At 44.8% G+C, this 273,285-nt stretch overlaps 2 protein-coding genes across 3 annotated transcripts; both read right to left on the bottom strand.

Annotated features, from left to right (window-relative positions):
* Positions 1-61,852: 61,852 nt before the first annotated feature.
* LOC143818309 (otospiralin-like) lies at positions 61,853-115,980 on the bottom strand. The gene is made up of 3 exons (XM_077299659.1): positions 115,829-115,980; positions 89,842-89,868; positions 61,853-62,232 (listed from the first exon to the last, which is right to left on the bottom strand). The coding sequence occupies exons 1-3, from the start codon at positions 115,887-115,889 to the stop codon at positions 62,048-62,050; spliced, it is 273 nt and encodes a 90-aa protein (XP_077155774.1). The 5' UTR covers positions 115,890-115,980; the 3' UTR covers positions 61,853-62,047.
* A 4,690-nt stretch (positions 115,981-120,670) lies between these two features.
* On the bottom strand, positions 120,671-202,272 carry NCK2 (NCK adaptor protein 2). 2 transcript variants are annotated; one of them, XM_077296607.1, is made up of 4 exons: positions 202,048-202,272; positions 162,138-162,377; positions 155,640-156,361; positions 120,671-121,745 (listed from the first exon to the last, which is right to left on the bottom strand). In XM_077296607.1, exons 2-4 carry the CDS (start codon positions 162,361-162,363, stop codon positions 121,551-121,553), a joined length of 1,143 nt encoding a protein of 380 aa, XP_077152722.1. In that variant the 5' UTR covers positions 162,364-162,377; positions 202,048-202,272; the 3' UTR covers positions 120,671-121,550. The 2 variants fall into 2 exon arrangements, with proteins under 2 accessions (XP_077152722.1, XP_077152723.1); XM_077296608.1 differs by having other exon boundaries at positions 202,060-202,231.
* Between the last annotated feature and the right edge of the window lie 71,013 nt (positions 202,273-273,285).

A 273,285-nucleotide genomic window follows, 5' to 3' on the forward strand; every position in this document is an offset into this window, starting at 1 on the left:
AATGAGGGACAAGTACGGACAGTGTCAGATTTGTCATCCAACAATCAGTTCTTCAGTATGTTTTATTTTAAAAGGGGTAAAATCTTTCTAAAAGAGGAAAAAATTATCAACAAAAACAATATAGATAAAAAAAACACATAAAACAAAATCTGGGTGTAAACACAATAATCAAAAAGGCGCATAGCAAAACTCAGAATGTGCCCCACGACTTACTATTACTTATCCCAAACATATTATACCTTTATAAATGTTCAAGTCCACCATTCAATTTTTAGGTAGAAAATTCTGCGTTTATTACTATCATAATTCAGGTATACAGGCAAGCTTAGATTTTCTGACTTGATAGCTTATATGAGTGTAACTTCATGCAACTAAGCTAATTTCGCCCTGAAATCTAGCAAATCTTTCATTGGTGTACCAATATCTTGGCTTTAGCTTAATCACACTGAAAGACGGATATTCATTGCCCCTCCACTTAAAACTATTTAACAGCTGCTACTCTCTTCACCAAATTACACCTGCATGGAGCTTATAACCTAATAAATTACCGGGAAATTGTCAGAAGATTCATGTTGTCTGCAAACAGCAGGCAGCATACATTAGCAGCCAGGTATATTATTCTTTGAAACACTCTGGTGTTCCCGAAATAATATACTTCAAAAATCAACACAATAGATTGACACAATACTTGTCCAACTCCTCGCCCCAGCCAGCTTATGCCAGCGCTGCAGCTGGTGATTGACAGGTTGTTGTGACAGATTGCCCTATTTGTTCCACTAATAACTGAATCCACTACTATCAACACCTATCTGATTTGCCTTGTGCTCCTATTCCCATCCTTATTGGGGCAGACATTCCACTGGCTTTTAGAGGACTTGTTTTCCTACAGCAATGCTACCCCTGCACTAACTACCCCTCACCCACTTGGTAATTTCAGATTGGGGTGTTTCAGATTATGGCTAGCCTCCCTGACACTCTTCCCTCCCTCTATCCCACCTTCTTTCACCAAGTTAGCTGCCTCATTGTCTTGTAGTTCCATATTACCACCCCACACACACACATCTGTGGAGACACGAGGGGCAGTGGGTACTCATGTCCGCTGGCCCAAATGTCTTTAGAAAGACCGCATGGACCAGAGCTCATCCCACTGAATGCCCAAACGCCTTTCCTGTGGGCAGAATACTGCTCAGACAACCCATGGTGCGGGTAAAATAGTGTGGCAATACTTTATTGAACTATCAACAGACAATAACATATAGAACAGTCTCAGCACATACACAAGATTGTGCAAATTATGTAGTCTCACCCTTCCTCTGGCTCGCCGGGATTAGAGCAGCTGCAACTTCGGGGCTTCCAGAGCCAACTACCTCAACCAGTGGCACCCCAATTTTGGTGGGCACCCACAGAGAGGAGGTAGGGGCAAGCTTAGGAAGCTGACAGAGTACATTAATGTATGTGGTCAGGTGACCTGATTGTCCCTACCTGGATTCTCCAAATGTCTTTGAGGGTTCAGCGATGGTCAATGGAGCAGATCTGTATTCCTGCTATGAGGCTATAAATAATAATAAAGGATGACTGGTGTGAACATATAACCCTTAAAATACCCTGCTCAAAAAATAAAGGGAACACTAATATACCACATCCTAGATATCACTGAATGAAATATTTCAGCTGCAAATCTTTATTCATTACATAGTGGAATGTGTTGAGAACAATAAAACATAAAAATGATCAATGTAAATCAAAATGAATATCCCATGGAGGTCTGGATTTGAAATGATACTCAAAATCAAAGTGGAAAATCAAATTACAGGCTGATTCAACTTCAGTGGTAATGCCTCAAGACAAGGAAATGATGTTCAGTTGTGTGTGTATTGCCTCCATGTGCCTGTATGACCTCCCTACAACACTTGGGCATGCTCCTGATGAGGTAGCGGATGGTCTCCTGAGGGATCTCTTCCCAGACATGGACTAAAGCATCTGCCAACTCCTGGACAGTCCGTGGTACAACGTGAAGTTGGTGGATGGTGCGAGGCATGATGTCCCAGATGTGTTCAGTTGGATTCAGGTCTGGGGAACGGGCGGGCAAGTCCATAGCTTCAATGCCTTCATCTTGCAGGAACTGCTGACACACTCCAGCCACATGAGGTCTGGCATTGTCTTGCATTAGGAGGTACCCAGGGCCAACCGCACCAGCATATGGTCTCACAAGGGGTCTGAGGATCTCATCTCGGTACCTAATGGCAGTCAGGCTACCTCTGGCAAGCACATGGAGGGCTGTGTGGCCCTCCAAAGAAATGCCACCCCACACCATTACTGACCCACTGCCAATCCGGTCATGCTGAAGAATGTTGCAGGCAGCAGATCGCTCTCCACGAAGTCTCCAGACTTTATCACGTCTGGCACATGTGCTCAGTGTGAACCTGCTTTTATCTGTGAAGAGCACAGGGCCCCAGTGGTGAATTTGCCAATTCCGGTGTTCTGTGGCAAATGTCAATCATCTTGCACGGTGTTGAGCTGTAAGCACAACCACCATCTGTGGACTTCGGGCACTCAGACGATCCTCATGGAGTCAGTTTCTAACCGTTTGTGCAGACACATGCACATTTGTGGCCTTCTGGAGGTCATTTTACAGGGCTCTGGTAGTGCTCATTCTGTTCTTCCTTGCAACAAGCGACCTGCAACAAGCCACCTGTATGGTTTCTTGCTCCATGTCCTCATGCTCTGCCTGCAATGCATCCTCTATCTTTGTGAGCAGAGAGCTTTTCAGAATGCAGAGAAGCGGGATGATGCTAATTATGGCATCATCGCCGCTCACCATCTTGGTGGAGTCCTCAAAGTTTTGTAGGCTGGTACATATGTCTGAAATCCATGTCCACTCCAGAGGTCTTATGTGCGGAGTCTGCATTGAATAACGACAGCCTTGTTGATGCTGGCAGTCAACAACTGCCCTATCCTTTCCAACATATGCAGTGTAGAGTTCCAACACATGGGGACATCACACACCAGTTGGTCAGCCGGAAGCTGCAAACGCTGCTGAAGCACGGCAAGGGTGGCTGAAGCTGTAGCTGACTTTCTAAAATGGTCACACAGGCGGCGTACTTTCACAAGCAGATCTACAGCTCCGGGTAGCTTTTGAGAAACTGTTGAAAGATGAGTGCAGCGCCCCAGAGTCCTGGTCGTTGCAGTACTGTGGCTCCGCCACTATGGGGAGCTATGGTGCGTCCGATGGCACTGAAGGAGTTCATCTGATCAGGTATCACAGACACCAATACATTTCACAGCCGGGCCTCCGGGGGGAGCTAAGGGTGCTATTCATTAGGCCACTCCCCACCATAGTGGGTAAACTGGGGGTCAGGCAGGAAGTTAGATCAGAAAGCTGACTGGGTTGGAACCAGGCAACACCTTGTGGCAGAGGGTGTTGCAGGGGAAGATACAGTAGGGTCTCTGTCAGGGGTGGGATCCTGACAGAGGCTTGGCAACGAGAACGAACGTAACGGGACCGTGCCTGCTCCGGGTAGCGGCGGTGCCCAAGAAAGGATTAGAAGAGAGATAGATTGTGCTGAGTGAGAAACGGGATCACGCAAAGGAGAAATACCAGTAGTAGTCGTGCTGTAAGACCGAAGCAACATCCTACTGAGGCGCACTACCGGTCGCCGGAATGCCGAGGGAGTAGAATAACATTCAGCTTCAAGCAATACTCCAAACAGCGGCAGGACAGTCAGTCTCAGGCGGGCTGTCTAACTCAAATCACCTATGAAGTCTTGGGAGGCAATTGTGGGAGAGGGGCGTCTCTAGGGTCCCGGAAGAACTCCAGGCCTACCCGTCAAACGGGTGCCGTTCCTACCCGAACCTCAGGGAGGGACGGAGGATTAGCAGAACATCATCTAGTCGAGTTGTGAGGGAACTTAAGAAACAGACACAACAGTTGTGGGGTACTTTCCGTAAGCGCAGCAGGGAAGGACTACAACACATAGCGCTAGGGGGAAGGCACAGATTTCCTCCTGTGAAGAGAACTCTGGAAGTGTCATTGGACCGGCCGGACTTGCGCAGCCTGGTGAGCCGTATTCTGGACTGAGGACTCAGAGATCTTCAGTAAAGAGGTAGAGACTGCAACCTGGTGTCCTCGTTATTTACCGCGACCTGCACCCCACAACTGCACCGCTACACCACCACTTATTGCACCGGACGTCCCCCACTGACAGACAGGGCCACGGACCGGGTCTAGCCACCGTGACCACTCCTGAACTGAGACTCAGAGGCCCGGTACCGGGTACCCCTCGGCCCTGCGGCGGTGTGGGGGCGCTCCAACTTGGCGTCACGAACAGGATCTACTTAAGCCTGAAGAATCAGGTCATGTGTGCCTTGGAACTGTGATTTGTTGTGCTTGGACTGTACTTTATTGAGAGACTGTGTATTGCCATTGACCCAGCGAAGTTCCCGCCAAAAGCCGCCGCCATTGCTACGCCAGAGAAGAAGGAGGGCGTGCCATGGGAGGAGACTACCAGAGTGGCGCGAGAAATGGCTACCGCCCCCTGCGCTTCTGGCTGCAAAGAGAGGACCTGCCTTCAAGCAGAGGACGACCCCCTGATTTGCAACAGCGGGAAGCAGGAGATGGAGAAGCTCGGCCCCGGAGAAATGGCGGAGCTAGGTGCATGCGTTGCCGCCGAATGCCCGACAGCGACGATGAGCAGCAAGTGTTCGAGCAACAGCGGGGTGATCCCGGCCTGCCCTTACCCATCAGAGACGGACTCGCGCCCACCGCCGGTGAGGGATCTGAACTCCTTAGAGCCGCCGACGGAGGAGCCGAGCCTACCTATCCCAACCACGGAGCCATGGAGGGCGGGGCCACCACAGGAGACCATCTCGGAGGAGCTGCGGTCTGGGCTGCAGCCGATTCCAGTGTCCTTGTCAGCGGAACGGATCGACACCGGTGGAATCACATCAGGCACAGGTATGGAAAGCGCCCCTATTCCCCCGGCCGATTCTGCTCCCCTGACCGGTCCGGTTCCCCCGATCGATCCCGCTCCTGTGAGCGCTCCTCACCCCAGCAATAATCGTTTCTTCTCGGTGGAGCGGGTGATCCTCACCTCTAACACGATGGGGAAGCTAGTGCCTCCACTACCAACCCAGATGGGAGAACCCATAGATGTGGGCCCAGACGGGGTGGTCCTCCGGTGGGCCACCCCCTGGACCGGGCCGGATGGAGCCCGGGAGGACGGCCTCACCCTTGCCGTGCTCACTTGGGAGCAATATAAGCAATGTCTAATCCATCACTGGAAGGATCGAGACGAGGTTGAACAACCGGATACGCAACGCAGAAAGTCTGTGCATGGCAGGAAAGGCATGGTAAAGCGGGGGACTGTGTTGGCCTTCCACCCGAAGAGGGGATGGGGTTCCATACAGGAGCCGGGGCTACCCACTGACGTCTTTGTTACAAGTTACAATGTGAAAACTCCCTGCTGCGATCGGAATGGCGATCCACTACGAAGGGGGGACCAGGTGACGTACACCCGTCACAGGAGCGCACAAGGATGGTGTGCTCGGGATGTTCGGCGATGTGAGCCTGAGGGGACATCACCTGTTGCCCCGATCATGACAGATCCAGATTTGTCAGATCTTGTGACCATCACCACCGTACGCGTAGTAGCGGCTGCTGAACTCGCAAGCAAGGTCAGCCTTCAGATCCAGACACCGGGTGGTCTGACGGCCCCTGCGGGACCTGCTACCGGCGCAGATGCCGCAGCGGTCGGAGGTCAGGGACCAAGACCGCCAGAACAAGAATAAACCTCGAAACCATGATAATGTAAATAGTTCTTCCTTTTAACTGTTTGTTCCTGTTTTGCTGCTGAACCCGTCTAGGGTCAACTTTTAAAGGGATCCCTTTGTTGACCCGGGATCCCAATTGTTTGGTTTGTTTTTCCACTTTTTGTTTCCTGTTATCAAGAACTGCCGCAATCATAAACAGTGCATGATACAAACTTATTGTATATAGTTAGCACCTTATTAAAGGTGCTCCCTACTGGTTTTACTTAAAGAAGGACTGGAACCTTTGCTGAGTAAGGACTGGTAGCTTGAGAAGAAATGCTACCTTATAGAGACTTGGTCCCTTCTTAAAGGGGATGTTCAATTGTTGCACTTAAACGGTGATATTGCTTTAAGACAGGTAGCAATAATGTTCGATGAAAGAAAGTGATGATAATGTGTACATGAGAAAGTTATATGTATCCAACCAGTTAATTGTGAAGAAATGATGATGATGTTTCTCGGAAGAAAAGGGATGATTGATAATGTTGATAGAAAGTGGGGATAGAAGGTAAACCCTGAGTCCTCCATAGAAAGTTAGTTTATTGTAAAGAAAGAGTTAATAATGTGTTACAGAGGACCGAAAGTGAACCCGTAGGGGTTAGGTAGTGAGTCCTCCAAGGAGCCATACGTAGATGGCTCAGTGCTTCTAAAACTGAAAGTAATGTTATGATCTATACTGTGTATGGAAGTTGAAAAGGCGGTAGGCCCTGGCTGAACGGGGCGGTCCTGTAACAGAAAGGAGAGGCAGTAGGTCTGGTGCCGATAGGACAGGCGGTCCTGCAGATTTAAAGAAGGAGAATGAAAAAGTTAAATTACCTTATAATGTGATTATAGGAAGGTCTTTAGTGGATACGGAGTGTATGCCCTTAAAGGCAACGTTAAAGTATTGTTCAGCAATTTTTGCACTTAGTAGAATACCCGGTTGGGTAAGAAGAGTTATTTATAGCATGTTGCTATGTTATTTAACCATGTTTGTAACGTTCAAGTGTCCTTACCTCCCATAAAGGGAAGCCTGTTCAAGTATACTTATTGTTATTGCACTCAACAAAATTGTATGTCTTTTTGCTAAACTTGTATTGTTGTTTTCTTCCCAGTCCCGGAGTACTGTGTTTAACCAGGGGGGAGTGCAGCGCCCCAGAGTCCTGGTCGTTGCAGTACTGTGGCTCCGCCACTATGGGGAGCTATGGTGCGTCCGATGGCACTGAAGGAGTTCATCTGATCAGGTATCACAGACACCAATACATTTCACAGCCGGGCCTCCGGGGGGAGCTAAGGGTGCTATTCATTAGGCCACTCCCCACCATAGTGGGTAAACTGGGGGTCAGGCAGGAAGTTAGATCAGAAAGCTGACTGGGTTGGAACCAGGCAACACCTTGTGGCAGAGGGTGTTGCAGGGGAAGATACAGTAGGGTCTCTGTCAGGGGTGGGATCCTGACAGAGGCTTGGCAACGAGAATGAACGTAACGGGACCGTGCCTGCTCCGGGTAGCAGAGGTGCCCAAGAAAGGATTAGAAGAGAGATAGATTGTGCTGAGTGAGAAACGGGATCACGCAAAGGAGAAATACCAGTAGGAGTCGTGCTGTAAGACCGAAGCAACATCCTACTGAGGCGCACTACCGGTGGCCGGAACGCCGAGGGAGTAGAATAACATTCAGCTTCAAGCAATACTCCAAACAGCGGCAGGACAGTCAGTCTCAGGCGGGCTGTCTAACTCAAATCACCTATGAAGTCTTGGGAGGCAATTGTGGGAGAGGGGCGTCTCTAGGGTCCCGGAAGAACTCCAGGCCTACCCGTCAAACGGGTGCCGTTCCTACCCGAACCTCAGGGAGGGACGGAGGATTAGCAGAACATCATCTAGTCGAGTTGTGAGGGAACTTAAGAAACAGACACAACAGTTGTGGGGTACTTTCCGTAAGCGCAGCAGGGAAGGACTACAACACATAGCGCTAGGGGGAAGGCACAGATTTCCTCCTGTGAAGAGAACTCTGGAAGTGTCATTGGACCGGCCGGACTTGCGCAGCCTGGTGAGCCGTATTCTGGACTGAGGACTCAGAGATCTTCAGTAAAGAGGTAAAGAGACTGCAACCTGGTGTCCTCGTTATTTACCGCGACCTGCACCCCACAACTGCACCGCTACACCACCACTTATTGCACCGGACGTCCCCCACTGACAGACAGGGCCACGGACCAGGTCTAGCCACCGTGACCACTCCTGAACTGAGACTCAGAGGCCCGGTACCGGGTACCCCTCGGCCCTGCGGCGGTGTGGGGGCGCTCCATGAGGTTAAGCACATAGGCCAGGCATGGTACGTGTGCGAGCTCACCTCGCCTCAGACCCGCCACCAGGTTCTGGCCGTTGTCACACACGAGCATGCTTGGCTGTAGGTTCAGCGGTGTCGGCCACAAATCTGACTGCTCTTTCAGAGCTGTCCACAACTCTTCAGCATTGTGTGGTTTGTCACCTAAGCATATTAGCTTCAGCACAGGGGAGACAAACCAAACATGTGGAAGAAGGTGCTCTGGTCAGATGAAACCAAAATCGAACTTTTTGGCAACAATGCCAAATGATATGTCAAACATGGTGGTGGCAGCATCATGGTTTGAGCCTGCTTTTCTTCAGCAGGGACAGGGTAGATGGTTAAAATTGATGGGAAGATGGATGGAGCAAAATACAGGACCATTCTTGAAGAAAACCTGTTGGAGTCTGCAAAAGACCTATGACTGGGACGGAGATTTGTCTTCCAACAAGACAATGATCCCAAACATAAAGCAAAATCTACAGTGGAATGGTTCACAAATAAACGTATCCAGGTGTTAGAATGGCCAAGTCAAAGTCCAGACCTCAATCCAATCGAGAATCTCTGGAAAGAGCTGAAAACTGCTGTTCACAAACGATTTCCATCAAACCTCAATGAGCTCGAGCTGTTTGCCAAGGAAGAATGGGCAAGAATTTCAGTCTCTCGATGTACAAAACTGATAGAGACATACCCCAAGCAACTTGCAGCTGTAATCGCAGCAAAAGGTGGTGCAACAAAGTATTAAGTTAAAGGGGCCAAATAATTTTGAAACAACCAATAAATTTCATTCAAACTTCAAGCTTTGGTACTGCTGGAACAGCCTCAGGCATTTGTAATTACAGCAGGATCCTATATATATATCTATAATATAACGCTGGGAGCGTCACTCTGTCCGAAGCCTTTATAGACTGCGCAAGCGCCGGCGCAGTCTGGACCCCACAGAGTGACGCAGCCCAGGAGATCGCGGTATGCGTAAGCACTGAACGCACACCGCGATCTCCAACGGAGAAGCAGGGACGTGCCAGGAGGGTAAGTATGCTATATTCACCTGTCCCGTTCCAGTGATGCGCGCTGCTCCGTCCTCCACATCCTCTGCCTGTGATGTTCAGTTCAGAGGGCGCGATGACGCGCTTAATACCCCCCACAGCGCGCCGGTGTCCCCGCCTGCTCAGGCCCCCAGCACTCAGCGCCCAGCGACGATAGGTGAGTATGTTTTTTTTTTTTTTTTTATTGCATCAGCATACAGGGCATATAATACTATGGAGCATCTTATGGGTGCCATCAACCATAATGGAGCAGCATATGAGGCATATACTATGGAGCATCTTATGGGGGCTATCAACCATAATGGAGCAGCATATGAGGCATATACTATGGAGCATCTTATGGGGGCCATCAACCATAATGGAGCAGCATATGAGGCATATACTATGGAGCATCTTATGGGGGCCATCAACCATAATGGAGCAACATATGAGGCATATACTATGGAGCATCTTATAGGGGCCATCAACCATAATGGAGCAGCATATGAGGCATATACTATGGAGCATCTTATGGGGGCCGTCAACCATAATGGAGCAGCATATGAGGCATATACTATGGAGCATCTTATGGGGGCCATCAACCATAATGGAGCAAAATATGAGGCATATACTATGGAGCATCTTATGGGGGCCATCAACCATAATGGAGCAGCATATGAGGCATATACTATGGAGCATCTTATGGGGGCCATCAACCATAATGGAGCAGCATATGAGGCATATACTATGGAGCATCTTATGGGGGCCATCAACCATAATGGAGCAGCATATGAGGCATATACTCTGGAGGATCTTATAGGAGCCATCAACCATAATGGAGCATCATATGAGGCATATACTATGGAGCATCTTATGGGGGCCATCAACCTTTATGGAGCAGCGTATGAGGCATATGGATGGGAGCAGCAAATTACAGAACGGTGGCGCAGGATGGCAGCAGCACATTACAGAACTGTGGCGCAGGATGGGAGCAGCACATGACAGAATAGAGCAGCACATGACAGAATAGCGCAGCACATGACAGAACAGGGGTGCAGGATGGCAGCAGCACATGACAGAATGGGGGTGCAGGATGGGAGCAGCACATGACAGGATGGGGGTGCAGGATGGGAGCAGCAAATGACAGAATGGAGGCGCAGGATTGGTGCAGCGCATGTCAGAATGGGGGCGCAGGATGGGAGCAGCACATGACAGAACTGGGGAATAGGATTGGAGCATCACATGACAGAATGGGGGCTCAAGATGGGAGCAGCGCATGACAGCATGGGGGCACAAGATCGGAGCAGCACATGACAGAACGGGGGGGTAGGATGGGAGCAGCACATGACAGAACGGGGGCGCAGGATGGCAGCAGCACATGACAGAATCGGGGCTCAGGATGGGAGCAGCACATGACAGAATGGGGGCGCAGGATGGGAGCAGCACATGACAGCATGGGGGTGCAGGATGGGAGCACATGACAGGATGAGGGCTCAGGAAGAGAGTAGCACATGACAGGATGCGGGCGCATGATGGTAGCAGCACATGACAAGATTGGGGTGTAGTATGGGAGCACCACATGACAGGATTGGGGTACAGGATGGGACCACCACATGACAGGATTGGGGTACAGGATGGGAGCACGTGACAGGATGAGTGCTCAGGAAGACAGTAGCACATCACAAGATGGAGGCACACAAAACAGGATGGGGGCTGCACATGACAGGATGGGGGCGCAAGATGGTAGCAGCACATGACACGATTAGGGTGCAGGATGGAAGCAACACATACCAGGATGGAGACCATATACCAATATAAATGCTCGCCACCCGGGCGTAGAACGGGTTCAATAGCTAGTATATATATATATATATATATATATATATATATATATATATATATATATATATATATACTAGATAGTGGCCCGATTCTAACGCTTCGGGTATTCTAGAATATGCATGTCCACGTAGTATATTGCCCAGTCACGTAGTATATTGCCCAGTCACGTAGTATATTGCCCAGCCACGTAGTATATTGCCCAGTCACGTAGTATATTGCCCAGCCACATAGTATATTGCCCAGTGACGTAGTATATTGCCCAGTGACGTAGTATATTGCCCAGCTACGTAGTATATTGCCCAGCTACGTAGTATATTGCCCAGTCACGTAGTATATTGCCAAGTCACGTAGTATATTGCCCAGCGATGTAGTATATTGCCCAGCGACGTAGTATATTGCCCAGCGATGTAGTATATTGCTCAGCGCCGTAGTATATTGCCCAGTGACGTAGTATATTGCCCAGCCACGTAGTATATTGCCCAGCCACGTAGTATATTGCCCAGCGACGTAGTATATTGCCCAGCCACGTAGTATATTGCCTAGTGACGTAGTATAATGCCCAGCTACGTAGTATATTGCCCAGTCACGTAGTATATTGCCCAGCGACGAAGTATATTGCTCAGTTACGTAGTATATTGCCCAGTGACGTAGTATATTGCCTAGCGACGTAGTATATTGCCCAGCTACGTAGTATATTGCCCAGTTACGTAGTATATTGCCCAGCGACGTAGTATATTGCCCAGCAACGTAGTATATTGCCCAGCGACGTAGTATATTGCCCAGCGACGTAGTATATTGCCCAGTCACGTAGTATATTGCGCGCAGGACTTGTGGTGACATCGCGGTCACATGACCATGACGTCATGGTAGGTCCTTCTGCCATACCATCTTTGCCACCGCAACCTGCAATGGAAGATGACGGGCGGCGCGAGCGGCTCAGCGGACTACAGATGTGAGTATAGCAGGTTTTTTTTTTTAATTTATTATTTTTAACATTACATCTTGTGCTATTAATGCCGCATAGGCAGCGTCAATAGTACAAAGTTGGGGACACACAGGGTTAATAGCGGCGGTAACGGAGTGCGTTACCCGCGGCATAACGCGGTCTATTACCGCCGGCATTAACCCTGTGTGAGCGCTGACCGGAGGGGTGTATGCGGGCGCCGGGCAGTGAGTGTGGGGAGTAAGGAGCGGCCATTTTTTTCCAGACTGTGCGCGTCGCTGATTGGTCACGGCAGCTATGACAGGCAGCTGCCGAGACCAATCAGTGAACAAATAACCGCGACAGAAAGAAGGACAGAAAGACGGAAGTACCCTTAGACAATTATATAGTAGATATATATAGTACAGACCAAAAGTTTGGACACACCTCATTTAAAGCTTTTTCTGTATTTTCATGACTATAAATATTGTACATTCACACTGAAGGCATCAAAACTATGAATTAACCCATGTGGAATTATATACTTAACAAAAAAGTGTGAAACAACTGAAATTATGTCTTATATTCTAGGTTCTTCAAAGTAGCCACCTTTTGCTTTGATGACTGCTTTGCACACTCTTGGCATTCTGTTGATGAGCTTCAAGAGGTAGTCACCGGGAATTGTCTTCCAACAATCTTGAAGGAGTTCCCAGAGATGCTTAGCACCTGTTGGTCCTTTTGCCTTCACTCTGCGGTCCAGCTCACCCCAAACCATCTCGATTGGGTTCAGGTCTGGTGACTGTGGAGGCCAGGTCATCTGGCGTAGCACCCCATCACTCTCCTTCTTGGTCAAATAGCCCTTACACAGCCTGGAGGTGTGTTTAGGGTCATTGTCCTGTTGAAAAATAAATGATGGTCCAACTAAATGCAAACCGGATGGAAAAGCATGCCGCTGCAAGATGCTGTGGTAGCCATGCTGGTTCAGTATGCCTTCAATTTTGAATAAATCCCCAACAGTGTCACCAGCAAAGCACCCCCACACCATCACACCTCCTCCTCCATGCTTCATCCGTTCACCTTTTCTGTGTCGCACAAAGACACGGTGGTTGGAACCAAAGATCTCAAATTTGGACTCATCAGACCAAAGCACAGATTTCCACGGGTCTAATGTCCATTCCTTGTGTTCTTAAGCCCAAAGAAGTCTCTTCTGCTTGTTGCCTGTCCTTAACAGTGGTTTCCTAGCAGCTGTTTTACCATGAAGGCCTGCTGCATAAAGTCTCCTCTTAACAGTTGTTGTAGAGATGAATCTGCTGCTAGAACTCTGTATGGCATTGACCTGGTCTCTAATCTGAGCTGCTGCTAACCTGCGATTTCTGAGGCTGGTGACTCGGATAAACTTATCCTCAGAAGCAGAGGTGACTCTTGGTCTTCCTTTCCTGGGGCGGTCCTCATGTGAGCCAGTTTCTTTGTAGCTCTTGATGGTTTTTGCCACTGTACTTGGGGACACGTTCAAAGTTTTCCCAATTTTTCGGATTGACTTACCTTCATTTCTTAAAGTAATGATGGCCACTCGCTTTTCTTTACTTAGCTGCTTTTTTCCTGCTATAATACAAATTCTAACAGTCTATTCAGTAGGACTATCAGCTGTGTATCCACCAGGCTTCTGCACAACACAACTGATAGTCCCAACTTCATTTATAAGGGTCCCTTTCCACTTGCGAGGAAAACGGACGCGTGCAATCCGATAAAAAATCGGATTGCACTCGGACCAATGTTAGTTAATAGGTGTCTTTTGATTTGCGATTTTTTTCTCAGCCGAAATCGGACTGAGAAAAATCTGGATCGGCTGAGAAAAAAATCGCAGCATGCTGCGTATTGCTGCGATTCTCGGACGAGACTCGCCAATGCAAGTCAATGGGTGCGAGAAAAAAATCGCACAGCACTCGCACCATGCGAGTTCTGTCCGATTTTTACGCACCGGTGTCCTTTGAAAAGCCGGTAATTCAGCGCGGTGTACAGTAAAATCACACTGACAGGTTAGAATAGAGTAGATATATACACATAGAATGTGTATATATACATATATATATGTCAGTGAGACACCTATATATGTATATTTATATTTAATGCAGCACTAGATAGCATTAAAGCCGCTAATTCAATTGCCGGCTTCTCATTTCTCCTGCACAAACCCGACAGGATATGAGACATGGTTTTCATACAGTAAACCATCTCATATCCCCTTTTTTTTGCATATTCCACATTACTAATGTTAGTAGTGTGTATGTGCAAAATTTCAGCGCTGTAGCTGCTGAAATAAAGGGTTAAATGGCGGAAAAAATTGGCGTGGGCTCCCGCGCAATTTTCTCCGCCAGAGCGGTAAAGCCAGTGACTGAGGGCAGATATTAATAGCCAGGAGAGGGTCCATGGTTATTGGCCCCCCCCGTGGCTACAAACATCTGCCCCCAGCCACCCCAGAAAAGGCACATCTGGAAGATGCGCCTATTCTGGCACTTGGCCACTCTCTTCCCACTCCCTGTAGCGGTGGGATATGGGGTAATGAAGGGTTAATGCCACCTTGCTATTGTAAGGTGACATTAAGCCAGATTAATAATGGAGAGGCGTCAATTATGACACCTATCCATTATTAATCCAATTGTAGGAAAGGGTTAAAAAACACACACACACATGATTTAAAAGGATTTTAATGAAATAAACACAGCGGTTGTTGTAATAATTTATTGCTCTCTCAATCCATCAGCAACACCCTCGCTTGGCAACATAATAACCGCACAAGATACATACCTTCTGATGTCCGATCATGTCCCACGAGGTAATCCATCTGAAGGGGTTAACTAATATTACAGGCACGAGCTGCGATAAACCACTCACTGGTGCCTGTAATCCCCCGGGTGCTGAAAGGAAAGCAGGATCTGTACTTACATTGAGTCGCGGTGAGGCGCCCTCTGGTGGATGTTCTCATAAACTGCAGCCTGGGAACTTTTTCCCACGCTCCAGGTCATATGAGGACATCCACCAGGGGGCGCATCACCGCGACTGAGGGAAATGTAGGTCAATGACCTACATTTCATTCATTCGCAGGGGAATTACAAGCACGGAGCACCGCTGCATTTGCAGGGCTCCTGCCTGTAATATTAGTTAACCCCTTCAGATGGATTACATCGTGGGACATGATCGGACATCTGAGGGTATGTATCTTGTGCGTTTATTATGTTGCCAAGCGAGGGTGTTCCTGATGGATTGAGAGAGCAATAAATTATTACAACAACCGCTGTCTTTATTTCATTAAACTACTTTGTAATCATGTGTGTGTGTGTTTTTTAACCCTTTCCTACAATTGGATTAATAATGGATAGGTGTCATAATTGACGCCTCTCCATTATTAATCTGGCTTAATGTCACCTTCCAATAGCAAGGTGGCATTAACCCTTCATTACCCCATATCCCACCGCTACAGGGAGTGGGAAGAGAGTGGCCAAGTGCCAGAATAGGCGCATCTTCCAGATGTGCCTTTTCTGGGGTGGCTGGGGGCAGATGTTTTTAGCCACGGGGGGGCCAATAACCATGGACCCTCTCCTGGCTATTAATATCTGCCCTCAGTCACTGGCTTTACCGCTCTGGCGGAGAAAATTGCGCGGGAGCCCACGCCAATTTTTTCCGCGAGTTAACCCTTAAATTTAATAGCTACAGCGCTGAAATTTTGCACATACACACTACTAACATTAGTAGTGTGGAATATGCAAAAAAAAAGGGGATATGAGATGGTTTACTGTATGTAAACCATGTCTCATATCCTGTCGGGTTTGGGAAGGAGAAATTAAAAGCCGGCAATTGAATTAGCGGCTTTTATGCTATCTTGCGCTGCATTAAATATAAATATACATATATAGGTGTCTCACTGACATATATATATGTATATATACCTATTCTATGTGTATATATCTAGTCTATTCTAACCTGTCAGTGTGATTTTACTGTACACTGCGCTGAATTGCCGGCTTTTCAAAGGACACCGGTGCGTACAAATCGGACAGTAATACGGATGTCATACGGATGATGCGATTATAAAAAACGGATGATGCGATTAAAAATCGCATTGTACTCGCATGACACTCGCATGAAAATCGCATACGTTCCATCCGTTTTTTCGGTCCAGATTACGGACCGTTTTTTATCTCGCAAGTGGAAAGGGACCCTAAGGCAAGAAATCTCACTTATTAAACCTGATAGGGCACACCTGTGAAGTGAAAACCATTTCCAGTGACTACTTCTTGAAGCTCATCAAGAGAATGCCAAGAGTGTGCAAAGCAGTCATCAAAGCAAAAGGTGGCTACTTTGAAGATCCTAGAGTATAAGATATATTTTCAGTTGTTTCACACTTTTTTGTTAAGTATATAATTCTACATGTGTTAATTCATAGTTTTGATGCCTTCAGTGTGAATGTACAATTTTCATAGTCATGAAAGTACAGAAAAATCTTTAAATGAGAAGGTGTGTCCAAACTTTTGGTCTGTACTGTATATATATATGTATATTATATATATATATATATATATATTATTATTATTATTTATTATTATTATAGCGCCATTTATTCCATGGCGCTTTACATGTGAGGAGGGGTATACATAATAAAAACAGGTACAGTAATCTTGAACAATACAAGTCACAACTGGTACAGGAGGAGAGAGGACCCTGCCCGCGAGGGCTCACAATCTACAAGGATGGATATATCTAATATATAAAGCTGAATGTGTGTATGTGTGTATGTATGTATGTATGTGTGTATGTCCGGGATTGGCATCTGAACCGTCACAGCTACAGCCACAAAATTTTGCACAGTCACACGTCTGGACCCCGAGAGCGTCATAGGCTATGTTGTGAGGTGAAATTTTAACCCCGCGCTTTCCCATTCACCAAACAATTTTGCCCCTATCTACATAATGGGGAAAAAATGAAAGGAAAAGTGTTGGAGGCAAATTAACAGCTGCCAGATGTGAACAAGGGGGACTTAAAGAATGACAGCGATGGCGCCAAAGAGTATATACTGTACAGTTGCTAAGGTGGGGCCCCGAGATGGGATAATCACCACACCACCACGGGGATATGAACACACACACAAAATGCGCCACACACTACCACGTGCTCGAACACATATACCACCCTCAGCGCACATTTCACCACACATACACCAACCTCGCCACATAAAAGTCGAAACACAAGTCGCCGCTCAAAACTCGCCACGCGCAAAACTCTCCACATGCAAAACTCGCCACACGCAAAACTTGCACACGCGGAAAAATTGCCACATGCACAAAAGTTGCAACACATGCAAAAGTTGCCTCACACAACTTGCACATACTCAAAAGGCACCACACATAAAACTCGCCACGTGCAAAACTCGCCATGCGCAAAACTTGCTGCACACAACTTGCTACACTAACCTGTCACATGCAACTCGTCACACAAAAAGTTGCTACACACATGTCGCCACACAAAACTCATCTCACAAAAGTCGCTACATGCATGTCGCCACACGCAACTCAACACACACAACTTGACACACGAAATTCGCCCTAAAACACACACAAGTCTGGTATTATCCTTCAAAAATAAAAATCTGATTAATAAGCAGACAAACTACAAGAGCAACAAATGTACCATATAGGAATCCGGCAGCTGTCAGTCACATGACCAGTCTATTATGTGTATGTGTGAGCTAATATATACTGCCAGGGGGTGGGCTTCCTGTAGGCTGGGGATTTATCAGGCTGCCAATTTAGCTTACAAATACTGAGGTAAAAATACTGACCAAATAACGTGTGAACGAGGTCTAAAACAGGAGGAGATGACATACAGATATATACTATATACAGGAGGAGATGACATACAGGTATATACTATATACAGGAGGAAATGACACACAGGTATATACTATATACAGGAGGAGATGACACACAGATATATACTATATACAGGAGAGATGACACACAGGTATATACTATATACAGGGGAGATGACACACAGGCATATACTATATACAGGAGAGATGACACACAGGTATAAAGTATATACAGGAGGAGATGACATACAGGTATATACTATATACAGGAGGAGATGACACACAGGTATATACTATTTACAGGGGAGATGACACACAGGTATATACTATATACAGGAGGAGATGACACACAGATATGTACTATATACAGGAGAGATGACACACAGGTATATACTATATAGAGGAGGAGATGACATACAGGTACATACTACATACAGGAGGAGATGACACACAGGTATATACTATATACAGGAGCAGATACCTACATGTATATAGTATATACAGGAGGAGATGACATACAGGTATATGCTATGTATAGGAGGAGATGACATACAGGTATATACTATATACAGGAGGAGATGACACACAGATATATACTATATATAGGTGAGATGACACATAGGTATATACTATATACAGGAGATTACATACAGGTATATCTAATATATAAAGCTAAATGTGTGTATGTATGTGTAGCGCCCCCACTGCCGCAGGGCCGAGGGGTACCTGGTACCGGGCCTCTGAGTCTCTGCTCTGGGATTGTCACGGTGGCTAGACCCGGTCCGTGACCCTGCTGAGGGGCGCACAATGACAGATGTGGATGGTGCGGTGTAGTGCCGGTCGCAGTAAATAACGAGGACACCAGGTTGCAGTCTCTTTACCTCTTTACTGAAGGTCTCTGGGTCCTCAGTCCGGAATACGGTTCACCAGGCTGCGCAAATCCGGCCGGTCCAATGGCACCTCCAGAGTTCTCTTTGCAGGTGGAAATCTGTACCTTCCTGCTAGCGCTATGTGTTGTGGTCCTCCCCTGCTGTGCTTACGGGATAGTCCCCACAACTGTTGTGTCTGTTTCTCATGTTCCCTCACAACAACTCGATTAGATGATGTTCTGCTAATCCTCCGTCCCTCCCGGTGTTATGGTTGGGACGCACCCGTATGACGGGTAGGCTCGGAGCTCTTCCGGGACCCTAGAGTCGCCCCTCTCCACAGGTTGCCCCCCATGTCTGCATAAGTGATTTAGGTGAGACAGCCCGCCTGTGACTGACTGTCCTGCCGTTGGTTTGAAGTATTGCTTGGAGCTAGATATATGAATACTTCCTCGGCGTTCCGGCGGCCAGTTGTGCGCCTCAGTAGGATGTTGCCTCGGTCTTACAGCACGACTCCTACTGGTATTCTCCTTCTTGCTTTGATCTCGTTTCTCACTCAGCACAATATATCTCGCTTCTGATCCTTTCTTAGGGCACCGCCGCTATGCTGAGCAGGCACGGTCCCGTGACGTTCTTTCTTGTAGCCAGGCCTCTGTCAGGGTCCCAAACCTGACAGGGACCCTACCGAATCTTCCCCTGCAACACCCTCTGCCACAAGGTGTTGCCTGGTTCCAACCCAGTCAGCTTTCTGTCTAACTTCCTGCCTGACCCCCAGTTTACCCACACGGTCAGGAGTGGCCTAATAAATAGCACCCTTAGCTCCCCCTGGAGGCCCGACTGTGAAATGTATTGGTGTATGTGATACCTGGTCAGATGATCTCCTTCAGTGCCATCAGACGTACCATAGCCCCCTCTTAGCGGCGGAGCCACAGTACTGCAACGACCAGGACTCTGGGGCGCTGCATATGTATGTGTGTATGTCCGGGATTGGCATCTGCACCGTCGCAGCTACAGCCACAAAATTTTGCACAGTCACACGTCTGGACCCCGAGAGCGTCATAGGCTATGTTGTGAGGTGAAATTTTAACCCCGCGCGTTCCAATTCACCAAACAATTTTGCCCCTATCTACATAATGGGGAAAAAGTGAAGGGAAAAGTGTTGGAGGAAAATTGACAGCTGCCAGATGTGAACAATGGGGACTTAAAGAATGAGAGCGATGGCGCCAAAGAGTATATACCGTACAGTTGCTAAGGTGGGGCCCCGACATGGGATACTCACCACACACGGGGATATGAACACACACACAAAATGCGCCACACACTACCACGTGCTTGAACACATATACCACCCTCAGCACACATTTCACCACACACACACCAACGTCGCCACATAAAAGTCGAAACACAAAAGTCGCCGCTCAAAACTCGCCACGCGCAAAACTCGCTACATGCAAAACTCGCCATATGCAAAACTCACCTCATGGAAAACTCGCCACACGCAAAACTCGCCATATGCAAAACTATGCTCACGCAAAACTCGCCACACGTGCAAAACTCACCTCATGGAAAACTCACCTCATGCAAAACTTGCACACACAGAAAAATTGCCACATGTACAAAAGTTGCACCACATGCAAAAGTTGCCTCACACAAAACTTGCACATACTCAAAACGCACCACACATAAAACTCGCCACGTGCAAAACTCGCCATGCACAAATCTTGCTGCACACAACTTGCTACACTAACCTGTCACATTCAACTCGACACACAAAAAGTTGCTACACGCATGTCACCACACAAAACTCATCTCACAAAAGTCGCTACATGCATGTCGCCACACGCAACTCAACACACACAACTTGACACATGAAACTCGCCCTAAAATACACACAAATCTGATTAATAAGCAGACAAACTACAAGAGCAACAATTGTACCATATAGGAAATACGGCAGCTGTCAGTCACATGACCTGTCTATTATGTGTATGTGTGAGCTAATATATACTGCCAGGGGGGAGGGCTTCCTGTTGGCTGGGGATTTATCAGGCTGCCAATAGCAACCAATCACAGCTCAGCTTCTATTTTGCTACAGTTAATTAATCTGAGCTCTGATTGGTTAATATAGGCAACAAAGACATTCTCAGTATAACAAAGCTAATATATGTTAAGAAATGCTTCTATTAGCTTATTTTTTGCCTTTTAATAATTACATTTCTATCTATTTGTTTTGTGGTTTTTGTGTGCAGAATAAATTTTTGTTAACACATTCTATTTTGCTAACAGCAGTCATTAACCCGGGCGAAGCCGGGTAGTACAGCTAGTATATACATATATATGTAGGCTTTAGCCCAAGAGAGGATTCACACAGGCAGGTTCCCAGCAACGAGAATCACCTGATCGTGGTTTCTGGGTACACATGAATTGGCCAATTTATGAGCTAAGTATTCTCAATTTTTCTAATTTTTTAGAGCAGCAATTCAATTCATATTTCATGTATTTCATGTTTGCATGCTATACCACTACAGAGTGCTACTTTATTTGTTGGTTATATGTGGAGATGGCTACTCTTGGTAAGCACCTGTTCACACCTGTTTTCTGTTTGGATGTGCCGTACAGTCTTTTAATATTAGTAATGGAGAGGCGTCTGGCAGACACCCCATTACTAACCCCGTAGTCAAAAGAAAGAAACACACACACACAGAAAAGTCCTTTATTTGTAAAAATCAGCTCCCAGCAATTAACCACTCTTACCCATTTATTACCCTCCCCCCAAAAAAAAATCCACAGGAGTTCTCCACAATCCAAATGGAGGTCTCATGATGATCCTCATCTTATTCGGCCAGTCTATGGAGCCCCGTTTAGAGAAAGCAGCTCCATAGACTGGTGCAGCAACCACTGCCACATCTGACGCTGTACTCCAAGAGACCCGGCTGCTGTGAACTCAGGTGATGTCAGTAAGGTTACCTCAGTTTACAGTTGTCATGAGGGCAACGAGAGTGCTGGACTGATGAGCGGTGATGTCACCGCATGTAATCAATCTGGCACTCGTGCTGCCCTCTTGAGAACCGGCCCTAGTATATGCGGCCGCGTTCTCTGAACGGGGCTCCATTGACTGGATGAATAAGACAGTGTGGAGACATGAAGGGTGCTCTTGTCCGCTGGCATGGCTGTCTTCAGAAAGACCGCAAAGGCCAGGGCTCATCCCATTGCTAGCTTCATTCCTTGCAAGTCATAGATCTTCTATACTGACCTCTTTAACCCCTTAATCCCATATGACGTACTATCCTGTCGAGGTGACCTGGGACTTAATTCCCAGTGACGGGATAGTACGTCATATGCGATCGGCCGCACTCACTGGGAGAGTGCGGCCGAGTGTCAGCTGACTATCGCAGCTGACATCCGGCACTATGTGCCAGGAGCGGTCACGGACCGCCCCCAGCACATTAACCACCGGCACACTGCGATCAAACATGATCGCAGTGTTCCGGCGGTATAGGGAAGCATCGCGCAGGGAGAGGGCTCCCTGCGGGCTTCCCTGAGACCCCCGGAGCAACGCGATGTGATCGCGTTGCTCCGAGCGTCTCTTACCTCCTATCCCTGCAGGCCCCGGATCCAAAATGGCCGCAGGGCTGCATCTGGGTCCTGCAGCGATTACTTCCGGGTCCAGTGCAGGCGCTGGTAAGCCTGCAGCGCTGTCAGTCAGATCACTGATCTGACAGAGTGCTGTGCAAACTGTCAGATCAGCGATCTGTGATGTCCCCCCCCCATTTCTTTATCTAAATAGAAAAAAAATAAATAAAAGTACACATATTTAGTATCGCCGCGTCCGTATCTACCCAACCTATAAAACTGTCCCACTAGTTAACCCCTTCAGTGAACACCGTAAGAAAAAAAAAACGAGCAAAAAAACAACGCTTTATTATCATACCGCTGAACAAAAAGTGGAATAACACGCGATCAAAAGATGGATATAAATAACCATGGTACCGCTGAAAACGTCATCTTGTCCCACAAAAAACAAGCCACCATACAGCATCATAAGCAAAAAATTAAAAAGGTTATAGTCCTCAGAATAAAGCGATGCCAAAATAATTATTTTTTCTATAAAATAGCTTTTATCGTATAAAAGTGCCAAAACATAAAAAAAATATATAAATGAGGTATCGCTGTAATTGAACTGAACCGACAGATAAAACTGCTTTATCAATTTTACCAAACGTGGAACGGTATAAACGCCTCCCCAAAAAGAAATTCATGAATAGCTGGTTTTTGGTCATTCTGCCTCACAAAAATCGGAATAAAAAGTGATCAAAGAATGTCATGTGCCTGAAAATGTTACCAATAAAAACGTCAACTCGTCCCGCAAAAAACAAGACCTCACATGACTCTGTGAACCAAAATATAGAAAAATTATAGGTCTCAAAATGTGGAGATGCAAAAAATTTTTTGCTATAAAAAGCGTCTTTTAGTGTGTGACAGCTGCCAATCATAAAAATCCGATATAAAAAAACACTATAAAAGTAAATCAAACCCCCCTTAATCACCCCCTTAGTTAGGGAAAAATAGTAAAATTAAAAAAATGTATTTATTTTCATTTTCCCATTAGGATTAGGGCTAGGGTTAGGGTTAGGGCTAGGGTTAGGGTTAGGGTTAGGGTTAGGGCTAGAGTTAGGGTTAGGGCTAGAGTTAGGGCTAGGGTTAGGGTTAGGGCTAGGGTTAGGGCTAGGGTTGGAGCTAAAGTTAGGTTTAGGGTTGGGGCTAAAGTTAGGGTTAGGGTTGGGGCTAAAGTTAGGGTTAGGGTTTGGATTACATTTACGGTTGGGATTAGAGTTAGGGGTGTGTCAGGGTTAGGAGTGTGGTTAGGGTTACTGTTAGGATTAGGGTTAGGGGGGTGTTTGGATTAGGGTTTCAGGTAGAATTGGGGAGTTTCCACTGTTCAGGCACATCAGGGGCTCTCCAAACGCGACATGGCGTTCGATCTCAATTCCAGCCAATTCTGTGTTGAAAAAGTAAAACAGTGCTCCTTCCCTTCCGAGCTCTCCCGTGTGCCCAAACAGGGGTTTACCCCAACATATGGGGTATCAGCGTACTCAGGACACATTGGACAACAACTTTTGGGGTCCAATTTCTCCTGTTACCCTTGGGAAAATACAAAACTGGGAGCTAATAAATCATTTTTTGTGAAACAAAAATATATATTTTCACGGCTCTGCATTATAAACTGTAGTGAAACATTTGGGGGTTCAAAGCTCTCAAAACACATCTAGATAAGTTCCTTAGGGGGTCTACTTTCCAAAATGGTGTCACTTGTGGGGGGTTTTAATGTTTAGGCACATCAAGGGCTCTCCAAACGCGACATGGTGTCCCTTCTTAATTCCAGTCAATTTTGCATTGAAAAGTAAAATGGCGCTCCTTCCCTTCCAAGCTCTGCTATGCGCCCAAACAGTGGTTTACCCCCACATATGGGGTATCGTCGTACTCAGGACAAATTGCACAACAACTTTTGTGGTCTAATTTCTTCTCTTACCCTTGGAAAAATAAAAAATTGGGGGCGAAAAGATCATTTTTGTGAAAAAATAAGATTTTTTTATTTTTACGGCTCTGCATTATAAACTTCTGTGAAGCACTTGTTGGGTCAAAGTGCTCACCACACATCTAGATAAGTTCCTTAAGGGGTCTACTTTCCAAAATAGTGTCACTTGTGGGGTGTTTCAATGTTTAGGCACATCAGGGGCTCTCCAAACGCAACATGGCGTCCCATCTCAATTCCAGTCAATTTTGCATTGAAAAGTCAAATGGCGCTCCTTCCCTTCCGAGCTCTGCCATGCACCCAAACAATGGTTTACACCCACATATGGGGTATCAGCGTACTCAGGACAAATTGCACAACAATTTTTGGGGTCCATTTTCTCCTGTTACCCTTGGTAAAATAAATCAAATTGGAGCTGAAATAAATTTTGTGTGAAAAAAAGTTAAATGTTAATTTTTATTTAAATATTCCAAAAATTCATGTGAAACACCTGAAGGGTTAATAAACTTCTTGAATGTGGTTTTGAGCACCTTGAGGGGTGCAGTTTTTAGAATGGTGTCACACTTGGGTATTTTCTATCATATAGACTCCTCAAAATGACTTCAAATGAGATGTGGGCCCTAAAAAAAAATGGTGTTGTAAAAATGAGAAATTGCTGGTCAAGTTTTAACCCTTATAACTCCCTAACAAAAAAAATTTTGGTTCCAAAATTGTGCTGATGTAAAGTAGACATGTGGAAAATGTTACTTATTAAGTATTTTGCGTGACATATGCAGCACCCCAGAGTCCTGGTTGTTGCAGTACTGTGGCTCCGCCACTACGGGGAGCTATGGTACGTCTGATTGCACTAAGGAGTTTCTCTGATCAGGTACACTCACACCACACTTCACACTCCGGCCACCAGGGGGGGTGGTCCTATCTAGTAGGCCACTCCTCACAACTCTGGTAAAACTGGGGGTTGGACAGGAAGACAGGGAGAAGTAGCTGGGAAGAGCTAGTGAGAGGACCTGTCAGGGATGGGATCCTGGCAGACTCCTCAGAGCAGAACTAACCAGTAAACAACGGGAATACAGAAAAGGAGAAATACCAGAAGGGGTCTTGCTGTTAGACCGAGGCAACATCCTTCTGAGGCGCAAACAGTCGGTGGCCGGAACGCCGAGCAAGTAAGAGACTTTAAGTACATTGCAAACCACGGCAGGGCAGCTAACTACAGGTTGGCTGTCTCACTTAACACCTAAGCAGACAACGGAGGCAGCTGTGGGAGAGGGGCGACTCTAGAGTCCCGGAAGAACTCCAGGCCTACCCCGTCATACGGGTGCGTCCTACCATATCACCTGGAGGACGGAGAAAGAACAGTAGAGACAGAAAGAAACAGTTGTGAGGACTATCCCGGGAGCTCAGCAGGGAAGAACTACAACACACAGCGCTAGAAGGTAGATACTGATTCCCACCTGTAAAGAGAGCTCCTGATGTGTCGTTGGACCGGCCGGTCTCTGAAAACCCAGTTAACAGCGCTCTGGACTGAGGTCTCCCACATCTTCAGTAAAGAGGTAAAGAGACTGCAACCTGGTGTCCTCGTTATTTACCGCGACCTGCATCATCAACACGACTTATTGCACCGGACGTCCCCCCCACTGACAGACAGGGCCACGGACCGGGTCTAGCCACCGTGACAACCCCAGGACTGAGACTCAGAGGCCCGGCTCCGGGTGCCCCTAGGCCCTGCGGCGGTGTGGGGGCGCTCCAAACTTGGCGTCACGAACAGGATTTACTTAAGCCTGAAGAATCAGGTCATGTGTGCCTTGGAACTGTGATTTATCGTGCTTGGACTGTACTTTATTGAGAGAACTGTGTGCTACTGCTTGCCGCGGAAAGTTACCGCCAAAATTCGCCATTGCCGCGTGCGGAGGGAGGAGCCTTAGCTACGTGGGCGGGATCAGCCAAAAGAAGCGCGGAACGGAAAGCGCGGTGAGACGCCAATCCCGGAAGAGGAACTCCGACCTCCAGCAGGTTAGTGGAAGGAAGGGACGGCCATGTCCGAGTCGGGAGGAGAGGAGGTGGCGGTCGCAGCCGCGGACGCAGGGGCAGCTCCGGTCCCCGCAGCGGGCGAAGCCGTGGCCCTAATACCACCACTGGCTGCCGCAGAACCCGCTGCCCCCATCAGCCAGTCGGACACTGCCGCTAATGCAAAAGCCATAATGCCCTTCTCCATGCCCTACCTGCCCGGAGCGGCCTGGCTCCCACGATACTCTGGGGAGGCGCATACGTTCACTGACTTTAAGGAAGGGCTCTGCAGCCTGCTCGAGTTCTATCCCCTAACCGAGCCTCAGAAGGTCCATATGATAACCGGCCAACTCTTTGGGGCGGCTCTGAGAGAATTGAAATCCTGGCCCGCTGAGGATAAAGGAACTGCACAACAGATTTTTGCCAAGCTTAAAGCCACCTTTGATACTCGCACTGCTACAGAAATTAAACTGACTTTTTATGGATGCAAACAAAGGTCACAGGATAGCTTACGGGACTATGCCCTTAATCTCCAGGAAGCGATGCGGGCCATTAAGTAGAGTGACCCCGGCAGCATGCAGGATGAGGATAAAATCCTGAAGGAGCGGTTCATTGAGGGGCTCCTGTGCAGTCACCAGCGGAGCCAATTGCACTTCCTGGCCATGCAAAATCCAGACTTGACTTTTGCGCAGTTTAAAGATAAAGCTATCCAGGCATTGCAGGAGCGACAGCCCAGCCGCGCAATACCACCCAGGCGCCCCGCTCTCACATACCACCAGGAGGTGGCATCGGATACCCCAGTTGCCGCGGAGGCCGACGCCCAGAGCTTCGAGGACGACTCCCCTGCAGGACTCCGTCTCCAAATGCAAGAGCTAACCAAGAGCGTTGCTGCCCTGGCCCGGACGGTGCAGTCCCTACAGGAGGCCCCCAAAGAGAAGATCCAGTTGGCTTCCAGTCCGGAGGATGTCCCTTGGATGCGACAGAGGAGGACTCCGCCGGCTAGGAGCCGGCCCGACGATCGCTTCCACCCGGATGGACGACCCATCTGCCGCCGCTGTCACCAGGTGGGCCATCTTGCAAGGTACTGTCCTTTAAACGAGCAACCCCTGGGGCAAAGGGCCAACCCCCAGGAGTAGGACGGTCAGGCCCGCAGCATTGGAGAACCAAGTATATTGGAGGACGACCAGTTCTCCCTGTAGTGATTGATGGAATCCCCTTGAATGCTTTGCTGGACACCGGTTCTCAGGTGACGACTATACCTTATGTGCTCTACAAACGGTATTGGGAGGACGCTGATATTACTCGTGGCCCTGACGATGATTTCACCATAATCGCCAGTAATGGTCAGCCGTTGCCACAGGTGGGGTATAAGGAGGTCACCATCAAAGTGGGGCGGGTGGAATTGAAAGCCCAAGGGATTGTAATTGTAGATATTGATCGTCGAGAATGTAATCCCATGATGACTCTTGGTACTAATGTTATAGAAAATTGTCTTGCAGAAGTGATTGTTTTGTTGCAACAGGTGGCAGAAACCGCTGGCCACAGTGAGCAACGTGCCCTGCAGAAGGAAATCAGAGCTCTGATGCAGAGACAACAGGTAGAGCTGACTGGTGGTGAGATTGGTCGTGTCACTGTGAGTGATTCAAACCCCATCGCGATACCCCCCAAAAGTGAAATGTTAATATGGTGTCGAGCAGCCATAGGCCTCAGGGGTAAGGACTACCAGGCCTTGGTGGAACCTGTATATTCAGACAATAGGCCTACTGTTCTGACAGCCCGGGGGGTGGTCGACGTCCGACAGGGGAGAGTGCCCGTACGTGTCCTCAATTGTGGGGAGGAAGAGGTCCACCTAACCAAGTATACCACGCTCGCCAAACTGTTCACTGTCAATAATAGTGTAATACAGACACCTGAACCCTTGGTCCCGTCAAACGTGGCGGAGAACAAAGGTTCTGCCGAGCACTTGAAAGACTGGTGTCGGGAATTGCATGTGGGCACTGACTCTACCCCATCTCATCAAATACAGGGGGCTTACAGAGTGGTACACGAGTACGAGCAGGTATTCAGCAAACACCCCTCAGATTTTGGGCAGGTGAAAGGGATCCAACATCACATCCCCACAGGAGATCACCGACCCATAAAAGAGAGATATCGCCCTGTACCCCCAGCTCATTACCAGTGTGCCAAGGACATGTTGCGAGAAATGAAGGAGGCTGGGGTGGTGAGAGACAGCTGTAGCCCCTGGGCGGCTCCGTTAGTCCTTGTTAAAAAGAAAGATGGTACAATGAGGATGTGTGTTGACTACAGACAGTTGAATCGCATTACACATATGGACGCATACCCACTGCCCAGGATAGAGGAGTCTCTGGCTGCCTTAAAATCTGCTAACTATTTCTCTACCTTAGATCTCACCAGTGGGTACTGGCAGGTTCCTGTGGCGGAGGCGGACAAAGAGAAGACGGCCTTCACGACGCCAATGGGCCTCTGTGAGTTCAACTACATGCCCTTCGGATTGTGCAATGCTCCCGGAACGTTCCAGAGGATGATGGAGAGCTGCCTGGGACACCTGAACTTTGAAACCGTGCTGCTATATCTGGATGACGTCATAGTCTTCTCTAAGACCTACGAAGACCATCTGAAGCACCTGGCCGAGGTGTTTGAAGCCTTGTCCAACTTCGGCCTAAAAGTGAAACCGTCCAAGTGTCATCTGCTGAAACCTAAAGTGCAGTACCTGGGCCATGTGGTGAGCGCTGAAGGAGTGGCCCCAGACCCTGACAAGGTCACAGTGATCAAGGACTGGCCAAAGCCCAGTGACCTCCACGAAGTCCGGCAGTTCCTCGGGCTGGTAGGCTATTACCGGAGGTTCATTAAAGACTTCACAAAAAGGCCGCACCCTTGCAAAACCTGTTGGTGGGCCAACCAAAGAAGACCAGGGGGAAGAACACCCCCTTTGACTGGAACGGGGAGCTGGAAGAATCCTTCACCTGCTTGAAGTCGGCGCTGACGGGGGAAGAGGTACTGGCTTACCCCGAATACGACCAACCGTTTGTGCTGTACACAGATGCCAGTAATGTGGGATTAGGGGCCGTGCTGTCTCAAGTCCAGAAAGGCAAGGAAAGAGTGATTGCTTACGCCAGCAGGAAACTCCGTCCCACGGAAAGGAACCCTGACAACTACAGTTCCTTCAAACTGGAATTCCTTGCCCTCGTCTGGGCGGTGACAGAGAGGTTTAAGCACTACCTGGCCTCTGCGAAATTCACCGTCTTCACGGACAACAATCCGCTAACGCATCTGGATACTGCCAAACTCGGGGCTTTGGAACAGCGGTGGATGGCCCGGCTGTCCAACTATGATTTCACAATCAAATATCGGGCAGGGCACCAGAATGCCAATGCCGATGCTCTGTCCCGAATGCCCAATTTACCAGAAGTGGGAGAAGACCCGGAGGCACTTGAAGAAGTGGAGCTGCCTGCCTTCCATCGCCCCAAAGCCACTCAGAACTCTCACCATGTGAAGAACAGGCACAAGAACCAACCGGATGCCACGCTGAATCCCCTGCCCCACCACGGATGGGCAGAAACCCAGGATAGTGACCCCGCGGTCCGTCAGGTGAAGGAACTCTTGACGCAGGCTGGCTTGCACCCTGGCCCAGATGATCCACTAGAGACCCAACAGCTGTGGAAGGGGAGAAGCAAACTGTTTATCCATGATGGCAAGTTGTGCAGGAGGAGCATCGACCCACGTACTCATGAATTGGTGTGGCAGATAGTGGTGCCAAGGCGAGATGCACCCATGATTCTGGGAGCCTACCATGATGGAGCCGGACACTTCGGATGGAAGAAGCTGGAGAAGCTGCTCCGAGGGAGGTTCTATTGGTTTGGCATGAAGAGAACCATTGAGAAGTGGTGTCGGGAGTGTGGTCCATGTAGTCTGCGCAGGAAGGACCGTGACAGTCAACGGGCTCCCCTGCGGCCTATCATCACCAAACGGCCGCTCGAACTGGTCGCGCTGGACCATGTGAAGCTGACACCTAGCCGGTCGGGCTATATCTACGCCCTTACCATCGTGGACCACTACTCCAGGTTTTTGGTGGTTGTGCCTGTCAAGGATCTAACAGCTAGGACTGCCGCCAGGGCCTTCCAGCAGCACTTTTGTAGGCCCCATGGCTACCCAGAGAAAGTACTGACCGATCAGGGGCCTGCATTCGAAGCGGAAGTGTTCCAAGAATTCTGCCAGTTGTACGGGTGTAAGAAGATCAGAACTACACCGTACCACCCTCAAACCAACGGGATGTGCGAGAAGATGAACCAGGTGGTAATTGATTTATTGAAGACCTTACCGGTGGAGGAACGGAACCTGTGGCCGACAAAGTTGCCTGACTTAGTGGATATGTACAATCACATCCCCGTAAGTTCCACCAACTGTACTCCAGCGTACCTGATGCGAGGAAGATCTAGTCGGTTACCCGTTGATCTGGACATGGGGGTCCTAGTACCCGAAGATACCTCGCCGGATGCAGATTGGGATGCAGAAAGGCAGCGAAGGTACCGCGAGATACAGGAGTGTGTAGAGAGAAGTCTCGCCCAGGCCAGGCAGAAACAAGAAAGGGACTACAATCAACACGCTCCTGCGACTCCCCTGTCACCTGGTGAGCAAGTGCTTAAACGAAAGAGGAGGTTACACAAGCTCGATGACCAATGGGAAGCGGAACCGTATACCATCTTGCCATCCGACTTCGACAACACTAAGGTCTGTCTCATCAGCAAGGACAGAGGGGAGACCTCGGCAGCGGTATCCAGGGATCACCTTAAGGTCTGCCCCGATAAGTTGAAAGAGGGGGGCGCGGCCCCAGAAATCTCCCCGCCGGTAGAAAAGGAGAAGGTGTTCCATACTGTCCTTGGTGACTTTCCCCAGTCCTGGACTCAGATAAACCAAGCCCTCGTGGTACCTGTCCTAATGTTTCCACAGCCGGACCCGCCAGAAACGATGGAGGTACCAGATCATCCGGCCCCACTACCTCAACAAGCCTTACCTGATGAAGCCATGCCAACCGTTGAACCGGCAAATCCTCCCTCTGCTATCGGTGAATCTGCTGTACCCACTGTTGATAGCAGCAGCTCTGAGAGCCCTAACCTGCCAGTGCTACCCAGACTCACTAGAAGTGTAGCTAGAAGACAGTGCACTACACCAGCGGTAGCAAGCATAGCGGGCCCTGTTAGGCCAATAGCAACCCCTGCGCTGCGAAGGTCCACACGCAGCACTCAAAATCAAACTCCCCTCCGCTACAAACCTTGGAGGTATTAATAAGGGCCGCTATTTAATTGAAAATGTTTGTATATATATCTTTTTGTTACAGGTTTTTAAATGGACAATAGAGTAATGGACGGTGAATTGCTCAAAAACTTTCAAAAAGGGGGCCCCTTTGTTTACCCGGGGTCCCCGCTGTTCCAACCACTGAACTGAGAGTCATAAACTGTGCATGACCTAACTTTTGCAACGTTCAAGAATCCTCACCTCCTGTAAAGGGAAGCATTGTTATGTTCAATTGTTATGCTATTTCAAAAATTTGTGTGTTTTCTGTTAACATGTATTATTGTTCTTGTTTTCCCAGTCCCGGAGTACTGGATTTAACCGGGGGGGAGTGCAGCACCCCAGAGTCCTGGTTGTTGCAGTACTGTGGCTCCGCCACTACGGGGAGCTATGGTACGTCTGATTGCACTAAGGAGTTTCTCTGATCAGGTACACTCACACCACACTTCACACTCCGGCCACCAGGGGGGGTGGTCCTATCTAGTAGGCCACTCCTCACAACTCTGGTAAAACTGGGGGTTGGACAGGAAGACAGGGAGAAGTAGCTGGGAAGAGCTAGTGAGAGGACCTGTCAGGGATGGGATCCTGGCAGACTCCTCAGAGCAGAACTAACCAGTAAACAACGGGAATACAGAAAAGGAGAAATACCAGAAGGGGTCTTGCTGTTAGACCGAGGCAACATCCTTCTGAGGCGCAAACAGTCGGTGGCCGGAACGCCGAGCAAGTAAGAGACTTTAAGTACATTGCAAACCACGGCAGGGCAGCTAACTACAGGTTGGCTGTCTCACTTAACACCTAAGCAGACAACGGAGGCAGCTGTGGGAGAGGGGCGACTCTAGAGTCCCGGAAGAACTCCAGGCCTACCCCGTCATACGGGTGCGTCCTACCATATCACCTGGAGGACGGAGAAAGAACAGTAGAGACAGAAAGAAACAGTTGTGAGGACTATCCCGGGAGCTCAGCAGGGAAGAACTACAACACACAGCGCTAGAAGGTAGATACTGATTCCCACCTGTAAAGAGAGCTCCTGATGTGTCGTTGGACCGGCCGGTCTCTGAAAACCCAGTTAACAGCGCTCTGGACTGAGGTCTCCCACATCTTCAGTAAAGAGGTAAAGAGACTGCAACCTGGTGTCCTCGTTATTTACCGCGACCTGCATCATCAACACGACTTATTGCACCGGACGTCCCACCCACTGACAGACAGGGCCACGGACCGGGTCTAGCCACCGTGACAACCCCAGGACTGAGACTCAGAGGCCCGGCTCCGGGTGCCCCTAGGCCCTGCGGCGGTGTGGGGGCGCTCCAAACTTGGCGTCACGAACAGGATTTACTTAAGCCTGAAGAATCAGGTCATGTGTGCCTTGGAACTGTGATTTATCGTGCTTGGACTGTACTTTATTGAGAGAACTGTGTGCTACTGCTTGCCGCGGAAAGTTACCGCCAAAATTCGCCATTGCCGCGCGCGGAGGGAGCAGCCTTAGCTACGTGGGCGGGATCAGCCAAAAGAAGCGCGGAACGGAAAGCGCGGTGAGACGCCAATCCCGGAAGAGGAACTCCGACCTCCAGCAGGTTAGTGGAAGGAAGGGACGGCCATGTCCGAGTCGGGAGGAGAGGAGGTGGCGGTCGCAGCCGCGGACGCAGGGGCAGCTCCGGTCCCCGCAGCGGGCGAAGCCGTGGCCCTAATACCACCACTGGCTGCCGCAGAATCCGCTGCCCCCATCAGCCAGTCGGACACTGCCGCTAATGCAAAAGCCATAATGCCCTTCTCCATGCCCTACCTGCCCGGAGCGGCCTGGCTCCCACGATACTCTGGGGAGGCGCATACGTTCACTGACTTTAAGGAAGGGCTCTGCAGCCTGCTCGAGTTCTATCCCCTAACCGAGCCTCAGAAGGTCCATATGATAACCGGCCAACTCTTTGGGGCGGCTCTGAGAGAATTGAAATCCTGGCCCGCTGAGGATAAAGGAACTGCACAACAGATTTTTGCCAAGCTTAAAGCCACCTTTGATACTCGCACTGCTACAGAAATTAAACTGACTTTTTATGGATGCAAACAAAGGTCACAGGATAGCTTACGGGACTATGCCCTTAATCTCCAGGAAGCGATGCGGGCCATTAAGTAGAGTGACCCCGGCAGCATGCAGGATGAGGATAAAATCCTGAAGGAGCGGTTCATTGAGGGGCTCCTGTGCAGTCACCAGCGGAGCCAATTGCACTTCCTGGCCATGCAAAATCCAGACTTGACTTTTGCGCAGTTTAAAGATAAAGCTATCCAGGCATTGCAGGAGCGACAGCCCAGCCGCGCAATACCACCCAGGCGCCCCGCTCTCACATACCACCAGGAGGTGGCATCGGATACCCCAGTTGCCGCGGAGGCCGACGCCCAGAGCTTCGAGGACGACTCCCCTGCAGGACTCCGTCTCCAAATGCAAGAGCTAACCAAGAGCGTTGCTGCCCTGGCCCGGACGGTGCAGTCCCTACAGGAGGCCCCCAAAGAGAAGATCCAGTTGGCTTCCAGTCCGGAGGATGTCCCTTGGATGCGACAGAGGAGGACTCCGCCGGCTAGGAGCCGGCCCGACGATCGCTTCCACCCGGATGGACGACCCATCTGCCGCCGCTGTCACCAGGTGGGCCATCTTGCAAGGTACTGTCCTTTAAACGAGCAACCCCTGGGGCAAAGGGCCAACCCCCAGGAGTAGGACGGTCAGGCCCGCAGCATTGGAGAACCAAGTATATTGGAGGACGACCAGTTCTCCCTGTAGTGATTGATGGAATCCCCTTGAATGCTTTGCTGGACACCGGTTCTCAGGTGACGACTATACCTTACGTGCTCTACAAACGGTATTGGGAGGACGCTGATATTACTCGTGGCCCTGACAATGATTTCACCATAATCGCCAGTAATGGTCAGCCGTTGCCACAGGTGGGGTATAAGGAGGTCACCATCAAAGTGGGGCGGGTGGAATTGAAAGCCCAAGGGATTGTAATTGTAGATATTGATCGTCGAGAATGTAATCCCATGATGACTCTTGGTACTAATGTTATAGAAAATTGTCTTGCAGAAGTGATTGTTTTGTTGCAACAGGTGGCAGAAACCGCTGGCCACAGTGAGCAACGTGCCCTGCAGAAGGAAATCAGAGCTCTGATGCAGAGACAACAGGTAGAGCTGACTGGTGGTGAGATTGGTCGTGTCACTGTGAGTGATTCAAACCCCATCGCGATACCCCCCAAAAGTGAAATGTTAATATGGTGTCGAGCAGCCATAGGCCTCAGGGGTAAGGACTACCAGGCCTTGGTGGAACCTGTATATTCAGACAATAGGCCTACTGTTCTGACAGCCCGGGGGGTGGTCGACGTCTGACAGGGGAGAGTGCCCGTACGTGTCCTCAATTGTGGGGAGGAAGAGGTCCACCTAACCAAGTATACCACGCTCGCCAAACTGTTCACTGTCAATAATAGTGTAATACAGACACCTGAACCCTTGGTCCCGTCAAACGTGGCGGAGAACAAAGGTTCTGCCGAGCACTTGAAAGACTGGTGTCGGGAATTGCATGTGGGCACTGACTCTACCCCATCTCATCAAATACAGGGGGCTTACAGAGTGGTACACGAGTACGAGCAGGTATTCAGAAAACACCCCTCAGATTTTGGGCAGGTGAAAGGGATCCAACATCACATCCCCACAGGAGATCACCGACCCATAAAAGAGAGATATCGCCCTGTACCCCCAGCTCATTACCAGTGTGCCAAGGACATGTTGCGAGAAATGAAGGAGGCTGGGGTGGTGAGAGACAGCTGTAGCCCCTGGGCGGCTCCGTTAGTCCTTGTTAAAAAGAAAGATGGTACAATGAGGATGTGTGTTGACTACAGACAGTTGAATCGCATTACACATAAGGACGCATACCCACTGCCCAGGATAGAGGAGTCTCTGGCTGCCTTAAAATCTGCTAACTATTTCTCTACCTTAGATCTCACCAGTGGGTACTGGCAGGTTCCTGTGGCGGAGGCGGACAAAGAGAAGACGGCCTTCACGACGCCAATGGGCCTCTGTGAGTTCAACTACATGCCCTTCGGATTGTGCAATGCTCCCGGAACGTTCCAGAGGATGATGGAGAGCTGCCTGGGACACCTGAACTTTGAAACCGTGCTGCTATATCTGGATGACGTCATAGTCTTCTCTAAGACCTACGAAGACCATCTGAAGCACCTGGCCGAGGTGTTTGAAGCCTTGTCCAACTTCGGCCTAAAAGTGAAACCGTCCAAGTGTCATCTGCTGAAACCTAAAGTGCAGTACCTGGGCCATGTGGTGAGCGCTGAAGGAGTGGCCCCAGACCCTGACAAGGTCACAGTGATCAAGGACTGGCCAAAGCCCAGTGACCTCCACGAAGTCCGGCAGTTCCTCGGGCTGGTAGGCTATTACCGGAGGTTCATTAAAGACTTCACCAAAAAGGCCACACCCTTGCAAAACCTGTTGGTGGGCCAACCAAAGAAGACCAGGGGGAAGAACACCCCCTTTGACTGGAACGGGGAGCTGGAAGAATCCTTCACCTGCTTGAAGTCGGCGCTGACGGGGGAAGAGGTACTGGCTTACCCCGAATACGACCAACCGTTTGTGCTGTACACAGATGCCAGTAATGTGGGATTAGGGGCCGTGCTGTCTCAAGTCCAGAAAGGCAAGGAAAGAGTGATTGCTTACGCCAGCAGGAAACTCCGTCCCACGGAAAGGAACCCTGACAACTACAGTTCCTTCAAACTGGAATTCCTTGCCCTCGTCTGGGCGGTGACAGAGAGGTTTAAGCACTACCTGGCCTCTGCGAAATTCACCGTCTTCACGGACAACAATCCGCTAACGCATCTGGATACTGCCAAACTCGGGGCTTTGGAACAGCGGTGGATGGCCCGGCTGTCCAACTATGATTTCACAATCAAATATCGGGCAGGGCACCAGAATGCCAATGCCGATGCTCTGTCCCGAATGCCCAATTTACCAGAAGTGGGAGAAGACCCGGAGGCACTTGAAGAAGTGGAGCTGCCTGCCTTCCATCGCCCCAAAGCCACTCAGAACTCTCACCATGTGAAGAACAGGCACAAGAACCAACCGGATGCCACGCTGAATCCCCTGCCCCACCACGGATGGGCAGAAACCCAGGATAGTGACCCCGCGGTCCGTCAGGTGAAGGAACTCTTGACGCAGGCTGGCTTGCACCCTGGCCCAGATGATCCACTAGAGACCCAACAGCTGTGGAAGGGGAGAAGCAAACTGTTTATCCATGATGGCAAGTTGTGCAGGAGGAGCATCGACCCACGTACTCATGAATTGGTGTGGCAGATAGTGGTGCCAAGGCGAGATGCACCCATGATTCTGGGAGCCTACCATGATGGAGCCGGACACTTCGGATGGAAGAAGCTGGAGAAGCTGCTCCGAGGGAGGTTCTATTGGATTGGCATGAAGAGAACCATTGAGAAGTGGTGTCGGGAGTGTGGTCCATGTAGTCTGCGCAGGAAGGACCGTGACAGTCAACGGGCTCCCCTGCGGCCTATCATCACCAAACGGCCGCTCGAACTGGTCGCGCTGGACCATGTGAAGCTGACACCTAGCCGGTCGGGCTATATCTACGCCCTTACCATCGTGGACCACTACTCCAGGGTTTTGGTGGTTGTGCCTGTCAAGGATCTAACAGCTAGGACTGCCGCCAGGGCCTTCCAGCAGCACTTTTGTAGGCCCCATGGCTACCCAGAGAAAGTACTGACCGATCAGGGGCCTGCATTCGAAGCGGAAGTGTTCCAAGAATTCTGCCAGTTGTACGGGTGTAAGAAGATCAGAACTACACCGTACCACCCTCAAACCAACGGGATGTGCGAGAAGATGAACCAGGTGGTAATTGATTTATTGAAGACCTTACCGGTGGAGGAACGGAACCTGTGGCCGACAAAGTTGCCTGACTTAGTGGATATGTACAATCACATCCCCGTAAGTTCCACCAACTGTACTCCAGCGTACCTGATGCGAGGAAGATCTAGTCGGTTACCCGTTGATCTGGACATGGGGGTCCTAGTACCCGAAGATACCTCGCCGGATGCAGATTGGGATGCAGAAAGGCAGCGAAGGTACCGCGAGATACAGGAGTGTGTAGAGAGAAGTCTCGCCCAGGCCAGGCAGAAACAAGAAAGGGACTACAATCAACACGCTCCTGCGACTCCCCTGTCACCTGGTGAGCAAGTGCTTAAACGAAAGAGGAGGTTACACAAGCTCGATGACCAATGGGAAGCGGAACCGTATACCATCTTGCCATCCGACTTTGACAACACTAAGGTCTGTCTCATCAGCAAGGACAGAGGGGAGACCTCGGCAGCGGTATCCAGGGATCACCTTAAGGTCTGCCCCGATAAGTTGAAAGAGGGGGGCGCGGCCCCAGAAATCTCCCCGCCGGTAGAAAAGGAGAAGGTGTTCCATACTGTCCTTGGTGACTTTCCCCAGTCCTGGACTCAGATAAACCAAGCCCTCGTGGTACCTGTCCTAATGTTTCCACAGCCGGACCCACCAGAAACGATGGAGGTACCAGATCATCCGGCCCCACTACCTCAACAAGCCTTACCTGATGAAGCCATGCCAACCGTTGAACCGGCAAATCCTCCCTCTGCTATCGGTGAATCTGCTGTACCCACTGTTGATAGCAGCAGCTCTGAGAGCCCTAACCTGCCAGTGCTACCCAGACTCACTAGAAGTGTAGCTAGAAGACAGTGCACTACACCAGCGGTAGCAAGCATAGCAGGCCCTGTTAGGCCAATAGCAACCCCTGCGCTGCGAAGGTCCACACGCAGCACTCAAAATCAAACTCCCCTCCGCTACAAACCTTGGAGGTATTAATAAGGGCCGCTATTTAATTGAAAATGTTTGTATATATATCTTTTTGTTACAGGTTTTTAAATGGACAATAGAGTAATGGACGGTGAATTGCTCAAAAACTTTCAAAAAGGGGGCCCCTTTGTTTACCCGGGGTCCCCGCTGTTCCAACCACTGAACTGAGAGTCATAAACTGTGCATGACCTAACTTTTGCAACGTTCAAGAATCCTCACCTCCTGTAAAGGGAAGCATTGTTATGTTCAATTGTTATGCTATTTCAAAAATTTGTGTGTTTTCTGTTAACATGTATTATTGTTCTTGTTTTCCCAGTCCCGGAGTACTGGATTTAACCGGGGGGGAGTGCAGCACCCCAGAGTCCTGGTTGTTGCAGTACTGTGGCTCCGCCACTACGGGGAGCTATGGTACGTCTGATTGCACTAAGGAGTTTCTCTGATCAGGTACACTCACACCACACTTCACACTCCGGCCACCAGGGGGGGTGGTCCTATCTAGTAGGCCACTCCTCACAACTCTGGTAAAACTGGGGGTTGGACAGGAAGACAGGGAGAAGTAGCTGGGAAGAGCTAGTGAGAGGACCTGTCAGGGATGGGATCCTGGCAGACTCCTCAGAGCAGAACTAACCAGTAAACAACGGGAATACAGAAAAGGAGAAATACCAGAAGGGGTCTTGCTGTTAGACCGAGGCAACATCCTTCTGAGGCGCAAACAGTCGGTGGCCGGAACGCCGAGCAAGTAAGAGACTTTAAGTACATTGCAAACCACGGCAGGGCAGCTAACTACAGGTTGGCTGTCTCACTTAACACCTAAGCAGACAACGGAGGCAGCTGTGGAAGAAGGGCGACTCTAGAGTCCCGGAAGAACTCCAGGCCTACCCCGTCATACGGGTGCGTCCTACCATATCACCTGGAGGACGGAGAAAGAACAGTAGAGACAGAAAGAAACAGTTGTGAGGACTATCCCGGGAGCTCAGCAGGGAAGAACTACAACACACAGCGCTAGAAGGTAGATACTGATTCCCACCTGTAAAGAGAGCTCCTGATGTGTCGTTGGACCGGCCGGTCTCTGAAAACCCAGTTAACAGCGCTCTGGACTGAGGTCTCCCACATCTTCAGTAAAGAGGTAAAGAGACTGCAACCTGGTGTCCTCGTTATTTACCGCGACCTGCATCATCAACACGACTTATTGCACCGGACGTCCCCCCCACTGACAGACAGGGCCACGGACCGGGTCTAGCCACCGTGACAACCCCAGGACTGAGACTCAGAGGCCCGGCTCCGGGTGCCCCTAGGCCCTGCGGCGGTGTGGGGGCGCTCCACATATCTCTGTGATTTAAGGGCATAAAATTTCAAAGTTGGAAAATTGCGAAATTTTCAACATTTTGACCAAATTTCCATTTTTTTCACAAATAAACGCAAGTTATATCGAATAAATGTTACCACTATCATGAAGTACAATATGTCACGAGAAAATAATGTCAGAATCACCAAGATCCGTTGAAGCGTTCCAGAGTTATAACCTCATAAAGAGACAGTGGTCAGAATTGTAAAAATTGGCCCGGTCATTAATGTGCAAACCACCCTCGGGGCTTAAGGGGTTAAAGCAGGTGTTCGTTCTGCTGCAGCAGTGGAGTTTCCTTTTGGAGAAGCTGAGGAGTTTTATTTGTTGTGTAATTTCCCACCTGTTTTTCATACCTTCCTCAAGTTGTCTTATTTGTAGTAGTGGGACTAGTGACTTAGGCAGTTGATCACACGTGGGGGGAAGGACCAGTCTAGGGGCGATAGGGAGTGAAGGGACCTGACTCAGGTGTATGTTAGGACATGACCCCTCCCCCTTCTCCCTATTGCTAGGGCTTTCCTTGTACATCTTCCCTGGTTTTTCCTCTCGTGTTACGCCACATTCTGGCCACCCTCTAGCCAGCAGCGTGACATTATAACCGTCCCACATTTTTTCTGCATCTTAATATGGATCCCGTCATGGCCTTGGCAAAAATGATGCATAGTTTGTCTCTCGAACTGACATACCTGCGATCTAGGGTTTTGCAACAGCAGACTATGGATCTGGCAACCAGCCATGCTGAACCTGGCCCTCCTAGCTTGCAAGCTCTATTTTAAGCTTTGCTCAATGATCACCTGGGAGTAAGAACAGGTGGTATTGTTATCTCCAACTTACAGGAAGACCCTCAATCCTGGGCCTTTTCACTTCCATCCAACTCACAGTCGCTCCAGTCAGTTTTTTTGGCTCTAGGTCCGGACCGTGTCTCCCTTGCTGAGTCCAAGCTACTTAAGCTCCAGCAGGGAGCTGGGGAGTTTTGCTCAGAAGTCTGTAGATGGGACACTGACACAAGATGGAACAACTCTGCCTTCAAAAAAAGCAATTTTGTCAGGGTCTAATAAGTTAAAAGATGCACTGGTGCTCTATGAGGGTATGTGCACACGTCCGGATTTCTTGCAGAAATTTACTGAAGAAAACCGGAAATTTTCTGCAAGAAATCCGCATTTTTTTTTTTCGTTTTTTTTCCGTTTTTTTCGCGGTTTTTTTAGCATTCTGCAAGCGTAATTAGCTTGCAGAATGCTAAAGTTTTCCAAGCGATCTGTAGCATCGCTTGGAAAACTGACTGACAGGTTGGTCACACTTGTCAAACATAGCGTTTGACAAGTGTGACCAACTTTTTACTATAGATGCTGCTTTTGCAGCATCTATAGTAAAAGATAGAATGTTTAAAAATAATAAAAAAAATAAAAAAAATGCTTATACTCACCTGCAGACAGCTGATCTCCTCACCGGCGTCCGTTCCGTATAGCTGGTGTGTGCGCGCAGGACCTTCCATGACGTCGCGGTCACGTGAGCGGTCACATGACCGGTCTCGACCAATCACAAGACGGCGACGTCATCGGCAGGTCCTTCACCGCACACCAGCTACAGGAACCGAAGCGACAGCGTGCAGTGGAGAGGCGGGAAGACATCGAGGGTGAGTATATGACTATTTTTTATTTGAATTCTTTTTTTTTTTACCAATTATATGGTGCCCAGTCCGTGGAGGAGAGTCTCCTTTCCTCCACCCTGGGTACCAACCGCACATAATCTGCTTACTTCCCGCATGGTGTGCACAGCCCCGTGCGGGAAGTAAGCAGATCAATGGACTCCCAGGTGTGCGGAATCCACTGCAAATCCGCATTTTAATGAACATGTTGCTTTTTTTTCCGCGATGCGATTTTTTCGCGGAAAAAAAGACTACATCTGCACAAAAAATGCGGAATACACTGAAAATAATGGGAGGCATATGTAAGCGTTTTTTTCGCGTTTTTATCACGTTTTTATAGCGAAAAAACGCGAAAAAAACGCGAAAAATACTGAACGTGTGCACATGGCCTGAAAGTCCTGAGTTGCTAAAAGCCACTATGGCTCTTGCCATACAAATTGATAGATGACTGTAATAACTCCGCCCCCAGTTGTACTTCCAAAAGCTAAAAGTTCTTTTGTGTACCCCGATGAGCTGATGCAGTTAGGGTGGGATTCTCCTCAGTAAGGTTCTCTTACATTTCACCACAATACAGGGAAGGGGGGTGTTTATTCTGTGGTCAAAAGCGTCATTTTATTGGGGTCTGCCCTTCTGCACCTAAGTACAAGGAACCATCAGAAAACTACTGACACCATGTTGTGTGGAGGATTACAACCTGGGAATATTTTTTCTTCTCCGCATTTGCATCTCAGTTTATGTTATCTGCAGTGGTGAATTTAGGTGTGAAGACTGAGATCTTATCTGTCCTCTTGGATAGCAGGGCAGGAACCAATATGGTGGATGCTCGGTTCGCCCAGACCCGTGATCTCTCATAGCCTGCTAGTGAGGTCCATCCCCATATTTGTGATAGGCCCTGCACCTATCAGTCAGGTAAGTTTTACTCATGTAATACATAATGTAAGCCTACGCATAAGGGCTCTCCATAAGGAGCTCATTTCTTGCTATGTTTGGAAGGTCTCCCTACTCCTATTGTACTGGGTCTTCCCTGGTTGATGATGCACAATCTTGTGGTTGACTGGCAGTCCAGGGAAATAGTTAGGTGGAGTGATTTCTGCAAGGATACTTGCCTGAGTACCATTATCTCAACAATATCCACTAAATCTATACCCTCTATTTTGTCCAATTTTGTAGATGTATTCTCAGGAAAAGGGTGCAAAGAACACCCCCCCCCCCCACACACACACACACACACACACACACACACATACACACACATCGTGCATATGATTGCACCATTAACTTGTTCCCAGAAGCGAAACTACCCAAGTCCAGATTATATAACCTTTCTGGTCCAGAAAAGCAGGCAATTAAAGATTACATCTCTGAGAGTCTTGCTAAGGGTCACATTAGACCCTTCTCTTCTACTGTTGTGGTAGGGTTCTTCTTTGTTAAGCAGAAAAATGGGAGTCTGCGTCCTTGTTTAGATTTTCGCAAGTTGAACCGAATTATCATCCGAGACCCTCATTCTCTCCCACTCATTCCTGACTTAATCAGATTGTTGGGGTTAAATCGTTATCCAAGCTGGACCTCAGAGGAGCCTATAATCTGATTAGAATCAGAGAGGGAGATGAGTGGAAAACGGCTTTTATCAAACCTGAAGGGCATTCTGAAAATTGTCATGCCTTTTGGTCTGACTAATGCCCCCACCGTTTTTCAGCAGTTTGTCAATAATATTTTCCGTCATCTGGTGGGTTGATTTGTGGTGGTTTATCTCAATGATATTTTGATCTACCCGCCTGATCTCACAACACATCAGATACATGTCAGGCAGATGTTACAAATATTAAGGGATAATTAGCTGTATACCAACCTGGAAAAATGTGTATTTGCCGTACAAAATGTTCTTTTTTGGGGCTATCTAGTATCATTTGTGGGGTTCTGGATGGATATAGATAAAGTATGCACAGTTCTGGAATGGGATCCTCTGGAAAACCTGAAAGCCTTGCAACACTTTTTGGGGTTTGCCAACTACTATTGGAAGTTTATCCAGAACCTCACTCATGTCGATTGTCAAACCTCTCACTGAAATGATAAATAAAGGTACAGACGGTGTGAGGTGGTCTGACCTCGCCCGTCTGGCATTTTCTTCCATAAAGAGATTATTTTCCATGGCTCAAGTACTCATTCACCCCAATGTGTCCCAGGCCTTCTTTGTTGAGGTTGATGCGTCCAAGGTGGTGGTCGTGGCTATCTCCTAGTAAGTGGCATCCATGTGCCTTTTTCTCAAAAAATATATCACTGGCTGAAAAGAACTATGATATTGGCAATAGAGAACTTTTGGCCATTAAGTTGGCTTTTAGGAGTAGCATCATGTTTTGGAGTGGGCAGTTCACCTTGTCACAGTAATTACCGACCATAAAAATCTTGTACACCTCAAATCTGCTAAACATTTTAATCCTAGACAAGCTAGATGGTCTTTTGTTTTTTACCAGGTTTAATTTTATTGTCAGTTACTATCCTGGAATTAAGAACATGAAAGCTGAGCTTTGTCCCTAAGTTTCCCTGGGGAACATCGCTCGGATGACTCTGTCCCTATTTTACAAGAGAGGGTGGTCGTCTCCACCATGTGTTCTGAGCTTGTGAGGTGTTGAAATCTCAGGGGGATGCCCCTGCTTATTGTCTTTCAGGGAAATTGTTTGAGACATTACGTTTGCAACGCAAAACTTTAGGGGCGCATCGTAACTTGGTTCTTGCACGTCACGCAGGTATTAAAGCAACCTTGGACCTCCTGTCTTGTAGTTTTTTGGTTGTCAGTTTTGTGTCTACCTGTAATGTTTGTGCACATTTTAAAACTCTGCATACTCGTCCGTCCCAGTCTCTCCTACCATTGACTATATCTGATATACCATGGACACATCTATCCATGGATTATATTAATGACCTTCCATTATCCACCGTAAAAACTGTAATTTTACTAGTAGTGGTTGTATATTCAATAAGATGGCGCACTTCATTGCCTTACCGGCTCTCCCTAAGGCTAATAATTTAGCTCAAGTGTTTGTCACTTAGGTCGTGAAGCTTCACAGGGTTCTCTCCAATGTGGTGTCAGATCTGGGACCCAGTTCATATCTAAATTTTGGAGGGCACATTGTTCTCGTCTGGGGATGAATCTCTCCTTTTCCTCTGCATTCCATCCTCAAACTAATGGTCAGACTGAACGTTTAAATCAAAGTTTAGAGACATATCTTAGGTATTTTGAGTCTAATGATCAGGAAGATTGGTCATATTACTTACCCCTGCTGAATTTGCACTGAACAATGCAACAGATCTACTGGTAGGTCACCATTTTTTGGTACATACGGCTTCTACCCACAGTTCAGTGCTTTCAGTAGAGATGGGTCTTTGGGGGTTCCTGGGGCGGAACATTTTTCTTCATTGCTTTCTTCTGTATGGAAAAGAGTACAGAACAACTTGAAGGTTATTGGGGACAAATACAAACGCATAAAACAAATGTTTGTCAGATCCGGACCTGTGTGTGAATGATTATGTATGGCTGTCCACCAGAAATGTCAAATTGAAGATTCCTTCTTGGAAACTGGGTCCTAGATTCATTGGTCCATATAAAGTGGTTGCTGTAACTAACCCTGGGGCTTTTCATCTTGATCTACCTCAAGCACTTAAAATCCATAACGTTTTTCACAGGTCATTGCTCAAGAAAAATGTTGTGCCTCCTCTTATTGTTGATGGTATTTTAGAATTCAAGTGGTAAGAATTGTTGACTCTCATTTTGGCTCTCTCCAATACTTGGTGCTTTCGAGGGGTTATGGTCCAGAGAAAAGGATGTTGGTACCTGCATCGGAAGTCAATGCTATTCGGTTAGTATGTTCTTTCTAAGCAGCTCATCTGAATAAACCTGGTCCTGAGGGTCCAGTGGCTCCTTGTAGATGGGGGGTACTGTTACAAGTGTGTCATGTCCTGATGTGATCCCCGGGGGATCTGGGACCAGAAAGTCACAACATTTAATCGATCAGGTCATATTTAGTATCAGTTTGTCTACTACCTTGAATTGGGTAGCACAATGGCTCAGTTGTTAGCACTGAAGCCTTTCAGTGCTGAGGACCTGGGTTCAAAAGGACCACCAAGGACAACATCTGCAAGGAGTTTGTATGTTCTCCCCATGTTTGCATAGGTTTCCACTGGGTTCTCTGGTTTCCTCCCACACCCCAAAGACATACTGGTAGGGAATTTAGATTGTGAGCCCCAATGGGGACAGCGATGATAATGTCTGTTAAGCACTGTGGAATTAATGGCCCTATATAAGGGAGTAAAATAATTAAAACAATTGGAGCGGATTTACTTTAATTCAGTGCTGAAAGGGTTAAACAATAAAATTAAGACTTATGGCTGTGAACTTGTAGCTTGAGAACTCAGCTGTAGCACATTGTGACCACTCACTTTCACTATATAAACCCACTGCTGGCTTCATTTCTTGCTGGTTATAGATCTTCTATACTGACCTCTTTGAAGGAGCCTGTCTCTGGATAAGCTGAGGTGTGTGTTCTGTTGCAGAAGTGGAGTTTCCTTTTGCAGAAGCTGAGGAGTGTTATTTGTTCTGTCTTTTCCCACCAGATTGTTTTACCTTCCTTGTGTTGTGTTATTTGTAAAAGTGGGCCTAGTGTCTACGCACAGACCTGTGCATTAAACAGGGTAGGTTCAGGGCCAGCGAGGACTTAGGCACATGATCGCGCACGAGGGAAAGGAGCAATAAGAACTTAAAGACTCATCTCAGTTTTGCCAGTAGACATCTTGATGATCCCCAATAGTTTTGGGAGAATATGCTGTGGTATGACTGTTAAGGGTTTACTGCGAGAGAGAGGAGCCAGAAGACATCAGCGTTTGATTTCTCCTATTCCTGCACTGATTAGAAGCACTTCACTTTCATATTAAATGGTGAAGGTTTCTTTTTGCATTGCAGGGGTTAATCAGTTCAGTTGAAAGCTTCTGGAAGCTTTCCTGCAGTTAGGCTCTCAGCTGTTCTCTTTTAGTCACTCCCATGTCCTATGTAATCTGGACCCTGGCAAGCACTCATTGTCAGACATAGCTTTTGCTGCATGGCAGGAGGTTGTTATTTGAGAAGGCGTTTGGTGGATTTATCTGTGACTAACCCCTTCTTATCCTACTTTGGTTTTACCTAATCCTCCACTCCTCGGTGTATACCTCTGTTGTTTGTGTGAGTATATTTGTATGATTGTTATTTTTTCTTTATCCCTGTTTGTATTATCTTGTTAGTCTGGTTGGTGTATTATAGTACACTCCTACTCCCCTCTTCCCTTAGTGGGGGAAGGGTAAAGACTGAGGGTGGATACAGGAGCTAAGGCAAGGTACGTGGCCCGGGCATCTTCACCATCAGAAGTAATCCAGGGAGCAGAGCGAGCTAGGGTGCCCTTAGCCTAAGGGACAGGGAAGGAGCCCCTGGTCCTGGGACACCCGACAACAGTCGTGACACTGACAAGACTAAAGTTTAACTTTTTGGAAGGTGTATATCCCATTACAACTGATGTTGAAGTAACACAGCATTTCAAAAAAGGAACATCATACCAATATTAAACATGGTGGTGGTAGTGTGATGGTTTGGGACTATTTTGCTGCTTCAGGACTTGGAAGACTTGCTGTGGTAAATGGAACCATGAGTTCTGCTGTCTACCAAAAAATCTTGAAGGACAATGCCATCTGTTCATGACCTCAAGTTGAAGCGCACTTGGGTTATGTAGCAGGACAATGATCGAAAACACACCAGCAGTCCACCTCTAAATGGCTTAAGAAAAACAAAAGTAAGTCTTTGGAGTGGCCTAGTCAAAGTTCAGACCTTAATTAGCCAATTGAGATGCTGTGGCATTACCTTAAAAAAGCAGTTCATGCTCGGAAACCCTCCAATGTGACTGAAATACAACAATTATGCAAAGATGAGTGGACCAAAACTCCTCCAGAGTGTTGTAAAAGACTCATTGCCAGTTATTACATACACTTGATTGCAGTTGTTGATGCTAAGGGTGGCCCAATTAGTTATTAGGTTTCGGGGGCATTCACTTTTTCACATAGGGCCCTGTAGGTTTGGATTTCTTTTTCCCTTAATAATAAAGACCTTCATTTTGTGTTTACTTCTGTTATATTTGTCTAATATTTAAATATGTTTGGTCTGAAACATTTAAGTGTGACGAACATGCAAAGGAATGAGAAATCAGGAAGGGGGCAAACACTTTTTCACACAACTGTGCTATATTAGCAAAATATCATAAGCACACATTAGTGTTTTTTTTTTTAATTCTAATTTAATTTGCCGAATATTCCCCAAAATTTGATTTGTGCAAAAATAAATTTGTGCAAATTTAGATTCTGGAAAACTTGTAATTTCTCTGAAAATGGGAGAGAGATAAATAACTCCGCTGACCATGAGAGCATATAGTTATGGGCAAGAGGGAGGCCCCCGCTGATCATAAGAGCTTATACTCTACTGAAATGAGTCTGGCGATGGAAAATGATTCTGCTGTGCAAACTGTGCTCTACTGGAAACTATGGACGAACTGTGATGATCCAGGTCCTGACCACTGCTGTACAAGGTATGATAATCAGTGAGATGTCATAGGTGCATGGCATTATCTGGAAGTCTTCATGGTAATGCAAAATGACATTAGCCAGCTCTCCTGATATTTCAGCAATGTGGGAAATGGTGCATTTTAAATTATGTGTATTTGTGTGATGTGGGACTGTGTGGCTTAAATGGAACCTGTCACCCCCAAAATCGAAGGTGAGCTAAGCCCACCAGCATCAGGGGCTTATCTACAGCATTCTGGAATGCTGTAGATAAGCCCCCGATGTATCTTGAAAGATGAGAAAAAGAGGTTAGATTATACTCACCCAGGGGCAGTCCCGCTGCGGTTCGGTCCGATGGGTGTCGCAGTCTGGGGCCTCCCTCAACAGGGCAGACAAAGTACGCCTGCGCATAGCCGCAGCATGAAGACACGAAGAGGATGTCATCCCATGAAGATAGGAGGCCCCGGACTGCGACGCCCTTTGGATCGGACCGCCCACCCAGGTGAGTGTAATATAACCTCTTTTTCGCATCTTTCAGGATACATAGGGGGCTTATCTACAGCATTCCAGAATGCTGTAGATAAGCCCCTGATGCTGGTGAGCTTAGCTCATCTTCGATTTTGGGGGTGACAGGTTCCCTTTAAGAATAATTACACCTTTTAGCAAAGTGTGCATAATTATTAGGCAGTTAGTTTTCCTCAGGCAAAATTATCTGCCTGAAATAGAGATTTAATTGACTCTGAAAAGTCAAAAATTGTTAAAAGTCTTACAGAAGGATGCAGCACTTTTAAAATTGGGGAGTTTAATGACTATTGGTTACTACTCTCAAAAAAAAATTGATGTGAAAAAATTATGTTTTTCATTTAGTTGCTCAATAATTCTGCACACATGTATGTCCTAAGAAAGACAAAATCTCACTCTTTAATTTCGAAAATATTCCGTTTTCAGGTTTATTAACTTTTTTTGGATTAACCAGCAGCAGTATTGTTGTTCAATAATAAAGTGAATCATTAAAAATACAAATTGCCTAAGGCTATGTGCACACAGTGTATGGGAGATAGGTGCCACTAATAAGCAATTAGCATCTGTTTAATGCATCAGTAATCCATATAAGCTTTCAATGGCATACATTTAACAGATATGTTATGAAAAGCTATTGATAGGCTCATGAGTCTATATGTTTAACAGGTGCCCATGATAGATCTCATACAAAGACATCTGTCAGTTATAGACTTATATGTTAAAAAAAACTTAGATGTTTAACATATACATTTATTACTAGAACCCAGTGGATGGAGTAGGGATGTTCATATGCTCTAATAGGGCAAACGTATAGGAATTTTCCTCATGAAATAAACCATTAGGGGCTTTATTGTTGGCTACATTGTTTGTACACAGCATAGCAAATGATTGAACAAAAGATTTATAAGAAAAATTGACAGAATAGGATGACTCAAGGATTATTGGTGAGACGTGATTGGTTATGATCATGTCTATATTTAATGCCTAACACTGATGTCCCTGAGTTATGTATGTGTTCTCTTTTTCAGAGTAGAATAGGGCTTGAACTCTATTTGCATACTTAAAATCCCAGTGGAGCATTTCATGGAGTATAAGTCTCCTTACTTTGACTTGGCACTCTCCACAAAGAGGAACATTCCCCCTTGGATTGTATGTCATGAATAGAACATGTGCCTATTATGGGCTACGGTGTTTCTGACATGTCCGTGGTTTTTTGTGGACAGAGTGGAAATCACAGATGAAACACTGATGGGAAAAAGTGACCAAACAATAATGAAACTTGGATCCAAAACACTGACGAACTACATTCCATGCTTCTACGTACGGGAAAAATCACAGATATCTGAATGAGGTCTACCATTATTCCTGAAATGCAGTCAGTAATTATTAATACTTGTGTAAAGGATTTATCTGCTCATACTGTAGATTTTGGTAGATGTAAGCGACATTCTTACACCAGAACATAGGACAATTCACTACTTGCTGCTCTCAGCAGTCCTTATTCATTTTCCTCTTTGTATTAATTGATCCCTATATATTTGTATTGCATCATTTAAATCCAGCCGTAGTCACGCGTTGCCACTAATCATCCCTTTCACAGACTATGGGGGAAAATGAATGAAAGTGGGCTACTGGCCAAGAGTACAAGATAGTCCAGTGTGAAATGCTGAACCTGAATATTCCAGAGACCGTGCAGTTTTATTGATTCACATGAATAGATTATCTGCTTTTTTGAAGCATCAGAAGATGTGTTTTTACTTGGCATCTGTTATGTTCTCAACAATATCGGTGTCAGCATAAAATCTTTACGGGATCATGGTGAGGTCAAGTCTGGTAAAATACATTATGGAAACATAGTTAAAGTAGGTCAGCAATGGAATGTAGAAGAAATTGTGATGATGTGTAAGGAGGAATAGAAATAAAAGAATCAAAATGTGCAAATTTAGGGTTATATGACCACTTGGGTTGGATGATGTCATATCAATTATCTTACTGGTTGGAACTAATAGCAATTGCTTCACCTCTGTTTTTTTTACATATGTGAAAACAACTGATTTTCCTCAGTCTTTGATCAGTAGGTCAGCTTTTATCATCAGTGATTTTTCTAAAATGCAAACAAAAAATTCCAAAGCTACTTCTACCCATTGCATTGTTAAAATATATGACACGGATTCACACAGATGGCATACATAATTTTATTTTCATGGAATAATAGACTTGTATGGGTGATTTTGATCCATGTCTTGGCACAGCATATCTCCGTTATTTTGCTGCGGGCGTATGGTCTAAAAAACCCAAAACACAAATATATCAACAGCACTATAGACTATAATGGGTATATGTTCTAGCCATGGAAAAACATGGATAGAGCACATGCATGAAAAACCAGATGTCTGAATTAGGCCTTTTTTCAGCTTTCCGAATGGTAAATTGTTATAGTTCACTGCAGAATACTTATAATAGTTATCTGATGTTTAGAAAAAAAAGCAGCAAATGTTTTAAAATTAATACAATATCTCTCAAATCTTGCATTGATCTAGTGCAGAAACTCCGACTATCAGTTTTGGCTTTGTTTTCAAGTGACCGCTGCAGCCAGTCATTGGCCTTCGCGTTCACATGTGGTACTATTGGCACAATGGCTTCCATTCCTGTGCAATGATGCCACTGGTACAGCATGTGACCACTGTAGTCACTAATTGGCTGCAGTTGTCACATTTTGGTCTCTTTAATCAAAGACCAAGGAGACCTGGCTTCTGTGCTGGATAGGTGGGGAAATTGAAGAGGTATCGATTTTGAATATTTTAGAACATTGAGCTGCTTTTTTTATTTTTTCCAAAGTTCAGATAATTCCTTGACTAATTAAATATAAATCCCAAATAGAGCTTGTGTGCATAAAGTCTTCGTGAAATTAATAGAGTTTCCTTAGATGTACAGAAGAGTGTGTGTGTGTGTATATATATATATATATATATATATATATATATATATATATATATAACACCTGTGGCCTTCAGGCTTAACTTTATGTCAAGGCTCTAGAGCAAAAACAATGTCATAATTTAGGCAAAATATTTTAAAGGTCAAAACTCTATCACTGCAGGGCTAATAAGGTTCCAGGCAGGACATGACTTGTAGCTGAATTGTGACTACCTGCATGGTGCACGAGGCCTTCACTGGGTGTTATGGAGCTACTGATTGTATGTTGTTAGGTGTTTTATATGCATTCAAAAATGTCATTTATTTCTACCAAAAGGTATGTGGCTCTGTATCCTTCGCAAAAAACATAATTGATGATATGCAGACATCCAATAACTATTTTTAATAAAATCAACATTGAAATTGCAATGCCAAGAATGAAAAGTTGTGGAATTATCAAAATCACAGGATTGATAGACATGTTACTGATATGCAAATGAGGAAAAAATGGGAAAAAATATTTAAAATATCTTGATTTATTCAGTATTAAGTGTAAGCACTAGTGATGAGCGAATAGTGAAAAATTCTCTCTCACATATCCAAGCCTTTTCCACTTGCTGCCGACTTCAACTCAAAAGTATTTCACGGTTCCGTACATTCCTCAACCAAGAACCTGCAAAAACCCTAGTCCATACCCTCATCATCTCCCGCCTTGACTACTGCAACCTCCTGCTCTGTGGCCTCCCCTCTAACACTCTCGCACTCCACCAATCTTCTAAACTGTGCTGCTTGACTAATCCACCTGTCCCCCCGCTATTCCCCGGCCTCTCCCCTCTGTCAGTCCCTGCACTGGCTCCCCATTACACAAAGACTCCAAGTTCAAAACCCTAACCATGCCATACAAAGCCATCCACAACCTGTCTCCTCCATACATCTCTGACCTGGTCTCCCAGTACTTACCTACACGCAACCTCCAATCCTCACAAGATCTCCTTCTCTACTCCCCTCTTATCTCCTCTTCCCACAATCGCATACAAGATTTCTCCCGCAAATCACCCCAACTCTCTACCACAACATATCAGACTTTTGCCTACCATGGAAACCTTCAAAAGGAACCTGAACACCTACCTCTTCCGACAAGCCAGTGCAGCGCCCCAGAGTCCTGGTCGTTGCAGTACTGTGGCTCCGCCACTATGGGGAGCTATGGTACGTCTGATGGCACTGAAGGAGTTCATCTGACCAGGTATCACAGACACCAATACATTTCACAGCCGGGCCTCCAGGGGGAGCTAAGGGTTCTATTCATTAGGCCACTCCTCACATACTGGTAAAACTGGGGGTCAGGCAGGAAGTTAGAAAAGAAAGCTGACTGGGTTGGAACCAGGCAACACCTTGTGGCAGAGGGTGTTGCGGGGGAAGATTTGGTAGGGTCCCTGTCAGGGGTGGGATCCTGACAGAGGCCTGGCAACTTGAAGGAACGTCAAGGGACCGTGCCTGCTCAGGATAGCGGCGGTGCCCTAAGGAAGGATCAGAAGCGAGATATATTGTGCTGAGTGAGAAACGAGATCAAAGCAAGAAGGAGAATACCAGTAGGAGTCGTGCTGTAAGACCGAGGCAACATCCTACTGAGGCGCACAACCGGCGGCTGGAACGCCGAGGAAGTATTTCTATATACAGCTTCAGGCAATACTTCAAACCTACGGCAGGACAGTCAGTCTCAGGCGGGCTGTCTCACCTAAATCACCTATGCAGTCTTGGGGGGCAACTTGTGGAGAGGGGCGACTCTAGGGTCCCGGAAGAGCTCCGAGCCTACCCGTCAAACGGGTGCCGTCCTAACCGTAACATCAGGGAGGGACGGAGGATTAGCAGAACATCATCTAATCGAGTTGTGAGGGAACTTAAGAAACAGACACAACAGTTGTGGAAACTTTCCATAAGCACAGCAGGGAAGGACCGCAACACATAGTGCTAGCAGGTAGGCACAGATTTCCACCTGCGAAGAGAACTCTGGAGGTGCCATTGGACCGGTCGGACTTGCGCAGCCTGGTTATCCGGAATCCGGACTGGGGACCCAGAGATCTTCAGTAAAGGTAAAAGAGACTGCACCCCTGTGTCCTTGTTATTTACTGCGACCGGCACTGCACCGCAACACAACTACACCACCATTCACCACTCGTTCACCGGACGTCCCCCTGACAGGCAGGGCCACGGACCGGGCCTAGCCACCGTGACCACCCCAGAGCAGAGACTCAGAGGCCCGGTACCGGGTACCCCTCGGCCCTGCGGCAGTGGGGGCGCTCCACCTACAACCTGCAGTAACCACCGATACACCAAGCCACTGCATGACCAGCTCTACCCTCACCTACTGTATCCTCAACCCACCCTTGTAGATTGTGAGCCCACTCTCCTCCTGTACCAGTCGTGACTTGTATTGTTTAAGATTACTTTACTCATTTTTTATTTTATTTTTTTTTTTAGGTATACCCCCTTTTCACATGCAAAGCGCCATGGAACAAGCGGGGCTATAATAATAAACAATAAGTAATAATAATACTAATATTCAGATTCAGGAAAATTAGCACAAATACTTTCTAATATCCGTGTATCCATACCAAATAACGAATCCAATCCAAGTCAATGGGAAAGCTGAATATTTTTCTGCTGGACCCAACAAACATGTCTGGGGGCATGAGAAAAAAGCTGAAATGGATGAGAAAGTGCTAAAACTAAATGGGAACAGCATGGAGAAGATGCCTGCATGCCTTTCTGACTCACACCATGAGATAGATGAAAAACCGGCAATTCATCAGTCACGTACAGTAAAATCACAGCAGGAGCTGACAGGATAGAATAGACAGATTACATATAGTATATACACAAAGAATGGATAGATGCCGAATATACTCGTGTATAAACAGAGTTTTTCAGCACATTTTTTTGTGCTGAAAACGTCCCCCTCGGCTTATACACGAGTTACGATACAGAAAGCCGGCGGAGCAGCAGGTGCCAGGAGTCGGCGCACACATCATACTCACCTACCTGCACGCCCTCGGTGTTGGCACTGCATCTCGTTCTGGCCGCTGGCGCCTGCCTGCAGCTCTTCCTGTGCTCAGTGGTCACGTGGTACCGCTCATTGAGGTGATGAATATGGATGCGTCTCCACCCCCATAGGCATGGAGCATATATTCATCACCTTAATGAGCGGTACCACGTGACCGCTGAGCACAGGAAGAGCTGCAGGCAGGCGCTGGCGGCCGGAATGAGATGCAGTGCCAGAACCCAGGGCACGCAGTAGGTGATTATGATGTTTTGTTTTTGTTTTTTTTCGATAGGAAAATGCACACAGGGATAGGGGATAAGGAGGCATGCATACAGGGATGGAACGGGGGAGGCATGCATAAAAGGACTGAACGGGGGAGGCATGCATACCAGGACAGGGAAGGGGGAGGCATGCATACAATGACAGGGACACGGGAGGCATGCAGACAGGGACAGGGATGGGGAGGCATTTATACCAGGATAGGGAAGGGGGAGGCATGCCTACAATGACAGGGGTGAGGAGGCATTCATACCAGGACAGCGACGGGAGGAGCCACGCATAGCAGGACATGCTATGCTATGCGCACTGCGTTAGTGACAAGTGGTGACGTCATCAAGGTTACCTCCGGTCACTAAGGCTGCCTTCCCAGCCGGGTTGAACTGCGCTGACCTCAGCACCATGGGAAAAAAATCAGTGATGAGGTCACCGCAGTTCAAGCTCAGTGACTTCACCGCAGATCATGGTGATAAACTCGAATATACCAAGGTGAATAGCAAATTACTCACTGAGTAACGAATAGCCCAAATACCATACTATTCGTACGAATAACAACTAGTGCCAAATATATTCACTCATAACTATGGATGAGCAAACAACTTTAGATAACTCCTTATCTGAATGGCTATAGCGGTTACCGAATAGCTGCTTTGGGAACCTGGATACTTGGAGTGCTCCCGGTAATCAGCTGTTCGGCGCCGCAGCTGCATGTGTCACGGCTGTGTGACAGTCACAACACATGCATGGAGAGCCTGCTTGTTGGGCGCCGAACAGCTGATTATCGGGAACGCTCCAGGTATCCGGGTTCCCGATGCAGCTATTCAGTAAGCGCTATAGCTTTTTGGATAAGGAGTTATCCGAAGCTATTCGCTCATCCCTACTCATCACTAGTAAGCACCGCCAAAAATACATGCATTTATACACCTTGGCATGCTATCAATGAGATAATTAAAGAAGTTGTCCACTACTTGGATAACTCCTTCTCATACTCCACACTTGGCCTTGATAAAATAAAAAACTTATACTCCCCTCCCGAGCTGGCACTGTTCCCAAGGTGTCAGCATTCGCTCTCCCCAGGACTCCTGTGTTGTTGTTGTGACACGTGACCCCGTGCCCAATCAGTGCTGGCATCTTTGTCTACACCTTCTGTCGAATTGAACATGAAGAGGAAGTCAGAGATCAGCTGCAGCCCTGACTTCCTCTACATGTTCATGTCGACAGAAGGCGGGGACAGTGACGACAGTGCTGATTGGGCTCTGGGCTCATGTGTCATAAACAACTGCATGAGAGCCCCGAGAACACGAGTGTTGACATAACTGAAATGGCTCTGGCACAGGAGGTGAGTATAAGCTTTTTTATTTTATCGGGGCCAAACATTTAGTTCAAGAAGGGGTTGTCCTAGTAGTGGAAAAATCATTTAATGGTTGTCTAAGGAATGTTCTCTCTCGCTGAATGCACTTGGGCAGCAAATCATTAAAGAGGCTGTCCACTATTAGGACAACCCCTTCTCATTCTGAATGTTTGTCCCTGTAAAAATAAAAACACTTATACTCACCTCCTGCACCGGCGCTGTTCCAGCGATGTCGTCACTTGCATTCCCTTTGCTCACATGCGGTTATGATACGAACTCGGCGCCCAATCAGTGCTGGTGTCACTGTCACCACCTACGGATGTTTTAAGTCATCAGGAGGAAGTGAGAGCTGTGGTTGGCCACTCACCTCCTCTTGATTACCAGTACATCTGAAAACAGGAACAGTGACGCCAGCACTGATTGGGCGCAGGGCTGGCATGTCATAACAACCACATGTGAGCCCAAGGGAACGTGAGTGGCGACACAGATGAGAAACATTCAGATCGAGAAGAGGTTGTCCTAGTAGTGGACAAGCTCATTAAGATCTGCTGGTGGCTCCCTGGGTATTTGTCAACCAATGAAGTTCTAGAGGTGCTTGATGGGAGACAAGTCTAGAGACACTGCTGACTATGTAGCCTGCTCACAGTATCACGAGCAACATGCAGTCTGACCTTGTCATGTTGAAAATAAGCTACAGAAAAACTTGGTAGAAAAGGCCAAACCACTAGTTCCACAATTACTCCATTGCAAGTGAAATTGGATGTCACATATCAATTCTAAAGTGTCAAACATAGTGTTGAGCGATATCTTCCGATATTCAAAAGTATCGGTATCGGATTGGATTGGCCGATATCCAAAAAATATCGGATATCGCCGATACCGATACCCGACAACAATACAAGTCAATGGGACACAAATATCGGAAGCTATCCTGGATGGTTCCCAGGGTCTGAAGGAGAGGAAACTCTCCTTCAGGCCCTGGGATCCATATTCATGTAAAAAATAAAGAATAAAAATAAAAAATATGGATATACTCACCCCTCCGACGGACCCTGGCTCTCACCGGTGCAAGCGTCTGCCTCCGTTCCTAAGAATGCAGTGAGTGAAGGACCTTCGATGACGTCGCAGTCACATGAGTGGTCACACGACCAATCACAAGACCGCGACGTCATCGCAGGTCCTACACTCACTGCATTCTTAGGAATGGAGGCTGCCGGTTGCACCGCTGAGGTCCAGGGTCCGTCGGAGGGGTGAGTATATCCATATTTTTTATTTTTATTCTTTATTTTTTACATGAATATGGATCCCAGGAACTGAAGGAGAGTCTCCTCTCCTCCAGACCCTGGGAACCATATGCACCGCACACGCCTGGGAACTTATAGGAACTTCTGATTCCGATTTCCGATACCACAAAAATATCGGAACTCGGTATCGGAATTCCGATACAGCGAATATCGGCCGATACCCGATATTTGCAGTATCGGAATGCTCAACACTAGTCAAACAGTGTCTATACAAATCATTAGAAGGTGTTTGCATGACATTGAACTACGAGCCAGATAACCAGGTACAGGTGTTTTGCAGAAGATAAGGTGCAAACTGAAGTCCAATATATGCTAAGACTTTAAAGGGTTAGTCCTGCTCTGCTTTCTTCCCCATCGAGAGATGGGCAGTTTATGTCATGTCACATCGACCAATACCATCTGAGCTGTGCACGCGATAGACAATTATAAGGAATCTCTCCTGTTCTAATGAATGTTACAGGTGCACAATACCTGCCCATTATGGACGCATACTGACTGGTATTTATAGAAGTGACATCACCTCTTGATGGAAGAAGTGTAGCAAAACTAACCTTATAGGCTTTGGTTGTGTTGCTTTCAGCTATATTATCTACTTTTAGAACTGTCAGTCTTAAGGTACCGTTACACTAAACGACTTACCAACGATCAGAACAAGCGATGCGATCGTTGGTAAGTCGTTGTGTGGTCGCTGGGGAGCTGTCACACAGACAGCTCTCTCCAGCGACCAACGATCAGGGGAACGACTTCGGCATCGTTGAAACTGTCTTCAACGATGCCAAAGTCCCCCTGCAGCACCCGGGTAACCAGGGTAAACATCGGGTTACTAAGTGCAGGGCCGCGCTTAGTAACCCGATATTTACCCTGGTTACCATTGTAAAAGTAAAAAAAAAACACTACATACTCACCTTCTGATGTCTATCACGTCCCCCGGCGTCCACAGGGTTACGCGCTGCTGCCGAGAGCTTCCTGCACTGACTGAATGTGTCAGCGCCGGCAGCAGCGGTGACATCACCGCTGTGCTCTGCTTTACGGCCGGCCGGCGCTGACACATTCAGTGCAGGGAAGTCGCCGGCGGGGGACGTGACAGACATCAGAAGGTGAGTGTGTAGTGGTTTTTTTTACTTTTACAATGGTAACCAGGGTAAATATCGGGTTACTAAGCGCGGCCCTGCGCTTAGTAACCCGATATTTACCCTGGTTACAAGTGAACACATCGCTGGATCAGTGTCACACACACCGATCCAGCGATGACAGCGGGTGATCAGCGACGAAATAAAGTTCTGGACTTCTAGCTCCGACCAGCGATATCACAGTGGGATCCAGATCGCTGCTGCGTGTCAAACACAACGAGATCGCTATCCAGGACGCTGCAACGTCACGGATCGTCGTCGTTCTCGCTGCAAAGTCGCTTAGTGTGACGGTACCTTTAGGTTAGTGTTGTTTTTACATTACACAGATTGCCACTGAGAGATCACGGGATAAGCATGTGGTAAGTTAATAATGTGTGATGACACAGCATTTAATCTTAATTATCCAGACTTCTATTTTCAGTTGTTAAGAACCATATATTATTCTCATATGAGTCTTAAATGTTGATTTTTTTTGTATGTTTGAATGGTTGTTTGTCTCTTTTATCTGCTCCAACAGCTTATTGTCTGCTATCTTTGCAAGATAGGGATGCAGGATCATTGAACAATGGATATTTGATATGTTGATTGATCATTGTGTGGGACCCCGTGTCTTGTAGACTTGCAAAAGAGAGGAGTAAAAACTCTGCAAATTTATTAAATACTCAAACAATGCAAGTTAATCTCATCACATCTTCCTTTTGAGCTCTGGATGATGGCTTGAAGGACAACAGTTGTGAACTATATAATGGGGCTATGCTTCCGTAACAAGAGATCCAAAGAACCAGAGACTTTACAAAACCGCAGCCAGGAACGAGACAGCTACCAGAACATCATGACTCGATCAGTAGGGACACAGTTTTGACATTCTTCAGGATGCCAGCTTAGGGGACCACGGCCCTTGCTGAAATACAGATCTGCTCCAGTCACCTGGCCTTGTACATTAATGGACTGTCAGTATCCTAAGTTTGTCGTTACCTCCTCTCTGTGCGTGCCATGGGTGGGGTAGTCGGCCCTGGAAGTCACAGCTGGTTTTAATTCTGGAGAGTCAGCGGAAGTGTGAGACTCTGTAATTTTGCACCATCTTAGGTATTTTGCTGGGACTGTTCAATGTGTTAATAGCCTGTTTTGTTGTTCAATAAAGTATTGCCGCACTGTTTTACCTCACACTATGTTCACTGAGTAGTATTATGCCCATGTTAAAAAAAGAGCAAGCGTTCATTGGAATGATCCCTTGTCCCATGCGGTCTCAAGCCAGTGGACTAGAGCATCTGCTGTACCCCATGTCTCCACAGTGGGTTTGCAGTTCTTTAAAGGGGTTGTCTTGGAACAACATATTGATGACCTATACATAGGTTAGGCTATCAGTATGAGTTTTGTAAGCATCCACCACCAGCACGGCCAGTGATCTGCTGATATCTACTGAGGCAATGGCTGAACATAAGCAGTGTATGGGGCAGAACACCTCAGCTTTGTCTATTCTTGAGAGGTTCCTGCTGAAGCAAATATCAGCAGATCGGTGAATGTGCCAGGTGTTGGGACACCCACGAATCTCATATGTATGGGTCCAGGGCCGACATCAGCATTACTGCCCTTACTGGCATACGGGGCCTGGTGAGCAGAGTGGGGAACCGACCAGGCCCCCTTTCTTTTTGCTTTTGCTCACCAGGCCCCAGCAGCAGGATTCTGCCTATTCAGTAATAACTGAACGTGTCATCGGATGCACGTTCAGTTGAAATGCATTGCTGTCCAGGAAGTCGGTGGCTTCCCGCACGGCAATAGTTAACAGCCACCAGTCAATAGCAGGCTGGCAGCTGACGTCGACACACATATCGTCAATGTATGACATCACTGCCATACGCTGGGACGTCTGCACCTCAGATGGATTAGGGAGAGGATGCTGCTGGACAGCTGCCATGTAATTTTTTTTTACTTCCTGGGGGCAGGATGGGAGATCATATAGGGTAGAATGGAGAGACTTATAGGTAGAATGGAGGCAACATAGGTGCAGAATATGGAGGCAACATGTGGGCAGAATGGAGAGAAATGGGGGCAGAATGGAGACATGGGGCAGAATGGAGACACATCGAGGCATAATGGAGACATGGGGTACAATGGAGACAAATTGGTTAAGGATGGATACACATGGGGCAGAATGGAGAGACATGGGGGCAGAATAGAGACAACATGGGGCAGAATGGAGTCAACTGAGTGCAGAATTTTGACAAATTGGGGCAGAATGGAGACAAGTGGAGCAGAATGGAGACATGGGGCAGAATGGAGACACATGGGGCAGATTGGACACACACATATAGGCATAATGGAGACAAGGGGTAGAATGGAGACACATGTAGGCATAATGGAGATATGGGGCAGAATAGAGACATGGGGTAGAATGGAGACAAATAGAGGCAGATTGTAGACATTGAGGCGACACATGTAGGCATAATGGAGACATGGTGCAGAATGGAGACATGGGGCAGAATGGAGACATGGGGCAGAATGGAGACATGGGGGCAGAATGGAGACAAATGGGTGGAAAATGGAGACATGAGGCAGAATTTAGAGACATGGGTGCAGCATAGAGACAAATGAGGGCAGAATGGACGCATGGGGCAGAATGGAGACAAATGGTGGCAGAATGGAGACGTGGCAGAATGGAGACATGGGGGTATTTTTATTTTTAGATTCTGTTTTTTACAGTTGAAGTGTACCTACAATAAAAATGATAGACCTCTCCATTCTTTGTAGGTGGGAAAACATGCAAACTCGGCAGTGTATCAATTGCTTATTTTAACGACTGTATATGATATTATTGGTCATTTTAAAAAAATGTATGTGACACATTCCCTTAAAAAAAATAAAGAAAAATATGCCTAAAAAGAGTATTGGATATTTTAAGAAATGTTTAATAGGTTAGACTAGAGTAGCACCCAGCCAAAAGAATCTACCTTGTCATGGCGGTGGCTTAAAAAAATCTTTTTGCCAAAACAAAAGCTGATGGCTATGTATGTGATATGGTGTTCGGTGGGTACTGTTAATGTGTGATTGGTGAGAACGTGGTGAAGAAGTGGAGTTTTTCCAAGAGTGGGCGGTGGGACTGTGGAAGGTTCGAGGGGTGAAGGTGGGGCTGGGGTGAAGCCTGGGCGGAGTCTCAAGGAGACCTGAAAATGTTGCCAGTATGGGGCCCTGAAATTCCTGGTGGCAGCCCTGTATGGGTCATGAGTATGTTAGTCCCATGCAAATCCTTTACTAGTAGTTTGTTAGATTTGTATTTGTTTTAGCAGGACTGAAGATTCACCAAAACATACAGGCATAAAATGAGATTCTTAACTTATTTTTATTAACAAATATTGAAAACAAGTAAAGTGATATAAAAGGGTTTACTCTTAAAAAATTTGATGTGGCCACATGTAGATAACATATTTTACAAAATGAAAAATTATACACATATAATAGAGTAACATAACATATGGTTTTTACTGTGGTTAGTAGTACTTGCTTACACAGAATATTGTGATTAGACAGTGGCTACATTTGTGCATATAGAACAATACAGTAACAAGGAAAGGTAACAAATATACTGACAGCAATTCATATACAGTATAAAGAACAGGAAGAAGCTATTCTTCATCATCAGGATGATCAAAACCTAAATGGGATGCAAGAGGGAAGTGAGCCCAGTAGATCCTGGCCATTTCATTAGACTTGTCATAAGCAGCCAACCTACGCAATTCATCCACCCAGCCATAGAAATCAGAAGCAGACATACTCCAGTTTGGCATTTCTCTCTTCTCTCGAATTTCAGCTGAAATTTAATGACAAGTAAAATCATCAAAATCACATGAATGTATTACTATACTGTTTAATGCAAGTACATGGTGGAAATATCAGAGAACTCCATCATGACCTATCATCCAAAGTGACACATCCTATAAACAATGTGCATTTCTCATGTTAAAGCAGTTCTCCAGGAAAAGAAGACAATAGCTACCTTTCAAGAAAAAATTACATTTCCTTTAGTTAACCACTTTACCCCCAAGGGTGGTTTGCATGTTAATGACCAGGCCAATTTTTACACTTCTGACCACTGTCCCTTTATGGGGTAATAACTCTGGAATACTTAAATGGATCCTGGTGATTCTGACAATATTTTCTCGAGACATATTGCACTTCATGATAGTGGTAAAATTTCTTTGATATGGCTTGTATTTATTTGTGAAAAAAATGGAAATTTGGCAAATATTTAGAAAATTTTGCAATTTTCCAAATTTGAATTTTCATGCCCTTAAATCACAGAGATATGTCACACAAAATACTTTATAAGTAATATTTCCCACATGTCTACTTTACATCAGCACAATTTTGGAACCCAATTCTTTTTTTAGGAAGTTATAAGGGTTAAAAGTTAACCAGCGATCTCTCAGTTTTACAACACCATTTTTTTTAGGGACAACATCACATTTGAAGTCACTTTGAGGGGCCTATATAATAGAAAATACCCAAAAGTGACACCATTCTAAAAACTGCACCCCTCAAGGTGCTCAAAACCACATTCAAGAAGTTTATCAACCCTTCAGGTGCTTCTCAGGAATTTTTGGAATGATTAAAAAAAAAAATGAAAATTTAACTTTTTTTCACAAAAAATGTATTTCAGATCCAATTTGTTTTATTTTACCAAGGGTAACAGTACAAATTGGACCCCAGAAGCTGTTTTACAATTTGTCCTGAGTACGCCGATACCCCATATGTTGCGGTAAACCACTGTTTGGGCGCATGGCAGAGCTTGGAAGGAGCGTCGTTGGACTTCTCAATGTAAAATTGGCTGGAATTGAGATCGGATGCCATGTCACGTTTGGAGAACCCCTGATGTGACTAAGCATTGAAACCCCCCACAAGTGACACCATTTTGGAAAGCAGACCCCCTAAGGAACTTATCTAGATGTGTGGTGAGCACTTTGAACCCCCAAGTGCTTCACAGACGTTTATAATGTAGAGCCGTAAAAATAAAAAAATCATATTTTTTTCACAAAAATTATCTTTTTACCCCCAATTTTTTTATTTTCCCAAGGGTAACAGGAGAAATTGGACCCCAAAAGTTGTACAATTTGTCCTGAGTATGCTGATATCCCATATGTGGAACCATACCACTTTTTGGGCAAACGTCGGGGATCGGAAGGGAAGTAGTGACGTTTTGGAATGCAGACTTTAATGGAATGGTTTGCGGGCGTCATGTTGCGTTTCCAGAGCCACTGATGTGCCTAAACAGTAGAAAACCCCAGAAGTGAGGCTATTTTGGAAACTAGACCCCCCAAAGGAACTTATCTAGATGCATTGTGAGAACTTGAAAACCCCCAAGTGTTTCACTAAAGTTTATAACGCAGAGCCTTGAAAATAAAAAATCTTTTATTCCCACAAAATGATCTTTCAGCCCCCAAATTTTTATTTTCACAAGGGTAACAGGAGAAATTGGACCTCAAAAGTTGTCCAATTTGTCGTGAGTACACTGATACCCCATATATGGGGGTAAATCACTGTTTGGGAGCACAGCAGAGCTCGGAAGGGAAGGAGCACTGTTTGACTTTTTCAACACAGAATTGGGTGGAATTGGGATCGGTCGCTGTGTTGCGTTTGGAGAGCCCCTGATGTGCCTAAACAGTGGAAACCCCCAAATTCTAACTCCAACCCTAACCCTAACCACACCCCCAACCCTAACCACAACCCTAAGCCCAACACACCCCTAAAACTAATCTCAACCCTAGCCATAACCCTAACCACACCCCTAACCACACCCCTAACAATAATCCCAACCGTAAACATAATCCCATCCCTAACCCTAACTTTAGCCTCAATCCTAGCCCTAACTTTAGCCCCAACCCTAACCCTAACTTTAGCCCTAACCCTAATCCTAACTTTAGCCCTAGCCCTAACTCTAATGGGAAAATGGAAATAAATACATTTTTTAATGTATTATTTTTCCCTAACTAAGGGGGTGATAAAGGGGGTTTGATTTACTATTTATAGCGGGTTTTTATATTTGGCAGCTGTCACACGCTAAAAGATGTTTTATATTGCAAAAAATAGTTTTTGCATCACCACATTTTGAGAACTCTAATTTTTCCATATTTTGGCCCACAGAGTCATGTGAGGTCTTGCATTTTGCGGGACGAGTTGCCATTTTATTAGTACCATTTTTGGGCACATGACATTTTTTGATCGCATTTTATTACAATTTTTGGGAGGCAGAAGAACAAAACCAAGTACCGTATATACTCGAGTATAAGCCGAGATTTTCAGCCCAAATTTTTGGGCTGAAAGTGCCCCTCTCGGCTTATACTCGAGTCACGGTCGGCGGCAGGGTCGGCGGGTGAGGGGGAGAGGGCGCTAAGGCATACTTACCTGCTTCCGGGGCTCCTGGCGCTCCCCCTGCCCGTCTCACGGTCTCTGGGTGCCGCAGCTCTTCCCCTGTTCAGCGGTCACGTGGGACCGCTCATTAGAGAAATGAATATGGACTCCACTCCCATAGGGGTGGAGCCGCATATTCATTTCTCTAATGAGCGGTAACGGTGACCGCTGATAGAGGAAGAGGCTGCGGCACCGAAGACCAGCTGTCCGGGGGAAGGAGTGGGACGCCGGGAGCAGGTAAGTATTACATATTCACCTGTCCGCGTTCCACACGCCGGGCGCCTCTCCATCTTCCCGGCGTCTCTCCGCACTGACTGTGCAGGTCAGAGGGCGCGATGACGCATATAGTGTGTGCGCCGCCCTCTGCCTGATCAGTCAGTGCAGAGAGACGCCGGGACGGGACGCTGAGGAGCTGCAAGCAAGAGAGGTGAGTATGTCATTTTTTTTTATTGCAGCAGCAGCAGCAATGGCACAGCTTTCTATGGTACATCTATGGGGCAATAATGAACAGTGCAGAGCACTATATGGCACAGCTATGGGGCCATAATGAACGGTGCAGAGCACTATATGGCACAGCTATGGGGCAATAATGAACGGTGCAGAGCACTATATGGCACAGCTATGGGGCAATAATGAACGGTGCAGAGCACTATATGGCACAGCTATGGGGCAATAATGAACGGTGCAGAGCACTATATGGCACAGCTATGGGGCAATAATGAACGGTGCAGAGCACTATATGGCACAGCTTTCTATGGTACAGCTATGGGGCAATAATGAACGGTGCAGAGCACTATATGGCACAGCTTTCTATGGTACAGCTATGGGGCACTAATGAACGGTGCAGAGCACTATATGGCACAGCTTTCTATGGTACAACTATGGGGCAATAATGAACAGTGCAGAGCACTATATGGCACAGCTTTCTACGGTACAGCTATGGGGCAATAATGAACGGTGCAGAGCACTATATGGCACAGCTATGGGGCCATAATGAACGGTATGGAGCATCTATTTTTATTTTTCAAATTCACCGGTAGCTGCTGCATTTTCCACCCTAGGCTTATACTCGAGTCAATAAATTTTCCCAGTTTTTAGTGGCAAAATTAGGAGGTCGGCTTATACTCGGGTCGGCTTATACTCGAGTATATACGGTAATTCATTAATTTCTTTTGGGGGGGGCGTTTATACCGTTCCGCATGTGGTAAAATTGATAAGGCAGTTTTATTCTTCGGGTTAGTACGATTACAACGATACCTCATTTGTATCATGTTTTTATGTTTTGGCGCTTTTATACAATAAAAACAATTTTATATACAAAATAATTATTGCATCGCTTTATTCTGAGAGCTATAACTTTTTAATTTTTTTGCTGATGACACTGTATGGCAGCTAATTTTTTGGGGGACAAGATGTCGTCTTCAGCGGTACCATGATTATTTATATCCGGCTTTTTGATTGCGTGTTATTCCACTTTTTGTTCGGCGGTATGATGATAAAGCATTGTTTTTTTTTTGCTTTTTTTTTGTGGGGTTCACTAAAAGGGTTAGCCTAAAACTGTCTCACTAGTTATGTGCACATGTTGCGGAAATGCCTGCGGATTTTTCCGCGCTGAATCTGCATCTCTTGGCAGAAAATGCAGGTGCATTTTTTGTGCGTTTTTGATGCGTTTTTTGTGCTGATTTGATGCGTTTTTGATGTGTTTTTTTATGTGTTTTTGCATGCAATTTTGAAAGCTAAATAAAGATCTATTGAACAAAAATAAAGATTTGTGATGTCATTTCTTGTCCAACCTCCTCTTTTACATTTGTCTAACACTCCATTACACACAGATAGATAGATAGATAAATAAATAGATAGAAGGAATGAGATAGCTAGATGATAGATAGAAGGAATGAGATAGATAGAAGATAGATCTATAGATAGATCTATAGATAGAAGGAATGAGATATATAGAAGGATAGAAGGAATGAGATAGATGATAGATCTATAGATAGATGATAGATCTATAGATAGATGGAATGAGATAAATAGATAGATGATAGATCTATAGATAGATGGAATGAGATAGGTAGATAGAAGGAATGAGAAAGATAGAAGGAATGAGATAGACAGATCTATAGATAGATGGAATGAGATAGATAGAAGGAATGAGATAAATATATAGATAGATAGAAGGAATGAGATAGATAGATACAGTAGATCTATATATATATAGATAGATATCTATAGATATATGTATGGATAGATATATCTATGGATACATGTAGATAGATATATGGATAGTTAGATAGATATATGGATAGATATACACTCACTGGCCACTTTATTAGGTACACCTGTCCAACTTCTTGTTAACACTTAATTTCTAATCAGCCAATCACATGGCGGCAACTCAGTGCATTTAGGCATGTAGACATGGTCAAGACAATCTCCTGCAGTTCAAACCGAGCATCAGTATGGGGAAGAAAGGTGATTTGAGTGCCTTTGAACGTGGCATGGTTGTTGGTGCCAGAAGGGCTGGTCTGAGTATTTCAGAAACTGCTGATCTACTGGGATTTTCACGCACAACCATCTCTAGGGTTTACAGAGAATGGTCCGAAAAAGAAAAAAAATCCAGTGAGCGGCAGTTCTGTGGGCGGAAATGCCTTGTTGATGCCAGAGGTCAGAGGAGAATGGGCAGACTGGTTCGAGCTGATAGAAAGGCAACAGTGACTCAAATCGCCACCCGTTACAACCAAGGTAGGCCTAAGAGCATCTCTGAACGCACAGTGCGTCGAACTTTGAGGCAGATGGGCTACAGCAGCAGAAGACCACACCGGGTACCACTCCTTTCAGCTAAGAACAGGAAACTGAGGCTACAATTTGTACAAGCTCATCGAAATTGGACAGTAGAAGATTGGAAAAACGTTGCTTGGTCTGATGAGTCTCGATTTCTGCTGCGACATTCGGATGGTAGGGTCAGAATTTGGCGTAAACAACATGAAAGCATGGATCCATCCTGCCTTGTATGGAGCATCTTTGGGATGTGCAGCCGACAAATCTGCGGCAACTGTGTGATGCCATCATATCAATATGGACCAAAATCTCTGAGGAATGCTTCCAGCACCTTGTTGAATCTATGCCACGAAGAATTGAGGCAGTTCTGAAGGCAAAAGGGGTCCAACCCGTTACTAGCATGGTGTACCTAATAAAGTGGCCAGTGAGTGTATATCTATGTATCTATAGATATATATATCTATAAATATATCTATAGATAGATATATCCATAGACAGATACTGTATATCCATAGTTATATCTAGAGATATATCTATAGATATATCCATAGATATCCATCTATAGATATATATATATCTATAAATATATCCATAGATATATAATAGCAAGGCCAATGTTTATTAATGAACATGTTTAATTTTGAGCAAAAATGGGGAAAAAATGGCGTGGGGAAAGCCAATGGCCAGGGGACAATATTTGTAGCCTGGGAAGGGGGTAATACCCATGGCCCCTTCCCAGGCTATGAATGAACATCAGCCTGCAGCTATCTGCATAGCCTTTACTGGCTATTAAAATAGGGGGACCCCAAAAAAGAATGATGTGGGGTCCCCCTATATTTTATAGCCAGAATGGCTACGCATACAGCTGAAGGCTAATATTCATAGCCTAGGAAGGGGCCATGGATATTAGGCCCTCCTGGCTACAAATACCAGCCCCCAGCCGCCCCAGAAATGGCATATATGGGGTAATAAGGGGTTAATGTCACCTTTGTATTGTAAGGTGACATTAAGCCCGGTTACTAATGGAGATGCGTCAATAAGACACCTATCCATTACTAATCCTATAGTAGTGAAAGAGTGAAAAAAAGACACAGCCGAAAAAAGTATTTTAATATTCTTAATTTCACCATACTTACAAGCACGCCTAATTCCTGCAACGCCCTCGATCGCCTGCAAAAAATAAAAAATAATAAACCAACTGAATACTCCCTTTCCGCCGTAGTCCAATTAATAACGAGTGTCCCACGACGATCTCCTCTATAGAACAGTGACATCGGGTGATGTCACTGCTCTATAGGGCCTCCAGTGACACTGACAGGAGACAATGGATCCTGCAGTGCATCACTGAAGAGGAAGAATTTTCTCACGTAGCAGTGCCGCAAGTGAGAGTATGAACTATACTGTACTCACAGCGGCGGGGGGATACAGTGCGGAAGGATACCTTCCGTCATTGTATTGCCGGAGCCCCTGGTGAGCGGTCACATCAGCATTAATCGTATTAATTGGACAATCGTATTAATTGGATTACTGCGGATCAGGGAGTATATTGTTAGTTTATTATTTTAATTTTTTTTCAGGTGAGAAAGGGCTTCGGGATCAAGGTGATGGTGAGTATGTACTCTATGTTGTATGTACTGTATGTACTGTCTGTACTGTATATGTACTGTATGTGCTTTTTTTACATTCAACACATTAACCGTATGATGGGACTACTACTGTCCCATCATTCGCTAATGTATCAATCACTGTCACTGTAGCAGGCATAGCCGGATGGGACTTGTAGTCCCATCGGACGATGCCTGCACACACACACACACAAACACACACACTGACACAGCCCCGCAGACCCCCGGACAGCCACGGGACACCCCCGTACAGCCCTGTGGACTCCCGGACAGCCCCAGACTCCCGGACAGCCCCGCAGACTCCAGGACAGCCCCACAGACCAACGAACAGCCACGGCAGAACTCCGCACAGCCCTGCAGAACCCCCCCCAGACAGCCCTGCAGACTCCCGGACAGCAACAGCAGACTCCTGGACAGCCCCACAGACACACACATAGACATGCAGACCCCGCCTGCACACACAGACACGCACATAGCTCCACCCACACACTTCCCTCCTCCCATTCTGCAGCGTTTCATCCGCATCTAAACCGCAGATCTTTTTTACATCTGCGGTTTTGCTGCGGATGTGTCTGACTCAATGCAAGTCAATGGGTGCAGAAACATTGCAGATCCGCACGAAGAATTGGCATGCTGAGAGCAGGCACTGAGAAGCCACCTCCCTGCAGGACCCGGAAGGACCCCGCGGCCATCTTGGAGCTGGGGGTCTGAAAGGAGAACCTCAGGACAACATAATCACATCACGAAGCTCTGAGGGAAGCACGCAGGGAGCCCCCTCCCTGCGCGATGCTTCTCTATGCCTCTGCCGACCCCGCAACACTGCAATCATGTTTGATCGCAGTGTTCCGGGGGTTAAAGTGCCGGAAGTGGTCCATGACTGCTCTTGGCACTTAGTGCCGGGTGTCAGCTGTGACAACCACCCGTGTGCGTGGCCGATCGGCTATGACGTACTATCCCGTCCATGGTCAGACGGGCCCAGCCCACATGAATGGGATAGTACATCAGATGGCAGAAAGGGGTTAATCACTATATTTATTTATTTATTTTACTCACTTATATAGAGCCATTAATTCCACAGCCCTTTACAGACATTATCGGCACTGTTCCTATTGGGGCTCATAATCTAGATTCCCTATCAGTATGTCTTTATGACATGCATGTGCAGTCCAAAGATCAACTGCTGGGACCATCATATATCTATATTCTGTACTGTTAAGCTATACCATACCCAGGTCACAGCTCAGCTTTCATAAAGACAGGGTGGATACCAACCTGTACTTAGGCTGGGTTCACATTGGCATTATAAAATTCTATTTGTCTGTTCTGGTGCAAAACCAGACATACGAAATACATACCCCAAATGTATCCATTGTATAAATGATGCAAACAGAAGCAGAAAGGCCTCATTGATTATTATAGGATGCAGCTGCGTTTTGTTATGTGTCAGTTTTTAGAACAGAAATAAAATGACCTGTATGCAGAACTGGCAGTTAGTTATTTTTTTTCAATTTCTAGAGAATCGCTTTCTTTTATCCCTTCACGGCATTGGACGTATCCATACGTCCAGCAGGTTGGTAAAGACTTACCGACCTTGGACGCATGGATGCATCCCAGCTTTAATGTGGCACCGCGACTGTGGTGATCTCATTAAGTGATTGCTGAATCTTACAGCAGGGCATCAGGAGTTGTCATCACAGGGGGTGGTGCCATTTTAGGAAATTGCCTGAAGCACTGATGTCCAGGCCATGATCAGTGCATCACCAGGCGCAGCACTGATTGGTGCAATCGTACAATGACGTACAGAGACGCGATCTGACCCCACAGTGACTGCTCTGCACTTCCTCATTCCAGCTTGACATTACAGAGTGGTCATTGTGCTGTTCTGTCATGTTGTGCTGGGCCTTGTGGTGCCACACATTTTTTAAACCCTGTGCCTTCACTGCTGGTGTTGCTGCTGCTGTTCCTGAAAGAAGAAAGATGTTCCTGAACCTTTCTCGACCTGTTCCTGTCCCTAGTTTTTTCCAGGAAAAATATACCATAGTATTTGGCGTCTACTATAGTATTTTTTTACTGAATATAGTCAGGGTTAGTGTCAGAGAGCAAAGCAGAAAAAAAAATCACATCCGTGTGTGTGTGTGTCCTACAGCCAGCGTGCACTGATCGGTGACTGGCATTTGGTTGCTTTTTTTGGTGTGAAAAAAGAACTAAACAAAAAGTTTGATTACTTGATAGGACTAGATTAGGGACAGTAAAAATATACTGTAGTAATCATCGTCTACTACAGTATTTTTTAATGAATGAATTAAGGGTTAGTATCAGGTAATAAAGTGGAAATAAAATTAGATTAGTTGATAGGACTAGATTAGGGACAGTAAAAACATACCATAGTAATCGAAGTCTACTACAGTATTTTTTACTGAATATAGTCAGGGTTAGTGTCAGATAGTTGTGAGTGCTCAGTAATTTTTTTTTACTTTTTCTTTCTAGATTCTTTTCTTTTTTTGTTCTCTTCTACAGTGGAGAAATAAGTATTTGATCCCTTGCTGATTTTGTAACTTTGCCCACTGACAAAGACATGAACAGTCTATAATTTTAAGGGTATTTTAATTTTAACATTGAAAGATAGAATATCAAAAATAAAATAATGTATAAATTATATAAATTTATTTGCATTTTGCAGTGAGAAATGAGTATTTGATCCTACTGGGAAGCAAGACTTAATACTTGGTGGCAAAACCCTTGTTGGCAAGCACAGCAGTCAGACTTTTTTTGCAGTCGATGGAGAGGTTTGCGCACATGTCAGAAGGAATTTTGGTCCACTCCTCTTTGCAGATCATCTCTAAATCATTAAGATTTTGAGGCTGTCGCTGGGCAAACTCAGATCTTCAACTCTCTCCATAAGTTTCTATGGTATTAAGGTCTGGAGACTGGCTAGACCACTCCATGACCTTAGTCTGTTTCTTTTTGAGCCACTCCTTTGTTGCCTTGGCTGTATGTTTTGGGTCATTTTTAATGTCTTGGCGGAGGGAAGGAGGTTGTCACTCAGGATTTTATGGTACATGGCTCCATCCATTCTCCCACTGATGGGGTGAAATAGTACTGTGCCCTTAGCAGAGAAACACCCCCAAAACATGTTTCCACCTCCATGCTTGACAGTGGGGATGGTGTTCTTTGGGTCATAGGCAGCATTTCTCTGCTTCCAAACACGGTGAGTTGAGTTAATGCCAAAGACCTTAATTTTTGTCTCATATGACCACAGCACTTTCTCCCAGTCACTCGCAAAATCATCCAGGTGTTCATTGGCAAACTTCAGATGGGCCTGCACATGTGCCTTCTTGAGCAGGGGGACCTTGCGGGCACTGCAGGATTTTAAACCCTTCCTCATGATCAAGGATACCCCCACGAAGTGAGATTTTGCATGGTGCCTCAGATCTATTGACAGTCATTTTGTACTTCTTCCATTTTCTTACTATTGCACCAACAGTTGTCTCCTTCTCACCCGGCATCCTAGTTATGTTTTTTTAGCCCATTCCAGCTTTGTGCAGGTCTATGATCTTGTCCCTGACATCCTTAGAAAGCTCTTTGGTCTTGCCCATGTTGTAGAAGTTAGAGTCTTTCCTTTCTCCAGGACATTAAAAATCGGTCGTGGCTAGGTCTTCCAGCAAGACAATGACCCAAAACATACAGCCAAGGCAACAAAGGAGTGGCCTAAAAAGCAGCAAATTAAGGTAATGGAGGGGCCTAGCCAATCTCCAGACCTTAATCCCATAAAAACTTATGGAGGGAGTTGTAGCTCCGAGTTGCCAAGCGACAGCCTCAAAATCTTAATGATTTAAAGATTATCTGCAAATCAGAATGGAATCAAATACTTATTTCCCCCACTGTAAATAAAAAAAGTTTACACCAAACACTCACACACACACACTTGAATAAAATTTGGTATGCACACAGACACTGCATACAAGAAAAAATGTTCCACTCACAACAATTACTGTATTCAGCGGATGAGGCATATGCCTCCTTTGCCTCCGACACTGATAGTCAGAGAGAGGATGCCACCTTCCTTTATTTTTCATCCTCCTCCTCTTCTTCAAGTGATACTGAACCGCCAGGCAGACACCCCAGGAGAGAAAATGAACCAGCGTGCACCGCTACTGACCCAATATGGACCTCACCCCCAGAAGATTACGAGCCACTATTTCCTGATTTTGAGGCGCAATCAGGAATCAAATTTGACACTACTGGCCTCATAGAAATAGACTTTTTCAAGTCTTTTCTCTAAGGATTTTATAATCCTCATGGTGGCCAGGTCATCTGGCGTAGCACCCCATCACTCTCCTTCTTGGCCAAATAGCTCTTACACAGCCTGGAGGTGTGTTTGGGGTCATTGTCCTGTTGAAAAATAAATGATGGTCCAAGTAAACGCAAACGAGATGGAATAGCATGCCGTTGCAAGATTCTGTGGTAGCCATGCTGGTTCAGTATGCCTTCAATTTTGAGTAAATCCCCAACAGTGTCACCAGCAAAGCACCCCCACACCATCACACCTCCTCCACCATGCTTCACGGTGGGAACCAGGCATGTAGAGTACATCCGTTCACCTTTTCTGCGTCGCACAAAGACACGGTGGTTGGAACCAAAGATCTCAAATTTGGACTCATCAGTCCAAAGCACAGATATCCACTGTGTGGGCACCATATCCCTGTTAAAAAAAAGAATTAAAATAAAAATTATATACTCACCCTCCGGCGTCCACCGAAGCTGTCCCGATGCGCACGATGCTGCCGCCAGCTTCCGTTCCCAGTAATGTATTGCGAAATTACCCAGATGACTTAGCGGTTTCGCGAGAGAATAGCAAGATTTTTTTAATTTTTTTATTATTTTTAACATTATATATTTTTACTATTGATGCTGCATAGGCATATAGTATATATATATATATATATATCGTATATAGTAGTATATAGCAGCCAGGCAGTATATAACACAGCCCACGCAGTATATAACACTGCCCACGTAGTATATAACACAACCCACGTAGTATATAACACAGTCCACGTAGTATATAACACAGCCCACGTACTATATAGCAGTGTGGGCACCATATCCCTGTTAAAAAATAATTAAAATAAAATATAGTTATATACTCACCCTCCGGCATCCACCGAAGTAAGACCGCTAAGTCATCTGGGTAATTTCGCAATGCATCACTGGGAATAGAAGCTAGCGACAGCATCGCACGCATCGGTGGACGAAGGAAGGTGAGAATAGCACGATTTTTTTTATTTTTTTATTATTTTTAACATTATATCTTTTTACTATTGATGCTGCATAGGCAGCATCAATAGTAAAAAGTTGGTCCGGGATGGGGCGACACACTGGCACTGACAGCTCCGCACACACATACAGCTCAACACACACACATACATACAGTGCCACACACACACACCCATACAGCTCCACACGCATACAGCGCCACACACACATACAGCTCTGCACACACACATACAGCTCCTCACACACATACAGCACAGACACACACATACATACAGCTCCACGCACACACACACATACAGCTCCACACAGAAACACAGCCCCACACACTCCGTGCACACACACAGCTCTGCGCAATCACACATACAGCTCCGCTGCCCGCGCACACACACACATACATCCCCACACATACAGCTCCGCACACGCACACACAGCACCGCACAGACACACAAACAGCTCCACACACATACAGCTCCACACGCATACAGCGCCACACACACACAGCTCCGCACACACATACAGCTCCACACACACACACAGCTCCACGCACACAAACACAGCTCTGCGTACATACAGACACATATAGCTCCACTGCCCGCACACACACACACACAGAGCCCCACACACATACAGCTACACACACATACAGCTACACACACACACACAGCACCGCACAGACACACACATACATGCAGCTCCATGCACACACACACATACAGCCACACACACACCAGCACTGGCAATGTTTGCTCCCAGGACCCAGATAGAGTGAGTGGGGGTGTATTATACCCCACCCCCACCACTCACTTTTTGAGTCCATCTGCCGGGAGCAAAGATCAAATAAACATCAAACATTCAAGGGCTGCTGTGTTTTCACGGCTCCTCCAGCCTCAGGCACTACAGGCAGAAACGAGGCTGAGGAATGTGAGGGAAGGGGTGAGGACCATGAGGTGAGTCATGGACAGAGCCGTGCAGCAGGCAGCGCGTGGGCAGGAGCCAGGAGGGAGATCATTACAGACAGAGACAGTACACTACTTACTGTGTATGTACTGCAAGTCCTCCAGGCCAGCAATATGTGAGTCCAGGACAGGACCCAGGGTGAGGACACAGGGCACCGCCGCTCCACCTCAGCAGTCAGTCACATTCCGGCCGGGCACCAGTGAGGCTGTAAGCAGGGGCGTCACTGTGTCTCAGCAGGGGGAGTAGGGAGAGTCGGCACCAGCACCATGTGTTCTGGCTGCTGCTCTACCACCCCCTGTCTTCAGGAAGGGACGCACAAGACTAGTATAAAAAAAACCTTGCTCAGGTGCCGCCCCTGCCTATTCCCGCCCTAGGCACGTGCCCTCAAGTGCCTAGTGACAAATATGGCCCTTGCCCTCAGACAGGAAATAGGAGTTCACAGGAAGACACTTAGCACACGGTGCCCAGTGTCTGCTGGATGGCAGGCTGTATGGTCGCATCATGCAACCTGCCATCTAGATGTAGCAGAGCGAGACCCATCGTGGGACAAATGTATCAGTAGCATCTCTGTGGAAAGGTGAGCAATATGGTTGTTTTTTTTTTACTCTTTTGCAGAAGACGATGGCATTGGTGGAATGGGCGAGGTCGTAAGTATGGTTTAACTAAGATTTATTAAAAGAGTCTGGGTCATTCTTTCAATTAAAAGACTTTTTTCAGGGTGGCTGCGTTTTTATTCATGTATCCATGGCCCCTTCCTATGCTATTAATATCAGCCCGCAGCTGTATGCATAGCTTTTGATGGTTATTAATTATAGGGGAACATTACGTCATTTTTTGGGGTCCCCCATTTTAATAGCCAGTAAAGGCTTAGTATACAGCTGCGAGCTGATATTAATAACCTGGGAAGCTCCATGGGAAGCCCCCATCCTAGGCTATAAACATCGGCCCCAAGTCCTCGGCTTTCCCTCTGCTGGTTATGAAAATTACGCTGGAGCCCTATCTATCTATCTATCCATCTATCTATCTATCTACAGCATATGTGTGTGTATTTTGAAGAATATTTCCTTTGAAAATGATGTGTAAATGACAGAGAATTTCTCTATGTAAAAGCTCATGTTAAAATCACACAGCAATCGCACTGCTTTCGGATGTACTGTAAAAGGGATGTTAGGTGTGAGAAATCGGATTGTACTTGCATGACACTCGTCTGTTTTTTCGGTCCTGATATCGGAATGTTATTTTTCACACATATGGGTATGAGCCCTTACAATGAAAATGCATGGTGTCTTCCCCGAGATGACCCCAACTTTGGCCGACTTTTCAAAGTTCGGCTGGTCATGAGTCCTTAATACATTTCAAAAGGAAGCTCAAAATTCTGGCAATATTTGCCCAGTATAAGAGTCATTTATGGAAATAAACTGTACAACCTATGCAAGAGTACCTCAGAGTACAGTCAAAAGGCTAAGAGGTTACGACGGGAATGACACACAGATTAAACCCCCTGTCCTGAGTGAGTACAAAAATTTTGTGGGATTTGGTGCACCCACTGCTGGACCAAGGTTATCACCGTTACATAGATAACTTTTGTACCAGCATCTCACTCTCTAAGTCCCCCTCAGCACGAGCTACCGCAGAATGGGGAGCTGGCCGCAAAAGTTAGAAAGGTCTTCCTTGAGCACTAGTTGGGCAGATGCTCAGAAAAGGTGAGATTAGAGCCCAATGTAGCCACAACATGCTGGTGGTCAAGTACAAGGATAAGATGGATGTCCTTTTCTTGATCAGCATACATGGTAATGGCAGCACCCCCACCGCTGTAGAAAGTACCTCTACAAAGGTCACCAGACTGTGTCCTGGGGTACACGAAAAACATGTGGAAGAGTTGATCTGATCAAGTCCTCCTGCCCTACAGTGCCATGCGAAAAGTTAAGCTGTGGTACAAGAAGCTGTCAGTGCACGTGGTACAGATGCAAATGTATAATGCATACATGATATCACTATGTGCAGGCCAGACTAATGAGTACCTTCAGTTCCAGTAGGTATTGATCAAGGCCGTAATCTTTGGAGGTCAGGAAGGAGTGGGCCCCAGTACTACAGGAACTGAAGGTGCTTGTATCATATCAAGGCAACATTTTCCCAGTAAGGTCTCTCAAATCACAAAGAAAGGAAGGTCGCAAAAAAGGTGCCAAGTGTGCTTCCAAAGGGGGATAAGAAAGGACAGCACTTATCAATGTTACAGCTGCCCCAACAAACCTGGCCTGTGTATGCTTCAAACTGGACCACAATTCCATGAACTACTAAATTAATTTCTGATTTGCACAACTCACGTATGCCAACCTGATGCACTCTACACAACTCACATATGTCACCCTGATGCACTCTACAAAACTCATGTATGCTAACCTAATGTACTTAACACTACTCACATATGCGAACTTGATGCACTGCACACTACTCACATATGACAACCCGATGTATTCTACACAACTCACGTATTGTATGCCACGACATTATAAAATTCACATACCAGGAAACACTAGATCAATTCTAATATAGGGTCATTTGTGGGGGGTCAACATTGTTTAGGCACATCAGGGGCTCTCCAAACGCAACATGATGAGCTCAGACTATTCCAATAAAGTCTGCATTCCAAAACTTTACTCCTTCCCTTCCAACCCTTGCCGTGCACCCAAACAGTAGTTTTCCCACACATATGGGGTATCGGCGTACTCAAGAGAAAATGCACAACAATATTTGGGGACCAGTTCTCCTGTGATCTTTGTGAAAATAAGAAATTTGGGGCTAAAAACATTTTTGTGAAAAAAATGTGATTTTTTTATTTTCACAACTCAACATAATCTAGATAAGTTGTTTGGAAGGTCTAGTTTCCAAAATGTGTCAGTTGTGGAGGATTTCCAGTGTATAGGCACATCAGAGGCTCTCCAAACACGGCATGACACCCGCAGACCATTCCATCAAAGTCTGCTTTCCAAACATCACTCCTTCCCTTCCGAGCCCTGCCATGCACCCTAATAGAAGTTTCCCCCACATATAGGGTATCGGCATACTCAGAAGAAATTAAACAACAATTTTTGGGTCCATTTTCTCTTGTTATCTTTGTGAAAATAAAAAATATGGGGATAACATTTTTGTGGAAAAAATTTGATTTTTTTTTTATTTTTATGGCTCAACGTTATACATTTCTGTGAAGCACCTGTCAGGCTGGGTGAGGGAGAAGCAAGGTGCAAAACAACGTGGAGAGGGAGGTCAAGCAAACACTAGGGAAGGGGGGAGTGGAGACCCCTAGGCAGATCTAACAACACTTTGCCCTAATCGTCCCTAAATAGGTTCCACACCTATCACCGAGCAGGAACCTAATTCCTGCCTGACCCTAGTGATAGACCCTGGATAGGGAGGGGACAGGGTGTGCTGTAGTCAGCCCCGACTACAACTAAAGACAGATAGGGTGGGGAAATGGGAGGATACACTTAGCTTGAGTAGACCACCAAGATATCATGCCAGCAATCCTCCAAGAAGGCGCTAGCCGACTTCTAGAACTTCCAACCAGACAGAGGTAAATTGAGTTAATACCAGCACCCTGCTGAGGAGACTGCAGGTATTTCAGCCTTCAGCAAGGATGTGTTAATTAGCAGCAGAAGGTGGAAGTAACTGTTGGGTCCTAGAGGGAGAAGGCTATTACTCCATAACAGAGATGCAAAAATCAAGAAGCTGCTTGTAAAGCTAATCTCAAAGACCTTCTACAGCCGGAACCAAGATGACTGTCACACCTGACACACCCGTGACAGCACCCGAAGTTTCAAGGTGCTCATAACACATCTAAATAAGTTCTTTCAATGGACTAGTTTCCAAATTGGGGTTACTTGTGGGGGTTTTCATTGTTGAGGAACATCAGGGGCTCTCCAAATGCAACATGGCATCCGCTCTCGATTCCAGCAAATTTTGCTTTCAAAAAGTCAAATGGTGCTCCTTCCCTTCCAAGCCTTATTGTGTGCCCAAACAGTAGTTCTCCCCCACATATGTGGTATTGGCGCATATTGCCCAACAAACTTAGTGGTACATTTTCTCCTGTTACCGTGTGAAAATAAAAAATAGGGCTAAAAGAACATTTTTGTGGAAAAAAAATAGATTTTTTTTATATTTTCACAGCTCATTGTTATTTTTTGTTAAGCACCTGGGGGATGAATGTGCTCACCATACATTGAGATAAATTCCTTGAGGGGTCTGGTTTCCAAAATGGGGTCACTTGTTGGAGCTTTCTACTGTTTAGACACATCAAGGACTCTCCAAATTCGACATGGCATCCACTCTTGATTCCAGCCAATTGTGCGTTCAAAAAGTCAAATGGTGCTCCTACCCTTCCGAGGCCTTCTGTGCGCCCAAACAGTAGTTTTCACCCAAATAGAGGATATCGGCGTACTCAAGAGATATTGCACAACAATTTTTGGGACTCATTTTCTCCTGTTACCCTTGTGGAAAAAATATTGGGGGCTGAAAAAATATTTTTGTGGAAAAAAGTTAATGTTCATTATTTCCTTTCACGTTGCTTTTATTCCTGTGAGCCACACAAAGGGTTAATAAACGGAATGAATGTAGATTTGAGCACCCTGAGGGGTGCAGTTTTTAGAATGGTGTCACTTTTGGGTATTTTCTCATATAAACTCTCAAAGCCACTTCAAATGTAACGCGGTCCCTAAAACAAATGGTTTTGTAACTTTTGTTGGAGAAATGAGTAATCGCTGGTCAACTTTTAACCCTTCTAACAATAAAAAAAGTTTCAAAAAATTGTGCTGATGTAAAGTAGAGTAGACATGTGGGAAATGTTATCTATTAACTATTTTGTGTGACATAACTCTCTCGTTTAGAGGGCATAAAAATGAAAAGTTTGAAAATTGCAAAATTTTCAAAATGTCACCAAATTTCCGATTTTTTCACAAGTAAACAAAAGTCATACCACGCAAATTTTACCACAATCATGAAGTAAAATATGTCACAAAAAAAACAGTTTCAGAATCAGTGGTATCCATTGAAGCTTTCCAGAGTTAATACCACATAAATTGACACTGGACAGAATTGTTAAATTTGGCCTGGTCATGGTGAAAACAGTCTCGGGGGCGAAAGGGTTTAGGAGATAGAGTTATAGGCCTAGTCATGTGCACCCACCCATGCCGCTATAAAAGGTGCCATGGTAAGACATGGAAATGCATTATTTAAGACATTTGAACTGTTTGCCACTACGATTAAAAGTGAATTTTTAACCTATTTTACCCAGTTACAGACTGATGGTAACAGCCAGCTTTCTATTCTGTTTATTTAGTTTTTCAGTTTTTCTTTAGCAATTTTTCAAAGAGCCTGTCCTAGTTTTTTTGTGTATTATTTTTAAGTATAGAAATGCAGACATAAAAAATAACATTTACCTTCCTGAGGTTTATTGCTGCTTCCGGTCTTTGTTGACTGCAGGCTGCAGCACACGTGACCACTACACCTCTCACTGGGTGCAATGGCTTGACGAATGTACATCAGCAGAGCTGCTGAGCCCAGTTGTTGGTAGCTGCGATGATGAACAATGTAGTCATGACGTCCGGCTGTCGGCTGTCAACAAAGATCCGAAAGCAGCAGTGAACATGGGAAAGGTGAGTATTGGTGTTTTTATTGTTATTTTATAATTTGTAATATTGTTTGCAAGACAATATTACATAAATAAAATAATAAATATTCCTGGGCAACCTGCAACAAAAATGCAAACAATGTTAAAAGCTGCATTTTATACATACGTAAAAAAAAAACATGGCATGAACAGAGCCCGTGATGGCAATGAATATGACATATTTCAGCCTAGTTTTACAGCAAAACATAGTATTTTCTTCAACCATTTAATCTGTTCTTTATAAAAGCAAATGGAAAATAAATATTAACAGATCAGGGATGTTCCATGTGAAAAATCAGAGGACTAGAAGTTTACTATTGCTGGTAGACAGTGACTCAACTTGATTCTATCATTTCCATCCCTATCAGAGTACAGGGCTCCATCTTGTGGATAGAAGGTATCATTGCAAATCACTAAAATCAGAGAAACGCAATGCTAAGCAGAGAATTAATTTAATACAAATATAAAACAGTTTGAAATTTTTTTTAATTTTTTTGTATATATATATATATATATACACACTCACTGGCCACTTTATTAGGTACACCTGTCCAACTTCTTGTTAACACTTAATTTCTAATCAGCCAATCACATGGCGGCAACTCAGTGCATTTAGGCATGTAGACATGGTCAAGACAATCTCCTGCAGTTCAAACCGAGCATCAGTATGGGGAAGAAAGGTGATTTGAGTGCCTTTGAACGTGGCATGGTTGTTGGTGCCAGAAGGGCTGGTCTGAGTATTTCAGAAACTGCTGATCTACTGGGATTTTCACGCACAACCATCTCTAGGGTTTACAGAGAATGGTCCGAAAAGGAAAAAAAATCCAGTGAGCGGCAGTTCTGTGGGCGGAAATGCCTTGTTGATGCCAGAGGTCAGAGGAGAATGGGCAGACTGGTTCGAGCTGATAGAAAGGCAACAGTGACTCAAATCGCCACCCGTTACAACCAAGGTAGGCCTAAGAGCATCTCTGAACGCACAGTGCGTCGAACTTTGAGGCAGATGGGCTACAGCAGCAGAAGACCACACCGGGTACCACTCCTTTCAGCTAAGAACAGGAAACTGAGGCTACAATTTGTACAAGCTCATCGAAATTGGACAGTAGAAGATTGGAAAAACGTTGCTTGGTCTGATGAGTCTCGATTTCTGCTGCGACATTCGGATGGTAGGGTCAGAATTTGGCGTAAACAACATGAAAGCATGGATCCATCCTGCCTTGTATGGAGCATCTTTGGGATGTGCAGCCGACAAATCTGCGGCAACTGTGTGATGCCATCATGTCAATATGGACCAAAATCTCTGAGGAATGCTTCCAGCACCTTGTTGAATCTATGCCACGAAGAATTGAGGCAGTTCTGAAGGCAAAAGGGGGTCCAACCCGTTACTAGCATGGTGTACCTAATAAAGTGGCCGGTGAGTGTATATACACAGTGGATGAAATAACTATTAGCATACATCCATTACTTAAAAAAACATCCCTCGACCAAAACTGTGCTGCTAATTAGAGACCTGCCTCCAATCTTCCATTCATCTCTAAACTCTTGGAATGTTTGGTCCACTTCTGTCTATTCTGCTATTTTTGGGAAAACTCCATTTGGCCCTCTACAATCCGGTTTTCGTTCCTTACACACCACTGAAACTGCCCTCACAAAAGTCTCTAATGATCTACTAACAGCTAAATCTAATGGTCATTACTCCCTGTGACTCTCCTGGATCTCTCTGCAGCATTCGACACTGTGGATCAACAGCTTTCACTCACTATGCTCCGCTCCATCGACCTCAAGAACACTGTTCTCTCCTGGTTCTCCTCCTACATCTCTGACCGCACCTTCACTATATCTCTTTCTCTCCTTTTCCCCTTAGTGTTGGGGTTCCTCAAGGATCAGTCCTAAGTCCACTCCTATTCTCCATGTATACGGCTCCTACTGTACAAACAATCAGTAGATTTGGTTTCCAGTACCATCTCTATGCCGATGGCACCCAATTATATACCTCTACTCCTGACATCATGTCCTCCCTCTATCTGAAACGGAACTTTTTAAAAACTGAACTTCTTGTGTTTCTTCCCTCCAGTAACCTACCTGTGCCCGATATTGCTATTTCCGTGTGTAGTTCTACCATTACTCCCCAGCAACATGCCCGCTGTCTTGGGGTCATATTTGCGGCAGGTCTTTCATTTGCTCCTTACATCCGATCACTTGTTCATGTCATCTACACCTCAAAAACATTTTTAGAATTCGCCCTTTTCTTACTTTCGACTATGCAAAAAAATCTTACTGTCACATTTATTAATTCTCGTCTGGACTATTGTAACTCTCTACTAATCCTTTACCTCTTACTAAACTCTCCCCTCTCCAATAGGTTATGAATGCAGCAGCCAGGATCATATTCCTTGCCAACTGTTACACCAGTGCCTCTACCCTGTGCCAGATGTTACACTTGTTGCCCATCCACTCCAGAGTTCAATATAAACTTATCACTCTCAACCACAAAGCGCTCCAAGGTTCAGCACCACCCTACATCTAATAACTTGTCTCAGTCTACCAACCTACCGCACCCTTTGTTTTGCTATGACCTAAGAATAACATCCTCAATAATCCGAACCTCCCACTCCCATCTCCAAGACTTCTTGCATGCTGCGTCAATTCTTTGGAATGCTTTACCCAGGACACATCGATTAATGCCTAATACCAACGGTTTTAAGCTTGCTCTAAAAACACATTTCTACAGACTGGTCTACTGCCTCAACATACTTATCTAACTATCCCTGTTTTGCCCATACAAAATTTTCTTCAAAACCAGCACCCTCATGTCATCTGTTCTCACATCCTTCATGCCAGTAATAGCCCTCTTTGTCTGTACTTTAAAACATTCTGATTGGTTACTGGTTCAAGCTACATTACGTGAACACCCTATTTATTACAATGATGGCTGGACAGTATAAAACAAGCAATTGTTACCATCCACCTCTCGTGTCTCCCCTTTTCCTCATAGATTGTAAGCTTGCGAGCAGGGCCCTCATTCCTCCTGGTATCTGTTTTGATCTATGTGTTCATTGCTATGCTGTAATGTAATGTAATTGTCTGTACAAGTCCCCTCTAAAATGTAAAGTGCTGCGGAAAATGTTGGTGCTATAGAAATAAAATTATTATTATTAAGCATTGAGCACGTCACCAATATTGTAAGTAAATATATTTCTAAAGGTGCTGTTGACATGAAATTCTCACCAGATGTTGTTAACAACCCATCCAATCCATACAGGCAAATAAATCAAACCATAGATGTCCATACATTATGTGTAATAATGAGAAATGAGACAAGGAAAAAGTATTTAACACGTTTACTGAAATTTATTTAATACTTCGTACAAAATCCTTTGTTGGTGACTAGGGTTGAGCGAAACGGGTCTTGCATTTTCATAAGTCGCCGACTTTTGGCAAAGTCGGCGTCTCATGAAACCCGACCCGATCCCTGTGCGGGGTCGGCCATGCGGTACGCGATCTTGGCGCTAAAGTCGCGTTTCGTATGACGCGTTTAGCGCCATTTTTTCAGCCAATGAATGAGCGTGGGCAGAGTGATGACATAGGTCTTAGGGGAGTGAACTCCTATCGTCATGTTATCGTTTGTGCGCAGTAGGGATTTGGAATGTGCAATAGGAAATTTTCAGTGCTGGGACGGAGGGGGGGGGGGGGGGGGGGAAGAGAGAGAGAGAGAGAGAGAGAGAGAGAAAAAAAATATTCCTTCATTGGGTTTCGTGTTTCGGCCGAAACCCGACTTTTCACGGTGGTCGGCCGATTTCACTCGACTCGACTTTAAAGACAGTCGGGTTTCACAAAACCCGAATCGACCCTAAAAAACGAAAGGTCGCTCAACCCTATTGGTGACGACAGCTTCAAGACACCTCCTGTATGGAGAAACTAGTCGCATGCATTGCTCAGGTGTGATTTTGGCCCATTCTTCCAAACGCTTCAAATCCTGAAGGTTCCGTAGGCTCCTATGAACTTTGAGCTTTAGTTCCTTCCATAAATTTTCTATTGGATTCAGGTCAGGTGGTTGGCTGGGCCATTCTAGCAGCTTTATTTTTGTTCTCGAAAACTCATTAAGAGTTTCCTTGGCTGTGTGTTTGGGATCATTGTCTTGCTGAAATGCCCATCCTCGATTCATCTTCATCATCTTGCTAGATGGCAGCAGGTTTTTATCAAGACTGTCTCGGTACATGTGTCCATTCATCTTTCTTCAACTACATAAAGTTTGCCTGTGCCATATGTTGAAAAACAGCCATGATGTTCCCACCTCCAAACTGCACTGTTCGTATTGTGCTTTTGGCGTAATATGCAGTGCCTTTTGTTCTCAAAACATGGTGTGTGTTATGGCATCCAAAGAGTTAAATTTTGGTCTCAACTGACCAAACTACATTCTCCCAGTATTTCACAGGCTTGTCTAAATGTTATTGAGCAAACTTTAAACTCACTGGAACATGCTTTTTGTTCAGCAATCAAGTATTGTGGGTTGAGAGTGTGTACAGGCCATGGAGGTTGAGTGCATTACTTATAGTTACATAGTTACATGGGTTGAAAAAAGACCTAGGTCAATCAAGTCCAACCTTTCTCCTCCAATTATACATTTTGTCACTACATTATCTCTAACCCACAATGTTATGTGTACTGAGGAAATCGTCCAGCCCTTTTTTAAAAGTGGTCATAGTGTCTGCCATTACTACCTCTTGCGGTAGAGCATTCCTCTGCTCTAACTGTAAAGAACCCATCCCTAGTTTGCTGCCGGAATTGTCTTTCCTTCACCTGTAATGAGTTCCCTCTGGCCCTTAGTACGGTCTATACTAATATGTTGGGCTAGTGGGATTTTATCTCTTTTATACATCCTAAAATCTTGTTTGCTTTTGTGGCTGCTGCTTGACATTGAGTACTGCTGCTCAGCTTACTTGTAACCAGAATACCCAAGTCCTTCTAGTATTCTGTAGTCCCAAGTATGGTCCCATTTAATATATATGCAGCAATAGGATGACTCCATCCTAGGTACATTACTCTACATTTATCCATACTAAACCTAATTTGCCAAGTGTTTGCCCATTCAGACATCTTATCCAGATCGTTTTTTAATATTGTAATGTCAAGGTCAGATTTTAATATCCTACATAGTGTAGTATTGTCATCAAAGACTGACTCATTACTCTTAATCGCATCCACAAGGTCGTTAATAAAGAGAATAAAAAGAATCGGTCCTAGCACAGATCTCTGCGGTCCCCATTTCTGACTATATCCCACTTAGAGAACGTACCATTTATGATGACTCTTTGTTTCCTGTTATTTAGCCAATTCCTTACCCATCTGCATATAGTTTCCCCCAGTCCTTGCGTCTGTAGCTTCAGTATAAGGCTGTTATGTGGTACAGTATCAAATGCCTTTGCACAATCCAAATAAATCACATCAGCCGCATTACCAACATCCAGATTTGCACTCACTTCCTCATAGAAACCCAACATGTTGGTTAGACACAACCTATCTTTCATGAATCCATGCTGGTTGCCAGTAATCTTATTACTTTCTGCAATATATCTCTGCAGGTCTTCTCTTATAATGCCCTCAGAAAACTTTACACACTACTGATGTCAGAGTTACCGAACGGTAGTTGCCTGGATCCACCTTCTTACCGTTCTTAAATAGAGTTACCACATCAGCCATCTTCCAATCCTGTGGCACCACCCCTGTTACAAGAGAGTCTAAGAATATGAAATACAACAATCTGTCAATTACTGAGCTCAATTCCCTCATGGATGAATGCCATTTTGGCCACGGGATTTGTCAATGTTTAATTTGCTCAGATGCAGACGCACTTCTTCTTGTGTTAAACTATTTACCGTATATACTCGAGTATAAGCTGAGATTTTCAGCCCATTTTTTGGGGCTGAAAGTCCCCCTCTCGGCTTATACTCGAGTCATACCCGGGGGTCGGCAGGGGAGGGGGAGCGGGGGCTGTGTAATTATACTTACCTGCTCCCGGCGCGGTCCCTGCACGTCCCTGCTTCCATCGCTGCATCTTCTTCCTGTACTGAGCAGTCACATGGTACCACACATTACAGTAATGAATATGTGGCTCCACCTCCCATAGGGGTGGAGCTGCATATTCATTACTGTAATGTGCGGTACCATGTGACCGCTCAGTACAGGAAGAAGATGCAGCGCTGGAAGCAGGGATGTGCAGGGACCGCGCCAGGAGCAGGTAAGTATACGGGGAGGGGGAGCGCTGCGCGATAGTCACCTCTCCTCCGTTCCGGTGTGGCTCCGTCTTCGGCGTCCTCTGGCTGTGATGCTCAGGTCAGAGGGCGCGATGACGTGGTCAGTGCGCGCTGTCTGCCTGAACGTCAGTGCAGAGAACGCTGAAGACGGAGCCACACAGGAAAGAAGAGCAGGTAAATATTAAAAGTGCCGGGGGCCTGAGCGAAGGAGAGGTGAGTATGTGATTTTTTTTTTTTTTATCGCAGCCACAGCATATGGGGCAAGTGCCTGTATGGATCATCTATGGGGCCATAATGTTTGTGCAGCACTATAAGGGGCAAGTGCCTGTATGGAGCATCTATGGGGCCATAATGTTTGTGCAGCACTATAAGGGGCAAGTGCCTGTATGGAGCATCTATGGGGCCATAATGTTTGTGCAGCACTATAAGGGGCAAGTGCCTGTATGGAGCATCTATGGGGCCATAATGTTTGTGCAGCACTATAAGGGGCAAGTGCCTGTATGGAGCATCTATGGGGCCATAATGTTTGTGCAGCACTATAAGGGGAAAGTGCCTGTATGGAGCATCTATGGGGCCATAATGTTTGTGCAGCACTATAAGGGGCAAGTGTCTGTATGGAGCATCTATGGGGCCATTATTACCCTTTATGCAGGATTATATGGGGCATATTTTAATATGGAGCATCTAATGGGGCCCATCAAACTTTATGGAGCATTATATGGGACTCCTGATTCAATATGGATATTCAAAAACACTTAACCTACTGATGTCTCAATTAATTTTACCTTTATTGGTACCTATTTTTACTCTTGAAATTTACCGGTAGCTGCTGCATTTTCCACCTTAGGCTTATACTCGAGTCATTAAGTTTTCCCAGTTTAGTTTTTTGTGGCAAAATTAGGGGGGTCGGCTTATACTCGGGTCTGCTTATACTCGAGTATATACGGTATATCAGGTGGTGAACTTTGATTTTTGCCTTGTTGAATGATCTCTGAAACAGTTCACTGGTGAACACGGATGAAAAGTGCCAGTTTAATATCTCAAGCTTTTCTTTGTCCTCTATAATTAACTTGGTATTATTGTAGTTTTCTTTGAAAATAAATTGTAACTACTGATTCCAGGTCTTTCTGTAGCTCTCCACAGGTGGTTCTTAGACCTTGTACAATTCTTCTGATAATTTTTTTTACTCCTCTGTCTGAAAGATTGTGGGAAGAATCTAGCCTTGGCTGGTTTATGTTGAAATGATGTTGTACTTCCGGATTATGGCCCTAAGATCAGCTTCAGTAGTTTAGAAATTCTTCTGTAACCAATGCCATCAGCATGTTTTGCAACAATAAGATTGCAAAGGTCTAGAGACATCAAGAGAATGCTAAGAGTGTGCAATGCAGTCATCAAAGCAAAAGGTGGCTACTTTGAAGAACCTAGAATATAAGACATAATTTCAGTTGTTTCACACTTTTTTGTTAAGTATATAATTCCACATGTGATAATTCATAGTTTTGATGCCTTCAGTGTGAATGTACAATTTTCATAGTCATGAAAATACAGAAAAATCTTTAAATGAGAAGGTGTGTCCAAACTTTTGGTCTGTACTGTACAGTAAAAAATTATATTTTGGTACCGTGTTAGCCAGAAAAATCAATGTAAATACTTTTCTGCATGAAAATGACAAAAGTATTTAATTAGTCCTACCTTTATATGCTAACCAGAAGAATTATGTTTGCAAGCTTTCAGAGAACAGAGGCACAAATTTTCATTTGTAAACCATCCTGAAGAAGGAACGTCTGTGGTCTTAAATCTTGCAAACATAATTCTTCTGGTTAGCCAATAAAGGTAGGACTAATTAAAATACTTTAATCATTTTTGGGCATAAAAGTATTTACATCAACTAATCATAGCACAAATTGCAGAAAAATGACAACGGCCATGGAGCCGCCACAAAAACAATAACAGAACCTCCAGCAAAGCAGCTTTAGGATAAAGACAGCCAGCTTTTTCCTGAAACGTCATCGCCAAGGAAAACATCGGCAGGTCCGCCGGCGTCTTAAAGACATTTTGCGCACATGCCCTCAAAAGGGTTTTTATTTTGCCTTCTCTTAGATCAACAATTGCTTGCTATGGGTTGGACTTTAGGGACCTGTCTGTGCTTTTGTATTAATCTTATCACCAATGTAACTTTATAGCTATTGGTTTCCTTTAAGTCCTGTTAGGGAATGGACAGTTTCTGGCAGCGTTTCTGTGTGACATTCCTTATATCTATTATCACACATGAAATAAGAAATTCTTTTATAGGAAGCAACAGATGGCATCAAAAGCATTTATTTCTGCATGGATAATTTTAGAAATATTTTACTACATTCATATTTTGCAATGTATGTATAGAATAATCTCGATGCTCCAAGCATTACTATGTAGCCTTAAGTTTTATGACAAATACATAATATCAGATGTAAAACACCTACCCTTGTTTCTTATGACGGCCGGTGAGCCTAAGGGGAAACAGATTACAAATGAGTGTGAATTAATTATTCATTATTGGCAGATGATAAAATGCATCCCCAATGATTCTCGAAAACATTGATATTTGTTCCACTAATAGAAAAAAAAGGACAATGCTTTCAAAAATGCTTCAATGGTTGTTGCACAATTTTGTCATCACCGGCAATGGGTTCAGTTTGCATGAAAGGGTGAACCCGGCTGGCCTTCTGAGTAGGTATCAGTTCCTTCCTTTACCTAATATGTCCTAACAGAGGAAAACTATATGTGACGGCGGTGGGTTTGGACCCACAGTGCCAGTGGCCGGGCTTATCCTGGAGAGACTACCTGGTGTTCACTAGAGCCTCTGCTGGTGAGGACATGCTTGGGCCGTTAGAGTAGTCACCAGATGCCACTCTAGGGTAGTCTGTACCTAGAGCACCTGAGCTGCTGGTCGTGACAGAAATATGAGGCACAGAGGACAAAAGACAGAGATGTGGTCAGACAGTCCAAGGTCGGGACAGGCACCACAAGTTCAAAAAACGAAGGCGGGGACAGGAGTGGCGACATCAGACAAAACTATCAAAAAGGCTGGGTCAGTAACAACAGAGTTAAAACAGGAAAGCACCTAGACAGATAACTGGCGGTGAACAGAAACTAGGAACCTAAGTTCAGGCAAGGTGTGAAGGGATATAAACCTATCAATAAACTACCATATATACTCGAGTATAAGCCGAGAATTTCAGCCCATTTTTTTAGGCTGAAATTGCCCCTCTTGGCTTATACTTGAGTCATACCCAGGGATTGGCAGGGGAGGGGGAGCAGCAGCTGTCTAATAATACTCACCTGCTCCTGGCGTGATCCCTGCAGGTCCCTGGTTCTCCGGGCGCTGACAGCTCCTTCCTATAGGGAGTGGTCACATGGTACCGCTCATTACAGTAATGAATATGGACTCCACTCCCATAGGGGTGGAGCCGCATATTCATTACTGTAATGAGCGGTACCGTGTGACCGCTCTCTACAGGAAGAAGCTGCTGGTGCCGGGGAACAGACGTGCAGGGATCGCGCCAGGAGCAGGTGAGTATAATACAGTGCGCGATATTCACCTGCTTCCCGTTCCACCATCGGCGCCGCTGTCTTCTGCGTCCTCTGCACTGACGCTCAGGTCAGAGGGCGCGATGACGCAATTAGTGCGCGCTGCCCTCTGCATGAACATCAGTGCAGAGGACGGGGAAGAGACAGCGGCGGTTGGCAGTGGAACGGGAAAGGTGAGTATAGCAAGTGTCGGGGGCCTGAGAGGTGAGTACGGTATGTGATTTTTTATTTTTTTTTAATCACAGCAACAGCATATGGGGCAAATATCTGTATGGAGCATCTTATGGGGCCATGTGCAGCATTATATGGGGGCAAATATCTGTATGGGGCCATGTGCAGCATTATATGGGGCAAATATCTCTATGTAGCATCTTATGGGGCCATAATCCGCATTTGTGGAGCATTATATGGGGCAAATATCTCTATGGAGCATCTTATGGGGCCATAATCAGCATTTGTGCAGCATTGTATGGGGCAAATGTCTGTATGGAGCATCTTATGGGGCCATAATCAACATTTGTGCAGCATTATATGGGGCATATTTTAATATGGAGCATCTTATGGAGCCCATCATACACTGTATGGAGAATTATATGGGGCATATTTTGTATGGAGCATCTTATGAGCCCATCATGAACTGTATGGAGCATTATATGGGGCTCCTGATTCAATATGGATATTCAAAAACACTTAACCTGCTGATGTCTCAATTAATTTTACTTTTATTGGTATCTATTTTTATTTTTGAAATTTACCAGTAGCTGCTGCATTTTCCACCCTAGGCTTATATTCGAGTCATTAAGTTTTCCCAGTTTTTTGTGGCAAAATTAGGGGGAGTCGGCTTATACACAGGTCGGCTTATACTCGAGTATATACGGTAATAGTCGTGACCTCTAGCGATCCCCTCCTCCACCACTGATTGGCATATTTATGCCTATGCACAGTGTAGACAGAGAGCTGTCAACCAATGGTGTAAGAGGGGTTAGAGTACATCATTGAGAGAACTAGCAGAGCTGCAGCAAATAAAACAGTACTATTATCAAAACTACACCAATAAACTCAGTAAGTGCGATATTGGTTTGGAATGAGGGTTACTGCCCTTATTTTGTTTCCCTCATATTCAGAAGCATAAGGCTGATATAACACATTCATATACCGCAGTCTGAGTACTGACAGAAATGTGCAGAAAGGCCGTGGGTCTCCTGACTGAAACTCAACAACCCCATATATGCCTATGAGGCTATTGACATGGGGTCAGGAAACTCACAGCGGGTCTGTATATCATGGTTTATACACGGACCATGATACACTGAAAATAATATTTTTATATTTATGTCTAGAGCGCCAACATATTCTGCACCACTTTACATTTTAGAGGGGACTTGTACAGATAATAAAGACATTATAGAATAACACACAACTCAAAACATACCAAGGGCAGTGAGGGTCTTGCTCGCAAGCTTACAATCAATGAGGAAATAGGGGAGACACAAAAGCTGAATGGTAAAAACTTAGTACTTGTATTGTATTGTATTGTACAGTCCAGCCATCAATATAACGAATAGGGTATTCATATAACGCTGCAAGAACCGCCATCAGCCAGTATATGTACAAGTACAGACACAGGGGGCTAAGAAGTGGAGGGTGTGTGAACAGATGCTAAGAGGGGACACATTTGGAGGAATATTTTGTACCGGCAAAACAGGAATAGTTAAATGAGGTGAGGTGACCAGTCTAAACAAATGCCACGCTTAAAACTGTGGGTATTGGGAATTACCGTACCCAAATTGTCTGGGGCAGCGAATTCCAGAGAACTGGCGCAGCATGCGAGAAGTCTTGGAGACAGTGTGGGAGGTTCGGATTATTATGGTGCTTGAACCTCCTAGGTTCAAGCAACAAATTGTTATCGGATTTCTTATATTTTCTTATTATTCTTCTCCGCGTTTTCTGCAATTAATGCGGCCCGAACCGCTCGGCGCAGAGACCCCGTTCAGGCGGCGTTTCAAAGACCTCGGTGGGGACAGGTGTGCTATGACTTTTATAGTCGATCCGATATGTAGTTTTTTAAAATCGCATTTTTTTAAAAAAAAATTCCCATAGGAAATAATGGCGAACTTTCCATTACCCCCAACTTGACCTTCCAAAGATGGCAGCTATGCAAATGTACGGTGTCCATTTTAGGACATGATCATTTATCAAAGTCAAACATCAAAATAAAGTGACTATGACACCCTCTCGTCCCGTGTGTGAAAAGTAAGTGCCCCCCCGGCACCGTGTTTGAAAAGTAAGTGCCCCCCGGCCCCATGTGTGAAAAGTAAGTGCCCCCCGGCCCCGTGTGTGAAAAGTAAGTGCCCCCCCGACCCTGTGTGTGAAAAGTAAGTGCCCCCCGGTCCCGTGTGTGAAAAGTAAGTGCCCCCCCGGCCCCGTGTGTGAAAAGTAAGTGCCCCCCCGACCCTGTGTGTGAAAAGTAAGTGCCCCCCGGCCCCGTGTGTGAAAAGTAAGTGCCCCTCCGGACCCGTGTGTGAAAAGTAAGTGCCCCCCCGGCCCCGTGTGTGAAAAGTAAGTGCCCCCCCGGCCCCGTGTGTGAAGAGTAAGTGCCCCCCCGGCCCCGTGTGTGAAAAGTAAGTGCCCCCCCCCCCGGCCCTGTGTGTGAAAAGTAAGTGCCCCCCCGGCCCCATGTGTGAAAAGTAAGTGCCCCCCCGGCCCCGTGTGTGAAAAGTAAGTGCCCCCCCGGCCCCATGTGTGAAAAGTAAGTGCCCCCACGGCCCCGTGTGTGAAAAGTAAGTGCCCCCCCCGGACCTGTGTGTGAAAAGTAAGTGCCCCCCCGGCCCCGTGTGTGAAAAGTAAGTGACCCACAACACTGACCTGTATATAGGAGTCTGTATATAGGGGGATATCTGTATATAGGAGTGGTGTCTGTATACAGAGGGATGTCTGTATATAGGAGTGGTGTCTGTATATAGAGGGATGTCTGTATATAGGAGTGGTGTCTGTATACAGAGGGATGTCTGTATATAGGAGTGGTGTCTGTATATAGGGGGATGTCTGTATATAGGAGTGGTGTCTGTATACAAAGGGATGTCTGTATATAGGAGTGGTGTCTGTATACAGAGGGATGTCTGTATGTAGGAGTGGTGTCTGTATATAGGGGGATGTCTGTATATATGAGTGGTGTCTGTATATAGAGGGATGTCTGTATATAGGAGAGATGTCTGTATATACAGGGATGTCTGTATATAGGAGTGGTGTCTGTATATAGAGGGATGTCTGTATATAGGAGTGGTGTATGTACATAGAGGGATGTCTGTATATAGGAGTGGTGTCTGTATACAGAGGGATGTCTGTATATAGGAGTGGTGTCTGTATACAGAGGGATGTCTGTATATAGGAGTGGTGTCTGTATATAGAGGGATGTCTGTATATAGGAGTGGTGTCTGTATATAGGGGGATGTCTGTGTATAGGAGTGGTGTCTGTATATAGGGGGATGTCTGTATATAGGAGTGGTGTCTGTATATAGAGGGATGTCTGTATATAGGAGAGATGTCTGTATATACAGGGATGTCTGTATATAGGAGTGGTGTCTGTATATAGAGGGATGTCTGTATATAGGAGTGGTGTCTGTATATAGAGGGATGTCTGTATATAGGAGTGGTGTCTGTATACAGAGGGATGTCTGTATATAGGAGTGGTGTCTGTATATAGGGGGATGTCTGTATATAGGAGTGGTGTCTGTATATAGAGGGATGTCTGTATAAAGGAGTGGTGTCTGTATATAGAGGGATGTATATAGGAGTGGTGTCTGTATACAGAGGGATGTCTGTATACAGAGGGATGTCTGTATATAGGAGTGGTGTCTGTATATAGGGGGATGTCTGTATATAGGGGGATTTCTGTATATAGGGGGATGTCTGTATATAGGAGTGGTGTCTGTATATAGAGGGATGTCTGTATATAGGAGTGGTGTCTGTATACAGAGGGATGTCTGTATATAGGAGTGGTGTCTGTATACAGAGGGATGTCTGTATATATAGGAGTGGTGTCTGTATACAGAGGGATGTCTGTATATATAGGAGTGGTGTCTGTATATAGGGGGATGTCTGTATATAGGAGTGGTGTCTGTATATAGGGGGATGTCTGTATATAGGAGTGGTGTCTGTATATAGAGGGATGTCTGTATATAGGAGTGGTGTCTGTATACAGAGGGATGTCTGTATATATAGGAGTGGTGTCTGTATACAGAGGGATGTCTGTATATATAGGAGTGGTGTCTGTATATAGGGGGATGTCTGTATATAGGAGTGGTGTCTGTATATAGGGGGATGTCTGTATATAGGAGTGGTGTCTGTATATACAGGGATGTCTCTATATAGGAGAGATGTCTGTATATACAGGGATGTCTGTATATAGGAGTGGTGTCTGTATATAGAGGGATGTCTGTATATAGGAGTGGTGTCTGTATATAGAGGGATGTCTGTATATAGGAGTGGTGTCTGTATACAGAGGGATGTCTGTATATAGGAGTGGTGTCTGTATATAGGAGTGGTGTCTGTATATAGGGGGATGTCTGTATATAGGAGTGGTGTCTGTATATAGAGGGATGTCTGTATATAGGAGTGGTGTCTATATAGAGGGATGTCTGTATATAGGAGTGGTGTCTGTATACAGGGGGATGTCTGTATATAGGAGTGGTGTCTGTTTATAGGGGGATGTCTGTATATAGGAGTGGTGTCTGTATATAGGGGGATATATGTATATAGGAGTGGTGTCTGTATATAGAGGGATGTCTGTATATAAGAGTGGTGTCTGTATATAGAGGGATGTCTGTATATAGGAGTGGTGTCTGTATATAGAGGGATGTCTGTATATAGGAGATATGTCTGTATATAGAGGGATGTCTGTATATAGGAGTGGTGTCTGTATATAGAGTGATGTCTGTATATAGGAGAGATGTCTGTATGTAGAGGGATGTCTGTATATAGGAGTGGTGTCTGTATATAGAGGGATGTCTGTATATAGGAGTGGTGTCTGTATATAGAGGGATGTCTGTATATAGGAGTTGTGTCTGTATACAGAGGGATGTCTGTATATTGGAGTGGTGTCTGTATACAGGGGGATATCTGTATATAGGAGTGGTGTCTGTAAATAGAGGGATGTCTGTATATAGGAGTGGTGTCTGTATATAGAGGGATGTCTGTATATAGGAGTGGTGTCTGTATATAGAGGGATGTCTGTATATAGGAGTGGTGTCTGTATATAGAGGGATGTCTTTATATAGGAGAGATATCTGTATATAGAGTGATGTCTGTATATAGGAGTGGTGTCTGTATATAGAGGGATGTCTGTATATAGGAGAGATGTCTGTATGTAGAGGGATGTCTGTATATAGGAGTGGTGTCTGTATATAGAGGGATGTCTGTATATAGGAGTGGTGTCTGTATATAGAGGGATGTCTGTATATAGGAGTGGTGTCTGTATATAGGGGGATGTCTGTATATAGGAGTGGTGTCTGTATATAGAGGGATGTCTGTATATAGGAGAGATGTCTGTATATAGAGTGATGTCTGTATATAGGAGTGGTGTCTGTATATAGAGGGATGTCTGTATATAGGAGAGATGTCTGTATGTAGAGGGATGTCTGTTTATAGGAGTGGTGTCTGTATACAGAGGGATGTCTGTATATAGGAGTGGTGTCTGTATATAGGGGGATGTCTGTATATAGGAGTGGTGTCTGTATATAGAGGGATGTCTGTATATAAGAGTGGTGTCTGTATATAGAGGGATGTATATAGGAGTGGTGTCTGTATACAGAGGGATGTCTGTATATAGGAGTGGTGTCTGTATATAGAGGGATGTCTGTATATAGGGGATGTCTGTATATAGGGGGATGTCTGTATATAGGAGTGGTGTCTGTATATAGAGGGATGTCTGTATATAGGAGTGGTGTCTGTATATAGAGGGATGTCTGTATATAGGAGTGGTGTCTGTATACAGAGGGATGTCTGTAAATAGGAGTGGTGTCTGTATATAGGGGGATGTCTGTATATAGGAGTGGTGTCTGTATATAGGGGGATGTCTGTATATAGGAGTGGTGTCTGTATATACAGGGATGTCTCTATATAGGAGAGATGTCTGTATATACAGGGATGTCTGTATATAGGAGTGGTGTCTGTATATAGAGGGATGTCTGTATATAGGAGTGGTGTCTGTATATAGAGGGATGTCTGTATATAGGAGTGGTGTCTGTATACAGAGGGATGTCTGTATATAGGAGTGGTGTCTGTATATAGGGGGATGTCTGTATATAGGAGTGGTGTCTGTATATAGAGGGATGTCTGTATATAGGAGTGGTGTCTATATAGAGGGATGTCTGTATATAGGAGTGGTGTCTGTATACAGGGGGATGTCTGTATATAGGAGTGGTGTCTGTTTATAGGGGGATGTCTGTATATAGGAGTGGTGTCTGTATATAGGGGGATATATGTATATAGGAGTGGTGTCTGTATATAGAGGAATGTCTGTATATAGGAGTGGTGTCTGTATATAGAGGGATGTCTGTATATATTAGTGGTGTCTGTATATAGGGGGATGTCTGTATATAGGAGTGGTGTCTGTATATAGAGGGATGTCTGTATATAGGAGAGATGTCTGTATATAGAGTGATGTCTGTATATAGGAGTGGTGTCTGTATATAGAGGGATGTCTGTATATAGGAGAGATGTCTGTATGTAGAGGGATGTCTGTATATAGGAGTGGTGTCTGTATGTAGAGGGATGTCTGTATATAGGAGTGGTGTCTGTATATAGAGGGATGTCTGTATATAGGAGTTGTGTCTGTATACAGAGGGATGTCTGTATATTGGAGTGGTGTCTGTATATAGGGGGATATCTGTATATAGGAGTGGTGTCTGTATATAGAGGGATGTCTGTATATAGGAGTGGTGTCTGTATATAGAGGGATGTCTGTATATAGGAGTGGTGTCTGTATATAGGGGGATGTCTGTATATTAAAGTGGTGTCTGTATATAGAGGGATGTCTGTATATAGGAGAGATGTCTGTATATAGAGTGATGTCTGTATATAGGAGTGGTGTCTGTATATAGAGGGATGTCTGTATATAGGAGAGATGTCTGTATGTAGAGGGATGTCTGTATATAGGAGTGGTGTCTGTATATAGAGGGATGTCTGTATATAGGAGTGGTGTCTGTATATAGAGGGATGTCTGTATATAGGAGTGGTGTCTGTATACAGAGGGATGTCTGTATATAGGAGTGGTGTCTGTATATAGGAGTGGTGTCTGTATATAGGGGGATGTCTGTATATAGGAGTGGTGTCTGTATATAGAGGGATGTCTGTATATAGGAGTGTTGTCTGTATATAGAGGGATGTCTGTATATAGGAGTGGTGTCTGTATACAGGGGGATGTCTGTATATAGGAGTGGTGTCTGTATATAGGGGGATGTCTGTATATAGGAGTGGTGTCTGTATATAGGGGGATATCTGTATATAGGAGTGGTGTCTGTATATAGAGGGATGTCTGTATATAGGAGTGGTGTCTGTATATAGAGGGATGTCTGTATATAGGAGTGCCGTCTGTATATAGGGGGATGTCTGTATATAGGAGTGGTGTCTGTATATAGAGGGATGTCTGTATATAGGAGGGATGTCTGTATGTAGAGGGATGTCTGTATATAGGAGTGGTGTCTGTATATAGAGGGATGTCTGTATATAGGAGTGGTGTCTGTATATAGAGGGATGTCTGTATATAGGGGTGGTGTCTGTATATAGAGGGATGTCTATATATAGGAGTTGTGTCTGTATACAGAGGGATGTCTGTATATAGGAGTGGTTTCTCTATATAGGGGGATGTCTGAATATAGGAGATATGTCTGTTTATAAAGGGATGTCTGTATATAGGAGAGATGTCTGTATATAGAGGGATGTCTGAATATAGGAGTGGTGTCTGTATATAGAGGGATGTCTGTATATAGGAGAGATGTCTGTATATAGGAGAGATGTCTGTATATAGAGGGATGTCTTTATATAGGAGTGGTGTCTGTATATAGAGGGATGTCTGTATATAGGAGAGATGTCTGTATATAGAGGGATGTCTGTATATAGGAGTGGTGTCTGTATATAGAGAAATGTCTGTATATAGGGGGATGTCTTTATATAGGAGAGATGTCTGTATATAGAGGGATGTCTGTATATAGGAGTGGTGTCTGTATATAGAGGGATGTCTGTATATAGGAGTGGTGCCTGTATATAGGGGGATGTCTGTATATAGGAGTGGTGTCTGTATATAGAGGGATGTCTGTATATAGGAGTGGTGTCTGTATATAGGGGGATGTCTGTATATAGGAGTGGTGTCTGTATATAGAGGAATGTCCGTATATAGGAGTGGTGTCTGTATATAGAGGGATGTCTGTATATAGGAGTTGTGTCTGTATATAGAGGGATGTCTGTATATAGGAGTGGTGTCTGTATATAGAGAAATGTCTGTATATAGGGGGATGTCTTTATATAGTAGAGATGTCTGTATATAGAGGGATGTCTGTATATAGGAGTGGTGTCTGTATATAGAGGGATGTCTGTATATAGGAGTGGTGTCTGTATATAGGGGGATGTCTGTATATAGGAGTGGTGTCTGTATATAGAGGGATGTCTGTATATAGGAGTGGTGTCTGTATATAGAGGGATGTCTTTATATAGGAGTTGTGTCTGTATATAGAGGAATGTCCGTATATAGGAGAGATGTCTGTATATAGGGGGATGTCTGTATATAGGAGAGATATCTGTATATAGGGGGATGTTTGTATATAGGAGAGATGTCTGTATATAGGAGTGGTGTCTGTATATAGAGGGATGTCTGTTTATAGGAGTGGTGTCTGTATATAGGGGGATGTCTGTATATAGGAGTGGTGTCTCTATATAGGGGGATGTCTGAATATAGGAGTGGTGTCTCTATATAGGGGGATGTCTGTATATTGTAGTGCTGTCTGTATATAGGGGTATGTCTTTATATAGGAGTGGTATCTGTATATAGAGGGATCTCTGTATATGGTATTGGTGTCTGTACATAGAGGGATGTCTGTATGTAGGAGTTGTGTCTGTATATAGGAGTGGTGTCTGTATATAGGAGTGATGTCTGTATATAAGAGGATGTGGCCAAAGTGGCTACCAAGGATTCCTGCATGCCAAAATGGCTACCAAGGGGCCAAAGTTGCTAACAAGGGGCCCCGCACATCAAAGTGGCTACCAAGGGGCCAAATTGGATACCCAGGGGCAGGGCCCTGCATGCTAGACTTGCTCCTGAGGTTCATTGGCAGCTGGCAGCGCTGTTCAAGCACCATGTATTTCCTTCAGGAAATGCCCATCTAGTTATTATTCTTCTCCGCGTTTTCCGCAATTAATGCGGCCCGAACCGCTCGGCGCAGTGACCCCGTTCAGGCGGCGTTTCGAAGGCCTCGGTGGGGACAGGTGTGCTATGACTTTTATAGTCGATCCGATATGTAGTTTTTTTAAAAATCGCATTTAAAAAAAAAAAAATTCCCATAGGAAATAATGGCGAACTTTCCATTACCCCCAACTTGACCTTCCAAAGATGGCAGCTATGCAAATGTACGGTGTCCATTTTAGGACATGATCATTTATCAGAGTCAAACATCAGAATAAAGTGACTATGACACCCTCTCGTCCCGTGTGCAAAAGTAAGTGCGCCTCCGACCCCGTGTGCAAAAGTAAGTGCGCCCCCGGCCCCGTGTGCAAAAGTAAGTGCGCCCCCGGCCCCGTGTGCAAAAGTAAGTGCGCCCCCGGCCCCGTGTGCAAAAGTAAGTGCGCCCCCGGCCCCGTGTGCAAAAGTGAGTGCGCCCCCGGCCCCGTGTGCAAAAGTGAGTGCGCCCCCGGCCCCGTGTGCAAAAGTGAGTGCGCCACCGGCCCCGTGTGCAAAAGTGAGTGCGCCCCCGGCCCCGTGTGCAAAAGTAAGTGCGCCCCCGGCCCCGTGTGCAAAAGTAAGTGCGCCCCCAGCCCCGTGTGCAAAAGTAAGTGCGCCCCCGGCCCCGTGTGCAAAAGTAAGTGCGCCCCCGGCCCCGTGTGCAAAAGTAAGTGCGCCCCCGGCCCCGTGTGCAAAAGTGAGTGCGCCCCCGGCCCCGTGTGCAAAAGTAAGTGCGCCCCCGGCCCCGTGTGCAAAAGTAAGTGCGCCCCCGGCCCCGTGTGCAAAAGTAAGTGCGCCCCCGGCCCCGTGTGCAAAAGTAAGTGCGCCCCCGGCCCCGTGTGCAAAAGTAAGTGCGCCCCCGGCCCCGTGTGCAAAAGTAAGTGCGCCCCCGGCCCCGTGTGCAAAAGTAAGTGCGCCCCCGGCCCCGTGTGCAAAAGTAAGTGCGCCCCCGGCCCCGTGTGCAAAAGTAAGTGCGCCCCTGGCCCCGTGTGCAAAAGTAAGTGCGCCCCGGTCCCGGGTGTGCAAAAGTAAGTGCGCCCCCGGCCCCGTGTGCAAAAGTAAGTGCGCCCCCGGCCCCGTGTGCAAAAGTGAGTGCACCACCGACCCCGTGTGCAAAAGTGAGTGCGCCCCTGGCCCCGTGTGCAAAAGTAAGTGCGCCCCCGGCCCCGTGTGCAAAAGTAAGTGCGCCCCCGGCCCCGTGTGCAAAAGTAAGTGCGCCCCCAGCCCCGTGTGCAAAAGTGCGCCCCCGGCCCCGTGTGCAAAAGTAAGTGCGCCCCCGGCCCCGTGTGCAAAAGTTAGTGCGCCCCCGGCCCCGTGTGCAAAAGTGCGCCCCCGGCCCCGTGTGCAAAAGTAAGTGCGCCCCTGGCCCCGTGTGCAAAAGTAAGTGCGCCCCGGTCCCGGGTGTGCAAAAGTAAGTGCGCCCCTGTCCCGGGTGTGGAAAGTAAGTGCTCCCCTGGTCCCGGGTGTGGAAAAGTAAGTGGCCCCCCAGTCCCGTGTGTGAAAAGTGCTGCTGTAAAGCTGGCAGCGCTGTTCAAGCACCATGTATTTCCTTCAGGAAATGCCCATCTAGTTGATGATGTTAGTCTTGTCATTACTGAAATGGAGGGCACGGGTAGGGTGGTAGTCTGAGACAAGGGAGGAGATGTAGGGTGGTGCCAGACTGTGGAGCGCTTTGTGGGCGAGAGTGATAAGTTTATATTGGACTCTTTAGTGGATGGGCAACCAGTGCAAGGACTGATGTGTGAAACCAGCCTTACTCGGTGACAGATTCCCTTTAAGATTACAAATATGAGACCATTACAAATGTGAAAGACCTGAAAGATGGCTTTTATCGAGTTGTCCGGTCTAAAAAGAAAAGTCTGTAGTCATTTTATGTGACTGCAGACTGCCAAATTGTTACAGGGTACAGATGGGTGGTCACCTGATCGCATCTATGCGATTTGTATACTCGTGGTCACTTTCGAAATAGTCTATCTTCTCGAAAATTGAGAAGCAAAGGAAAGTCTGGTTGGCACATGATCGCAAGTACGCAGCTCTCATACATGCAGTCATGCGACCTCAGATACAGGGGAATCATGAAAATATGTTTAGCCCACAATGTCACAATTCGGCAGTCAGCAGTCACACAGTATTACTGCAGACTTTGCTTTTTGGACTGGACATCTCCTTTAAACCATAAGAATAAGCATTCTTGATAAATCGTCCAGCCATTCCTCCTACGGCACTGTGAGACATCCCTCAATTTAACGAGTGTAATGTTTGTGGATGAAGGTTAGCTGTCAATGTGTGACTCGTATGTATCCCTGTCCTCAGAGGAAAGCTCCGTGTCTATGCATGTTCATTGTTGATGGACTGCGTCTCATCAATGGGCCATCTTGTCAGCTGTACCAGCAGGAGAGGGATAGTTTAATTAACGCAGAGTTAATGAGTTCTGGTAAATGAAAGCCTCCCTTTATCAGAGCAATAATTTAGCTCTCCCCTGAGTTGTGCCAAACAACTCTTAAATGATGGTGCTTCACACCTAAATCACACAACGGAGGAAGGAAACGTGTAACCTTGGCACAAGGCTAACATCTGCAGATGATCTTCAAGGACATGGCCTGCCTGTATTCCTCTGACCTTCACATCCCGCACGCTCTGAATTCCTTGCAGTATGAGCAGAAGTATCTTTAATTAAGTTTCACACTTCCTCTAGAAAGAATTTCTATGTGAAGATATTTCCAAGCAATAAAGGCTTGTTTATAGATCGTCAAGATGTGACTCACATCCATTACCAGTCTTTGTTTCTAGGGCAAATCTGTTTTCATACATCAGACAAACTTCTTGTCATTGTAAACCCTTAGACCAGCGACTCATAGATCATAAATAAGTATGAGCCATGCAACGTCAAGCCAGTAACCTATGGAAGCAGAAGAATGCACTTTATAGGGACGAGCAACTAACATGTTACCTGAAGTCACATGTCTGGAGTCTTTGGTGTAGTGTAGTATATACAGTGCCTTGAAAAAGTCATCACCCCCCCATGAACTTTCCACATGTTTTCACATTACCCCCAGACTTAAATGTATTTTATTGAGATTTTATCTGATATAATAACACAAAGTAGCAAGTATTTGTGAAGGAATGATACATGGTATTTAATACTTTGTAAGACCACCTTTGGCTGCAATTACTGCTGTGAGTCTTTTGGGGTATGTTTCTAGCAGCTTTGTACATTATTTATCCATTCTTTATCTATTCTTCTTTGCAAACCAGTCCTAGCTCAGTGAGATTGGATGGAGGCGTCTCTGAACAGCAATTTTCAAGCCTTGCCACAGATTTTCAATGGGATTTTGGCCTGGACTGTGACATTCCCACACATGAAGGTGCTTTGATCTAAACCATTCCAGTGTAGCTCTGGCAGTTTATTTAGGATCAGTGTCCTGCTGTAAGGTGAATCTACCTAATGTGTGGAAAAAAAATAATCTCTCACCACTCACCTCTCTGACCCCTCAGCTCCTCGCAGTCACCTGTCCAGTCCTTGACACATCTTCAGATTGCTGCTGCGTGTGTTAAATTACAGTTTGAAGAGACCTGGGATCATTCTGTGCAAACACATGACAAAGGTTATGGCATGTACCATGACTGTGCCAAACCCTACCAGGCCTAGTCAAATCTGGAATCCCCAGCCCATCACGGGAGGCCCAGGGAATTCATTGTGAGCGGCAGCGGTCTAAAGATCGGATAGGTGACTGTGAGGAGTGGATAGACTGGAAAGATAAGGTGAGTAAAGGGCCACATGCAGCGAGTATTTGGTGAGCTTTTTTACCTCAGTATTTGTAAGCCAAAACCAGGAGAGGGACAGTGAGGAAAAGTATAACTGAAACGCGTCACCACTTCTGTATTTATCACCCACTCCTGATTTTGGCTTACAAATTTTGATGCAAAATACTGACTGAATACATACTCAACGTGTGCTTAACTATATTTTTTTCATTACACTTTGATGGCCTTTTACGGTTCTGAAAAATGGCAATTTTGTTGAATCGCGGCGGGAAAAAATTACAAAAATTAAAAATAAATAAATAAATAATTCACCTTTTTTGCAAAATTCCTTTCCACTCAAGTTTACTTGCTCATCCCAATTCTCTGACTGAGGGCTTGCTTTTTGCATGGTAAGCTGACATTTTTATTGATACCATTTCTGGGTAGACTTTCATTGCTTTTTATTTCATTTTTTCCCTTCAGTTTAACAATGGAAAAAAGTAGGTGATGCGAATCTTCCTATTGTTTTAATATTTTTAAAAACTTTATTTTTTACGTTATGATAGTGAATCGATAGTAGGTGATCACCTGTGCTGTAAGGTGCACCTAAAGTTGAGCTCTAGAGTTGTGTATGGGGGCAACACGTCCACTAAAAACCTAAAAGAATGTAAGAAGGATCGCATCCTTCGAAACGCGTTGGATTGGACAAACCCTATACGCGCCCGCCCATTAGCCGTGTGACGTCACACTCCACCACGCCCACCTCACACTCCGCCACTGCTTCGGCGTTTCTTCCGGTCGGGGCACGCTAGAAGTTGGTGGTATCTATCTGTCCCCGGCATCCGATTGCCTGAGCTGCTGTGTGGGGATTTGAGCGCTACCGCCATCCCCCGGCCTCTTTCTTCTGCAGCACGGAGCCGGCCACACTATTTTGGGAGGACCCACACATTTGCACCTGGAGACTACATTCACTACAGCATTCAGTAAGTGCGTAATTACATTCTTTTAGGTTTTTAGTGGACGTGTTGCCCCCATACACAACTCTAGAGCTCAACTTTAGGTGCACCTTACAGCGCAGGTGATCACCTACTATCGATTTACTATCACTCCCATACACGGGGTGCTGCACAGACCCTGTCCATCACCAGCAGCTGTACTTGGTTCCTTTATCTCTCCCCCCCACACACACTTATCTCAGCAGAGCGCCAGTGTATTTCTACTTGTTTTACCCATTTTTTACGTTATATTTAAACCTCTTAGGGGATTTGGTACCTGCAGACACGATTGTTCTATACACTACAATACTGGTGTATTGCAATATACAGACAGAAAAAGACCAAGATGGCAGCCATGCCAGATGTTTAATGCAATTCTACCTTTTTAAGACAAAAATAGGTTTAAAAGGGGTTTTCCATCTACAATCGGCAGAGTTGTTGAGTGATGTGTAATATTAATGCTAAGTCACCGCTTCAGACAAAACACTGGTGCTCGAGCAGCGTCAAAGAGAAGGCAGGAGATGGTGGCTTTTGTTATTTTACATGTGTGCAAAAAATTTGAAAAAAAAATGTAAATTGTTAATATTTTAATTTATTTAAAAAATATTAATTTTTAACGGAGTAAAATCTGAAAAATAACTTCATAAGTTTTATTACTTTACACTTTTAAACACTAGGGGGAGCAGCTGCTGAAATTTGCCATGTAAACCTAGTATGGTGCTAGGGCGGGTCTGATCACGTGTGTTGAGATCACTCCTTCCCTCCTTTTATGATTTTGTGATACACGACTGGCTCTGGCCTATATCACGCATGATGGGCATTAGATACCCGGCTGTGGGCTTTTTCACGCATGATGGCCACTAGATACACGGCTGTGGGCTGTATCACATAATGGGCATTGCTGTGGCAGGTATAGCTCACTTAATTTACAGGGTGTGTGTCTCCAGAAGCACAAGCTGGTCAAAATATAATGTGTCCACCGTCACATTTGCAATTTTTACTCTATAACATCCACTAATTTCTAGAAAAAAAAAGTGCTTATTTCTAGAAAACACCTGTTTTGTCAAAACAGTTACTACACCCATAGATCAATTCCTCATGGGATGTATTTTCCAAAATGGGGTCACTTCTGGGAGTGGGGTGGTGGTGGTGGTATGGGTTCAGGTGTTACAGCACCTTAGATTTGCAAATGGAGCCAGCAAACTATTGCAGCAGAATCTGCGCTCTGTGTCAAATAGCACACCTTCCCTTTAAAGCCATGTGATGTCCACAAACAGTACAATACAACCACATACAGGGTATTGCTGTATCGGGACCAAGTTGTGTAACAAATTATGGGTACAATTTCTCTTTTACTATATATGAGAAAGACCATCTTTATGGCCCAGTGGCATAAAATGCTGTGAACACCAATGGTGACTAAATATGAACCATACCCCTAGATTAACTCATTTAGGATTTCAGTTTCTACAATTGGGTGACTTTTGTAGGGGACATTGGTTGTTCTGCTGTTTTGGCACTTCAGGGGCTCTGCTACTATGCCATAGCACCAACAGACTATTCCAGAAAGAACTGCACTCCTTCTCCTCTGAGGTTCCACGCTATATGGTGTATTGCCGCACTCTGTAGCTATTGTATTACAAATTAGGGTATCTTTTCCTGTTATCCTTTGTGACACTTAAAAATTTAGGGCTAAAGCAACATTTTGGTTACAAAAACAATTGTTTTCATGGTCCAATAAAATTTAGTGAATCCTTTGTGGGTTCCGAATGCTAACTATACAACCAGATAAAATTATTGAGGAGTGTAGTTTCCAAAATAGGGTCACTGGTAAAAGGAGGGGTTTCTGCTATGTTGGCACCTCAGGAGCTTTGCAAATGTGATATGTAGTCTACAATCTATTTCAGAAAAATTGCATTCCAATGACATATAGCGGTTTTTCTATTCCAATTTATGCCATGTGACCACATTTAGGGAATCAGTGTGTTTGGGAGATATTGCTTAACAAATTTTAGGGTCCATTTTCTCCTATTACCCGTTGAAAAAATGAAATGCACCTGGAATAACCCAAGGCCTATTGCACCAGCGTGAGGTCTGATAGTGGCTCTAAGGCTGGGGTCATGTATTTCTATGCAGCCACATGCTCCGGTCCCGAGTTCCGGCAGCATTGATGCGAGAGACTCGCGCGAGTTTCTTGCATTGCACACGCAAGTGTGACCCCGGCCTAATGATTACATCCTGGTATCTAACAGCAGGCAGTATACCGTTGCCAATCACATGGGGGATGGCGAGACCCTCCAAGAATACGCCACACCAGACCATCGTTGATCCACCACCAAACCAACAATGCTGGATGATGTTGCAGACAGCACAACTTTCATCATAGTTTTCCAGCCTCTTTTACATCTATCACGTGTGCTCAGAATTAACCTACTTTTGTCTAGGATGAGAGCTACTTCTAGAACTGCCGGCGGAGATTAAGCTGCACAGTGAAGGACTGTGACCATGGGTCCCCTGCAGGACCCTCATACCATCATCATGTAGTTTGTTTTGGGCAGTAGTACACTAGTACATTTAGAGATGAATCAGTCAATAAGGGTAATTGTCTTTGGACAGCACCTGGAATATCATACCCCATTTGGGGTGGCCTTGCGTTGCCTCTTCAGTGAAGTAGTCGTCATTTTCATTTGTACCCAATCAGATTAAACCGATTCAATTAATTTTTTTTCCTAACAAAACAGATTCATATTCCTAAAGCTTAATAAACTTGGGGTTAGGCCAATATTAGACATTTGTAAAAAATAATATGTGCGTAGTTATCTATGAGTTACATTTTTGTCTGAGGTCCGTAAGCAAAATTTAAACGTGGCTCAGGAGCTAAGCCTGCTCCATACCGGTCAGATGCTGGCTCTGCTATATTGCTGGTATCTGCATCAACCAGAGCTTGCTACAATCTCTACAGTTTAACCATCTAAATGCTGCTGTCAAGCTCCGAGAGCAGCATTTAAATGGTGCCATCGCCAGCATCTTGACTGCAGATCGTTACCAGCCTTATGAGTCCAAACCATAGCTAGTGTTTGTCCTATTGCGAAGCTCAGCCACAGCCTGAGCTTCATAAGAAGACAGTGATTTTGCTATTTTGCAATACTGTTCTATTGCAGTATTTAGTATAAGCCATCAAAGAACTGCAGGTTCAAAGGTCTAAAAATACAATAAATTAAAATTTTTTTTTATAAAATAAAAGACAAATTAATGTTTTGGTATTGTCATATTTAGAACTCCAGAATTGTCATTTTCCAGTTGCTGAAAAAGTAAAAAAAAAATCAAAACCTCATATAGTGGTCAACAGAAAAATATAGTTATGGCTCTTGGAAAAAGGGAAGGAAAAAACAAAAGTATAAAAACTTCCTTGGCCATTAAATAGTTAAACTGCCGACACATGTATGTTGTCACACTGGGCCTCTACACTGTGTTCCAAATTATTATGCACATAGAGTTTAGGAGTGATAAGGTTAGAATTTTTTTGTTTGTCATTTAAACTCATTGATGGTGATGTGTGTCAGGGCTCTTTATATCACTGAAAGCAATTGCAGATACCTGTGCAAATTAGTTTGGCAGGTGTGTCCAAATAAAGGCAAGACTACTTAAGAAGGCTGTTCCACATTATTAAGCAGCCTACATTTTTTGCCAAAATGGGAAAGAAAAAGGATGTGTCGGCTGCTGAGAAGCAACAAATTGTGGAGTATTTAGGTCAAGGCATGACTACAATCAACATTGCCAAGACACTTCATCGTGATCATCGCACAATCAAGAAGTATGTAGCGGATTCCCAGCACACACGTGTGCGTGCTGATAAGGAAAAATTGAGGACTCTTTCCAACAGGCAATTGCATAAGGTTAAAAGAGCAGCTGCAAAAATGCCTTGTCATAGCAGCAGACAAGTTTTTGAAGCTGCTGGTGCCTCCAACGTCCCCAGAACAACAAGATGCAGGGTCCTTCAGAGGTTTGCAGCTGTGTGTAAGCCATCCTGTCGACCACCTCTATCCACTGCAACAAGCAGAAACGGCTCCAGTGGGCCAAACGATACATGAAGACTGACTTCCAAACTGTTTTGTTCACCGATGAGTGCCGTGCAACGCTCGATGGTCCAGATGGATGGAGTGGAGGATGAACACCCCATGAAAGCACGGCTAAGGCGCCAACAAGGAGGAGGTGGAGTAATGTTTTGGGCTGTAATCATGGGGAGAGAGATTTTCGGCCCCTTTATGATCCCTGAAGGGGTAAAGATGAACTCCAATATCTATGTGGAGTTTCTAAAACAACACTTCCTGCCATGGTTCAAGAGGAAGAACCGTGCTTTCCGCAGCAAGATCATTTTCATGCATGATAATGCACTGTCTCATGCTGCAAAAAACACATCTGCATCTCTGGCTGCTATGGGCATAAAAGAGGACAAACTTATGGTGTGGCCACCATCTTCCCCTGACCTCAACCCCATTGAGAACCTCTGGAGCATCATCAAAAGGAGTGTCTATGATGGCGGGAGGCAGTTCACATCTAAGCAACAGCTCTGGGAGGGTATTCTGTCCACATGCAAAACAATTGAAGCAGAAACCATCCAAAAACTGACAAATTCAATGGACCAGAGAGTTCAGAAGCTTCTTTTGAACAAGGGGTCCTATGTGCAAATGTAACATCACCTAGAATAAAGTTTTCACTTGAAAACTGTTTGATTTCATTTTGTAATAAGCTGATAATGCTTATAACTTCACAATTGACCATTTTTTTTGTTCAAAATAAAAAAAAAGGTTGAAAACTCTGCTGTGCATAATAATTTGGAACATGCATTTTGAGTGTTTATTTTTTCTAAAAAGATACGGTTTTCATAGGCAGTTTGTTCCAAAACATTGCAATTATACTAGAATAGTAGATGACTGGAAAATAACAATGACTGCAATTCAGATAGGTAATTTAGAGAAAATATGAGGAAATATTATTTGCATAATAATTTGGAACACAGTGTATACTCAGTGTAAAGCCAGAATTATATATACTGTTTATTCATGGAGCAGGGAATCACAACACCACTGAATACCTGCGTCACAGTCTCTGTCCTGCTTATGTCTGGCTTTAGAAGGGAACCATAATGTAAGGACGTTCGGCATTCCTACCGGCGACAGAATAATCTTTAGATTTGCTCATACAGGTTTGCTGAATGCTACAATGCTACAAACAGCCAAAAGACTCAGGGCCACAATTTATCATTGCTGTTTTATCACTTATCTGGAGTAAGCTCCTCTTTTTCAGTGGCTTTAGCATTTGCACCTTATGCTAGGTTTTCTGTCACATTTTAACCCCTTAATGACCACCAATATTGTCTTTTTACTGACCTCAGTTATAAGTGACAACCATCCCGACAGGTGAAAATGTCGCAGCTATCAACTATACACTATGGCTGACACCTTGCTGCATCAGTCACGATCGGTGTCAGTCAGGATCAGTCACGATCGGGTCGAGCCATTTCATCTTTACCATTGATAGGAATTCTCAATTCACAAGGTCCTCAAGGACTTATCTCCTCTTTATACACCTATCTATTATCCATAGGAGAGGGGTCTACTATAGATTCTATTAAGAGGAGGTGGGAGAGGCTTCTTCCAGATACACTGGGGGAAGAATGGGACGACATTTTGGAATCTCCAACTAAGGTTTCCCCATCAATCAACAATAGGATGACTCAGTTGTACATTATATATCAATCCTATCTGACCCGACTCGTCTTTTTAAAATGGGTCGTCTCCATTCGTCAGGTTGTCTGAGATGTCACTTAAGTGATGCGGATTTTATTCATATGATATGGAAATGTCCCGTTATCTTTCATTATTGGAAAGAGGTGACGACATTATTGACATCCTTGTTGTTGATTCCTGTCCCACTTGAGCCATTGACCTGTTTATTTGGGGTGTGGGATGCGGAGGCTTGGGACCACCACACTGGGATTTTTTTGCGAGAGACACTGTTTCTGGCGTGAAAGGTACTGGCGCTGCGCTGGATGGGTGGTTCTTGCCCATCTCTTAGAGCTTGGGTGGATTTAGTGAATTCAATTATCCCATATGAACGGACATTATATCAGAATAGAGGATGTCCAGAAAAATTTGAGAAAATATTGGGTAAATGGAACTCCTCCCACCATACTCTATAATCTATAACAATTTAACATACACGTGGGAAGTAGGGTCTGTGGGTTTAGGGACATTGCTTACAGGGTGAAATTTATACGGAATTTTCTTTTGGCGGCGTTCTTTTAGTAGTTGACGTAGTTAAGGTTATACAATAGGATACTTGTGATTGACATGCACCGCTTATTACTCTTATAATACTCCAGATGTGATGATGCATTGTAACTATTCACACTGTATGTTATAATGGATAATGATAGAAACAAATGCAAATGTGTGTATTGTATGATTTACTTTGCAATTAATAAACGAATTTAACAAAAAAAAAAAAAAAAAAGTTGCATAATTTCCAAAACGGGGTGACTTGAGGGGCTCTGTATATGGAGTCGTCAAACTATGCTAGGAAAATCTGTTCTCTTTGAGGAAAATAGCGAACCATCCCTCTCGAGTCTTGCCATGTGGCTAAGCAATACTGTACAACCACATAAGGGGTATTTCTACGTTCAGCAGAAATTGTGGGACAAAAATTGGTGCCATTTTAACCCATTTCCCCATTTGAAAATGTAAAATCTGGGTCTAAAATAAAATTTGGGTGGTAAAAAATTTAATATTATCTTCACTGCCCAATGGTATAAAATTATGTGAAGTCAATATGATCACTGCACCCGTAGTTTAATTAATTGAGAAGCGTAGTTTGTAAAATGGTGTCTCTTATGGGAAGGGGGGCAGGGTTCTGCTGTTCTGGCACCTCACGGGCTCTGCCGCCAGAGGGTCATGGCACCCGCAAACCAAAATCGGAACTATAAGAATATGGCGCTCTTTAACTTCTGAGCTTTGCACTGTTCCTGTAAAGTATTTCCTGATTACATGTAGAGTATTTGTGCACTCAGGAGAAACTGAACAACAAACTGAGGTCCATTTTCACCAATAAAAAAAAAAGCTTGGTGCTAAAACAGCATTTTAGCGGTAAGTTGTAATTATTCATTCTTCACAGCCCAATGGAATAAATTTCTGTTAGTCACATGTGGTGTCAACATGCACTCCCAGATTAATTCAATGGGGAGCGTAGTTTGTAAAATGAGGTCACTTATGGGAGGGGGATTTGTTGCTGCTCTGGCACCTCAGGAGCTCTGCCAATGTGACATGGCACAACCATTCCAGCAAACTCTGAACTACCATATGGTACCTTCTTCCCTTCTGACATTTGCACTGTGCCTCAAAAGTAGTTTTTGACCACATATGGAGTATCGGCATACTCAGAAGAAATTGCACAACACATTTTGGGATTCATTTTCTCCTGTTATCCTTGTGAAAATGAAAAAATATGGGGCTAAAACCATTTTTGTGGGAAAATTTAATTTATACAGTTCATCATAAAATTTTGTGAAGTACTTGTGGCTTAAGGTGCTCACTACACATCTAGATAAATTCATTGAGGGGTCCAATTTCCAAAATGGGGTCATTCATGGAGGGGATTCCACTGTTTAGACAGAAAAAGATAGTGGGGTATAGTCAATCAAACCAGTCTGATATAAATACTATAACCTAAAACTAAATTTTATTTAAATTCTTTAAAATAAAACCACAAAATTTTACAAAGTCTGCAACCAGCCGGTCCAATAAACTGAAGAGTGGATAGTAACAGACACGCCCTAAAAGGCCCTATTAAGCCCTAGTGCACCCTTCCTGGCAGCGGAGGTTGGCACCCTCTTGAGCGCAATGTGACACCCCCGCTCAATATAGGCTGGCCCTAGATGCACCTAAATTGCCCTACCCTATGTAAGGACAATAAATGACCAACCAAAAACCAACCGGTGTGCCGTGCTGATTTAAGAAGAGTGAAGTGCATCGGGCATATTATATGGTGGACCAAAGGAGGTATGTCTTTGAAATGGTGATCTATTGTTCAGAACCAACCAGACAATATAATTTCCCCCCTTAGGAGACCACAAATAACCACTCCAATTGTAACATAAGACAAAAAAAGGATTCTCAAAACACCAGATAAGAGGCACAAAAAATATAATGTATATATTGTATGCAGGGGGATAGGGGTAATACTAAACTAATTCACCCTCCTCTTACCCCAATTGTATGTCCCTGCCTTGCCGCGGAGGTTGGCACCTTATATGAATATGCAAATGGAGCCCCCGCTCAGTCGGCTCACCCTACCAAATCTCTGAATGTAAAGGTGAGGTGAAGGTGTAAAAAGGGTTGGGGGGGGGGGGGGGGGGGTTTACACAGTTAACTCAGGTTTCTCGGTGATAAAGATAGCCAAAGAAAACCCAGGTTTTACAGAAATTGTTCCAATGGTGTATTGTGATAGTCGACAAAGTGCTATAGTGCTTTGTGTAAACCAAGAGTAATCATGCAGATAACAGCAATTCTATATATTGCACTATGCCCACAAGATGTCATGCATAAGGGTACTGTCTCACAGTGGCACTTTGGTCGCTACGACGGCACGATCCGTGACGTTCCAGCGATATCCATACGATATCGCTGTGTCTGACACGCTACTGCGATCAGGGACCCCGCTGAAAATCGTACGTCGTAGCAGATCGTTTGAAACTTTCTTTCGTCGTCAAGTGTCCCGCTGTGGCGGCATGATCGCATCGTGTAACAAAGGTTGTATACGATGTGCGCACAGTAACCAACGGCTTCTACATCGCAAATACGTCATGAAATTATCGCTCCAGCGTCGTGCATTGTGAAGTGTGACCGCTGTCTACGACGCTGGAGCGATATTGGAGCGACGCTGGAGCGTCACGGATCGTGCCGTCGTAGCGACCAAAGTGCCACTGTGAGACGGTACCCTAACAATTTTCAATGATACCTATGGCATCACAATCCAAAACAAGTCAAGATGGAAGCCAGAGTGCTATAGTGCTTTGTATAAATCAGAAGTCATCATGCAGGTAACAGCAATACAAATTATATAGTAACCTTGATCGCCAAAAAATGATCAGTGGCAATAACCGTGCCCTTTTTACTTTTTTTTTACCCAGACTGAGTTAACCCCAGATTGGTCATGTATATATTGCACTATGCCCACAAAATGTCATGCATAACAATATCAATATGGCATCACAGTCCAAGACAAATGAAGTAATCAAAATGGCAAATACAGAAAGAATAAGGCATGTAAAACACTTTACCCAACTTTTGCCACAGAAAAGCCAATTGCACCATATCTATAATAGCACCATAATGGAAAATAAAGCATCTCTTATCTGGTATTTGAAGAAAAAAAAACTGCCTCAACGCATTTCCCTTCCATGGTGTAAGTTCATCAGGAGGCGAATGGAGTAGCTGATGTTACAAGAGAGAAGGCATCCGACACACTAGGACATTCTGGTTGCAGGTGTGTTTCCACTGTTTAGGTACATCAGGGGCTCTGCAAATACGACATGACACACGCAGACCATTCCATCAAAGTCTGAGTTCCAAAACGTCACTCCTTCTCGGAGCCCTGCTTTGCGCACAAACAGTAGTTTTCCCCCCACATATGTATTATGTGTTCTCCGGAAAAATGGCACAACAAATATTAGGGTCCATTTTCTCCTGTTACTCTTGTGAAAATAAAAATATAGTGCTAAAAACTTTTTTGTGGGAAAAAAAGTGATTTCTTATGTTCACGGATCTACGTTATTAACTTCTGTGAAGGATCTGGGGGTTAAAGGTGCTCATCACACATCTAGATACATTTGAGGGGTCTAGTTTTCTAAGTGGGGTCACTTGTGGGAGGTTTCTACCGTTTAAGCACATCAGGGGCTCTCCAAAGTAGATTATGGCATCTGCTAATGATTCCATACAATTTTGAATGCGCAAAGTCAAATGAAACGCCTTCCCTTCCAAGCCCTGCGCCTAAACAGTAGTTTTTCCCCCCACACATGTAGTATCTGCATACTGAGGAAAAATGACAAATTATGGAGATTCATTTTCTCCTGTTACCCTTGTGAAAATTTGAAAAAAAAGGGGCTAAAGTTAAGTTTTTGTGAAAAAAGTAAAAACCTGAAGGGTTAATAAACTTCTTGAATGTGGTTTTGAGGACTTTGAGGGGTGCAGTTTTTAGAATGGTGTTACTTTTGGGTATTTTCTGTCATACAGACCCTTCAAGACATTACCTCAGGAATCGAAATATCACTTTAACACAGTTGCCAAATAAGCTAAAACATTATCATTTTTAAGTGCTTCCCTTTTCAGTGTTTTCTTTTTATATATAATGGAATCATATTGTTAAAAACCGTATAAAAGAAAAGCCATAAAATACAAATAAAAATTATATATACAGTATTTTCTAGGACTAAGACTCACCTTCATTTTGACATTAGAAAAACGCACCTAAAATGTGTGTAAAGATGCACATTTCAACTGCTTGAAAAGGAACATTAAATAAAAGTGCACTACAGCCTACTCGTGGTCTTCTTATATTTTGAGCTCTAATTAATAAACGAAAACTTATGTAAAATAAATAACAAATCACATAGTATTTAAACAATTTGAGTGCATTTAATGAAAAAATACTTACTAAATGAAGCCAGGTAGATCAGGCAAATGACAGTCAGAAACAGCACGTTGGTAGCACTCATGGCTCCTGTCTGGGTTCATGAAACAAGAAAGTACTCAAGTCCTGTATTATATACTGCACTACGCCGAACGACTGTCTAGTTAAACTAAATGATGTACACCTTCCTTGAGGAGGGACATTACTGAGTTTTTACCATGTAACATAGCCTTGTGAGATTTGTATAGTCAAGGAGGCATCTTACAAAACCATGTTAAAATGCAACAAAGGAATCCGGACTGCAAAAAGCATGTACATATTATATACATACATTTTCATTACATGCACATGCATATAGAGCCTCAATATCAACTGTGTGGGTGTCTACTGTAATTTTGCAAGAGTGAGTTCTGCCTTTGTAATTTAAAAAGTCCCTTTCACCAGTTTGATCATGTTAAACAGGCCACATCATGGAACAGTGACTGGGGAGCAGAGTAAAATGTAGCTTTCATTTCCAATTACTGTGCAGAGATATTAGCCCGTAAAGTGTAGGCCATTATTTATGCTTATAATGTAAGTCCAAGGAGTGAGCAGATAGTTTTCATTGGGAGTGGGTACTTCTTCACCAGTATGACATGGACCAATCAACAAGCTGCATACAGGGAAAAAAAGAACATGACCCCAAAAGAGTTTTGTGCAGGTTTCTCAAGGGGGATAAATGTAATGGCAGACCATCTGCTCTCCTCACTGCAGAGCTGGGTGTGATTACAAAGTGTTGGGAAAAGAGCAGAGATTACCAACTCCATTCATCTCACTGTGATCAGTGTGGGTGAAGGGTAATCGTGCAGAGCTGACAGCACTGTGAGAGGAGAGCTGATAGAAGTGTATGTAAAGAGACAAAGCTCAGCTCTGCTGTATTAGCTATCCTCTCACACCAACTGCTGTACTAGCTATCCTCTCACACCAACTGCCGTAAGGTGAAGGTGATGGTAATTTCTGCTCTACTCCCATTTGTAATCAGTCTGCAGTGAGTCCACTGAGGGGAGCAGACTGTCCTTACATATCTCATACAGGAAAAGCCTGTTCTATTACCATTACAGGAGTGTTTATTTTTTCCCCTTGTATATTACTGTCTGCATATGATTGGTCAGCATCATACAGGGAGAATCGTAAACACAACCAGTAAAAAAATCTCTGGTAACTCCCCCTTGGACTAAAACTATAACCTACACTTTACAAGCCAATAACAACGCTAATGAGAGCAGAAATATAAAAAAATGTTTACTCAGCTCTGCAGCCACCAGCAAATTTATGTGGTCAGTCTGAAGGGGATATGGCATATCAAAAATGGCTAGTTTCTGTTCTTATTTTTTTCCCCCAATGCTCTTCTGAGTATTATACAGTGGGTACGGAAAGTATTCAGACTTTAAATTTTTCACTTTTTTTGTTTCATTTTCACACCTGGATCAAATCCTCTCCACTTCTGTGAGGCTGGATGGTGAACGTTGGTGGACAGCCATTTTCAGGTCTCTCCACGGTTCTGGCTGGGACAGTCAAGAATGGTCACAGAGTTGTTATGCAGTCACTCCTTTGTTATTTTAGCTGTGTGCTTAGGGTCATTGTCTTGTTGGAAGGTGAACCTTCGGCCATGTCTGAGGTCCAGAGCACTCTGGAAGAGGTTTTCATCCAGGATATCTCTGTACTTGGCCGCATTCAAGTTTCTTTCAAATGGTAACCAGTCGTTCTGTCCCTACAGCTGAAAAACACCCCCATAGCATGATGCTGCCACAACGTTTCATTGTTTGGATTGTATTTGGCAGGTGATGAGCAGTGCCTGATTTTCTCCACACATACAGCTTAGAATTATAACCAAAAAGATATATCTTCGTCTCATCAGACCATAGAATCTTATTTCTCAGTCTGGGAGTTCTTCATATGTTTTTTTTTTAGCAAACTCTATGCAGGCCTTTCTTATGTCTTGCACTGAGGAGAGGCTACCGTCGGGCCACTCTGCCATAAAGGCCTAACTCTTGGAGGGCTGCAGTGATACTTGACTTTGTGGAACTTTCTCCCCTGTCCCTACTGCATCTCTGGAGCTCAGCCACAGAGATTATGGGGTTCTTCTTTACCTCTCTCAAAAAGGCTCTTTTTCACGATTGCTGTTTGGCTGGACGGCCAGGTCTAGGAAGACTTCTGGTGGTCCCAAACTTCTTCCATTTAAGGATTATGGAGGCCACTGTGCTCTTAGGAACCTTGAGTACTGCAGAAATTCTTTTGTAACCTTGGCCAGATCTGTGTCTTGCCACAATTCTGTCTCTGAGCTCCTTGGCCAGTTCCTTTGACCTCATGAGTCTCATTTGGTCTGACATGCACTGTGAGCTCTTCTACAGAGAAGTGTGTGCCTTTCCAAATCAAGTCCTATCAGTTTTATTAAACACCGCTGAACTACAATGAAGTAGAACCATCTCAAGGAGGATCACAAGAAAATAGACAGCATGTACGGTAACTTAAATATGTGTCTGAGCAAAGGGTCTGAATACTTATGAGCTTCTGATACTTCAGTTTTTCTTTTTTAATAAATATGGAAAAAAAAATCTACATTTCTATTTTTTTCTTCAGTCAAGATGGGGTGCAGAATGTACATTAATAAGAAAATGAACTTTTTTGAATTTACCAAATGGCTGCAATGAAACAGAGTGAAAAATTTAAAGGGGTCTGAATTAGTGATGAGCGAATATACTCGTTACTCGAGATTTCCCGAGCATGCTCGGGTGACCTCCGAGTATTTGTAAGTGCTCGGAGATTTAGTTTTCATCGCCGCAGCTGAATGATTTACATCTGTTTGCCAGCATTAGTACATGTGGGGGTTGCCTGGTTGCTAGGGAATCCCCACATATAATCAAGCTAGCTAAGAGATATAAATCATTCAGCTGAGGTGAGGAAAACTACCGTATATACTCGAGTATAAGCCGAGATTTTCAGCCCAAACAAATGGGCTGAAAGTGCCCCTCTCGGCTTATACTCGAGTTATGGAAGGCGGGGGGGTTGGCGGGTGAGGGGGAGCGACACCTGTCAAATACTCACCTGCTCCCAGCAGTCCTGGCGCGGTCCCCGCATGTCCCATGGTGTTCGGGCGCGGCAGCTTCTTCCCCTGTTCAGCGGTCACTGGTACCACTCATTAAAATTATGAATATGGACTCCACTCCCATAGGGGTGGAGCCGCATATTCATTACTGTAATGAGCGGTACCATGTGACCGCTCACTACAGGAAGAAGCTGCCACTCCCGGAGACGTGGGACATGCAGGGACCGCGCCAGGAGCAGGTGAGTATGTCATATTCACCTTTCCGCGTTCCACCGCCGCCTCGTCTTCCACGTCCTCTGCAGTGACTGTTCAGGTCAGAGGACGCGATGATGTATTTGTGTGAGCGCCGCCCACTGCCTGAACAGTCAGTGCGGAGAGACGGGACAGGACGAGGAGCAGCGGGCAGCGACGAGGTGAGTATGTCATTTTTTTTTTTTAGTGCAGCAGCAGCATTACATGTGGCACAGTGCTATATGGAGCACCTATGGGGCCATAAAGAACTGCATGGAGCATTATATGGGGCATCTATGGGGCCATAACTGCAAGGAGCATTATAGGGGGCATCTATGGGGCCATAACTGCATGGAGCATTATATGGGGCATCTATGGAGCCATAACGGCATGGAGCATTATATGGGGCATCTATGGGGCCAGAACTGCATGGAGCATTATATGGAGCATCTACGGGGCCATAACTGCATGGAGCATTATATGGAGCATCTATGGGGCCATAACTGCATGGAGCATTACATGGAGCATCTATGGGGCCATAACTGCATGGAGCATTATATGGAGCATCTATGGGGCCATAAAGAACTGCATGGAGCACTATATGGGGCATCTATGGGGCCAGAACTGCATGGAGCATTATATGGAGCATCTATGGGGCCATAACTGCATGGAGCATCTATGGGGCCATAACTGCATGGAGCATTATATGGAGCATCTATGGGGCCTTAACTGCATGGAGCATTATATGGAGCATCTATGGGGCCATAAAGAACTGCATGGAGCACTATATGGGGCATCTATGGGGCCATAACTGCATGGAGCATTATATGGAGCATCTATGGGGCCATAACTGTATGGAGCATTATATGGGATATCTATGGGGCCATAAAGAACTGCATGGAGCATTATACGGGGCATCTATGGGGCCATAATGAACTGCATGGAGCATTATATGGAGCATTACATGGGGCCATAAAGAACTGCATGGAGCATTATATGGAGCATCTATGGGGCCATAAAGAACTGCATGGAGCATTATATGGGGCATATTTGTATATGGAGCATCCTATGGGGCCATAATGAACTGTATGGAGCATTATATGGGGCCTATTTTGTATGGCGCATCTTATGGGGCCATAATGAGTAACTCGAGTAACGAGTATATTCGCTCATCACTAGTCTGAATACTTTCCGTACCCACTGTAATTGTGTTTTTAATCAGCCATTTGGTTCCAGAGATATTTGCCTTTTTTATTTCTGCACAATATTTTATGGTCTTAACCAAGACCATAAAAATTAGCACTAAGTACAAAGGCCCATATCTCTGGAACTGTAAAGTGATTAAAAAAAGTCATGACAGCAGCAGGACTAAAGAAAGAGCAATCACTGGCCACTTTTAAACTAGTGACAGGTCCTCTTTCAAAATGCTGAAACTGGTCAAAGGTACTCTGAGGCTGGCCTGATTGGACTATTGTAAAGCAATTCACAAGTAATCCATGTACAGTTTAGTTAACCTTTTGAGATTGTAAAACCATCACAACCATTTCAAAAAAACATTTTTTTTATTTGTCTGTATTAGCATATACAGCTACACATACATTTTACTTTCAGAATTAAATACTTAATTGTATATTTATAACAGGCAGGAGATGGGGCATAGAAAAAAAAATGAAGATGGCACATTTGGTTACTTTTCATGTAGAACTTTGAATTAAATAACTTGCTTATGAACTTTATTATTTTGCAGTAATGACAGACCAAATACACCATTTACTACAATCATGTCACCAGAGTATTCTGAGATATACTGCCACCATACTTTGTGCACTCAGCAGAGCGGTGAGGAGGTATTGTATTGTAGTGGCAGAGCACTGTACAGTGTAAAGAGTGTTTATAGAGACTAGGAGCGGTTTCAATAAACTACCTGGTAAGCGACAAGGCTACTAGTTTCACAGCCACAACCGATACAGCATGTCTAAATTATTACTATTTGCTGCAGCTTCAGTGCATTTCTTTGTGCCTAATGTCTTTCAATAAAGATTTTTGTTTTTATATGATTAAAAAAAATTAAAGTATCTTAACACTGCTTCAAGTTGCCCCCTATTCCTCTTGCTAGCCATACCTAGCTATGAACTGTAAACATGTGCAGAATAGGAGACTTTCAACCAAGGCATGACAGTGAGTGCTTACAATGGTCACTTAAGTGAGGTCTTTAACCTGAGGGCAAGATGACTTACAAAACAGAAAAGACAGAACACACACAAATAAAAAAGATAAAAGTACTATGTTAGAGTGTTTGTGTTATCAGAGGGTCCGTACTGTAAAGACTGCGGCTTTTGTAATGATGGCTCTGTTCCATGGAAGTCATTTTTCGGAACTAAGGCTTGAAGATTGAGGCCAGTGTAAGTGAGGCCACTGATCAGTCTGATGTCACTGTAGCGCTTTCACCAGATATAACTTTTCTCCATGTTCACTAGTGAAGATGGGGGCTTTTTTGTAATGTTCCACAAGTTCATCCATGTTCTTAAACCTCCTCTGTCCAATACAATAGACAGTGTCCACCATCTGTACTTTGAAGTGTTTGTTTTTTCCTGATGCCTTTAGTGATATGGAAAAATCACTGGGCTGTGATAAAGGGGAAAAGAAGAAAATATATGTTATCTTTGGTTATACAGTCATGATTACATACGTACATGAAATGTGTGTACAAGATGCAGCCGAACATTAACTTTTTTCTTCTTCAGAGCCAAGCACTAAATCAGTAACAACTACCTTACTACTTGCCTTTTCTGCCATGCAACAAACTCTCCCACCTCAGAAAAGTCACACACCATTCCTTGCAGCAATTCTCCCACTTCCTTTGACGTCACTACAACAGAGCAGTTCCTTCTCTTTAGCTCTGCAACATCGATGAGGCATCACTGTCAACTTCATGTCAACATAGAACAGAAGGGAAGGAGCTGCTGTTGACGTGACATCACAGGAAGTAGGAAAATTAGCCAGGTGCATGGCAGAACAAGCAACCTGCCAACAAGTACTAAGCTGCATAGAAAAAAAAAAATTACAGTCCCGGATAACCCCTATATGAGTACACTAAACAGAAATTGATCTAAAATATTTATTATAAAACATACAAATGTCCTAGCATGCAAAATCTACTTCTCATTTAAGTCAGGGAAGCTTAACATTTTGTTGTAATAGTTCTTGTTAAGGAGAATTAGGTCACCAAAAGAAAATTTAAGGATATATATAGAAAGAGCAATTTAAATTTTGGGGAGTGTAACACCAAAAAGGAAGAGTCATGGTTATGTGACATCTACCGTATATACTCGAGTATAAGCCGAGAATTTCAGCCCATTTTTTAGGCTGAAATTGCCCCTCCCAGCTTATACTCGAGTTATTCCCAGGGGTCGGCAGGGGAGGGGGACCGGCAGCTGTGTAATGATACTTACCTGCTCCCTGCACGTCACTGGTTCCCGATGCGCAGACAGCTTATTCCTGCAGTGAGCGGTCACATGGTACCGCTCATTACAGTAATGAATATGGACCCGACTCCACTCCCATAGGGGTGGAGCCGCATATCCACTACTGCAATGAGCGGTACCATGTGACTGCTCACTACAGGAAGAAGCTGCGGGGGAACAGACGTGCAGGGACCGCGCCAGGAGCAGGTGAGTATAACGCAGTGCGCGATATTCACCTGTGCCACGTTCCACCGCCGGCGCCGCTGTGTCTTCCGCGTCCTCTGCAGTGACACTCAGGTCAGAGGGCGCGATGACGTGATTAGTGCGCGCTGCCCTCTGCTTGAACGTCAGTGCAGGGGACAGGGAAGACACAGCGGCACCCGTGAATATAGCAAGTGTCGGGGGCCTGAGAGGCGAGTATGTGATTTTTTTAATCGCAGCAACAGCATATGGGGCAAATATCTGTATGGAGCATCTTATGGGGCCATGTGCAGCATTATATGGGGCAAATATCTGTATGGAGCATCTTATGGGGCCATGTGCAGCATTATATGTGGCAATTATCTGTATGGAGCATCTTATGGGGCCATGTGCAGCATTAAATGGGGCAAATATCTGTATGGAGCATCTTATGGGGCCATGTGCAGCATTACATGGGGCAAATATCTGTATGGAGCATCTTATGGGGCCATGTGCAGCATTATATGGGGCAAATATCTGTATGGGGCCATGTGCAGCATTATATGGGGCAAATATCTGTATGGGGCCATGTGCAGCATTATATGGGGCAAATATCTGTATGGAGCATCTTATGGGGCCATGTGCAGCATTATATGGGGCAAATATCTGTATGGAGCATCTTCTGGGGCCATGTGCAGCATTATATGGGGCAAATATCTCTATGGAGCATCTTATGGGGCCATAATCAGCATTTGTGGAGCATTATATGGGGTAAATGTGTCTGTGGAGCATCTTATGGGGCCATAATCAGCATTTGTGGAGCATCATACGGGCAAATGTGTCTATGGAGCATCTTATGGGGCCATGTGCAGCATTATACGGGGCAAATATCTCTATGTAGCATCTTATGGGGTCATGTGCAGCATTACATGTGGCAAATATCTCTATGTAGCATCTTATGGGGCCATGTGCAGCATTATATGGGGCAAATATCTCTATGGAGCATCTTATGGGGCCATAATCAGCATTTGTGGAGCATTATATGGGGTAAATGTGTCTATGGAGCATCTTATGGGGCCAATGTGTCTATGGAGCATCTTATGGGGCCATAATCAGCATTTGTGGAGCATTATACAGGGCAAATGTGTCTATGGAGCATCTTATGGGGCCATGTGCAGCATTATATGGGGCAAATATCTCTGGAGCATCTTATGGGGCCATGTGCAGCATTATACGGTGCAAATATCTGTATGGAGCATCTTATGGGGCGATGTGCAGCATTATATGGGGCAAATATCTCTATGGAGTATCTTATGGGGCCATGTGCAGCATTATATGGGGAAAATATCTCTATGGAGTATCTTATGGGGCTATAATCAGCATTTGTGGAGCATTATACGGGGCAAATGTGTCTATTGAGCATCTTATGGGGCCATAATCAGCATTTGTGGAGCATTATATGGGGCAAATGTCTGTATGGAGCATCTTATGAGGCCATAATCAACATGTGTGCAGCATTATATGGGCGTATTTTGTATGGAGCATCTTATGGGGCCCATCATGAACTTTATGGTTAACTATATAGGGCTCCTGATTCAATATGGATATTCAAAAACACAAACTACTGATGCCTCAATTAATTTTACTTTTATTGGTATCTATCTTTATTTTTGAAATTTACCGGTAGCTGCTGCATTTTCCACCCTAGGCTTATACTCGAGTCATTAAGTTTTCCCAGTTTATTTGTGGCAAAATTAGGGGTCTCGGCTTATACTCGGGTCGGCTTATACCCGAGTATATACGGTAATTTCACCTGCACACAATGGATCACTACATTCCATTCTTCGAATCTGACAAAACCACGTGGCATCAAAATGAAGAGGCCTTCACAAGGGAACATCACACTAGTCGTACTCCCAGGATTATGGTGTGGGGTGGAATAATGTACGGTAGCAAGTGTCCTCAATCAAGTCTTCCTTTCCAGATACGGCTCTGAATAACATTGATTTGGTCATGAAACCACTTCTCCAAAGTGGATAAGGAGCAGGTTTTCAAATAAACACCAGGCTGCGTGTTCCTCATGCTACTGTGAGCAGCCTGCGTGGCCAAAAGTATGCTGCCTTGGCCTGCAAAATCTCCTGATTTGTCTCCCTTAGAGTACCATACTTTTCTGTCCCACAAGACACACTTTTTTTCCTCCAAATTTGGGAGGAAAGTGCGGGGTGCGTCTTATGGTACAAATGTAACATGTGGGGAGGGGCAGCAGCAGAGTGGGATCGCACTCCCAGGAGGCAGGAAAAGGTCTCCGCTGCAGGATTCCGGTGCTGGGGAAACCATGTGGTCCTGATTCTTAAAGTGAAGGAATATTCATTAGCCGTTTCCCCGCCCACACGTCAGCGCCGAGCAGTGAGCGTGGAGCAGCAAATGAATATTCCTTCAAACAGCAGACGTACATGGTTTCCCCAGCGCCGGATTCCTGCAGCGGCTGGGGAGATCGTGTGTACGGTGGAAGAGGGGGCAGGCGCAGGGTGCCAGAGGAGAGAGGGATGCCGCATACCTGACAGCACCAGCCGGGGTCCTACTGATGCTGAGTGTTCCCGTATACGACCTGTGTGAGGTCATGAAGAGGGCGGGCTGGAGCATCACATGACAGCACAGAGCCCTCCCTCTTCATGATGTCATCACAAGTCCTGCAGACACAGCACGTCAGAGGGGGTGTGCTTAGCTCCTGGGCATCTTTCTATTCACATCATGGGTAAGCATTAAAGCAATTAAAGGAACTGTCTCTCAGTTTGGTGTGCAATGTCACTATGGCAGTCCCAGGGACATTTTTTTTTCATGATAGGTGTCTGACAAATCTGACTTTCATTTCTTGTGGTAATATGAACATTTGGGTCAGCATAATTATTGATGTGCAAAAAATAGAAAAAACAGATAGCACTCACCGATCCTTAAAACTCTTGCTTTATTTCAACGTTTAAAACCTCATGGCCAGGAGAACAGATGAAGGAGTGTGTGAGCCAGTGCTGACGACGGCCGTTTCGCGCTCAACAGCGCTTCTACGGGTCAATGTGTCAGAGAATATGACGGTGGGAGAAATATTCTGGCCCAAGTATAATCCTCCCCCCATGTGCTCCTTACACCATGAAATGAAACACATAAAAAAGTTAAAAACACTTACAGTAAATGTGACATATATACAAATCCCTCTCTCTTTTTCCTAATCTCCAAGGCATATAGGGGAATCCATTTTCATTAGAGATATTAAATACTTTGAACAGAAAACTGTTATGAAAAAAAAAATACTGACACTATTATAATCAATCTGTGCAGCAATTACATGTGGATCACTTTGCTTAGATCACACCTTACTTCATTCTACAAAAAGATGGACATATCTACTCTGTCATTCAGTCCCGTGGGACCTACCGCACCTGAACGCATGATCCACCTTGCCTCCTGTCTCAGCAGTAATTTGTATAGATTGCCTCCCTGTGGGGGTAAGGCCTCTTTCACACTTTCGTCTTTTGGCATCCGTCGCAATCTGTTGTTTTGGGCAAAAAACGGATCCTACAAATATGCTCGCAGGATTTTGCCCATAGACTTGTATTAGCGACGGATCGCCACACGTCCCGTCCGTCGTGCGACGGAACCGTCGTGTTTTGGCGGACCGTTGTCACAATAAAACGTTCAAGTGAATGTTTTTTTTTGTCCATCGCGACCGCCATTTTCGACCATGCATGCGCGGCCGAAACTCCGCACCCTCCTCCCCGGACTGGAGAGTGGGCAGCGGATGCGTCGAAAAACTGCATCTGCTGCCCACGTCGTGCAAAACTTTCATAACGTCCGTCGGTACGTCGGCCAGACGCATTGCGACGGACCCGTACCGACGGAAGTGTGAAAGAGGCCTAAGACAACTTTTTCTATATCCGCAAAAGTCATGACATCGGGATCTTCTCCATGTGCGTCTCTGATGTGACTGACTAATCACGGCACTCCTTTGCTTGACAGAATAGATTTATAATGCTCCCTAAATCTTACATACAAGGGCCGTATTGTCTTGCCAATATAAAAAAAATCTACATGGACAAAAAACTACGTAAACCACAAAATCTGTTTTACAAGATATAAACTGTGAAACTACATGACTTATTGCGCCCATACGGATAATCCGATCCATCAGGTGAAACCTACAGAATGGACAATGTCCGCATCTGTGATTGCCCTTTGGTATCCCTGTTTCCAACCAATTAGTACTCTGTTTCTTAATATAATTTTGGACTAAATATGTCCCTTAATCTAGTACTACGCCTGCACGAAATAAGTGGCCCCCTTGCTACAATGTCTGCTAGTTCTTTATCCCTTCCCAAAATATGCCAATTCTTCCTAATTACCGAGCGTATGTGCCTGTTCATTGGACTATACTGGAAGCAAAAAGTCAGTCTTTTTTCTTTCTTCTTCTTAGCCATTGCCTTCCCTCTATCTGATTCATTGTTCCCCCTTCTACTCTATCCATAGCTGCTTGCAATACCTACCGTCTCAGGGTATCCTCTCTGTCTAAACCTATCAAACAGGTCGGCAGATTGTTCCACAAAGCCCTTCTGTGTATTAACTCTTTGAACTCGCAGGAACTGACTGTAAGGCAGCGATTGCTAGGTGTACATCAGATAGAAACTATTATAGTGCATCATAGAATTCCTTGCTGTAGGTTTGCGATACACTGATGTACTGATTGACCCCTCTAATACCTCCACCAAAACGTCAAGAAATTCTAATTGTGACCCACGAAAAACAGACGAAAAAGACATTCATAGAATTAGTCTGATTCAAGAATTGCACAAAATCCTGGAATAGCTGCTCCAAGCCATCCCATACCATAAATACATCATCAATGTATCTAAGATATACCGTAATCTGATGTGCTTCAAAAATGGATTGTTGAGGGAATATACAAATTTCTCCTCGAAATAACTCTAAAATAAATTAGCGAAGGTGCATGCTGCCGGAGTCCCCATCGCATTGTCCGTTCTGTAGGTTTCACCTGATGGATCGGATTATCCGTATGGGCGCAATAAGTCACGTAGTTTCACATTTTATATCTTGCAAAACAGATTTTGTGGATTACGTAGTTTTTTGTCCATGTAGATTTTTAAATATTGGCAAGACAATACGGCCCTTGTATGTAAGATTTAGGGAGCATTATAAATCTAGTCAGGCAAAGGAGTGCCGCGATTAATCAGTCACATCAGAGACGCACATGGAGGAGATCCCGATGTCATGACTTTTGCGGGTATAGAAAAAGTTGTCTTACCCCCACAGGGGGGCGATCTACACAAATTACTGCTGAGACAGGAGGCAAGGTGGATCATGCGTTCAGGTGTGGTAGGTCCCACAGGACTGAATGACAGAGTAGATATGTCCATCTTTTTGTAGAATGAAGTAAGGTGTGATCTAAGCAACGTGATCCGCATGTAATTGCTGCACAGATTGATTATAATAGTGTCAGTGTTTTTTTTTTTTTTTTTTTTTTCATATCAGCATAACAGTTTTCTGTTCAAAGTATTTAATATCTCTGTAATGAAAATGGGTTCCCTTATATGCCTTAGAGATTAGGAAAAAGAAAAAGAGGCATTTGTATATATGTCACATTTACGTGTTTTTAACTTTTTTATGTGTTTCATTTCATAGTGGGAGTGGCACACGGGGGGAGGAGTATACTTGGGCCAGAGTATTTCTCCCACCGTCATATCCTCTGACACATTGACGTGTAGAAGCGCTGTTGAGCGCGAAACGGCTGTCGTCAGCACTGGCTCACACACTCCTTCATCTGTTCTCCTGGCCATGAGGTTTTAAACATTGAAACAAAACAAGAGTTTTCAGGATCGGTGAGTGCTGTTATTTCTATTTTTTGCATATTCTTTATGATGTTTTTTCTTGGATAAGCACCCGGTATCCTATGGTATAGTTGACGCATTTGTGCCACATATGTGATTATCAGACTTTGCTGCAAAATGTTGCCGTCACCTTTTTTTTTCCTCTCTCCTTTTTTATTGTGGATAATTGATGTGCATTGGCTTTAAAGATTTTTTCTGTAAATATTATGGCTGATAAAGTGCACTCATGATTTAAAGTGCCTTTTTTATTACCATGATGATATTCACAATGTACATGCATTGATGCCCTGGACCCACATGTTTTACTAGGGTCATTTTTCCTTTCTTTCTATGAGATTTTTTTGTACTATATATGTATATAAAATATTTAATAAAGATTTTTTGATACTGTGTAACTCCCAGCATGCCATAGGATCTGCAGGACATGCTGGGAGTTATAGTTTTCCCATGGGCTCTTAAAGCAGCACTCCAGTGTTATTTTTCAGTGCTGGAGTGGTGCTTTAACCCCAGCCCTCTGCCCCCCCCCATTCTTATACTCACCCTCCAGCATCTTCATACAGTACTTTACAGACACCACACTGGTCCCGAAGCACCATCTTCTACCCGTAGCTTCCAACATAACATACTATTATATATAATAACACCAAACATAATAGTATGTTATTTATGTTATTAAAAATTTTACCACATTTTTTGCTTCAAATATTTTTTTCCCCTATTTTCCGATGCGCCTTGTAGTCCGAAAAATACGGTACATATAAAAAGTGGTCAGCAATTGTGAATGGAACTGTCAGCAGTGGATATTTATGATTTGTGTGCCCAAGTGCATTTTGAAAATGTTGTTTCTATTTATTTATCATTTGCATATCATTAACATATCTATCTATCTATCTATCTATCTATCTATCTATCTATCTATCTATCCTGTGTGATATAAATAATTCCACAACTTTGACTTTTCCTTCTTGGAGGACTGATTAACCCCTTCCCGAAATGTGTCATACTGTACATATACTGCTTTGTGTAAGCTGCATTCCCACAAACAGCAGTGTATGTACAGCACGGCGATCGCGCGCAGGTGTCATCTCTGTGCGAGAGCTGACACCCCGCAGCAACGCCCATGATCGGTGTTCGCACCGATCGCGGGCATTTAACCCCTTCGAAGCAGCTGTCAGTAGTCGCAGCAGCATAGAGGGGCATCGCGCAGGGAATCAGTGCAATTGTGTTGTCCTGATGGTCTTCATGGAGACTGCCAGCCCAAAGATGGCCGCAGGGTCCTTCTGGGAAGGTGGCTTGCCTCCTTCCCTGCCTTTCAAATCCTGATATGATACTCTGCATACTCTTTCACTCAGCAACATCCACTGCTGCCTGTTTCTGGAAAACACCCATGTAGTCAAAATCGTTGCTACATCTGTAGATAAAGTCCCAAAATATAGTCACTTGAGGGAGGATTCTGCTTTTCTAGCACTTAGGTGCTCTTTATATGGAATCCGCAAACTAGCCTAGGAAAATCTGCGCTCCAGGAGGCACATAGTGCTCCACCCCTCCCGAGTCACTAAAAAATGGCAAAGTAGTATTGTACATCCACATTTGGGGTATTTCTTCTTCCAGCAGGAAATGTGGGACAAATTTTGGTGCCATTTTTACCAATTTCCCAGTATGAAAATGTAAAATTTTGGGTTAACACACAATCTTGGTTGTTGCAGAAGGGAAGTGCTCCAAAATATATATCTTTATGTAGAGATGTGTTCAGTGATATATAATTCCCCCACATGTGCTCAGTAGCCCCCCCTCCTCAAGCTGGTATATCAGGTTTCATTTAGGACTTAGGCCAGTGGACAATAGACTTGTGACCTCATCCCCACACACCTGGGGCTGGACACACCTCTTCTAGCTGGACATAAAAGGCACAAGACACATGTGCTCTGCCTCTTTTGCTGTGCCTGCATGCTGGAATGATCATGGATGGTGGATAAGTACTCAGTATCCCCTTTTCTTACAAGGCCCTGTTACCTTTTAGGCATTAGGGTTAGCTAGCCATAGGTGGGAGGTCTGATATTGTATGTGTGATTTGGGTAATCGGGCAGTTAATTGTGGGCTTTTTATATTGTGTGATATTGTTGTGATATCATAGGTTACTGTGGGTTATTACTGCGTGATACTGTTGGGATATCACTGTATACTGTAGTGATATTACTATATCAGAGTTGTGATATGTGTGTGTGCGTGTGTATGTATATATATATATATATATATATATATATATATATATATATATATATATATATATATATATATACACATATATATATGGTATAAGTATATAGGTGTATGTTATAGACTGCAGACTTGTGTGTGTAATAAATACCCTTTATTGTTACACTGTTTTGTCTCAGTTAGTATATAGCATAAGGAAAAGATAACGTTGAGGTGTATTTAGTGGATATTAATTAGTCAAGTTTGGCGTTAATAGTTAATATCGGACCTCAGTAGAGGTGCTAAGAGAGTTCCCCCTTGGATAACCATAAGGTTTGATATTTTGGGAAGATTTGGAACCTTTTACAGCTGCAAAAATGTAAATTATTTTTTCTTCACTGCCCAATGGTATAAAAGTCTGAGACACACCTGTGGTGTCAATATAATCACTGCACCCCTAGATGAATTCATTGAGAGGTTTAATTGATAAAATGGGGTCACTTATGGGGGTTCTGCTGTTCTGACACCTCAGGGGTTCTGCCAATGTGACATGGCACCCTCAAACAAGTGCAGCAAAATCTGCACTGCGATATGGCGCTACTTCCCTTCTGAGCTTTGCACAGTGCCTCAAAAGTAGTTTTTGACCACATGTGGGGTATCGGTGCGCTCACGAGAAATGGTACAACAAACTTTGGGGTCCATTTTCTCCTTTTACCCTTGTGAAAGTACAAAATTTGCAGCTTAAAAAAAAGATTTTTGTGGGAAAACGTGTGTTTTTTATTTACACAGCTTAAATGTATAAACTTCTGTGAAGCACCTGGGGGTTCAAGGTGTTCAATACACATCTAGATATGTTTCCTAAGGGGGTCTAATTTCCAAAATGGTGTCACTTTTAGTGGTTTTCCAATGTTTAGGCACATCAGGGGCTCTCCAAACGCGATATGGCGTCCGCTAATTATTCCAGCACATTTTGCATTCAAAAGTCAAATGACGCTCCTTCCCTTTCAAGCCCTGCTGTGCACCCAAACAGTGGTTTTCCTCTACATATTGGGTATCAGGGTACTCAGGAGAAATTGCTCAACAAATTGAATGGAGCAATTTCTCCTTTTGCCCTTCTGAAAATGCAAAATTTGGAGTAAAATAATTTATCTGGGAAAAATTTGATTTTTTTTTTTAATTTTCAAGGCTTAACGTTATAAACTTCTGTGAAGCAACTGTGGGTTCAGGGAGCTCAATACATATCTAGATACGTTCCCTAAGGGGTCTAGTTTCCAAAATGGTGTCACTTGTTGAAATTTTACCTCTACCATGAAGTACAATATGTCATAAGAAAATCTCAGAATCAGTGGGACCCATTGAAGTGTTCCAGAGTGACAGTGGTCAGAATTGTAAAAATTGGACTGGTCAGGAAAGTGAAAACAGGCCTCGGGGTGAAGGGGTTAAGCAATCCAGTCCAATCATGTCAAGCCACATCATCTCAAGTTGTAAAATTTTTGCACAAATTAAACTTTTTTTAAATTTTTTTAGCATGTACTTCATTATCTGAGTATTCCTCAAGATGGTATGCAATCCCCGAATCTTTGGACAGGGGAGAACTTTTACTATCTAGTGAAAGTTCTTTTAAGACATTAGATTTTGGAAACCAGTAAGACCACTGCAGGAGAAAGAAAACATTTTCAGTAGCCAGACAATAAAACTTAAGCAATAGTAACAAATTTTACACGTTTTATAGGCTCTGTAGCCCCCAGGCTCCTGGATTTCTTGACCTCTCATATAATATTTTTTCAGCCCCTAGCATTAACCCCCTTCCCAACATAGGATGTACTGCGACTTCATATGTCAAGAGTTGGTATATGGAGAGGACTCAAGAACTGGGCAGGTGGTGGCTGTGCCTTCTGATAGCATCACTCAAAGTTAGCACTAATTGTTGCTGTTTAACAATTTAGTTGCTGAAACTCCATGGTTAGTAAATCTGTGGATGTTGGAACCTTTCGAGAAATGAAGGGAAAAGGGCGTGAGAAGGGTATCCCAGTTAATAACAAATAATGATTAAAGGGAACCTTTCAGCAGGATTGTGCACAGTAATTTACACTGTGTCAGGTCGGCGCCGTTATACTGATTACAATGATACCTTGGTTGATGAAATCCTTCTTATGGTTGTTCTTTAATCTTTATTTTCAGTTTTGTGTTAATCAGATTCTCGTGCCCGAAGGAGGGGTTGGTGTATGTGGCGCTCTCTGATTAGATATTCATAATGCAGACTGCTGACAAGTCACTGATCCCTCAGTGACCTGTCCCCTAGTTTGTATAATGACTATCTATATTAAAAAAAACACACCCTTCTGCAGGCATGTGCAAAATCGGCTATCTCCGAGAGCTGCTACTGCGCAGGCAGCGCCATCTTGGAAGAGGCGCTGCCTGCTCATGAGCAGTAGCAGCTATAGGATCACAGCTAGACGACACTGATAGCAGCTACTGCGCAGGCGCGAGAATCTCTTACACAAAACTGAAAATACAGACTAAGAAACAACAACAAGATGGATTTCATCAACCAAGGTATCATTTTAATCAGTATAACGGCGCCGACCTGACACTGTGTGGAGGTTACTGTGCACAATCCTGCTGACAGGTTCCCTTTAAGCAGGGCTGTGAAATCGGTAAGCCAAACCTCTGACTCCGACTCCTCAATTTCCATGACACCGACTAGGACTCCACCAAAATGGAATCCGACTCCACAGCCCTGCCATTAAGGACTTTCCACTACTCCAGATAGAGTATGATATCAGCTCAAAGGACTTCTACAAATATTTTCAGTTACATCACATGTTTAAATATTGATTTTACGTTGGGTTGGAAGGAATAAATATCCAAACAAAACACGGTTATACAGTTAATTAATGAAACAAACAGTTATTCTGGGGTAATATCAATGTTTTATAAGCCTTTTCTAAAATTGGTACTGAACAATTTTCCAATACATAGTAAAAAAAAAGATGGGAAGCGAAGATAGATCCATTGAAGAAAGACAATGGTTGGAGATAATGGAAAGGACTCCCCAGTTGTCTGTTAGTGAGGTTTACTTGTTACAAAAAGTGTGTAAGACAGCTAAGGGTGATTTCACACTAGCGTCGTACGACGCATGTAGCTATGCATCGTTTTGGAGAAATAACGCATCCTGCAAAGTTGCCCGCAGGATGCGTTTTTACTCCATAGACTTTCATTAGCGACGCATTGCCACACGTCGCATCCGACGTGCGACGGATGCGTCGTGTTTTGGAGGACCGTCGGCACCAAAAAACGTTCCATGTAACGTTTTTTGGTGTGTCGTGTCTGCCATTTTCAACCGCGCATGTGAGGCTGAAACTCCGCCCCCTCCTCCCCGCAACTCACAATGGGGCAGCGGATGCGTTGAAAAACTGCATCCGCTGCCCCCGTTGTGCTTTTTTATCACAGCATGCGTCGGTACGTCGGCACAACGCATTGCGTCGTACAACGCTAGTGTGAAAGTAGCCTTAGTTTTTGGTTAACCCCTTTACCCCCAAGGGTGGTTTGCACGTTAATGACTGGGCCAATTTTTACAATTCTGACCAATGTCCCTTTATGAGGTTATAACTCTGGAACGCTTCAACGGATCCCGGTGATTCTGACATTGTTTTCTTGTGACATATTGTACTTCATGATAGTGGTAAAATTTATTTGATATTACCTGTATTTATTTGTGAAAAAAACAAAAATTTGGTGGAAATTGTGAAAATTACGCAATTTTCCAACTTTTAATTTTTATACAATTAAATCACAGAGATATGTAACACAAAATACTTAATAAGTAACATTTCCCACATGTCTACTTTACATCAGCACAATTTTGGAACCAAATTTTTTTTTGTTAGGGAGTTATAGGGGTTAAAAGTTGACCAGCAATTTCTCATTTTTACAACACCATTTTTTTTTAGGGACCACATCTCATTTGAAGTCATTTTGAGGAGTCTATATGATAGAAAATACCCAAGTGTGACACCATTCTAAAAACTGCACCCCTCAAGGTGCTCAAAACCACATTCAAGAAGTTTATTAACCCTTCAGGTGTTTCACAGGAATTTTTGGAATGTTTAAATAAAAATGAACATTTAACTTTTTTTTCACAAAAAATTTATTTCAGCTCCAATTTGTTTTATTTTACCAAGGGTAACAGGAGAAAATGGACCCCAAAAGTTGTTGTACAATTTGTCCTGAGTACGCTGATACCCCATATGTGGGGGTAAACCACTGTTTGGGCGCATGGCAGAGCTCGGAAGGAAAGGAGCGCCATTTTACTTTTCAATGCAAAATTGACTGGAATTGAGATGGGACGCCATGTTGCGTTTGGAGAGCCCCTGATGTGCCTAAACATTGAAACCCCCCACAAGTGACACCATTTTGGAAAGTAGACCCCCTAAGGAACTTATCTAGATGTGTGGTGAGCACTTTGACCCACCAAGTGCTTCACAGAAGTTTATAATGCAGAGCCGTAAAAATAAAAAATCATATTTTTTCACAAAAATGATCTTTTCGCCCCCAATTTTTTATTTTCCCAAGGGTAAGAGAAGAAATTAGACCAGAAAAGTTGTTGTGCAATTTGTCCTGAGTACGACGATACCCCATATGTGGGGGCAAACCACTGTTTGGGCGCAGAGCTCGGAAGGGAAGGAGCGCAGTTTGACTTTTCAATGCAAAATTGACTGGAATTGAGATGGGACACCATGTCGCGTTTGGAGAGCCCTTGATGTGCCTAAACATTAAAACCCCCCACAAGTGACACCATTTTGGAAAGTAGACCCCCTAAGGAATTTATCTAGATGTGTTTTGAGAGCTTTGAACCCCCAAGTGTTTCGCTACAGTTTATAACGCAGAGCCGTGAAAATAATTTTTTTTTTTTTTTTTCACAAAAAAGATTTATTAGCCCCCAGTTTTGTATTTTCCCAAGGGTAACAGGAGAAATTGGACCCCAAAAGTTTTTGTCCAATTTGTCCTGAGTACGCTGATACCCCGCATGTGGGGGGAACCACTGTTTGTGCGCATGGTAGAGCTAGGAAGGGAAGGAGCGCCATTTGGAATGCAGACTTAGATGGATTGGTCTGCAGGCGTCACGTTGCATTTGTAGAGCCCCTGATGTACCCAAACAGTAGAAACCCCCCCCCAAGTGACCCCATATTGGAAACTAGACCTCCCAAGAAACTTATCTAGATATGTTGAGAACTTTGAACCCCCAAGTGTTTCACTACAGTTTACAACGCAGAGCCGTGAAAATAAAAAATCTTTTTTTTCCCCACAAAAATTATTTTTAGCCCCCCAAATTTTTATTTTCCCAAGGATAACAAGAGAACTTGGACCCCAATAGTTGTTGTCCAATTTGTCCCGAGTACGCTGATACCCCATATGTTGGGATAAACCCCTGTTTGTGCGCACGGGAGAGCTCGGAAGGGAAGGAGCACTGTTTCACTTTTTCAACGCAGAATTGGCTGGAATTGAGATCAGACGCCATGTCGCGTTTGGAGAGCCCCTGGTGTGCCTAAACAGTGGAAACCCCCCAATTATAACTGAAACCCTAATCCAAACACACCCCTAACCCTAATCTCAAATGTAACCCTAACCACACCCCTAACCCTGACACACCCCTAACCCTAATCCCAACCCTATTCCCAACCGTAAATGTAATCCAAACCCTAACCCTAACTTTAGCCCCAACCCTAACTTTAGCCCCAACCCTAACCGTAGCCCTAATCCTAGCCCCAACCCTAAACCTAGCCTCAACCCTAATGGGAAAATGGAAATAAATAAAATTTTTAAATTTTTCATAACTAAGCGGGTGATGAAGGGGGGTTTGATTTACTATTTATAGCGCGTTTTCTAGCAGATTTTTGATTGGCAGCCGTCACACACTAAAAGACGCGTTTTATTGCAAAAAATGTTTTTTGCGTTACATTTTTCTATATTTTGGAGAGCTATAATTTTTCCATATTTTGGTCCACAGAGTCATGTGAGGTCTTGTTTTTTGCGGGACGAGTTGACGTTTTTATTGGTAACATTTTCGGGCACGTGACATTTTTTGATCGCTTTTTATTCCGATTTTTGTGAGGCAGAATGACCAAAAACCAGCTATTCATGAATTTCTTTCTTTTTTTTTTTTTTTTTGGGGGGGGGGGGGGGGGGGGGGGGGGGAGGAACGTTTATACCGTTCTGCGTTTGGTAAAATGGATAAAGCAGTTTTATTCTTCGGGTCAGTACGATTACAGCGATACCTCATTTATATCTTTTTTTATGTTTTGGTGCTTTTGTACGACAAAAACTATTTTATAGAAAATATAATTATTTTTGCATCGCTTTATTCTGAGGACTATAACTTTTTTATTTTTTCGCTGATGATGCTGTATGGCGGCTCGTTTTTTGCGGGACAAGATGACGTTTTCAGCGGTACCATGGTTATTTATTTCCGTCTTTTTGATCGCATGTTATTCCACTTTTTGTTCGGCGGTGTGATAATAAAGCGTTTTTTTTGCCTTTTTTTTTTTTTTTTTTTTTACGGTGTTCACTGAAGGGGTTAACTAGTGGGACAGTTTTATAGGTTGGGTCGTTACGGACGCGGCGATACTAAATATGTGTACTTTTATAGTTATTTTTTTTATTTAGCTAAAGGAATGTATTTATTGGAATAACATATTTTTTATTATTATTATTTATTTAGGAATTTTATTTTATTTTTTTACATTTTTACCTTGCCCCGGGGGGGGGGGGACATCACAGTAAAGTGACAGATCGCTGATCCGACACTTTGCTGCGCACTGTGTCAGATCAGCGATCTGACATGCACAGCAGGGAGGCTGTGAAGCCACCTCCCTGTAGGACCCGGATGCAGCCCCGCGGCCATTTTGGATCCGGGGCCTGCAAGGAGGAGATGCTCGGTGCAGGGTGAGCACATCGCCTTGTACCGATCGTCTCAGGGAAGCACGCAGTAAGAGACGCTCGGAGCAACGCGATCACATCGCGTTGCTCCGGGGGTCTCAGGGAAGCCCGCAGGGAGCCCCCTCCCTGCGCGATGCTTCCCTGTACCGCCGGAACACTGCTATCACGTTTGATCGCAGTGTGCCGGGGTTAATGTGCCGGTGGCGGTCCGTGACCGCTCCTAGCACATAGTGCCGGATGTCAGCTGCGATAGTCAGCTGACACCTGGCCGCGCTCCCCCCATGAGCGTGGCTGATCGCGCTGGATGTACTATTCCGTCCTTGGGAAGTAGGGCCCACCCCACATGGACGGAATAGTACGTCCAATGGCAGAAAGGGGTTAACATTGGTGCTAGCGTGGACGCCAATTTCCCCAGATGTGAAATCAGACAATGCAATTATACTAAGCACTATACTAAAATTATTTTTTATCTGTGTATGTTAAAAACAATCTTAAAATCTTTAAGAAAAATATACAATTAAAAAAAAAACACAACGTAGATGCTGCTGTCGATCGCTGACGGATAAGAAATCATTTGTTGTTTGGGGAATAAACATCTAAAAGATATGCAAATTGAAGCCCCGGTCCATGAACTGCAAGATCAATCTAGTTTGGTGCTCGAAGACGGCTTGTAAGCTTTGGATGCTCATCTAGCCATCGCAATTTTGCCTTTATCATAGTCGTTCAAGTTCCTCATGTCAGGCCATTTTCGCTGCTTCCAAAATCTCAACTTCAGGAGGTGATTATTCATTTGCCACCCAATATATTCCACTCCTAGTTAGATAGGCACCATTGTAACAAGATACTGAATTTTCACTTCACTTGTCAATAGGTGTAATTGTATGGTTAAATAGTGTATATTCCCACACACAAATATGTTCCCCTCTATGCCGGATGACTATTCAGAGGCATAAGATCACAGAGCTCAAACCACTGAATACAAAACTCCCAGAGGAAATCTAAAAATAGATTTCAAAATCATGAGAACATTTAACACTTTATTCCACCCATATACACATCTTACAGAAAAGATGACAACTTCCAAACCTGAGAGCAAAGTGGACAAACATCAGCAGCACGATAATACCAAAAAATATTTTACACACTTGGTCCAAAATTGATGGAATTACATAATTGGTTTTTTCTAAAATTATTCTTACTAAGTGATTTTAGCAAATTTGGAAACCGCAAAACAAAAATCTTCCCTAACAGTAACACTTTGTATGGTGAAGTTCATAATAGATGTATTAATGCTTACATTTTTCATTTACTTATACAGGTGCTTCTCACAAAATTAGAATATCATCAAAAAGTTAATTTATTTCAGTTCTTCAATACAAAAAGTGAAACTCATTATATAGAGTCACTACAGAGTGATCTATTTTAAGTGTTTATTTTTGTTAATGTTGATGATTATGGCTTACAGCCAATGAAAACCCAAAAGTCTATATCTCAGCAAATTAGAATAATTAACAAAAAACACCTGCAAAGGCGTCCTAAGCATCCATTAATCTGTTTCAGTAGGCTCCACAATCATGGGGAAGACTGCTGACTTGACGGATGTCCAGAAGGCAGTCATTGACACACTCCACAAGGAGGATAAGCCACAAAAAGTTAACTGCTAAATAAGCTGGCTGTTCACAGAGTGCTGTATCCAAGCATAATAATGGAAAGTTGAGTGGAAGGAAAAAGTGTGGTAGAAAAAGGTGCACAAGCAACCAGGATAACCGCAGCCTTGAAAGGATTGTTGAGAAAAGGCCATTCAAAAATTTGCTGCTGCTGGAGTCATTGCTTCAAGAGCGAATAACACAGATGTATCCAGGACATGGGATTTAAGCATCACATTCCTGGTATCACTTGTAACCCTTGACCAAGCCACTCATGATCAATAGACAATGCCAGAAGCATCTTACCTGGGCCAAGGAGAAAAAGAACTGGACTGTTACTCAGAGGTCCAAAGTGTTGTTTTCAGACTAAAGTAAATTTTGCATTTCATTTGGAAATTGAGGTCCCGAGTCTGGAGGAAGAGTGGAGAGGCACACAATCCAAGCTGCTTGAGGTCTAGTGTGAAGTTTCCACAATCACTGATGGTTTGGGAAGCCATGTCATCTGCTGGTGTAGGTCCACTACGTTTTATCAAGACTAAAGTCAGTGCAGCCGTTTACCAGGAAATTTTAGAGCACTTCATACTTCCCTCTGCTGACAAGCTTTTTGGAAATGGAAATTTCATTCTCCAGCAAAAGTACCAATACCTCACTTTCTCATCCCTGTCCTCCTCACCTGTTACCTACGTCCAGCAACATGCGAACCCCTGCAGAAACCTCGCACACCTTGACACCCACACGCTCTGACTATCCTACCACTAGCATCCATATCCTCACTCCACGACACAGACACTGCCACTAGTTTCTACAATGCCACTCTTGCATCAGTCATCGACTCAGTCGGCCCTGTCATGCATAGCAGAGTGCGACGAACCAATAGACAACCCTGGCACAATAACATCACTAAAAAGCTTCGGCAAGTATCCAGAATTGCAGAACGGCATTGGAAGAAAACACATTTGCAAGATGATTTCACTGCACTCAAACAAGCAACACTTGCATTCAAATCAGCTCTCACATCTGCTAAACAGGCCTATTTTACATCCCTCGTGTCTTCTTTATCCCACAACCCCAAACAGTTGTTCAACACTTAACTCCTCCCATCACTGCCCTCACAGAGTTCCCTAATCATTGCCGAGGACTTTGCCACACACTTCAAAAATAAGATAGACCAAACAAGGCAAGTCTGTTGTCAAACCACCACAACCCCTTTGTATACCAGACTAATGCCCTAACCCCATAACTTCCCTCTCCAGAATCACTGAAGGGGAGCTTGCTCATCTTCTCTCCAAATCACACCTCATCACTTGTTCTTGACCCCATCCCATCCCACCTCTTTCCCCAACCTCACCACCACACTAATCCCATCCCTAACCCATCTCTTCAACCTATCACTAACTTCTGGTACCTTCCCCTCTGCTTTTAAACATTCCACAATCACACCTATCCTCAAAAGCCATCCCTTGACCCAAGCACTATGTCCAGCTATTGCCCCATATCTTTCCTCCCATTTGCTTCCAAACTCCTTGAGCAGCACGTCCATGCTGAACTTTCCTCTCACTTTGCATCTAACTCTCACTTCGACAACTTACAATCTGGCTTCTGTCCCCACCATTCCACTGAGACGGCCCTGACCAAAATTGCTAATGACTTACTTACAGCCAAAGCTAACAGACATTTCTCTATACTCCTCCTTCTAGACCTGTCCTCTGCCTTCGACACAGTTGACCACTGCCTCCTACTACAGATCCTCTCTTCCTTTGGTGTCAAAGACCTTGCCCTATCTTGGATCTCCTCATACCTTACCAACCACACATTTAGCATTTCCTACTCCCATACTACCTCTTCATCTTGCCCCCTCTCTGTTGGTGTCCCTCAAGGCTCTGTCCTAGGACCCTTACTCTTCTCAATCTATATACTTGGCCTGGGACAACTCATAAGGTCCTATGGCTTCCAGTACCATCTATATGCTGATGACACTCAGATCTACCTCTTTGGCCCAGATGTCACCTCTCTGATCTCCAGAATCCCAGAGTGTCTATCAGCCATATCCTCCTTCTTCCTCTCGCTTCCTCAAGCTCAATGTGGACAAATCTGAACTAATTATCTTTCTTCCATCTCGCATATCTTCCCTACCTGATCTATCTATCAAAATAAATGAAATCACACTTTCACCTGTCCCCAAAATAAGCTGCCTCGGAGTAACCCTGGACTCTGCCCTGTCCTTCAAACCGCACATCTAAGCTCTCGCCACCTCCTATCACCTCAAGATCAAAAATATTTCCAGAATCCGTCCTTTCCTCAACCCTCACGCTACCAAAATGCTTGTACATGCCCTAATCATCTCCCGCCTCGACTACCGCAACATCCTCCTCTGTGGCCTACCTTCTAACACTCTTGCACCCCTCCAGTCCGTCCTTAACTCTGCTGCCCGATTAATTAATATATCTCCTCGCTACACACCTGCTTCCCGTCTTGGCAAATCCCTTCACTGGCTCCCAATTTCCCATTTCTCCTCTGTATATTTCCAAACTAATCTCTCAATATCTTTCCTCACGCAATCTCCGGTCCTCCCACGACCTCCTTCTGTCCTCCATGCTTATTCGCTCCTCACCCAATCGCCTCCAAGACTTCTCCCGAATATCCCCTATACTCTGGAATTCTGTGCCCCAACACGTCCGGTTATCCACCACATTTGGATCCTTCAAAAGAAACCTGAAAACCCACCTCTTCAAGAAAGCTTACAACCTGTAATGACCACAAGGCCACCTCAACACCATCGGAGCTACTGCAACCCCAGACCTACTGTTTCCTTCCCCATAATCCTGTAGAATGTAAGCCCGCAAGGGCAGGGTCCTCTTCCCTCTGTACCAGTCTGTCATTGTTAGGTTTGTTTACTGTAAGTGATATTTGTATTTTGATGTAACTCCTTCTTATATACAGCACCATGGAATTAATGGTGCTATATAAATAAATAAATAATAATAATACCTGGTTTAAAAACAACAGTATCACTATGCTTGATTGGCCAGCAAACTCACCTGACCTTGTCAAGATGAAGATGAGAGACACCAGACCCAACAATGCAGATGAGCTGAAAGCTGATACCGAGCCATAATCATCAACATTAACAGAAATAAACACTTGAAATAGATCACTCTGTAATGACTAATATATGAGTTTCACTTTTTGTATTGAAGTACTGAAATAAATTAACTTTTGGGTGTTATTCTAATTTTGTGAGAATCACCTGTTATTCTAAAAAAAAAAAAAGTATACAAGGTTTAATGAAAACACACCACAAACTGTCACTGCAGTGACCGTTCTGTACAGACAGTGGTCATGGACAGCTGAGCGACACGAGAAGATGTGCAGAGACCCATGCTGTCGGTCCCCGCACAAGCGGCACTATGATCGGTCAGTTAATCTGACTGACTGATCAAAGCATGATAGCGCAGGAGGTGCTGAAATATCGGCACCTCCCGCACGATCACTACAGGAGCTCGGCACTGCTAGTGGCCAAGCTCCTGCACTAACAGTCAGGGATTGTGCCAGCATCGCCAGTGGATGTTTAACCCCTTAATGACAGCCAATACGTCTTTTAACTGAGCTGAGATATTAGGAAATAGCATCCCCATACAGGTGACAATCCAGCAGCTGTCCACTGTCCACTATAGTTGACAAATTGCTGTATAAGCCACGATCAGTGTTTGCACCATCCAAATCTGTTTAACCCCTTAGATGCTGCCGTCAATAGTGACTACTTCATTATAAATGGTTAACAGAGTGTGAGGGCTTCCTCTTTATCCCAATTGGTGCCCTCAGATCATGATTTTGTGGTGCTGCTGATTGCCAAGGCAATTCATGATCAAATAGTGGCCTTAGAGTCTGCCGGCTATAGTAATCTGTTCAGAAGTTAGAGACATTTAGGTGGTAAAAATAGACATTTTCATTTCTGTCATGCCACTTTGCATTAATTCCTGAAAGGCACCTGAAGGGTTAATAAACTACCTGACTGCAGTTTTCAATATGTCAGGGGGTGCTGTTTCTAAAATGGTATCACTTTTGGGGGTTTCCCAACATATGGGACCCCTAAAGGCACTTCAAACATGGATTGGTCCCAAAAAAAATAAATTTTTTACATTTCCTTGAAAAAATGAAAAATTACTGCTACATTTTTAAACCTCCTAAAATACTAACAAAATAAAAGAACATTTTATAAATGGTGCTGATGTAAAGCCGACATGTGGGAAATGTTATTTATAAATGTTTTGCTATGGTATGACTATCTTGATTAAAGGGATAATCATTCAAAGTTTGAAAATTGCTAATTTTTTTAACATTTTTCTCAAATTTCTGATATTTTTTATAAATAAACACAAAACATATCAACCTAAATTTACCATTATCATAAAGTATAATGTGTCATGAAAAAACAGACTCAAAATCACCGGGATTTGTTGAAGTGTTCCAGAGTTATTACCTCATAAATTGATACTGGTCAGATTTAAAAAATTTGGCTCCGTCACTGAGGGGTTAAAGGGAACCTGTCACCCTGTTTTTTCCGTATGAGATAAAAATGGTGGCGTAGTGGTTTGCGCATGCCCAAGGCCCGAATCCACTTCATAGGTGTGGAAAAAGAGCGCGATCTGCGCTATTCCCCTGGTGATCGGTGGGGGCGGCCATCTTCCTGTGGCCGCGCGTGCGCAGATGGAGCGCTCTGCTGCCCGGGGCTTCAGGAAAATGGCCGCGGGATGCCGCGCGTGCGCAGATCGCGGTGGCCATTTTCCTGAAGCCGAGATGCGAACTCTGCTTCAGGAAAATGGCCGCCGCGATCTCCATCTGCGCATGCGCGGCATCCTGCGGCCATTTTCCTGAAGCCCCGGGCAGCAGAGCGCTCCATCTGCGCACGCACGGCCACAGGAAGATGGCCGCCCCCACCGATCACCAGGGGAATAGCGCAGATCGCGCTCTTTTTCCACACCTATGCAGTGGATTCGGGCCTTAGGCATGCGCAAACCACTACGCCACCAACGGAAAAATAAGCAAGATCTGGGGGAATGAACAGCGATGTCACCACGCCCATTTGACCAGACCAGCCTGATTGACAGGCGAAAACGGCGACTTTGGTAACGTATTTCGGCAGCATAGGTGGGGAATCAGGGTACACAAAATACACTATTGTAATGCACAGCTCAGGCCCTATTTAACGGTATTTTTATCTCATAAGGAAAAAACGGGGTGACAGGTTCCCTTTAACTTACTAAATGCTGCGATCGAAAGTCATTGCAACATTTAGGAGGTAGGCAGAAGTGCCTTCAGACTGGTACCCCGTGACATCATTGCAGGGGGCCAGATTGTTGCCATGACAACTCTCGGGGTCACCAAACTACAGAAAGCTGCTGAGAGCATGGTTTAAGAAGCTTTCTGCATGAAAAAAAAAAAAAGTACACATATTTGGTATCACTGCGTCTGGATTGACATGACCCATAAAACAGTCCCACTAGTTAACCCCTTCAGTGAAAACCGTAAAAAAAAAAAAATTAGGCAAAAAAGAATGCCCTTCAGCGAATGCTGGAAAAAGAAAAAATATGGCAAACTATGGTTTTTCATCATACCACTGGAAAAAAACGTGGAATAAAAACACGATAAAAAAAAAAGACTAATGTAAATAAAAATTGTATGGCTGAAAACAATCTTGTCTTGCAAAAAACAAGCCGCCATACAGCTTCATTAGCAGAAAAATTAATGTGGTATCGCTGTAATTGTACTTACCCGAAGAATAAAGTAATCTAATCTCTTGGGATGAGCGAATAGCTTTGGATAACTCCTTATCCGAATAGCTATAGCACTTACGGGAATAGCTGCATGGGGAACCAGGATACCTGGATATCTCCCGATAATCAGCTTTTCGGCACCTCATGCAAGGAGAGCCCAACAAACAGACTCTCCATGCATGTGCTGTGACTGTCACACACCCGCAAGCATCTGCGGCGCCGAACAGCTGACTATCGGGAGCGCTCCAGGTATCCGGGTTCCTGATGCAGCTATTCGGTAAGCACTATAGCTATTCAGATAAGGAGTTATCCAAAGCTATTCGCTCATCCCTACTAATCACTTATACCACAAGAGGAACTGCCCAAAAAATAAATAAAACCAATTCTTCACCTGTTGTTGATTTTTAAATTCTGTCTCCCAAAGATCGCAGTAAGGCTTGGAGCACATTTATCCGTTTCTCTACACTAAGCGCTTACTCTGGGGTTTCTGTGTAAATCTCCAAAATATGTGATTCAGATGGAACCCCAGACGGAAGATTCCCTATAGTTAGGCAGATGGAGGCACAGTGGATACCGTCTGAGCTGTGATCTGTGTCTGCTTTTTACATGTTAAATGGAAGAGAAAACTGTAGAACAGGAACCAAACATCCATAATAATACAATGAATGCAAGAGTACATCATAGAAAATTATTATTGATACCAAACACATACATCTGCATGCAACTCCCTCTGAAAAGACAACGCTGAACAGAGGCCAGATTAAGCTCAGAGTAACGCTGCTGCCTTATTACGGTGAATGGATCTCTTGGAGGTTCCTTCTGAATCACGTCACTCAGATTTATTTGAAAACCCTGATGTAAGTGCTCAGCGTAGAGCACGGGATAAATCTGATCCAAAATATTAATGTAAAATGTTCCCAACAAAAGCTGCAAATCAATCCACAAAAAAAAAAAAAAAAAAAGTTCCAATCAGGTCAGTCATCTGTAAATAGAAATATAGTGGGCTTCCACGTTAGTGGTAGGACAAAAGGCTCTGTTAAAGTGCTATGGGGATCCTCGCCCTCCAAAAGAAATTCAGAGAATTCTGACTCCCAAATCCAAATGCCCCCAGTGTGCCTAAACCACATTCAGTGTCCACATATTTGACAGGGGTATAATTTCCAAAATTGGGTCACTTGAAGGAGGTATTCTGTTCTTCTAGCAGTTAGAGACTGTATATGAAGTCTGCAAACTTTTCTAGGAAAATCTGTGCTCCAGGAGTGAAATAGCGCGCCGTCGCTCACAAGTTTCACAGTGTGGTTAAGCAGTACTGTACAGCCACATATGGGGTATTTCCACGTTCAGCAGAAATTGTGACAAATTTTGATACCATTTTTACACACATCCCAGTGAGAAAATATAAAATCTGGGGAGAAAGCAGCATTTCTTGCTGTAAAAATGTAAATATTTTTTCTTCACTGCCCAATTATCTAAAATTATGTGACACACCTGTAGTGTCAATATGGTTATTGCACGTGTAGATGAATTCATTGAGAGTTGTAGTTTGTAAAACAGGGTTACTTATGGGGGGGGCTCCAAACCTCAGGGGCTCTCCCTGTGGGTTATGGCAATCGTAAACCATAACAGTAAAATCTGCACTATAACATGGCGCTCCTACTCTTCTGAGCTTTGAACTGGGCATGAAAAGTAGTTCCTGATTAAACAGAGGGTATTGGCGAAATCAGGAGAAATTTTTACAACAACTGCAACATCCATTTTTTCATATTAGCCCTTAGAAAAATGAAAGACTTGGGGCTAGAACAAGATTTTAGTGGTGCAAATGTAATTGTTCTTTCTTCAACCCCAATGATATAAATTTCTATGAGGCACATGTGGCGTCAAAATGCTCACTGCACACCTAAATTAACTACCGTATATAATCGAGTATAAGCTGAGATTTTCAGCCCACTTTTTTGGGCTGAAATTGCCCCTCTCGGCTTATACTCGAGTCATACCCAGGGGTCGGCAGGGGAGGGGGAGCGGGGGCTGTCTAATAATACTCACCTAATCCTGGCACGGTCCCTGCTTCCTGGCGCTGCAGTTTCTTCCTGTAGTGAGCTGTCACATGGTACCGCTCATTACAGTAATGAATATGCGGCTCCACCTCCCATAGGGGTGGAGCCGCATATTCATTACTGTAATGAGCGGTAACCGTCACTGCTCACTACAGGAAGAAAATGCTGCGCCGGGGAACAGACGTGAAGGGACCTCGCCGGGAGCAGGTGAGTATGACAGGGGGCAGTGCGCGATATTCAACTGGTCCTCGTTCCACCGTCGGCGCCGCTGTGTCTTCCGCAGTGACGCTCAGGTCAGAGGGCGCGGTGACGCAATTAGTGCGCACCGCCCTCTTCCTGAACGTTGGTGCTGAAGATGGGAAGCCACAGCGGCGGTCAGCAGTGGAAAGGGGAGCAGGTGACTCTAGCAAGTGCCGGGGGCCGGAGAGGTGAGTATGTAATTTTTTTAATCGCAGCAACAGCATATGGGGCAAATATCTGTATGGGGCATCTTAAGTGGCCATGTGCAGCATGATATGGGGGCAAATATCTGTATGGGGCATCTTATGTGGCCACGTGCAGCATGATATGGGGGCAAATATCTGTATGGGGCATCTGTATGGGGCCATGTGCAGCATTATATGGGGCCATGTGCAGCATGATATGGGGGCAAATATCTGTCTGGAGCATCTTATGGGGCCATAATCCACATTTGTGGAGCATTATACGGAGCAAACGTCTGTATAGAGCATCTTATGGGGTCAATCAGCATTTGTGCAGCATTATATGGGGCATATTTTAATATGGAGCATCTTATGGGCCCATCATAAACTGTATGGAGCATTATATGGGGCTCCTGATTCAATATGGATATTCAAAAACACTTAAAGGAGACATCAGTAGTTTAAGTTTACTATTATTGGTATCTATTTTTATTTTTGAAATTTACCAGTAGCTGCTGCATTTTCCACCCTAGGCTTATACTCGAGTCATTAAGTTTTCCCATTTTTTTGTGGCAAAATTAGGGGGGTCGGCTTATACTCGGGTCAGCTTATACTCGAGTATATACAGTAATTGGTGGGGTTATGGTTTGTAAAATAGGGTCATTTAAGGAGGTTTCTGCTGTTCTGCACCTCATGGGCTCTGACAAAGTGACATGGGACCCACAAACCGTTACATCAAAATCTGAACTCAAACAAGGCGCTTCTTCCCTTCTGAGCTTTGAACTGTGCCTCAGAAGTAGTTGTTTGACCACATATGGAGTATTGGCACACTCAGGATAAATTGCGCCAAAAATTATGCTGTGCATTTTCTCCTGTTACCGTTGCGAAAATAAAAAAAAATTGGGGGGCTAAAAGAACATTTTTGTGGGAAAAATTCCTTGAGAGGTGTAGTTTCCAAAATTGGATAAATAGTGGGGGGTTTCCACTGTTTATGCACATCAGTCGCTCTTCAAACGCAATATGTGTGTCCGCTCTCTATTCCAGCCATTTTTGAGTTAAATAAGTCAAATGGTGCTCCTCCCTTCCGGGGTCTGTCATGCACCCAAACGGTAGTTTTTCCCTACGTATGGGATATCTGCGTACTAAGGAGAAATTGTACAAAAAATTTGGGGTCCATTTTCTCCTGTTAGCTTTGTGAAAATAAAAAAAAAATGGTGCCAAATAAGTGAAAATTGTAAAATGGTCATTTTTCTCCTTCCACATTGCATTAATTCCTGTGAAGGGTTAATAAACTTCTTGAATGTGGTTTTGAGCATCTTGAGGGTGTGCAGTTTTTAGAACGCTGTCACTTTTGGGCACTTTCTGTCATATAGGCCACTCAAAGTCACTAAGGCTGGTTTCACACTTGCGTTTTGATCTGCAGCGTTTTTAACCCCTTCATGACCCAGCCTATTTTGGCCTTAATGACCTTGCCGTTTTTTGCAATTCTGACCAGTGTCCCTTTATGAGGTAATAACTCCGGAACGCTTCAATGGATCCTAGCGATTCTGAGATTGTTTTTTCGTGACATATTGGGCTTCATGTTAGTGGTAAATTTAGGTCGATAATTTCTGAGTTTATTTGTGAAAAAAAACGAAAATTTGGCGAAAATTTTGAAAATTTTGCAATTTTCACATTTTGAATTTTTATTCTGTTAAACCAGAGAGTTATGTGACACAAAATAGTTAATAAATAACATTTCCCACATGTCTACTTTACATCAGCACAATTTTGGAAACAAATTTTTTTTTTGCTAGGAAGTTATAAGGGTTAAAATTTGACCAGTGATTTCTCATTTTTACAACAAAATTTACAAAACCATTTTTTTTAGGGACCACCTCACATTTGAAGTCAGTTTGAGGGTTCTATATGGCTGAAAATACCCAAAAGTGATACCATTCTAAAAACTGCACCCCTCAAGGTGCTCAAAACCACATTCAAGAAGTTTATTAACCCTTCAGGTGTTTCACAGCAGCAGAAGCAACATGGAAGTAAAAAATGAACATTTAACTTTTTACTCACAAAAATGATCTTTTAGCAACAATTTTTTTATTTTCCCTAGGGTAAAAGGAGAAACTGGACCACAAACGATGTTGTCCAATTTGTCCTGAGTACGCTGATACCTCATATGTGGGGGTAAACCACTGTTTGGGCGCACGGCAGGGCTCGGAAGGGAAGGAGCGCCATTTGACTTTTTCAATGAAAAATTGGCTCCAATCTGTAGCGGACACCATGTCGCGTTTGGAGAGCCCCCGTGTGCCTAAACATTGGAGCTCCCCCACAAGTGACCCCATTTTGGAAACTAGACCCCCAAAGGAACTTATCTAGAAGGATAGTGAGCACTTTAAACCCCCAGGTGCTTCACAAATTGTTCCGTAAAAATGAAAAAGTACTTTTTTTTTTTTCACAAAAAAATTATTTTAGCCTCAATTTTTTCATTTTCACATGGGCAACAGGATAAAATGGATCCTAAAATTTGTTGGACAATTTCTCCTGAGTACACCAATACCTCACATGTGGGGGTAAACCACTGTTTGGGCACATGGTAAGGCTCGGAAGGGAAGGAGCGCCATTTGACTTTTTGAATGAAAAATTATCTCCATCGTTAGCGGACACCATGTCGCGTTTGGAGAGCCCCCGTGTGCCTAAACATTGGAGCTCCTCCACAAGTGACCCCATTTTGGAAACTAGACCCCCCAAGGAACTTATCTAGAGGCATAGTGAGCACTTTAAACCCCCAGGTACTTCACAAATTGATCCGCAAAAATGAAAAAGTACTTTTTTTTCACACAAAATTTCTTTTAGCCTCAATTCTTTCATTTTCACATGGGCAACAGGATAAAATGGATCCTAAAATTTGTTGGGCAATTTCTCCTGAGTACGCCGATACCTCATATGTGGGGGTAAACCACTGTTTGGGTGCACGGCAAGGCTCGGAAGGGGAGGCTTGCCATTTGACTTTTTGAATGGAAAATTAGCTCCAATCGTTAGCGGACACCATGTCGCGTTTGGAGAGCCCCTGTGTACCTAAACATTGGAGCTCCCCTACAAGTGACCCCATTTTGGAAACTAGACCCCCCAAGGAACTTATCTAGATGCATAGTGAGCACTTACAACCCCCAGGTGCTTCACAGAAGTTTATAACGCAGAGCCATGAAAATAAAAAATAATTTTTCTTTTCTCAAAAATGATTTTTTAGCCCACAATTTTTTATTTTCCCAAGGGTAACAGGAGAAATTGGACCCCAAAAGTTGTTGTCCAGTTTCTCCTGAGTATGCGGATACTCCATATGTGGGGGTAAACCACTGTTTTGGCACACGTCGGGGTTCGGAAGGGAAGTAGTGACGTTTTGAAATGCAGACTTTGATGGAATGCTCTGCGGGCGTCAGGTTGCGTTTGCAGAGCCCCTGATGTGCCTAAACAGTAGGAACTCCCCACAAGTGACTCCACTTTGGAAACTAGACCCCCAAGGGAACTTATCTAGATGTGTGGTGAGCACTTTGAACCCCCAAGTGCTTCACAGAAGTTTATAACGCAGAGCCGTGAAAATAATAAATGTGTTTCCTTTCCTCAAAAATATTTTTTAGCCCAGAATTTTTTATTTTCGCAAGAGTAACAGGAGAAATTGGACCCCAAAAGTTGTTGTCCAGTTTCTCCTGAGTACGCTGATACCCCATATGTGGGGGTAAACCACTGTTTGGGCATATGCCGGGGCTCGGAAGGGAAGTAGTGACGTTTTGGAATGCAGACTTTGATGGAATGGTCTGCGGGCATCATGTTACGTTTGCAGAGCCCCTGATATGCCTAAACAGTAGAAACCCCCCACAATTGACCCCATTTTGGAAACTAGACCCCCCAAGGAACTTATCTAGATGTGTGGTGAGCACGTTCAACCCCCAAGTGCTTCACAGAAGTTTACAACGCAGAGCCATGAAAATAAAAAATCATTTTTCTTTCCTCAAAAAAGAGGTTTTAGCAAGCAATTTTTTATTTTCACAAGGGTAACAGGAGAAATTGGACCCCAATATTTGTTGCCCAGTTTGTTGTGAGTACGCTGATACCCCATATGTGGGGGGTAGACCACTGTAGTGGCATTTGAAATGCAGACTTTGATGGAATGGTCTGCGGGCGTCACATTGCATTTGCAGAGCCCCTGATGTGCCTAAACAGTAGAAACACCCCACAAGTGACACCATTTTGGAAAATAGACCCCCCAAGGAACTTATCTAGATGTGTGGTGAGCACGTTCAACCCCCAAGTGCTTCACAGAAGTTTACAACGCAGAGCCGTGAAAATAAAAAATCATTTTTCTTTCCTCAAAAAAGAGGTTTTAGCAAGCAATTTTTTATTTTCACAAGGGTAACAGGAGAAATTGGACCCCAATATTTGTTGCCCAGTTTGTTGTGAGTACGCTGATACCCCATATGTGGGGGGTAGACCACTGTAGTGGCATTTGAAATGCAGACTTTGATGGAATGGTCTGCGGGCGTCACATTGCATTTGCAGAGCCCCTGATGTGCCTAAACAGTAGAAACACCCCACAAGTGACACCATTTTGGAAAATAGACCCCCCAAGGAACTTATCTAGATGTGTGATGAGCACTTTCAACCCCCAAGTGCTTCACAGAAGTTTATAACGCAGAGCCGTGAAAATAAAAAATAAAAAATAATTGTTCTTTCCTCAAAAATTATGTTTTAGCAAGTAATTTTTTATTTTTGCAAGGGTCCAATTTGTTTTATTTTACCAAGGGTAACAGGAGAAATTGGACCCCAACAGTTGTTGCCCAGTTTGTCCTGAGTACGCTGGTACCCCAAATGTGGGGGTAAACCACTGTTTGGGCGCACGTTGGGGCTTGGAAGGGAGGGAGCACCATTTGACTTTTTGAACGCAAGATTGGCTGGAATCAATGGTGGCGCCATGTTGCGTTTGGAGACCCCTGATGTGCCTAAACAGTGGAAACCCCTCAATTCTAACTTCAACACTAACCCCAACACACCCCTAATCCTAATCCCAACTGTAGCCATAACCCTAATCACAACCCTAACCCCAACACACCCCTAACCACAACCCTAACCGCAACACACCCATAACCCTAATTCCAACCCTAACCCTAATCCTAACCCTAATCCCAACCCTAACCCTAATCCCAACCCTAACCACAACTGTAACCCCAATACACCCCTAACCCTATCCGTAACCCTAACCACAAGCCTAATCTTAACCCTATTTCCAACCCTAGCCCTATTTCCAACCCTAACTCTAATTCCAACCCTAACCCTAAGGCTATGTGCCCACGTTGCGGATTCGTGTGAGATTTTTCCGCACGATTTTTGAAAAATCTGCAGGTAAAAGGCACTGCGTTTTACCTGCAGATTTACAGCAGATTTCCAGTGTTTTTTTGTGCGGATTTCACCTGCGGATTCCTATTGAGCAACAGGTGTAAAACGCTGCGGAATCCGCACAAAGAATTGACATGCTGCGGAAAATACAACGCAGCGTTTCTGCACGGAATTTTCCGCACCATGGGCACAGTGGATTTGGTTTTCCATAGGTGTACATGGTACTGTAAACCTGATGAAAAACTGCTACGAAATCGCAGCGGCCAATCCGCTGCGGATCCGCGGCCAATCCGCACTGTGTGCACATGCCATAACCCTAACCCTACCCATAACCCTACCCGTAACCCTAACCCTACCCCTAGTTCTAACACTAACCCTAGTGGAAAACGAAAAAAAAAATATATATATATTTTCTTTATTTTATTATTGTCCCTACCTATGGGGGTGATAAAGGGGGGGGTTTATTTATTATTTTTTTTATTTTGATCGCTGTGATAGAACCTACCACAGCGATCAAAATGTACTTGTAAGGAATCTGCCGGCTGGCAGATTCGGCGGGCGCACTGAGCATGCGCCCGCCATTTTGGAAGATGGCGGCGCCCAGCGAGGAGACATACGGACACCGGGAGGATCGGTAAGTATGAAGGGGTGGTGGGGGGGTGGATCGGAGCACAGGGGGGGTAATCGGACCACAGGGGGGGCGAATCCAAACAAGGAGGGAGCGGACAGGAGGACGGGGGAGCCGGCAGGCGGACGGAGGGGACCGGACCCCATAACGGAGAACTGGGGGGGCGATCGGTGGGTGTGGGGGGGGTCACTTCAGTATTTCCAGCCATGGCCGATGATATTGCAGCATCGGCCATGGCTGGATTGTAATATTTCACCAGTTTTTTAGGTGAAATATTACAAATCGCTCTGATTGGCAGTTTCACTTTCAACAGCCAATCAGAGCAATCGTAGCCACGGGGGGGTGAAGCCACCCCCCCTGGGCTGAAGTACCACTCCCCCTGTCTCTGCAGATCGGGTAAAATAGGAGTTAACCCCTTCACCCGATCTGCAGGGACGCGATCATTCCATGACGCCACATAGGCGTCATGGGTCGGATTGGCACAGGTTTTCATGACGTCTACGTGGCGTCATGGGTCGGGAAGGGGTTAAAAAAAACGCAGGTGGTGAAAAAACGCATGTAAACGCATGCAAACGCTGCGTTTTTTAGACGCACGCGTTTTTGCATGCAGAAAAAAAAACGCGGCGTTTTGACGCGTTTACATGCGTTTTTTCCTGCGTTTGTGTTTTTGAAACGCATGCTGAGAAGTGTGTGACAGCTGCCAATCATCAAAATCAATTAGAAAACCCACTATTAATAGAATTAGCTAGGGTTAGGGTTAGGATCCCTAGGGTTAGGGTTAGCTTTTTATTAGAAGAATGTCCTGGTCACCAGGTCACTGATAAGCCACCCCCCACCATCAAGGTGATAAAGGGATCCAAACCCTAACCCTAACCACAACCCTAGGGATCCAAACCCTAACCCTTGTGATCCCAACCCTAACCCTACCCCTAACCCTAGGGATCCTAACCCTACCCTTACCCCTAACCCTAGGGATCCTAACCCTAACCCTAACCGTTACCCTAGGGATCCTAACCCTAAGGGTTAGGATCCTAACCCTAAAGGTTAGGGTTAGGATCCCTAGGGTTTCTAGGGATCCTAACCTTAGGGTTAGGGTTAGGATCCCTAGTAACCCAAGGGTTAGGGTTTTCTTGTTTTTTTTTTTGTGTTTTCTTGTGTTTTTCTATAAAAACGCATACGTTTTTAACGCAAGCAAATGCATGTGCTTAAAAACGCATGCGTTTACATAGACAGCAATACATTTTTTTGCCGCAAATAAACGCATGCTTTTTTGCGGCAAAAAAACACAGCTAGAAATTACTACAGGTTGCATTTCTGCAACTAAACGCACGCATCAAAAAACGCATGCGTTGCCGAAAACGCGTCAAAACGCATGCTAAAAAACGCATGCGTTTTTTAATGTTAAGTATAGAAAAAAAAACGCATGCGTTTTTTAGCGCTAAAACGCTGCAGATCAAAACGCAAGTGTGAAACCAGCCTAAGAAAATGGTTTTGTAAAATTTTGCTGGAAAAATTAGAATTTGCTTATCAACTTTTAACCTTTTTTGACTTACTAACAAAAATAAAATGACGTTTCAAAAATTGCACTGATGTAAAGCAGACATGTGGGAAATGTTATTTATTAACCATTTTATGTGACATAACTCTCTGGTTTAAGGGCATAAAAATTTAAAGTATGAAACTTGTGAAATGTTCAAATTTTTTGCCAAATTTCACAAATAAACGCAAAGTTATATTGAACAAGTTTTACCACCATCATGAAGTACAATATGTCACGAAAAAACAATCTCAGAATCAGTGGGGTCTGTAGACACGTTCCAGAGCTATAACCTCAAAGTGACAGTGGTCAGATTTTAAAAAATGCATTGTGTGTTATGGAATTTACATACACTGCAAGAACTGTATGCAGTCAAGCAGGAGGAGTAAAAAATAAATGTACTCACTGAAGACTCACTGTCGCGGATAAGAAAGTCTCCATCCACACCCCTTTCATTCAGGGCACATTCAGCTTGATGTCTTGTCACCCCTCCATAGTACCATCCTTTCCCAGCGAAGCGACCTGTACATGCAGGACCAGTATAGCTTATTTGGTGAACATGAGGACTATTTATGGAAGGACCATCATTTAAAATGACAACATAGTTTTTGGGAACAAGACCTATCTGTCCACTGGAATTTTTACATTTCCACCATTCAGGGTCGTTTTCAGGCTTTTCAATGACTTCCATGATTTCTCCTTTCTCAAAGTTTAGCTCTTCTTCTGTTACTGAACTAAAGGGGTATAGTGTCTGCACAACATGGAGAACTTTAGTGTTCTGACCATTGCTAATGGAGGCTCCTTTTCTCAAACTGAGAAAACTAGGGGAATCCGCAGTTGCTTCATCAACTTCTTCTACGACATAGTTTGATGGAAACCACCCAACCTGTCCATTGTGTGTTCCACGCCACCAGCCATCACTGCACTTTTCCATAACAATCACTCGTGAACCCTTCACAAGGGACAGTTCATCATCTCTCTCGGCGGCATATGCAAACTTTACATATGCTGGAATGTTTAAGTCATAGATCCTATCTGAATTTGTACCATTGGAAGAATACTCTGCATCGGTGCTTGGAGTTGGTGAGGCATCTCGAGTGCTATTCTTTCTCTTGGTCTTCCCGAGACCTGAAAATAAGAAAGAAAACACAAGTAAACAACAACCATATGCAAACAATGAATACGAATCCATCCCATCGGTAACTATTCACATTCTCATAGATCAAATGGCGATTAATAGACTGACTATATATATGAGTTCGAGGAAAAAGTAAAAAAAAAAGAAAAAAGGATAATTCTAAACAGAGACATCATAATAAATAGATTGCCGAATTATCGCTTGATGCATGTTGGGTGATGAGAGGGCTGTATTATGGGGTTCTTTTGCTATACACACTGTATATTACATAATTTCTATAAAACTTTAACCCCTTCCAGACATCCGCCATACTTGTACAGTACAAGTCAGTAGCAGATGTATGGAGCGTGTTCAGTGTGACCATGACCCATACCCAGCAGGTAATGGCTGACACACAGCCTGTACCTGCCTATAACAGCAGAGAGTGAAGCGGAGCCCACGACTTAACCTGTTTCTGCTTAAATCAAACTCTGACATCGACATTAACAGCACGCCCGCATGGGGGCGCATCATTCTATGGGTCCACTGGCACTCATGAAGCGATCGCATAGAGCCGATGGATTGCTATGACAGCCAGGGTCTGTTGAACACCTCTGTACTTGTCATCATGCAGCTCCCTTGAAACCCAAGCCTGTGGCTGGGCTTCAAAGGAGACTGTGATTTTTACTACAGTGCCAGCAAAACAATTTTTACAAGTTAATCGAAACCCTAAAAATATTAACATCCAAGTGTTTTATTTTGGATATGTCATTACAATTAGTATTTCGGAATTAATTAGTATTTACATTTTCCTATGCCAGTTTTGCTATTAGACAGTTTTTGATTACTTCCCCCATTGTGTGCACTTTTAATAAGCGAAATCATGATGCGGATTTTACATGTAAAGTTTTCCTTTTCGACACAAGAGTGAAGATTTCTTTTGTATATGCAGCAATATTGTGGTATTCAGGTGTATAGTACAAGTGATCAGACGACCACATGTTAAAGTTCCCTAAAGGAACTAATAAAATTACCCCCTTATGCCACATAAGTGGTATCGCCACGTCCAGAAATGTCCGATCTACAAAAAATATGTAGCTAGTTAGTAAACCGAAAATAGATTTAAATATAAAAACACCTATGTCAAGCTAAAATTGTGATTTTTATTGAACGCCACCATGCCGCAAAATATGCAGTAAGAAGCATTCAAAATGTTAGATATATCCCCAAATAGTATCAATAAAATCATTGTTTCACCCTGCAAAAAATGAAAATGATCTCGGAAAACAGCGAAAATGGGAAAAAAAAAAAACACACACACACACACACACACACACACACACACACACACACACACACACACACACACACACACACACACACAAGTCCACATACATTGATGTGGAAAGAAAAGTAAAAAAAAAAAAAAGTTATGGCTCTTGGAAGTAGGGAAGGAAAATGGAAATTGGCTATGTCAGTAAAGGGTTAATAGCATTTCTGATTTTAAAAAAATACATTCATGAATACCTTTACTTAAAGGGAACCTGTCACCCCCAAAATCGATGGTGAGGTAAGCTCACCATCATCAGGGGCTTATCTACAGCATTCTGTAATGCTGTAGATAAGCCCCCGATGTATCCTGAAAGAGGAGAAAAAGACGTTAGATTATACTCACCCAGGGGCTGTCCCGCTCCGATGGGCGTCTCAGGTCCGGGTCCGGCGCCTCCCATCTTCATTCCATGACGTCCTCTTCTGGTCTTCGCGCCGCGGCTCCGGCGCAGGTGTACTTTGTCTGCCCTGTTGAGAGCAAAGCAAAGTACTGCACTGCGCAGGCGCCGGGAAAGGTCAGAGAGGCCCAACGCCTGCAGGACTTTGCTCTGCCCTCAACAGGGCAGACAAAGTACGCCTGCGCCTGAGCCGCGGTGCAAAGACCAGAAGAGGACGTCATGGAATGAAGATGGGAGGCGCTGTACCGGACCTGAGACACCCATCGGAGCGGGACCGCCCCTGGGTGAGTATAATCTAACCTCTTTTTCTCCTCTTTCAGGATACATCGGGGGCTTATCTACAGCATTACAGAATGCTGTAGATAAGCCCCTGATGCCGGTGAGCTTAGCTCACCATCGATTTTGGGGGTGACAGGTTCCCTTTAACAACAGATGCTCATTTTATCTAGTGGGTAGTGGCAACCTCTGTTGCAAATCATCTGGTGCACAGTTAGGCTATGTGCACACGTTGCAGATTTACTGCGGATCTGCAGCGTTTTTTACCGTGCAGAAACGCTGCAGATCCACAGCGTTTTTTACCGTGCAGAAACGCTGCAGATCCGCAAGTGGTTTACAGTACAATGTAAATGAGAGAAAAATAAAAATAAAAAAAAATGCTGTGCTAATGGTGCGGAAAATTCCGTGCATGTCACTTTTGTGCGGATCTGCAGCGTTTTTTGTACCCATTCCATTATAGAAGTCTGCACAAAAACCGCAGTAAATCCACAGCAAATCCGCACAAAATACGCATCAAATTCGCACCTGCGTTTTCTGCCAAGAGATGCAGAATCCGCACAAAAAATTCCAGAGGCAAATCCGCAACGTGTGAACATAACCTCAAGAATGGTGCAGCTTGAGACTTGCAGGGGTAACCAAAACTGCACCAGCAACATAATTGTGAGACAGCACAAAATACCTCACTAGCCAGTCAGCTGCTGATGCTGTAGCCATTGTGGGCGTCACCAACATACTGTCAGGCAGACTGAGGATCATGTACAGTATTTAGCCATACCGCCAAGACACTCATCTGTCATCTGATTCCTGTGGGTCCTAAAAGCAATGTTATCAGCAGGACATCTGCCCATGTACAATGTATGAGGTCTGAATACTCCTTCTCCAACAGTTTGAATTGGTCCTTGTAAGATGGGCTTAAACAAGCGACAATCTATATATATGAGGCATCGTGATTACTCGCTAATCCCGCCCCCTGCACAGTAGCTCCGCCCCCACATCACCATGCACGAGGCTCCACCCCCACACATCACCACACGAGGCTCCGTCCCCACACGAGGCTCCGTCCCCACACATCACCACACGAGGCTCCGTCCCCACACATTACCACACGAGTCTCCGTCCCCCACACATCACCACACGAGGCTCCGTCCCCACATTACCACATGCAGCACTTCCTATCTAAGTAATTCAACCACTTCAGCCAAGGTAAACATACATTTAATTGCATCCGCATTCTCCCAAACAAAATGAGCCAAGAAGAGTCGCCAGGTCCATCTCACAGGCCGCAGGAAAATCCGGACAAGGATGCAGTAGCTGATCGACAACAAAATCAACTAAATCGTAGGATTAATTATTAGTATTATTCAGATTTTTAATGATTATTATTGTTATTAACTTCATTTTAAGTTAATTTACCACCTGCGTAAGCGCTATTGAATGTTGTCATTATTGACTTTAGTTTAATCACCAGCAGCGTTAATTAGATAGCAATGAGCGGCACGAGCATTAGCTGGCTGGAAACAGCTAGTTACCATATATTCTCAAGAATAAGAGGCGGCACCTAATTTTGCCACGGAAAACTGGGTAAGTTTGTTGACTAGAGTCGGATATGTATTGTCCTCTCATTCCTGTCCTGCTATGTGTGGCTACCTCCTGTCCTGTTCTGTTTGGCTCCCCCTGTTGTATGCATGGCTTCCCCCCACCCCATCTTGTATGGATGGATCGGATCCCCCGTCCCATCTTGTATGCATGGCTCTGCTCCACCCCATCCCATGTTGCTTGCATGGCTTGGCTCGGCTCGACTCCCCCCATCCTGTCCCGTCATACTCACCCTCTTCGCGCAGTCGCCGCAAGTCCCTGCATCTCCATTGTCCCGGCGCAGCAGCTATTCCTGTGCTTAGCGATCACGTGGTACTGCTCATCAAGGTAATGAATACGCGCTCCACGCCTATGGCAGTGGAGACGGGTGCATATTCATTACTTTAATGAGCAGTACCACCTGACAGCTCAGCACAGGAAGCGCTGACGCACCGGGACAACAGAGATGCAGGGACGTTCAGCAACGGCTCCTGACGCTTCTCCCCTCTCCTGCCGGCTTTCTGGACCATAACTCATGTATAAGCCGAGGGGGCGTTTTCAGCACAAAAAAAATGTGCTGAAAATCTCGCCTTATACACGAGTATATACGGTAAGTTACCTCAGCAGGTTTTGGCACACAGTATATAAAAGCATACCTTCCTGATTTTGCATTAACTACACTGCTAACAATGAAGCTGCAATGAAATCAAATTCCCTGTAACCTCCTCTTGGCACATTAAAGCTCTCCATACACACTAGACCAACATTGGCCGAACCGGTCAAAATCGATGGTTTGGCTGACAGTGTAACATAATTGGGGAGCCTAAATAGCTGATTGTCATGTGAGCTAAACACCCATCAAGTCCAATTTCGCATGCATGATCATGTTCTTCTCGCCGAGATAAGTTTCCAACAAAAATGTAAAAATGTGTGGTGGCGGCTCACATAGAAAATACAGAGTGAGCACTCCTGTGTATGGGAGAGGTGGCCGATCCATCGCTTGTCTAAAGTATATAGGGGAGGATAAAAAACATGGCTGGGGCGTTGGTAAGCCAAACCTCCAGCTCCTCAATTTCCCCAACTCCGACCCCACAGCACTGGACACTACTGAGCATGTACATAAAGTGCAGCACAGATTCATCTCCACTAAAAGCCGAGATCCTAAGATCAGGAACAGAACAGACATTTATAGGACATTTCATAACTTTACCTAATTCTTAGGAAAACATTTACAGCACATCCTGCATTGTACTGCTGCACCCAATGTATTATATATTTTAGGAGTTGGTCCATTTTATACCAATCCCACCAAAATGGGACACCGACTGCAACTCCACAGCCCTACTTAACAGGACAGAAGTTTTAACATTGTACAGGTAGAAGTTTACAATTTGACATGAAAAATCTTGAATAATTCCAACATCACAGGATATACCATTTTTTTTTATAAATGTTCAAATCCATGAACACGGCCTGACATAGTAGTTGTTTTTATATTGATTGGAATCTGTCAATAGGTTTCTACCACCTAACCGTAGAGCAGCATAATGTAGAGACCTACTTCCAGCGATGTGTCACTTACTGGGCTGCTTGCTGTAGTTTTGATAAAATCAGTTATCAGCAGGAGATCATCATTAGAAGACTAGTAAACCTGTTGCCAGGTAGTCAAGCATGTTTAGGAGCTCTGTATAGCCCCCTCCACACCACTGATTGACAGCTTCATGCGTACACTGTACATGGGCAGAAAGCTGCCAATCAATGGTATGAACAGGGTTATACAGAGCTCAGCATTCAGATAACTGTTAGATCTACAGAATAAAAGACAGCGATTGAGAAAACTACTGGATCTGCAGCAGATAAAACAGTGATTTTATCAAAATGACAGTAAGCAGCTAAGTGACACATCGTATTATGCTGCTCTCAGACAGGGTAGTAAATACCTAGTGACAGATTCCCTTTAACCATATGCCAGTGATCTTTTACTTCCCACAAGAGATGTGTAGGACATTGATTTTGGACACATGTGCCTATTTTTTTGTCTTGAACATTAGGCAGTAAGCATGCACCTTCATGGCTAGGAATAGGGCACAAAAACCCCACTTTGCAGAACTTTCATGACTGTGGCTGTCTCAGCAGTTGGCTGCCCACCACTCAAACTCTTACATTGCATATTCTATTGATATGCTATAAAAATATAGACGAGGCTTACCCAAGGTGTCTTTTAAATTCTTAACCAGTGATCCTTTCTTTAGGCTATTTTTCCTCTCTACGTAGTTTGATGGTACATATCCTGTCTTGTTAGCTGTATTTCTAACTCGCCACCAGGTTTTGGAGTCATCCAGCAGCCACAAGCGCTCATTTTTCTTAATATCAAGTTCTTGGTCCTGTTGTGCCATATAATCCCATTTGGCAATAACAATGACCTCCTCTGTCATTTTTCATGGAGTCACTGTTGATAAAAGTTAGAAACCTGAATTAGTGATTGCAATTCAGATATCTCTTAATAAAGAAATGCACATGGTGTTAATTCACTTTTATTTTTCATCTTTTAGCATATATTCATATGATGAGCTAAAGTGCCTGAAAAGGGGTCATCCAGGACTTTGAAGTGAATGTGATTTGAGTTGCAGTATCCAAGAGCAGGCTCTACACAGTGTACTAAGCTGTGGTGTCCTGGCCGGCTCCCTACACTGTTTACTTCTGGCCATCGCAAGATCCAATAAAAGCTGACCGGAGGTGTAGTGGACCCCAATCAATCTGATATTGATGACCTATCTTAAGAATAAGGTATTCAATACCAAAGTCCTGTACAACACCTATAAAAAAAAAAAAAAAACTCTAATGAAAATGTAAAAAAGAAACCAGATCATAAAACAAAAAACATGTGCAGTCTTGATGAGGAGCAAGAAGATTCACTACTACCCTGGTCCAGCGTCCACTTCTGTGGTTGCTGGACACATACCAAAAAGAGGCAAATTGCCCAATGGGAACATAGTTTAAGACATTTGCAAATATCAGTAATACTGATAACATATTAATGTCATACTAATACAATTTCTTCCATAATAAGTCTGGATTTTGGACCACTGTTACAGATTTTTAGCAATAGTTGTGTGAGAAACAGGCCTAAAGAACAGAATTTAAGCAGCCAGGAGCATGAAGCAATCACTTTGGTACTGGAAAACACCACAACATGATGATGACCTCAAACACACCTTGAAGTACAGAAATGGCTGGCAGATAACAAAATCAATATTTCCAATTACCTCAGTCTTAAATGCTACAGAGCACCTGTAGTCTGGGTCTAGCAGAGTTCACGGGCAAACATAAAAAAATAAATAATAAATACAGGGTGATGAACAAGTCTTCATAATATACATCTGTGCAAGCAAAAGAAAACCTTCTAAGGGCTGTCCCACACGTCTAGATAATTCCGGTACCGGAATAAATCGGTACCGGAGTTATCCGTGTCCGTGTGCCTGTGAACTCACGTAGGCCATACGTGCGGCACACGTGTGCCGCCCGTATGGCGAGTGGGTACCACACGGAGCGTGTGGTACCCACGCGTGTGGTACCCTGCATCGTGCTGAAGCCGCGATTCATATGTTCCCTGCAGCAGCGTTTGCTGCAGAGAAAATATGAATAATAGTGTTTAAAATAAAGATCTATCTGTCCGCCACCCTCCCACCCCCTGTGCGCCCCCCCGCTGTTCAGAAAATACTCACCCGCTCCCACGTTGGCTGTCGCGGCTTCCTGGTCTGGCCCCCATCTTCTCCTGTATGCGGTCACGTGGGGCCGATCATTTACAGTCATGAATAGGCGGCTCCACCTACCATAGGGGCGGAGCCGACTTCATGATTGTAAATGAGCGGCCCCACGTGACCGCATACAGTAGAAGGCGCGGGGCAGAGAGGAAGGAGTGACAGCCAACGTGGGAGCGGGTGAGTATTTTCTGTACAGCGGGGGGGCGCACAGGGGGTGGGAGGGCGGCGGACACATAGATCTTTATTTTAAACACTATTATTCATATTTTCTCTGCAGCAAACGCTGCTGCAGGGAAGATATGAATGGCGGCTTCAGCACCAGTGGGGGGGACAGCGCTTACTGTAGCGCTGTCTCCTGCACGCACACGGACCCCAGACGGAGAACGTCCGTGTGAGGTCCGTGTTTTACACGGACCCATTGACTATTGGGTCCGTGTAATCCGTGTGCTCCCACGAACACTGACATGTCTCCGTGTTTGGCACACGGAGACACGGTCCGCAAAAAATCAATGACATCTGCACAGATTTTTATGGGTCTACGTGTGTCAGTGGCTCCGATACGTGAGGAAACTGTCACCTCACGTACCGGAGCCACTGACGTGTGAAACCGGCCTTAGACTATGTTTTTCTCTGACAGCCAGAATAACGTAACCTACTGCACTGCTCTTTCCTGTAAACATACCAGAATTCTGACTAATTATGTCACCCAATGAATCCCATATATCATTCATGACACCAGTGTGAGCAGCAGCTAATTCTAATCACATTAAAACACATTCTTTTAGGGGAATGGGTAAGGTATCGTGGATGTAAAAGGTCTACACACCCCTGTTAAAATGTCAATTTTTTGGCACACAAAAAAACCATGCCAAGAGAAAGAACTTTTTACACCTTTAACCCCTTTCTGACAACGTGCATAATAGTACGCTGATGTCGGACACCCCTTGTTTGGTGCGGACTCTGGCGCTGAGCCCGCACTTTCCGGGCACGTCAGCTGATATATACAGTTGACAAGTGCCCGCAACAGCCGCAGGGGGTATGACCATCCACCCACGGCTGATAACTGGTTAGATGCCGCTGTCAATTTCTGACAGCGGCATTTAACTTGCACGAAGGCCGGTTTGACACGTCCTGATAATTCCGGTACCGGTAACCACGTTACTGGAGATATCCGTGTCTGTGTGATACATCTGTGTGGCAACAGTGTGCCGCATCAGGACCACACAGACGGCGTCCGGGAAGGAGAGCTACAGTAAGCACTGTTCCCCTGCGTGTGGTGCTGAAGACAGCTAATTTTCCCACGCTGAAGAGTTCATTTTAGTTCAGGCTGTCAGGGAGCGCAGCTTCGGTGACGTCACCACTAGTCACTGAAGCTCCGCTCCCAGCGTTCCATTCATTCACCAGTAGATTACAGCTCCGGTGGCATTAGCAGCGTTCCCGGTTGTAAGCTTTAAATTCCCCTAGATATGGATTACTGTGTGGGACTGACTGTACGCTGGACAGGTATGGTATATTGTTGGTTTATTATTTTTACTTTTTTCCAGGAGATCGAGGGCTTCGCTTGTAATGTTAATCATATAAACCCTTTAAAAATATAAATTTTATTAAATAAATTAAAAATATCACTTCCCAGTGAGAACAAAAGTTGATTGTGACAACAAGAGACGGAACACTTAGCTGTCAATCAAAAGACGCCCCGACGCGTTTCCCCGTCATACGGTTCCTCAGGGGGCACAAACAGATATGATGAACCGGAGGTCAATGATGCAGGTGCCCTGATACTGGGACAGACCTGTGTATATACTGCCAGCAAGTTGGCCATGCATGGCTCTTAATTAATGTGGACTGGCTGGTTAGTAACTTTATAGGGCCAGCAGGCGATAGCCGTCGCGGAGTGGGGGCGCCAAAACATCTATCAGGGTGCCAACCTCCACAGGCTAGGAAGGGATAGCAGGAGAGTGTAGGGTCAGGTTATCAGGACAGGTGCACTTAGTAGGTCTGTCACAATCAACTTTTGTTCTCACTGGGAAGTGATATTTTTAATATATTTAATAAAATTTATATTTTTAAAGGGTTTATATGATTCACATTTTGATTTTCCCTTGGTTATATTCTACTGCATGTTTCTACTTCGCTTGGAATGGCAGACTAATAAAGATGGAAAAAATGTGTATATTGTTTTATTTCATTAAAAGACTTTTTTCTTAGGCTAGGTTCACATTGCGTTAGGGCAATCCGTTTAGCGCTAGCGGATTGCGCTAACGCAATGTTTTTTTCGGGGCCGCGTTTAGGGGTCGCGTTAACGTCCCTGCTCTCGCACATCCCCGATCTGCGAGAGCGGGGAACAGACCTCGGGCGCGCCGCGGACGCTGCAAGCAGCGTCCGCGGCGCGTCACAAAAGAACGGCACATCGCTACCGCGAGCCGAAAGAGGCACGCGCTAGCGATGCGCTACAGGCAAAATTTACATTGCTGTCAATGGGTGCGCTAACGGACCCGTTGCACGGCGTTAATTGCGACATTTTCGCCGTGCAACGCTGTCCGTTAGCGTGCACACATTAACGCAATGTGAACCTAACCTTACTGTTAATTTTTTACAGATTTCTAAAGTTTTGAAAAAGCGTGAATTTTGGCCTGGTATGGCTTTAATTTTTTATCATATCTTGGGCTAGAATTAAGGTAAAGAGTTGGGAGAAGCATCATTTTTCTCAGAAAGGTATAGGCTTCCGTTTGATATGTCACAAGACAATGTTTCTTTAAATTTTGTTTTGGAGAAATCAAATTCAACATTTTGATGCGCAATTGTGAAAAAACGTATGTTTTAAAATTGTGAAAAAATGCATGTGTGTTACTTGTGTTCTTGTTTATATTTGTACAGGGATTTAACTTGGGACCTATCAAATTTTTTTTTAAGCCTTGAATCATTTGATTTTATGTTTTTGTGAGTTTCTTCATTTTTTCTTTTAAAATTTCAACTTACTGAATACAACATTTTTATGCAACAATAAAGAAACACAAAAAACAAATACCAAAGTGCCAGAATAAATACATCTTAATCATCATAACACAACTTGTTCAGCATTTTCAACCTGAATGCATTGAACAAACCAAGAGAAAAAAGGCGATCACATCCTCAAGTGTGGTTTTCTAAATACAGTCTCATCCTAATTATATGTAAAAACAAGATTAAAAGAACCAATATTTTTACCACCTATTTATACATGTAACATTTTTCTTTCTATTATATCACTAAACATGCCATTTATGAAGTGTTTAAGAAGACCAGTACAGTAGTTAAATCCTCGATCTATAAAATATGAACTAATCAAACAACAGTAGGTTTTTACACTGGCCTTTTATCATCAATGTGTCCCTTCTAGTGGGTGAAATGTCATCTTGTCCATAAGCGCTTACTAGCAATGGCCATTTCCTTTTGTGTCAGAGTATGTACGGCCTGTCATGGTGTTCCGCTCCACCTGAGTTAATATCTGATTTTTGTTAACTTTTAAAATGTTTGGTTTTCTTGGATACACAAAGGACGGCGCTGGACCAGACGGTGCAGAAAAGTCAATTCTATTTCTTCCTTTTCTCAATCTTTGGGGAGTACAGTAGCCGCCACCAGCGCCAATCATATTCACCAGTTATGTCATCCATTGCCAATCTTGTGCCGCCTTCTACCACTTCATGGACTTCACTGTCTTTGCTGAATGAATAAATCCTCGTTTTTATTTCTGTTTCACTACATGGATTGAACGTGTGGTATTGCCGAGTCCCTTTGATGGGTTCTGCTTCCTGTAACCGATGTTTTCACAAACTCTCCTCCTCTTCGTACTCCTGGTTTGTACAATAAATGAAAATGAACTGGATGTTAAGAATATTTTTCTCACTCCATTTGAGGAGTTGCCTGGGTGTTAAGCTTTGGTCTGAATATGGCCTCTGGAGGCTGGAGCTGCTGGCCTGTCATCTGTTCTGCATTCACTGTCCACCCCTGTTCATTCTCATGAGCCCTAACAAAGCTTTCTCCTCTGTCCTCTCCTGCTTCTAAGCTGTAACATAATAAAATAATACAGTAATATCTAAACATCATGGATTATTTGGTAAATATAGACCCCACACTTTTACACCACAGGCTGAACAGATCTGAAGTCAAGATTTTCGAATTGACATTGTAAGGCTATGTGCACACGTTCAGGATTTTTAGCGTTTTTTTAGCATTTTTTCCGCCGTTTTCCGCCGAAAACAAGGTAAAAAAACGCTTACATAAGCACCCCATCATTTTTAATACATTCCACATGCTGCGTTTTTTCCCGCAGCGGAATCGCATTCCGGAAAACAACGCAGAATGTTCATTCTTTGTGTGGAATCGCGGGGATTCCGCACACATAGGAATGCATTGATCTGCTTACTTCCCACATGTGGCTATGCCCACCATACAGGAAGTAAGCGGATCATGTGCGGTTGGTACCCAGGGTGGAGGAGAGGAGACTCTCCTCCAGGCCATGGGAACCATATACCTGTTAAAAAAAAAACAACAACAAAAAAACAATTAAAATAAAAAATCGTGATATTCTCACCTTCCGGCAGACCCCGCAACCTTCCCGCTCCTCGCGATGCTCCCGTTCCCAGTAATGCCTTGCGACAATGGCCTGTGATGACGTAGCGGTCTTGTGAGACCGCTACATCATCTGGGGTCATTGCCGCGAGGCATTACAAGGAACGGGAGCATCGGGAACGCTGCGGGGGACTGTTGTGAATTCTGTTTTTGGGCTCCCTCTGGTGGTTACTGGTGGTACTGGTTGACTTTTGTCTTGCAACTGTTTCCATCAGGAAACTGGGAGTTTCCTATTTAGTCTGGCTTCTCAGTCATTCTAGTGCCGGCAATCAATGTTACCAGAGCACCTCTGTTGCTTGCTACCTGCTCCAAGTCTGCAATTCAGCTAAGTTGGATCTTTGGCATTTTTTGTGTTTGTTTGTCCAGCATGCATTCATATTTCCTTTGCTGCTGGAAGCTCTAGTGATCTGAAATTACTACTCCGGTGTCATGAGTTGATAACGGAGTTAAAGTAATTTCAGGATGGCTGTTTAGGGTTTTGAGGTGACCGCGAAGTCCTCTTTTGTATTTTCTGCTATCTAGTCAGAGGGCCTCTCTTTGCTGAATCTATATTCATACTGCGTACGTGTTTTCCTCTTACCTAACCGTTATTATATGTGGGGGGCTACTATCACTTTTGGGGTTTCCCTGGAGGCAAGCCAGGTCTGTGTATTCCTCTGCTAGGGGAAGCTAGATCTCCGGCTGGTGCGAGGTGTCTAGGGATAATCGTAGGCACACCCCCTGGCTACTATTAGTTGCGTGTTAGGTTCAGCGTCGCGGTCATCTGAGATTCCATCATTCCTAGAGCTAGTCCGTTTTTGCCTGAGTCCCTGCCATTGGGAACCATGACAGGGGACGCCGGAAGGTGAGAATATCACGATTTTTTATTTTTTCATTATTTTTAACATTCTATCTTTTTACTATTGCTGCAAAGTACTGCAGTGCGCAGGCGCTGGGCCTCTCTGACCTTTCCCGGAGCCTGCAAATGTGTTAATTGTATTTTTATCTTATTTTTCAAAAACCTTATTTAAATAAGTCATTTTCTGATTTTAGCTTCTCTCGAAGAATCTTGTTGGTATAATCTGCCTCTCATATAGGTTTTCAGTGAAGCTGGCTTTATGTCGAAGACAGAGTAAGCTTTGATTGTGATACAAATCACAAGGTCAAAAACTAATGTCGGTGATCAGAATCGGTGTACAGCACCTTAAACTCTGTTAGGGCCACACAGACAATTATTAAAATCATGACGAACACAATACTTTGACCAACATAGAGCTGATCAAGTCAGGCTTCAGCACAATTCATTATATTTGCCTGAAATATCTCCTAGCTCAATTACTGCTTATATTTCCAAACATCTCCAAGAGACACGTAATATTCTCACCTCATGCAGATTCACAAAGGCAGGCTGATTTCTGATGTGGGTCACTGTAGCCCAATATACCAACAGCCCGAGAAATGCATGGGAGGTACAACGTCTCTCATCCTGTCATGTTTTCCTAGTACTAAGTGCTGACAGAGCTAGACTGTACAACCAGCCGGTGCAGACAGGGGATAATTGAGAGCAGCGATTGCATCGACTAATGTAGAAAACATTGCTGGATTATAGGAAGGATAAAAGCACTGGACAAGGAGAAAATGCTGGTATAATGACAGTGACGGGGTGTCAGGGAAGACAGAAGGAAGCGCCTCTGCAGGTGACAGTGTTGCAGGAGGAGTACCCAGCTTCTGTCTCAACAAATATCAGACGGCTACTGATTATACTGAATAAAACCCACTGCAGCGTAATAAATGATGGGTCAACAGAACAAGGTTCTGACTAGTATTCATCAAGCTGGATTCGCACACAGCGTTTTTCCAAAAAATACTACAGCCAGATATGTGGCGGGGATGGAGTTCTCACCACAGAGCACGCTTTGGGTTGTCCCACTGGCTTCTCAACATTGCTAACGAAAGAAAATTAAAAACTCCAATTCCAATCCCATACTCGACATGCGACATCAATTCTTATAGTTGACGGATTTTTGTAATGGTGCATGACCAACACTATGCGTGAAGTTGACTGGGTGACTGCTCACTTCAGTAGCTGACTGCCAAAAACGTGAGCAGATAGCCAGCCCACTTCACAAATAATGCTGGTCACATGTCATCACAGGAATGGACAGGACCAGAGGCGGAAGTACGTTAAAGGAAACCTGTCAGCAGGATTGTGCACAGTAACCTACAGGCAGTGTCAACCAATTTTGATCTTAATGACCAGGCCACTTTATGAGGTTATAGCTCTGGAACGCTTTAACGGATCCCACTGATTCTGAGAATGTTTTTCGTGACATATTGTACTTCATGTTAGTGGTAAAATTTCTTCAATATGACTTTTGTTTATTTATGAAAAACACAGATATTTGGCAAAACAAAGTTGAAAATGTTGCAATTTTCCAACTTTTAATGTTTATGCCCTTAAATCAGAGTCATACTGCACAAAATAGTTAATAAATACCATTTCCCATATGTCTACTTTACATCAGCACAATTTTGGAAACAAATTTTTTTTTGTTAGGAAGTTATAGGGTTAAAGCTTGACCAGCGATTTCTAATTTTTCCAACAGAATTTACAAAACCATTGTTTTTAGTGACCACCTCACATTTGAAGTGAGTTTGGGGGGTCAATTTCACAGAAAATACCCAAAAGTGACACCATTCTATCAAAACTGCACCCCTCAAGGTGCGCAAAACCACATTCAATAAGTTTATTAACCCTTCAGGTGCTTCACGATAACTAAAGCAATGTGGAAGGAAAAAATTAACATTTTACTTTTTTCACACAAAAAATTATTTAGGCTCAAACTTTATTTTCACAAGGATATCAGGAGAAAATGGACCACAAAATTTGTTGTGCAATTTCTCCAGAGTACGCTGATACCCCACATGTGGGGGAAAGCCACATGTGGGGGAAAGCCACTGCTTGGGCGTATGGCAAGGCTCAGAAGGGAAGGAGCACCGTTTGACTTTTAGAACACAAAATTGGCTGGAATCAATGGCGGGTGCCAGGTCACATTTGGAGACCCTCTGATGTACCTAAACAGTAGAAACACCTCAATTCTAACTCCAAACCCAACCATAACCCATAACCCCACCCTCAGCCCCCCAATCATAACCGGGTCATTCCATATCAAGTGATCCAAATATGAATATTTTTTTTACCTTACGTCTTTAGATTTTTTTTATTTTTTGTTTTTATCAAGTACAACTTTAGTTAATTACAAATTAAAAGTTTAGAATTTTTTTCTTCATCAGTTAATTTTTTACAGATTTTTAAAGTTTTGAAAAAGCATGGATTTTGGCCTGGTATGGCTTTACATTTTGTATCATATCTCGGGCTAGAATTAAGATATAGAGGTGGGAGAGGCATCATTTTTCTCAGAACGGTACCGGCTTTCATTTGATATGTCACAAGACTATGTTTCTTTATATTTTGTTTTGGAGAAATCAAATTAAAAATTTTGATGCGCAATTCTGAAAAAAACGTTTTAAAATTGTGAAAACATGCATGTGTGTTACTTGTGTCCTTGTTTACATTTGTACAGGGATTCAACTTGGGATCTATCACATTTGTATTTTTTTTTTAAGCCTTGAATCATCTGATTTTATGTTTGTGTGAGTTTCTTCCTTTTTTCTTTTCAAATTACAACTTATTGTTACATATAAATGTTGAATGCAGTAAAGAAACACAAAAAACAAAGTGCCAGAATAAATGCATCTTAGGCTACTTTAACACTAGCATCGTACTCGGCCCGTCGCAGTGCGTCGCGCCGACGTACCGACGCTAGCGTTGTTTGCGCTGCACAACGGGTGCAGCGGATGCAGATTTTCAGCGCATCCGCTGCCCCATTGTGAGGTGCGGGGAGGAGGGGGCGGAGTTCCGGCCGCGCATGTGCGGTCGGAAAAGACGTTCCCGACGTACCAAAAAACGTTGCAAGCAACGTTTTTTGCTGCCGACGGTCCGCCACAACACGACGCAACCGTCGCACGACAGTTGCGACGTGTGTCAATGCGTCGCCAATGTTAGTCTATGGAGAAAAAACGCATCCTGCAAGCACTTTTGCAGGATGCGTTTTTTGACCAAAACGACGCATTGCGACGGAGGACAAAAAACGCCAGTGTGAAAGTACCCTTAATCATCATAACTACTTGCTCAGCATTTTCAACCTGAATGCATTGAACAAGCCAAAAGATAAAAGGTGATCACATCCTCAAGTGTGGTTTTCTAAATACAGTCTGATCCTAATTATATGTTAAAAACAAGATTAAAAGAACCAATATTTCTACCACCTATTTATACATGGAACAATTTTTTTTCTACTATATCACTAAACATGTCATTTCTGATGTGTTTAAGAAGAATAGTCCAGTAGTTAAATCCTCGTTCTATAAAATATAGACTAATCAAACAATTAATAGGTTTTTACACTGGCCTGTTATCATCAATGTGTCCCTTCTAGAGGGTGAAATGTCATCTTGTCCATAAGCGCTCACTAGCAATGGCCGTTTCCTTCTGTGTCAGAGTATGGACGGCTGTCATGGTGCTCGGCTCCACCTGAGTTATATCTGTTTTTTGTTCACTTTTACAATGTCTGATTTTCTTGGATACACAAACGACGGCGCTGGACCAGAAGGTGCAGAAAAGTCATTCTACGTCTTCATTTTCACAATCTTCGGAGAGTCCAGTAGCCGTCAGCGCCGATCATATTCACAGGTCACATAGCCAGTTGTGTCATCCATTGCCGATCTTGTGCCGCCTTCTACCACGTCATGGACGTCACGGTCTTTATTTCCACTACATGGGATGACAGTCCGGTATTGCTGAGTCCCTGTGATGGGTTCTGCTTCCTGTAACCGATATAACAAACTCTCCTCCTCCTCTTTGTAGTCCTGGTTTGTACAACACATGAACTGGATGTTAAGAACATTTTTCTCCCTCCATTTGAGGAGTTGCCTGGGTGTTCAGATTTGGTGTGAATACGGCCCGAGCTGCCGGCCTGTCATCTGCTCTGTAGTCACCGTCTACCCCTGGTCATTCTCAGCCCTAACAAAGCTTCTCCTCTGTCCTCTCCTGCTTCTAATACTCTGTAACATAATAAATAATACCGTAATATCTAGCAATCATGGATTATTTGCTAAATACAGACCTCACACTGTTAGACCACAAGCTGAGCAGATCTGAAATCAAGATTTTTGAACTGACTCTGTAATAGTTTTATTTTTTAAAATATGATCCCATCACGATCCCAGCTTGTATTTTGGTACAGATGTGAATAGGAGCATAGCAGGCACATGTGCAGTTTTTGAAATTTTTAAATTAAACGTTTTTTTCGGAAATGCGTTTTAAAGTTTTGCGCTTGCGTTCGCATAGGTAAAATATTATCAAAGATACTATTGTGACATATCTGGTGAAAGCCTGTACAATTCTGAGTAGAATGATGTTTATTTTGTTTCTCTATCTCTTTTCTAGCCTGAGTTATGGGGAGAAATGTAAAGGCAGGCAACACCGAAATTCGCACTTTTTCCGAACTTTGAAAATCAATAAAAAATAAAAAAAAAAATCTAGAATTTTTTTCTTCTTCACATTTTGCATTCTCTGACACACTATTACCAAATAACAAAATCTCAAAAGAATTAAAAATATAGTGGTAAAAATCATTGGTTCACTTGACATGGAATGACCCAACCCCACCCTCAACCCCCCAACCCTAGCTTGAGAGAGGGAGAGAGGGGGAGAGAGGGAGAGAGAGAGAGAGAGAGAGAGAGAGAAAGAAAGGAGAGAAAGAGAAATTCAATGGAAAATGCTTTGAAAACCGGATCCACGCGTCGGATTGATCGTTTCACATCTCCGTTTCACGCGTTTTTGGCCGGTTCCGTCACAGTGCACTTTTTTCGCCGGACAAAAAAAAGTTCCTCTGGACGTTTTCTCCGTCCGCCGGAAACGACTATTTGGATGGATCCGGAAACAAACGGATGAAACGTCTGCCCATGAGCCGCAATCTGGCGCTAATGCAAGTCTATGAGGAAACAAAACGGATCCGGCGTAAAAAAAAAAAAGGATCAGTTTTTTTCAAAACTTGCCGGATTGTGCCTGAAACAAAATACTCAAGCTACTTACCAGGTAGCGGTGTTTTTCAGGAGCCCATGACAGCACTAACGAGAGAGGGGATCCGCCCTTCAGGGACAGGAAACCTACAGAGATAAAAGGGCGGTACCTCTCTCCCGCATCAGTTGGATTACAGAGCATGAGAGGACCTCCTTAGTTAGTAACACATAAATAATTAACACATTTCACCCTGTAACTAAACTTTTAAAAATTTATATCAATAAGTGGTGATAAACCCTGCCAGCATTAAAGGGAGGGAATATAGGAGTGCTGTCATGGGCTCCTGAAAAACACCGCTACCTGGTAAGTAGCTTGAGTATTTATTCAGTCGCCATGACAGCACTAACGAGAGAATTACAGAGAAAAGAGTTTCAGGGAGGGACTACTGCTTCCAGCACCCTTCTACCAAACTTGAGATCGTTGGAGCCACCCAGATCTAGTCTGTAATGTCTAAAGAAAGTAGATGGAGATGACCATGTGGTCGCCTTACATGTATCCTTAATGGACACCTCCGACTTTTCTGCCCAGGAAGTCGCCATGGCCCAAGTGGAATGAGCTCTTATTCCTTCCGGGACTTCTAGGCCACCTGCTGAATAAGATAAAGAAATCGCTTCCCTAATCCATCTACCTAAGGTGTTTTTGGACACCCTAAACCCTTTCCTGACTCCTTGAAAGGATATGAATAAAGAACTCTCTTTTTTCCAGGGGTCTGTTACAGATATACACCTAAGTAGACATCTTTTGACATCTAATGAATGGAGTTTGAGTTCTTTTTGATTTTTAGGATTAGGACAAAAAGTGGTACCGTAGATTGCGGGGGGACCCTCTCAACCGTTGTAACATCTTTACGGCTTGAAGATTTTCCGGCTTTAGAACTTTGATCAGCTCTATCACCTCCAGGACGACTACTGCCACTAGAACATCGCTGGGTGCATCTCCAGGGTTGACACTGTTGCTCAGACTGCAATGGTTCCTGCTCCTGAGACTCCATTGTAAAATGGATACGAAGCATGTGGTAGCCCATACGGAATCCTTGAATAGCCGGCCCCTCTAAGTACCTCCCCCAGATGGGGGTCAGCAGATTTAATCCAGGTGAGCTGCCTGGTACATCACATATGGGAGGCCCCTCCCCCAGAAGCATACCCGCAAATCAGAGCCTTCTCCCCAGCTGTGCCGAATGCCTTTAATGGCCTTACCTACCCCCAGAACGCCCAGCGCCCGTATTCCTTGCTGTGTGCTGAAGGGCGCCGCCATATTCACCAAGCTGGCCCCACCGTGCATGTGCCGCGCGTCATTAGCCCACCCCAGACACCAGTCACAGGGCGCCGCCATGATCACCGCCGCGGCCATACTGCGCACGCGTCGCGCGTCATCAGCCCCCGCCGCTCATTAGCCTCAGGGCGCCGTCATCATAACCGCCGCGGCCGTACTGCGCATGTTGAATTGTATCCTGTAATGAATGGGCAGCCAGTGTAATGACTGGTGAAGAGCGGATGCATCTGAGTAACGATTAGCCAGATGGAAAACGCTGGCTACCGCATTAAGGATAGACTGGAGAGAGGAAAGTCGAGTAAGGCTACTTTCACACTAGCGTTAACTGCATTACGTCGCAAATCCGTTTTTTGCCGAAAAACTGGATGCGTCAAAAAAAGTGAAAAACGTATGCAACGCATACAGCATTTCGACGTATCCGTCGCAAATCCGCTAAACGTTTCCGTCGAAAATACTGGATGCGTTGCATACGTTGCATCCGTTTTTACCATCCGTTGCATCCGTTTTTACGACGGATCCGTTTTTAAAATGGGAGGCTCCCAAATTTGATTGGCTACTGGAAAATATGGAAAACTATATAGTTACTGTTTTTACAGCCCATCTTTGAGGGTTTTAGTTTTGTGGCAGCGATGGAAGGTGTTCTTGTGAGGATTGCTAGTTTGGTTACCGACGTTATCTTTGAGACGAATCGCCTGGATATCATAGTGCGGGAGAAGGAGGCGGCAGCAGAAAGACGTAGGATGCTTCTGCAGCAACGGAGACGACTGTGGATTCATCCGATTAATGAACTACGGATGATGATGATAAAGGGATCCAAACCCTAACCCTACCCCTAACCTCACACCTAACCGTTTAATGAACATTTTCTGACAGTCATTGCCCCTGAAGAAGCCAGTTTTTCTGGCGACACGCGTTGGGCGCTTGTGCCCTGGTTCTCCACCCTCCCTGTTTGTCCTGCAGCATTCCTTGACTCCTTACGAGGGTCTGAGCTGGACTCTATACAGGTTATATATTGCCCTATCTTATTAGGTAGATATGATTTTCTTTGTGCTCTTATGCTAGACTGACTTCCCTAGGATATATATGGGGGGGGCTATCTTTTGCTGTCTACAAAAGCACATGTGATTGGATATTTGCTGTTTACATAAACTGTATTTTATACCATTTTTGCTTGTAGGACTGGATTATACTATTGTGTGTGGGGGTGGTCTTTTTGAACCAGGGTTCTAGACTCTATTATGGGTCTCTGTATCCACCATGTATATGGTTGTTTTATATGGTTTTAAAGTTTTTTGCAGTGTTTAGTGTCTCTGGATTTCAATAAATTTTGTAATATTTGTACTACTTGTAGTGTGGTGATCCCCACTTTATACATGCCTCCCTTGCTTCGTTCTTTTTAGTGACAGTCATAGTGCCACGTATTTCAGTGCCACGTACTATAAATACTATAACTACGTGGTTATACGTGGCACTGAAATATCGTGGCACTGAAATATCGTGGCACTTCTATACGTGGCACTTCTATACGTGGCACTTCTATACGTGGCACTTCTATACGTGGCACTTCTATACGTGGCACTTCTATACGTGGCACTTCTATAAGTGCCACGTATATACGTGGCCATATATGTGGGGTTGAAGGCCGGCCATATATGTGGGGTTGAAGGCCCAGGCCAGGTTTATATAGATTTGGGGGTGTCTGGCCAATTGGCAACAAAATCCAGCTTCTGAGTGTAAAAAAACGTATTGCAGCTCTGCATTGCGTCGTACGACGTGTCCCGACGCATCCGTCGCTCATAGGCTTCCATTGTAGCCAACGACGCATGCCGCAGGATGCGTCGCGACACGTTTTTTAGGCGGAGACAAAAAACGCTACAAGCAACGTTTTTTGCCGACGACGTATCGCCAAATTTCGACGCATCCGTCGTAAAACGTACACGACGTATGTCAATCCGTTGCAATACGTCGCCAATACAAGTCTATGGGGAAAAAACGCATCCAGCAAAAACTTTTGCTGGATGCGTTTTTTCGAAAAAAAGACGTTTTGAGACGTAATGCAGTTAACGCTAGTGTGAAAGTAGCCTAAGGGGGAGGCCAATTAATAGAGCATTGCAGTAGTCCAGGCGGGAGTGGATTAGGGTGACAGTGAGGGATTTTGTTGTCTCCATGGTGAGAAAAGGGCAGATTCTAGAGATGTTCTTTAGGTGTAAGCGACACAAGCGGGCAAAAGATTGTATGTGGGAGGTGAAGGAGAGATCGGAGTCAAACATAACACCCAGACAGCGTGCATGCTGCCGGGGTGTTATTATGCCACCCACGGAGAGGGAAATGTCAGATTTAGGGAGGTTAGTAGAAGGCGGGAGCAGAAGAAGTTCAGTTTTGGAGAGATGGAATTTCAGATAGAGAGCGGACATGATGTTGGAGACTGCAGACAGTCAGTGGTGTTCTGTAGTACAGCGGGGGTAAGGTCAGGGAATGACGTGTATAGTTGTGTGTCATCAGCATAAAGATGGTACTGAAAGCCAAATCTGCTGATGGTCTGTCCAATTGGGGCTGTGTAGAGGGAGAAGAGAAGGGGGCCAAGGACTGAGCCCTGAGGTACCCCAACAATGAGAGGAAGAGGAGATGAAGTGGAGCCAGAGAACAGAACACTGAAGGAGCGGTCAGAGAGGTAGGAGGAGAACCAGGAGAGAGCAGTGTCCTTAATGCCTAGAGACTGGAGCCTAGAGAGTAGGAGAGGGTGGTCAACAGTGTCGAAAGCTGCAGAAAGGTCAAGGAGAATGAGCAGAGTGGTCACCGTTACATTTTGCTGTCAGAAGGTCATTGGTCACCTTGATGAGTGCAGTTTCTGTCGAATGTAGGGGGCGGAAACGGACTGTGAAGGGTCTAGGAGGGAATGAGTGGAGAGGTAACGGGTAAGGCGGGAATAGATCAGGCGCTCCAAGAGTTTTGAGATGAAGGGGAGATTGGAGACCGGTCTGTAGTTGTTTGTGCAGGATGGGTCGAGGGTGGTTTTTTTTTAGTAATGGAGTAATGAGTGTTTGAAGGAGGAGGGGAGGGAGAGATTAAAGACTGTAGTTAGGTGAGTTGTGACAACTGGAGAGAGAGACTGGAGGAGATGAGAGGGAATGGGGTCGGTAGTGCATGTAGTCGGACGAGAAGAAGAGAGGAGCTTGGAGACAACTTCTTCTGTGATGGGATCGAATGTGGAGAGTGAGCCAGGGGAGATGCAGGGAGGGATGGGAGTTATTATCCTAAGTCATGTGACAAGGCTCGTTAAAGGGTCGACATTGACTGTTAGGATTGCTACTTCCAATAGGTGGCACTAGAGTTATAGTCCACTTCCTCTCTGAAGAGACAATTTGCATCTTTTCCGGCATATAACAGCTTATTTGATCAGCTGACATGTGCCCCTCACAGTCTCGTGCAAAATCACGATCAACCTGCGGCTGTTAATACGTTAAATGCCGCTGTCGATCTCGGACAGCGGCATTTAACATGATCGTGGCCCAGAAGGGAGTCACAAACCCCAAACGCCCATGGCACCTGCTCGCAGGGTGCCGGTGAGTTGGCATGACAACCAGGGGTCTTCAGAAGACTCCCATGCTAGTCATTGCCGATCTGCTATGAACGCCGGCCCGTGGCCGGAGTTCATAGATTATGATTTTTGCTACATATAGCAGGGTTGAAGCTCTGCTGTGTGTAGCACAAGTAAATCAGACAATGGCAGCTTCATATCTCCCAAGGAGACTACTTAAGCAAGTAAAAGAAATTTATTTATTTTTTCAATATAAAACAGTTCAAATTACCCCCATTTTGCCCCATTCAAAATACAGCAATAAAAATATACACATTTGGTATCGCTGCATTCAGAAACACCAGATCTATCAAAATATAAGCTAAATTAATCCGATCGGTAAACGGGGTAACAAAAAAAATATAACAAAACAGAATTACATTTACGCTGCAACATTGCAATAAAATGCAATAACAGGCAATCAAAACATCATATGCACCTCAAAATGTAATAAAAACGTCAGCTTGGCATTTAAAAAATAAGCCCTCACCCGGTCCCAGATCCAAAAAAATTGAGACGCTACGGGTATCGTAAACAGTGACATTTTAATTTTTTTTTTACAAACATTGTTTTTATTTTCACTTAAATAAAAAAAGAACCTATACATGGTTGGGATCTGTGAACTCATAATGACCCGGAAAATCATAATGGCAGGTCAGTTTTAGAATTAAGTGAACATGGTATATAAAAACAAAACAAAACAAACAAAAAAGCACTGAGCATTGAACTTTTTTTTGGCAATTTCACCGTTCTTTGAATTTTGTCCCCGTTTTCCAGCACACTATATGGTAAAATCAATGGCGTCATTCAAAAGTACAACTCGTCCCACAAAAAACAAGCCCTCACATGGCCAGAGAAGAGAAAAAAAAAATGATATGGCTCTGGGAAGGGAGCAAAAAACGAAAATACAAACACAGAAAATCCCAAGGTCATGTAGGGGTTAAAAGTCACCAAGGACTGAGCCCTGCTGGACACAAGAGAGACAGGCAGATCCCAGGTAACTTCTCCCCACCCACTGTCCTGGATTGACAAGTCTCTCCCTGTATGCCCTAGAGAATTTCAAACATTCGTGGTGGAGATCATACAAACAGTATCTGATACATTTTGCCTGTGACAGGAGACAAAGAACAGCACTGTGGCTTAGTGGTTAGCACCAGCGTCGGACTGCAGCACCTAGGGCCCACCAGAGAAAATCATTGTTGGGGCCCACTAAGTAGCTACATAGAAATAAATTTAAGACCATCAATTGTGTGGTAAAACACGCTAATATCAGGCTATAATATAAGGTAGTACATGTCTTAATTATGTAGCAGGGGTTGGGGTAGCCCCCTCGCAGAATATAATGTAGCCCCCCTCATAGAATATATTGTAGCCTCATAGAATACAATGCAGCCCCCTCATAGGGTATAATACAGCACCCCACAAAATATAATGCAACCCCCTCATAAGGTATAATGCAGCCCCCTTATAGACTATAATGTAGCACCCTCATATGGCATAATGCAGCCCCTCTACAGAATATAATGTAGCCCCTCCACCGAATATAATGTAGCCCCCTCAGAGTACAATGCAACCCCCTCATAAGGCAGCTCCCCCATAGAATATACTGTAGCCCCCTCATAGGGCATAATGCAGCTCCCCTCATAGTATGATGTAGCCCCCGAGAGAATGCAGCCCCCCACATATAATGCAGCCCCTCCACAGAATATAATGTAGCCCCCTCAGAGTACAATACAACTCCCTCATAAGGCAGCCCCCCCCATAGAATATACTGTAGCCCCCTCATAGGGCATAATACAGCTCCCCTCATATAGTATGATGTAGCCACCTGAGAGAATGCAGCCCCCCACAGAATTACAATGTAGCCCCCTCATAGGGTATAATGCAGACCCCCGGAAAGAGTATAATGCATCCCCCCTCCTCCAACATCACTGTTCGCCCCCTCCACCACCATTGTACTCATCACCACCTCCATCATTGCCTTCTCACCCACATCAAAATAATTGCCTCCTCTCCCACCACCACCATCTTTGTCCTTTACACCCCCATCATTGCCCATTCCAACACCTCCATCATTGCCTCCCCCCACCACCATTGTCCTTTCCACCACAGCCATCATTGCCCATTCCACCACCATCATCGCCACCCCCACCATCATCGCCACCCCCACCATCATCGCCTCCCCTCACCACCACCATCATCGCCTCCCCTCACCACCATCATTGTCCTTTCCACCACAACCATCATTGCCTTCTCCACCACCACCCCATTATTGCCCATTCCACCACGTCCAAACATTGCTTCCCCCACCACCATCATTGCCTCCCCTCACCACCATCATCATTGCCTCCCCCCCACCACACACATCATTGCCAATCTTCAATATCTCCAATACACACACACACACACACACACACACACACCCCACCACTATCATACATACAGCAACACACACACCCCAAGCACTGCACCACATACACACACAGCCGCACACACGCAGGCAGACAGAGAGACAGACACACACACACAGCACCCACTCATCTCTCCGCACGTTCCCAGCACATCCTGGCAGCTTCCTCTCTGAAAGAGCCGTGCTGAATTATGACGTCATCCAGCCACGCTGAGTCAGACAGGAAGTGCCGGGCAGGCAGGAAGGAGGACGGTGTCAGTTCCCTGCAGCTCCGCTCCCAAGCTGCAGGGATCGCAATCAGGGTTCACCGCCCTTTAGGGGCCCCAATTCAGCAGTACCGGAGGGCAGTGTTAGCCTCAGCCTGCGGCTAACGCTGTCCTGCTATTAAAGTGAAATGGTATTCACTTCTCTCCATGCCCATGGGGGCGTGGGGAAGCGTGAATATTCATTTCTCTTTAGCAGTGGGGACAGGAACCTGTCTCCAGCTGCTCTCTGGCACCAGGAGGGCCCCCCTTGACTTAGGGGCCCCATAGCAGCTGGGTGTGCCGCTATTAGCAACACGCCACTGGAGCAGTGGGGGCCCTAGGCAGCTGCTGGCCAATATGCCAGCAGGTGTCAGTGCCTGGGCCCACCGGAGAATCCTCCGGTTCTCCAGTGGGCCAGTACGACCCTGCATTATCAGTGCTGGGGTCCTGGGTTCAAATCCCACCAAGGACATCTACAAGGAGTTTGTATATTCTCTCCATGTTTGCGGGTACTCTAATTTCCTCTCACAATGCAAAGACATACTGATAGGGAACTTAGATTCTGAGCCCTATTGGGGGCAGCAATGATAATGTCTGGAATTCACTGCGGAATATGATGGCGCCATATAAGAAAAACATAAATAATAAGCAAAGTGGCATCTGCAGGGGACTGCAGATTATTGTGGCAGCAGACCTCTTCGAGGTAATTGCTCACACAGCATTGCTCATGATATTCTGATTTTGGCTCAAAATAATGCATGGAAAACAGCTGAGGAATTTATTCCAAAAAAGCCTTATGAGAGAAAATGTAACAAGACTGGCTTATCATATGTCAATCTTGAGCCGATAAATTGGTGCATCTTTCGGCGCCATGAGACATACATTGTACATTTCAGATACAATATACACCAGTTTTTTGGCATATATGAGACATACATTGTACATTTCAGATACAATATACACCAGTTTTTTGGCATATATTATAGTAAACATGTCGAGCTGTCCACTTATTCTAAGCTCCTTCCTTTCTCCTTTGTTTTTGTTTTTAAAGTGGCAAGGCTAAAAAGTCACAACAGTTTTGACAATAGAAAACTCGCACAGATGGGATGATAAATTCTCAAGTGATAAAATCACTATTAAAATGAAATCTGCCACCAGGCATCATGTTGGGGCAGAGTCTGATTCCAGCAAAATATCACATACTGTACTGCTTGCTGCCACTGTTTTATATGCTGCAGATCTACCAGTTCTTTGAATTCTGAGCTCTGTTAAACATTGCCCACACTCCTGATTGGTAGCTTTCTGTACACTGTGTATAGGCAGAAAGCTGATGGTGGTAGTAGAGGGGCAATACAGAGAACATAGAAAGCTGGTGGTGGTGGGGCTATACTGAGAACATAGACAAAGTCGTTCGTGGAGGTGGTGGCGGGGCTTTACAGGAAGCATAGACAGAGAGCTGCTGGTGGCGGGGCTATACAGAGAGCATAGAAAAAGCTTTTGGTAGTGGCAAAGGGGCAATACAGAGAACATAGACAAAAAGCTGCTGGTGGTGGCATGGCTATACAGAGATAATAGACAATGCTGTTGGTGGTGGTGGCAGAGCTATACCGAGAACATAGACAAAGCTGTTGGTGGTGGCGGGGCTTTAAGGAAAGCATAGACCGAGAGCTGCTGATGGTGGTGGTGCTACACAGAAAGCTACTGGTGGTGTTGGCAAGGCTATACAGAAAGGATAGACATAAAGCTGCTGGTGGTGATGGCAGGGCTAGACGATAAGCTGGTGGTGAGGCTATACAGAGAGCAGACAGAAAGCTGCAGGTGGTGTCAGGGCTAACAGAGCTCATAAATATGGAGGACTACATTGCAGCAGGTTTACTAGTTCTATAGTGATAATATCCTGCTGATAAATCTCAGCGAATGACTGCTAGAATCAGGGTCTCTAAAGGTACCGTCACATTAAGCGACGCTGCAGCGATATCGACAACGATGCCGATCGCTGCAGCGTCGCTGTGTGGTCACTGGAGAGCTGTCACACAGACAGCTCTCCAGCGACCAACGATGCCGAAGTCCCCGGGTAACCAGGGTAAACATCGGGTTACTAAGCGCAGGGCCACGCTTAGTAACCCGATGTTTACCCTGGTTACCAGTGTAAATGTAAAAAAAACCAAACACTACATACTTACATTGCCGTGTCTGTCGCGTCCCTCGCCTTCAGCTTCCCTGCACTGTGTAAGCGCCGGCCCTAAAGCAGAGCGGTGACGTCTCCGCTGTGCTTTGCTTTACGGCCGGCACTGACACATTCAGTGCAGGAAGCTCTGAGCAGCAGCGCGGACGCCGGGGGACGTGACAGACATCAGAGGGTGAGTATGTAGTGTTTTTTTTTTACTTTTACAATGGTAACCAGGGTAAATATCGGGTTACTAAGAGCGGCCCTGCGCTTAGTAACCTGATATTTACCCTAGTTACCATTGTAAAACATCGCTGGCATCGTTGCTTTTGCTGTCAAACACGACGATACATGCCGATCTTACGACCAAATAAAGTTCTGGACTTTCAGCAACGACCATCGATATCACAGCAGGATCCTGATCGCTGCTGCGTGTCAAACACAACGATATCGCTATCCAGGACGCTGCAACGTCACGGATCGTTGTCGTTCTCATTGCAAAGTCATTTAGTGTGAAGGTACCTTTACTCTCCATCATGCTGCTTTCAGATGAGATGACAAAAACCTGATAACAGACTCCCTAGAAAGCACATTTGTTATATCCGTTTTTCCTCTAAAATCTAAAGACAAATGTTGTCAGATTCCCATTTACATGCTACAATACAAAAATATATTTTCACTGTAGAGAAAAATGACGTCTGAAGTATCCTAACAGCAGTTTTCTTACCACACATTGTCAGATTATCGCCCTCTCTAGGTCTATGGCCATATTGGCTTCATATGATTTAGTAAGATTACTCTTGCTAATTTGTGCACTCACGCCTGCTTAAATATTTAAGGTTCTGTAACAGCAATTCATTATTAATGGAGAAGTCCACCTTAAAACCTCTTCTGGCAAGTGTCACAATGACATGTCAAATATGCAATCAACTGGGGGGAGGAGCTGTGAGCTTGTCACTCCCACAATGGCTAATCAGCAGTGGTTGTGGCAATAAGTAAAAAATGAACTCCTTTGGAGCTAGTCAGAAATGATTTTGCTGTAAATATTTAACACAATTAAGGCTTACACACCAATGATATAGGAGTGTTTCAGAAAAACATAATACTGCTGCAATTTTCAAAGCTTGAAATACTTTTTTCAGCAAGTCTGAGAATCGTGCTGGAAACTTTGTACGACCGGCGTTCAGACAAAACAAACGGTCTGGTAACTTGCTACGATTCTGATATTAGAGTTGGCCACCAGGTCCCCGGCAGCCATTTTCCCCGAGTTCACCGCATAGTAAACCACGTACGTATGGGGCTCTGGGCTTTCACAAAATGTCACTGAACACCAGCAGTGGCGCACATCCGAACACCCCCCCATCCCAGCCTGCAGCAACGCTCCACTCTTGCCTCCTCCAGCAGCAACCCTGGGACCCCACTTCACCGCAGCCACCACCCCTGGTAAGCAATAAGACGCATGGATTGTAAGAAGCAACACCATTTTATTTAAAAAAAAAAAATGTTTTTTTTCCTATTTTTCTCCTCAAAATTTGGGGTGCGTCTTATAATCCGCAAAATATGGTACTTACGGTAACCCAAACAAAAGTTTAGAGAGTCACTTTTTTTTTTTTCTCTTAAATGTCACAATCATGTGACCAAGTTAGACATATCCGAGTAGGTAAACATTCATTATCTGTCTGAGACGTAGAATTAACAAATATATCATTATAATTCATTAAGCAACATCATGTATGACAGCATTGTTGGAACAAAGAGGAATAGGCATTTAGTAAAACATTTTTAGATGGTTTATTACCTTTTGGGGGTCAGGAATCTGTCAGTTTTTTTTCCCACTTTTCTCATAGAAAATACATGCAAGCTTGACCAAGGTTAGCGTGCAAATGTATGGGGGAAATCGGGAGGAACAGTCAGATGTAGAGCTGTGGTCATGTGACCAGAGCTAAGGTTGGAAAACTCTTGCCCCATTGCAACGTTTTAATCAGTTCAGTGTCCTTTCCCCATTTCACACAAGTTTCAACTACTACAGGTCCTTCTCAAAAAATTAGCATATAGTGTTAAATTTCATTATTTACCATAATGTAATGATTACAATTAAACTTTCATATATTATAGATTCATTATCCACCAACTGAAATTTGTCAGGTCTTTTATTGTTTTAATACTGATGATTTTGGCATACAACTCCTGATAACCCAAAAAACCTGTCTCAATAAATTAGCATATCAAGAAAAGGTTCTCTAAACGACCTATTACCCTAATCTTCTGAATCAACTAATTAACTCTAAACACATGCAAAAGATACCTGAGGCTTTTAAAAACTCCCTGCCTGGTTCATTACTCAAAACCCCCATCATGGGTAAGACTAGCGACCTGACAGATGTCAAGAAGGCCATCATTGACACCCTCAAGCAACAGGGTAAGACCCAGAAAGAAATTTCTCAACAAATAGGCTGTTCCCAGAGTGCTGTATCAAGGCACCTCAATGGTAAGTCTGTTGGAAGGAAACAATGTGGCAGAAAACGCTGTACAACGAGAAGAGGTGACCGGACCCTGAGGAAGATTGTGGAGAAGGACCGATTCCAGACCTTGGGGAACCTGAGGAAGCAGTGGACTGAGTCTGGTGTGGAAACATCCAGAGCCACCGTGCACAGGCGTGTGCAGGAAATGGGCTACAGGTGCCGCATTCCCCAGGTAAAGCCACTTTTGAACCATAAACAGCGGCAGAAGCGCCTGACCTGGGCTACAGAGAAGCAGCACTGGACTGTTGCTAAGTGGTCCCAAGTACTTTTTTCTGATGAAAGCAAATTTTGCATGTCATTCGGAAATCAAGGTGCCAGAGTCTGGAGGAAGACTGGGGAGAAGGAAATGCCAAAATGCCTGAAGTCCAGTGTCAAGTACCCAGTCAGTGATGGTGTGGGGTGCCATGTCAGCTGCTGGTGTTGGTCCACTGTGTTTCATCAAGGGCAGGGTCAATGCAGCTAGCTATCAGGAGATTTTGGAGCACTTCATGCTTCCTGGCACCTGCTCACAGTGCCAAAACCACTGGTAAATGGTTTACTGACCATGGTATTACTGTGCTCAATTGGCCTGCCAACTCTCCTGACCTGAACCCCATAGAGAATCTGTGGGATATTGTGAAGAGAAAGTTGAGAGACGCAAGACCCAACACTCTGGATGAGCTTAAGGCCGCTATTGAAGCATCCTGGGCCTCCATAACATCTCAGCAGTGTCACAGGCTGATTGCCTCCATGCCACGCCGCATTGAAGCAGTCATTTCTGCCAAAGGATTCCCGACCAAGTATTGAGTACATAACTGAACATTATTATTTGATGGTTTTTTTGTTTGTTATTAAAAAACACTTATTTGATTGGACGGTTGAAATATGCTAATTTATTGAGACAGGTTTTTTGGGTTATCAGGAGTTGTAGGCCAAAATCATCAGTATTAAAACAATAAAAGACCTGACAAATTTCAGTTGGTGGATAATGAATCTATAATATATGAAAGTTTAATTGTAATCATTACATTATGGTAAATAATGAAATTTAACACTATATGCTAATTTTTTGAGAAGGACCTGTATACATAAAGCTAAGGGGATGAATACTTTGACAAGCAGCTTTATATGCCTAAAATCTAAGTTCTGGACAACCTCTTTACAAATAAATCAACCAGATACCAAAGAGCAAAATATAAAATAACTTTTCTAAAATCCGACACCTGAACAACAGGGGTGGCCTCACAGTTTAAGAAGGATTAGCAAAGAGAAATGGGAATAATCCTCCCACATACTGCCTTTCCACAGTTCACTCACTTCATTCTATCCTGGGTTCACATAAAGATCTGTATTTGCTTTCCTATGTTCACTTAAGCATCACATGTAAAGAATCATCCTACAGTTATATACACATTCAAAAAGAAGACAAATAGATATCTTACAGTAAGGGGAGACAACAAAAAAAAATACCGTAAATGGATTTACAAAAGGAGAAAGTGAGCTATAATGCTGGGTATGCTATTTTCAGCTCCACCTGATTAACTGCATAATTCGCACGTGATATTTATAGACCCATTTAATTAGGGAAGCAGAAATGCAAATTGAAAAATCAGTTCCCTCATGATATTTTTCGAGTCACTTTGGAAGTGCTTCCATTTAACGGCAACGTTTGATTTCATCGTATAATTAATTCCTTGCAGTACACGATCGCCACATCCAGTCAGTGCTTACTAATTGGTGACATCAGTAATACAAGTCTATTTTTAATCTGTTCCTAAAGACGGAGAGGATTTAGACACAGGCAAATCATTGTACGTCCATGGCTAGCGACGCAGAGGGAAAAAGCTTACGGAGCTAAGCCTACTGTAAGCATGTCTACTAATAAATGCAGGCATACATAACTACTTTTGCTTTATTTTAATGTTTCCGCGCAAAAGCCAAGTCCAGACTGAGTACACAGATTCAATAAATCCAATACTTCAATTACAATCTAGCCCCATTCACAGATCAGATCTGAGCGGTTGTGAACTGCTATCAATGATGGCCATGACATTTCATGTGACATTTGCAAATGTCCCACACCCAGCACCTAAAGGCATACATTTATTTCACAATTAAAAACAAGGTTTCATCCCACCACAAGAAAGAGCTCACAATCCAGATCAAGAATTACCAAAGCTGTGATACATGAGGGATGTGTTACAGTAACAAACGTCCCATTTACATTTTATTTCCGTTGAACAACGTAGGTTTTATGTGTGACCGGGTAGAAGCTATTTCCTTGTAAAACACAGGGTAGAGACAGATGATACCAGTGTGATCCCTGTCAGCTTCTATAGAAAGCAGTCTGTTCACCATTGTCTCTGGAGGCAGGCACTGAATGAACACACTGTTTATAAAGGCTACCACTGACCTTTGTGACGGCATCAGCAGGATTCAATGGCCTTACTAACTGAATACAATGCCCATTTACCGAAGGAAACATCACTATATTAAGATAAATAGAAAGATTTAAAGGGGCTGTGCTCATTTTTGGACAGGCTCAACTGTTGACACCTCTATTCTGCCCCCTACTAGATGAATTTGTAGAAAAAAAAAAAAAAGACTTCTTTTTCAAAAGTTTTTTTTCGTCAAACAGTAACATATGAATAGCAAAGCATGAGGCCCAGCCAATCTATGCTTACTTTTCAGGTCTTTTGGGCATGTGACCGTAGCAGCCAATCAACAGCCTCGGTAGTGATACTACAAGTACAGCACATTTTAAAACATTTCCTACCACAAGCCTACATAATTACTGTAATTGTTCACAGTGCATGTAATAATTGGCTGCATGCTCATTTTATTTTAACCCTTAATTTGGACTAAAGGAGACACAGGATAGTTATAAATTGAAATATATTTATTGCACCTAGACTTTGAATTAATTTACCACCAATTGGATATGTTTTATTTAACAGAACCTCCCACCTACAATATCAATTTCCCCCAAATATTTTTCTAGAGCCAAACCTACATAAACCCCACAATACTAACCCTAGAAGACATACATTTGAGAGGGAAGCAACAATATTGAATGAAGGTCAAATCTAACTAATACTTAAAGGAATGCGGACTTGTATGGATACGGAGCATGGACAGTTACCTCGGTATTTCCGTATTCCTATAGGAGCATACATGCCGCAATATATAAAAGGCGGCAGAGGGGAAAAAATCTCATACCGCTATCATCGCACAAGGTTGTAACACTGTCGCCTATGCTTACATAATAAAGAATCCCAAATACTGCAATTCCTCATCTATTAGGAGCGTTTGCCAACCAGGAGCTCGAGTCACATGGTACCTTTGGGTCCCCTGCAAGGGGCTGACTAGCTACTGTCACCTTCATTAATTGTGGTAGCAGTGAGATCACCAACCCAACATTAGCATAAAGCCATAATTTTAATAGGTTTTCTGCCCTTTAGTAAATCATGTGATTTAAAAACTAAGTAGATCTAGAGTTGATTAAAGGGATATTCTCAAGTTTGGATGTTATCCACTATCCAAGGAATAGGGGACAACTTACCAATCCCAAGAGGTCTGACTGCTGGGACCCCGCAGAACCAGGACTCTGAGGAGCCCCATGTGAATGGAGCAGTGCTGGATCACACGCACATTTAGTCACTTTTAGGCTGCCGTCACACTAGCAGTATTTGGTCAGTATTTTACATCAGTATTTGTAAGCCAAAACCAGGAGTGGGTGATAAATGCAGAAGTGGTGCATATGTTTCTATTATACTTTTCCTCTAATTGTTCCACTACTGGTTTTGGCTTACAAATATTGATGTAAAATACTGACCAAATACTGCTAGCGTGACGGCAGCCTTACAGGAGTGCCAAGCACAGCGCTCAGCTAGTTCTGGTGGTCCCATTATGAATTAACGGAACAACAGTGCGTGTGACCGAGCTCTCAGGAGACCCAGATCTCTGGATCAGTGGGGTTGCTAGCGATCGGACCCCAGCAACCATTAAGTTATCTCCTATTCCGGGGATAGAGGATTACTTCCAAACTTGAGGCTACCCCTTTAAAGTCCTTGGCATTACAATGACTCTGGTTAAAGGGGATATCTGGGACTTTAAAACTAACAGGCAGGTAGTTGCTATGTATTTGCCCATCTGTCGTGACTGGCGTCATTCTCCGCCAGCAGAGTGGTCACAGATTTCCGCTGACTGAATCTCAACAGAGGGGCAGTTTGTCTCCATGTTGACCGGGCGGGACTACTGGTGTCATGTTGATTGACAGCTGGCTCTCCACTGCCTAGTTATGGAAGCCAACTGTCAATCAGCATGCCAGTAGTCTCGCCCTGTCAACAGGAAGAGAACCTGCTGCTCTGTTGACCGGGAGCAGCTGAATCTCTGGAAGAAGTCAATGACCAGTGCCGGGTGCAACAGACAGTAGTTGCCTCTGTTTAAAAAAAAAAAAACCACGACATGTACTTGATAAGTCTCTTTAACAAGCAATAACAATAATAATCATTTTATTTATATAGCGCCAACATATTCCGCAGCGCTTTACAAATTATAGAGGGGACTTGTACAGACAATAGACATTACAGCATAACAGAAATCACAGTTCAAAATAGATACCAGGAGGAATGAGGGCCCTGCTCGCAAGCTTACAAACTATGAGGAAAAGGGGAGACACGAGAGGTGGATGGTAACAAGCAATCTGATTAAGGGCTCATTCACAGGTCCGTATTTTCAGTTCAAGTGAAAAAAAAAAAAAACGCACTTGGACCAATGTTATTCTCTAGGGCAGTGTTAATTTTCATGGACAATCTGCACTAGTTTCTTCCATAAAAAGGATTAATTTCGCCACTTTAGTCTATTGGTGGCCCAAAAAATAAACGGATGCCAAATGTATAATAGACACCTTTTATTGATATATTGCATCTCTTTAACATAGGAATCAGTAAATGGTTTTGTAAATTATTAATAGTTGCTGTATTTAAAAATAATTACACAGATGACAAGTGAGAAAAAAAAATCCCCCCAGTTTATATGGTATGGTGAATCTACCCTCAAGAGCATTAAACTGGCTTTAATGAGGTGGAGTTTATATCTCATGAGTAGAGAACCCCCCACAGTGAAGGAAGGAACCCCTACATAACTGAATGGCGAGATTCACACATGATCACACACATCTTCAGCATCTGGACATAACGTCTTAAATTCAAGACTAAATATGAGAACTATCAAAGGGGTTGTAAAAGAATTAAAGGGAACCTGTTACCATATAAATGTAGTCCGATCTGCAGACACCATGTTATATAGCAGGGGTAACTGAGTAGACCGCTATAGTTTTGTGACCAAACAAAACATTTTCGGTCCGGTGGGCAGTCCTATCAGTAATGACAGCCAATACTGTATTCACTCTTGAACACAGAAAGCTGGCAATCTCTGACAGGTCCACCCAATGGACCACAAATCCCAGAAAGAGAAAAGTAGAAACGATTAACACAAAGGCAATTCTGAATCTTTTCCCACATAACTATATGATCAGTCCACTTAACTCTCCCTGCGCTGTAACAAGCTGTCTGTGGTTTGGATGGTATTTTCACAGTGATAAGTTCCCTTTAAAACTAGTTACAGGAAACGTTCTAGGATAAAATGATAAACCCAAACATCACTGGTGTTACATTTCCAGCTGGTCAAATGTTGATGCTCTGGTGGTCTGTACTGGACTTTATATTACTGCAATATATGGCGTGTGAGTACTGCAGCCAATCACAGGCCTCAGCGACCACGGATCATCGCTCCAGATAAGCAAAGACAACTAAGGACCAATGGAGCATCAGCACTGGAGAATCAAAGTATTTACTTTGGAATCTAGTTTAACTTCCTAAACTGCCAGACAACCCCTTTGAGACTGCAGACATTTTCAGCCCCTGAAGATACAAATAATATTTTCATCCATTGGTCACTAAGCAAAGGTATTGAAAATTGTAAGGAAAACCAAAAACACAATATATTGCTTTTGCCAGAGTTGCATGTGCCTTCCAAAAAAAAAAATATACGTTTACAAAGAACATCTAGAGTGGAGAGCATATATGTGCACTGAATCGACCAAACATCATAAAGAACCCACACACTATCTACACACTGCATCAACAGATAAGAGAGCAGAGCAGTGACCTTACATCTACTAGCACAGGACAATATGGAAGAGGACGATGTATGACAATAAGAAGTACACAACACCTATATTTTATTGAAATCAATACATAGAAGGTTAGCATTCTAGGGTGTATTGCACACAGTAGTAAGACGACACAGAGCATACACCCCCTTGATAACCAATCCCCATGCATTTAGCACCTTTGACAAGATTCATTTAAAGGGATTGTCCAATGCTTTTTTTTATATTGATGGTTTAGCCTTATAACACATCAAAAATACCTATATCCAATAACATTAATGCAGCTCCATCAATCAGCTATTTCTCAACTGGATGTGATCAGTTGAAGAGAGATGTAGAAAAGCTCCGTCAAGTCGTGAACAGTGTAATGGCTTCAGTGGGGTACTGCAGATCCACCCCTATACATTTGTATAGGGGCCGATGTGCAGTAGCCAGAGCTGAGCAGCTCTACAACTGATCACAGAAACAGCTGGTGTTATAAAGTATTCTAATTTACTGAGATAATGACTTTTGGGTTTTCACTGGCTGTAAGCCATAATCATCAACATTAACAGAAATAAACACTTGAAATAGATCACTCTGTTTGTAATGACTCTATATATGATTTTTACTTTTTGTATCAAAGAACTGTAATAAATTAACTTTTTGATGGTTCTAATTTTGCGAGAAGCACGTGTGTGTGTGTGTGTGTGTGTGTGTGTGTGTGTGTGTGTGTGTGTGTGTGTGTGTGTGTGTGTGTGTGTGTGTGTGTGTGTATATATATATATATATATATATATATATATATATATATATATATATATATATATACTAGCTATTGAACCCGTTCTACGCCCGGGTGGCGAGCATTTATATTGGTATATGGTCTCCATCCTGTCATGTGCTGCTCCCATCTTGCTCTCCCATCCTGTCATGTGCTGCTCCATCCTGCGCCCCCACCGTGTCATGTGCTGCTCCACCGTGTCATGTGCTGCTCCACCGTGTCATGTGCTGCTCCACCGTGTCATGTGCTGCTCCACCGTGTCATGTGCTGCTCCACCGTGTCATGTGCTGCTCCACCGTGTCATGTGCTGCTCCACCGTGTCATGTGCTGCTCCACCGTGTCATGTGCTGCTCCACCCTGCGCCCCATCCTGTCATGTCCTGCTCCACCGTGTCATGTGCTGCTCCATCCTGCATCCCCATCCTGTCATGTGCTCCCATCCTGCGCCCCCATCCTGTCACGTGCTGCTCCATCCTGCATCCCCATCCTGTCATGTGCTCCCATCCTGCGCCCCCATCATTGCGGGCGGCTGTGCTGAGTGCGGGCGGCTGTGCTGAGTGCGGGCGGCTGTGCTGAGTGCGGGCGGCTGTGCTGAGTGCGGGCGGCTGTGCTGAGTGCGGGCGGCTGTGCTGAGTGCGGGCGGCTGTGCTGAGTGCGGGCGGCTGTGCTGAGTGCGGGCGGCTGTGCTGAGTGCGGGCGGCTGTGCTGAGTGCGGGCGGCTGTGCTGAGTGCGGGCGGCTGTGCTGAGTGCGGGCGGCTGTGCTGAGTGCGGGCGGCTGTGCTGAGTGCGGGCGGCTGTGCTGAGTGCGGGCGGCTGTGCTGAGTGCGGGCGGCTGTGCTGAGTGCGGGCGGCTGTGCTGAGTGCGGGCGGCTGTGCTGAGTGCGGGCGGCTGTGCTGAGTGCGGGCGGCTGTGCTGAGTGCGGGCGGCTGTGCTGAGTGCGGGCGGCTGTGCTGAGTGCGGGCGGCTGTGCTGGGTGCGGCGGCTGTGCTGGGTGCGGCGGCTGTGCGTGGCTGTGCTGGGTGCGGCAGCTGTGCTGGGTGCGGCAGCTGTGGGTGGCTGTGCGTGGCTGTGCTGGGTGCAGCGGCTGTGCGTGGCTGTGGGCGGCTGCGTGGCTGTGCTGGGTGCGGCAGCTGTGGGTGGCTGTGCTGGGTGCGGTGGCTGTGCTGGGTGCGGTGGCTGTGCTGGGTGCGGCGGCTGTGCTGGGTGCGGCGGCTGTGCTGGGTGCGGCGGCTGTGCTGGGTGCGGCGGCTGTGCTGGGTGCGGCGGCTGTGCTGGGTGCGGCGGCTGTGGGTGGCTGTGCGTGGCTGTGCTGGGTGCAGCGGCTGTGCGTGGCTCTAGGCGGCTGTGCGTGGCTGTGCTGGGTGCGGCGGCTGTGGACGACTGTGCTGGGTGCGGTGGCTGTGCTGGGTGCGGCGGCTGTGCTGGGTGCGGCGGCTGTGCTGGGTGCGGCGGCTGTGCGTGGCTGTAGGCGGCTGTGGGCGGCTGTGCTGAGTGCGGCGGCTGTGCTGAGTGCGGGCGGCTGTATGTGGCGCGGCTGTGCGTGGCTGTGCTGGGTGCGGGCGGCTGTGCTGGGTGCGGCGGCTGTGGACGGCTGTGCTGGGTGCGGCGGCTGTGCGTGGCTGTAGGCGGCTGTGTGTGGCTGTAGGCGGCTGTGCTGGGTGCGGCGGCTGTGGACGGCTGTGCTGGGTGCGGTGGCTGTGCTGGGTGCGGCGGCTGTGCTGGGTGCGGCGGCTGTGCTGGGTGCGGCGGCTGTGTGTGGCTGTGCGTAGCTGTGGGCGGCTGTGCTGGGTGCGGCGGCTGTGCTGGGTGCGGCGGCTGTGCGTGGCTGTGGTGGGTGCGGCGGCTGTGGGTGGCTGTGCTGGGTGCGGCGGCTGTACTGGGTGCGGCGGCTGTGGGCGGCTCTGCGTGGCTGTGCTGGGTGCGGCGGCTGTGCTGAGTGCGGCGGCTGTGCTGGGTGCGGCGGCTGTGGGCGGCTGTGCATGGCTGTGCTGGGTGCGGCGGCTGTGGACGGCTGTGCTGGCTGTGGACGGCTGTGCTGGGTGCGGCGGCTGTGCGTGGCTGTAGGCGGCTGTGTGTGGCTGTAGGCGGCTGTGGCGGCTGTGGACGGCTGTGCTGGGTGCGGTGGCTGTGCTGGGTGCGGCGGCTGTGTGTGGCTGTGCGCGGCTGTGCTGGGTGTGGCGGCTGTGCTGGGTGCGGCGGCTGTGCGTGGCTGTGCTGGGTGCGGTGGCTGTGGTGGGTGCGGCGGCTGTGGGTGGCTGTGCTGGGTGCGGCGGCTGTACTGGGTGCGGCGGCTGTGGGCGGCTCTGCGTGGCTGTGCTGGGTGCGGCGGCTGTGGACGGCTGTGCTGAGTGCGGCGGCTGTGCTGGGTGCGGCGGCTGTGCTGGGTGCGGCGGCTGTGCTGGGTGCGGCGGCTGTGCTGGGTGCGGCGGCTGTGCGTGGCTGTGGGCGGCTGCGTGGCTGTGCTGGGTGCGGCGGCTGTGCGTGGCTGTGCTGGGTGCGGTGGCTGTGCGTGGCTGTAGGCGCCTGTGCGTGGCTGTAGGCGCCTGTGCGTGGCTGTGCTGGGTGCAGCGGCTGTGCGTGGCTGTAGGCGGCTGTGCTGGGTGAGGCGGCTGTGCGTGGCTGTGCTGGGTGCGGTGGCTGTGCTGGGTGCGGTGGCTGTGGTGGGTGCGGTGGCTGTAGTGGGTGCGGCGGCTGTGGGTGGCTGTGCTGGGTGCGGCGGCTGTACTGGGTGCGGCGTCTGTGGGTGGCTGTGTGTGGCTGTGCTGGGTGCGGCGGCTGTACTGGGTGCGGCGTCTGTGGGTGGCTGTGTGTGGCTGTGGGCGGCTGTGCGTGGCTGTGGGCGGCTGTGCGTGGCTGTGGACGTAAGTGGCGTAGGTAACAAATAGCTGTGGCATGAAGTGCCACAGCCTCATGGCACAGCAATTTGTTACTTGCGGAGGGTGAGTATACTTACCTGTCCCGTTCCACCGACGCCATTCCGGGCCATGAATATCCCCCTGCTCCCGGAATCGGCGCCTGCGCAGTCCGCGCTTTCCGGCGCCATTTTCTTGAAGACACATTGCAGTGTGTCCTCAAGAAAATGGCGCCGGAAAGCGCGGACTGCGCAGGCGCCTTTTCCGGCACCAGGAGGACACAGAAAATCTGTCCTCCTGGTGCCGGAAAAGGCGCCTGCGCAGTCCGCGCTTTCCGGCGCCATTTTCTTGAAGACACACTGCAATGTGTCTTCAAGAAAATGGCGCCGGAAAGCGCGGACTGCGCAGGCGCCGATTCCGGGAGCAGGGGGATATTCATGGCCCGGAATGGCGTCGGTGGAACGGGACAGGTAAGTATACTCACCCTCCGCCTCCTGGCTCGTCCCTGTTTCTCTGTTGGAGATCGCGGTGTGCGTTCAGCGCTTACGCATACCGCGATCTCCTGGGAGCGTCGCTCTGTGGGGTCCAGACTGCGCCGGCGCTTGCACAGTCTATAAAGGCTTCGGACAGAGTGACGCTCCCAGCGTTATATTATAGCTACATACACACACACAGTGAGGCAAAAAAGTATTTAGTCAGTCAGCAATAGTGCAAGTTCCACCACTTAAAAAGATGAGAGGCGTCTGTAATTTACATCATAGGTAGACCTCAACTAAGGGAGACAAACTGAGAAAAAAAAATCCAGAAAATCACATTGTCTGTTTTTTTATCATTTTATTTGCATTTTCAGGATTGCTTCAGGTTTTGGTCAGGATTTTATGCAAGTAAAATCCTGACCAAAACTGCACCTGAGGTAACTGGCAGGTCACCTGCGGTGTGCCTGCGTGTTTTGCTCATTGTAGCAACATGCTGCGTTTTGCAAAATGCTGCGTTTTGCAAAATCTCTCTCTCTCTCTCTCTCTCTCTCTCCCCTCCGTCCCAGCACAGAAAATTTTGTGCTGCACATTCCAAATCCCTACTGCGCACAAGCGATAACATGACGATAGGCGTTCACTCCCCTAAGACCTATGTCATCACTCTGCCCACGCTCATTCATTGGCTGAAAAAATGGCGCTAAACGCATCATACGAAACGCGACTTTGGCGCCAAGATCGCGTACCGCATGGCCGACCCCGCACAGGGATCGGGTCGGGTTTCATGAGACGCCGACTTTGCCAAAAGTCGGCGACTTATGAAAATGAACGACCCGTTTCGCTCAACCCTAGTGAAGACCAAAGAGCTGTCAAAGGACACCAGAAACAAAATTGTAGCCCTGCACCAGGCTGGGAAGACTGAATCTGCAATAGCCAACCAGCTTGGAGTGAAGAAATCAACAGTGGGAGCAATAATTAGAAAATGGAAGACATTCAAGACCACTGATAATCTCCCTCGATCTGGGGCTCCACGCAAAATCCCACCCCGTGGGGTCAGAATGATCACAAGAACGGTGAGCAAAAATCCCAGAACCACGCGGGGGGACCTAGTGAATGAACTGCAGAGAGCTGGGACCAATGTAACAAGGCCTACCATAAGTAACACACTACGCCACCATGGACTCAGATCCTGCAGTGCCAGACGTGTCCCACTGCTTAAGCCAGTACATGTCCGGGCCCGTCTGAAGTTTGCTAGAGAGCATTTGGATGATCCAGAGGAGTTTTGGGAGAATGTCCTATGGTCTGATGAAACCAAACTGGAACTGTTTGGTAGAAACACAACTTGTAGTGTTTGGAGGAAAAAGAATACTGAGTTGCATCCATCAAACACCATATCTACTGTAAAGCATGGTGGTGGAAACATCATGCTTTGGGGCTGTTTCTCTGCAAAGGGGCCAGGACGACTGATTCGGGTACATGAAAGAATGAATGGGGCCATGTATCGTGAGATTTTGAGTGCAAACCTCCTTCCATCAGCAAGGGCATTGAAGATGAAACGTGGCTGGGTCTTTCAACATGACAATGATCCAAAGCACACCGCCAGGGCAACGAAGGAGTGGCTTCGTAAGAAGCATTTCAAGGTCCTGGAGTGGCCTAGCCAGTCTCCAGATCTCAACCCTATAGAAAACCTTTGGAGGGAGTTGAAAGTCCGTGTTGCCAAGCGAAAAGCCAAAAACATCACTGCTCTAGAGGAGATCTGCATGGAGGAATGGGCCAACATACCAACAACAGTGTGTGGAAACCTTGTGAAGACTTACAGAAAACGTTTGACCTCTGTCATTGCCAACAAAGGATATATTACAAAGTATTGAGATGAAATTTTGTTTCTGACCAAATACTTATTTTCCACAATAATATGCAAATAAAATGATAAAAAAACAGACAACGTGATTTTCTGGATTTTTTTTTCTCAGTTTGTCTCCCATAGTTGAAGTCTACCTATGATGTAAATTACAGACGCCTCTCATCTTTTTAAGTGGTGGAACTTGCACTATTGCTGAATGACTAAATACTTTTTTGCCCCACTGTATATATATATTATTTTTATTTTTTTTCATATTATGTACAGCGGTTGTGTATCTGAGGTAACCAATTTTCAACAATCATAGTATAATGGAAAGTCAGACTACCCAATTCAGGGGACAACCAACATGAATGATTGCAGCTACTAGTCATGCAAGGGCTGTCTCACAGCGTCGATCTCTCATACGGCAATATCTTAAGGTGCCCATAGACATTAGATGAACATTTAAAGTAAGTTCACACAGGGCGTTTTTGCTGCGTTTTTTTATGCTAAATTTCAGCTGCTTTTTACAGTACCAGCAAAGCCTATGAGATTTCAGAAATCTCATGCACACACATTGGTTTTTTTTGTGTGATCAGTATTTTGTGCTTTGCTGCGTTTTTTGGACATAGGGCATGTCACTTCTTTGAGGCTATGTGCACACGATGCGGATTTTGCTGCAATTAACAGAAAACGCTGTGCCCATGCTGCGGAAAAAACGCGTGGAAACGCAGTGGTTTACATTCCGCAGCATGTCACTTCTTTTTGCGGATTCCGCAGCGGTTTTACACCTGCTCCAATAGAAAATCGCAGGTGAAAAACCGCAGTGAAATCTGCGGTAAATCCACAATAAATCTGCAGCAAAAAAGCAGCGTTTTTTTCCCTGCAGATTTATCAAATCCGCTGCGGAAAAATCCGCAGAGGACCATTCTACGTGTGCACATAGCCTGAGCATTTTTGCTGCGCTTTTTCACCCATTGACTTGAAAGTGTCTTGAAAAAAACACAGCAAAAACGCAGGTATCATTATTTGCTGCTGAAAATCCAAGGACATTAGCATGGACAAAGAGAAAAAAAAATGCACCAAAAACATACACCTTTTTTGACGCAGCTTCTTACCTGCCAAGAAGATCAGGCTTTGCTTCCGGAAAAAAAAAAAAAAAAAAAGCAGCAAAAATGCCCTGTGTGAACTTACCCTAAATCTGTATGGGGATTCCAGCAGCTCACTAATGACTAAGAATACACGAACAGATTAAAAAAAAAAATCATCTACTTAATTTCCAGGAAAAAAAAATTAAAAAATATGCTTTTTTATCTGCATCGTTATCAGTGTGACATTCATTTTTATACATCAGCAGTGAATAAAACTGACAAGAACAAATACAGCTTCCGATGTTAGGAATTGCAATGTATGTGTAAAAATTGGAAGCTACGTGGCTGATCCGTATGAGATCTGCTTTTTGTTTTGTTTTTTTTCTAACCCATTTTTTGTACGGACATTTGGCCTGCGAAAAAATGGTCATCTGAACAACCGATTTGAATGTATATGAGAATTCAGCCTAAAGAGAAAATCTGAGAAGGCAGGGGAAAGAGGTGGAAGGTGGATTAGTCATGTTGGATTTCAATTTGGCTAATACGGTACTTTGTTCTCATTCCAAGAAGGCAGTGATTTATTCCATAGGAAGGATGCCAACGTGCTGGCAGAATGAAAGTGGATCTGCCCACTTAAAGCACCACTCCAGAGTATAGTTTTTAATGCAGTGCTGAAGTGGTGGTACTAATGCAAGTTCCCTGTCCATACTCTCATCCTTACCTGCCACCGCCTTCATCATTTATTGGTGATGAACTGATTAGTCTCCAGCAGATTGTGACTTGCCGCTTTGCTCTTATGTTTTCGGGTCATTTTTCAATACAAAGTCTAAGAGAGCCTTCTTCTGGCTCTCATATACTTGCATTGAGAACTTGTTACCGTCACTTCTGACTTCCAGTCAGAAGTTGCAGTCCCAAGATGGGACTGTGGGATAGGAGAGGCTGGAAGAGCTGAAGACGGTGGGTGGAGAGTGTAAAATTAGGTGCACGAATCGTGTGATAGTAGCACCACTCCAGCACCGAAATAAAAAACAAAAACTCTGGAGTGGGGCTTTAAAGAGTGGAATGAATATTACAACGTATGAGACTAGGGACAGCTCCTGTGCATATTAGGCTGGTATGTGCAGGTTTATGTTGTTGAGAGGGATGAGGACAATAACATGTTGTTCCTTGGAAGAAACAAGTACAGTTTAATGGCATTTTGATGTTACAGGAAAACATTTCAAGTACACCTCTTATGATAAACTGCCAACTTCTGCCATTGGTTTTCTATGCCATCAGGTCCCTTATAAACATGAACACTCAGATTAGCTGGGCATGCCTGTTTTTGTCATTGGGGTGAAGGTGATAAGCAGCTGTCAGACAATTCTAGCGGTGATTAGATCATGTAGGAACAAAGGATTAGCAATGGAGAACAGCCTGGTGCTCCCATAAACTCCAGATTGCCAGCTGATCCTGTGGAGAGTTGCACGGCTACACAGGACGGGCCAGAGACTACTGCCCAGCCATTTTAGGTGGTCATGATGGATGCCCACACTACTGTGAAGACGAGGACTGTCACTTAGAAGATGGTCAGTTGCCATTAAGAGAGACATTGGTTTCCAAACCTTCATCAGAGATGGAATCTAACAGATTTCATTGGCACGGCTGTTTGCCATCCTCCCACTATCAGCCTTCTGGAGGACTGGTGCAGGGATTGGCAATCCTGGACAACCAGCGTCGATAGTCCACGGGTAAGACGTTCCATAGATGTCTGCTTCATCTATATGCCCAGAGCTGCCACATCTGTTACCTGCACACGCCGCGCCAGTAGGAAGACTGAAGAATATAGACCAAGCCAGCTCACAGCAGGGGGAACACCTGGGAGGAAGCTGGCACCTGCTGTTACCTCCTGTATTATGCCAGGGTAATGGGCACCCGAGGTGGGTGTGAGAGGGAAGCGGGAGCCACTGTCCCTATCCACCCATGTACACCCGCCATAACAGGCAGACGTGCCAACACATGCCATGCACACAACTTCCAGCAGCCGGAAAGTTCGGAGTCACACACCCGCGCCATGTCCTGAGGACACACATCTGTGCCGCTGTCACATGGGCCGGGGAGCTCCTGACAGGAAGAGAGACCCCCGGGGAGAAGAGATGGGGGATGTGAGGCCGCGTAACAAAGGCTGGCAGCCCGGGGGGCACCGTGCCGCCTGACAGGGTGCAGGCCTCGGGGAGACACAGCTGGGGACAGCATCTCCATCACACTCACCTCCCTCCGCACCTCACACAATGCCGCTCGCTTTGTTGGCCGGAACCCCCGGTCACAGGCCCGGCTTCCCCCGCTGCTCTTCCCGTCGGTGGCTGCTCACTTTCCTCCTCTCTTTCTCTCTCTTTCCTTCACCTCCTCCTAGTCCTAGCAGCTTTCTCCGGCCAACCGACACGGCGCGCTCCCCGCCGTCACCTCCCGCCGGCGCGTGCACGAGTGTGCGAGCCCGCGCCTCCTCACCAGCCGTCACCTGACAGCGGTACTCTCCCGGGACCCTGCGTCATGTGACCGGCGCGTGATAACGGCCCCCCTCATGTCCTCACCTATTGGTGTGCCCCCCACAGTGTGTGAGCAGGGGGGGGGGACACTACATGGACGAGTAGTTATGGAAATAACTACCCTACGTCCAGACCCAGATTGGTGAGAGGATGCAGGTCACCTCAATCCTCATGGCCTCACACCGTAAGCTGGGGCCACACGGAGGAATGGCTGCCAAGGAGAGCAGCTGGCCTAGGCCGGGGTCGCACTACCGTAGAATCCACGGCAGAGGCGTAGCTAGGGGTTTGGTTCGGGGGGCGAAACTTCTGAGTGGGCTCCTAACCGGGTAACCTTGATTACAACTCGGTGACGCGCCCTAATACTGGAGGAGAACCTCAGCAGATGACCGCACTGTTACTGAAGATAATCTCTATACAAAGACCAATATGGATATTACCGCCATATGGTCAGTGGTAACAGGTACGGACTGGGGCTGAAATTCAGCCCTGGCATTTGAAATCACACAGGCCCATGTCCCCGTCCCCATGAACCAGATGAGATATATTACCAATATTACACTGATAATGTCTTACCGCTGACGTCCTTTCTAATGGAATCGTTCATTTTTCCCGTCTTTTCTATTTGACCCAGACCGACATGACAACTTCTTCCAGCTACAACTTGGCTGCAGAGAATACAACAAAGACACGTTTCACTTCTCATATTCCAGCCCCATCACCATCTATTCCCAACCTGCACAAACTCCTCATCCTGCTGATACCCCAATACTGAGCCGCTGCTGCCATATGTGACCCTATTACTGCACCTGATACCCCAATACTGAGCTGCTGCTGCCGTATGTGTCCCTATTACTCCACCTGATACCTCAATACTAAGCTGTGCTGCCGTATGTGTCCCTATTACTGCCCCTGATACCCCAATACTGAGCTGCTGCTGCCGTATGTGCCCCTATTACTCCACCTGATACCTCAATACTGAGCTGCTGCTGCCGTATGTGTCCCTATTACTGCCCCTGATACCCCAATACTGAGCTGCTGCTGCCGTATGTGTCCCTATTACTCCACCTGATACCTCAATACTAAGCTGTGCTGCCGTATGTGTCCCTATTACTGCCCCTGATACCCCAATACTGAGCTGCTGCTGCCGTATGTGTCCCTATTACTCCACCTGATACCTCAATACTAAGCTGTGCTGCCGTATGTGTCCCTATTACTGCACCTGATACCCCAATACTGAGCCGCTGCTGCCGTATGTGTCCCTATTACTGCACCTGATACCCCAATACTGAGCCGCTGCTGCCGTATGTGTCCCTATTACTGCCCCTGATACCCCAATACTGAGCCGCTGCTGCCGTATGTGTCCCTATTACTGCACCTGATACCCCAATACTGAGCCGCTGCTGCCGTATGTGCCCCTATTACTGCACCTGATACCCCAATACTGAGCCGCTGCTGCCGTATGTGACCCTATTACTGCACCTGATACCCCAATACTGAGCCGCTGCTGCCGTATGTGTCTCTATTACTGCACCTGATACCCCAATACTGAGCCGCTGCTGCCGTATGTGTTCCTATTACTGCACCTGATACCCCAATACTGAGCCGCTGCTGCCGTATGTGTTCCTATTACTGCACCTGATACCCCAATACTAAGCCGCTGCTGCCGTATGTGTTCCTATTACTGCACCTGATACCCCAATACTGAGCTGCTGCTGCCGTATGTGTCCCTATTACTGCACCTGATACCCCAATACTGAGCCACTGCTGCCGTATGTGACCCTATTACTGCCCCTGATACCCCAATACTGAGCTGCTGCTGCCGTGTGTCCCTATTACTGCACCTGATACCCCGATAATGAGCCGCTGCTGCCGTATGTGTCCCTATTACTGACCCTGCTACCCCAATACTGAGCTGCTGCTGCCTTATGTGTCTCTATTACTGCCCCTGATACCCCAATACTGAGCCGCTGCTGCCGTATGTGTCCCTATTACTCCACCTGATACCCCAATACTGAGTTGCTGCTGCCTTATGTGTCTCTATTACTGCACCTGATACCCCAATACTGAGCTGCTGCTGCCGTATGTGTCCCTATTACTGCACCTGCTGTGCGGTTCTCTATGCCCTCTAAATTCTAAAGCACCCCTCTATAATATAGTAAAGCTGGGTGCAAGTGCCCTAGAAAACAGTGCCCATATTTTTCCCCCTAGAAAGTAATACTGCCCTGTGTGCTCCTTTGATAGTCACAGTAACCTGAGTTCCCCTATAACAATAAGTGCCCACTTTACATTTAATAATGTCCCGAGTCCCCCATGAACAGCCCCCCTATACACAGTATGATGCTCTCTTATACACAGTATAATACACCCTCACTGTATAGTACCACCCACACAATATACTGACTCCTTAGTAGCCCCCAAACGGTTTGATAGCTCCAGCAATGTATAATGACCCCACACTGTAATCTCCATACTGTATGATGGCCCCCTAGATAACCTCCATATACTGTACAGTAGCATAATACACCAAATTGTCCACAATATAGTATAATGCACTCCCCATAGGCAGACTATAGCATACAGCAGCCCCCATAGGCAGACACTGTAATAAGGCAGCACCCCCATAGGCAGACACTGTAATAAGACAGCCCCCACAGGCAGACACTGTAGTATAAGGCAGCACCCCCATAGGCAGACACTGTAATAAGGCAGCACCCCCATAGGCAGACACTGTAATAAGACAGCCCCCACAGGCAGACACTGTAGTATAAGGCAGCACCCCCATAGGCAGACCCTGTAATAAGGCAGCACCCCCATAGGCAGACCCTGTAATAAGGCAGCACCCCCATAGGCAGACTCTGTAATAAGGCAGTACCCCCATAGGCAGACCCTGTAATAAGGCAGCACCCCCATAGTCAGCCCCTGTAATAAGGCAGCACCCCCATAGTCAGACCCTGTAATAAGGCAGCACCCCCATAGTCAGACCCTGTAATAAGGCAGCCCCCATAGTCAGACCCTGTAATAAGGCAGCACCCCTATAGGCAGACCCTGTAATAAGGCAGCACCCCCATAGTCAGACCCTGTAATAAGGCAGCACCCCCATAATCAGCCCCTGTAATAAGGCAGCACCCCCATAGTCAGCCCCTGTAATAAGGCAACACCCCCATAGTCAGACCCTGTAATAAGGCAGCACCCCCATAGTCAGACCCTGTTATAAGGCAGCCCCCATAGTCAGACCCTGTAATAAGGCAGCACCCCTATAGGCAGACCCTGTAATAAGGCAGCACCCCCATAGGCAGACCCTGTAATAAGGCAGCCCCCATAGTCAGACCCTGTAATAAGGCAGCCCCCATAGTCAGACCCTGTAATAAGGCAGGCCCCATAGTCAGACCCTGTAAAAAGGCAGCCCCCATAGTCAGACCCTGTAATAAGGCAGCACCCCCATAGTCAGACCCTGTAATAAGGCAGCCCCCATAGTCAGACCCTGTAATAAGGCAGCACCCCTATAGGCAGACCCTATAATAAGGCAGCACCCCCATAGGCAGACCCTGTAATAAGGAAGCCCCCCATAGTCAGACCCTGTAATAAGGCAGCCCCCATAGTCAGACATTGTAATAAGGCAGCCCCCATAGTCAGACCCTGTAATAAGGCAGCCCCCATAGTCAGACCCTGTAATAAGGCAGCCCCCATAGTCAGACCCTGTAATAAGGCAGCTCCCATAGCCAGACCCTGTAATAAGGCAGCAGCACCCATAAAAAATAAATACTCACCTCTCTTCCTGGTTCCTGCGCTGCTCTCGCTGATCTCCTGACATCGGGCGCCTGGCAGTGACGTCATCGCGCCCGCTGTCAGTGTCGGCGCCGTCAGATGCCGACACTGACGGGGATGATGGGAGAAGGAGCGCAGCGCTCCTTCTCCCATCAATGCGATCAGCTGTATCGGCTAAATGCCGGTACAGCTGATCTTCCGATGACGGCGGGGGCCCACTGCTGGTATCGGGCCCCCCGCCTGCTCAGGGGCCCCATAGCGGCAGAGCAGGGAGATCGATTCTCCCTGCTGTGCCGCAGAATGTAACTATCGGCGCACGCAGCGCGCCGATACAGTTACAGTAGCGTAGCTCCGAGTGGGCCCCCTGCCCCCCCCCGGTAGCTACGCTACTGATCCACGGACAAGTGCTATGCGAGAGAACCACATCGCATAGCACTCGGACCGCTGTTAATCTATGGGGCAGCTCACATCACTATATTTTTTCTCCGGCGTATTCAGAGTGTAGGTGAAATCGCAGCATGCCAATGCAAGACTATGGTTGCGAGAAAACGTCAGACACCCCACGGACCATACAAGTGCTGTCCGATGTTTATGCATCAGTGTCCTTTGAAAAGCCGGCAATTCACAGTAAAATCACACTGACAGGTTAGAATAGAATAGATATATACACATTGAATATATATATATATATATATATATACACGTCAGTAACATATATATATATATATATATATATATATATATATATATATATATATATATATATATATATATATATATTGCATAGAGAGATAGATACAAGAAAAGCCAGTAATTCATTTGATGTGATTTGTAAAATCACAGCAGGAGGCGACAGGATAGAAGAGATGGATTACATACAGTAAATAAAAATAGAATAGATATATAGATGTCAGTGACAAATACAATTAGTATAGTGTATGTGCAAATTACTGGACATGTATTTAATTAATAAAAGATTATTTTTCGGAAAAAAATGACTTGGGCTCCTGCACAATTTTTCATAACCAGCAGAGGGAAAGCCGACGACTAGGGGCAGATGTTTATAGCCTGGGAAGGGGGTAATACCCATGGAGCTTCCCAGGCTATAAATATCAGCTCACAGCTGTATACTTAGCCTTTACTGGCTATTAAAATGGGGGACACCCCAAAAAATGATGTGGGGTCCCCCTATAAACATACCTGTCCATCGTTCTGGCCCATGCCGTAATCCATGTCTGGGGGATAAACAGTTTTCAACCTGGACGGTGCCAAGATGCCACCGTCCCGGCTGAAAACCACTGGTGAATAAGCTGCTGGGAGCACAGCTTCAGTGACTAACAGTGAAGTCACTGAGGCTGTGCTCCCAGCCGTCCTGAACTGCAGTGACCTCTGGACCGTGGGAAAATGTCAGTGATGAGGTCACTGTAGTTCAAGCTCAGTGTCTTCACAGCAGATCACCGTGAAAAATTCTGGGGCAGCTGAGAGCTGATGTTTTTAGCCAGGGGGTCAGTATTAATGGCCCCTTTCTAAGCTATTAATATCAGCCTGCAGCTGTCTTCATAGCCTTTGCTGGTTATTAATTATGGGGGACCCCACATCATTTTTATGGGGGTCCCCCATTTTAATAGCCAGTAAAGGCTAAGTATACAGTTGTGAGCTGATATTAATAGCCTGTGAAGCTCCATGGGTATTACCCCCTTCCCAGGCTATAAACATCTGCCCCCAGTCATCGGCTTTTCCTCTGCTGGTTACGAAAAGTTGTACAGGAGCCCAAGCCATTTTTTCCGAAAAATTATCTATCATATATATATATACGTATGTGTGTGTGTGTGTATATATATATATATATATATATATATATATATATATATACACTGTGTTCCAAATTATTATGCGCAAAGAGTTTATGAGTGATAAGGTTAGAATTTTTTTGTTTGTCATTTAAACTCATTGATGGTGATGTGTGTCAGGGCTCTTTATATCACTGAAAGCAATTGCAGATACCTGTGCAAATTAGTTTGGCAGGTGTGTCCAAATAAAGGCAAGACTACTTAAGAAGGCTGTTCCACATTATTAAGTAGCCTACATTTTTTGCCAAAATGGGAAAGAAAAAGGATGTGTCGGCTGCTGAGAAGCAACAAATTGTGGAGTATTTAGGTCAAGGCATGACTACAATCAACATTGCCAAGACACTTCATCGTGATCATCGCACAATCAAGAAGTATGTAGCTGATTCCCAGCACAAATGTGTGCGTGCTGATAAGGAAAAATTGAGGACTCTTTCCAACAGGCAATTGCATAAGGTTAAAAGAGCAGCTGCAAAAATGCCTTGTCATAGCAGCAGACAAGTTTTTGAAGCTGCTGGTGCCTCCAACGTCCCCAGAACAACAAGAGGCAGGGTCCTTCAGAGGTTTGCAGCTGTGCGTAAGCCATCCTGTCGACCACCTCTATCCACTGCACACAAGCAGAAACGGCTCCAGTGGGCCAAACGATACATGAAGACTGACTTCCAAACTTTTGTTCACCGATGAGTGCCGTGCAACGCTCGATGGTCCAGATGGATGGAGTGGAGGATGGCTGGTTGATGGACACCCCTTGAAAATATGGCTAAGGCGCCAACAAGGAGGAGGTGGAGTAATGTTTTGGGCTGGAATCATGGGGAGAGATTGTCGGCCCCTTTATGATCCCTGAAGGGGTAAAGATGAAGTCCATAATCTATGTGGAGTTTCTAAAACAACACTTCCTGCCATGGTTCAAGAGGAAGAACCGTGCTTTCCGCAGCAAGATCATTTTCATGCATGATAATGCACCGTCTCATGCTGCAAAAAACACATCTGCATCTCTGGCTGCTATGGGCATAAAAGAGGACAAACTTATGGTGTGGCCACCATCTTCCCCTGACCTCAACCCCATTGAGAACCTCTGGAGCATCATCAAAAGGAGTGTCTATGATGTCGGGAGGCAGTTCACATCTAAGCAACAGCTCTGGGAGGGTATTCTGTCCACATGCAAAACAACTGAGGCAGAAACCATCCAAAAACTGACAAATTCAATGGACGAGAGAGTTCAGAAGCTTCTTTCCAACAAGGGGTCCTATGTGCAAATGTAACATCACCTAGAATAAAGTTTTCACTTGAAAACTGTTTGATTTCATTTTGTAATAAGCTGATAATGCTTATAACTTCACAATTGACCATTTTTTTGTTCAAAATAAAAAATAAAGGTTGAAAACTCTGCTGTGCATAATAATTTGGAACATGCATTTTGAGTGTTTATTTTTTTTAAAAAAGATACTGTTTTCATAGGCAGTTTGTTCCAAAACATTGCAATTATACTAGAATAGTAGATGACTGGAAAATAACAATGACTGCAATTCAGATAGGTAATTTAGAGAAAATATGAGGAAATATTATTTGCATAATAATTTGGAACACAGTGTATATATATATATTCTTTATATATATATATATATATATATATATATATATATATATATATATGTGTGTGTGTGTGTGTGCGTGGTTTTGCAAATATTTCCCTTGAAAACGATGTGTAAATGACAACTGCTGTATGTAAAAGCTCATGTTAAAATCGCATTGCAATCGCAGTTCATATGGATGTCATACAGATACATAGGTGCAAAAAAATCACATCATCGCATTGCAAACGCATCACACACGGATGACCATACGGAGAACACTTGTGCGACTCTCGGCAGGGAGACTCAGACCAATTTTACATACGGTAAGTGTGACCCCGGCCTTACAAAGATTGCGGATAGTTGCTGCCAACTGGGCAGCCATGGCTTATGTTCACACATTGCATTTTACTGTCCCCACAGAATTGTGCTCCGTGTTGCCCCAGCCTAACTGCTTTTCTGCTGTAGTGTTGGAAGTTCTTAGGGCGTGTTCACAGTTGTCTTTGCCATAGCATGTCCCTGCACCAGCACAGTAAGGCTGCCGTCACACTAGCAGTATTTGGTCAGTATTTTACCTCAGTATTTGTAAGCCAAAACCAGGAGTGGAACAAATAGAGGAAAAGTATAATAAATGCAGAAGTGGTGCATATGTTTCTATTATACTTTTCCTCTATTTGTTCCACTCCTGGTTTTGGCTTACAAATACTGAGGTAAAATACTGACCAAATACTGCTAGTGTGACGGCAGCCTAAGATCTGTGACATATCCTGCCCCTCATTTATTCCTTGCAGAGTGAAGCAGTTTCACACCTGCAGAATGTTAAGTCTTTCAGTAGTGTTGACGCGTTTTTCGCCCATTCTAATAACAAAAAACCAATAAAAAAGTGTGTATTTTACACAGCCTTTACCCTAAAGGCCACGTGCACACACTAAGTCTGTAGCAGACATTTCTGTACCAAAAACATGTCTTTCAGCAGGAAAAACACTGCGCAAAATCTGGGCATTTTTGGTGCATTTTTTCCCATTCATTTGAATGAGTGAAAAATACTGATGGAATGGACACTGCAAAAACACAACGAGATAACAAGGCCTAAGAGATATTACAATGAGTGACAATACAGCAGAAAATCACTGCAATTCTTAGGACATGTTCAGTATTTGGTCAGTATTTTATCTCAGTATGTGTAAGCCAAAACCAGGCGTTGGTGATAGATACAGAAGTGGTGCATATGTTTCTATTATACTTTCCCTCGAATTGTTCCACTCCTGGTTTTTCCTTACACATACTGAGGTAAAATACTGACCCAATACTGTACTGATAGTGTGAACGTGGCCTCAAACAGCCAACTTGCAGAGAAATCACGTTACATGCAGCTTGTATTGTAATCCATGGTGAGTGTGTCACATGCGACCACCGACAGAAAATCCAGCACATTTGGAAACATATAACACAAGACAATTGCATTTTCGATTAGCAGATATTTACATTTATTATTTATTTTTCATATTGGGCACAATAAAGAGCACTTTTGGTTGTGCAAGGACGCCTTTAAGGCCATTTTACGTGGGACAATGATTGAGTGAAAGGTTCATAGGAACACATGTTGCCAATCTCTGGCGTGAGTAAACATAGCCAATGACACATGGACAAACCATGGAGATTACCAAGCGCTGACCTCAGCTATGTCAGTCAGCCTCATAGGCTTTGACTGGAGTGGTAGCACAGCACTCTGCTTCATTCAGCATAAGATGTCTGTTCTGATGATTGATGGGGGTCCCACTGGGTAGATTCCCACAAACAAGCAGTTACTAGGTAGCCTGTGAACAGAGGATGACTTGTTGGAACCAGAATACCTCTTTAAAGGGGTTAAGTAAAAACTAACGTCAAGTCTAGATATGAAGTTCATAGCTGCAACTTACAGTCCTTGCATCATAAAAATATACTTTCATTAGCATTTAACCTGCTCAGGGCAGGGTCTGGACAACAAAAGTCTCCTTCCCCCTGGCAACTGGAAGTATAGTCCATGTTTACTTCAGGAGAGCCTCTGCTCCTTTCCTGACAAGCATGGCAGAACGTGATTTCTATCATTACTGCATGAAGGCCGTGATTGAACGTATCAGTCCTTTGCACCGGCACTCAGCTCATGATGGCGAACGTGCACATGGCCATGCATATTGAACACAAGGTGAGTGTTTAAAAAAAATATTGTTATTTATTACTTGTACAGGTCCTTCTCAAAAAATTAGCATATAGTGTTAAATTTCATTATTTACCATAATGTAATGATTACAATTAAACTTTCATATATTATAGATTCATTATCCACCAACTGAAATTTGTCAGGTCTTTTATTGTTTTAATACTGATGATTTTGGCATACAACTCCTGATAACCCAAAAAACCTGTCTCAATAAATTAGCATATTTCACCCGGCCAATCAAATAAAAGTGTTTTTTAATAGCAAACAAAAAAACCATCAAATAATAATGTTCAGTTATGCACTCAATACTTGGTCGGGAATCCTTTGGCAGAAATGACTGCTTCAATGCGGCGTGGCATGGAGGCAATCAGCCTGTGACACTGCTGAGATGTTATGGAGGCCCAGGATGCTTCAATAGCGGCCTTAAGCTCATCCAGAGTGTTGGGTCTTGCGTCTCTCAACTTTCTCCACAATATCCCACAGATTCTCTATGGGGTTCTGGTCAGGAGAGTTGGCAGGCCAATTGAGCACAGTAATACCATGGTCAGTAAACCATTTACCAGTGGTTTTGGCACTGTGAGCAGGTGCCAGGTCGTGCTGAAAAATGAAATCTTCATCTCCATAAAGCATTTCAGCCGATGGAAGCATGAAGTGCTCCAAAATCTCCTGATAGCTAGCTGCATTGACCCTGCCCTTGATGAAACACAGTGGACCAACACCAGCAGCTGACATGGCACCCCACACCATCACTGACTGTGGGTACTTGACACTGGACTTCAGGCATTTTGGCATTTCCTTCTCCCCAGTCTTCCTCCAGACTCTGGCACCTTGATTTCCGAATGACATGCAAAATTTGCTTTCATCAGAAAAAAGTACTTGGGACCACTTAGCAACAGTCCAGTGCTGCTTCTCTGTAGCCCAGGTCAGGCGCTTCTGCCGCTGTTTATGGTTCAAAAGTGGCTTTACCTGGGGAATGCGGCACCTGTAGCCCATTTCCTTCCACACCAGACTCAGTCCACTGCTTCCTCAGGTTCCCCAAGGTCTGGAATCGGTCCTTCTCCACAATCTTCCTCAGGGTCCGGTCACCTCTTCTCGTTGTACAGCGTTTTCTGCCACATTTTTGCCTTCCAACAGACTTACCATTGAGGTGCCTTGATACAGCACTCTGGGAACAGCCTAATTGTTGAGAAATTTCTTTCTGGGTCTTACCCTCTTGCTTGAGGGTGTCAATGATGGCCTTCTTGACATCTGTCAGGTCGCTAGTCTTACCCATGATGGGGGTTTTGAGTAATGAACCAGGCAGGGAGTTTTTAAAAGCCTCAGGTATCTTTTGCATGTGTTTAGAGTTAATTAGTTGATTCAGAAGATTAGGGTAATAGGTCGTTTAGAGAACCTTTTCTTGATATGCTAATTTATTGAGACAGGTTTTTTGGGTTATCAGGAGTTGTATGCCAAAATCATCAGTATTAAAACAATAAAAGACCTGACAAATTTCAGTTGGTGGATAATGAATCTATAATATATGAAAGTTTAATTGTAATCATTACATTATGGTAAATAATGAAATTTAACACTATATGCTAATTTTTTGAGAAGGACCTGTACAGTGAATATGGTATGGGGGAATAACGACTTGAAGTCTTCTCAGTGTAGTATGAGATACTGATATTTGGCTTTTATCCTAAGTCATATTGCACGACTCGTTAAAGGGTTGATTGTGACTTGTAGGATCGCTACTTCCAACAGGTGGCGCTGTAGAGTTAAGTCCTCTTTTTCTCAGAAGAGGCAATTTGAATATTTAATTTCCCAGAGGAGCATTGCACGGCGAATAAGCCTCCTTACCTTGACAAGCCAGCTGGTATGTCACTCTTTTTCTCAGAAGAGGCAATTTGAACAGTGTAGTATGTGTAATTTTGAAAGTCAATATGCAATACACCATTCGTTTAGCTCTGACACATACATAGGCCCCACAATTCTCAGGATATGTGTATCTCAGACCTCTAATGTAATTGTTCTTCCTGGAATATTTCTCCTCCCTAATGCTGAATGCTCCTTGAGAACCTTCCACGTACCTGTATTTTTCTAGAGGACTAGTTCTTAAGAGATAACTTGAACTTCAAAAGAGTTAATCATTCACAGAATACTATTCTCACTGTATTTTGAGCTGATTGGACTCTGCCCTGTAGATAAATTGATAGCGAACCTGTGCGATGGTGCATAATTTCATACAATTATTTTTATTAACTTATATGATTGAATTGTTGTTTTTTTTGCATAAGACATCCAGTTTTATTACTCCTCTGTCCCAGTTCAGGAGTCAGACCTTGATTTCTTACACATGGCCAGTTCCCTTTTTTGCCAGTACATGCCAAGATACTGTAATGACCCCACAAATGCCTCCCACCACCACACGCAAGACCTTTTAACCCCTTAAGCCCCGGGGGTGGTTTGCACATTAATGACCGGGCCAATTTTTACAATTCTGACCACTGTCCCTTTATGAGGTTATAACTCTGGAACGCTTCAACGGATCATGGCGATTCTGACATTGTTTTCTCGCGACATATTGTACTTCATGTTAGTGGTAAAATTTCTTTGATATTACCTGCGTTTATTTGTGAAAAAAATGGAAATTTGGCGAAAATTTAGAAAATTTCGCAATTTTCCAACTTTGAATTTTTATGCCCTTAAATCACAGAGATATGTCACCCAAAATACTTAATAAGTAACATTTCCCACAAGTCTACTTTACATCAGAACAATTTTGGAAACAAATTTTTTTTTTGTTAGGGAGTTATAAGGGCTAAAAGTTGACCAGCAATTTCTCATTTTTACAACAAAATTTACAAAACCATTTTTTTAGGGACCACCTCACATTTGAAGTCACATTTAAGGGTCTATATAAGCAAAAAATACCCCAAAGTGACACCATTCTAAAAACTGCACCCCTCAAGCTGATCAAAACCACATTCAAGAAGTTTATTAACCCTTCTGGTGCTTCATGAGAGCTATAGCAATGTTGAAGGAAAAAATGAAAATTTAACTTTTTAGTCATGAAAACGATCTTTTAGCCTTTGTCCTGAGTACGCTGATACCCCATATGTGGGGGGAACCACTGTTTGGGCGCATGACAGGGCTCAGAAGGGAAGGAGCGCCATTTGACTTTTTCAAGCTAAAATTAGCTGGAATTGAGATCGGACGCCATGTCGCGTTTGGTGAGCCCCTGATGTGCCTAAACAGTGGAAACCCCCCACAAGTGACCCCATTTTGGAAAGTAGACCCCCTGAGGAACTTATCTAGATGTGTGGTGAGCACTTTTATCCCCCGTGCGTGAAAATAAAAAAACATTTTTTCCACAAACATGATCGTTTAGTCCCCAATTCTTTATTTTCACAAGGGTAACTGAAGAAATTGGACCACAAAAGTTGTAGTCCAATTTGTCCTGAGTACGCCAATACCCTATATGTGGGGGGGAACCACTGTTTGGGCGCATGGGAAGGCTCAGAAGGGAAGGAGTGCCATTTGACTTTTTCAAGCTAAAATTAGCTGGAATTGAGATCGGACGCCATGTCGCGTTTGTTGAGCCCCTGATGTGCCTAAACAGTGGAAACCCCCAACAAGTGACCCCATTTTGGAAACTAAACCCCCTAAGGAACTTATCTAGATGTGTGGTGAGCACTTTTATCCCCCCGAGTGCTTCACAGAAGTTTATACCGCCCATGCGTGAAAATAAAAAAAGTATTTTTTCCACAAACATGATCGTTTAGTCCCCAATTTTTTATTTTCACAAGGGTAACTGAAGAAATTGGACCACAAAAGTTGTAGTCCAATTTGTCCTGAGTACGCCAATACCCCATATGTGGGGGGAACCACTGTTTGGGCGCATGGCAAGGCTCAGAAGGGAAGGAGCGCCATTTGACTTTTTCAAGCTAAACTTAGCTGGAATTGAGATCGGACACCATGTCGCGTTTGGTGAGCCCCTGATGTGCCTAAACAGTGGAAACCCCCCACAAGTGACCCCATTTTGGAAACTAGACCCCCTAAGGAACTTATCTAGATGTGTAGTGAGCACTTTTATCCCCCAAGTGCTTCACAGAAGTTTATACCGCCCGTGCGTGGAAATAAAAAATCCTATTTTTTGCCCACAAAAATGACCTTTAGTCCCCAATTTTTTAATTTCCCAAGGGTAACAGGAGAAATTGGACCACAAAAGTTGTCCAATTTGTCCTGAGTAGGCTGGTACCCCATATGTGGGAGAAAACTACTGTTTGGGCACACGTCAGAGCTCGGAAGGGAAGTAGTGACGTTTTGGAATGCAGGCTTTGATGGAATCGTCTGCGGCCGTCATGTTCCGTTTGACGAGCCCCTGATGTGCCTAGACTGGAAACCCCCCACAAGTGACCCCAATTTGGAAACTAGACCCCCTAAGGAACTTGTCTAGATGTGTGGTGAGAACTTTGAACCCCCAAGTGTTTCACTAAAGTTTATAACGCCCGGGCGTGAAAATAAAAAATCCTATTTTTTGCCCACAAAAATGATCTTTTAGTCCCCAATTTTTTAATTTCCCAAGGGTAACAGGAGAAATTGGACCACAAAAGTTGTTGTCCAATTTGTCCTGAGTACGCTGGTACCCCACATGTGGGAAAAAACTGTTTGGGCACACGTTGGGGCTCGAAAGGGAAGTACTGAAGTTTTGGAATGCAGACTTTGATGGAATCGTCTGCGGGCATCATTCCGTTTGCAGAGCCCCTGATGTGCCTAAACAGGAAAAAAAAACACAAGTGACAACATTTTGGAAAGTAGGTCCCCAAAGAACTTGCGTAGATGTGCCTCCTTTGGAATAAATCTGTTTCCTGTAAATTAGTAGTGCATGGAGGTGTGGTACAATTTTAAGCAATCCTTCATACACCGGCCAGGTTTGTCGGGGCCGGTGTCGCATTGATAGATGGTGTCCTTGCGTTTTCCTCTTCTGTAGCACACTCGGCACCATTTTTGAGGCTTACCTTTTCTTCCAGTTGGCGGGACCACCTCCGGAAAATGCTGACCTGGTACGATACGTGTACCTTCAGTTCCAGAAGTACTGGGGCCCGCTCCTTCCCTCGTGCCAATCATCAGGGCCTTAACCACTACCTCCTGGAAATGAAGGTACGACGTATCGGTGTTGTGTGCACATTGTGACAGCAGGAAAGCGTTGAGCATTGCCATTTGTACAATGTGCACGGACAGCTTTTTGTACCACACCCTGGCCTTTCTCAAAGCACTGTACGGTTGGAGGAGTTGATCAGAGAGATCAACGCCCCCCATGTTTTTGTTGTACCCCAGTACACAGGTCGGTTTGCTGACCTCTGTAGAGGTACCCCTTACAGTGCTGAGGGCGCTGCCATCACAGTGTATGGTGGTCAATAGAAGGACATCCCTTTTGTCCTTGTACTTGCCCACCAGCAGGTGGTTGCTACATAGGGCTTTGCTCTCACATTTTCTGAGAGTCTGCCCAAGTAGCGTCTTTGGGAGGCCTCTCTGATTTTTGCGGACAGTACCGCAGGCTGCGGTACCTCGCGTAGAGAGAGATTTGTAGAGTGGGATGCTGGTGTAAAAGTTATCGGTATAGAGGTGATAACCTTTATGCAGTAGTGGGTGCACCAAATCCCACACAATTTTCCCACTCACTCCCAGGATAGAAGGACACTCAGGCGGTTCAATCCTGGTGTCCTTTCCTTCGTAAACTCTAAAGCTGTGGGTGTACCCTGAGCTACTCTCACACAGCTTGTAGAGTTTGATTCCGTACCTGGCCCTTTTGCTGGGCAGGTATTGATGGATTTTTAGCCGCCCCTTAAAATGAATTAAGGACTCATCCACGCAGATGTCCCTTTGAGGCACGTACACTTCAGCAAACTTTTTGTTGAAGTGTTCGATGACCGGCCGAACTTTGAACAGACGGTCAAAGTTGGGGTCATCTCGTGCGGGACACCGTGCATTATCGTTGTAATGCAGGAACTTATGGATGGCCTCAAAACGCGTCCGGGTCATGACCATTCGGAATACTGGAGTGTTATATAAAATATCTTTACTCCAGTATTGCCGAAGTTCAGGTGTTGTGAAATTGGATTCTGGGCTCCCCCGGTGGCCACTTGTGGAATTTAACTTGTGTGCATCATCCCCTCTGTTCACCTGCTCCTATCAGGATGTGGGAGTCGCTATATAACCTTGCTCCTCTGTCAGTTTCATGCCGGTCAACAATGTAATCAGTAGCCTTTCTGTGCATGTTCCTGCTACTAGACAACTCCCAGCTAAGTTGGACTTTTGTCCTTGTGTGTTTTTGCATTTTGTTCCTGTTCACAGCTGCTGTTTCGTTACTGTGTCTGGAAAGCTCTTGTGAGCGGAAATTGCCACTCTGGTGTTATGAGTTAATGCTAGAGTCTTAAAGTAATTTCTGGATGGTGTTTTGATAGGGTTTTCTGCTGACCATGAAAGTGCCCTTTCTGTCTTCATGCTATCTAGTAAGCGGACCTCGATTTTGCTAAACCTATTTTCATACTACGTTTGTCATTTCATCTTAAATCACCGCCAATATATGTGGGGGCCTCTGTCTGCCTTTTGGGAAAATTTCTCTAGAGGTGAGCCAGGACTGTCTTTTCCTCTGCTAGGATTAGGTAGTTCTCCGGCTGGCGCTGGGCATCTAGGAATAAAAAAACGTAGGCATGCTACCCGGCCACTTCTAGTTGTGCGGCAGGTTTAGTTCATGGTCAGTATAGTTTCCATCTTCCAAGAGCTAGTTCTCATATATGCTGGGCTATGTTCTCTCGCCATTGAGAATCATGACAGTTTGACCGGCCCAAAAAAAAGGGTTAAATTACTGGCTGAGAAAGGAGAGAAAAAAGAAGTCTGCTACAATTTTTTTTTTTTTTTTTTTTTTTTTTCCCTCTAGTTCTGAGTGTGCTCTTAATTGAATCACTTGCTAGTCTGCCTATACTGCAGCCTTCCTCTCTTCCTCTCCTTCTAATCCTTGAATGGCTCTGTGTTCACCTGTTTCAAATGGATCTTCAGAGTGTAGCTACAGGTTTGAATAATCTCGCCACAAAGGTACAAAATTTGCAAGATTTTGTTGTTCATGCACCTATGTCTGAGCCTAGAATTCCTTTGCCTGAATTCTTCTCGGGGAATAGATCTCACTTTCAAAATTTTAAAAATAATTGCAAATTGTTTTTGTCCCTGAAGTCTCGCTCTGCCGGAGACCCTGCACAGCAGGTCAGGATTGTCATTTCCTTGCTCCGGGGCGACCCTCAAGACTGGGCTTTTGCATTGGCACCAGGGGATCCTGCGTTGCTCAATGTGGATGCGTTTTTTCTGGCCTTGGGGTTGCTTTATGAGGAACCTCATTTAGAGCTTCAGGCGGAAAAGGCCTTGATGTCCTTGTCTCAGGGGCAAGATGAAGCTGAAATATACTGCCAAAAATTCCGCAAATGGTCTGTGCTTACTCAGTGGAATGAGTGCGCCCTGGTGGCGATTTTCAGAGAAGGTCTCTCTGATGCCATTAAGGATGTTATGGTGGGGTTCCCTGTGCCTGCGAGTCTGAATGAGTCCATGACAATGGCTATTCAGATCGATAGGCGTCTGCGGGAGCGCAAACCTGTGCACCATTTGGCGGTGTCTACTGAGACAACGCCAGAAAATATGCAATGTGATAGAATTCTGTCCAGAAGCGAGCGGCAGAATTTTAGATGAAAAAATGGGTTGTGCTTCTATTGTGGTGATTCAACTCATGTTATATCAGCATGCTTTAAGCGTACTAAGAAGCCTGACAAGTCTGTTTCAATTAGCACTTTACAGTCTAAGTTTATTCTATCTGTGACCCTGATTTGTTTTTTGTCATCTATTACCGCGGACACCTATGTCGACTCTGGCGCTGCTTTGAGTCTTATGGATTGGTCCTTTGCCAAACGCTGTGGGTATGATTTGGAGCCATTGGAGGCTCCGATACCTCTGAAAGGGATTGACTCCACCCCATTGGCTAGTAATAAACCACAATACTGGACACAAGTGACTATGCGTGTTAATCCGGATCACCAGGAGGTTATTCGCTTTCTGGTGCTGTATAATCTACATGATGTTTTGGTGCTGGGATTGCCATGGCTGCAATCTCATAACCCAGTCCTCGACTGGAGAGCTATGTCTGTGTTAAGCTGGGGATGTAAAGGAACTCATGGGGACGTACCTTTGGTTTCCATTTCATCATCTATTCCCTCTGAGATTCCTGAATTCTTGTCTGACTTTCGTGACGTTTTTGAAGAACCCAAGGTTGGTTCACTACCTCCGCACCGGGAGTGCGATTGTGCCATAGACTTGATCCCGGGTAGTAAATACCCTAAGGGTCGTTTATTTAATCTGTCTGTGCCTGAACACGCTGCTATGCGAGAATATATAAAGGAGTCCTTGGAAAAGGGACATATTCGTCCTTCGTCATCTCCCTTAGGAGCCGGTTTTTTCTTTGTGTCTAAGAAAGACGGCTCTTTGAGGCCGTGTATTGATTATCGACTTTTGAATAAAATCACGGTTAAATATCAATATCCGTTACCACTGCTTACTGATTTGTTTGCTCGTATAAAGGGGGCCAAGTGGTTCTCTAAGATTGATCTCCGTGGGGCGTATAATTTGGTGCGAATCAAGCAGGGGGATGAGTGGAAAACCGCATTTAATACGCCCGAGGGCCATTTTGAGTATTTGGTGATGCCTTTTGGTCTTTCAAATGCCCCTTCAGTCTTCCAGTCCTTTATGCATGACATTTTCCGCGATTATTTGGATAAATTTATGATTGTGTATCTGGATGATATTCTGATTTTTTCGGATGACTGGGACTCTCATGTCCAGCAGGTCAGGAGGGTTTTTCAGGTTTTGCGGTCTAATTCCTTGTGTGTGAAGGGTTCTAAGTGTGTTTTTGGGGTTCAGAAGATTTCCTTCTTGGGATACATTTTTTCCCCCTCTTCCATCGAGATGGATCCTGTCAAGGTTCAGGCTATTGGTGATTGGACGCAACCCTCTTCTCTTAAGAGTCTTCAGAAATTTTTGGGCTTTGCTAACTTTTATCGTCGATTTATTGCTGGTTTTTCTGATGTTGTAAAACCATTGACTGATTTGACTAAGAAGGGTGCTGATGTTGCTGATTGGTCCCCTGATGCTGTGGAGGCCTTTCGGGAGCTCAAGCGCCGCTTTTCTTCCGCCCCAGTGTTGCGTCAGCCTGATGTTGCTCTTCCTTTTCAGGTTGAGGTCGACGCTTCTGAAATCGGAGCTGGGGCGGTGTTGTCGCAGAGAAGTTCCGACTGCTCCGTGATGAGACCTTGTGCTTTTTTTTCCCGTAAATTTTCGCCCGCCGAGCGGAATTATGATATTGGGAATCGGGAGCTTTTGGCCATGAAGTGGGCTTTTGAGGAGTGGCGTCACTGGCTTGAGGGGGCCAGACATCAGGTGGTGGTATTGACTGACCACAAAAATTTAATTTACCTTGAGTCTGCCAGGCGCCTGAATCCTAGACAAGCGCGCTGGTCGTTGTTTTTCTCTCGGTTTAATTTTGTGGTGTCTTACCTACCGGGTTCTAAGAATGTTAAGGCGGATGCCCTTTCTAGGAGTTTTGAGCCTGACTCCCCTGGTAATTCTGAGCCCACAGGTATCCTTAAAGATGGAGTGATATTGTCTGCCGTTTCTCCAGACCTGCGGCGGGCCTTGCAGGAGTTTCAGGCGGATAGACCTGATCGTTGCCCACCTGGTAGACTGTTTGTTCCTGATGATTGGACCAGTAGAGTCATCTCTGAGGTTCATTCTTCTGCGTTGGCAGGTCATCCTGGAATCTTTGGTACCAGGGATTTGGTGGCAAGGTCCTTCTGGTGGCCTTCCCTGTCACGAGATGTGCGAGGCTTTGTGCAGTCTTGTGACGTTTGTGCTCGGGCCAAGCCTTGTTGTTCTCGGGCTAGTGGATTGTTGTTACCCTTGCCTATCCCGAAGAGGCCTTGGACGCACATCTCGATGGATTTTATTTCGGATCTGCCTGTTTCTCAGAAGATGTCTGTCATCTGGGTGGTGTGTGACCGTTTCTCTAAGATGGTCCATCTGGTTCCCTTGCCTAAGTTGCCTTCTTCTTCCGAGTTGGTTCCTCTGTTTTTTCAAAATGTTGTTCGTTTGCATGGTATTCCGGAGAATATCGTTTCTGACAGAGGGACCCAATTCGTGTCTAGATTTTGGCGGGCGTTCTGTGCTAGGATGGGCATAGATTTGTCTTTTTCGTCTGCTTTCCATCCTCAGACTAATGGCCAGACCGAGCGGACTAATCAGACCTTGGAGACATATTTGAGGTGTTTTGTGTCTGCGGATCAGGATGATTGGGTTGCTTTTTTGCCTTTGGCGGAGTTCGCCCTCAATAATCGGGCCAGCTCTGCCACCTTGGTGTCCCCGTTTTTCTGTAATTCGGGGTTTCATCCTCGATTTTCCTCCGGTCAAGTGGAATCTTCGGATTGTCCTGGAGTGGATGCTGTGGTGGAGAGGTTGCATCAGATTTGGGGGCAGGTGGTGGACAATTTGAAGTTGTCCCAGGAGAAGACTCAGCTTTTTGCCAACCGCCGTCGTCGTGTTGGTCCTCGGCTTTGTGTTGGGGACTTGGTGTGGTTGTCTTCTCGTTTTGTCCCTATGAGGGTTTCTTCTCCTAAGTTTAAGCCTCGGTTCATCGGCCCGTACAAGATATTGGAGATTCTTAACCCTGTGTCCTTCCGTTTGGACCTCCCTGCATCCTTTTCGATTCATAATGTTTTTCATCGGTCATTGTTGCGCAGGTATGAGGTACCAGCTGTGCCTTCCGTTGAGCCTCCTGCTCCGGTGTTGGTTGAGGGTGAGTTGGAGTACGTTGTGGAAAAGATCTTGGACTCTCGTGTTTCCAGACGGAAACTCCAGTATCTGGTCAAATGGAAAGGATACGGTCAGGAGGATAATTCTTGGGTCACTGCCTCTGATGTTCATGCCTCCGATCTTGTCCGTGCCTTTCATAGGGCTCATCCTGATCGCCCTGGTGGTTCTGGTGAGGGTTCGGTGCCCCCTCCTTGAGGGGGGGGTACTGTTGTGAAATTGGATTCTGGGCTCCCCCGGTGGCCACTTGTGGAATTTAACTTGTGTGCATCATCCCCTCTGTTCACCTGCTCCTATCAGGATGTGGGAGTCGCTATATAACCTTGCTCCTCTGTCAGTTTCATGCCGGTCAACAATGTAATCAGTAGCCTTTCTGTGCATGTTCCTGCTACTAGACAACTCCCAGCTAAGTTGGACTTTTGTCCTTGTGTGTTTTTGCATTTTGTTCCTGTTCACAGCTGCTGTTTCGTTACTGTGTCTGGAAAGCTCTTGTGAGCGGAAATTGCCACTCTGGTGTTATGAGTTAATGCTAGAGTCTTAAAGTAATTTCTGGATGGTGTTTTGATAGGGTTTTCTGCTGACCATGAAAGTGCCCTTTCTGTCTTCATGCTATCTAGTAAGCGGACCTCGATTTTGCTAAACCTATTTTCATACTACGTTTGTCATTTCATCTTAAATCACCGCCAATATATGTGGGGGCCTCTGTCTGCCTTTTGGGAAAATTTCTCTAGAGGTGAGCCAGGACTGTCTTTTCCTCTGCTAGGATTAGGTAGTTCTCCGGCTGGCGCTGGGCATCTAGGAATAAAAAAACGTAGGCATGCTACCCGGCCACTTCTAGTTGTGCGGCAGGTTTAGTTCATGGTCAGTATAGTTTCCATCTTCCAAGAGCTAGTTCTCATATATGCTGGGCTATGTTCTCTCGCCATTGAGAATCATGACATTCAGGCTTCTTCAGGATCCCCATGTGGAGGACCAGGCCCCAAAACTGCATCATTTCAACTGCGTCTACAGGAGACCAGTTAGAATATGATGAACCAGAGTTTTGGTCCAAAAATTGCCGAGCATACAAGTTAGTTTGCTCCACCATTAGGTTAACGAAAGCCTCAGAGAAAAAGACTTTGAAAAAGTCTAGTTCTGTGAGGCCGGTGGTGTCAAACTTGATTCCTGATTCTGCCGCAAAATCAGGAATCAGCGGCTCGTAATTTTCGGGTGGCGAGGTCCATATGGGGTCCGCAGTGGGGTGCGCTGGTTCGTCTTCAGCAATGTTGGGCGCTTCATCTTCATCAACGATGGGCCTTGTCTCATCTTCTGTCCTGCGGCGTCTGCGTGGCGGTTCCGCACAGCCGGAGGAGGAAGATGAGGAGTGGGAAGAGGATGAGGAAGAATCAGAAAAATAAAGAAAAGTGGGATCCTCTCCCTCGCTATCAGTGTCGGAGGCAAGGAAAGAATATGCCTCCTCCGCTGAATAGCGCTGTTGGGACGAACGGGACGAGCAGGACATTTTTTTTGTAAGTGTGGTGCTTGGGTGTACATTATTGGTAACTGTGTAAGGGTGGGGGGGATAGTGCTTGGTGCAAACTACTCTGAAAAGAAAAAGCTAAAGGAAAAAAAAGCAAATAGGGAAAAAAAATACCTGTGAAAGAAAAGTATAAAACAGCAGGCCCTAGCTCTGATAAGTGAACCGCGTCACTTATCAAATTTCGGCCGCTGCTGGGTGTTCGAAAGGGGATGTGAAAAAAAAACGGCAGGCACGAGAGCTCTGATAAGTGAACTGCGTCACTTATCAAAGTTCGGCCGCTGCTGGGTGTGCGAACAAGGATGTGAAAAAAAAACGGCAGGTACGAGAGCTCTGATAAGTGAACCGCGTCACTTATCAAAGTTCAGCGGCTGCTGGGTGTGCGAAGGGGGATGTGAAAAAAAAAACGGCAGGCACGAGAGCTCTGATAAGTGAACCGCGACACTTATCAAAGTTCAGCGGCTGCTGGGTGTGCGAACGGGTATGTGAAAAAAAAACGGCAGGCACGAGAGCTCTGATAAGTGAACCGCGTCACTTATCAAAGTTCGGCCGCTGCTGGGTGTGTGAACAGAGATGTGAAAAAAAAAGAAAAGGAAGGCACGGGTTAGACACGGCGGCTGGGTGAGCACACGGAGATGGGAAAAAGAAAAAAAAGGAAGGCGCGGGTTAGACGCGGCGGCTGGGTGAGCGCACGGAGATGGAAAAAAAAAAAGAAAAGGAAGGCACGGGTTAGATGCGGTGGCTGGGTGAGCACACGAAGATGGGAAAAAAAAAAAGGCACGGGTTAGACGCGGCGGCTGGGTGAGCGCACGGAGATGGAAAAAAAAAAGAAAAGGAGGGCACGGGTTAGACGCGGCGGCTGGGTGAGCGCACGGAGATGGGAAAAAAAAAAAGAAAGGCACGGGTTAGACGCGGCGGCTGGGTGAGCGCACGGAGATGGGGAAAAAAAAAGAAAACGGCAGGCACGAGAGCTTTGATAAGTGAACCGCGTCACTTATCAAAGTTTGGCGGCTGCTGAGTGTGCGCACAGGTGTTTTGAAGAAAAAAAAAAGGAAAACGGCAGGTACAAGCTCTGATTAGTGAACTGCGTCACTTATCAAAGTTTGGCGGCTGCGGGATGGGTGTACGAAATTGGGCAAAGGGGGCTGATTAAAAAAAAGCGAGCACGAGTGTTGATCGGTGAACTGTGTCACCAATCAACGCTCGGCGACTGCTAAACGTGCGCACGGAGGCGGCAAAAAGAGGGACGGAGGGGGTTAAAAAAGGGGGAAGGGGGGATTGGGAGGTTGAAGAGAGATCGGGTAGGGGCTGTTAACACTTACGTTTGTAGTCTCTTCTTTCTTCGGTTTTCTTTCTTCGGTTTTCTTTCTTCTTTCTTTCGCTGTTTTCGAACGCAGGGAATTGTGGTGTTACAGGCTTCTGTAGCACCACAAGGCCCAGCAAGACAAAATCTGGCTGTGTGACCGCTCTGCAGGAGTCCTCAGCTAGAGTGAGGACCCCTGCAGAGCGGTCAGACAGGTCACCTGCAGGTGACAGACAGGTCACAGAGCGGTCACACCGCTGCTGTGAGCTGTCATTGGTGGGATCGAATGATAACATCGATCCCACCAATCCCTGCAGGCCCTGGTGACCATGGCAACTGCCTAGGATCCCTCCGATCCTAGGCAGGTCACCAGCAGGTCACACAGCGGTCACAACATGACCTCCTCTGTGCCCTGTGATTGGCGCGATTGTCGATAGCACCCTGGATCTTTCTTCCCTCTGTGGCGGCGGCGGCCATGAATTACCGTTCTTTTTCCTGTGTGGTTTTAATATGCTTTGCTCCTGAGACACTATTATGTAGTATCTTCTCTCTGTCACTTAATATTCAGAATATGTCTCCTACACCTAGCAATCGGAATAAAACCATCAATAACATATTCTTATCTTTGTCAGAGTACAGAGAAGTCTACTCTTGCAGAATGAACTCCTCTTGGCAAGGTTGTAACACTCCATCTGTGATAGTTCTAACTTTCTTTATAGCCATGTGCATAAAAATGGGTATAGGGTCTCTTGCTATCCTAGGATAGGTCATCAATATCAGATTGGTGGGGAGTTGATACCATGTAGTCCAACTGAACAGTTGTTTACAACTCCCACAGTTTCTGAGAACTACCTCTACAAAGTTTATAGTGTACGTACAGCCATGGGTGCTGTAAGCAGCTGTTCGGAGGGGCCGCTGGGTGTTAGACCTCCATCGATCTGATATTGAGGAGAGTTCATCAATAAAAAAAAAGTTCGGGATCATCCTTTTAAAACCGTAAATCTGCACGAAACATGACAACAACTCAATATAAAAACTGTCAGGTTTATTTGACTTTAAACATCTATAATATTGTCCTTAAAGGGGTCGTCCAACACACAACATTTATTTTTGCATCACATAATAGGGAACTAATGCATGATTGCTTATAGTCCCAGCACGGAAATATCCACCAATTGCAAGAACAAGAGTCCCTTGTCCCCATGAAATGGTGGTCCCACATGTGCACAAAGGTCATTTTTCTGCCTGTTTAAACAGGTGGACTAAAGCAAGCAATGTACACAGAGCGATCTAAATTAAATCGCTCAGTGTACATAGGCAGCTATAGGCAGTGCGAGTCCTGGTTACACAGGATGATGCACCGCCAAGAACAATCGGGTTTTTTTTTTAGTTCTGCTGAAAAGATCATTTCATTTCACCCAATGAACAAGTGTTTTTCTTGTTCATCAGGTGATTAGCAGCCTCTTTACACAGCAAGATAATTGTGAAATTAGCATTTCTAACAATACTGGATCACGATTACCTTGCAGTGTAAGTACCCCTTGAAGCTCCATGCATAGTCAAGGGTTAAACGCAAACAGCTATGTGGTGTTCATGTGAACCTCTTTCATTACCAGTTAAGCAGAGCTGACAGAAGATGTAGTAACAGTGCTTTCCTATTGTCAAAGCCATGTTATTTTGTTGGTCAGAACCTGGTGGGATAATCTAGCGATATGCCACTAACCTTTTTCTTATAGCAGCCCGTATAAAACTATAGGTGATTTGAAAGCTATAGCTCAGCCCTGCTATACAAAATACTTCAAATTGATCATTAACTTATCTATTTATCGCATGAATTATAGAGTATGTCTAAAAGTGACATTTATATGGTTTATTACGTATAGTGTATAAACTTTGTATATTGAATTACACATTTACATTATCCTAAACAAGATCTAGCAGGTTGAGGGATAACAAAGATCCCCAAACACATCTTACTATTTTTATAATGTTTACTTAGTAAATTATATTTCTGTTTCTGACACTTGCAGTTTATATTCCTATTAAAATTGGCTAGAACCTAAAATTCTACAGTGAACTTTCCATTTGTCTCAGCTGGTCACTAAACTGATGGAAACATATACCACTAAAAAGGCTTAGAACATATGGCACAGTTTGCAGCACCAGGCACTGAAAGCTTATCTGTCTGTGAATATGTGTGAGCAGCAGACATACATTAATTTCTGAGTTACTGAACTGTATACTTTACAACAATCATGAATGGAATTTCTAACAGCTGGCTAAATCATATGCTTTCTTCTAGCAATGAAAATCTCAGCTGGGGCATGCACACAGTGAAAGCTGTAACATTGCATTTATTCACAATTGCACTGAAAAGCTCATAAATAAGAAGACAAAAATACCATTTATAAATCAGACACTAAGCAGACTATGAACTTTTCTCAAGTACAATTACTTTCCATTAAATATTAGGATTCTACTATAGATGACTTATATGTCAAGAGCTCTTGCCTTCAACTATTTGGTGTGGCTAATTAATAATCGTAACCCAATAATAATCTAATAATAATCTTTACTAATATCGTGCTAACATATTCCACAGCACCTCACCTCAGGAAGTACGTGTGCAGGCAATATCAGACATTACACAGCAATGCATACCGTAATTCAACTATTACTAATGCCATCTAATGAATGTGCCATTTCTGGGGCAGCTGAGGTCTGGTTCTATTAGTCTGGGAAGGGGCCAATATATATGGCCCTTCCCAGCCTATTAATATCATAGAATCATAGAATGGTAAAGTTGGAAGGGACCTCCTGGGTCATCTGGTCCATCTCCCTGCTCAAAGAGGGATTCACTAAATCATCCCAGATAGATGTCTGTCCAGCCTCTGTTTGAAAACTTCCATGGATGGAGAACTCACCACCTCTCGTGGCAGCCTGTTCCACTCATTGATCACCCTAATTGTCAAAAAGTTTTAACTAATATCTAATCTGTGTCTCCTCCCATTCAGTTTCATCCCATTGCTTCTAGTCTTTCCTTGTGCAAATGAGAATAAAAATGATCCTTCTACAATGTGACAGCCCTTGAGATATTTGTAGACAGCTATTAAGTCTCTCAGTCTTCTTTTTTGCAAGCTAAACATTCCCAAATCCTGTAACCGTTCCTCATAGGGCATGGTTTGCAGACCAGTCACCAATCTGGTCGCTCTTCTCTGATCTTGCTGCAGTTTGTTGATGTCTTTTTTAAAATGTGGTGCCCAAAACTGGACACAGTATTCCAGATGAGGTCTGACCAAAGAGGAGTAGAGGGCAATAATGACTTTGTGTGCTCTAGACTATATGCTTCTGTTAATTGCTGCCCACTGCTCTAGTTTATTTATATATTTTTGAATCATCTCTCTCCCAACAGCCCCAAGCTGTCTTCTTTGCCTTAGCTGTTATTAAAAATAGGGGGGAACCCACATCATTTTTTAGAGTCCATCAATTTTTAATAGCCAGCAAAAGCAAAGCAGGCAGCTGGGGGCTGATATTAATAGGCTGGGAGGGTACATAGATATTGAGCCCTTCCAAGAATAATGAGACGAGCTCACAGCTGTCTGCTTTCCCTTGGCTGGTTATTAAAAATAGGGGGGCCTCACATCGGTTTTATCTTTTATTTATTTGTATTTTTCATTTATTTATTTGTTAGTAACCAAGTAATCCTGATTACAACTATGGTGGCGCACCCTAATAGTGGATGTAGGAGAACTTCAGGAGATATTACTGCCATATGGTGACCATATAGTGGTGGATATCACTACTGCCGAACATGTAAGAGATTATAGTATAGTTACAGATAGTCACATAGTCACTTACAGCCGACGTTCTTTCTGATGGAGTCATTCACTTCTCACATCTTTTCCATCTGGTCCAGACCGACATGACAACTTCTTCCAGCCTGGATTCGACTGTAAAGATTACAACAAAGACATTTTTGACTTCTCACATTTCCAGTACCATCTATCTCCAACCCTCACAAATTCTTTATCCTCCTTATACCCCAATGAGGAGCCGCTGGTGCAATTTTTGTCCCTGTTACTACACCTACTGTGTGGTACTGTGTGCCCTCTAGATGCTAAAACAAACTTCAAGAATATATTAACGCCCTGTGCAAGTGCCCTGGAAAACAGTGCCCACATTTTGCACCCTATAAAGTATTAATGCCCTCTGTGTTTGACAGTCACAATAACCTGTATGCCTCTATAACAATAAGTGCCCATTTAATATTTAATAATGTCCCGAGTCTCCCTCCTGCACAGCTCCCCTCTACACAGTATAATGCCCCCTCACTGTATTAATACCCCCACACATTATACTGACCCCTTAGTAGCCCCCAAACTGTTAGATGGCTCCAACACTGTTTAATGGCCCCTCACTGTACAGAGTAAGCAAATTAGCTCCCACACTGTTTGATGGCCCCCTCTCTGTATGATGGCTCCGTCACTATATGATGGTCCCTCAGTAATCCACACACTGTATGATGGCACTTCCCATAGTGCTCCATAAAGTATAATGCACTTCCCATTGTCCTCCAAATAGTATAATGCACCCCATAGTCCCCCAAACAGTATTATGGAACCCATAGTCCTCACTATAATATAATGCACTTGCCCATAGTTATCAATATCTCCCCATGAAAAATACAATACTCACCTTTCCTCCTTGTTCCTTCGCTGCTGTGGTCTCTGCAGCGAGCATTCTGGAGCGCCGCACATATCAATGCAGCGAGCATCATGTGGTGACATCATCACACCTGCTGCGCTGAGACGTCAGATGCTGTGGGAGAATCACCCCCACCGCTCATGGGCCCCATAGCCCATTGCAGTGAGATTGTGCGAATGTCGATACAGTTAAAAGTAGCGTAGCTTTGGGTGGGACCATCAGAGCGTGGGGTCCGGGGTGACCGCACCCTTTGCCCCCAGTTAGCTGCGCTACTAGAGAGAATAGAAAACACTGTTTGAAAACTAACCCTTTATTACCACTCTCAATTCTTATATTTGTGATACTAATGATCTCATGAGAAAATTACAGGGCTTTACCCTCGACTCTGATATGATGTTGGCTAGCATCGACGTTGAGTCATTATACTCTTCCATCCCCCATAACTAAGGTTTGTTGGCAGCTGAGTTCTTTCTGAGGGGTAGAGGTCGGGAATTCTCTAATCACAAAGAGTTGGTTCTTGAAGCATTAGAATTCTGTCTATCTAGGAATGTCTTCACTTTTGACAGGAAGTACTTACACTAGTTAAGGGGTACTGCATTGGGGAGTCCCTGTGCCCCATCGTATGCCAATGAATTCCTGGGCTGGTGGGAGGAAACCGTGTTTTTGGAGACATTCCTATTGAGGGAAGTGAGAATGTCTCATTGTGGACCCGCTTCATAGACGACATCCTGATTATCTGGAGAGAGGATTCCGCTCAGTTCAAAGAATTTGTGTATAAATTAAATGTAAATGATTTCAATCTGCATTTTACGTATGAAATAGTTATCAACTCCAATTTTTGGATCTCTTGATTTAAAAGAGAGCCGATGGTGACTTTATGACTAAAACCTTCAGGAAGACCACGGCCACCAATTCTTCATTAAGATGTGAAAGCAATCACCCAGTACCATTGAAAAGAGGGATCCCTAAAGGACAATTTATGTGAGTTCATTGCAACTGCTCTGATGATGCCAACTTCGAGATGCAGGCAGCAGAATTGGGCAACAGGTTTGTGGAAAGGGACTACCCTAAAAATATACTCACTAAGGCATACAGGGAGACTAGAGCTATGGACCAGTTTACTTAACCCCTTACCTAAGAACAATAGTGATGACAATACCTGTTCTAAAGCTTCTTTTAGTGGTGCCGGGTTCTTCTATTTAAGCGCAATCGCGCTACAATGTGCAGACAGTGTGATGCTGTGGGCTTGTGCTACCATACCAATGGACTATAGTGGCCATGATGGTGGGAGGTTCCCCACCCTGTCCATTCTGACTCCCCTGAAGAATCTTTATAAGAGAAAATGCATTGGGAGTATCATACTCTTCATCATTGATTTCCGGTCATCACTAAATGAACTCTAGCAGTCCCATACTTCTGATTGTATTCATTGTATATAGTGAAGTTTGTTTATATGATTATCCAGTGTGGATTGACCTTTGGGTCATATACATATTAATACCTGTTAGCATCATTTACCAAATGTGAAATGATATATTGACTTATACAATTTCATTAATAATTGAGTTATTGCCAGCCTCACACTGCTGGGATGTTTTGGTCCTATTTGTTGGTCAGTGTTGGCTACAATCCTTATGTTATGTCCTTGCTTGTGTGGCACTGCACTGTTTTGCACTTTAGTCTAGTAAGACTTTGTAGGTATTTATTTTATACTAGATGGAGGCCCGATGCTATGGCATCAGGAGGGCGGTAATGTCGCGATGGGGCAGGCTATGCAGCGTTGAGAATCTCTCCCCCATGTGCTCACCCATCTGTCCACTCTCTCTTTCCCCATGTGCTGACTTCTCCTGTCTGTGCTCTCTTTTTTGACCTGTCTACCCCATGTGCTATCCCCCTTGTCTGCTGTCTTTCTCCTTCCTGTGCTGTGTTCTTCCCTCATGCACTGTCCGGTTTGAGCTGTCTCACCCCTGTGCTCTGTTTCTCTCACCCCTGTGCGCTTTCTTTCTCCCCCATCTGCTGTCTTCTCCTCTCATGTCATCTCTTCTTTGACCTGTGTACCCCATGTGCTCTTGTACACCGTCAGACACAGACAATTTTTAAAATGAACTTTCGTTCGTGGGAAACCCCCTTTAATGTGACCGGCTTCCTCTGCCTGTAGACATAGACACGTCGCGCATCTGCCACCAGGATCAGCTGAATGATTTACTGCTCCTGTGCGTAATTCACGCAGGCGCAGTAAATCAGACCGCCGCCATCTTTGTGCAGACAGATAGTGGCGGTCACATTAAAACTGCGCATGCGCTCCTCCTGTACAAAGATGGCAGTCAGTAAATCACTTGGCTGATCACGGCGGCGGCGTGTTCATGACTTTGTTCTGCTGGTGGTACCACGCAAGAGGCTGCGTATGGCGTATACAGTATGTGTGTGGTGCATACGGCGTATACAGTGTGTGTGTCAGGACTCTGAACATTTTTTACCTTTTGTGCATTAGTGCTCTTTTCCAAGATGGCATTTTTGGTCTCATGTGCACTGTGTCTTCCTGCTATAAAACTCCACCCCAGCCTTCAGTCTGTGCTAGAGTATTCTGCCTTGCATCCAGCTCCTGACCTCTGATTACTCCCTGGCTATATACCTGCTCCTGTGAACCTGTGTGGTGATCCTGCTACTCTGCTCTGAGTTCCTGCTGCATACACCAGTTCCAGTAATCCTCCTTCATCTACTGCTCGTGTTTACTTCCATCTGCATTTGCTGGACATGTAAGCGTTTGCTGCTCTGCAAAAACCTGAGACTATTACCCAGGCCTCCCTGGTTGAGCTAAGCTATGATTTGAACTGCCTTATAAGCTTATCTATCTGTGTTTGGACTAAGACAAGGATTTATTCATGTCAAGTATCCTCAAGAATAACGGTGCTTCATAGACTTTCTGCTTGATTGCATTTTCCTCTGAAGTTTCCTATAGACTGCTAAGCTGCGTTTAATATTTACACCAAGTGTTGTGGACTTGAGTTTCTCTCTGCACCTGTTTGAATCACCGTGTGATAATATAGACTTTACCACTTATAAAACTGTGTCTTGTAGTTGTCTTGTTCCACGCAAAGAGTCTCCTGAGTTATCCCTTATAATTATTACAGGATACTCTAGCCATAAAAAAAAGGAGACTGCTGGAACAATGACTGCAGAAAGCAGACTAGAGCAGGTGTTTTCCATAATTAGATCACTGCAGAAAGATGTGGAAGGTCTGCAAAAGAAGTTTGGAAGCTTTGAACACAATCAACAAGTGTTTGGACAAACTTTGCAGGACTTAAGCAACCACATGGCAGCCCAGGAAAACAAACTTGCTGGCATAGAGTCCCAGTATGGACGGGCTTTTCAGGACATAAGCACGCAAATAGCTGCACAAGTGACTTTACCCTCTGGGCAACCGCCACCAGCTAGCCCACCTAAGTTGCCCCCATTCAGATTTAATGGTGATCGCGACAAATTTCGTGGCTTTGTGAATCAATGTATGCTATATTTTGATGTGCATGCTGACCGTTTTCCTACTGATAGATCCAAAGTATTGTGTGTAATAATGCTACTGACCTCAAGAGCGCTCGCCTGGGCGAATCCGATGATTGAGTCTCGTGACCCACGGTTAAATAACTTGGATGATTTCTTGGCCGCTATGGCATTAATGTTTGATGACCCTAATTGCCGTGCAACCTCTGAATCTGCTTTGTTGTCTGTACGCCAGACTAAACGTTCTGTTATTGAGTATGCCACTGAATTCAGGATATTTGCGGTAGATACCAATTGGGACAGTTATGCACAATTGCCTATTTTTAAAAGGGGTCTGTCTAGTATTATAAAAGATGAACTAGCCCGCTCTGAGTCACCACAAGAGCTAGAGACATTTATACAGCATTGTGTGCGCATAGACATTCACCTTACTGAGCGTAGGCTGGAGAAATTTGCTGCTTATAACCGTATTTCTAACTTTTCCCTTCCTTCCAAAGAGCCTGCAGGTAAAACCTCTCGGGAGGTGGAGGAGGTGCCCATGCAAATTGATTCCGTTCAGAGGCGCGAGATCAATGAGCGCCGGGAGCATCGCCTTCGTGAAAGTCTATGTTTCTACTGCGGCCAGTCTGACAACTTCTTGATCAATTGTCCTAAGTGTCCTAGACGGCCTAACAAGGTGCTAGCAGCAGTAGCGGAGTATGACAACTGTGATGATGAATCTGACATCTCTGAATGTAGCCTGCCTTTAAACGCTGTATTCCATTCACTTTCTATGACTTAACCCCCCCAAGGAGCTGAAGGAAAAGAACTCTCACTGTTCTCTCCCTATTAAGATCCTGTGTTCAGGACAGTGGATTTCCAGTGCAGCTATGATTGACTCTGGTGCAGGTGGCAATTTCATGGATATCGCATTTGCCAAGGAACATGGTATTGAAATTCAGCAAAGAGCCTCTCCAATTACCATGGAAAGGCTTTAATCTCTGGGCCTGTGGATCAGGAGACCATACCCCTTGAAATTGTGTTGGAGCCTAATCATCAGGAGCAACTTTCTTTCTTGCTAATTTCTTCTCATTTTCCTGTGCTTTTAGGCATTCCTTGGTTGCATTCTCAGAACCCAATTATCAACTGGGAGACCAAGGAGATTACCTTTCCAACAAGGAGCAACTCGGTTTTAACAGAAGCTGTCCCGGAGTCCACGGCTACGGAACCACATGTACAGGTATTTTCTTTACCTCCAGCATATAAAGAGTTCTCTGACATCTGTGACAAGAAGTATAGAGAAAGGGAAAAGCGGGCACCACTCCAATACAAAAGTTAGGGATCAACCATTGCATATGAATAATTACTGAACACAAAAAGAAAAGGATATGCAAACCAATGGGATCCACCTTAAATAGTCAATTTTATTGTACAAAAATAGTAATCCACAAACAGAACCAGGCAAAACATACATTTAAAAACATTTAAAACACTAGTATGGCTGAATAGGCCATAAGTAATCTGTGACAAGAAGAATGCAGATCAGCTTCCTCCACACAGGCATTATGACTGTTCCATTGAGCTTCTTCCTGAGGCAGCTATTCCTTTTGGTAATGTATACCCTTTGGCGGCACGTGAGCTTCAAGCCTTAAAGGAGTATATTGATGAAAATCTGGCCAAAGGCTTCATACGTCCTTCTTCCTCACCAGCAGGGGCACCTATATTTTTTGTTAAAAAGAAGGATGGGACCCTGAGACACTGTGTTGACTATCGGGAACTCAATAAGGTAACCGTACGAAACCATTACCCTTTGCCTCTGATTCCCGAATTACTGGAAAGAGTCCGCCATGCTAAGGTGTTCTCTAAACTGGATCTTCGTGGGGCTTATAATTTGGTGCGTATTCGTCCAGGGGATGAGTGGAAGACAGCATTCAGATGCCGGTATGGACACTTTGAATATCTTGTGATGCCCTTCGGGCTTTGTAACGCCCCTGCAACATTTCAACACCTTGCTAATGACATTTTCAGAGATTTGATGGACCAGTTTGTGGTGATCTATTTGGACGATATACTAATCTTTTCTGACTCTACAGGAACATGAAGAACATGTCAAAACTGTTTTAAGATGTCTGAAAGAGAACCGTCTGTTTATTAAGCCGGAGAAATGCGAGTTCCATCGTTCTGAGATACAGTTCTTAGGTTATATTATCTCTCCCCAGGGGCTGAACATGGAATCTGGTAAGATTCAGGCTATCCTTGACTGGCCGGTACCCAAGAGCGTTAAGGAGGTCCAACGTTTTATTGGTTTTGCAAATTTCTACAGACGCTTCATTCGAAATTTTTCTGATATTGTCCGTCCCATTACTTCCTTGACAAAGAAGGAAAAGCCCTTTAAGTGGTCATCACAGGCTCAAGAAGCTTTTGATCGGCTTAAGATCTGTTTCACATCAGCACCGCTGTTGATATACCCAGATCCAACACTTTTATTCATTGTGGAGGTGGACGCTTCTGATAATGCTTTGGGGGCTATTCTCTCCCAAAGAACTGGAGAGAAGGGTCTGCTACATCCTTGTGCTTTCTTTTCCCGTAGACTAACCTCAGCAGAGAAGATTTTCGACATGGGAGACAAGAAATTGCTGGCTATTGCGGCTTTCAAAGAATGGATGCATCATCTGCAAGGAGCTGCACAACAGATCATAGTGCTAACTGACCATCGCAATTTAGAGTTCCTTAGATCCGCTAGATGTCTTTCTCCTCGTCAGGCTCGTTGGAACTTATTTTTAAATCAATTTAACATTGTTATCTCGTACCGTCCAGGTTCTCATAATGGAAAGGCTGATGCTTTATCCCGAATCCATGCTGCGGATTCCATGCCTGGAGCCCCGTCCAAGACCATTCTATCTGATGCCAATTTCATTGGAGTTATCCACAATCAGGACTTGTGGAAGGAGTGCAGGGAGGCCTATGACGGTGATGTATTTCTGACTAACCCACCTGTGGATATTAATCTTGTCTTTAAGGGTGGCATGTGTTGTGAAATTGGATTCTGGGCTCCCCCGGTGGCCACTTGTGGAATTTAACTTGTGTGCATCATCCCCTCTGTTCACCTGCTCCTATCAGGATGTGGGAGTCGCTATATAACCTTGCTCCTCTGTCAGTTTCATGCCGGTCAACAATGTAATCAGTAGCCTTTCTGTGCTTGTTCCTGCTACTAGACAACTCCCAGCTAAGTTGGACTTTTGTCCTTGTGTGTTTTTGCATTTTTTTCCTGTTCACAGCTGCTGTTTCGTTACTGTGTCTGGAAAGCTCTTGTGAGCGGAAATTGCCACTCTGGTGTTATGAGTTAATGCTAGAGTCTTAAAGTAATTTCTGGATGGTGTTTTGATAGGGTTTTCTGCTGACCATGAAAGTGCCCTTTCTGTCTTCATGCTATCTAGTAAGCGGACCTCGATTTTGCTAAACCTATTTTCATACTACGTTTGTCATTTCATCTTAAATCACCGCCAATATATGTGGGGGCCTCTGTCTGCCTTTTGGGAAAATTTCTCTAGAGGTGAGCCAGGACTGTCTTTCCCTCTGCTAGGATTAGGTAGTTCTCCGGCTGGCGCTGGGCATCTAGGGATAAAAAAACGTAGGCATGCTACCCGGCCACTTCTAGTTGTGCGGCAGGTTTAGTTCATGGTCAGTATAGTTTCCATCTTCCAAGAGCTAGTTCTCATATATGCTGGGCTATGTTCTCTCGCCATTGAGAATCATGACAGTTTGACCGGCCCAAAAAAGGGTTAAATTACTGGCTGAGAAAGGAGAGAAAAAAGAAGTCTGCTACAATTTTTTTTTTTTTTTTCCCCTCTAGTTCTGAGTGTGCTCTTAATTGAATCACTTGCTAGTCTGCCTATACTGCAGCCTTCCTCTCTTCCTCTCCTTCTAATCCTTGAATGGCTCTGTGTTCACCTGTTTCAAATGGATCTTCAGAGTGTAGCTACAGGTTTGAATAATCTCGCCACAAAGGTACAAAATTTGCAAGATTTTGTTGTTCATGCACCTATGTCTGAGCCTAGAATTCCTTTGCCTGAATTCTTCTCGGGGAATAGATCTCACTTTCAAAATTTTAAAAATAATTGCAAATTGTTTTTGTCCCTGAAGTCTCGCTCTGCCGGAGACCCTGCACAGCAGGTCAGGATTGTAATTTCCTTGCTCCGGGGCGACCCTCAAGACTGGGCTTTTGCATTGGCACCAGGGGATCCTGCGTTGCTCAGTGTGGATGCGTTTTTTCTGGCCTTGGGGTTGCTTTATGAGGAACCTCATTTAGAGCTTCAGGCGGAAAAGGCCTTGATGTCCTTGTCTCAGGGGCAAGATGAAGCTGAAATATACTGCCAAAAATTCCGCAAATGGTCTGTGCTTACTCAGTGGAATGAGTGCGCCCTGGCGGCGATTTTCAGAGAAGGTCTCTCTGATGCCATTAAGGATGTTATGGTGGGGTTCCCTGTGCCTGCGAGTCTGAATGAGTCCATGACGATGGCTATTCAGATCGATAGGCGTCTGCGGGAGCGCAAACCTGTGCACCATTTGGCGGTGTCTACTGAGAAAACGCCAGAAAATATGCAATGTGATAGAATTCTGTCCAGAAGCGAGCGGCAGAATTTTAGACGAAAAAATGGGTTGTGCTTCTATTGTGGTGATTCAACTCATGTTATATCAGCATGCTTTAAGCGTACTAAGAAGCCTGACAAGTCTGTTTCAATTAGCACTTTACAGTCTAAGTTTATTCTATCTGTGACCCTGATTTGTTCTTTGTCATCTATTACCGCGGACGCCTATGTCGACTCTGGCGCTGCTTTGAGTCTTATGGATTGGTCCTTTGCCAAACGCTGTGGGTATGATTTGGAGCCATTGGAGGCTCCGATACCTCTGAAAGGGATTGACTCCACCCCATTGGCTAGTAATAAACCACAATACTGGACACAAGTGACTATGCGTGTTAATCCGGATCACCAGGAGGTTATTCGCTTTCTGGTGCTGTATGATCTACATGATGTTTTGGTGCTGGGATTGCCATGGCTGCAATCTCATAACCCAGTCCTCGACTGGAGAGCTATGTCTGTGTTAAGCTGGGGATGTAAAGGAACTCATGGGGACGTACCTTTGGTTTCCATTTCATCATCTATTCCCTCTGAGATTCCTGAATTCTTGTCTGACTTTCGTGACGTTTTTGAAGAACCCAAGGTTGGTTCACTACCTCCGCACCGGGAGTGCGATTGTGCCATAGACTTGATCCCGGGTAGTAAATACCCTAAGGGTCGTTTATTTAATCTGTCTGTGCCTGAACACGCTGCTATGCGAGAATATATAAAGGAGTCCTTGGAAAAGGGACATATTCGTCCTTCGTCATCTCCCTTAGGAGCCGGTTTTTTCTTTGTGTCTAAGAAAGACGGCTCTTTGAGGCCGTGTATTGATTATCGACTTTTGAATAAAATCACGGTTAAATATCAATATCCGTTACCACTGCTTACTGATTTGTTTGCTCGTATAAAGGGGGCCAAGTGGTTCTCTAAGATTGATCTCCGTGGGGCGTATAATTTGGTGCGAATCAAGCAGGGGGATGAGTGGAAAACCGCATTTAATACGCCCGAGGGCCATTTTGAGTATTTGGTGATGCCTTTTGGTCTTTCAAATGCCCCTTCAGTCTTCCAGTCCTTTATGCATGACATTTTCCGCGATTATTTGGATAAATTTATGATTGTGTATCTGGATGATATTCTGATTTTTTCGGATGACTGGGACTCTCATGTCCAGCAGGTCAGGAGGGTTTTTCAGGTTTTGCGGTCTAATTCCTTGTGTGTGAAGGGTTCTAAGTGTGTTTTTGGGGTTCAGAAGATTTCCTTCTTGGGATACATTTTTTCCCCCTCTTCCATCGAGATGGATCCTGTCAAGGTTCAGGCTATTGGTGATTGGACGCAACCCTCTTCTCTTAAGAGTCTTCAGAAATTTTTGGGCTTTGCTAACTTTTATCGTCGATTTATTGCTGGTTTTTCTGATGTTGTAAAACCATTGACTGATTTGACTAAGAAGGGTGCTGATGTTGCTGATTGGTCCCCTGATGCTGTGGAGGCCTTTCGGGAGCTCAAGCGCCGCTTTTCTTCCGCCCCAGTGTTGCGTCAGCCTGATGTTGCTCTTCCTTTTCAGGTTGAGGTCGACGCTTCTGAAATCGGAGCTGGGGCGGTGTTGTCATAGAGAAGTTCCGACTGCTCCGTGATGAGACCTTGTGCTTTTTTTTCCCGTAAATTTTCGCCCGCCGAGCGGAATTATGATATTGGGAATCGGGAGCTTTTGGCCATGAAGTGGGCTTTTGAGGAGTGGCGTCACTGGCTTGAGGGGGCCAGACATCAGGTGGTGGTTTTGACTGACCACAAAAATTTAATTTACCTTGAGTCTGCCAGGCGCCTGAATCCTAGACAAGCGCGCTGGTCGTTGTTTTTCTCTCGGTTTAATTTTGTGGTGTCTTACCTACCGGGTTCTAAGAATGTTAAGGCGGATGCCCTTTCTAGGAGTTTTGAGCCTGACTCCCCTGGTAATTCTGAGCCCACAGGTATCCTTAAAGATGGAGTGATATTGTCTGCCGTTTCTCCAGACCTGCGGCGGGCCTTGCAGGAGTTTCAGGCGGATAGACCTGATCGTTGCCCACCTGGTAGACTGTTTGTTCCTGATGATTGGACCAGTAGAGTCATCTCTGAGGTTCATTCTTCTGCGTTGGCAGGTCATCCTGGAATCTTTGGTACCAGGGATTTGGTGGCAAGGTCCTTCTGGTGGCCTTCCCTGTCACGAGATGTGCGAGGCTTTGTGCAGTCTTGTGACGTTTGTGCTCGGGCCAAGCCTTGTTGTTCTCGGGCTAGTGGATTGTTGTTACCCTTGCCTATCCCGAAGAGGCCTTGGACGCACATCTCGATGGATTTTATTTCGGATCTGCCTGTTTCTCAGAAGATGTCTGTCATCTGGGTGGTGTGTGACCGTTTCTCTAAGATGGTCCATCTGGTTCCCTTGCCTAAGTTGCCTTCTTCTTCCGAGTTGGTTCCTCTGTTTTTTCAAAATGTTGTTCGTTTGCATGGTATTCCGGAGAATATCGTTTCTGACAGAGGGACCCAATTCGTGTCTAGATTTTGGCGGGCATTCTGTGCTAGGATGGGCATAGATTTGTCTTTTTCGTCTGCTTTCCATCCTCAGACTAATGGCCAGACCGAGCGGACTAATCAGACCTTGGAGACATATTTGAGGTGTTTTGTGTCTGCGGATCAGGATGATTGGGTTGCTTTTTTGCCTTTGGCGGAGTTCGCCCTCAATAATCGGGCCAGCTCTGCCACCTTGGTGTCCCCGTTTTTCTGTAATTCGGGGTTTCATCCTCGATTTTCCTCCGGTCAGGTGGAATCTTCGGATTGTCCTGGAGTGGATGCTGTGGTGGAGAGGTTGCATCAGATTTGGGGGCAGGTGGTGGACAATTTGAAGTTGTCCCAGGAGAAGACTCAGCTTTTTGCCAACCGCCGTCGTCGTGTTGGTCCTCGGCTTTGTGTTGGGGACTTGGTGTGGTTGTCTTCTCGTTTTGTCCCTATGAGGGTTTCTTCTCCTAAGTTTAAGCCTCGGTTCATCGGCCCGTACAAGATATTGGAGATTCTTAACCCTGTGTCCTTCCGTTTGGACCTCCCTGCATCCTTTTCGATTCATAATGTTTTTCATCGGTCATTGTTGCGCAGGTATGAGGTACCAGCTGTGCCTTCCGTTGAGCCTCCTGCTCCGGTGTTGGTTGAGGGTGAGTTGGAGTACGTTGTGGAAAAGATCTTGGACTCTCGTGTTTCCAGACGGAAACTCCAGTATCTGGTCAAATGGAAGGGATACGGTCAGGAGGATAATTCTTGGGTCACTGCCTCTGATGTTCATGCCTCCGATCTTGTCCGTGCCTTTCATAGGGCTCATCCTGATCGCCCTGGTGGTTCTGGTGAGGGTTCGGTGCCCCCTCCTTGAGGGGGGGGTACTGTTGTGAAATTGGATTCTGGGCTCCCCCGGTGGCCACTTGTGGAATTTAACTTGTGTGCATCATCCCCTCTGTTCACCTGCTCCTATCAGGATGTGGGAGTCGCTATATAACCTTGCTCCTCTGTCAGTTTCATGCCGGTCAACAATGTAATCAGTAGCCTTTCTGTGCTTGTTCCTGCTACTAGACAACTCCCAGCTAAGTTGGACTTTTGTCCTTGTGTGTTTTTGCATTTTTTTCCTGTTCACAGCTGCTGTTTCGTTACTGTGTCTGGAAAGCTCTTGTGAGCGGAAATTGCCACTCTGGTGTTATGAGTTAATGCTAGAGTCTTAAAGTAATTTCTGGATGGTGTTTTGATAGGGTTTTCTGCTGACCATGAAAGTGCCCTTTCTGTCTTCATGCTATCTAGTAAGCGGACCTCGATTTTGCTAAACCTATTTTCATACTACGTTTGTCATTTCATCTTAAATCACCGCCAATATATGTGGGGGCCTCTGTCTGCCTTTTGGGAAAATTTCTCTAGAGGTGAGCCAGGACTGTCTTTCCCTCTGCTAGGATTAGGTAGTTCTCCGGCTGGCGCTGGGCATCTAGGGATAAAAAAACGTAGGCATGCTACCCGGCCACTTCTAGTTGTGCGGCAGGTTTAGTTCATGGTCAGTATAGTTTCCATCTTCCAAGAGCTAGTTCTCATATATGCTGGGCTATGTTCTCTCGCCATTGAGAATCATGACAGGCATGTGGTTCAGAGATCGACGTATCTACGTCCCTGAGGTTGTCCGTCTGCAGATCCTCAAGTTGGTACATGACTCCAAGTTGGCTGGTCACAGGGGGGTACAGAAGACACAAGAGTTACTGAGCCGATTCTTCTGGTGGCCAACTTGCCTGAAGGATACCAAGGACTATGTTCTCTCTTGCGAGGTATGTGCCCGTTACAAGACTCCTCATGTGGCACCTACGGGTCTATAACCATTACCTGTTCCGTCCCGCCCTTGGGGGTCTATATCAATGGACTTTATTGTGGAGCTGCCTACATCGGGGGGCATGAATACAATCATGGTGGTAGTTGATCGCCTGACTAAAGCTGACCATTTTGTTCCATGCACTGGCCTCCCCTCAGCTAAAGGTACAGTGAACTTGGTTATACAGAATGTTTTTCGGTTGCATGGGGTTCCAGATGAGATCATCTCTGACCATGGAGTACAGTTCACTTCAAGATTCTGGAAGGGGTTTTGCTCTGCACTCAATATTAATGTCTGTCTTCCGCTTACAATCCCCAGACAAATGGTCAGACTGAGCTTACCAACCAGACACTGGAACAATATCTAAGATGCTATGTCAGCCATCTCCAGGATGATTGGTTGGAGTTGCTGCCGTTAGCCGAATTTTCATATAATAATTCTCAGAGCACCTCCACTAAATTTACACCTTTCTTTGCCAATCTGGGTTATCATCCGTGTATTTTACCTAGGTCTCCAATTAATTTTCCGGATCTGGCAGTCGAGGAAAGGCTGACTGCGATGAGACAGAATCTGGAGGTTCTGAAGGAATCCCTGACTACAGCTCAAGAACGTTATAAGAGATCGGCTGATAGATTCTGTAAACCTGCACCCATGTTCAAGGTAGGAGATTCCGTGTGGTTAGCAACTAAGAATCTGAAGTTAAATGTTCCTTCACAAAAACTTGGACAGAAATTCATTGGCCCTTTCAAGATCAACGGTATTGTGAGCCCTGTGGCCTGCCGGCTGAAGCTGCCTAGGACTATGAAGGTACACCCAGTTTTTCATGTATCTTTACTAAAGCCTGTATCTCCTAATACCTTCCAGGGACGTGTTGTGCCACCTCTGCAGCCTGTGGTGATTGATGGGCAAGAACCATTTGTGGTGGAGGAAATTATTGATTCCAGGATTCGCAGGTATCGGCTCCAATATCTGATAAGATGGCAGGGATATCCCCCTGAGGAAGACTCTTGGGAACCTGTGGAAAACATCAATGCCCAACAGAAGATTTCTCGTTTTCATCAGAGATTCCCTGAGAAACCAGGTCCAGGATCGTCCTGAGGCCGCTTCTAAAAAGGGAGTAATGTCAGGACTCTGAACATTTTTTACCTTTTGTGCATTAGTGCTCTTTTCCAAGATGGCGTTTTTGGTCTCATGTGCACTGTGTCTTCCTGCTATAAAACTCCACCCCAGCCTTCAGTCTGTGCTAGAGTATTCTGCCTTGCATCCAGCTCCTGACCTCTGATTACTCCCTGGCTATATACCTGCTCCTGTGAACCTGTGTGGTGATCCTGCTACTCTGCTCTGAGTTCCTGCTGCATACACCAGTTCCAGTAATCCTTCATCTGCTGCTCGTGTTTACTTCCATCTGCATTTGCTGGACATGTAAGCGTTTGCTGCTCTGCAAAAACCTGAGACTATTACCCAGGCCTCCCTGGTTGAGCTAAGCTATGATTTGAACTGCCTTATAAGCTTATCTATCTGTGTTTGGACTAAGACAAGGATTTATTCGTGTCAAGTATCCTCAAGAATAACGGTGCTTCATAGACTTTCTGCTTGATTGCATTTTCCTCTGAAGTTTCCTATAGACTGCTAAGCTGCGTTTAATATTTACACCAAGTGTTGTGGACTTGAGTTTCTCTCTGCACCTGTTTGAATCACGGTGTGATAATATAGACTTTACCACTTATAAAACTGTGTCCTGTAGTTGTCTTGTTCCACGCAAAGAGTCTACTGAGTTATCCCCTATAATTATTACAGTGTGTGTGGCGCGTATGGCGTATACAGTCTGTGTGTGTGGTGCGTACGGCATATACAGTGTGTGTGTGTGGTGCGTATGGCATATACAGTGTGTGTATGTGTGTGGTGCAACAGTGTTCCACTGGTGGATCCGCGCAACAGGCTGGTACCACCAGCATTTTCCATATTGAGACACCAATCACTTGGGTGTCCTAATATGGTGGTCTGTGAACTTCCGCTGCTTGGAATTCTGGGATCCAGACACATCTGGACGGAACTGGATGAGAAGACATTACAAGGTAAGTATATATTAAGATTTAACATTGAGGCTATGTGCACACGTCAGGATTTCTTGCAGAAATTTCCTGAAGAAAACCGGACATTTTCTGCAAGAAATCTGCATGCGTTTTTGTTACGTTTTACTCGCTTTTTTTGCGTGGATTTTTTGCGTTTTTTTCCGGAGATTTCCCAATGTAATAATATAATGGGAAATCTGCAAAAAATCCGCAAAATTAATGAACATGCTGCGTTTTTTACCACGATGCGTTTTTCTCACGGAAAAAAATACAACATATGCACAAAAAATGCGGAATGCATTATAAATGATTGGATGCATATGTATGCATTTTTAAAGCATTTTTATCGCATTTTTATAGCAAAAAAAGTGAAAAAAACATGAAAAATCCTGAACGTGTGCACACAGCCTAAAAGTTACCGTAAGTTTTATACTACCACTCTTGCTATTATCCTACTTATCCCCACTGGTATATTTATTCTCTACCCGTTGCTTATTGCTTTATACACAGTAATATAAAATCAAACAACTACAAAATGAAAGCAAAAAAGCTAAATTTAAAGAGTTGAAAGACATAGGCAAAATAAAGGGTGGAAAGGGTTAAGGCTGAGAAGGGGGAAGGAAAAACATCAATTCTTAACGAAAATGGAGAAAAAAAAGGGATAGAAGGAAAAGGGGTTAAGATACACATACTGTATAAGAAACCTTATCTATAGAACATTTAAGAGGTAGGAGAAGTAAAAAAAGAATGGGAAAGATGAGGGAAAGGAAGAACACCTGAAAAAGCAGATGGAGAGACAAGCAAATAGATAAACACAAAATTTTAAATAATGTAAAATACTGATTGTTGAATTCTAATAGTAGGTGCAGTTTTCATGAAATCACATCCACTTTGCTTGGTCAGTTAAACACAGCAGAATTTTTATGCAAAAAACGCAGCAGAAAATACACAGCATTTACGTTACATGTGAATACGGTCTAAATTTCAAAGCACAGTGGACATGGTTCCTTGAAATCTCCGCCCTCTGTGGTCTGAAGACGCTGCTGAACCCCGGGGTTTTGGTGCATTTTTTCTGTATAGGCTTCTTCTGAAAAAACATATGAAGAAAAAAAACGCATGAAGAAAAAAACACTTGCATCAACAGTGTTAAATATGCGGCTTCATATCTGCCCAAAAATCGCATCAAATAAGGGAGAAAATGCATAAAAGAAATTCAGCAAACACACAATAATCAGAGAAGATTCTTTCTGCATCGTGTGGTGCATACACCTGCAGAAATAAAGCAGCAGAAAGAATGCAGCATTTACGGCTACAGCATTACAGTTTTATTATATTTTGGGGAGTTTAATCGAGAAAAATATTAATCACACCTTTTTTTAAGTCTTGCATAGTGTTGAGCATTCCGATACCGCAAGTATCGGGTATCGGCCGATATTTGCTGTATCGGAATTCCGATACCGAGTTCCGATATTTTTGTGATATCGAAAATCGGAATCGGAAGTTCCCAGTGTATGGTTCCCAGGGTCTGGAGGAGAGGAGACTCTCCTTCAGGCCCTGGGATCCATATTCATGTAAAAAATAAAGAATTAAAATAAAAAATATGGATATACTCACCCGTCCGGCGGCCCCTGGACCTTACCGATGTAACCGGCAGCCTCTGTTCCTAAGAATGAGGAGTTTAGGACCTGCGATGACGTCGCGGCTTGTGATTGGTCGCATGAGCGGTCACATGAGCGGTCACGCGACCAATCACAAGCCGCGACGTCATCGAAGGTCCTAAACTCCTCATTCTTAGGAACGGAGGCTGCCGGTTACATCGGTAAGGTCCAGGGGCCGCCGGAGGGGTGAGTATATCCATATTTTTTATTTTAATTCTTTATTTTTTACATGAATATGGATCCCAGGGCCTGAAGGAGAGTTTCCTCTCCTTCAGACCCTGGGAACCATCCAGGATAGCTTCCGATACTTGTGTCCCATTGACTTGTATTGGTATCGGGTATCGGTATCGGCGATATCCGATATTTTTCGGATAACGGCCAATACTATCCGATACCGATACTTTCAAGTATCGGAAGGTATCGCTCAACACTAGTCATGCACTGATTCCTGTAAATAATCTGATTGCTGTGTTGTGAGGCTCGTTACGATTACATGGACACCATATATGTCCATGTTATATGCTGATTTGTGATGTTTATTACGGTATATAAAAAACTACATTAAATTTACCTAATGTTTTTCATTATCAAGTGTTTATCATTATTATTTTGTAGACATTTTCTAGGATGAAAAAATCTTTTACTCTCCCTGTAAAATACAGAAACATGCATTGTTTACAGCAGTGTATTTCTATCAGTATAATCTGCCTCTGTAGTCAGGGCCTGGAATACAGATCAAGTACACAGAATTCTGCCACTGCTATCACTAGAGCAGCAGCTTAACCCCTTTCTGCCATCCGACGTACTATTCCGTCCATGTGACCTGGGACTTAGTACCCATGGATGGAATAGTACGTCATAGGCGATCAGCCGCACTCACGGGGGGAGCGCAGCCGATAGAGGCCGGGTATCAGCTGATTCTCACAGCTGACACCCAGCACTAAGTGCCAGGAATGGTCACGGACCGCTCCCGGCACTTTAACCCCCTGAACACTGCGATCAAACAAGATCGCAGCATTCCGGTGGCAGAGAGAAGCATCGCACAGGGAGGCGGCTCCCTGCATGCTTCCCTCAGACCCTCAAAAAAACGCGACGTTATCACGTTGTTCTGAGGTTCTCCCTGCCTGCAGACCCCCGGATATCCAAGATGGCCACGGGGTCCTTCCAGGTTCTGCAGGGAGGTGGCTTCTCAGTGCCTGCTGAGAGCAGGCACCAGCAAGACTCCTTCACTGCCTGTCAGATCGCAAAGTGTCAGATCAGTGATCTGACTTTATACAGTAATGTCCCACCCTGGGACAATGTAAAAAAGTTAAAAAAAATATACTGTGTAAAAATATATTTTTTTAAATTCCTAAATAAAGAAAAAATATATATATATTGTTCCAATAAATACATTTCTTTACGTAAATAAAAAATAAAATTACACATATTTAGTATCTCCAAGTCCGTAACGACCCGACCTATAAAACTGTCCCACTAGTTAACCCCTTCAGTGAACACCATAAAAAAAATTAAAAACGAGGCAAAAAAACAATACTTTTTCATCATACCGCCAAACAAAAAGTGGAATAACACGCGATCAAAAGGACGGATATACATAAACATGGCACCACTGGAGATGTCATCTTGTCCGGCAAAAAACGAGCTGCCATACAGCATCATCAGCGAAAAAATAAAAAAGTTATAGCCCTCAGAATAAAGCGATGCAAAAATAATAATTTTTTATATTAAATAGTTTTTATTGTATAAAATAAAAAAAAGATATAAGTGAGGTATCGATGTAATCGTACTGACCTGAAGAATAAAACTGCTTTATCAATTTTACCACACGCGGAACGGTATAAACACCCCACCCAAAAGTAATTCATGAACTGCTGTTTTTTGTTAATACTGCCTCCTAAAATCGTAATAAAAAGCGATCAAATAATGTCATGTGCCCGAACATGGTACCAATAAAAATGTCAACTCGTACCGCAAAAAACAAGACCTCACATGACTTTGTGGCCCAAATATGGAAAAATTATAGCTCTCAAAATGTGGTGATGCAAAAACAATTTTTTTCAATAAAAAGCATCTTTTAGCGTGTGGCAGGTGCCAAACATAAAAACCGCTATAAAAACCCGCTATAAATAGTAAATCGAACCTCCCTTTATCACCCCCTTAGTTAGGGAAAAATAATAAAATAAAAAAATGTATTTATTTCCATTTTCTCATTAGGGTTAAGGTTGGGGCTAAAGTTAGGGTTAGGGTTGGGGCTAAAGTTAGGATTAGGGTTGTGGCTAAAGTTAGGGTTAGGGATTGGATTAGGGTTGGGATTAGGGTTAGGATTGGGGGGGTGTTAGAGTTAGGTTTATGGTTAGGGTTATGGTTAGGGCTGGGATTAGGGTTAGGGGTGTGTTGGGGTTAGGGTTGGAGTTAGAATTGAGGGTATTCCACTGTTTAAGCACATCAGGGGCTCTACAAACGTGACATGGCGTCTGATCTCAATTCAAGCCAATTCTGAATTGAAAAAGTCAAACGGTGCTCCTTCCATTCTGAGCTCCGCTGTGCGCCCAAACAGTGATTTCCTCCTACATATTGGGTATCGGCATACTCAGGACAAATTGGACAACTTTTGGGGTCCAATTTTTCCTGTTATCCTTGTGAAAATAAAAAATTGGGGGAGAAAAGATTTTTGTGAAAAAAATATTATTTTTTATGGCTCTACATTATAAACTTCTGTGAAGCACTTGGTGGTTCAAAGTACTCACCACACCTCACCACACCTCTAGATAAGTTCCTTAGGGGGTCTAGTTTTCAAAATGGTTTCACTTTTGGGGGGTTTCCACTGTTTAGGTACATCAGGGGCTCACCAAACGCGACATGGCATCTGATCTCAATTCCAGCCAATTTTAGTTTTAAAATATCAAACGGCGCTCCTTCCCTTCCGAGCCCTGCCATGCGCCCAAACAGTGGTTTCTCCCCACATATGGGGTATCAGCGTACTATGGACAAATTGGACAACTTTTGGGGTCCAATTTCTTCTGTTACCCTTGGTTAAAAAAAAATTGGATCTGCAGTACGTTTTTTGTGAAAACAGTTAAATGTTCATTTTTTTAAACATTCCAAAAATTCCTGTGAAGCACCTGAAGGGTTAATAAACTTCTTGAATGTGGTTTTGAGCACCTTGAGGTGTGCAGTTTTTAGAATGGTGTCACTTTTGAGTATTTTCTATCATATAGACCTCTTAAAGTGACTTCAAATGTGATGTTTTCCCTAAAAAAAATGGTGTTGTAAAAATGAGAAACCGCTGGTCAACTTTTAACCCTTATAACTTCCTACACAAAAAAAATATTTTGGTTCCAAAATAGTGCTGATGTAAAGTAGACATGAGGGAGATGTTACTTATTAAGTATTTTCTGTGACATATCTCTGTGATTTAAGGGCATGAAAATTCAAAGTTGGAAAATTGCTAAATTTTCCAAATTTTCGCCAAGTTTCCATTTTTTTCACAAATAAACGCAAGTCATATGAAAGAAATTTTACCACTAACCATGAAGTAAAATATGTCACGGGAAAACAGTGTCAGAATCACCAGGATACATGGAAGTGTTCTAGAGTTATTACCTCACAAAGCGACAGTGGTAAGAATTGTAAAAATTGGCCCGGTCATTAACGTGCAAACCACCCTTGAGGGTTAAGGCTGGGTTCACATTGCGTTAGTGGCGTCCGTTAGACGGACTACGTAACACCGCGGCATAATTTGCAAAATTAGTCCCAAACGCATTTTTATATATCAGAAAAATTAAATACATTACCCAGCAAAAGTTTGCTTACACATGCTACATTGCATGCCGTGAAGACAGAAAAAACGACTCATTAGCATATGAAACCATGGAGAAAAAGGAGTCAATTCTGGTATATAGCAAAGTTAGTTAACTAGGCGAAGATCTATTTCTGCATCCATGTCCCTCACATTCCAAGCGTCAAGTGAGAGCTCGCTAAAATCACAGTCTAAAATGTCTGATGCTCGCAATATGTTTCCCAACAAAGAATCTGCAGTAGTGAAACGTAAAGTTTCACAGCCCAATCAACAGGAGAAAAGAAATAGAAATAATCATTTAGAGGTAATTAATTTATCTGATTATGTTCTTACTCAAACCCAAATAGAAGTTCTCTCAAATGGTTTAATGTTTTCACCCACTAATAATTTTGATTCCTTTACAGCCATAAAAGATTTGTTTTTGTTTTCAAGAAAATTAATTCTTAAAAAATTACAAACCAAGGGGACAGGCGAGCAACAATATACTGATCAGACTGAAACAGAGACTCTTAGAATTTTAGAGGAGCTCCTAAATGAACAGGATCCAGTGGTGACAGGTATGTTTCCACAATTTATATATCCTCGGTCGACTCGCTTTCCCCCCTTGTCAGTTTGTCCTGCTGTCGACATATTTACAAGATTGGTGATGGATGAATTTAAAAATGTGTCGACTAGGTGTACAAATGATAATCTTACGGCCCAGCAGCGGATTGCTTTAAGAGACTTTAGAAATATGAAGGACGTAGTGATCAAACCAGCTGACAAGGGGGGAAATATAGTAGTCTGGCCACAACAAATGTACGAAAAAGAGGCCTATAGGCAGCTTAGAGACAAAAAAACATACCTTCGTCTGGATCACAATCCTCTGGTGGCTTTTTCAGCAGAGTTGCAGATCATTTTACAAGAGGCCTTTGACAGTGGAATTATTCCGAAAAAAATATTAGATGGTCTTTTTACTAAATCTCCAAGGGTCCCGACGATTTATTTCACGCCCAAAATTCACAAGGATCCGACATCTCCACCGGGACGGCCCATCGTGTCTGGGATTGATGGGCTATGTGAGCCTATTTGCAAGTTTGTGGATTATTATTTGAAACCGCTTGTTGAAGCTCTGCCCTCATATGCCCGTGACACGATGGACGTCCTGGCTAGGATTGATGGCATGATCCTTGAGAAAGAAATGATCCTTGTTACAGCTGACATCGAATCGCTGTATACATGCATTCGGCATCAGGACGGACTTGAGGCCTGTTGCTTTTTCCTTGCTGGCAGTAACTGGGATGGCCCTTTATGTGGGTTTATTTTGGATTTACTCCAATACATCTTAAGGCATATTTTTTTTGTATTCCGGGATGTTTTTTATTTACAACAGTGCGGCACTGCAATGGGGGCGGCCTGTGCGCCCTCGTTCGCCAACCTCTTCCTTGGGTTTTGGGAGAGGGGGTTTTTTTGGGGGGAGGGCGCCCAGGCCGCAGACCATGTGCAGTGCTGGCTGCGTTATATCGACGATTTATTTATTATCTGGCAGGGCAGCGAGCAGCAATTACATTGCTTTATGGAGGATTTGAATTCTAATCCTTTTAATATCAAGTTAACATATAAGTTTAGTAAGACCGAGGTGGATTTCTTCGATATTAAAATCCTGGTGGATGGGCATCTGCAATTACAGACAGATGTATATCGGAAACCCACCTCGGTCAATTCATTGCTGCACGCTAGCTCTAGCCATCCAAATGCTACCATTAGAGCCATCCCAGTGGGCCAATTTTTAAGGATTAGGCGTATTTGTTCATCTGAAGAGACTTTTTTCAAACAGGCAAGCGATCTTGGTGATCGCTTTAGAATGCGTGGATACAGCAACAGATGTATCAAGAAAGGATTTGTAAGGGCAAAGGAGAGTAGTCGGGCCACACTTTTACAATGTCAGAAAAAGGTTAAGAATGTTCAGCAACCAATAAGATTTATATCTACTTTTAATAGTCAGTGGTCACAAATGAGAGAATGTCTTAAAAAACACTGGAGTGTATTACAAGCTGATCCTGTTCTCTCTAGTTTTTTGCCGAAGGATCCTCTAATGACAGCAAGGAGAAGCCAGGATTTGAGAGATATTTTAGTACAAAGTCACTATGTTCCTACTAAGAAAAACTTTTTTAATACAGGCGGACCACCGCAGGGCTGTTTCCCCTGCGGCGGTTGTTTGGCCTGTAAAAATATTCTGCGAACGACCACATTTACCACGGCTGATGGCATGCGTAATTTTTCTATCAATCAATACATTACCTGTGCTACTACACAGGTAATCTACTATGCCACATGTGGTTGTAATAAAATTTATATTGGGCTGACATCACGTCAACTAAGAATCCGTACCCGAGAACATGTACGTGACATCCTTGCATCAGCTAAAATTACTGATCTGACTCTGATGAAAACGATACCAAACACTACAAACAGTTCCACCATAGTAACCCGAAGTCTTTCATGGTCAGAGGCATCCAGCATATTCAGAGTGGGATACGTGGCGGGGACATTAAACGGATGCTAGCCCAAAAAGAATGTAAATGGATCACTATCTTGGGCACAATGTCCCCCCACGGATTAAACGAATCCCAGGGTTTTGCCTCATTCCTCTGAGCTGGTTATTGCACTGACCTATTACAAATTATTTGTCTCATGCTCTGTGCTGACTTTCCCGCCATCTGATGTTTTTAGGTTGGCTTTTAAGTGTTTTTATTAATATGTGTTGTTTTTTTCTTGCTTCTATAGTGCCCTTATGTAATGCAGCATTGTATACTCAGATTTGGTATGTCCGGAGTGGATATTGATGTCCGTTTGTTCTGACGTGTCCAAGATACATGTGGATTCATTAAGAGGAACCTTGCCCTGGAGTCAATATGGACATTTTTTTTTGTTTGTTTGTTTGTACTGCATAAATTATCCAGGAATTGCGGCATCGTCCCGACACTATAAGGATTATATGATGGAAGTGCGATATGTTATGGAACTGACTGGGATGTTTACCATCAAGAAGCTTATGTCGCAGTGCTTATGGACTTTAATTTTTATTATACCTTATCTTCTGGGATCATCCTTGTACTGTTTGGAATATATGATGGACATGCTTTAATTATTCTACATATAATTTATGCTGCATTATTTGCGGCCGCTGGACTATCACTGCGGGAGCCTCTATATGTATATTGACATGTCGGTTCTGTCTGCGCATGCGCACGGCCGCCTTACGTGAGGTTCCGACTGCACAGCTGTGTTTCCCCTTGCTTGCCTTGGTTGCATGGTGACGGCCAGGCGCCGGCCACCCCACGTGATCTTGTGTCAGTGAAGGGATCCGCCTGTGTAGATGGACGGCGTTCGGTGGGCTCTGCACGTGTGCGGGGGACTTGCTGCTATTGGCTCTCTGTGACCATGTGATGCTAGATGCCGGGTATATAGGGCGGAATATGCCACCAGCTAAGCCACGCCCCCTGAGGAAGGAATTTATATACCGAAACGTGCGTTGGGGAGCGAGTGCTGGCGCAATTACCAGTGGCAATGATGGGTAACTAACACCTTTATAGCATGTGCTGTCTTTCTATTTGTATTTACGCTGCCATGTGTGTTTACTGAGCTAAATAGATTGAGTTTGTTCCGTGGATTAAGTCTAATATACTGGGAGGGCAGCTGTTGCTGCTGAGGTCTGATGTCCACTAGGACGTATATCAACCTGGGACTACATTTAGTTACTCATTGTAGCTCCATACGTTTGTTTGGCAGTGGAGATTTGACATACTATGCATGTGCTATATAATACCCTTTTGTTGTGCTGGTATTTTTTGCATCAGCACTTAGCTTGGATTCATCTATGAACTACCTTGCGCCAAATACACTTGTATATGCGCTATTTTGTTCTCTGTGCTCCTTGGTTTTAATATTTTTATGTGTGATTTATTAATAATAATAAAGCTTTTTCACATTGCTATATACCAGAATTGGTGGCATAAATGCGTTGTGTAACGTAGTCCGTTACAGCCGCCATTGACTGCAATGTCGGACGCATCGCTAGCGCACGCCCACAATGGGCGTGCGCTAGGGATGTGCCGTCATTGAGTGACGGACCCGGAGATGCGGGCTGCAGCGTTTCTGGGTCCGTCACTGCTAGCGCAGATAGAGCCAGCAGATGCTCTATCTGCGCTAGCGTGCTGCCAAAGTCGGCACTTGTGTTACAGCAGCCCGTTTAACGTATGTGTTGAACGGGCTGCTATAACGCAATGTGAACCTAGCCTAAGGGGTTAAAGTATCTGTATGTAATGTTAAGGTCATGGGTTCAAGACCAGGGAGAATCACAGAAAAAAATTGTAATTGCTTATTGTTTTTAATACTTCTATTGGAACAAAACAATATTTTCTTCACCTCAGTATACGGGCACCATAAAAATGCACTGTTATATACACAATGTATGTCTATGGATATGTATAATCTGTTTCTGGGTTCATTGCCTGCAATGTTGAGGTCAGGATTACCAAACGTTCCCATCTCTAGCACTGTGAGCTGTGGCTCACTGGTAAAGCAACAGCCTGCAGAAATTGAGATGCGAGTTTAAGTCCCAGGGAGACTGATTACAGCATGGAGAAAAAGTGAATATATAATTTAATTTATGCACTCAGTTCTAAGGAGGAGGAGCTACGAAATCAATGAAAACGTTAGACAGGTGAATAAAGAAGCCGGGAGAAAAGCTAAGACGTGGCAGTCACGCCAAATCCGGGACAGTTGGGAGCTATGATGGGTTATTGATTAGGCCTATTGACATAAAACTGTTGTGGTCTGTGAGATTCTCAGTGCACTTTGTGAGAACTGCACTGCAAAACCTCACACCATGTTAATTCTGAGGGATAAAACTGTTAAATGGGGTCACATGCTTAAGTATATGTCTACAACAGTAGTATTTGCTGAATTTCCATAGCAATTTTGTGTTAAATTTCATCTTATTTTTGCTTTTACACATGTTGATGACTGTTCAAAAAAAAAGATAATGTAGCAAAGTAAACCTGCCGAGCAATTGAATGTCAAAAATATAATTTGCCCAATTATTACTCACAGTTAATCTCCCCCTTTATTCAGACATGAAAATTAAGACTATATAATGTACTGTATGAAAGGAGCTATTCGTACTAAACTAATACAAAAGTTGCAATATGGAAATACTATTAAACCAGTGACAATCAAGATACTATATACTTGATCAGCACTTCTTATATGGTCCGATAGCTGAATAAGAGTTGGTAAGAATGCTTGTCCCAATAATTACCCCTAGTAAAAGTGCCAGTGGTCAGCTATTAAACTAGCTCATTCAAATAATAGCGACCTAAAAACTAATAGTTATCACTAGCAAATCTCTGAGGATGTGTTGCTGTCGCTAGGCAGACTTTATGGGGACAATCACACTTGGGTCAGAAGACCTGCGGCTAGTGCGTGCACTGTGGTCTATGATCGAACTGAGATCCACAGACGTCTTCATGAGCCATTATTGCCAGCATTTCACATTGTGTAGTGCTGTAAGATATGATTTATTTACAAGTAGCCAAGGTAACAATCTTAATTTCAAAGGTTCTACAATGACACCTTCATTAGTCACATTGCATTGTTAGCTTTGGTTATCACAGGGACCAGTAATTGAAAATGTGTTGTAAATTAAACAGCATTGTTTCTTTGTGCTATAGCATTTGCTTTCTTTTAGGATTCTATAAGGTCACATTAACATAATATTAAACAAACATTTAGGCTAGTTTCACATTTGCTATTGAGTCCACAGCGTCTTGTCCGCAACTGTAGACGCATGTAAAAACACATGCAAACACATAATAACGCAGCGTTTATCTGCATAAGCTTACGCATGATGGAAAAAAGAGCTGCATTTGCATGCGTTTGCATGCGTTTTTGCATGCATTTGCGGTTTTTATGCGCATGCGTTCGATAGGAAAAAGATTTTCCAGGAGAATTTCCTTGACACAAGCCATGCCAAATGGGTGTGTCTCATGGGATTTCTGTATATAGACCCTTGTACAGATGAAATCCTCATATGTTGCGTCAAGATGGATCATCGCATGGAGAGTTTCTATAGGAATCTGGATTTGGATGTCAACTTGTTTCTGTCAGGACTCTGAACATTTTTATTACCTTTTGTGCATTACTGCCCTTTTCCAAGATGGCGTCTTTGGTCTCATGTGCACTGTGTCCTCCTGCTATAAAACTCCACCCCAGCCTTCAGTCTGTGCTACAGTAATCTGCCTTGCATCCAGCTCCTGACTCTGGTGACTCCCTGGCTATATACCTGCTCCTGTGAACCTGTGTGGTTATCCTGCTACTCTGCTCTGAGTTTCTGCTGCATACACCAGTTTCCAGTAATCCTCCTTCATCTGCTGCTCGTGTTTACTTCCATCTGCATTTGCTGGACATGGAAGCTGTTGCTGCTCTGCTTAAACCTGAGATTATCACCCAGGCCTTCCTGGTTGAGATAAGACATTGCTTGAACTGCCTTATAAGAATATCTATCTGTGTTTGGACTAAAAAAAGGACTTATTCGTGTCAAGTATCCTCAAGAATAACTGTGCTTCATAGACTTTCTGCGTGATTGAAGTTCCCTATAGACTGCTAAGCTGCATTTAATATTTACACCAAGTGTTGTGGACTTGAGTTTCTCTCTGCACCTGTTTGAATCACCGTGTGATAATATAGACTTTACCACTTATAAAACTGTGTCCTGTAGTTGTCTTGTTCCATGCAAAGAGTCTCCTGAGTTATCCCCTATAATTATTACAGTTTCTTGCCTTTGCATTTGCTTGTGAGCAAGAACGGAAAAGAGAAAGACAGAGAAGACGGCATCGGCGCTTTTGGAAGCACCCCATTGTTGAACTCCGACAGAGCCGTGGAGCCTATCACTCCTTATACTGTGAGCTCCGTGAAAACCCGGAGAAATATTTTGAGTACACGATGATGTCTCAACAGAGCTTCATGGATTTGCTGCTTCGTGTACAAGGAGCCATTAGCAGGCAGGACACCCAGCTCCACAGAGCGATTCCTGCTGAGGAACGTCTGCTGGTGACACTATGGTACGTACTATTTAAAAATAAACACCTGTCATAATTATTATTGTCCTGCAATGTACTTCATTTTTCCTTTTTGTTTTGCCAATAAACTGTCCTATATATTATTGTTCTAAAAGCTATGTCCTGTCCTTTTTCTTTTTTTTTTTTCTTTCTCTGTTTTGCAAAACCCTTGTCATAAATATTATTGTTCTGAATTTTGTTTCCTTTCTCTGTTCGGCAGATTCCTGGCTACCGGAGAGAGCCTATCATCGCTCCATTTCCAGTTCCAGATTGGAATTTCAACACTTTCTGGGATTGTCTCAGACACCTGCCGGGCTTTGTGGGATGCTCTCCGTGAGGAATTTATTCCCCTACCACCACGGAAATCTGGCAGGAAACTGCTGAAAAATTTTGGGAAGTTTGTAATTTCCCCAACTGTTTGGGAGCAGTGGATGGCAAACATACCCGGATTACCTAAAAGGCTGGAACTGGATCCGAGTACTTTAATTATAAACAATATTTTTCCATAGTGCTCATGGCGATTGCAGCTGCGGACTGTAGGTTTCGTCGCCATGGACATTGGATCTTTTGGCCATGGTAATGACTCCCATACATTTAAAAACTCGGGCATGGGCAGACGGTTGTATGGGAATCATTTTAATTTCCCCCTGCCATGACATCTTCCCAACACTGAAGGTCCACCAATGCCATTTGTTGTGGTTGGGGATGAGGCCTTTCCGATGTGTGGAAACCTCCTTAAACCATAATCCAGTCAGGACTTGGACCACACAAAAAGGATTTTTCCAGTTCACCACCTGACAGCACCATTGGAGGACGTCCTTCTTACCCTCAGTGGGACAGGAATAACAAGCAGTTAAAAGGACCCTCCCCACTCCACCCACCAGTGTTTTTCCTGTCCCACTGCAGATAGGAACGGCAAGCGTATCCTCCGATGGTGCTGTGCAGATGGTGGGGATCGGGGGGCCCAGCCATTCCCTTCCCTGCCGCAAGACATCTGCAGCTGATACCTGCTATGAGGGGTCCCTCAGCCTCCCCAGTGTATCGCTGCTCCTGGGGTCGGGTCCGCTTCCTCCATATAGGGGGCTCTCGGTCCAGGTGCCTGCCTGCTGGGGAGTCAGGGGCGGTGGTCGCTTCCAGCGTGACCAGCTCCAGCATGCAGCCGCAGCTTCACCAGAGACCGCTTCCAAGCGGCCACTTCCGGGTCCAGCGGCCACATCACTTCCGGCCGCGACGGCCGCGTCACTTCCGGTCATGGCCAGCGTGGGAGAATGGCGCCGGCAGCAGTGCCGGCCTCAGTGAGGAGAACAGCGCGGTCAACCGCAGCGGCGGTAAGGAGGGCAGGATCAACCAGGTAAATTCTACACTCACCGGCCACTTTATTAGGTACACCTGTCCAACTTCTTGTTAACACTTAATTTCTAATCAGCCAATCACATGGCGGCAACTCAGTGCATTTAGGCATGTAGACATGGTCAAGACAATCTCCTGCAGTTCAAACCGAGCATCAGTATGGGGAAGAAAGGTGATTTGAGTGCCTTTGAACGTGGCATGGTTGTTGGTGCCAGAAGGGCTGGTCTGAGTATTTCAGAAACTGCTGATCTACTGGGATTTTCACGCACAACCATCTCTAGGGTTTACAGAGAATGGTCCGAAAAAGAAAAAAAATCCAGTGAGCGGCAGTTCTGTGGGCGGAAATGCCTTGTTGATGCCAGAGGTCAGAGGAGAATGGGCAGACTGGTTCGAGCTGATAGAAAGGCAACAGTGACTCAAATCGCCACCCGTTACAACCAAGGTAGGCCTAAGAGCATCTCTGAACGCACAGTGCGTCGAACTTTGAGGCAGATGGGCTACAGCAGCAGAAGACCACACCGGGTACCACTCCTTTCAGCTAAGAACAGGAAACTGAGGCTACAATTTGTACAAGCTCATCGAAATTGGACAGTAGAAGATTGGAAAAACGTTGCTTGGTCTGATGAGTCTCGATTTCTGCTGCGACATTCGGATGGTAGGGTCAGAATTTGGCGTAAACAACATGAAAGCATGGATCCATCCTGCCTTGTATGGAGCATCTTTGGGATGTGCAGCCGACAAATCTGCGGCAACTGTGTGATGCCATCATGTCAATATGGACCAAAATCTCTGAGGAATGCTTCCAGCACAATGTTGAATCTATGCCACGAAGAATTGAGGCAGTTCTGAAGGCAAAAGGGGGTCCAACCCGTTACTAGCATGGTGTGTTGTGGATTCTGTTTTTGGGCTCCCTCTGGTGGTTACAACTGGTACTGGGTGACTTTGGTGGGCTGCGGTCTCTGGTTTCCACCTGTCCATCTGAGGCTGGGTGTTTCCTATTTAATCTGGCTTTCCTGTCATTCCCTTGCCGGCTATCAATGTACTCAGATGTGCTCAGTTTGGTTCTGACTACCTGCTTCCAGATCTCTCAGGATAAGCTAAGTTATGCTTTTCAGTTGTTTTGTTTTTTGTCCAGCTTGCTAAATATTACTCTATGCTAGTTGGAAGCTCTAGTGGGCTGAGGTGCTCCCCATGTGCCATGAGTTGGCACATGGGTGCTTGTAATCTCAGGATGGTTTTTGATTAGGGTTTTTTGCTGACCGCTCAGACCCCTTTTGTATCCTTCTGCTTTCTAGTTATAGCGGGCCTCGTTTTGCTAACTCTATTTTCATATCTATGTGCGTGCCTTCCTCTCATTTTCACCGTCAATACATGTGGGGGGCAACTATACCTTTGGGGTTTATTTCTCTGGAGGCAAGTTAGGTCTTTATTTTCTCTGCAGTGCTAGTTAGCTCTTAGGCTGGCGCGAGGCGTCTAGAATCAACGTAGGCACGCTCCCTGGCTATTTCTAGTTGTGTTTGTCAGGAGTAGGGCATCGGTCAGCCCAGGTTCCATCACCCTAGAGCTCGTCCGTTATTTGAGTTATTTTTTGCTTGTCCAGTGCAATCCCCTAGCCATTGGGATCCATAACAGTATAGCCGGCCCACAAAGTGTTAATTGTTTGGGCTGAAGCAGGAGAAAAAGAAGTGTTGAAGGGAAATTTTTTTTTTTTTTCCCTCAGAGTTTTGCTGCCTAGCCTTTAATTGCTGTCTAGCTGCTTCTTACCTCCTCTTAACCCTTGAATGGCTCTGACCTTAGCTGTTTAATATGGATGTCCAGAGTTTGGCTTCCAGCCTGAATAATCTCGCTGCAAAAGTTCAAAACATACAGGATTTTGTTGTTCACACTCCTATGTCTGAACCTAGAATTCCTATTCCAGAGTTTTTTTCTGGAGATAGATCTACCTTCCTGAATTTCAGGAACAATTGCAAATTGTTTCTTTCTTTGAAATCTCGCTCCTCTGGAGACCCTGCTCAGCAGGTCAAGATTGTAATATCTTTCCTGCGGGGCGACCCTCAGAATTGGGCATTTGCATTGGCACCAGGGGATCCTGCATTGCTCAGTGTGGATGCGTTTTTTCTGGCACTGGGATTGCTCTATGAGGAACCTAACCTGGAGATTCAGGCTGAAAAGGCTTTATTAGCCCTCTCTCAGGGGCATGATGAAGCGGAAGTATATTGTCAAAAATTTCGGAAATGGTCGGTACTTACTCAGTGGAATGAGTGCGCCCTGGCTGCAAACTTCAGAGATGGTCTTTCTGAGGCCATTAAGGATATTATGGTGGGGTTCCCTGCGCCTACAGGTCTGAATGAGTCTATGACTATGGCCATTCAGATTGATCGGCGTTTGCGGGAGCGCAAACCTGTGCACCAGTTGGCGGTGTCTTCTGAACAGGCACCTGAGACTATGCAATGAGATAGAATTCAGTCCAGAAGTGAACGGCAAAATTATAGGCGGAAAAACGGATTGTGTTTTTATTGTGGTGATTCAGCTCATGTTATATCAGCATGCTCTAAACGCACAAAAAAGGTTGATAAATCTTTTGCCATTAGTACTCTGCAGTCTAAGTTCATTTTGTCTGTAACTCTGATTTGTTCACTGTCATCCATTTCCATCGATGCCTATGTGGATTCGGGCACTGCCCTGAGTCTTATGGATTGGTCATATGCCAAACGCTGCGGTTTTAGTCTGGAGCCTCTGGAAGTTCCTATTCCTTTGAAGGAAATTGACTCTACACCACTGGCTATGAATAAACCGCAGTACTGGACACAAGTGACCATGCGCGTGACTCCCGTTCATCAGGAGGTGATTCGCTTCCTTGTACTGTATAATTTACATGATGTACTAGTGCTTGGTCTGCCATGGTTACAAACTCATAATCCAGTCCTGGATTGGAAAACAATGTCTGTGTTAAGCTGGGGATGTCAGGGGGTTCATGATTATGCACCTCTGATTTCAATCGCTTCATCTACTCCTTCTGAGGTCCCTGCGTTTTTGTCTGACTATCGGGATGTTTTTGAGGAGCCTAAGCTCAATTCGCTCCCTCCTCATAGGGATTGTGACTGTGCTATAGAATTAATTTCTGGCAGTAAGTTCCCTAAGGGTCGTTTATTTAATCTGTCAGTGCCAGAGCATACTGCTATGCGGAATTATATTAAGGAGTCCTTGGAAAAGGGACATATTCATCCATCTTTGTCCCCTCTGGGAGCAGGTTTTTTTTTTCGTGGCTAAAAAAGATGGTTCTCTGAGGCCTTGTATAGATTATCGCCTTCTGAATAAGATTACAGTCAAATATCAGTATCCATTGCCATTATTGACTGATTTGTTTGCTCGCATTAAGGGGGCTAGGTGGTTCACTAAGATAGATCTTCGCGGTGCGTATAATCTTGTGCGGATAAAGCAGGGTGATGAGTGGAAAACCGCATTTAATACGCCTGAGGGCCATTTTGAGTATTTGGTAATGCCTTTTGGACTTTCTAATGCTCCTTCAGTCTTTCAGTCCTTTATGCACAATATTTTCCGTGAATATCTGGATAAGTTTATGATTGTGTATTTGGATGATATTTTGGTGTTTTCTGATGACTGGGAGTCTCATTTTCTACAGGTCAGGAAGGTGTTTCAAGTCCTGCGGGCCAATTCTCTGTTTGAGAAGGGCTCGAAATGTCTCTTCGGAGTCCAGAAGATTTCTTTTTTGGGGTACATTTTTTCTCCTTCTACTATTGAGATGGATCCCGTCAAGGTTCAGGCGATTTGTGACTGGACACAACCTACATCTGTTAAGAGTCTTCAGAGGTTCTTGGGTTTTGCTAATTTTTATCGTCGGTTCATTGCTAATTTTTCCAGTGTTGTTAAACCTTTGACTGATTTGACTAAAAAGGGTGCTGATGTTGCTAATTGGTCTCCTACGGCTGTGGAGGCCTTTCAGGAACTTAAGCGCCGGTTTTCTTCTGCTCCTGTGTTATGTCAACCAGATGTTTTACTTCCTTTTCAGGTTGAGGTTGATGCTTCCGAGATTGGAGCGGGGGCGGTTTTGTCACAGAGAAGTTCCGATGGCTCGGTGATGAAGCCATGTGCGTTCTTTTCTAGAAAATTCTCGCCCGCCGAGCGCAATTATGATGTGGGTAATCGGGAGCTTTTGGCCATGAAGTGGGCATTTGAGGAGTGGCGTCATTGGCTTGAGGGTGCTAGACATCGTGTGGTGGTCTTGACTGATCACAAAAATCTGATTTACCTTGAGTCTGCCAGGCGTCTGAATCCTAGACAGGCTCGTTGGTCGTTGTTTTTTTCTCGTTTCAATTTTGTGGTTTCATACCTGCCAGGTTCAAAGAATGTGAAGGCAGATGCTCTTTCCAGGAGTTTTGTGCCTGACTCTCCTGGAGACTCTGGGCCTACTGGTATCCTTAGGGATGGGGTAATATTGTCCGCCGTCTCCCCAGACTTGCGTCGTGCATTGCAGGAGTTTCAGGCGGATAAACCTGATCGTTGTCCACCAGAAAGACTGTTTGTTCCGGATGATTGGACCAGTAGAGTCATCTCCGAGGTCCATTCTTCTGTGTTGGCTGGTCATCCGGGAATATTTGGTACTAGAGACTTGGTGGCCAGGTCTTTTTGGTGGCCTTCCTTGTCAAGGGATGTGCGTACCTTTGTGCAGTCTTGTGGAGTGTGTGCTCGGGCTAAGCCTTGCTGTTCTCGGGCCAGTGGGTTGTTGTTATCCTTGCCTATCCCGAAGAGGCCTTGGACGCACATTTCCATGGATTTTATTTCAGATCTCCCTGTCTCACAGAAAATGTCCGTTATCTGGGTTGTGTGTGACCGCTTTTCTAAGATGGTTCATTTGGTACCCTTGCCTAAGTTGCCTTCCTCCTCTGAGTTGGTCCCTTTATTTTTTCAGAACGTGGTTCGTTTGCATGGGATTCCGGAGAATATCGTTTCTGACAGGGGATCCCAGTTTGTGTCTAGATTTTGGCCGACGTTTTGTGCTAAGATGGGCATTAATTTGTCTTTCTCGTCTGCATTCCATCCTCAGACGAATGGCCAGACGGAGCGAACTAATCAGACCTTGGAAACTTATTTAAGGTGTTTTGTTTCTGCTGATCAAGATGACTGGGTTGCCTTTTTGCCACTGGCCGAATTTGCCCTTAATAATCGGGCTAGTTCTGCTACTTTGGTTTCTCCTTTCTTTTGTAATTCGGGGTTTCATCCTCGTTTTTCCTCTGGTCAGGTGGAGCCTTCGGATTGTCCTGGAGTGGATGTGGTGGTGGACAGGCTACATCAGATTTGGAATCAGGTGGTGGACAATTTGAAGTTGTCTCAGGAGAAGGCTCAGCAGTTTGCTAATCGCCGTCGCCGCGTGGGCCCCCGACTTCGTGTTGGGGACTTGGTGTGGTTGTCTTCTCGTTTTGTCCCTATGAAGGTCTCTTCTCCCAAGTTCAAGCCTCGGTTCATCGGTCCTTATAAGATCTTGGAGATTCTTAACCCTGTATCTTTTCGTTTGGATCTCCCAGCATCGTTTGCTATTCATAACGTGTTCCATCGGTCGTTATTGCGGAGGTATGAGGTGCCCGTTGTTCCTTCGGTTGAGCCTCCTGCTCCGGTGCTGGTGGAGGGAGAATTGGAGTATGTTGTTGAGAAGATCTTGGATTCTCGTGTTTCCAGACGTAAACTCCAGTATTTGGTTAAGTGGAAGGGTTATGGTCAGGAGGATAATTCCTGGGTGGTCGCCTCTGATGTTCATGCGACTGATTTGGTCCGCGCCTTCCATAGAGCTCATCCTGATCGCCCTGGGGGTTCTCGTGAGGGTTCGGTGACCCCTCCTCAAGGGGGGGTACTGTTGTGGATTCTGTTTTTGGGCTCCCTCTGGTGGTTACAACTGGTACTGGGTGACTTTGGTGGGTTGCGGTCTCTGGTTTCCACCTGTCCATCTGAGGCTGGGTGTTTCCTATTTAATCTGGCTTTCCTGTCATTCCCTTGCCGGCTATCAATGTACTCAGATGTGCTCAGTTTGGTTCTGACTACCTGCTTCCACATCTCTCAGGATAAGCTAAGTTATGCTTTTCAGTTGTTTTGTTTTTTGTCCAGCTTGCTAAATATTACTCTATGCTAGTTGGAAGCTCTAGTGGGCTGAGGTGCTCCCCATGTGCCATGAGTTGGCACATGGGTGCTTGTAATCTCAGGATGGTTTTTGATTAGGGTTTTTTGCTGACCGCTCAGACCCCTTTTGTATCCTTCTGCTTTCTAGTTATAGCGGGCCTCGTTTTGCTAACTCTATTTTCATATCTATGTGCATGCCTTCCTCTCATTTTCACCGTCAATACATGTGGGGGGCAACTATACCTTTGGGGTTTATTTCTCTGGAGGCAAGTTAGGTCTTTATTTTCTCTGCAGTGCTAGTTAGCTCTTAGGCTGGCGCGAGGCGTCTAGAATCAACGTAGGCACGCTCCCTGGCTATTTCTAGTTGTGTTTGTCAGGAGTAGGGCAGCGGTCAGCCCAGGTTCCATCACCCTAGAGCTCGTCCGTTATTTGAGTTATTTTTTGCTTGTCCAGTGCGATCCCCTAGCCATTGGGATCCATAACAATGGTGTACCTAATAAAGTGGCCGGTGAGTGTATATAAACTTACTAAGGGGGTCTTTATGCCGCCGGCCATCCTGACAAAGGAAGCACCCGGCTATACGGCTGAATTGTCCTTACTATGGAGGAGACAGCCAGACCTGGGGGGACTGACCAGCTTCAGGGGCACATGAGTGGGCTATATTAAGCCATACCACAAAGCTCACCCCTCCCCCTGCTCCCCTACCTACGTAGTATTCCATATGTATCTCTATCCTAGGCAGAGCCTCCCATTCCCACATCCGAAAGGAAAAAATCTGGGAAAAGTAAATGCCCAATACGTGCCACTAAGTTTCCGGAAAATTGGCGGAAACCATTATGCAAATCATGCACATCCAAGATTGTGGGGGATGAACAAACTGCGTTGCTATCCAGTATGAGGACAATGATTCGGCAAGAGGTTCAGGCATCCATCTCAAGCTTGAATCTTCCCCAAACAAGTCAGTCAGAACCACAAACCTCACGGAAGAGGCCAAGGGAGTCTAGCCCCTCTTCCGAAGGAGAGGTTTCTGAAGATTCTGACCAGGAAGAAAGAGATGGATCATTGGGCAGAGGGAAGAGATATCTCTTCTCTGCGGCAGACACAGATGAGCTTCATCATGCTGTACGTAACATCATGCAGTTACAGGACACGCCAGAGGAGACCTCGATCCAGGATGAGATGTTTGGCGGATTACATGCCCAGGTCACAAAGATTTTTCCCGTCAACAACCACATCCGTTCCATGATTCTGGAGGAATGGCAGGAAGCGGAGAAGAGACTAGTGGTACCCAGAGACTTCAGACTCCGTTTGCCTTATAATCCAGAGGACATTAAAGTGTGGGATGAAGTTCCCAAGATTGATGTTCCATTAGCAAAAGTCGCGAAGAAGACTTCAATCCCATTTGAGGACTCCTCCGCATTGAAAGATCCTATGGATCGCAAAGCAGATGGTCTGCTCTGGAGAACTTGGGAGTCCTCCGCAGCAATAATACGAGCCAATATAGCTGCAACATCGGTAGCCCGGTCAATGCATCTATGGATAGACGATTTGGAGGAACATCTCAAAGCTAAGACTTCCAGAGATGTTATTCTCAAATCCCTGCCGTTGCTTAAACTTGCTACAGGTTTTATGGCAGACGCTTCTGCTGAATCGGTGCGCTTCGCGGCCAGAAGCGAGTCTTTATCCAATGCGGCCAGAAGAGCCATCTGGCTAAAGACCTGGTCGGGGGATATCCAGTCAAAAAATAAGTTGTGCGGAATCCCATTCTCAGGGAATAAAGTATTTGGGCCTATTCTGGATGACATTCTAGAAAAGGCCTCAGATAAAAAGAAAGGCTTCCCTGAGGAAAATACAAGAAAGTACCAGCCCTTTCGTAGATCCCGACCTAGTCAGAAGACAGACTACAGGGGGAAAGGGAAGACTGGGAGGTGGTCTTATCCCAAGGGTGGAAAGGGTAGAGACTCCATCTTCCCAAGTGCAGGTACAGGAAAGCCAAATAAATGACATCAGGGTGGGTGGTCGGTTACAAAGATTTCTAGGGGGTTGGCAGAAAGTATCCCCAAATCCTTGGATTCTGCAGGTAATTGCTCAGGGGTACAAACTAGAGTTCTCCAGCAGTCCCCCAGAAAGATTTGTTGTAACCCGACCCTGTCCGCTCTCAGACTTCTCTATGTGGACAAACATCCAGGAGTTGATATAATTAGAGGCGATAACTCCAGTACCCATCTCAGAAAGAGGCAAGGGCCATTACTCCCATTTATTTTCAATAAAAAAACCGTCGGACTCGCGGACGATCATAAATTTAAAACCACTAAACAGATGGGTCCGGTACAAAAGATTCAGGATGGAATCTATAAGGTCCACAACGCCTCTCATAGACAAGGACATGGTGATGTGCACCCTAGACCTAAGCAATACATACTATCATGTCCCGATACATGCTTCCTACCAAAAATTCCTGAGATTTGCCCTAATGAACAGGGGAGTATTATATCACTTCCAGTTCAGATGTCTCCCCTTCGGGCTTGCTTCGGCACCCAGGATTTTCACCAAACTGATGTCAGAAGTTGTGGCCTATCTAAGAAACCAGAATGTGACCATGGTACCATATCTGGACAACTTTCTGATAATGGCGAGATCAGAGAAACTTCTCAGAATAGACTGCAGCTTCACACTTTCCATCCTACAGGATCTAGGGTGGATTGTGAATTGGAAGAAATCCTGCCTGGTCCCAGACTCCAGAATGACATTTTTTGGGGTCATACTCGACTCCAATGTCAGAACATCTTTTTTACCAGAAGACAAACAGGAGGCCTTAATCAGGCACATACACCATTTCAGGAGAAGTACACCCTCCATAAGAGAGGCAATGAGGATTCTGGGCTTTATGACAGCATGCATACCCTGTGTGAAATGGAGCCAATTCCACTCGCAGGAGTTACAGAGGTAGGTCTTGGGATCTTGGAACAGGAAACAGAGCTTATCATGACTAAGGGTGCTCTGTCACCAGAAACGCGTTGATACTGTTTTTATTCCTGTTGTTGCTGATGTTTTTATCCTCCACATATATTATTGAAGTGAATAAAGGAACGACACGTTTTTTCACTATCTCGTTGAGCTGGATGTTTCCTTCTTCCTTGAACAGGAAACAGAGTTCCCTAGGTAAAAAGATGATTGTGTCTCCGTCAGTAAAGAGATCCCTAACCTGGTGGACCACACCGGAAAACCTGAGAGAGGGAGTTTCATGGATACTCGATCCCTGTGGTTTCGGTTACCACAGACGCCAGTCAATACGGATGGGGCGGTCATATAGAAAGGACATACTATCAGGGAGAATGGACTCCTCAGATTGCCGCAAGATCATCAAATTTCAGGGAGCTGTATGCGATCTGGAAGGTGTTGTACCAGGCCCAGTCACAAGTCAGGGGCAGACATGTAAGGATACTGTCCGACAATGTCACAGCAGTGGCATTTCTGAGACACCAAGGAGGTCCGAAGCATCCACCGCTGCAACACCTAGCAGACCAGATTTTCAGATGGGCAGAGAAATCTGTCAAATCCATCTCGGCAGTTCACCTGGAAGGCGCCAAGAATCAAGTAGCAGATTTCTTGAGCAGAACGTCTGTACATCCCGGAGAATGGGAACTGAACCCAGAAGTATTCAGCAGTCTGTGCCAGAAATGGGGAACACCTCAGGTGGATCTCTTTGCCACAAGGTCAAATACAAAGACCAGAACATTTTTCTCGCTCAATCCTTTAGACGGAGCCACTGCAGTATACACCTTGTCTCAGTATTGGGGAGAAGGTCTCTTGTACGCATTTCCGCCTCTTCCTCTGATACCGAAGACACTCAGGAAGATACGAGACGAGAGAGCAACCGTAATCCTGGTGGTTCCTTTTTGGCCAAAAAGGAGCTGGTTCTCTCTACTACCCAGAATGTCAACAGAGAGACCAATCTTATTACTGAACAGGCAGGACCTTCTACTTCAGGGTCCGGTGTTCCACAAGAACCCAGATTCTCTTCACCTATCTGCTTGGATCCTGAACGGCAAACCTTAAAATCCAGAGGCCTGCCAGAAGATGTCATTACCACACTCCAGGCAAGCAGAAAGCCAGTGACTTCTTCAATTTACCACAAAATCTGGAAGCGGTATTGTTCCTTTCTGGGAGAAGTTTCTGTGGATACCTCAAAACCAGACATTCCCAGAATCCTCGACTTCCTGCAACTCGGATTTGAGAAGGGCCTCCGGCCTAGTACTTTAAAAGTACAGATTGCAGCGCTTAGTGTCTTTTTTGATATATCACTAGCCTCCCATCCTTGGATAGCAAGATTTTCCAGGGCTACACAGATAATGAGACCACTTGTGAGAAAATAAACTCCTCCTTGGGACCTAAACTTGGTCTTTAATGCCCTGTGTAAAACCCCGTACTTGTTATCAGAAGATATGAGCATAGCCAATCTCTCCTTTTAAGGTACCGTTACACTAAACGACTTACCAACGATCACGACCAGCGATACGACCTGGCCGTGATCGTTGGTAAGTCGTTGTGTGGTTGCTGGGGAGCTGTCACACAGACAGCTCTCTCCAGCGACCAACGATCAGGGGAACGACTTCGGCACCATTGAAACTGTCTTCAACGATGCCGAAGTCCCCCTGCAGCACCCGGGTAACCAGGGTAAACATCGGGTTACTAAGCGCAGGGCCGCGCTTAGTAACCCGATATTTACCCTGGTTACCATTGTAAAAGTTTAAAAAAAAAAAAACACTACATACTCACATTCCGATGTCTGTCACGTCCCCCGCCGTCAGCTTCCCACACTGACTGTGTCAGCGCCGGCCGTAAAGCAGAGCACAGCGGTGACGTCACCGCTGTGCTCTTCTTTACGGCCGGCACTGACAGTCAGTGCGGGAAGCTGACGGCGGGGGACGTGACAGACATCGGAATGTGAGTATGTAGTGTTTTTTTTTTTTTACTTTTACAATGGTAACCAGGGTAAATATCGGGTTACTAAGCGCGGCCCTGCGCTTAGTAACCCGATGTTTACCCTGGTTACAAGTGAACACATCGCTGGATCGGTGTCACACACGCCGATCCAGCGATGACAGCGGGTGATCAGCAACCAAAAAAAGGTCCTGATCATTCCCTACGACCAACGATCTCCCAGCAGGGGCCTGATCGTTGGTCGCTGTCACACATAACGAGATCGTTAGCGGGATCGTTGCTACGTCACAAAAAAGCGTGACGTTGCAACGATATCGTTAACGAAATCGTTATGTGTGAAGGTACCTTAAAACTGCCTTCCTGATTGCCATCACATCAGCTAAAAGGCTGGGGGAGATGCAGGCCCTCTCTACTCAGAACCCATATCTGCAGATCTTTGACGACAGGATAGTCTTAAGACTTAACCCAGCCTTCCTCCCCAAAGTAGTGTCCTCTACAAATATAAATCAGGAGATAATCCTTCCTTCATTCTGCCAACACCCTAGAAACACAAAGGAAGGAGTCTACCATGACCTTGACGTTAGGGAGACTGTTCTAAAATACCTGGGGGCGACAGAAGATTGGAGACGAGACACTAACTTGTTCATTCAGTACGGGGGTCCAAATAGAGGTTGTAAGGCAGCAAAATCAACTATTGCTAGGTGGATAAAAACCATGATAAACCTAGCGTATACAGACCAAAGGAAAGATCCCCCCGATATTCTTAGAGCCCATTCAACTCGAGCTATCTCTACATCATGGGCGGAGAAGGGGGGAGCCTCAGCTGAGCAAATTTGTAGGGCGGCGACTTGGACCAGTCTTTCTACCTTTGCTAGACACTATAAATTAGATGTCGCATAAGACCAATTACCTTTTGGTAGAAAAGTGTTACATGCAGTAGTCCCACCCTAGTTAAACATCCTTTGGTATTTCTCCAATGGTGCTGTCAGGTGGTGAACTGGAAAACGGTAATTAGTTCTTACCGGTAATTGTATTTCCAGGAATCCACCTGACAGCACTACTAGTTCCCTCCCACTGCAAGTCTTTACTATTGACTAATGTGATGTAACATTGGTGTATAACTGTTAATAAACTCTCTTTTTGCATCCATCCAGATGTGGTACTTAGAAAATCACTGGTGGGTGGAGTGGGGAGGGTCCTTTTAACCACTTGTTGTTCCTGTCCCACTGAGGGTAAGAAGGACGTCCTCCAATGGTGCTGTCAGGTGGATTCCTGGAAATACAATTACCGTGAAGAACTAATTACCGTTTTAATTACCAACTGACCGGGGCACAAGGAACTGTTGAGTGTGCCTTTGGTATGCTTGTCTCAAAATGGTGCATTTTAGGGACAGTCATTAATCTGAAAATTGAGACAGTCGATGAGGTGGTCAATGCGTGTGTGGTCCTGCTCAACTACATAATGGCTAAAAAGCAACCCAACATTGAACTTGATGAACCTGTTAGTGACCCATTGCCAGAATACTATCATCACCCTCTAAGGACAATAGTTGAAGATGCCCAAATGAGGAATACATTTACAGCCGCCTACTTTGTTTCTGAGAATGGACCTGGATGTGGCATGGCAAGATGAAATGGTTTAGTAAAATGTTCTTGCAATGTTATGTAATGTTACGTACCTGGAATGTTAAAATGTACCTTTAATGTTTGCTGAAAATAAAACACCTGTAGTGAAACACCTGTTCCAAGTGCCCTCTACATGACAATACTTTTTTTACAGTTTAATAAGGTGATCATCGGTTTACAACTACAGTCTTTATAAAATCCACTCCCTGTTTAATGCAGATTGCATGAGACAGGGGGTAAATTTTAACCAAATTGGGTTATGTCACCCATGCTTTACACTACACATTCTCTCTGAGGTCAGTGCTGTGGTAAGTGACCTTGGATTAGCTCCATCGTCTCTTCAGTCAGCCTTTCTATAGTCCAATAGATAAATGCAGACTGAAGAGATGAGGGAGCTAATCCACCTCATATCTTTACTCACCTGCCTGTCTATCAGAGCTAGTGCACTCAGGATACAGAAAACCCAGCATCCTTAGTGCACTAGTGCTGACACCTGGGCAGGTGAGCATTGCTGACCCCTGACCCTTTGTGCTGTATTAATTTTTTTTGGAGGATTTTCAGTCCTCTTTGTGTTTTTGCCACCTCATATGCTCTATGACAGACACAAGAAGCAGAGCTGCAGTGTAAAGCAAATAAAGAAGAGGGGCAGCAGATTTCATGGAGCTATGAGGTGGCAAAAACAGTGTGTGTACATGGTGACATGTGTGTTGACTGCGCACGGTGTGTGTTGCCGGCGATGAAAGAGACAAAGAACAAGCAGTGATAGGGTAAAAACAACACACATTTATTTAACAACACAAAAAAATATATATTTTTTTTACGAGACAATAAGGGGGAAATATTATGGACCTGGGGGGTGTGGAGCTGGGAGGATTGGCATGGTGTGGACGATGAAGGGGTTCCAGGGGAAGGGCCTAGTAAATTTGTGGGGTCTGGGAGGTCAAGGATGGAAGTAGACACATTATGAGTGGAAGCATGGGAGAGGAGAGACACATTGGAAGGGAGAGACAAACTGGACAACACAGACTCATTGGGAGGTGAGAGTGGAGGTAGTACGACAGTTCTTGTTGCCCGTTTCTTTTTCAGTTTTCCATGAGTAGGCTGGTGGCTTCTTCATCTCCTTGGGAGGTTGGGAGTGGTGGGATCCGGAACTGGCATGGTGGTGGATTGGGACAGTTGTGCAGTTTGCTGAACCGCCATGGTGGTGGTGGTGGACAGACGTGCAGTTTGCTGAACCGCCATGGTGGTGGAGTGGCTGTAATAATTATAGGGGATAACTCAGGAGACTCTTTGCGTGGAACAAGACAACTACATGACACAGTTTTATAAGTGGTAAAGTCTATATTATCACACGGTGTTTCAAACAGGTGCAGAGAGAAACTCAAGTCCACAACACTTGGTGCAAATAATAAACGCAGCTTAGCAGTCTATAGGAAACTTCAGAGGAAAATGCAATCAAGCAGAAAGTCTATGAAGCACAGTTATTCTTAAGGATACTTGACACAAATAAATCCTTGTCTTAGTCCAGGCACAGATAGATATGCTTATTAGGCAGTTCAAATCATATCTTAGCTCAACCAGGGAGGCCTGGTTAATAGTCTCAGGTTATTGAAAAGCAGAAACAGCTTACATGTCCAGCAAATGCAGATGGAAGTAAACACGAACAACAGATGAAGGAGGATACTGGAAACTTGTGTATGCAGCAGGAACTCAGAGCAGAGTAGCAGGATCACCACACAGGTTCACAGGAGCAGGTGTATAGCCAGGGAGTAATCAGAGGTCAGGAGCTGGATGCAAGGCAGAATACTCTAGCACAGACTGAAGGCTGGGGTGGAGTTTTATAGCAGGAAGACACAGTGCACATGAGACCAAAGACGCCATCTTGGAAAAGGGCAGTAATGCACAAAAGGTAAAAAATGTTCAGAGTCCTGACATTACTCCCTCCTTAGAAGCGGCCTCAGGACGATCCTGGACCTGGTATCTCAGGGAATCTCTGATGAAAACGAGAAATCTTCTGTTGGGCATTGATGTTTTCCA

The sequence above is a fragment of the Ranitomeya variabilis genome, chromosome 3 (assembly GCF_051348905.1).
Source record: "Ranitomeya variabilis isolate aRanVar5 chromosome 3, aRanVar5.hap1, whole genome shotgun sequence".
In the NCBI taxonomy this organism is placed as follows: domain Eukaryota; kingdom Metazoa; phylum Chordata; class Amphibia; order Anura; family Dendrobatidae; genus Ranitomeya; species Ranitomeya variabilis.

Excerpts from the sequence above, each read along its gene's own strand:
- LOC143818309 (XM_077299659.1), bottom strand. The coding sequence starts at position 115,889 with ATGAGTGCTACCAACGTGCTGTTTCTGACTGTCATTTGCCTGATCTAC. Across the intron at positions 89,869-115,828 it reads GATCTACCTGGCTTCATTTA|GCTCACCGGCCGTCATAAGA; the intron begins GTAAGTATTTTT and ends GTTTCCCCTTAG. Across the intron at positions 62,233-89,841 it reads GGCCGTCATAAGAAACAAGG|CTGAAATTCGAGAGAAGAGA; the intron begins GTAGGTGTTTTA and ends ATTAAATTTCAG.
- NCK2 (XM_077296607.1), bottom strand. The coding sequence starts at position 162,363 with ATGACAGAGGAGGTCATTGTTATTGCCAAATGGGATTATATGGCACAA. Across the intron at positions 156,362-162,137 it reads GAATTTAAAAGACACCTTGG|GTCTCGGGAAGACCAAGAGA; the intron begins GTAAGCCTCGTC and ends TCTTATTTTCAG. Across the intron at positions 121,746-155,639 it reads TCCGCGACAGTGAGTCTTCA|CCCAGTGATTTTTCCATATC; the intron begins GTGAGTACATTT and ends CCTTTATCACAG.